Consider the following 225,842-nt stretch of genomic DNA (forward strand, 5'->3'; position numbering starts at 1 on the left):
CCATGAGCCATGCTGCAGGCACAGGAGACCATGGCCTCCTCACCAGCTCCTCACCCGCCCCTCGCTCACCCCGCAGTAGCTAGAAGGACCATGCTGTTCCCAGCTTAACCCCCACGCAGTAGTTCCCCACTGCCCCAGGATAAAACCCAGCTCCTCATCTAGCCTGCAAGGCCCAGCCTGGCCTGGCCTCCCTGCTTCTTGGCAGGACCCGGGTGCCCCTCAGCATGGGACTCCAGGGTCAGCAAGGGCCAACCCAAGTTGACAGAGCCGCCAAGCCAGAGAAGGGCCAGGAAAATGGGCCCTTGGGGCACCCACTTCCCCCCGTGATGCTTCCACATGGATGGGGCTGAACCTCACCCCAGCGTGACCGGCTGGACCCGCCCTGATGGAGGAGGTGGCTACCAAGAGGGTAGGAGCCTTAGATTCAGCCAAGTGCACCCCGTGGCCCCACCCCACGCTCCCCATCCATCAGCCCTGCCCTCCCTGACCCATATCCGCCTTGGTCTGTGAAAACCCAGACAAAGCAGAGCATAAAGTGCCCCCAGGTCCTCTTGAAATCCAAGAGATGAGGACCTGGGAGGGGACCTCTGGGCACTGCCATAGATTAGCTGTGTGTCCTGGGGACCAGCCACTCCTCTATGCGCCGGTTTCCTCCTCGGTGCCCCAAAGGCCCTCCAGCCGACCCTCCAAGATGGTACAGTCTCCCGCCCTGCTCCCGCGGCATCCTGCTGCTTCTCCAAGATGAGTTCCTTTCTCCACCGCTAGGTGTCCTCTGAGACGCTGATCTCACTGCGACTGGCGGTGCGGGGGCGACCTCTGGTGGCCATCTGCGGGTATAACATGGCTCGCCAGCGACTACTCTAGCCGGGACCACAAGAGGGCGCTGGGAGGGCTGGCGGGGCTCTGCCTACACCCTGCCCTCCTCCCAGGCCCAGGGGCCCAAGGGAAAAAAAGGTGTGGTGGCTCTGAGACAGTCAGACCTCATTTCCTTTTCTTGCAGACATTTATTGAGCATCTTCTGTGGGTACAGGGAGGTCCCCACTGTCCCTGAAGTTATGGTCCAGCAAGGGCCCGGCACCTCCACTTCGCACTGAGCCCCATGTTCCCCCCACGACTGTGCCTGCTCAGCAACCCCCCACCTCGCAGGGCTGCCGTGAGGATGGAGGTGCAGGTGCCCAGGACCCGGCCCGGGGCAGACACCCGGGACCTGGGGACTCCCTCAGCAGGTCACCACCTCCTCTTCCTCCACCCACCCCCACCTCCACATGCTGCTGCCACACTTTTTCCAGAGGGTTGTTTCAAGGGCTTCTAGCTGGACCCCCAAATCCCAGTCCCTCAGCCCCTCCCTGAATGTGGGCTGCCTCCTCCAGGAGGCATTTGAGTGCTGCCCCAGGGAAGGGGTCAAGGTCATGGAATTTGGGAAGGTTTCATAAAATAAAAACCCTTTCATAGAGTGAGGAAACATTCTAAAATTTCCCTTTTGGACCCCTCTGGGTTTTCTGCTTAGCAGGTTTGCCTCACACAGGGCAGTTCTGAGCCCCTCCCCGCCCCAGCGGCCAACCCAGGCTGGAGCGTCTGGGCTTAGGTACAGACATCCCAGCCCCCGTGGAAAACCCAGGCTGGGCCAGTCTCCCCCAGCTCCCCCAGAGTCCTCCCAGAGAGTGGGAAGGGAGACCCTGGGTGCATCTCCATTCTGTGGCCGGGAGTATCACCTCCAGAGCAGAGCTCCCGACCCCAAGCCCACAGTCACCCTGGGAAGGGACGCTTGCACGCTCCACACTCCACCCCAAAAAAGAAAAGAACGACGCAGGGACGTTCTTCCACAGCCACTCACACACCTGCGATGTACCTGGTGAGGCAGGGTGAGGCCAGAGAAGCACAGAGAGGTTTAGTACCCTGCCCAGGGTCACACAGCCATGGGGAGCTGCGCAGAGAGGTGAATCCAGAGCAGACTACAAGTGCGGTGTTCTTCAGAGACCCCGGGCCCGTTTTCCTGGGCCCTCTCGCTTGACCGCAGAGAGGCCTGCCCATGGTCTGGTTTGGGGACGAGGCTGGGGGAGCTGGCGGCTAAGTGCAAGGCTCTGGCTGGTTTTCATTTCATCCTCACCACAGTGCCTCAGCGAAGATGGCACTATTCCACTTTTTTTTTCTTTTGAGGGCCAGGCCCGCAGCATATGAAAGTTCCCAGGTTAGGGGTTGAAGCAGAGCTGCCGAGGAGTAGCCGAGGGAAGGTTGAGATGGAGCAGAAGGTCATGCGAGCTCCTGCTGTGGTGCAACAGGATCAGCAGCGTCTTGGTAGCGCTGGGACGTGCGTTCGATTCCTGGCCTGGCCCAGGGGGTTAAGGATCCTGCCTTTCCACAGCTGATCTGATCCCTGCCCCGGGAACTCCATGTGCCACAGGGTGGACAAAAAAGAAAAAGAGGAAAGGAGATGGTGTGGGCGCCGTGCCCCGCACTGCCTCTTCTCCCCACCAGAGGTCAGGCCCCTCAAGGACCGGCACCGTGGTCCAGCTCACGGGGAGCCCCGGGGCCTGGCACCTGTTACATGAATTCATCGGTGGCCACTTTCTTTACTAGGAGACCCTGAGAGGAACAGCGCCTGGGCCAAGCTCCTTCCTGAGCTAAGGCCCTAAGTGGGATCGGGGCCCCGTCTCCCGACAGCCCCCTGGCCCTTTTCACGACACCCTGAGCCTGTGGGCCACTGCCCTCCTCCCTGGGCCCCGCCTGGTCTGGCCATGTCCCCATCGCTGGGGCGGGCGTGGTCTGCCTGGTGCTGCCAGGCCAAGCTGTGCCCCCCTTTCCAGGCCTCCCTGTCGGGTGTGCCGGGGCAGGACCCCCCTCCTGCTCCCCCTCGTCAGCGTGACTGTCCCGGACCTCCTCCTGGAGGAGAAGCGGGTGCTGGGGAGCTGGCCAAGCCAGCGGTCCTTTCTGTTTGGTTGCTTTTGGCAGCAGAATTCTTTTTTCAAACAACTTTGTCCAGGGAACAGAGCACAGTGGTGAGGGAGCCCGGCTTCCAGGAGGCCCCAAACCCCTTCAGCTCTGAGTGAACGCATAGCAAGCTGCTTGTCTCAGCCACCTGCTCACCCTCTCCGTGGGCCCGCAGGGCTCCGCCGTCTGAGCAGCTGCTCCGCCAGGTGGGTGACGGGCCCGCTGCCTCCTGGCCTGGCCTCCGGTGCTCGGTGGCCCCTGCAGGCTGCGGCCTCCCCAGGAACCCTGTGGCTCCCCTCACCCACCTTTAGGGACCCTTCTCAACCTGACCGTGTCTACGGTGACAGTAGCTATCAGGCTTTCACAGGCAACCCCCTCGCCTTTGCCCAGTGCCCAGTGCCCACAGGCCCTTCCTACCCTTCCCCTGGGAACTCCCCGGGAGAGTCCCCTCTCCGTCCGCTCTGCCCCTGCCTTGGCCCCACCCCAGGGAACCAGCACTGTTGTGAGAGCTTCCAGAAGCTTGGCAGTGACAACTTTCTGTTCCATCTGGACAAGAGCTGGAGGTTAGGCCGTGAACGAGCAGGGGCCCATTGAGAGAGAGAGAGAGTGTGTGTGTGTCTTGGTATGACTCTGTATCTAAGTGTGTCTCTGGTGTATGTGTGTCTGTGTCTCTTGTGTTGTCTGTATGTGTCTATGTGTGTGTGCCTCTCGTGTCTGTATGTGTTTGCCTGTGTGTCTGTGTGTGTGTGTGTGTGTCTCAGTGTGTTTTTGGAGGTGACCAGAAATTTCCCTCGTCTCTCCAAGTGCTAAGAGAAAGGGGAAGGGCCATCCCTGGCGTGTTTCGCCGGCTGTCGCTGTCGCGCTCTGAAGTCCCCTGTGAGCCCCCGCGGGTGAGGTTCAGTCACGGACACCAAGTTTCAGACCTGGGCGGGGACCCAGAGGACACAGAGTCCCCCCTCCTCCTTTATCCTAAACTGTGCAGCATGGATGCATTAATTCAGTCATATGTCAAATGACTTTCTGAAAAAATTCGTTTGAAATAGAGATCATTTCACGGAACCCTCATGGCAGCCCCGCGAAGCCTCACCGACCCCCGAGAGACAGCTTGGGGGGCCCCACAGCCCCTGCCTGTGGCCGCTGCCACACAGACGCCAACGGCGGCTTCCCGGCTTATTGACAAGTCACAACAGTGACCTCGCCCACCCCCACCCCGACCACGTTGGAGACTGTGGCCCCTTCTAGCTCCCTCCGGGCCAGGGGTCATTGGGCCTGAGGTCAGGGTAGCCCCATTCCAGAACCTGATGGCCCTGGGTGACCTGGCCTTCCTCCTGATGTTTGGGACAGCAGTGACCACTCCAGGATAGGTCACAGAGCCCCGAGGACTAAGCGGGGAGCATTTCCTTTTTAGGGGGGACACGCCCACACCGTGTGGGAGTTCCTGAGCCAGGGGTCGAACCTGCGCCATAGCAGCCACTGGAGCTGCTGCAGTGTTGACACTGGATCCTTAACCCCCTGCACCACAGGGAATTCTGGGGGGAACGTTTGCAGCCGCCAAAGCCCGGGGGGTTCCTCGGTCCCTCTCCAGTCCTTCCCCAGCCCGGCTCCTTTGCCAGCTGCTCCAGACCACAGCAGAGGGAGCGGCCCAGCCTCTGCCCAGCTGCCAGCACGCTTCCCAAGTGCTGTTGTCAAGTCGGGGTCACCAGCCTGGCCCTCAGGATCACCCCACTTTACAGACAGGAGGGCCCCCAAAAGCTAAGTGGGAAAATCAGTCTTTCATTTATAACGAGCTCAAGAGCCTTGTTAGTGACAAAGATTTTGAGACAAGGAGGCACCCTCCTCACCTCCCTGGTCAGGTGGAGAAGCTGGAAGTTCCTGTTGTGGCTCAGCGGGTTAAGAATCTAATATCCACGAGGATGCGGGTTCGACCCCTGGCCTGGATCAGTGGGGTAAGGATCCGGCGTTGCCACGAGCCATGGTGTAGGTCGCAGACTCGGCTCAGATTTGCTGTGGCTGTGGCTGTGGCTGTGGCGTAGGCCGGCAGTGGTAGCTCTGATTGGACCCCTAGCCTGGGAACCTCCATATGCCATGGGTGCAGCCCTAAAAAGCAAAAAAAAAAAAAAAAAAGTGGAGAAGCTTTTGCCGAAGGAATAATCACTCCTAACCACCCAGGGGTCCTCGTATCAGCCAGCACAGGCCTGGGCACACCTGTGCCCCTCAAGGCGCGCCCAGCAGGGTGGGCTTGATGGGCAGGCGCAGACCCTCAAGTGCCCCAACCCTCCATCCTCGTACCCCACACGCAAGCCTGCACCCCCTCTGATGAGCTCTGTTTGCTGTCCAGCGTTTCAGGACATTCTCATGATGGGGTCTGCTTCCTGGCCCCAGGACACGTGAGCCGACCCCATAGCCTGACCAGGAGACCCCAGGAGTTAGGACAGCGCCCCCCCACCCCCACCCTGGAACCCCTGTGGCAGCTTCGAAACGTCTGCGTCCAAGTGTGCAGGGCTTCACTGTGGCCTCGCTCACACGCGTGTGAAGGGGTGCAGCCCCCGCCTCGAGGAGCCCAGGCCAGCGGGGACAGTCCCTTCCAGCACTACCCTTGGCCCAGGTCCCAGCACCCTGGCGGAGGGCAGAGGGAGCTCGGAGGAGGCAGCCTGTGTCTTGGTCTGGCAGGGGCAGAAGGGCCCGCAGACCAGGGGACGGTCCGTTCAGGGTTCGGGAAGCAGGAGCGGCGGGAGCAAAGGCCCGAAGCCGAGGGAGGGAGAGTCTGTGCTGGGGGACCCGGTACACCCCAGACTCTGGAGTTCGCCAGGGGAACTCAGGGCCCGGCAGAGGGTCGTACTCCTGGCTGTTTTCACCAAAGGACACGGAGCTTAATCCGCTAAGGGGAAGGATGCGAGGGCCTCCGAGAGCCCCTCCCAGTGGCGTCACACAGGATGCGCTTAGCGTCTTTGGCCAGGAGTTGTGACAACACGAGTGAAGTGTTGTCAACCAGGGAAGCTCATTAGAAACCCAGCACTGGAGGTGTTTACTGCGGGCTGGTCACAGCGGTCCCTCTGCCTTGCATGGCACCCAAATCCAGACTCCCAGAGGGAGAGCGGGGGTTCAGCAGAAACCACACTGTTGGCACAGACAGTTTTGGCACAGTGACCGTTCTTATCAGGGTGTGGTGGGAACCTTCCTGAAATCGAAGTTTCTAGATGCCAGCCAAGGTCCAGTCTTACAGCAGGCCTTTGTCTCAGGCGTGCTATGTTAACTCTTTTCTGCGTGGTTAGAGTCAGGGGAGGGTGGTGGAGGCGCCGGGGCGGGGGAGATGGGGGCCACGTCAGGGGGGCCCTTCTAGGCCAGGCTAGATTTGCTCGTGGGGGTGACGGAGCCACAGACAGGTGACAAACTGGAAGCAGGTGACAAGTTCCAGTCTGTGCTTAAGGAAGAGCCTTCTGGAAACTTTGTGGAGGCTGGAGGGGGAGGGCAGCTAGGAAGCTGCAGAAATCACCTGTTTCTGGGGGAGCTGTTCAAGCCTCAGGCGGGAGGCAGGGGAGGTGGGACAGGGTCCTGTGAGGGGGCTGGTGGTTAGGGGTGCGGTGTGCAGTGGGGATAGGGACCCCGCTCTGGAGGATCTGGGGTGGGGGCTGGGGACTGGGGAGAGGCTGGAAGAGGAAGACAGAGAAATTGCCTGAATTAGGAATAATCTCAGCCACCTTGGCCTCTAGAGCAAAGCTGTTGAGGATTAAACCCAGGAGGATGGAATAACAGAGAAGTGGGGGGCGGGACAGGGAGATAGAGGGGAAAACGGGGGCATTTGGAGCACTTCAGACAAAAAGAACAGGCATCAGTTCAGCTCCCCTGCCCGCCGCTGAGCCGTCCGGGTGCAGCAGGTACTGCGCTGGGCGTGGACTCAGGTATCTCACTCGTGGGCATGTCTTGGGGGCTGGACAGGTTTTGGGAGGGTGATGGGAGCAAAGATGGAGGCAGCCGTGGCCAGTGGGGAGGGCAGAGCCCTTGATGGGCTCTGGAAGGGACCCTAGAAGCCGCTCATTCAGCCCCTGGTGAGTAGGCTGAGGTTTGCCCAAAGTCTCCCCAAGTGGCAGCCCAGGGCTGCTATCCGTGGTGTCCATACACACGTCCTCCCTGGATCAGTGGGGTGAAGGGGCAGCCCCAGGCATCCCTCGTGATCCCAGCCAGCCTCCCACCTTCAGCATCAAGAATTCAACCTTGGAGCTCCTGTTGTGGCTCAATGGTAATGAACCTGACTAGTATCCATGAGAATGTGGGTTTGAGCCCTGGCCCCGCTCAGTGGGTAAGGATCTGGCGTTGCCATGAGCTGTGATGTAGGCTGCAGACCCAGCTTGGATTTGGTACTGCTGTGCCTGTGGTGTAGGCTGGCAGCTACAACTCTGATTCGACCACTAGCCTGGGAACTTCCAAGTCGCAGGTGAGGCCCTAAAAAGCAAAAATAAATAAATAAATAAAATCAGTCTTCTTGAGCCCACAGCTCCTGACCAGCTGGCCCTACAGCCTGAGAGGTGGGGTATGGGAGTTTCTGGGCACCAGGAGATCCTGAGCCGGCAGCTCCAGGCCACACAGGTAAGATGCCCAAGGACACGGATCTGGGGCCTCAAAGGTCTGAGCCAGTCAGGTGCCCACATTTAGTCTCTGCAGCACCGCCCCACTTGCGTGCCCCCAAAGCCAGCCACCCAGACTCCCCACACCTGGAGGGCTTTGCTCTTGTGAAGTCCGGATCCCAGGAAACGGGCAGTGGGGGCATGGGTGGGCACAGAAGGACCGAATGGCCTGGCGTCCCCAGATTGAAATGCCCTCGGCCATGACCAAGGAGCCCCCAGCCCTGCAGCGTCTCTGGGGACCACACTGAGTGACATGTGCTGGAACATTCTTCCCCAGGCAGGCTGGGCGCGGAGTGAGGAGGGCCCCTCTGAGGTTTGTCCTGCGTGGGAGAGGCACGCCGGCCACACCAACTGTAACACTGTGGCGGGGACTGGGCGCCTGGTGAGTCCTTGTGCAGCTCTTTCTCCCCAGGCCTTGGAGAGCAGTTGGCGGCTCTGTGGGGTGGAGGAGCCAGGAGCAGCCCTGGAGGAGGGAGCTGGGTGAGTGATGGAGGATTAGTTGGAGTTGGGGAGGGGCTGGGGTTGTGCTGGGTGTCTCAGTTGAGCCCGGGGGGACAAGAGTGAAGGATCCAGGAGTTCCCGTTGTGGCTCTGTGGGTTAAGAACCTGACTGGTATCCATGAGGATGCAGGTTCGATCCCTGGTCTCGCTCAGGGGGTTAAAAGATCTGGCTTTGCTGTGAGCTGTGATGTAGGTCTCAGATGCGGCTCAGGTCCTGCATGGTTGTGGCTGATTCAACCCCTAGGCTGGAAACTTCCATGTGCCATGGGTGTGGCCATAAAAAAAAAAGAGTGAAGGGTCCAGTGATGGGGCTGTGATGGGGCAGGAGCTATCCCCATGCAGTGGGCCTAATAGATCTGGCAATGTCCCCACGAGCTGTTGTCCCCTCTGCCTGGTACCCTTTTGTCCCCTCTGTCCTCAGACAGCCTCTCTGACTCCCCAGATCTGGGGAAGGAGTCCCAGCCAGACCCTTACACGCAGCCGGCTCTGTGTCAGGGCCCATCACACTTACAGGGCCCGTGGGAATGTTTTATTTACTTGTATCAAAATCAAAAGGTGGAAATGGGAGTTCCCATTGTGGCACAGTGGAAATAAATCTGACTGGGAACCATGAGGTTGTGGGTTCAATCCCTGGCCTCACTCAGTGGGTTGAGGATCCCGTGTTGCCGTGATCTGTGGTGTAGATCACAGATGCAGCTCAGATCTGGCGTTCCTGTGCCTGTGGTGTAGGCCAGCGGCAACAGCTCTGATTAAACCCCTAGCCTGGGAACCTCCATATGCCACAGGTGTGGCCCTAAAAAGACAAACAAAGAAGGTGGAAACGGGTATAATCCAGCCTGGATTACATTCTTTATTGTAACACGGTCACTAAATAGAATTTTAAATACTTTTTTGGAAGAAGGGGCCCATGAAAGTCATACAGAGGCCCTGGTCATGGGGGGTCCTTAGATGTGGCTCCGGTCGTGGGAGACCCTTAGAGGCCTGTGTCCCCCCAGGACCTCACTGTGTGGTAATGACCTGCTCACTCACCTGCCTCCTCCAGCAGGGCCAGGTCTCACTGTCTGAGAGGCACACGCCAGGCACAGGATGAATAAATACACGCTTGTAATTAGCAAAGTAGTTTAAAAAAATTTTTTTTCTGGTCTTTTTTTTAGGGCTGCACCCTCGGCATACAGAAGTTCCCAGGCTAGGGGTCGAATCAGAGCTGTAGCCACCGGCCTACACCACAGCCACAGCGATGCGGGATCCTTAACCCACTGAGCAAGGCCAGGGATCGAACCTATTTCCTCATGGATGCTAGTCGGGTTCGTTTCCTCTGAGCCTCGATGGCAACTCCAGCAAAGCAGTTGATGTTGACCGAGCACTTACCCTGGGCCTGGCACTGTGCTCAGCTCTGTGAAGCAGACACATTAACGTCTCGCCCATTTTACAGATGGGGACATGGAGGCTGAGAAGGGCTTAATGACTTGCCGAGGTGTTACCAGGAAAGCCCAAGTGTCCAGCCCGAACCACGGCCCAGCAATGTCCCCACAAGAGGTGGAACAGCTGGTGGGTGTGTCGTTTCCAGGAGGGACAATGGCTATCATGGGTATCAGGTAAGTCCATTGATGTCCGCGTATGCATTCTGACCCGTGGGCCATTGGCCTCCAAGGCCCTAGTGCTGCCCTGACCTTCCTCCAGACCTCACAGCCCCAGTGGGCCATCCCTCCATGCGGCAGGCACAGTGCTGGGGCCCGACGAGGGCTAACGACCCACATAAAGGGAGCACCAGGCATCAGCCCGTCTAATCCTCCTGGCATCCCTGGGGCTGTCAGTGACCATTATTCCCAGTCCAGAACACAGCCTGAGAAGTGGACAAGTGCTCCAGAGAGGGGCGTGGGGGCCGTTCCTTGTGCCTTGGGAACTGTCACCAGACAAGAGGCCTTTGAGCCCACCGTGAAAGGTTAGAAATTCATCAGGCGCAGGAGTTCCCGCTGTAGCTCAGCAGGTTAAGAACCCAACATAGTGTCATGAGGATGTGGTTTGATCCCTGGCCTCGCTCAGTGGGTTAAGGATCCAGCATTGCTGTGAACTCTGGTATGGGTCACAGACTCAGCTCAGATCCCGCATTGCTGTGGCTGTGGTGTAGGCTGGCCGCTGCAACTCTGATTCACCCCCTAGCCTGGGAATCTTCATATGCTGCAGGTGCAGCCCTAAAAAGCAATAACAGCAAACATTCATCAGGCAGAGAAAGGAGGCTATGGCGTCCTGGGCCAAAGACAGTCTAAGCAAAGGCGTGTGGGTGAGGGAGCGCCCCCCTGGGCGAGGCTGAGGACAGCTGAGCTCAGGACTGCAAGAGAGGCTGTGGGGGGCTTGGGACTGCTGGCTTTGGAGGCCCAATGAGGGAGTGGGGCGTTTGAAGATGCGGGAGCTGCAGTCAGGTGGGCACGTAGTCGATGCACGTTTATCAGGCATTTGTTAGGAGCCGGGCACCGTAGTAGGCATAGGATACAGAGATGACTAAGGCACAGTCGCCCATTAGAACCTGCCTGGGAGAGTCCCTCTCCATCAGGCACCCACGGTCTGTCCCTGGTGCCCCGGCTGGCCCCAGGTTACCCTCCTCCGAGTGGACGTCCCCTTCCGTAAAACAGGCTTAAAAAAACAAAAACAAAAACAGGCTTAACTGCCCTTGTCACCTGGGGCAGAGCTCTTTGGGCTCCCCGGATAAAAGACTCTGTAAAGGAAGAACCCTGTCTCCAGACTGGGCGGGGTGGAGTGGCGAGCCCACATCAGATCCCTTGGAGGCAGAGAAACAGCCCCTGGGGGTGGCAGGGGCACTGCCATCCTCTGACGTTACGGCCTCCTGATGGCTGTCAAGCGTGTTCCGAAGCCAAGGAAGCCTGACATTGAAGTCCTCCCCACCCCCAACCCTGTCAAGGCTACTCTGCCTGTGACCCCTTCCATAAAACAGGCTTAAAAAAAACAAAAACAAAAGCACCCTGGCGGCTGCTGGTGCGGGTGTGGAGGGCAGAGAGGAAGAGATGGAGGGGCCTTGGCTGCAGGGAGGCGGCTGGAGGCGGTGCATCTGACAGGCAAACTAAGCCCCTGCTGGGACTGGTCCCCCCATACGTGTTGGGAGAGATGGGGGAGGCAGACAGGGACATGGCTCCTTCCAGGCACATGGGGCTGTAATGGGGAAGCCAGGTCTCTGGAAACACCGAGAAGCTACCTGACTTGAGTCTGGGACAAACCCTTCTCCCAAAGACCAGGGCACAGAAGCCCTTTAGGCTGAAGCAGCTCCTTGTGTCACCTGACCTCACACCCAAGGAAACAGAGGCCAGGAAGCCCCGTTGACTTGTGCCAGGTCACACAGCCAGTCATGTGACAGACAGGACAGCTGTTATTACTTGTATTTTACCAAGGAGAGGTGAAGTGGCCACGGAGCGGTCACAGAGCAAGTAAGCGGTGCCCCCAGTCTAGACTCAGGGCTGCGGATCCAGCAGCCTCCTGGCCTGTCACCGCAGCCCATGGTGATGCGGGACTTTCAGGGCTGCTGCTGCCTCGGACCGGAGCAGAAGGGAGTTCCGTGTTCCCGGAGCACCCAGGTTGGCCCTCTGGCTGCCAGGGGCTGGGGTGGGAGCCAATGTGTCTCCTCTCACTGAACTGTTCGTTCCTCAGCATCTGCAGCACAGAGCCAACTTCTCTGTTAAACGGAGCGGGCACGGCACCCAGCACACAGGATGCAACCTACACCACAGCCATGGCAATGCCAGATCCTTAATTTATTTTTTATGCTTTTGTCTTTTTGTCCTTTTTTAGGGCACATGGAGGTTCCCAGGCTAGGGGTCCAATTGGAGCTGCAGCTGCTGGCCTACACCACAGCCACAGCAACCTGGGATCCGAGCCATGTCTGCGACCTACACCACAGCTCTCGGCAATGCCAGATCCTTAACCCGCTGAGTGAGGCCAGGGATCAAACCCGCAATCTCATGGTTCCTAGTCGGATTCATTTCTGCTGTGCCACAGCAGGAACTCCAATGCTGGATCCTTTTAACCCACTGTGCCAGGCCCAGGATTGAACCTGTGTCCTGGTGCTCCAGAGACTCTGCCGATCCCATTGCACCACAGTGGAAACTCATTTCTTTTAAAACCAGATGAAAAATTAAGCATAATAATAATAAATACTTGGAGTTCCCGCAACGGGTTGTGGCTCAGCAGGTTAAGAATTGGACCGGGATTCATAAGGACGCAGGTTTGATCCCTGGCCTTGCTCAGTGGGTTAAGAATCCAGTGTTGTCGTGAGCTGTGGTGTAGGTCGCAGATGAGGCTCGGATCCTGTGTTGCTGTGGCTGTGGTGGAGGCCAGCAGCTGCAGCTCCGATTCGACCCCTCGCCTGGGAATTTCCATGTGCTGCAGGTGCGGTCCTAAAAAAGCAAGAAAAAAAAGAGAATACTTACTAAGGAATCAGGCCTAGATTACAATCACTTTTCTACCAATGAGGTCTTATAATATAATTTAAAAATATTTTTTACGAAGGAAGGGGCCACTGAGGCAATGGTGCCTGGCAATGGAGAAAGCCATCGTGAGGCCCTGTGGCAGTGGCCGCATTGTCAGCCACCAAGATCCTGTTCCAGCTGGGACAAAGTTGCCCACCTCTGTCCTGCCACTGTTTATGAAATGAGGGTGGGAGTGATATGGAGACAGCAGCGAGGGATGGCTTGAGTTAGATCTCAACTCCCTGCTCAGGAACTGAACCTGAGCGACCCAGGTGAAAACCAGGAATCCCAGCTACCAGAGAAGCTAGAGGCTAAAAGCAGAACGCCCTGATTCTTTTTGTGTGTGTCTGTCTTTTTGCCTTTTCTAGGGCCGCTCCCACAGCACATGGAGGTTCCCAGGCTAGGGGTCTAATCAGAGCTGTAGCCACCGGCCTACACCAGAGCCACGGCAACGCGGGATTCGAGCCGCATCTGCGACCTACACCACAGCTCAGGGCAACGCTGGATCCGCCAGGGATCAAACCTGCAACCTCATGGTTCCTAGTCGGATTCGTTAACCACTGAGCCACGACGGGAACTCCAAGAACTCCCTGATTCTTATCCCCGTTGAAAACAAGAATGCTTTCAAGAAGGCAAAGACGAAGTTTATTATTAGAGACACAGCACAACATGTGGGAGAGCACACAGAGAAGCAGCTTATTTAAGATAGAAGCCAAGCAGCAATAAACCCCCAAAAGAAGAGTGTGCGTGCGGCCAGCCTCCTGAATGAGGAGCCCGCCCGAGAGGTGATTTGAATCATTTATATGGGTCTGTTCTTCTGGGGTCTTTGTTTTCCTTTGGCCAATTATCTTGGTTTTTTTTTTTTTTTCTTCTTCTCTTTTTCAGGCTGTACCCCCGGCATGTGGAAGTTCTGGGGCTAGGGGTTGAATCAGAGCTGCAGCTGCTGGCCTACATCACAGCCACAGCAACACTGGACCCGAGCTGCATCTGCAACCTACACCGCAACTTGCAGCAACTCAGGATCCTTAACCCACTGTGTGAGGCCAGGATGGAACCCGCATCTTTGTGGATACTAGTCAGGTTTGTAACCCGCTGAGCCCCAACAGGAACTCCCTCAAAGGTCTTGTTTTATGTTTTACATCGGATTGGACCCAAGGCCTTCTCCAACACGTGTGCACATTTTTGGCCAAGACAGATTCCAAAGCAAAGGGTTATGCGATGGTATCAGGACCTACTGTGGCCTGGCGCACCCTCCCTTTTTGACCCCTAGGAGTCTTTCTGCACGTGTGTAACTGGGGAGGTCTCCTTGACCTTGATGTCTTATCTTTTTACTCCAGCAGAGCTCAGCTCTTGCCATTGACTCTCTCCTTGAAATGTTGGAGAGAAGCACGGCCTGATTTATGCAGCCTAACAAGTCCCAGCTGCTCTCAGCCCAGGGACCCATCTACCTCCTACTCCAGGAGAGAAGAGGAGAGTCGCTGGGGGAAGACGAGACAAATGAATGGCGGCAGAAGAGAGAGAAGAGTCTGGAAGGGCAGAGGGTGGCGGCAGGAGCGGATGGCAGAGAGGCCCAGGGGCAGTAGAGACGGGTAGACAGGGCCCTGTGATCACACAAGTCTGACGGGTGCTGTCGGGACAGAGGGAGGGGCCTGGCACAAGCCCGGGAGCCTGGAACAAGGCCAGGAATTTCCCAGGGGCCCTGATTACATTCCCATGGCTGCCATAACAAATCACCACAAATTTGGTGACTTGAAACAACCAGAAATGTATTCTCTCGCAGTTGAGAAGACCAGAAGTCCAAAACCACAATCACTGGACCGAAATCAGGATGTCCGCAAGGGACTTGCTCCCTCTGGAGGCTCCGGGAAAGAATCCGTTCCTGGCTTCTCCCAGCTTCTCGTGGCTGCCGGCATGCCCTGTCCTGTGGCCACGTCGCCCTCTCCGCTGTCTTTTAAAAGGACACTGGTGACTACATTTAGGGCCTACCCTGATGCTCCAGGATAATCTCCCCACCTCAAAAGCCTTCATTTAATGGCACCTGCAAACACTTCCAACGTACAGTGACATTCACAGGTTCCAGGGATTAGACCTCATATCGTTGGGGCCCATTATCCACCTACTACAGCCCCATGGAGGCAACAGAGCTTAATTGAGAGCTGCCTCCAGCCAGCCTGTTAGGCATGGTCCTTGCCTGAGACCCGTGGAAGGCCGATGGCCTCTTGCTTTCCAAGACAGCACATGCTGGGCAGGGGCCCTTGCCAGGACGCTTGGAGAGAGTGAAGCGGACTCTGCAATGGAGGTGGCAGGCTATGGAGCCTCTATTGCTATTGGCTAGGACAGAACTGGAGAGCTAAGTGCCCTGGGGAGGAGAAGGTGTCAAGAGGAGGCCCCTCCCCTACCTAGATGCTGACTCTAAGTCTGATTTGAACTATTTCGCTCACGCCACGTTCAGCAGATACTCCGATGAGGAAAGCCCTGTGAAGGGTCCTGGGGAGCCAGCTCTTGCCCTTGGGGAGATCCACATCTAAGCCCAGAAGCAAGCACTGTTGGCTACAATTTGCTGTAAGTGCAGGGGAGGCCCCTCTTTTCCGGGTGGGGCAATGGAGGCTGGCGGAGGAGGGGGGGTTTGTTTCTGTCTGGAGTCAGTTTAGCACAAGGGCTTCACATTTCCTCAGTCCCCACCCCCAGTGCCTTCCTGTCACAGCTCAGTGATTTTGTCATTTCTAGCCTCTTCCTCTTGGTGCTTTAAAAGTGAAATAACGGCACTGTCGCAGCGTCCCTTAGAGGAGCTTGCCCAGGAAGTGACTCCTCCCTAGCCAGGCACTTTCTGCTATCAGCAGAGTGGGCCCGTGGGGAGCCCACGCACAGGACCCTTGGGGTTGGGCAGCACTTGATTCTGTCAGGGTCTGTCAAGTGCTCATTCTACCTGCAGATTAAGGCAGAGGAAAAGGAAGCCAGCCTTCCTTCTCAGCACCAACTGTGGCAAGAATCTTCCTTAATATGGAGAAAAGCTTCTGTGTGAAATTTGGGGGTCTCTGAGGGCAGAATGAGAAGTGGCAGAGCCTCCTCCCAAATCTGGATTTCCCAAATCAACTCTAAAATGGAAAAAAACAAAAAACAAAAAAACACCCCAACAAAACCCATGGGCTTGGATATAGAGAGAATCCTCTAATCTCAAATTTGCCAACTGTGTGACTTTAAACGAATCATTTAAAAACCCTATAAACCTGTTTCCTGATCTGCAAAAAAGGTGTAGAAATATCTAAGAATAATTACGCACGTGCCTCCAACAATTGTTTGTGGGTCCCCTAAGGGCTCGCTACGTGCTACCCTTCCAGGTGGGCCCTAGGCCAGGGGTCGTCAATCTCCCCTGCTCCCCCCTTTCTCGAGCCATCTTCAGCAAGGGTGTGCCCCCAAACACTTAATGCCTTTGAGGTCCTGGCACCCGGGCTCTGTTAAGTCGGCCTGAGGCAAGCTGGGTGGGGTGAGGCGCACCACGCGGTGTTAGGAGAGGGCTCAGGTGTTTGGAGTCACCAGACCCGGAGTCAAGTGCGCGGTCAGGCGGGAGATCGCCAGCTGCCAGGTGCCCCCGGGCCGCGCCTCCCACGCGCGGACTCCTGTTTGGCCGCGCCCCGCCCGCGGGGCCCACGCGACGGGCGGGGCGAGCCGGGGCCTTTGTGTTCAAACCGCCCAATGGGCGTCGGCAATGGGCGGTGACGCGAGAGGGGCCTGGCCAATGAGCTGCGGACTGTCAGCGTTGACCGACAGGCGCACATATACACACTCGGCCACGCGCGCGCCGCCGGGTCCCACTCGCGCAGCGCGGTTCTGCGCGGGCCGCATTGTCCGTTCGCTCACCTCGTCCCGCCCCGAGGCTCCTCACCGCGCGCCCCGGGCTCCGGCGCCGACCGCCGCTCCCCGGATCCCAACGCAGTAAGGGGGCGCGCCCAGGAGGCGCGGCGGGCCTCGGACGCCCCCGGCTGTGCACCGAGCAGCGGCGGCAGCAGGTAACAGCCGGCCGTGGGCCTCTGGCGGGCGGACGCGCGGGGCGAGGGCGGTAGGCCAGCCTCAGCCGCCTCCTCGCGCGGCCCGGGCCCGGCCTGACCCCGGGGTCATCATCGGACCGCGCCGGCCAGTGCCGAGCTGCCCAGGCCTGGTTCTTCCTCTCCAGGCCAAGCTGGGCCAGGCTCCAGCCCCGCCCGGCGCACGCCCCTGGGCCGGTCGGGAAGGGCCAGCGCTGTGCCAAGGCTGCTCTGACTCATCTCCGCCGCCCGGCCCCCGCCCCCGAGACTGGCCGCCCCACTGGTCAGTCCGGAGGGCGGACGTCTTCCAGGCGGGACTCCCCCGGGCGGCGCCTCCCCGGGAGGAGGCTGCCCCAAACCGGCCCAGGGCAGTGCCTGCGTTTTCTTGCTAGTCAGGCAGTTTCCAGGGACCAGCAGTTCTCTGCTTCTGCCGCCGCCCGTCAGAACTCTGGGAATAGGAGGAAGGCCCATTTTGCTTAGTTCTTAAAAAAAAAAAAAAAAAAAAAAAGAAAGAAAGAAACCAAACAAAAAGGGGGCGGGAGTGTGACTTAGAGCAGAGAGGCAGGGCAGGCGCGCGCTTGGTTAAAAAAAACCCAAAAAACAAACCTCCGCAGGGTCAGCCAGTAGGGAAGGAAGGGAGAAGGGAGTCAGCACCTGGAGCGTTTTACAGGTCCCACGAGTGTGAAAACGTCCCGCGGAGGATGCCCAAGATCTAGGTTAAGCCTGAAGACTGGATGGATACTGCGGTATGAGTTTGCGATGGGGCCAAGGAAAGGCGGCGCTGAGAAAAGGATGTGGTTCAGCTCAGAAGTGAAGAGGGATGTTTTATGTGAGGGTTTCTTAACTGATCATGTGTGGAGGGGGAGTCCGTTCTGTTATGCAAAAGATTGAGCTCCTAGAGGCTCACTTCTTGTTTTGTTTTCTTTTGGAGGATGGAGCCTTGACCTTTTTACTCTTGTGAAACCCAGACTCGGTGGTAAACTGTTTTGTGACAGCAGAACCCTCCGGGGGAGACAAAAAGGCCCCTTCGCTAGGGTGGAGGCGGGTCCTGTCTACTGAGGGTTTTCAACTCCCCCCCCCCAACCACACCTCCGCCTGAATATTTATTTGTATTCTTGCCAGCAGCAGCTTGAGATCTTTTGTGTGTGTGTGTGTTTGTGTTTGCGCGCGCGTGCGCGCGCACCTTAAACACATTGCTTGTTTCTGTCCCAGGGTGAAACCTTGGTCAATTTCTGCAGGGCAGGGTTAAGAGGAGGAGCTTGTGTGGGTATCTGGAGCTTTCAGTTGGGGAGGGCAGTAGTGGGGGTGAAATTACCTTATAAGGAACGGAGGATAGAGAGGGACCCAGCCAGCTTCCTGCTCTGGCTACTACGGATTGTTCCCTTTAGCAGCATTGGCTAAAACCAGGGAAAGATGTCAGCTGGGGATCCCACCTGCGAAGTCACCAATAAGACCAAGACATGAGGCTGCTTGTTTTTCAGAAGAGGACTTGGCAGAGTTCTCCAGCTGGACTAACCAGATCGGCTGGTTTCCATAGTCTTGAGTTGGATGTGTTAGAGTGGCCACTATAACAACCCTGGGGACTAGTACTTTAAGTATCAACCAGGAATATTAGAAGTGATAACCAGTTACAAGGACTAGGGACTCTTAAATGCGCCAAAGTATTACAGTGACTTTGTAAGAAGGGCTGGCAAAGGCAGCACGTTCAGATCCATCCTGTTGGTGATCTGAGGTTTTGAATGTGGGTTTCTAGAGCTGAAAGGTTTGTTAACCCGCCTTGTGTTGTAGAATGCTGCCTTTTGCCAGGTCCTTTCACTTTGGCCTCCTCTGAGTTCTTAGTAATTCCAGAGCCTTGGTTTCCCCCTCAGGTGCTGACTGGTGCGGCTGGTAGGGAGTGAGGGTAATCCCTACTGGAGCTCCACCTGTCTGTTCCGTTAGCAAATAATTGTCACGTAACAGCTCTGTAGACAGTCTGTCCACAGTCTGTACTGAACATACTGGAGGCTACAAAAGACTCTAGCTGCGGCACAATAGCACGTTCCTGAAACAACTCGGAAGCTTTCTGGTGGAGTGGAAAAACCCAGACCCTGCGACTTGTCAGATCTGAGCTCAAAGCCCAGCTCTGTCGCTTACCGGCTGGAAGGGTGTGGGCAGGTTACTGGTCGTCTCCGTGCCCCAGGTTCCTCCCTTGATCCTGAGGATCAGCAAGGAATGTGTGCACAGCCAGCACCTGGCAGGCATTTAACACCATGCTCACTGTCATCGCAGGAGGCACTGATGTTACAGCCCAATGATGGCTAATAGGATACGCATACAGAGGAAAGCTCTGGAGTCAGTTTGACTGGGGCCCTGAATCAGTAAATACAGCTGCCAGGAAAGGAACGTGAGTCCCATCTAAGGGAAACGGCTAGGGAAAAAAAAAAAAACAAAAAACAGGCACAGCTCTAGGGAGAGGGCAGTGTGGTGGGGTGGCTGGACTGGAGCGCCTGTGCAGGGCAGCACTGACGAAAGACATGCATTTAGCACCTGTGGCCTGCCTATCAGGTGCCACAGGCTCTGCCTCATGTCAGAGGTTGCAGAATTCTGAATTCTGGCTCCCACAGAGCTCGGCACCCAGTTAACTGAAAATTAGAAAATCCTGTGGAGGAGTTCCCATTGTGGCTCAACAGTAAAGAACCTGACTAGTATCCATGAGGATACGGGTTAACTTAACTCAGTGGGTTAAGGATCCATCATTGCTGCAAGCTGTGGCATAGGTTGCAGACACAGCCTTGGATCACGTGTTTTTGTGACTGTGGCATACGTAGGCCGGAAGCTGCAGCACTGATTCACCTCCTAGCTTGGAAACTTCTGTATATGCAGGTGCGGCCCTTTAAAAAAAAAAAAAAAAAAGGGAAATGCTATGGGAAGTGCCATGAAAGAGGCTGCCAGGCCACTAAGTGAGCCTGAGGCTGAATGTGGACAGCAGCAGGGCGGGCGGGGCTGGGATGTTTAATAAATGCCCCACCTTGGCCGCATCTCCAGCAGTCTGGTTGAATGCACAGGGCTGGTCTGTTCCCTGGGAGGCAGTGTCTTGTCTCCTCCCCTTGGGAGGGGCTGAGAACAGCCCCAAGCCTCCGGGGGCCTCCTTTCTCTCCCCAGACTCTCTTCAGGGGAAGGGACACCCTCCCACCTCATCATGTCTCGAAGAAGCCAGCGCCTGACGCGCTTCTCCCAGGGTGATGACGACGGCAGCAGCAGCAGTGGAGGGAGCTCGGTGATGGGGAGTCAGAGCACCCTGTTTAAAGACAGCCCTCTCAGGTAGGGCATGGCCACCCCTTCTCCGTGGATCACACTGACCCTCAGAGCGGACAGCTTGGGCGGTTTACCACGCAGCCTCTTCTGGTTGTGACCCCTGTGGGCAGAGGATCAGATGCCCGTGTCTCATCAAGGGGGACACTCCCGCCTGTGAGGATGCCAGGGCCCAGCGCGGCTTCTCTGGTTCAGAGAACAGGAAGTGGGGAGAGGCAGCTTCAAGAGTAAGCTAGGCTGGAAACCCCGAAACCGAGAGCGGGGTTCACAGATACCCCCTCTGCTCAAGGCGGGTGTGCCAGTCTGGCCATCCTCCCCAGGCCCTGCGCGCATCCCCAGCGTCAGTAGGGCCCCAGCAGGGCCAGCGAAGCAGCCGAGGAGAGGACCAAGTCCCAGGGCAGCAGAAAATGCGCTAAGGCAGGCGCCCGCCTCATCCTGCCCCCAGTGGCCGACCTGAGGCCGGGATGACAGCCCCCAAGGCATTGACTGGCTCTGGGAGGCCAGGTTGGCCGAGTCTGGGCTTTCCGTGGGTTGTGGAAATTACTAATTCTTTAGGAAGCATGAAACCCCACTGTGGTTTTGAAGTTAGACCTGGGTTTGAATCCTGGCTCTATCACTGATGAGCTCCCCTAACTGCTTGGGAGATGTAGAGCTCACGGGCGCACAGACAGTGGCGGCTCTGCTCCGTCTGTTGTTGGTTGCCTAGCAACAAGGTGACCCCCCCCCCCCCCCGCCCGCACAGCAGGAGGGCAGAGCCCGTGGCCGGCTGGGGCTGAGGGGGCTCACCTGCCTGCTCCCCTCTCCCTCCTGGCTGGCCGCCCACAGGACCTTGAAGAGGAAGTCCAGCAACGTGAAGCGTCTGTCCCCAGCGCCGCAGCTGGGCCCCTCCTCCGACGCGCACACCTACTACAGCGAGTCTGTGGTCAGGGAGTCCTACATCGGCAGCCCCAGGGCCGCCTCCCTCGCCGCCTCCCTCACCAGGGGCTCCATCCTCGACGACCAGCTGCGTGGCGACCCCTACTGGAGTGAGTGTCCCTAACCTTTCTCCTGGGCCTTTGCTTCCTCTGGTCCAAACTCGGGCGGCGGGGGGTGGGGTGGGGTGGGGGTTCCTACCTGCTGCTGAGCTAGAAGCCAGGAGCTCCATCCTCGACGACCAGCTGCGTGGCGACCCCTACTGGAGGGAGCGTCCCTAACCTTTGCTTCCTCTGGTCCAAACTCGGGCGTGGGGGTTCCTACCCGCTGCTGGGCTAGAAGAGGGGCTCCCCATCTTCAGAAACCCTTGGACGAGCAGCCCAATGTCTGAACCCACAGGCCCTTTTAGACGCTGAAGTAGCCGAGGAACGGGTCCCAGCTCAGCCTCCCTCGGACCCAGAGAGCTCGGGAGGGGCTAAGAGATTCCACCCACCTGTCAGAGATGCTCCTCAGGGTGTCCCCAGCAGTCCCCTCTGGGACCCCCCTCCCCGGAGCACCCCTGCCTCAGGGGACCCCTGCCCTGTGTTCTTCCCCCCTCAGGCGAGGACCTGCGGGTGAGGAGGAGGAGGGGCACCGGGGGCAGCGAGAGCAGCAAGATCAATGGGCTGGCAGAGGGCAAGGCCTCCGAGGACTTCCTCGGCTCCTCCTCGGGCTACTCTTCCGAGGATGACTACGTAGGTAGGCAACGCCCGCCCTCCCCAGCCTCGGGGAGGGGCTCCCCCAGGTTCCCGGGCTGCTGGGGAGGTAATGTGGGGCTGGGGAGGGCGCCCCAATAGCTTGCCACCGTGGTACTTTGAACCCAGGCCTGGGTGGCCCTCAGTGCTCGGGGCTGCGATGGCCCGGCCTCACAAGGCCTTGAACAGCCTGTGGCCAGTCCCCCTGTTGAGCTTGTTTCCAGCAAGAGTTTTAACCTGGGGCTTGACACAGGAGGAGCTGGGTCCCGTGGGCCAGTTCTGAGCAGTGGTTGGAGGGATTGCCGAGGGGGAGAGGGAGAGCAGAGTTCAAGGGAAGTAAAACTCAGAAACCGAGCATTTCATTCTGCCAGCGTTTACTGACCTGCTAGCTGCCAGCCTGTGTCACTCAAGGAAAATGACACGCAGTCTCAGCGCACAGTCTAGAGCCAGACAAGCAACAGTCTCCGTGTCCCAGAGTTCTTAGGAATGAACGTAGGAGTTCCCATTGCGGCTCAGCAGTAACGACCCCGACTGGTAACCATGAGGACTGAGGTTCGATCCTTGGCCTCACTCAGTGGGTTAAGGATCCAGCATTGCCATGGAGCTGTGGTGTAGGTTGAAGACAAGGCTCAGATCTGGTGTGGCTGTGGCTGTGGTGTTGGCCGGCAACTGCAGCTCCAATTTGACCCCTAGCTTGGGAACCTCCATATGCCGTGGGTGTGGCCCTAAAAGGCAAAAAAAAAAAAAGGCAGTGAGGACAAACTGAGCTGGTTTCCTTTCCCCACCCCTGCAGGTTACTCCCAGACAGACCAGCGGGGTTCAGGTTCACGACTAAGGAATGCTGTCTCTCGGGTGGGCTCTTTGTTCTGGATGGTGGTCACTTCTCCAGGTGGGTGCTGGCTGCTCTGTGCACAATTGTTTCCACTCTCTGGCAGTCACTTTCACTCATCTCTCTGCGGTTGGGCATTCAGCTCATTACAAAAGATGGTAGGACCACCAGGGAAAGCTCATTCCAGAATGATCATTGTCGGAGTTCCCCTTATGGGTCAGTAGATTAAGAACCTGACTAGCATCCATGAGGATGCAGGTTTGATCCCTGGCCTCGCTCAGTGGGTTAAGGATCTGGCGTTGCCACAAGCTGTGGTGTAGGTCACGGATGCGGCTCAGATCTGGCATTGCTATGGCTGTGGTGTAGGCCGGCAGCTACAGCTCCAATTTGACCCCTAGTCTGGGAACCTCTATATGCCGTGGGTGCAGCTGTAAAAAGAAAACAACAAAAACCAGAATAATACTGAGAGGAGTTCCCTTGTGGAGCAGAGGATTAAGGATCCGGTGTTGTCGTTGCAGCAGGGGTTTGATCCCTGGCCTCAAAACTTCCACGTACCACCAATGTGGCCAAAGACCAAACAAAACCAACAGAATAATCCCTGAGAGCCAGGACCCATGGGAGCATTCTCGCTCAGAAGCTAGAAGGGGTGGGAGGTGTTGGCAGCAGGGCAGTGGGATTATAGGAACCCAGTAGCAAAGGACAGGACGGAGGTACCCTGGCAGCCAGGGTTGGGGTAGGGGCAGGAGGCGGCGGCTCAGGTGCCACTAGGCTCAACGGGACCTCTTCCAGGCCGGCTCTTCGGACTCCTGTACTGGTGGATCGGCACCACCTGGTACCGCCTGACCACAGCTGCCTCCCTCCTCGACGTCTTCGTCTTAACCAGGTGAGCGAGACTGACGAGAAATCGGGAGGGGCCGCAAAGCGTCTCAACCTGTACGTGGGTGGTTGTTTCTCCAAAGGCATTTTTCCCGGTTTACTTGGAGCTTTTATTAGCCTGACGTGGGCCCCCGTGCCTGCCTGACAGAGGGCGGGACTGGGCCAGGTTTCGCTCCTTTGTTCCTTGATTCTGGAACACGGGCCCTTGTTTCTTCCTGGGCCCTTCCTGCTAAACGCCAGCCCAGCCACTTGGGAGTTCCAGACGAGCCCACCACACTCGAGCTGGCCGGGCTTTAGGCTCCAGCCCACATGCGGTGTTTCCCAGAACCTTCCGCTTCCTTCTGGGCCCTGCGGGGATCCAGACCCTCAGTGTTTGCCACTTGGTGTTCGAGAGCGTCGGATGGGCACTGCCTGAGGCGGAGGTGGTTTGTTGCCCATGCCCCCAACCCAGCAGAGGCAGGATGTAGGAACTGGCCCTTGGGCAGCCGGGAAGTCTGGGTCCCTCGGGCCATAATCCTGGTTGGAGAAGGCAGCCACCTCCGCTAAGAAGAGGGCAGGGCACGTAGTCTCACCCAAAAAGGCTCCTTGTTGTTTGTTTTTTTACGAACGTAACTTGTATTCTTCAATTCCATATACAGCAATAACGGTATGACCAATGGCATTCATGAACTTAGATTCAGAAACTAATGAAATGTTACATTAAAAGGAACAACATTTGAAAACACCCCCAAAGAAGATACACCTGTGTTAACATATAGAAGAGGGACACAAAACAGGATACACTGTGTTCCCTAGAGCCACACTCCAGCCCCCACTATGGAGAAAGTTGACTGCTGGGTTTTGTTTTTTTAAATTTTTTTTTATTACTCAATTTATTACATTTATAGTTGTACTAAGGCTTCTTGTTTTTCTAAAAATATTGTTTCAGGAGGTTTTTTGTTCTTTTCTATATTTGCTTGCTTTAAAGACCTCTGTGTATGGAAGTTGAGGATATTCAGAGAGACCTTGGTATTTATTTTTAATAACATCAAGAAATTCACAGGGTCAGGATTATCCCCATCACTCCAAGCCCTGCAGGTAAAGCTCTAGTCTGGCCCTGGCAAAATGAGAGGCTGGAGGGTGTCCCCTCCACGTCCAGTTCAGCACTCAGGAGAAACATCTCGAGGGACTCCCTGGGTCCATCCAGAGGCCCTGGAGCCCTCCTAACGCCTCCGCCTCCCTTCTCCCTGTCCCGTGGTCCAGGCGCATCTCATCCCCCAAGACATTCCTGTGGTTCCTTTTGCTGCTGCTGCTTCTGACCGGCCTGACCTATGGTGAGCTCACCCGCCGTCACCAGGGAGGGGTAGGACGAGAGCTTGTGGCCACGGGGCTGGCGAGCCATTGGGGCAGAGTATGGGCTGAGGCTGGTGCTGAGCAGAAACGTGAAACCTGGGAGTTTCTCTGTTGCGGTGGGTTAGGGATCCAGCATTGTCACCGCAGCAGCTCCAGACGCTGCTGTGGTGCAGGCTGGATCCCTGGCCTAGGAATTTCCAAATGCTGTGGGCGCGACCCCCACCCCCCAAAAAAGAAGGAAAGAAATGTGAAGGCGACAAACAAGGGAAGGAAGCAGGATGAGAGCGTCGGCCCGAGGCTGGGCAGCATCCTGCGTGGCTCTCCTGGGTCCTCTGCTGCTGTGTTCTCTGGAGTCCAGTGGGTGGGAAGGGAAACGCTCTGACCCGCCAATGGGGTCTTTGCTCTGGATTGCTGTGCTGGGCTGCCTGGCCTGACATGAGGCTGGAACGTGCCTTCCAGGAGCATCAGCATAAAAAGCAGAGACTCTGACACTGTTACTATTAGTGGGCATTTTCCCTCCATTCCAGATCCGGATGTAGTTTGCGTGAGTGAATTAACTGTTACATCAAGCTCCATCCTCAGCAGTCTTTAAGATCAAAACAAGGCAGTAGGAAAGCAGAGTAAGAGCCCCTTTTTGCACTGATACCTGTTAGCTGCAGGAGGCTCTACCTTGCTCAGATCCCCAACATTGAACTTGCACGCTTTTGACAAAGTTGGAATTGTTAGATTCAAATGTTTTGTGTTCAGCTTTTGATTTGACAATTTCATACGAGTTTCACAATTTTATCTGAGTTGCCTCTATGGCCCCCAGGATCAGTTTTTACCAATTTTATGATTAAAGACCATGCTTTATTTTTTAAGAGTGGTTACTCTTAAAAAATGGTTACAATCTACTCAGGTTGTTTCTTCAGTTTATGCCAAGCTAGAACATTCTTCCAAGCATCGAATTCCTTTTTGGTTCCTGCTACAAGGACAACTTGCTCATATCCAGTGGAAACTGGGCATCACCCTTAAAATAATAACCACCCTTTGTAATTTTAGAGTGTTTTCACTCAGGAGGCACATGTCACTTTGGTTTGTTTCACCATCCTGCTGTGGGGTTGGGGACGGCGAGGTCGTGCTGGCGAGCTGAGGTGATGCACGCGGAAGGTCTGACAGGCAGAGGGGATGGGGTAACCAGTTCAGGCGGTGCAGTAAGCTAAGGCTGTCCCAAGGGTCTGACTTAAAGCCTGGTGGTCATACGCTTCCCATGGCATCTGCTCGAGGCTGACAGTTGAGTGGCAAGTGTGGCAGAGACCCCTCAGCTACTATGGCTTTTTTCAGGCGCCATCACCCCCACATGGACACACACACAAGTGCACATATGCACGTGCATAGGTCAGGAGTGAGTGCATCACAAACAGGCAGGTGGCCCCTAAAGCAAGATGCAGATATCTCTGTGTGTGCCTGCAGCCTTGTGCTCTGGGCCAGGGCCGAGGAAGCCTCTCTTAGCAGGTAGATTCTGTTTCAGTGATTCTAACCGTGACAGCCCATTAGAATTACCTGGGGAGGTTTTTTTTGTTTTTGTTTTTTGTTTTTTGTTTTTTTTGTTTTTTTGCTACACCCACAACATGCAGAAGTTTCCTGGCCAGAGATGGAACCCAAGCCACTGCAGTGACCACGCCAGATCCTTAACCTGCTGAGCCATCAGGGATATCCTCCATGGGAGCTTTCAAATGCCTCCGTGGTGGAGTTCCCATCATGGCTCAGTGGTAATGAACCTGACTAGTCTCCATGAGGATGCGGGTTCAATCCCTGGCCTCACTCAGTTGATTAGGGATCCAGCATTGGCGTGAGCTGCAGCGTATGTTGCAGATGCAGTTCAGATTCTTTACTGCCATGGCTGTGGCAAGGGGTCTGATTTGATCCCTATCCTGGGAACTTCCAATTCCACAGATGTGGCCCTAAAAAGTAGAATGGAGAAAAAACAAACAAACAAAAAACCCCAAAAAACCTCCTGTATGGAGCTCTCATTGTGGCTCAGTGGGTTAAAGACCCAGCGTCATCTCCATGAGGATGCAGGTTTGATCCCTGGCCTCGCTCAGTGGGTTAAGGATCTGGTGTTGCCCAAACTGTGGTGTAGGTCACAGATATGGCTCAGTCTGGCGTTGCTGTGGCAGTGGTGTAGGCCAGCAGCTACAGCTCCAATTCAGTCCCTAGCCCGGGAACTTCCATATGCCGCAGGGGTGGGCCTAAAAAGAAAAATAAATAAAAGCTCCCCCCCAAAAAAACTCCTCTATGGAGGGATCCTGCAGACCCACCCTTTGCAGGGTGGGGCCAGACACTGTTTTAAAAGCTCCCTGGGGAGTTCCCATCATGGCTCAGTTGAAACAAATCTGACTAGCATCCATGAGGACGCAGGTTCGATCCCTGGCCTCGCTCAGTGGGTTAAGGATCTGGCGTGGCTGTGGCATAGGCTGGTAGGTGTAGCTCCAGTTCGACCCCTAGCCTGGGAAGATCCATATGCCACAGGTGTGGCCCTTAAAGGACACACACACACACACAAACAAAAGCTCCCTGGGTGATTCTGATGGACAGTCTGGACTGAGAGCCACCACCAGGGCCCCTGGGTGGATGTGAGAATGCCTGTACTCTGGGACCGTTAGGTGGAGCTTGCTGCCTCGGAGAGTCGAGGGAACCTCTGTTCCTCCCGCCTTCTGGCAGGAACAAGGCTCCTTCTGCTGATGGGCCGCATGGATGAGCTGCGGTCCTGGCTGGCATGCCTGCTCGCTGGGGCCCTGGCCCAGGTAACCGCCCTTTTCCCTGTGTGCAGGAGCGTGGTATTTCTACCCCTATGGGCTGCAGATGTTCCACCCCGCCGTGGTTTCCTGGTGGGCCTCGAAGGGCAGCGGCGGGCAGCATGAGGTGTGGGCATCCAGAGACTCATCCCCACATTTCCAGGTGAGCATCTTAGCCAGGGCCGCAGGCTCCACCTCAGCCTGTATTTGCCCTTGAAGTCCCTGCCCTTCCTCCTCGCACATGAGGCGGAGAGGCGCTGCCTTGTTGCCCAGGGTGCTCCTTTTTCTACTGTTTGGGACGCAGGTGTTGGGAGGATGGTTTGGCCTGCACTTAAATATGACTCATGCACTTAAATATGACTCAGAACTGTCCACAAGGTAGTTGTCATTCTAAGAAGCACAACAGAAGGAGAGAAATGGGATTGTCTTGTCTTCTTTGATCCTGTGTAATACAATTTTATGTTTACTGGGTCTGTGAGTCGGGTATTAGCCTAGTCAGTTACTACAGATAAGCCGCCCCCAAAATCACTGCCTTAAATGTACCAGCAGGAGTTCTGTTGTGGCGCAGCAGAAACGAGTCTGACTAGGAACCGTGAGGTTGTGGGTTCAATCCCTGGCCTTGCTCAGTGGGTTAATGATCTGGCATTGCCATGAGCTCTGGTATAGGTCACAGACTCGACCTGGATCCAGGGTTTCTGTGGCTGTGGTGTAGGCTAGCAGCAGCTCCGATTAGACCCCTAGCCTGGGAACCTCCATATGCTGAGGGTGCTGCCCTAAACAGCAAAAAAAAAAAAAAAAGTACTAGCATATGGGAATTCTCTGGTGGCCTAGAGATTAAGGATTCTGTGTCGTCACTGCTATAATTCAGGTTTGATCCCTGGCCTGGGAATTTTTGCATGCTGCAGGTGCAACATAAAAGGAAAAAAGTACCAGTGTAGGATTAGCTGATGATGAACCTGTAGGTCCTCTGGGTGGCTCTTCTGGTCTGAGCAAGGTCGGCTGATCTTGGCTGGGCCCCTTCGTGTCTGCGGTTGACTTGTGAAGCAGCAGGAGCAGGCTGTCCAGTAGGCAAGCCTGGGCTTGTTCTCATGGCAGCCGGGCAGGGTTCCAGGAGAGTGGAATCAGGCCAGGCCCTGAGGCCTAGACTCATAAACCAGCACACTGTCACCTCTGCCCTGTGCTACTGGCCAAAGCAAATCCCAGAGCCAGGCCAGGTTCAAGAGGGAAGTAGACTCTACCTTTCCATGGGATCACCTGCGAAGCCACGTTGCAGAGGGCGCAGGCACAGGGAGGGGGCAGGACAGTGGCTGTTTTTGCACTCTGCCAGAGGCCAAAGTTGGAGCAGATCTCGGCTGTGCCCTCAAGAAGCCTGCAGCCCAGTGAGGGGTGATGGACACACAAACAACGGGGTGTGGGGGGTGCAGAAAGGGGGGGCGGCGGGGGGGGAGAGAAGGGTGTGTGTGTGTCTTAGAGTCCAGGATAAAAATGCAGAACTCTTTGTTCCCTAATTATAGTTATATGAACTTTGCATCCTGCTGAATTTAATTTGGTATCACATTTTAAACCATTTATTTTCTTGGATATTATTTTCCTCACCATGATCTTATTATTTCACAAAATAATGACATGTTCTGGCATCTTTAACTATTCCTTTTTGATCATTAGTAAAGACAGTAAATAAAATTCTGTTTCAGGACTATCTTTTCTGTAAAATAGGGGAAGTAAAGAATGAGCATATCTTTGTACTTGCTTTCATTTGCATAAAGACACTAATAAAAATAGTTGTCTGGTTTGGGAAGGGTTGCTGGTGAAGGGACTGAGTGAATGGGGGCAAAGGTCAGGAGGGTGACACTTTTTTTTTTTCCTTTTTTGGCCGCCCTGTGGCATATGGAGTTTCTGGGCCAGGAATCGGATTCAAGCTGCCTCTGTGGCAATGCTAGATCCTTAACCCACTGAGGTGGGCCAGGGATCAAACCCATGTCCCAGTGCTTCCAAGATACTGCTGATTCCATTGCGCCACATTGGGAACTCCAGGAGGATGCCTTCTTGCTATTTGTCTCCTTTATGAGTCATGCAAATACTGCCTCAAAAAATGGAATTTTTGAAAATCAGAAGCCCGGGAGTCCTCATTGTGGCTCAGGAGGTTACGAACCCAACTAGTGTGCTTGAGGATGCAGGTCTGATCCCTGGCCCAGCACTGTGGGTTAAGGATCTGGCATTGCCATGAGCTGTGGTGTAGGCCAGCAGCTGCAGCTCTGATTCGACCCCTAGCCTGGGAACCTCCATATGCCGCAGACGTGGCCTAAAAAGCAGAGAAAAAAAATCAGAAGCCCAACTTCTGTACCAAGTAGGTTCCTGCCTTTAAATTGAGTCTATGTTTTATAATTTCATTTGGGTGGTACTGGGATTCTCTTCCCTTTCTCTTGAGGAAGCTCTGTTGTCCTAGGTCCCTCACCTTTGAGGCTTTTCCCTCCCTCCCTGCCAGGCTGAGCAGCGCATTCTGTCCCGGGTACACTCTCTGGAGCGGCGCCTGGAAGCTCTTGCTGCCGAGTTTTCCTCCAACTGGCAGAAGGAGGCCCTGCGGCTGGAACGTTTGGAGCTGCGGCAAGGAGCTGGGGGGCAGGGAGGTAGCGGTGGCCTGAGCCAGGAGGACACGCTGGCGCTCCTGGAGGGGCTGGTGAGCCGCCGCGAGGCTGCACTGAAGGAGGACTTCCGCAGGGACACCGCTGCTCAGATCCAGGTGAGGGAGAGGAGCTGAGGGGCCCGCGTGGGTGACATCCTGGGCGATGGGGGGGCGGTGAGGCCCTGCACCCCCACATAGGAGGGAGGCAGCAGCGTGTCCCTGGGTCAGACAGCTCCACCCCTCGGCGGTCACTCACCTTCTCTAGGCCTTTGTCTCCTCCGCTTTAACATGGAGACCCTTGCTGCCCCTGGTTGAGAGAACACGAGATGGTAGTGTGCCTGGCACAGTGCCCACATGGCTGTGGCCACACTGTAAGGTGTGCAAAGATCAAGAGCCTTGCATGTTTCCAGGAAGCACTGTAGCAGGAAGGCCAGGAGCTGAAATTGGCAAATCAAACAGGCCTGGTTTGAAATCCTGTCCCTCACTTAGTGGCTGTAAGTGGCCCTCTGAGCAGGACTCAGTAAAGCGCTCAGCCTCTGTCCTCTGCCTGATAGGAAGAACTAGTCACCCTGAGGACAGAGCATCAACAGGACTCAGAAGACCTCTTCAGGAAGATTGTCCAGGCCTCCCAGGTTGGTGGGCTTGGGGGCACTTGGGGCTCAGGTGAGGCCCTGATCCAGGTCATCTGTCTGTTCTTGGGCTGAGAGAGGCGCCTTGGCCCCGAAGGGTGTGCTTAGACATAGAATGGGGAGAAGGGTGTGTAGTCTCATGACTTCTGCTCGAACTGAATCCACTTGGGCTGGAACGCTCTGCAGAGATACCCGGGAGCTGGCCTGGGACAGGAAGGGCCACTTTCCGGAGGCCTGGTGTGCTGGGTATAACATGCCGAGTGAAGGCGCGAACACGTGAACACCTCGGCACCTTAGATAAGGGGCGAAAGTGCCTTGAGGTCCTTGATGTTTGCTGGAACAGCCGGAGGCCCTGGGGCGAGGATGGGGTTAAGCAGAGACCCTAAGGAGAACAGATCCTGTTCAGGACTGATTGGAAGAGCCTGACGTTTCTTATACCGGTCCCTTCTTCCTGCTTATAGGAGTCTGAGGCTCGACTCCAGCAGCTGAGGTCTGAGTGGCAAAGGTAAGGGGGGCACCGCCATCTGGCCTGAGCCTGCCCTTCCCCTCCCTTCTCTCACTGCCACACGGGACCAGGGAGCAGGGCCCCAGGGCAGAGTTCCAATTGTGTTCCTAGCAGAGGGAGATGGCAGAAGCCTAGCTCAGGACCACCTGCTCACAGCCTGTCCTTGAGGTGCACTAGAGTGGTGCAGGGTTGTGGGCACTGCAAGAGAATTGGGATTCATGGGTTCATTTATAGACATACCATCTTTTCTATACAACCTCATGCCAGCTGCCTTCCCATGCCCCAGGCATCTGGATTTGTGGAGGATGTGAGAGGCGAGGCAGAGTGAATTAGGGATCTTGGCTTAGAAAGGGGGGGGTGGGCTAAGGATAGGCAAGCCAGGTCTCATAGGCACTGGAGCTGTGGTCTAGAGCCAGAACCTCCAAGTGCAGGCCTGGCACTCACTTGTGGGGGCGGGCATTGACTAAAACGTCAGGTGCCAACTAGGGGCTCCTCTGGTTTTCCTCAGCATAGCCTCCCCACTCACTGCAGAGCCAGCCGAGGCTTACTCTTCTCTCTTTGGGAGTAGGATGACCCAGGAGTCCTTCCAGGAGAACTCCATGAAGGAGCTGGGGCGGCTGGAGGGCCAGCTGGCTGCCCTGCGGCAGGAGCTGGCGGCCCTGACGCTGAAGCAGAGCTCGGTGGAGGACCAAGTCGGCCTGCTGCCCCAGCAGCTCCAGGCTGTGCGGGACGACGTGAGTTGGAACTGTCCAAGTCCCTTGCTGAACATGCCGCCTCTGACCCAGTCCTAGGAGGCTGCACGGCAAAGAGCCTCTTGCCCCGTGGCTTGGTAGTTCCGCAAGCCCCCTGTGTTCTGGGCTCGGCCCAGAGGCTGGCTTTGTCAGAAATTCTTCCTGCTTTCTCATTATCGTGGGGGGTTGTTCATAGCTCTTTGCTCCTCGTGGCCTGATGAGGCACGTGCTGGCCTTCCCCTCGCAGGCTGTACTCGCTCCCTATCCCCTCCCTGCTGTGTGGGGCAGCTTCCACTGTCCCCTTGAGCCTTTTTTGGGTTCCTAGGTGGAGTCTCAGTTCCCTGCCTGGGTCAGTCAGTTCCTCCTTCGAGGTGGGGGAACGCGCACTGGGCTCCTTCAGCGAGAGGAGATGCAAGCTCAGCTGCAGGAGCTGGAGAGCAAGATCCTCGCCCACGTGGCTGAGATGCAGGGCAAGTCGGCGAGGGAGGCTGTGGCCAGCCTGGGGCTGACGCTGCAGAAGGAAGGCGTGATTGGGGTGACAGAGGAGGTGAGGATTGCATGTTCCCACCCCAAATGGCTGATCCACCCAACACGTACACACTGTTCTCCCTGGGAGCTGCAGACCTGCACATTCCCACACTGCCAGCTCCTGGCTGTTTCCAGCACCTAAGTGACACTTGGGAGGCTCCAGTGTTTGCTTTGGGGCTGGTGTGGGAGGGCAGAGGTACACCTGGGCAAGTGGCACATGTCTGGACACCAGTGTGGTGCAGGCATAGGAGGGCTCAGTCCAAGGGTCCCGGGCCCCCATCAGCAGGAGTGTGGATGAGTCAGCTTCCCATCACGGCTGCTCTGGGTCCCTGTTTTAGCAGGTGCACCGCATTGTAAAGCAGGCTCTGAAGCGCTACAGCGAGGACCGCATCGGGATGGTGGACTACGCTCTGGAGTCTGGAGGTGTGCACACACCCCTTTCCTTTGCCGGGCCCCTTCCCCTCACTGGCAGGCCCCCTGGACCTGCTGGGGCCGTCGTGGTGCTAGGCAGGCAGGACTTGAGGTCCGCAGAAATCGCCTGACCCAGGACTCACCACAAAGGCGAGTGACCACTTGAGGGAAGTGGGGATGTACTGAGCACCAACATCCCTGGCCACGGAGAGGAGGCTGCTTACAGCTGCACCATGGTCTGGGTCGGGCGTAAGGACCAGTCCTTTGAGAAGGGGACAGGCAATAGGTAGCAGCCCCTCTTCAGGTTCTCTTAGCTGGCGAGTGGAGCTGGTTGGGTTTCTGTTGCCTGCTGTCTCCAGCCCCAGGTACCACCTTTTCTTTCCTATCTCAGGGGCCAGTGTTATCAGTACCCGATGTTCTGAGACCTACGAGACCAAGACAGCCCTCCTCAGCCTCTTTGGCATCCCCCTGTGGTACCACTCCCAGTCTCCCCGAGTCATTCTCCAGGTAGGCACCCAGTGATGGCAACAGTGGGTCCCTGAGCACTCCACATCCCCTACCTAGCTGGGTGACTGTCCCACCCCAGGTCAGGGAGAGCTGTGCTGAGGGCGGGCTCCTTGTCACCTGCCATGTGCTGACCCAGTTGTCTTCCCTTCCAGCCAGATGTGCACCCAGGCAACTGCTGGGCCTTCCAGGGGCCCCAGGGCTTTGCTGTGGTTCGCCTTTCTGCCCGTATCCGCCCCACTGCTGTCACCTTAGAGCATGTGCCTAAATCCTTGTCACCCAACAGCACCATCTCCAGTGCCCCCAAGGACTTTGCCATCTTTGTGAGTAGCCCACCTGGGGGCAGTGGGGGTTGGGGTAGAGGGGCTGTAGGAGGACCCTGTGGGTCTCTATTGAGGATAAAGTTGGGATCATTTATTGATTGGGAAGGGAGCAGAGATGGAAGAGGAGCACCAGGGTGGGAAGTGGCACTTTGACCTGTTATCTTAGGCTGCAGAGGAAGAAACTGAGGCCTAAGGGATTAAGCGACTTGTCACAAATCACACAGCAGCCCTGTGTCCAGAGCTCAGGCCCTTTGCAGTCCTCGAGGAGGCCGGGACCTGCCCTCTCCCCCCTGCCGAGTGGGAGGGAAGGCCTTCCTCCCTGGGGTCCGTGTCTAAGAGCAGGCTCTTCCCTCCATCCTTCCCTCTCTCCAGGGGTTTCAGGAAGACCTGCAGCAGGAGGGGACACTCCTCGGCCAGTTCACCTATGACCAGGATGGGGAGCCCATTCAGACGTTTTATTTTCAGGTGTGGAATTCTGTTCTGCTAGCAGAGGTGCCGTACTTACTTTCCCATCCATTCTGCAGACGTTTTCTGAGTACTCAGTCCGTGCCAATCACTGGGGGTTCTAAGTGAGAAGCCATGACCCTGCCTACCCACAGCTCAAGGTCCAGAATAGAGACAACTGACCAAGTGGTGTGGGAGGGGTGCCAGGTAGATGTCAGCTCAGGGGAGGGCCCCTTCCAGATGGGGAGTGTAGGGGAAGGCTGCCGGGAAGGCCCGGCTGGGCCTCAGGCAGCGCAGCATGGCTGGGGCACCGACAGAGGGGCCTCTTGCCTTAACTTGCTGGGGCATCAGTCTCTCAGGCCCTTGTTCGAAATAATAGATTCCCAGGCTCCAGCCCAGGTGAGTCTGTGGCAGGTGGCTTGAGAGCCACACCAGGGGAGTCCTCGTGTGAGGAACCGGGTGAGGTGGAGAAGGGACAGAGGCAGGCCTGGCCACCAGGCTAAAGAATTTCAGCCCTCAGCTGATAATGAGCGTACAAGACAGAGGCTGGCTGAAACTTGAGAAAGGAGAAATTACGTTTGAGAGTAAAGGAATTCTTTTTCAACATCAAGATATATCAAACCCTCTATGAAGGTAGTTCACTGTCAGGAAGAGCTCCTGTGGATTTATCCCAGTTTGGGATGAATCGTGCTGGTGCGGCTGTGGGCTGGGCCTAGTGTAGCCTTATGCAGTGGTGGCCCCTGCAGGACCTCTGGGGCCCCCACAGGACCTCTGGGGCCCCCTGGCTCACCACCTAGGAACTCTCTTCCAGGGCCTGAGGCCAGGAGCTCTCAAGTCCACCTCCCTGCAGAAGCCTGAGAGGTGCTGGGGGTGGGGGCGTCTGACCCTGGTTGTGGCTGTCTCCTCACTGAGTCTGAGAACTCTTCCCCATTCTTTCTCTGCCCAGAACCCCAAAATGGCCACGTACCAGGTGGTGGAGCTGCGGATCCTGACTAACTGGGGCCACCCCGAGTACACCTGCATCTACCGCTTCAGGGTGCACGGGGAACCTGCCCACTAGGCCTCCTCGGTGCTGCCTCCAGGCAGCGGGGGGGCCAGCTCCTCTGGCCTGTGCCCCCTTCTCTGGGGGTAGGTGAGCAGCACCTCTGCCACTTTCCCCACACGCTTGACGCGCGCTGACTTCCAGGAGCAAGAAAGAGCCCCAGGCCCAGAGGAGATGAGAAAGAACACGCAGGCTTTCCTGAGCGGCGGGCGGCGGGCTCCAGCGGCTCCTTTCAGTCTTTGCTCTGTGTCTGCCAGGACCGGGCGTCTACTCCTCCCTCCTGGAGGGTGTATATATGTAGCATGTTGTGGGGAATTGAAGCAGGGAGAGAAGGGTGAGTGCGTGTGTTCCAGCAAAGGCGGCTGAGACCTGCCTGCCCCTTGCCCCTGGGAGAGGGGCTGGCACCCAGGGAGCTGCACAAATGAAGCAGGTGCCAAAGCCGTGGGTGAAAAAGGCCAGGGTCTGAGGCGGCTGAACTGTCCCCCTCCCGAGGCAGGGAAGGGAGGCCTCCTGGGAGGAGGGTACTCAGGGTGCAAACTGGGACTCGTCCCCAGACAGGATGAGAGGGCCACTGGGCTCCTCCAGAAAGCTAGTGCCATCAGTCTAGGGGAAGGTGGCCCACAGGGTTCCTGAAAGGCTCCTACACACTGTTTGTCCTGGGTCAGAGTGGGTCATGGGGCCTCTTGTGCTCCAGAAGGTCTGGCTCCTGTGAGCCTCTGGGGTGCTGTAGGATTCTCCTCGGCTGGGTAGTTGCTTTCTCTCTCCTGATGCTGGGCCTGCTTGTGCCCCAGAGCAAGCTTGCCACCTTTCCGCAGGGTGCAGGGAGCCTAGACCTATCCTTCAAGGCCATAAACATCTAGGTCAGCCAGCAGTGTGGGGAGCAGTCCTGGCCTCTTGTAGTGGTGACATTCAGGGTGTCGCAGCAGGAGGTGGTCTGTCTGCACTGTTGGCCCTACCTCCCCCATCAAGCCCCAGATATAAGAGGCTCCTAGCTCTCAGCCACCCCCCTTGGGACACTCTCAGCTCCTTGCTCAAGTCTGTTTCTATTCTGACTCATTTTCTAGGGGCAGTCAGGGATAGGGGGCTGGGTAAGGAGGGCGGGGGCTTTTGGAACAGCAGGCCCGGCTGTATTATGTATCTATTTTTCAAGGTCTGTTTTTTAACTGAAAAGCTACTGGCTTGATTTCTAGCCCCGTTCTGTGGGGCACCGGGCGATTTCAGTCACTTGTAACCTGGCTGCCTCAAGGGCCTTGGGCACCTGCTCTGACTGTATGGTTCACTCTGGCCGGTGGGGAGGGGGTAGGAAGGGCTGCTGCACAGGTGGGTGCCCCGCGTGGGTTCCTAGAGGACGGAGCCCGAGTGCCGGCCATCCTGGGGTCTCCAGCACTAGCGTCTGACCGCGACAACCAGGTTTTGTTTGCGCTCTCCTGTCACAAATGCTGCACTATTGGTTCTTAATTTTTTTAAATCTCCAGATTCTAATTTATGCCTATGCAAAAAATAAATTATGCCCAGGGTTAATGGAGTGTGCAGTTTTTATCTGGCCTTGCAGAGGGACTCTGCTCTTGGGAAAACAAATTCTCAGCCACAACCATGCCCCAAAGACTTACTCCTAAGCTTTAGAAACCCAAGCCTCTCAGCTAAAACCCAGCCATGATGGGAGGTGAGGCAGACCCTGTTGCCCTGACTCTGGGCTCCAGGGTTGACAGGAGAGAGAAGGGAGGTGGCTTTATGAGCCATCCCTGATGTCCCATTATGAAGCAGAAGGCTTTTCCTGCGTCTCAGTGCCATTCGAGCAGAAGGCAGAAAAAGGTACCTACTTCACTACTAAGCCTGTCCACTGCCAGCGTGGCGATCCCCTTCCGTGGGAATCAGACACTTACTTGTTCCTTGTACCCGTGCTGGTCTGGGACAAGGTGGGTCCCCTGAAGAGCCAGAATTTGCCAGTTCAGGGGGCAGGTCCTGGCCCTTCCCCACAAATCTCTCCCCTGATTTAGTGCCTCCAGGGAGCAGGTGGAAGCTCCAGGGCCGGCTCCCCAGGTGGACTCTCAATACACGCTTCTCCTCCTGACCATGGCACCTGGCCCAGGGCTGGGCCCCATCACAGCTGAGAAAATAAAGGAACAGGTCAGTAGGGAGAAGTCTGGGGATAAACCGCTATAGCAGAGGGTATCAAGTGGACCAGTTACTCAAGCCCTCAGCTCCCTGCGCTGGCAAAGAGCTCACCCCCCAGCAACTGCTTGCTTCATCGCCCCTTATTTCACTCAACACCTGCATTGCATCTTTTAACAAAGGAGATATCCCTGTGCGGCACCAGTAAACCAGTGCCAGGGACCTGGCACATAATGGGCAGCGCTCAGGGCCTCTGCTCATGCCCTCAGGCCTGTCTGCACAACTCAAATCTCAAGGGCCACTCATGACACAACCCTCACGCGTTCGCTCTATGGTCTGTCCCAAGACCCCAGTCAAACCTGTTTTCCTGCGCCATGGCATAATCCTGTTACCTCATCTTGCGCTGGGGAGGCCAATAAGCCGAAGAGTGGTCCTGGATGAGTTAGAGGCGTCACAAATGCTACCTGTGTTACAGAAGGGTCAGGATTTGCCATTTGAGATGATTGGATTAACAACTTTATTCTTCATCAACTACAAAAGGGCTGGTGTTTTATTCCAAAGACTTGGTAGGGCTGAGGCACCCACATGAGGCCTTTGTAGTCCCTGCTAACAGTAAAATGCTGTAGTCTGCCCCCTGGCTAGTAGGTGTGGGCCTGGTGACCACAGAGATCCAGACCGACCTCCTGAGTGTCTGAAGGCAGAGGCCAGAGTGGAGGCCCCAGCCTGCGAATGTAAAGTGGTTATGCTTACGAGGGCAAGAGAGTTCCAACAAGATGCGGTTCTGCCTGTTCCGAGGTCCCGCATGGCCCAGGTCTGTGGAAACACACATTCCACAGCACCCACCACAGGGACAGAGAGCAGGGGGTGCTGCCAGAACTCCTATTACGAAGGCACCAGTGGGCAGCGGCCCCTGTAAGCAGAACCAGTCAAAAAGCAAGAGGGAAACAGCCAGTCGACAGAGGAACCAGGAAAAGCTGGGGGTCATGCTTGAGCAGGTGACTGGGAACGGCTGGGGGCTGGCGGCACTGCTCCTCTGAGCTTCAGTCTCCTTAACCAGAAAAACGTAACTACTGCCACCTCCCTCACAGATGGGAGCTGTGAACATCAAAGAACATCAAACGAGGGAAATGCCTGGCACAGCCCAGCCACACGGCAGAGACATGTCGATGCCACATTCCTCCTTTTGAGCCTGTCCCCCACCTTGCGGCCCCTGCCATGGCCTTAGGAGCCAGGGGGCTGGGGAGCAGTGTGGCGCCCATTCACCAGGTTCCTCCCACATGCCGGGCACACACGCCCTCCCACTGCATCCTCACGACAACAGAGACAAGCATTTATGTACCTCTTGCTGTGGATGAGGAAACTGAGGTTCAGAGCTTGGCAACTTGTCCTTTGTCACTGCTGGTGAAGGAACTTGGGTTTTGAAGCCAGGCCCGCCTGACAGGAGAAGCCGGGCTCCTCTCGGCCCGACCCTGCAGCTGGGGCTCGAGGGCAGGCAGAGCAACGGGGTTCCCCGTGGCAGCACCTCCACCTGGAGGGCTGGGCAGGGAACACGACACCGTCAACTTGGAACAAACTTTTATTTTGTGTGCTGGTCTGGTGGGTCCATGGCCACAAGTCAGTGGTAACTAGAAATAGTTAGAAGAGGGTAGGAGGGGACCAGCAGTCCAGAAGCAGGATTGAGACAGAAGGGAGGTGAGGCTGAGGAAGGACCCGGCCAGCTAGGTGTCTGCCCAGGCGAGAGAAAGAGCACATCTCTGCCCGGCAGTCCGCCCAAACGAGGGCCTTAGTCCACAGCTCAGACTAGGCTGGTTCAGGGCCCGTGTTGCCACTTCTGGCCTGGGCAATGCCACCTCCACCCCAGGCAATGATTTTTCCACAGGGCTTAATACTCTGAGCTGGGCCTGGGAGAGTCCTCCTACCTGCCCTCCCTGTGCCTCAATTAGGGGCTTACAAATTTGGGGCTCAGGCCCTTCACTGCTGTGCGCCCGTAGCAGCCATGCTGGGGCAAATATGACGGGGTGCAGCGGGGAAGGAGGGGTTCTAGTTCTGGCCTGGCTCAGAGGAACACCCGCCCCCCCGCCCCCAACAGGAGGTGCTGGTGAGCATGACCCTGAGCAGGTGGACCCCAGCCCCGGTCATCACGGTCCCGAGGCCCAACAAGAATCAGAGTCAGAGTCCAAGCAGGAGGCGGCCCTGGGGCAGGAGGGCGAGAGCCCACTCGGCAGAATCAGCAGAGCAGGTGTCGACCCAGCCAGCCAGGCAAACAAAGGATTGTCTCCAGGCAAAAGAAGCCACCAGCTGTCTTTGGGTCAGTGGCAAGGGCCAGAGTTAGGAGGGTCCTACAACCCAATCGCCAACACCCTCCGCACACCTACAGGTAACAGCTTAAGAGCTTTCGGCATTTCCTGCTTGGGGCTTAAGGGGAACAAGAGGGAGAAAGAAAAGGAGACCCTCTGCTCTCCACTCTGCTGAACACCCAGGTCCCAGAAGTGGGCCCCCTGCTGGGCTCCGGTGCAGAGGAGAGGGAGCACAGGGAAGGGGCGTGCTCTAGGGCTCCTGACAGCCCCGAGAGGTACTCACAGAGACACGCAGACGGATGGATGGACGGACAGCCAGCTCCTAGGGGCTGGAGCCCAGCCACAGAGAAGAAAGACCACCAGGGCCCTGACTGGCCGCACTCCTGCACCTCACACACTGCCACACACAACCACACACACACTAGGTAGAGAGAGAGATATAATAAAAAGAATAAAAACTAAGGGCCCAGATGTACAAAAAAGGTGTGAGGGAGGAAGAAGGTGAGGAAGAGAATGGGAGATGGTCAGTCCTCCAGAAGTCTGGCCACCTTCCTCAGCTTATAAATTACAGCCCCCCCTGGAAAACGGGGGTGGGGGAATGACGAGGCTCCAGCTGCGGCCTGGGGGAGGGCGAGTGGCGGTCAGAGTTGCTCTGGCCCATCTTGCGGAGCGGCGGCCAGGGCACGAGGATCCCTTGGGTGGTGGAGGTGGGCTGGGGGAGACTCAGCAGCCACTGGCGGGAGTCATGCAGGCCCCCTGGGACTTCACCTTGTGACGCTGGCCCCCGCGCCGTCGGCCCCCACTGCTGGGCTTGGGCTGAAAGAGAGAAGAAGGGGCTTGAGAAGCGCTGGCCTGTGGGCAGCAGGGCAGGACGCGGTAGAGGAGCTGCGGGGGGGGCAAGGCAGGGTGGTCCCGGCCCAGCCTGGGCAGCATCTGCTGTGTCGGAGCCTCTGCCAGATGGAGCCGGGGTGCAGCTTGCCTTCCTCACAGGCACTGGGTCACAGGGGACAATGTGCGAGGGGAGCCATTCAGAGAAGCACAGGAGAGCAGAAGCCAACATCTCCTGCTGCTGACACGCAGAAAGAAAAAGGGAATGAAGGAGTCAGAGAAAGACTGGGGAAAGGAGAGCAGAAAGGACAGGTCCAGGCAGAAGCTTCCTTCAACAAAGAGGAGTCAGGAGTTCCCGTCGTGGCGCAGCGGTTAACGAATCCGACTGGGAACGATGAGGTTGCGGGTTCAATCCCTGGCCTTGCTCAGTGGGTTAACGATCCGGCATTGCCGTGAGCTGTGGTGTAGGTCGCAGACGTGGCTCAGATCCCGTGTTGCTGTGGCTCTGGCGTAGGCTGGTGGCTACAGCTCTGATTAGACCCCTAGCCTGGGAACTTCCATATGCCGAGGGAGCAGCTCAAGAAAAGGCAAAAAGACTAAAAAACAAAACAAAACAATCAAACAAACAAACAAAAAAAACAGAGGAGTCAGAAGAAGAGACTTTGGAAAGGAGTGACATGAGGGGCACCGGGAGGGTGGGAGGTCCTGGGAGGAGCTGTCACACTGGGGAAGGGGCCCAGAAGGACCCACTAAGGCAGCATCTTGCAGAGCTCTGGGGCCACAGCGCACACATCACTCGCTCTCTCACAAACAACACTCACTGTTACCATGACAAGGAAACTAACAATTTTCTACTTTACTTCATTAAAATGAAATGCTGGTCAAGAGCCATTACATTGATTTTATGTAGGCCACATCTCTGAAAAACACTGCCTTGAGAGAGAAAAGCTCCCACCCGGACTGCACTTATGGGCCAGGAGTTGAGGGAAACACCCTTCTGCGAGCTCCGCAACCCGGCAGGCCCGCCGGGGCTGCCTGGGCTCTCCTGAGACGCCTGCACAGCCGTGCCCCCCGCCCCTGGCCTGGGATGGCGGGGCCCAGGACTGGCCCAGGAAGCACACCCACCTGTGGCTGGAGACTGCTGGCTGCAGCTGGCTGCGGAGCCCCGAGAGAGCAAGCTTCATCTCCAGGTGGGGGTGCCCCAACTGCTGGCCCTCCAGAGGAGCCCCCCTCTTCTCGTTTGGTCAGAGGACCCTTTTTTGTTGACTGCATTTTAATCTGCTGGGGCTTGGAGTTCATTGGGGAGTTGTTGGTGGTCTGGAGGAGCTGCGGGAGCCAAGGGGGTGGGGATGAGACCAGAGCTGCAGGCAGTGATGGAGCTCAGCTGCTCCAGCCCCACCTCTGGGGTCTCGGGGACCTCTCACTCTGCAGCCGGCTGGTCTTAGGCGAGGTGGGGGCAGGAGGGTGAAGACAGGGTGGTGGGATGGAGAGATGTCCTCTCCACCCAGCACCCAGGGCTGCCATGGCCAGCACTCACATCTCACTTGCCTCAGCCCAGCCCAGCAGCGTTCCATCCTGTTCCCTTTCCCAGGGGACAATCTGTGACCCTCAGCCATCTTCCACTCAGCCCAGTTCACAGAGCATCAACTGTATCTATCTCTAGCTGCCCCTGTAATAAGAATCTGGGGCAAATTTTAATCTCAGGCCTCCCAAAGAGACGGAGTGTCTCAGGAGCTGGAAACATGTGGAGTGTGGCCATAAGAAATCTTAAGAGCACCACCCAGGAAGGAACAACCTGGAGCTTTCCTTTGTGGCCCAAGTTCAATATCAAACAAAGCAGAGAACAGGCTCAGCTGCATCCCCAAGGATATTACAGCATATGCTAGCAGCTTCTGCCAAACCCTCCGCCAGTCTGAGGCGAGGGGACCTTCAAGGATGTGATCCCCTCCTGGCAGCACACAGCAGTCCTCGGGTCATCACAGATGGGCCTAAGGAAAGCCATTCTGGAGGAGAAGCCAGCCGGAGACTGATTCCAAGATCTCAGACAAGCTGTACGAGGCTGGGGTCAAACCAGTCTATCAAGGGCACGCTGAAGTCTGCAGAGGGCATAAGGTGGGCTCCAGGACACCAACACTCAAGCCCATGCCCCCCCCCCCCCCCCCCCCGCTGTCTAGCACTCACTCCAGCTGGACCACTGCTGTAACCAGGCCATCAGGATCTGTGCCCAACATCCCAGGGGCCAACCCTGGCTCGGCCTGGACGCTCTCCCATCCCTCACCCCTCCTCCTCTCCTCCATGGTCACCACCAAAGCCCAGGAAAACCAGTGGTCTAGGGACAGGTCTCAGGGGAGCAGAGCAGACGGCTGCACCTCAGTGCTGTTCCAGCTCTCCCAAGGTAGGAACTGCTGCCTCTGCCCCTGGCAGCTAGGGAGATTCCACGGGGCTTCTCATGAAGAGTGTGCTATGCTCATAGTCTAGAACTGGAGCAGCTCCTGGTACTTCCTGCAGTAAGGCAAGGTGGTCTGCCTGGCCATACCTTAGTGATGGTGCCCACAGCCTTGGTGCGGCCTTCCCGGAACACCAGCCGCTGGTCTATGTGCAGGTACTCGGGGGTCTTGATGAAGCGGAAGTGCACGGTGGCCTTGTCCCCGGTGCGCAGACAGTCTTTATCCATGCTCAGGATGGTGGCCGTCTGCCTGATGCTCCCACAGTGCACTGCCAAAGGAGCCAGAAGGTCAGGAGAGGCCTGAGCTGCCCAGTGGCCTGGGGGCAGGGGAGGCTGTGAGTGAAAGCACGAACCACACTCGTGCTATGGCAGGCTGAAGACCTCTGGGGCGCCGAGTGTGGCTAAGGGAGCTGGAGGCCTGCTCTTGGACTGATCCTGCCTCCCACACTCCCACTTTTCCCCCACTCATCCCCGGACCCACTGTCCTAGTCCTTGAACACAGGGCACCCTGTTTGCACGCACACCTTCTCTGGCCTGCAGGCTTCTTGACAACAGGGTCCCTGCCCATCTTGTCCTTGTCCCTAGCACCTGGCATACAGCAGTGCTTGGTAGATGTCTGCTGAAGGACTGAGGGTGAGGTCTTTGAGGGCAGGTCTGGGTGTCCAGAGGCTGGCATAGAGCTGGCACTTGGTTAGTGTTTGCAAGAATGAATAAACCACAAGCCACAGCTCGTAGGTGGAACAGAGAGAGGATAGTATCACTAAATAGGACGGAAACCTGATTCTTGGTTGCGGCTGAAACTTCGGGGTTTGGGTTGCTGGAGCACATAGTAAGGGGAGCCAGAACAGGGGGCTTCCAGCTAGCAGTGCCTTTAGACACCTACCCATGGCCTGGTAACGTGGGCTAATGGTGGTGGGGTGGTGGAGGACGAGGATCTCGGCCTCAAACTCCCAGGATGCTTGGGGATTCAAGCGTGGAGAAACCATCACCATGCCCTTGCGGATGGATGAGCGCTTGATCTGAAAGAAAGAGGGAATCCTAGACCTCAGGGACAATAACGGCCACTGGCTTCACCTCCTGGTCATGGAGGACCAGGAGGCCTTCTGCAAACTGGGACCACCCCAACTTGGCCTCGGCCTCTCACTGCACTGGATCACAGGCCTTCTGGAGCAGAGGGCCCAAGACAGACTTTAGTGCTATGTGGGAAGTCTCAACACTGCTACTGGGAGGTCAAGAAAGACTTCATACAAAAAGAGGCATTTCAGTCAAGCCCTGTAGGATGGGTAAGAATTACATGGGTGGCGAGAGGGCAAAGGCAGGCAAGCATTTAAGTGGAAGGAATGGGGCAACATGACTGTTGGGAAGTATGAGGCAAGTCCACTTGGCTGGTTAGTCTGGTTGATGGAAAAGGTGGGTGACCCAGGAGGCTAGCACTCAGCCCAATCCCCAGGGGACAGAAAGCTGAATGACATGAGGATTTGGCTGGACCCCAACAGCCCCAGGTAGAAGGACCCTCTGCACAGCAGGCAGGCTCTCAGCTGACCTCACCACAGAGCTCAGGGTACCCTGGTCAGACACTAGGTAGAGGAATAGCTTAGGAGGCAGGCAGGCCAGGGTTCAAGTCCTGGTGTGCTCCTGGGCAAGTCACTAAGGTCTCTGAGGCTCGGTTTGATCATCTGTAAGAGTGAGGTCAGTCACCCCTGCCTGGTAGAGCAGCTGTGAGGACTGGAGATGGCCCAGGGCCCAGCCCAACATGGGGCCGGAGGGGAGCTTTGGGTGTTACGAACACTCACCTTCTTCAGTGCGAACGAGGCCGTCTGGCCCCCCCGCACCTCCTTGACTGGCATGCGCTTGCGATGGATCGATTTGACAGCAATGGACAGGAAGTTACCCAAGGGATCCGGGCCCAGCAGCAGTGTGTCATTCAGCTTGATCAGGCCCCTCAGTGTTGTCCCTGACACCACTGTTCCCACACCCTGCAGAGAAGAACCTGGCCCAGTAAATCCATCCTCGCCACGGACCCACCCCGACACCTCTGGAGGCAGCACTGCTACACTGCCTGCCCTGTCCGGTTCACCAGAACCCACTCACTGGGACAGAGTAGGTGTCATCAATCTGAAACTCAGCCGGCTCTTCCTCCCGGTAGCTGGTGCGAGGGGAGAGGAGGTTGAGGAACATCTTCAGCAGGTCTAGGTTCTCGCCTGTGACGTTGGAGATCTGGAATATCGGGCACATCCTAAGGACGGGAATGGAGAAGGGTGCTCAGCAGCCAGCTCCTGCCTGACAGGCGAGGCACAGTGGGAGGGGACTCCTGGAACAGCTGCTGCTGCTGCTGCTAAGGGTCCCGCTACCCTTCATAGCCTCCCAGGCCCCCTGCCCAGCCCAACTCCTGACCAGACCTGCCCGGAGGCCTTCTCCTCTTACTCAGTTTTGTCTCTGAAATCTGGCCCCTCCTGTCTCCCCACACAAGTGCTCTACCTCGAGGCTCATGCCTGCCTCTTCTCCCTAAAGCACACACATGCTTAAATCCTTAACCCATTTCCCACTGCGGAGAGGGCAGCTGGAATCCCTCCTCCCACCATCTCTGCCAGCTTACTTCTCTCAAATTCCTGTATTCCGTCCTGACCAGAAAATCCTCCCTTCTCCCAAAAGTCTGGCACTTCTTTGTTCTCATCTACTTGTTCATTCTGATCCTCCTGAATTCCTTCCTCTTACCCAGCTCCCACCCTTCAAGGGCCCATTTCTAACACCGTCTCTTCCAGGGAACCCTTCCTAGGTGGGCACCCTTGACTCCCTCTGAGCTTTCAGAGATCTTTTTTTGTCTTTGGTACATGAGACTCTATCTGATTTTCCATCAGAGTTATCTCAATGGACTCTATATCTCCCATCCACAATTAATCAAACCTCTCAAGATCAGGAATTACATATTTCCCACCGCTCCTAGAAAAGGGATAGCTCAGAACAGGCACTTGACAAAATGAATGAACTGAAATGGGGCTGGCTGAGTTGTACTCTCTCTGCTGGCCAACTAGTGGCACTGAAGACAGTGTCAGGGCACAGCCACAGGCCAAAATGTCAGGCCTCTCGGGTCCTGCAGTTAGCAGCCCCAAGACTCTGGGAGAAGGGGCAGAGTTAATCAAATTCACTACCATTATCAAGAGATTATCTTTGACCAAGGAGCCAACCACCTTGAGGACAAGGATTGTGCCCAAGTAAATTCTTTTTTTGTTGTTGTTCTTTTTAGGGTTGCATCTTCGGCGTATGGAAGTTCCCAGGCTAGGCGTCAATTAGAGATGTAGCTGCAAGCCTATGCCACAGCTCATGGCAACGCCGGATACTTAACCCATTGAGCAAGAAGAGGGATTGAACCTGCATCCTCACAGATGCTAGTCAGGTTTGCTACCAATGAACCACAATGGGAACTCCTCCAAGTAAATTCTGACTCTTCAGTGCTTAGGTGAAAAGCCCATCACAGAACAATGAATAAATATTTATGGAATCAAAACACACGCTAATGAGTAAATGCCAAAACTAAGCTGTGATTACAGAGCTTTTGAGAAACAACAAGGAAACAAAACAAACAAAAAAGGAGTTCCCATCGTGGCTCAGCAGGTTAAGAACCCAACTAGTATCCATGAGGAAGCAGGTTCCATCCCTGGCCCTATTCAGTGGGTTAAGGATCCGGCGTTGCCCTGAGCTGTAGTGTAGGTCACAAATGTGGCTCAGATCCTTCATTGCTGTGGCTGTGGTGTAAGCTGGCAGCTGAAGCTCTGAAATGACACCTAGCCTGGGAATTTCCATAAGCTTCAGGTGTGGCCTTAAAACGACCAAAAGAAAAAAAAAAAAAAGAGAGAGAGAGAGAGAGAGAGAAACCAGATAAAAAGACTAATGATAATTATAATAAAAATGGCTGTATATCTATCCCACAGCAGCCAGGCACAGTGTTAAGTGCTTTACACATATCATTTCCAACACTTATGGGAGCCCTATGGAGAAAGTAATATTATTCCCATTTTGCAGATAAGGATGCTGAAGTCTTAGCTGAGATTCCAACCTGAGTGAGGCCAGCAGCTCAAAACCTGGGTCACCTGATACAGCCCCTGAGCAACACTGCTGAGAGCAGAATCTTCTGTTTCAACCAATCTCTGTGCCTTCCCAGAAGTGAGTGCTCCCTACTCCTTACCTCTCAGAGCTGAAGTTAGAAGCTGTAACAATCACATCATCCTTGCTCTGCACCAACACAGGGATCTTCCGGCAGCCTGGTGACTTCAGCAAGCGCTGTAACAGCTTCAGGGTTTCTTAAAGAGTGAAATGGAACAAAATTAGGGGGACACAGCTTTCTTTTTAGCCAGGCTTTCAGGGCAAGACAGGTCCACTCATTACTGATGCAAGCAGGAGACAGACAGATGGACAGCATTAAACACCACCCTGCCTGGAGAAGCAAAAGGAGGATCAAAGCTTTCAGTGGGTAAGTGCTTGCTAGAGTAGGAGAGGACAAATGGGCCCTGCCTGCTAAAGTTACCAGTCTGAAACCTGTCAGGTTTCTCCAGAGTCTCTAGAAGAACTGCATCCTAAAAGCAAGTAACTTGGGGGTCCATGGGAAGGACAGTGTTGTTCCTAGACTGCTCTGCTTCTTGGGAAAAAAATTCATCTGACAAAAGGACCTCTGGGACATTTAGATACCTGCAGAAGCCCTTATGAGGCCCTCTAAAAGGATACTTCTCCGTCCTTAGCAATGGGGGAGAAACACATGAAAACCTAGTCTTGCGACCCTGTTTTGAAGCCCTGGGTGGTAAAAGGTAATCATCCGACTCCCTGCCCAAATGTCTCCACAAAACCGAACCCCTTCTGCCTGGAGCCATCTGAAAAGAGGTGCCAGATTAGGGATCCCAAGGACTCTGGGATCAGAACCAGAAGGAACAAGGAGTAGGAAGTAACCGTAGGCTGTGTAAAGACCAAGGGCCAAACAGAGAGGAAGCAGCAGATCACCAAGGAGTCATGGCAGGTGACTGCCCCAAATAGAGAGACTGCTGCTGGCTTCACTTACCTTGCAGGATGTTAGCAGGGCACATGTCAATCTTGGTGACCACCACAAAGACAGGCACGTTGAGTGCCAATGCCAAGCCCAGGTGCTCCTTGGTCATCCCAACGATGCCAGCATTGCTGCCCACCTGCCCCAACACAGAAAGAGCTGTCAGGAGAAGGGGGACAGATTATGGCTGGGTGGGCAGAGGAGCTCAAAGATGACTCAGGTAAGAGAGAATTCCCACCCCTGAGGCCACCATCAGAACAGGACACAGAGGTCACAGTATTAGGCCAGGAACAAAAAAGGCCGCAGATGAAAGCTACACACAGATTGCTTGAAGCTCCAATTTAAGAATGTGGGCTATCAAAATCTGAGGAGACTTGGAAACAATAAAAAAGACAACTCAGTCTAGGAAAATGACTGTCTAAAGTCATCAAAGTGGATTCAGTTTAACATCCCTGGTCCCCAGTTTCCCCATCTGTAAAATCGGAGGACAATAATATCCACTTTAGAGGGTCACTTGACATTTAAATGAGAAAACATATGTCAAAGGGCCAGCACACAACTAGCACGAAATAGGAATTCAAACAGTGGCAGCTATTACTACTGTTACTATTCCTTCCTATAGCAATAAATGCTTTTAAATATCATCATAAAGGCTGGTTAAATAAATTAGAGCACAAGCACAAGTGAAGAAGAAGCTCTTATCCACGGATATGGGATAATCCCTAAGATATGTTAAGGGAAAAAAAGCAAGGTGGTATACAGGATGCTACCATAAAGAGTGATGACTGGATCATTGAAAAAAGCAGCTGCAAGACATTTGGGGAACATCTGAGATAATAAATAACTTCAGACTAGATATTGTATGATATTCGGGAACTCTAGTCACCTTCTCGGTTGCAGTAACAGGAGGTAATTCTTACTTTTAGGAGTTGTGTGCTGAAGTATTAGGGGTGAAGAGTCACAATGTATGCAATCTTCTTTCAAACAATTCAGTGAAAAAAGTAACGAACCAAAACCACAAAAATGAAACAAAACACCCCACAAAAACCCACATGTGCATCCACCACATACACAGATAAAATATGGCAATATGTTAATGATGGTTGAATCTAAGTGGTGGGTTTATGGTATTTGCTGTATTAGTCTTTCAACTTTTCTGAAAGTTTGAAATTGGAGGGAGAGAACATATACACATTTGCTGGTGTGACTACAAAACACCTCTGGAGGATACGTAAGAAACTGGGAGTACCGGCTGCCTCTGGGGGGACACTGAACAGAGGAGGAAGAGAGATTTTTCCACTGTAAGCTCTTTGGTGCCTTTTTTTTTTTTGTCTTTTTGTCTTTTGTTGTTGTTGCTATTTCTTGGGCCGCTCCCGCGGCATATGGAGGTTCCCAGGCTAGGGGTCGAATCGGAGCTGTAGCCACCGGCCTACGCCAGAGCCACAGCAACGCGGGATCCGAGCCGTGTCTGCAACCTACACCACAGCTCACGGCAATGCCAGATCGTTAACCCACTGAGCAAGGCCAGGGATCGAACCCGCAACCTCATGGTTCCTAGTCGGATTCGTTAACCACTGCGCCACGACGGGAACTCCTTTGGTGCCTTTTTATTTTTGTACCACATGAATGTATCACTTATTCAAACAAAATAAAAACTGCCGAGACATATTTCTATAGGGCTTTATATATACCAGAGTGTTTCCAAGCAATGCTCTTGTTGGATCATCACAGTTCACAGGGAACCACCACTCAACCTGCTCAGATGTCCTAGGCATGTTCCCTTTTGCCTACGCCAAGACCCACTCTCTCCCTCCTCATTCTCTCTTTCTCTTTTTTTTTTTTTTTTTTGCTTTTTAGGGCCATACTCGCGGCACATGGAGGTTCCCAGGCTAGGGGTCTAATCGGAGCTACAGCTGCCAGCCTACGCCACAGTCACAGCCACAGCGATGCAGGATCCAAGCTGTGTCTGCAGCCTACACCACAGCTCACGGCAATGCTGGATCCTTAACCCACTGAGCCAGGCCAGGGATCGAACCTGCAACCTCATGGTTCCTAGTCAGATTCGTTTCTGCTGCACCACGATGGGAACTCCCCTCTCCCTCCTCATTCTGCCCATCCTCTCCAGCCACCTTTTCTAACCAACTCAGACTTGCTTTTCTTCTTCCCAACCAGGATAAGAGAATGTTGTCACCTCTATATTTTCAAAGTTTTTGGGTTTTCTTCCTGAAAATTGATCACCATGACTGAACTATTCATTGTCTTCTACAGAAATTTTTAGTATTTATTTAGTTCATGGCCTAAAAGTCAGGTAATACATAACATTTCATCAGGGGTAAAGTTAGTTTCCATTAATTGGCCTTGATCACTGTAGCTGTCAGAAAAATGCTTATTTTAAACTGATTTTTATACCCTTCTTACTATCAACCCAACGACTGCCCCAAATACACCCCATAGCTCTTCCACTGAAATCCCTTCTTGTAGAGCAGCTTTCTCAGCCAGTCAAAGTCAGTAAGGGGCTCTTACAATGCTCAGAGACACAGGAGATGACGTCACAGCGAGATCCCAAGAACCTTGGGCAGAGAGCCAACAAGAGTGTTCTGCCTCGCTCTACTCTCCGGTTTGGGGAGAATTTGCCTAAGAACCTGTGTTTGTGGGGCAATTTGATCAAGTTTGCTCTGAACAGATGCTTGCATTTACTATAGTTATTAATTCAGGCAGCTGGAGGAACTGGGAAACGGGGAAGGGCTTTGAGAAGGATCTGCCAAGGGAAAACTTGCTCACTTGTGCTTTCCGTGAAAGCTGCAAAGTTGTGACCAAGGCCAAGTTGCAACCAAGGCTGTGGGCCCCACAGACTCCTACTCACTGGCGAGGAAGATCAAAGGGATCCAAATGCAAGCTTCGCAACATGATTCCACACAGAAGCTTCTGCTCCCTTCCCTTTTCAGTTCATCTACATGTTGAGCTGCTTAAAAATCTCTTCCCACCAGACTATAAGCTCTACATGGGCTGAGGACGGCCTGGTCACTGCTCTATCTTCAAGCCTGGCACCGTGCCAGGCATACAGAAGCCTCCTGACGAGTAGCTGTGGGGCTGGCCTGACACTGGTTCCAGGCTTCAGAAGAGGTCACCTCTCAGGCCCCTCACTGGCTATCTGCATGGCCTCCTCTTCCCCAGGCCTCCCTATCTCTGAGGGTGCTACCTGGTATCACCTCAAAGCAGCCCAACCCTGGGAGGAAACACTTCTGAAGGTAAGAACACCCCAGGAGAACCCCTCCTCTACGCCTCTCCAAACACAAGAGAGGTCTGCAAATGGCACTGTGGCTTCTGCTTAGAGGATCTCTTCCCGGCCTAACCTAGGAGAAAGATCAAGATATACCCCTTGAGAAGACTGTGGAGCTCAGAAGACCGGGCACCCCCGCAAAACGCGTCATCCTTACCCAGTGTCAAAGTCCTAAATCAAAAGGCCCCATCTCAGAACAATTTCAAACACTTGCATCTAGCCACAGCCCAAGAGCCCCCCTGCTGAAGCCTCCCCTCCGCAGCCGTACTTCTCTCACCATGAGCATGCAGAAGTCAGGCAAGTGGCCCGTCATGCCAAAGACGGTGGTCTTCAGGTACTTCTCGTGGCCAGCCAAGTCGATGAAGGTAATCACCTTCGTGGACTTCTCACAGATCTTTGTCCACTCCAGGCTGCCACCATGGCTGTCTGGCTTGTTCACCACGTTGCCTTCACTGTCAAAGCCTAGAATGTCGTTGCCCACACTGCTGGTGCGACCAGATTCGATTTCATGTTTGTGGCGGAAGAGTTTCTGGCGGGCAAAGCCTCGGCCATTGTCCAGCTCCCCATGCGTCAGGACCCCCAGAAGTGTGCTTTTGCCGGCATCCACGTTGCCCACTACTGCTACCCTGTAGATACACAAACCCATACATTTGTGTGAGAGCTGGTGGGTGAGTGAAGTGAACCCCAGCAACCGGATGTGTAAGGACAGGCTCACCCCCGAGCCTCTCCAGCTCACCGCTCCTTCTGTTCACGGATGAGCACACTGGGAGTGTTCTCGGAGCTGTATCCAGGGAGTTATTCAGGAGGAATTGAGCTCCCACCACAATGACTTTCTCCCTAAACGTCCACTAGCTTCCCCAAAGTTGCCAGACAGGAGCCCGAGAGCCGAGAGTGGCATAAACGCTCTCCTTCATCACCTTGGTTTCTAGCCTCCAGGCCGTGGGAAAGCAAATGCCCCCCACAAAATAGCACAGGACGTCCGGCTGGCCTCTCTCCTACTCTTCCCAAATGGAAACACTTAGGGATGAGGAAGTGCAGAAATAGAGAATGGAGCTACTGATGTCTGTGGAAGTGAAAAAGGTGAAGCTGACACGCTATTAATAATATGGTGTTGAAGGCTCAATCACCATTCTCTGTGAAGCCCCAGACCCCAAGGTCATGCTGCAAGAGACCCCTGAACTGTTTTGAGGCCCCCCTCACCTGACTTCCAGGAAGTCATTGTCTCCTACTCGTTTCCGGACCAGGTAATCACGCACGCGGCCCCCAGCTTCTTGCCGTTCCCGCAGGAGGATGACATCAGCCTCTATCTGCTCCGCCATGCTCTTCACTGTGGCGTAGGAGGCCTCCATGTCAGCTTCGCTCAGCCCGTACTCGGTCCCGTCTGGTGGTAAGAGCCCAGATGTCAGTCTGCCAACATGCCATCCAGTTAACCACCCCAACCGAGGCCCCACCATGGGCACTGGAGTAGAACATGGCTCTCTGGAACTGATACTTCAAAAACTGCAGCACATGTAGTGTCAGTAAATAATATAGTTTTCCCGTTAGCAGAGCTACTGATTAATTCACTCACTGAGACTCTCCTAGGTTTTAGGCCAAGTCTCATGCTGGGTACTGGGCATACAGGTCCCCTTAGTGAACTCACAGCCCAGAGAGAGAGAAAGAGGAAATTAACTGCAATATAGCTTGAGTGCTGTACTACAGAACTGCACAAAGAGAACATAAAGCGTGAGCAACGAGCATTGCCTGGGGAAGCTGAGGACAGCTTTGCAGGGCGCTGACTCCAAGCTGGGTCTCTAAGCATGAAAACTGGGCCAGCAAAGGAAGGAGGAAAGGCATTTTAAGCAGTGGGGCAAAGCATGGAGCATGGCAGCTCATGGCGCATTCAGGGACCAGTAAGCAGCTCAGTGTGTTGGGGAGCCGGATGTCAAGCAGCAGGAGACCACACCAGAGGAGAAGGACATCATGCAGCAGCAAGACACATGTGTACCAGGGTGGGAAGTCTTGGGGGTTACACAGAGGAGTAACCTGACCAGAACGCTGTGGGGGAGAGAGATCTTTTGGGCAGCAACACAAAGTGTGCACCAGAAAGCAAGAGACCAGAAGTGGCAAGCCCATTTAGGAAGTAATTCTAATAATCTAGGCAAGAGATAATGAGGACAGGAGACAAAGGAAAATGGGGAGAGAATTCAAGAATGATTTTAGGGACAGACTTTTAACTGAGGTGGCTCAAGTGAAATGTCCAGCAAGTAGCTGGAAAAGAATGAGTCCGAGCTTAGAATGAGGGAGGACAGACCAATCAACCAATAATGTCTTGAGTGCCTACCGCACGACAATCCTGGTCAGATGCTTTCCACATGGTGTCCTATTTAATTCCCACAGTAACTCCCTCAGCTTGTCCTCCAGGCTGTCTGAGTGCACCCCTGCTCCTTCCCCGGGCTCACCCCCAAAGCACGCAGCACCTTCTGTCACCCCCTCCACGTCTCCCCTTACAAACAAGCTCAAGTCATTCCTAAACGATGAAAGGGAGACCTGACCCCTCTCCCCTTGCCCTTGCCTATCTGCTGAGCTACTGTCTCCTCAAAGCATATCCAGGGTAACTGACACTTGTTGACTGTATTTCCTCAACACCTCTCATTGACCTGATGACTCCAAGAAAGCCTGGTTTTCAAGTCTTCTATGGCCTTCTATCTACTCATCCAATGCCCTTTCCTTGACCCCTGCAGAGTTGACACTGTTGGCCACTGACCCTTTGTTTCTTGAAGCACTTCCCCCTGACCCAGCTTGCCTATAACCAGAATTCTTCTGATTCACCTCCCTGCCCTCTGGTTCCTCCTTCTGTCTCCTCTGCTGGCTCTTCCTGCTCCTGTCCCCAAATGCCAGTCTTTATCAGTAGTCAGTCGGTGGCCCTCTTCTCTATCCTCGAAATATCCCCACTGGCCATCTCATTCTATGGCTTCAACTGTCATTTTGAAAAGGACAAAAACAGTCAAATCTAGCCCTCTTCCCAAAGCCCCATCTACTCCCTTGTTAAACAACAGCGCTAAAACTAACGCCATTAATAAAGCATTTTAATTCCTTACTGCAACCCCATGAGTTGGGCATTACTGTTCCCATTTAACAGTGGGGTAAACAGAACCCAGAGAAGCCTCAGAGCTGGTGGGAGGCAGGCAGCCCGTGAGTTGATTCTAAACCTAGAGCCTCTTCCTCTGGCCAGACCTCCTCAGTGCCAGATCAGCTTCTCCTCCTGCCTTCCCTATTTCTGCTGACAACTCCTCCTTCCAGTCACCCAAATTTAACACTTACCACTCTAGTCCTGTTGCTTCTAGCTTTATATCTTTTTTTTTGGGGGGGGGTCCTCTTTTTTTGTCTTTTGAGGGCCGCACCCAAGGCATGTGGAGATTCCCAGGCTAGGGGTCTAATCGGAGCCGTTGCTGCTGGTCTACGCCACAGCGACAGCAACGTCAGATCCAAGCTGCGTCTGCGACCTACACCACAGCTAACGGCAACGCCAGATCCTTTATCCACTGAGCAAGGCCAGGGGTCAAACTCGCAACCTCGTTGTTCCTAGTCGGATTATGTTTCCACTGTGCCACGACAAGAACTCCTAGCTTTATATCTTGCCCCCTTCCTTGTCCCTGCTCTCCTTTTTGCCAATCCGATGCCATCAGCCTGATTCGGGCCCTTATTCTACCTGAACTACCACAAGAGAGTCCTAACTGGTCTGAGCAAATCCAGTATCTATTTCCTCCAACCCTTCCTGCATAGATGCACAAGCTCAAGTTCCTAAGCAAAGCACAGCTCTGACGCTGTCACTTCAGAGGCAAAGCCTTTGAGGGCCCAGCAGTGTTCAGTTCCAGCTCCTTAGAGGCTTCCAACATTTATTCCACCCCTCCTCCATTCTTCCCTTCTAAGTTTTGTTCCTGTGCAGGTGGCCCAGTCACCATTCTCCCATGTTCTCTGCACTTTTCCAGATCTATACCTTTGCTCATGTGTTTTCTAGAAAGTTAATCAGCATATCTCCACTTGTCAAGATTCTGCTCAAACGGCTCCCTTATGAAATTCACCATGAAATGGTGTTTTGGATGCCTGTCCTCCCCTACTCTACATAAGCATCTTGAGGACAAGGAAGGCCCACATCTCAGACATTCCTGGATGCTCCATCAGAGGTGCCTTTCTTATACCAAGTCCTCAAAAAAAAATTTTTTTTTTGTCTTTTCTTGAGCCGCTCCCTCGGCATATGGAGGTTCCCAGGCTAGGGGTCTAATCAGAGCTGTAGTCACCAGCCTACTCCAGAGCCACAGCAACGCAGGATCCAAGCTGCCTCTGCAACCCACACCACAGCTCACGTCAAAGCCGGATCGTTAACCCACTGAGCAAGGCCAGGGATCGAACCTGCAACCTCATGGTTCCTAGTCGGATTCGCTGACCACTGCACCATGATGGGAACTCCCCTTCAAATGTTTGTAAAATGCAAAACAAATGAACAAAGAGGGAGCAGTTGGCTTGAGGAGTTTCTAAATGAATGGCCAACTGAGCGCTGCAAATCTGAGTTAGAGGAAGACTTGTGGGACGTGTTCCTAAGAGCAGGTCTGCTAGCCCTGCCATTCTTGCCAAATTATTATTATTATTTTGTCTTTTTTGCCATTTCTTAGGCCGCTCCTGCAGACATATGGAGGTTCCCAGGCTAGGGGTCTAATCGGAGCTGTAGCCACCGGCCTACGCCAGAGCCACAGCAACACAGGATCTGAGCCCCATCTGTGACCTACACCACAGCTCACGGCAACGCCGGATCCTTAACCCACTGAGCAAGGCCAGGGATCGAACCCGCAACCTCATGGTTCCTAGTCGGATTTGTTAACCACCGAGACACGACGGGAACTCCCATGCTTGCCAAATTCTATCCAACCTTTCCTGCTTCTGGTACAGTGAAAAGCAATGCTTTCAGGACCTGTCTCACCCCAGGGGACAATCACCAGTATCACCTTATCCATTTAGAGCTCCCTGAAAATGCCTCAGTCACATTACCCTTCTCCAGCACACCCCTGAACCCCTCACTCTGCAGGAGTGGAAACAAAGGGCTCATAATTAGCCATGCAGGAACCTAATCAGACTTCAGTCATGCCCCCCGACTTACCTTTCCTATATGTACTCTCCTGCTCAATGTGCTGCGAGGTCTCCCCAAACTTTAGGACAGAAGTCTAAACGCTTTGGTGTGGCATTCAAAGACTCTCAGATCTGGGCCCTGACTACCTGTCCAGTCTCCCCTCCTGACACTTCCAACCTCATACACTACATCCCCACTTTACTGAATCATGTCTGATCCACCAAATACTCCATAATCGGAGTTCCCGTCGTGGCACAGTGGTTAACAAATCCGACTAGGAACCATGAGGTTGCGGGTTCGATCCCTGGCCTTGCTCAGTGGGTTAACGATCCGGCGTTGCCGTGAGCCATGGTGTAGGTTGCAGACGTGGCTCGGATCCCGTGTTGCTGTGGCTCTGGCGTAGGCCGGTGGCTACAGCTCCGATTCAACCCCTAGCCTGGGAACCTCCATATGCCTCGGGAGTGGCCCAAGAAATAGCAACAACAACAACAACAAAAAAAAGACAAAAAAAATACTCCACAATCGCCAGCGCCTCCATGCCTTTGTGCACGTGGCTTTCTCTGCTCACTTACTACTGCCTCCGTTTACCTGGAAAACTCCTACTCATCCTTTAGAATTCATTCAAGAGTTCATTCCGGAGGCACCTCCTCCTTTGGAAAGGGCTTTTAAGCCATTTCTGACCCTCCCACAAAAACATTCCTCCCATGTTCTCTGAACTTTTTATACTTTACCCGGTTCTCAGAAAATCATGATTTAATATTTGAGGAATGAACAAGGTTCTTTTTGAAAGAAATCTTGTGGTAGGAGTTCCTGTTGTGGCTCAGCGGTAGAGAACCCAATTAGTATCCATGAGGAGGAGGGTTCTGATCCCTGGCCTTGCTCAGTGGGTTAAGAATCCGATGTTGCCATGAGCTGTGGTGTAGGTTGCAGAAACAGCTCGGATTCTGTGTGGCTGTGGCTGCGGCATAGTCCGGCAACTATAGTGCCAATTTGACCCCTAGCCTGGGAACCTGCATACCCTACAAATGTGGCCCTAAAAAGCAGAGAAAAAAGAAAAAGGAATCTCATGGTGAGTCGACTACATACTGGAACCTTTAAAAAACTACCAGTGCAACTACTAATACTAGCTAACATTTATATAGTGCTTACTACAGGCCAAGTGTCAATCTTCACCATGACACCAGGGGCTAAATTCTATTATTATCTCCATTTTAAGACAAAGAAAAGAACCAGTAGGCAAACTCAGACCTGACAGGTTCCAGACCCTGAACTAACTACTAGGTCACACTGCCTCCTTTTAAAATACCAACCTTAATTTAAGAATGTATATTTAAAGAGCATATTCCTCCGCTCTGCTTAGAATTTTTTAAAAGTATAATTTATCTACACAAAGCTTCTCTGAGGTGGGGGTGCGGGTATCGTTAGCTCCATCTTACAGATGAAGAATGTGCTAAAGACAGGGGAAGCGCCAAGCACACACAGGAAGTAAGTGATGATGCTGCTCCCTGGGGGCCTTGCATCTGGTTTAGTCCTCTGTTTGATGTTCAACTTGTTTAGCTGGTTACAATCTCTTTCTACCTCTTCAGAATTCCTGCAGGAAGGAGTCACTATAAATCTAATTGCATCTGACTGGTAGTTGCAAAGACAATGCTTGGGTGTGCAGAATATGTGTTAATTAACATCTGACATCTTCTTAAGCTTTGCCCTGGGAGGGTTAATTAGCTGTGAGCCATCAGGTTATGGTAACAGTCCACATTAAAGAATAAGGGGAGAGAAGGGGCTTTAAGAATCTGGGTCTTCAAAGAACAGTCCCAACACTTGCTAAAACCGATCTAGATGTAGTCTCTTCAATTCTACACTGGCTCTGACCCCACTGAGCAAGGCCAGGGATCAGAACCCTCCTCCTCATGGATACTAATTGGGTTCTCTACCGCTGAGCCACAACAGGAACTCCTACCACAAGATTTCTTTCAAAAAGAACCTTGTTCATTCCTCAAATATTAAATCATGATTTTCTGAGAACGGGGTAAAGTATAAAAAGTTCAGAGAACATGGGAGGAATGTTTTTGTGTGGATGACCTTTGAGTGGTTCATCCAATTACAACAAGCTAAATGTGCACAAAAGCTTTCAAAAGGCTACCAATGACCCCCTAGTCACCAAATGGAATGGATTTTTCTGAATCTGACTCCATATTGTAACACTTGATAATGCTGGCCAGTTCCCTCTCTTTCCTGTTTTTGTTTTCTGCTTTACTTTTTTTTGGGCCACAGGTGGGTCATATGGAAGTTCCCAGGCTAAGGGTCGAGTGGGAGCTGCAGCTGCTGGCCTACACCACAGCCACAGTCATACCATATCCAAACCATGTCTGCAACCTACACCACAGCTCAGGGCAATGCTGGATCCTTAACCCACTGAGCGAGGCCAGGGATCGAACCTGCGTCCTCATGGATACTGGTTGGGTTTGTTTCCACTGAACCACAACGGCAACTCCTTCCTCTCATTCTTGACATGCAACCTCTTGGGTTCCTTATCTCTCTGACCATATCTTCTTTAAAGTGATAAGACCTGAAACTGGGTAGGTGACAGTGAAGATGGAAAGGAAAGTACAGACATGAGAAACAGTTCAAAGGAAGACAGAGCAGTATTTGGAGATCAAACCCTTCTTTCCTGTGTCACTCCTGTAGCATTTCCAGATATTGTTTTCTACTGAGGTTAACTGTGTATACACCATCTTTCCTTCTGGGGACAGAGACTAGATTTTAAGTATCCAAAAGTGCTTTGCAACAGTATCAAGACTTTAGAAGATACTTAATAGATATGTGCCAAATACAGTTAAAGACCAATTTTGAGATTTCCTCTATTTTAAACAGGATTGCAAAAGAATTATTACCTGCCTTTACAAAACCTACATTTACAAAAGAGAATTGTTCCTTTAATGATGCATCCCTACTCAGGCTTCCTGCAAAGACGAAGAGACAAGTTCTGGTACAGGCTAAATTCATAATTGCTAAACAAGCCCAGCTGCCATTTCAGCAAAAATATGTCATAAAAAAGACGAGGGTAAGCAGGCTTCATACTGAGAGTATAAACTAAGAATGACCACGGGAAAAAAGCCCAAAATATAATCAGGGATTCTGTCACATAGGCTGCCTTCTTCAAAAAGAATGAGCCCCATTACAATGGAATAAGGGGTTTGAGACCTATAGCACGTCCCTTCCAGAATGGCAACAAGCCTACATGTCTGATGGGATTTCATGGGGAGAAAAGAGGACTTCCACTGTCACAGCTATCGCTACTGAGTGGTCAGTGTGGTCCAGGGCAAGGTGGCCTTGCTGTAGAGAGGAGTTTCTGGGTGTCCTTTTCTTACTGACATCAAGAAGATGAGAGAGGTTCTCTGCCAAGCAGGGAATAAGAGGCAATAGGGCCTGTAAACTGGGATTGGAGGGAAAGACCTAGAGCTGCTTAGGGAAGGCTTAATTCTAGACCTAAACGTGACTTACTCTATCACCTCGGACAAGAAGTTCCCTTGCTTTGTGCTTCATCTCCCCTCACACAAATGGAGAGTACTGAAGGTAGAAAAGAAGCATCTGTGAAACCTCTTGGAAAGTGAATCTTTAAAGTCAAGCATATTATGACCACGAAGGCGGGAATGAACATCACTTTGTACTTCGATGTCCTCCCAAACAGTTCTGCAGACACTAAAGATCACTGCAACTGAGACATATGAACAGGAAATGCTGATAAAAGAGGGAAAATGTGCTCTAAATCATTTTTTTTTTAAATAAAGTGAAAGGAAAACTATGCTCACCTGATCCCTGCCCAATGACATATATGGTCTCTCCGCATCCCTCGTCCATCCTCTCCCACATTTGCCGAAGCAGGCTGTCATACTGCTCTGATGTAGGGCTCACTAGAACCAGCTAGAAGAGAAACCAACAGCCTTAGGACCACATTTTACTGGGAACCGCAGCTAAAGCAGATCAATAGCCTGACCAAAGACCCTGACAGAACCCCACAACACCCAGATCTAAAATAGGTACACAACCCTCTCATACCCTTCAGGCCTCTCCTCCTTAAATAGCTTTTGTGCCCAAGGCCTTATATGAGTTGAGTTTTGTGAAGCACTAAAATGAGTATGTCTGAACCACAACCCACAGAAAAGAGGGTGTGAGTAGCCTACCTCCTGTTGCTTAACAGGAGGGGCTGGACCCACAATGACTAGAATCTGGCATTGTAGGTAGCAAGTAATGAGCAGTGCTTTACACCCACATGCCAAAGTTTTCTACCTGCACCTTGCAACTCATAGGACAGGGATCTCATGCACTACTACCATGCCCTCCACCCAGGGTCAATGGTTCCTATAATAAGGAAAGAATTCTGTTCCATCCCACCTTGGCTATCTTGATTATTTAGGAATCAGCAGGAAAAACTGCTACAAGACTCATCTTTATCGACAAAACACCATTACCACTAAGATGGGTATTAGCACCATCACTGCAAATTTCTGCCAATAACATTAAGACATTAACCACTCATTTGAGGAGGCCACTTACAATCAGGCATGTCGGATTCCATTCTTTAACCACTTATGTGTGACCTTGGACAAAGAACTTAACCTCCAAGTCTCAAGTTTTTTAAATCTACAAATTGGAGGTAATACTACCTGCATCCTAAGACCACTATAAAGACCAAAGCAGATAACATGTAAAGCATCCAGTCTACAGCTCAGTTAAGTGGAAATTAAGAGTTTTCTTCATCCCATCATTCCAAGAAAAATCTTCTTGGATGAAACTAGCCACCACACTTCACTAATAGTTTCTCCCTTTGAAAGTTCTCAGAGCCTCATATTTAATTGTATAGAGACTATAAGCTTATAACCTTTTCCTCAGGAACCAATCTATTCAACCCATCTCTTTGTTCCCTTCACATCAGTTTTTCTTTTCTCTTTTTCAGTTTTTCTTTTCAATATCAATATTCATCTACACATAGCTTCTCAACTTTAAAGTTGTGAGAAGGACATCCCCAGCCATGTGATGAAGCACCACTTCCCTATCCTGGAACATCAAATAAATTGGTCAGGAAGTAAAGGTATCACTCTCTCTGCAATTCTGCCCTGCAATTTCCCACTGTTTTCAGGTTTCTTCAGCACCTTGACCATGAGTTGACATCTAGCTCTTCTGCTCTTGAGCCAAGTGCATCTCTTACAATTTCCTGAGTTGACTCATCAGAGCTTATACTTTGAACCTGGGTCTTCTGCTTAGTTTCCCATTGCCTCACACATCTCCCCTGACTGTCCTCTCTCTGAACGTGGACATCCTCATTATGGCATTGGAGGCACCAGACAGGACCACTTTGATTAAGGTGGAGTACTGGCTTCTTAGTGCTCAGAAGAGATCAGAGGGAGAGCGCAGTTAGTTGCACACAGTTCTCCTCAATTTGGACCAAGTTTCAAGCAATTTTGCCACCACAGACTAAAAAGTCACAAATGCTCTCAAAACTCATTAAACATCTCTATTTTAAGTATCCAACAACAGGTAGGAAGTGGTACTGGTGTTCTGCTTTGCACCAGCTGCTACTTAATCTGCACAGGGAATTATCAGTTTATTCAGTTCACTTAAACATTTACTGAATAGAATGAATCTGGCAGTAACAGTATGTTTCTTATATACATTTCTCATTTTTACAATCCATCTGTATTTAAAAGATGATGTAGCTGGAGAACTGAGAGGTTAAGAAACTTTGCCAAGGTCACAGTCTTTTTCACCGGCAGGACAGGAAAGAGAACCCAGCCCCGGCCGACTCCCAAGTTTGACTCCCAAATTGTCATTCGTTCCTTTAGCAATGTTAGGCACCCAAGTCCCAAATTATACTTACTTTTTCTTTCTTTTTTTTTTTTTAAATACCCCCAATGTCAAGCAGAAGGTGAGCCCTTAAATCCTGCCCACCTTCTCAGGAACTCAGAAGACACAATTTAAAACGTCCTTCATTATTCCACTCATACAAGATAAGGGTCCACTCCCAGGATGGCGTGATGATGGGTCATGACTATCTTTCACTTTTGTTTTGGGTGGATTTGTAAAGGAGACATTCTCCGGACATCTGTCTGCCAGACGGAGCGACTACTGAATGTTGTCAGCAAGAGATGCCGCTGCCTCCCTGCTCCCCGTCGGACGACCTGATCCTCCTGCGCCTCCGCTCGCCCTGCCCCAGCCACCTCCGACCCTCGCCTGCCGTGGAAAGTCCACAGAGAGGGCCACTCTCCAGGCGGCGGGGAGGCGGCACCGCGCGGGGACGGCGACTGCGCGGGTCACTGCCGGCGTCGGGCGCCCGCGTTCCACGTGGCGGAGCCGAGGGGTTGCGGTCTCGGCGGGAGCTGGACGGTGGGAGGCCAGGTGGGCGCCGCCGGGGCAGGAAAGGAGGGCGGAGGGCCGCCGGGGCCGCCCCTCTCCCGGAAGGCCGCCGCGCCTCCCGCACATACAGGTGGGCGGGTTCGGCCCCTCCCGCCCCCGCCGTCGCCCAGGAGACTGCTCGGCCCCGCCGCCCCGTCCCCTCAGCGCCCCGTCCCCTCAACGCCGGCGCCGGCGCCCGGGCCTACCTTGCTAGTGAGGTCTAGCTCCGGCTCGCCGTTGAGCGCCTCGCCGTCCTCGCTGCAGTCCGAGTCGAAGCCGCCGTGGAGCCGGGCAGCCGCCGCCGCGGCCTTGGCCGCCCCTGGAGAGCTAGGCTCGGGGGCGAACATAGAGGCCGGGACCGGCGAGTCCATCGGGGAGCGACTCCGCTCCGCCGCCATCTTTAATAACTTAGGCTAATTCGTAGTCGGCCTCCCCTCCCATCGCAGCTCATTTGCCTAATACATGCGAGACCCCGCCCCTAGCCTTATCAGAATAATTTATGCGAAACTTCTTCAGCCAGTAGAGGATGAGACGTATCTCTAGCTAAGAAACAATCGACCGGGCCACTCAGCCACCAATCGCTGCAGCGCTTTCAAGTACCTAATGAATAATTAATGAGGCCCAAACCCCAACAACAAATGTCTGAGACGTCACGCGCTTTGATCGCAGCTTGGGAGGGGGCAGCATCGTGTCCACGCTACCTACCTGGAGCATTCCCGCCAATGGGAGTAGAGCACAGTACGACTGACAGAGCAGCCATCCAATGAGAAGAGAAACACACACAACGTTTGCCCTCACCGCCCATCACTCTCCAGGTTTCCAGTGGCGGTACTCAGCTTCCAAATCTTGCTGGCAAAACAGTCGAGGGCGGAGAGCCTGCCTATGATAGATAGGAGAAAGGCCCAATCCAGTCGTTCGATAAGTCCCGCGCCTCGGGCCACCGCCCACGGAGATAGTAAACTGAGCAAGGCACCTCCCACTCAATTCCGTGACTCGAGGCAGCTTGTGAAGGCTGATATTCGACATCCTGGCAATCTCCAGGAAATTTTAATAGTAGGATCGATGCCTGGAATACTATAGCAGCCCGAGCGAGGCAATCAATTAAACGCTGACCTTAGGGAGAATTCTCCATTCACTGACTCTGCGGAGAGAGCAATTACACGACCAAAATGAGGAAGCCAGCTCAAATAGAAGCCAAAAGCACCTGACCACATTTGAGAACTGTAAGGCCAAGATCTAGCATCTGTTAAGGTAGTTTCCTATGGATGATTCTTCCAGTGCCGTCAGCTGTGGAAAACCCCAATTCAAACCACTATCAAGACAAGTTTTAGCTTCTTGGAATTCCTGTTTCAAAAGACCGAAAAGCTTGATGAAATTAGGTACTAGTCAAATTCTAATAACGCTGTCCATGGCTACTTGTCCCAGACAGCAAGCAAGACCTTCAGTTTTCAAGGATCCAATTGAGGGTTAAGAGGCAACCTCTTCTTGTTCCTGTGTGCAACTACAATCAAATCTTATCTGTACAAACACAGCTGGGAATCTGGGACAGAAGTCATCCAACTCCAAAGGTCTTGATAATAGTTCAATTTTCTGGCGAAATTGCTCACCACTATTCTACATATGTCTCCATGAAAGAGAAAAATATTAAAATCTCAATGTGGCAGAAGAGCCAAATATCATGGCATTATAATCTAGAATAATGTTGATATTTAGCATCTTACCAACTGGCTCTTACAGAAAGAATTCAAGTTCGGGATGTGTTTACACGTGATGATAGACTAAAAAAAAAAATGCCTTTCTCACTTGAGGGCTTTGCCCAGAAAAAAATATTCTCAGTGAAGGTGCTTTTGAATTGAACAGAGATCCGAAGTCACATTTTAGAGAGGGAATTCCTTACCATCTTTACATCCTCTTTCTGAAGACAGGTAAAACCAAGGTTCAAATCCTACTAGTTGTGTGACCTCAGACAAGTTAAACTACTTAAAGCAATGTTTGCAAGCCTCAACTACAAATCTCAAGCAAATATAACTGTAAACCTTAGGTGGCTTACACATTGTAAAAATTTAAGGTAATTCGAAAGTTGTTTGGACCAGGGCTCAGGACTCCCAACCACGTGGTAGGCACTCAAGCCAAGTGTTAAGTGATAATTTTGTGCTGAGTAATGGTGTTAAAAAGAGGCCCAAAATTAAGCCCCACCAAGATTTAACACTTAAACCTAATTGCATTTTCAGCCTCTACCAGGAGTAGAAACTTAAACAATCAGTCTCTAATTTCCTGAACAACTCTATTGCGGTAATCTGCCTGATAAGACCCTTTGCCTTTCTAAAAGGGAATATGACCTACGGCGATACAATCCACTTTCTTCTGTCTACTAAAAATCTATTTCGTACTGCTTCTCGGATTGCCTTTCTATTTACTAGATGGGATGCTGCCTGATTTATAAATTGTTTAATAAAGCCAACTAGATTTTCAGTTGAATTTTGAAATCTAGCCAACTAGATTTTCAATTGTCTTTTAACAGTGTTGAGTCGTGTTGAAGTAGGGTTAAAGAAATGACTGAATTGTTAAGTGTGACCTTTTATTGTTTTTCCAACTTCCTGAACAAAAATCCAAAAGGAGAGCAACTACAGTGGATGATGAATATTCGCCGATGCCTTCCACATGTCTTTGGGTTTAAAAAAAAAAAAAAAAAATCCATGCGGGACTGAGTTCATCTTCCTGACACACACAATGCACTTAGGCCCTGAGAAAAGAGGAAAGCTCTATGGCCGCCACGGTGAGACCAGAGCAGAAGGTGAGAGGACAGTGGTCAGTGAGTAAGACGCCGAAATATGACACCAAGGAGCTGAAACGACTCTCTAGTCCACTAGAAACGTGACTCCCGAAGAGGCACTTACCCAGAGAGCTCCTGGAAAGTGAAGGCGGTCGGGCCCACTAAACCAAGAGAATTTGCGCCCGACCGCGTCAACAAGGTACTTTGAAATCACCTGGGGAACGACGTGCTAGACAAGCATAAAACGGTCAGTGCAGGAGCAGCTAGCCCAGGTTCACGAAAGCACTGGGCCCAAGAAGCCTAGTCAGGGAGAGGGGAGGGGTGAGGAGAACCTTGACGTGCAGCCGCTGGCCCGGTCACCGCCCCGGAACGGAGCCGACGCCCGAGGGAGAGAAGGGGAGGGAAAAGGAGGCGAGGGGCGGGACAGACATCGGGGCGGGACTCCCGCCGGCCGCACGGCCTGCCCAGTCCCGGAAGGAACAGAGCCAAGGAACCGGGCATCAGCCCTACCTGCAGCGAGCCGACGTCGCTGCCCCTGCCGCTGCCACAACCGCTGCTGGGCTCCCAATCTCGCACCCCTAGGGTGGCCAACGCTGCCCGCTCCCACCAAACACCTGGCGGCCACAGCTCCAAAGCCCGCGCCGCTGACGTCAGGCTGACGTCAGACGTGACGCTGCGGCGGGGCGGGAGCAGGGACGGCGAAGGAGGGCGTTTCCGGAGCACGCGCCGGGCGGGGGCCGCTGACGTCGGGCTCAGGTGCGCGCGCCCGCCCGCACGCGGCCCAGGTGGTGGCCCGCAGCTCCAGGTGGCGGCCTGCAGCAGTGACGGGGGCAACCGGCGGTGCGTCCTCAAGCTGTCCGGGTGGCGCGGCGGACCGGGCTAGGGCCGGGGCTAGGGAGCCGGTGGGAAGGCGCCTCGGCTTGCACTCACGTGATGGGCGGGGAGGTTGGGGTGGGGGCGGCGAGCTGGGTGGGCCCGGGCCCCCAGGGCGAGGCGTATTGTCTGGCCCCACCCCTCGGGGGCCTGCCAGTCGCTGCGCAGGACCTTCCCTGGGGCTGGGGCCAGACTCGCCGCGCCGCTTACCCGCGCCACCCGGTCCACCGCGGCGGCCGGCCGGACTGCCGGAGCTGACAGGAGTTGTCTCCTCGTAGGGCTGCGCCGAGAGGGCGAGAATCCGCACTTGCCGAGGGAGCTGCGCCCGCCTCGGCCCCTTGGGGCCCCACCGCGCCCAAGGGGATGGAGAACCTCCCCCGAGACCCCAGCACGGCCCGCGATCCCACTCTGGCCGGCCCTCGCTAGCTGCTCGAAATCTGCGTTTTATCCACCACCTAGGCCTTGTCTCCTGAGTCAGTGGCGTTGTGGTTCGAAAGAAATGGAAGAAAAGGAGCGATGTGACCGATTCCGTTCGGTCCTCCTGCCTTGAGGCCTGGTTGGCATTTGCAGAAAGGAAAATACAGCAAGAAAATTGTAGGGTTTTTGGAGGGAGTGGAAGAGGAAGGTAGAAGAGGGGAAACAAGGACTTAGGTTTTATATGAATTTCTAAAACTTCTGCACTTTGACAGCGGTGGCGAAATACACTAAACCTTACCTTTCTATTGAGAAGAGAGAGAGGGAAATTATTTTTCCTTTTGATTCCAACCTTTTCTCTCCGTGACAAGGCATAAATCATGGACACCAGAAACTAAGGTGGACCTCAGGAATTCTGAAAAGACTGAGAAGCTTATATTCCTCCTCAGGAGGGAAGGGTAGGGTGTTTTTAGCCCTCTCTGGAACTTAAAACAAAAAACATGAGTTGCGTGCCATGGAAAGGAGACAAGGCCAAATCTGAATCATTGGAGCTGCCCCAGGCAGCACCCCCACAAATCTACCATGAGAAACAGCGCAGGGAGCTTTGTGCTCTGCATGCCCTCAATAACGTCTTCCAGGACAGCCATGCCTTCACCCGGGAAACGCTGCAAGAGATTTTCCAGAGGTAGGGGACCCTTTCTTTCTGGCATCTTTATACCTTTTTATTTTATTTATTTATTTTTGCTATTTCCGAATTTCTGTTTGTGGGGTAATGTCTCTGCTGCATAAACCTTCAAACCAACAGGCATTATTAGGTAGATGTTGTTAGCAGGTATAAGGGTCACGGGAATGGGAAAGAGACTCATTACCATACATATTGAGCACTTACCACGGGCTAGGCCCAGTGCTGAGAGCCTCAGTTGTTATCGCAAGGGATCCTCTCTACAGTCTGTTGGAATATGTGTTGTTTCCATTTCACGCACAAAGACAGAGCTCAGGGTAGTTCAGTCATTTGCCCAAGGTAACCTAACAAGAGATGGAGCCAAGCTTGAATTCAGGTGTGTTGTTGCTGTGCTTTTGACCACTATGCTATTAATGCTTCTCAAGTCATGCCTCTAAACTTAATAGAGTTTAGAGTCTAGAAGGAAGACAACATACGTACACCTGTCACCAGAGTTGGAATATTGAGGGGTCGGTAAGAAAGTATACACAATGCTCAGCTTCCCTATGAGGCCACATGCAGTTTTGTGTAGTCCTTCTAATAGTCAATTTACTGTCTCTATTTTACTGATAAACAGAAAGAAAGGTCAGGTAATTTGTCCAAATAGCTTCTAAGTAGCAAAGCTGTGTTTAGACGCTGACTCTAGGTTCTCACCCCTTTCTACTTCATTCTTTTTTTTTTTTTTGTCTTTTGTCTTTGTTGTTGTTGTTGCTATTTCTTGGGCCGCTCCCTCGGCATATGGAGGTTCCCAGGCTAGGGGTTGAATCGGAGCTGTAGCCACCGGCCTACGCCAGAGCCACAGCAACGCGGGATCCGAGCCGCGTCTGCAACCTACACCACAGCTCACGGCAACGCCGGATCGTCAACCCACTGAGCAAGGGCAGGGACCGAACCCGCAACCTCATGGTTCCTAGTCGGATTCGTTAACCACTGCGCCACGACGGGAACTCCTCTACTTCATTCTTGATGGCCTTTCTTAGCCACTTTGCCAAATGTTCCTGGGCAGGTTGATGGAAGTTCAGCTCTTTTCTCTCAGCTTTGATGTTCTAAAATTCTTCTATCAAAGGGTTTGAGAAATGGTTCTGCAGTGTCTGGATGAACACAGCAGCACGTCTGCAGTCCATAGCAACTTTGGCAGTGAGCCTGTCTCACCACTTCAGCTTATAGAGAGTTACCCTGCTCAATTCTCAGTGCAAAGAAAGCTCAAGATTTTTTCTGGCAGTTCCAGAGGACCCTTCTCTGACTCCAGAGATGAAATTTTTGCACCAGAAGGGCCTGAATTATAGCTGGAAACAACCTATTTGGGGTGATTTATGAAGCATAGGTGTGGGCCATTACCCAAAGAGAACCATAGGCCCTTTGTGTGTTTGTGTGTGTGTGTGTGTGCGCGCGTGTGCGCGCGCGTGAGCGCACCTTTTGTCTTTTTAGGGCCTCACTCAAGGCATATATGGAGGTTCCCAGGCTAGGGGTCGAATCAGAGCTACAGCTGCCAACCTACACCACAGTTCACAGGAACAGTGGATCCTTAGCCCACTGAGCGAGGCCAGGGATCAAACCCACATCCTCATGGATGGTAGTCAGGTTCGTTAACCACTGAGCCACAACGGGAACTCTCATAGGCCTTTCTTAACCCCAGCGTGCTGACAAAATTCTAATGAAGGTGATTATTTTCCAGTGCCAGTGATAACCATAGTGATGCCTTAGCCGGGCAGATGTGTCCTTTGCCTCATGGCCATTATCTGGCAGGAGGAGTTAACTCTTTTCAGGAAATAGAGCCCTGGAAGGTGAGATGATTGGTCTTAGATCACTAAGTCATGTAACTGAAAGTAGAAAGGAGGCCACTCCATTGGATCACTTCCTATGGCCAGCCATTAATATATCTTCTACTCCTAATTGGATATTTGTAAATTACTTCGTAATCAAAGACTAGGGAGAAGAAGAGGACTCGCAGTGAGTAGTGAATGTGCTTGGTACTTTGTACTCTCTGTAAGTCTTGCAACAACCGTATCAGTAGTGACCTCAGGAAACTAGGATTCAGTATAAGCAATTTGCCAAGTTTCACTCATTAGTAAATGTCAGTTCCTAGATTCTGTGTGTCCATTCAGAAGCTTTTCACCTTATAAACATGGCCCTGATCTGATGGGATGATGATCACCAACCAGATGACATTCACTCTGTGCAGAGCACTGTTCTGAGTGCTTTCCTTGTGTTAACTTGCTCTGACGCCCAATCCTATAAGGTAGATGCTGTTATTTCTCATTTTTCCAGATGAGAGAATCATGGCACAGAGAGCCAACAGAGCTAGTAATTGCAGGATTTGGACCCAAGCTTTGTGACTTGAGGGCCTGCTCTCCTAACTACTCTTCTATCCCTGAGTATCGGGAAGGCATGTTGGAGCAATTAGATCATCAGCAGCCCTTCACCCAGCTAGTAAGTTGGGCCTGGTTCTGAAGATGGTGGACTCTGATTATAAGGTGTTTATGGGTCATCGCAGGACTCTTTCAGCTGTGTTTTTCCTGAGTGAAAGAATGCTAAACATTTGCTGGACATTCACATGGAACCAGAGTTCTATTCCTGGCTTTTAAAGCTTTAGCAGGTTGTACTACATTCCCCAGTTACCTTGGTAGGTAATGTAAAGATCCACCTCAAAGCAATAGCAGACCAGTACATACGAGAATATACTGTCCCCACTCCAGAGGTGCAGTTCTGTATGGAGTATTTAGTGTGGGAAGATTCTGTGTGGATAAATAGAAACAAAGGAGTGTGAAAGAGATCAGAGGAAAAACAAAGGCAGAAGAGGCGAGGGAGAGAAGATGGAATGTTTTAAACAAACATTTACTAGCTGCCTGTAGTGTGCCAGGCACTGCTTGGCACTGTAAAGAAAACAAGTTGAACAAGACTCAGCCCCTGAGAAGTACATCTCCGAGCTGTATATTGACCAGGCCTTGAGACTAGACATAAGTGAATTAGAACCATGGAATTTAGAGCAATTTAAAGGGGAAAAGATAATCTGTTTGGGTCTTAACAGAAAGAAGAGTAGTACTGGTGGTAATGTTAACTAGATAATTTAAAATACCCAGATCCAAAGTTCTATCCTTTTTTGAAGCTGTGGCTAATGAATAGTAGCAATGGGGCAAATTTTTTGATTAATGCCATTTGTTGAGAGGAAGTTCATCCTAGCAGTTGAATTTTAGCCAGATAGAAAAAATACAAAAGCAGGGTGGAGTTTCAGTGCAGTTGTGGATATGAGATGACTCATGGTTGGAATAGGAATTTAGAAAGTTTTGAGCTAATGACTCGGCAGCAACACAGGAACAGGGAAGAGAGGAGTCTGGTGTGACAAGCTTGGTCCCGGATTTGAAGACAGTGATAGCACAGAGGTCATTGGTTTGAAAAGGATCAACAAGTGAAATTGGAGAAGAGATCAAACTATAAGAAGAGTTCACACCCCATGGCTCTAACCTCTGCCTCTGGTTACAAAAATGAGAGGCTTGTGTATAGTCCAGAATTTCTACGAAAATAATTAAGACTGGAGTTCCCATCGTGGCACAGTGGTTAACGAATCCACCTAGGGACCATGAGGTTGCGTGTTCGATCCCTGGCCTTGCTCAGTGGGTTAAGGATCCGGTGTTGCCGTGAGCTGTGGCTTAGGTTGCAGACTCAGCTTGGATCTGGCGTTGCTGCGGCTCTGGTGTAGGCCGGCGGCTATAGCTCCAATTGGACGCCTAGCCTGGGAACCTCCATATGTTGCGGGTGCGGCCCTAGAAAATACAAAGAAAAGAAAAGAATTAAGACAGTCTTGAATAGGAGTTTGCTGAGGAGTCTCAAGAAAACATTCCATTGGGACAGAACAAGCTCCCATGGAATTCAGTGGGATCAGTGTGTTGACATCTCCAGGAGACTGTTCAGTGTAGGCTTCAGTTTAGAGGTTGAATCTAGCCCTGCTACTCACTAGCTGTAGAAGACTGTACAAGTCACCATGACCTCTTTGTACCTTATTTACACTGTGGGGCTAACTTCTCAAGACTGTTGGATTAAGTGATAAAGCTCATAAAAGTGGCTAACACAGTGGGCCCTTGATTATTGTAAAAATAACTACTGATGTTGTGGGCTCACTGGATGGACCCCACTAATGCAAACGACCACTCCTCTAGGAGTGAGATGGAAGTCATTCGTAGCATTTCTGATATTGATTGGTTGGCAAATACCCAGTTGTTCAGTTACCAGTGCCCAGCTGTCGGCAGATACATGGCTGTTCAGGTGCCACTGCCCAGCTGTGAGAGATACAGAGTAGATGAGTCATCCACTTTTCTTTGGGAATTTACTGTTAGGTTATATCTATATCTATATCTATCTATATATATATATATATATCTATCTCAGTGAATTTTTTACATTTATAGTTGTATAGTGACCATCACAACCCAATTTTATAGCATTTCCATCCCAAACCCCCAGCGCATCCTCCCATCCCCCAATCTGTCCCCTTTGGAAACCATACGTTTTTCAAAGTCTGTGAGTCAGTATCTGTTCTGCAGAGAAGTTCATTGTGTCCTTTTTTCAGATTCCACATGTCAGTGATAGCATTTGATGTTGGTGTCTCATTGTTTGAGATTAGTCTGATTAGTGTGGTAATTTCTAGGTCCATCCATGTTGCTAAAGATGCTGTTATTTCTTTCCTTTTAATGGCTGAGTAATATTCCATTGTGTATATGTATACTGAATTTTTCAATAGTCCTATAAGATAGGGATCATTCTCATTTTTACAGAGAAGTTAACAGGCATGGAGATTAAATGTCAAAATTGGTATTGATGCTGCTTGGATGTGAACTCAGATATGGATGGTCCTCCTGATTGCCTGCCTTTTTCTATTACACTAGAGCCAGGAAAGGGTCCATGGAAGAGGTAAGATGTTAGATTGAGCTTGAAGAAGCTTTAGAATTTAGCCTGGAAAAGGAAATCGGATAAAAGAGGAGAGGTCATGGTCATGGTGCCTGAAGTACTCTAAGGGAACCAGCAGGTCAGGTGGGGCTGGAAGGGTTGGAGTTGGCCAACCAGGCAACTGGCTGCATTGGCAGTTCTTAGATAAATGAGTGAAATGAGAAATCCTCTTGTGGAGCAGTGGGTTAAAGATCCGGTGTTCTCACTGCAGAGGCTTGGGTTGCTGCTGTGATGCAGGTTCGCTCCCTGGCCTAGGAACTTCCATGTGCCGTGGACATGGCCAAATAAGTAAATAAATTAATTAAATAAAATGTACTGATACCTTGGTGAATGTGGCAGGAACATCTAGGCTGAAGAGGTGGAAGGAGCTTTTGGAGGCAAGAAGATCAGTTTAGGAACCAGATTCAAAAACCCAGTTATGAGGTGAGGGGCCTGCAGTTAGGGGGAAAATAGTGGGAATAGACAGGCAAAGCTTTGAATCTGAGGTAGAAGATATAGGACAGAAGAGGCACTTGGAACGTGCACCTCAGAAAAAAAAATGCGTGTGTGGTCAAACATATTTGGGAACTGAAACCTTTTATACCCCACCTCCTCGAGACCCAAGGTAAATATTAGCATAATAGGGGCGTCAGGCAATCCTGGAAGAAATGTTTTTACTTGATTGGTTCAGCTATTACTGTTTTGAATGCCTCTGTGATCCTCTGGAAGCACACTTGGGAAAGAACGCACAGCATTAAAGTTCAGGCCTCATGGGGGGTTAGTTGGTGAAAGAGTTGGAAAACTTGGCAGTTTCATTGCTGGAATCTCCATGCATCTAAAGACTTCACTGAAGGTATTAAGAGGCTATTGAATAATTGAAGGGAAAGGAACTTGATGTATCTTGAGATAGGCTTTCTTTCACATACCTTCTCATTTAATCCAAGTGTCCAAGGGCCCACTGAGAGCCTTTGTCCTGTGAAGCCCCATTTTAGGCCCAGGCCAAGAGAGTCAGCTAGCCTTTCCGTTTATCAGCCTGCCACCACCACCCATCTTTAGTCCTTGCCATAAGACAGGAAGCAGAACTTGGGATTCAGACAAACCTGAGTTTGAACACTAGTTTTGTCACTTGTAAGGTAAGTGATTGTGGGCTAGTCATTTTAAATCACCAAACTTCAGTTTCTAAACCTATAAAATGGAAATAACTCATAAGTTTATTGTGAGGGTTAAGTGAGATACATATATGAAAGCATCTGTCATTGGGTGTGGCAAAATTTTCACTAAATGGTAGTTATTTTTACAGGTAAAACAAAGTTTGGTTGTGGAGTGGAGTTTAATGTCCTCAGAGCCTCTTCTTTGCCAAACTCCAGAGGCCAGCACATCAGCCCTTCTTATTTGAAAGATCTACTAATATTTACAGGGAAAGATAAAATAAACATGGGGAACATTTCAGCAAACATCCCTGGAGCACCTGTCATGTGCCAGGCATTCTCTGAGGTCTGGTGATGGCTAGAGAAGGCCTTGCTGTCATTCTAGTGCGGAACAACAGACACATGAGAAAACGTCCAGTAGTTACACAGGCTGTAATTAAAGCAAGTGGATGTGCGAGGAAATGACTGGGAGAAACTTAAGGTTGGGTGGTCAGAAAACACCTCTAGGGCAGTAACACTTGAGACCCAGATAAGGAGGAGCCAACCGAAGTGAAGGTGTAGGCGAGCCTTCCAGATAGTGGAACCAGTGTGGAGTCCCTCACCTGAGAAAGAGCTTTGTGTTCAGGTAGCAGAGAAGGTCCCTGTGCTAAGAGGTAGCGACGAGGTCAGCAGGCCAGAGGAAGTAGTTTTGATTGTACTTAAGTGTTTTGGGAGCCATTGGAGGGTTTAAGCAGTGGCAAGTGTATGTTTTATGCTGGAAAAACATCATTATGGTTACTGTGTATAGAGGATGAGATTTCTTAAGTTTTCAGAATTGTCCTAAAGACCCGATTCTCGTCTGGAGAAGGCCTTTAGCAACCTCCTAGATGTCTGCTCTCCACTTTTATTCCTGAGGAACTCACAACATTGCCTGTCCTCCCCTTCACACAAAGGCGAAAGGCATGCTGTCCCTTCCTTCATGATGGCCTTTCCTCAGGTCTTGGCCTGAGCAGCCTAGGAAAGTGAATTAAGAGGATTGGAAATGCCTTCAGAATTGACCTTGTCTTGAGCTGGAAGAGGGGCTAAAGAGGCTGGCCAAGAATGGCCTAAAGCCGGTGGGCAAACCAGACTGCAGTTGAGATTTGTTTATCTGGCACAAAAATTTTTTTCCATTTGTGTATTTTACACACATGTATATTTGGAAGATTTTAGGCGGTCGTGCATTCCAGTTTAATATGAGCCTTAGTACTTTGTATTGTCTCATGTGTGGCCCTGGTTCATACATTTATGTGACCTGTCTGGGCTCCTGCAGGCCTTCGAGGTTTTTTTTTTTTTTTTGTCTTTTTAGGGCCACACCCATGGCACATGGAGGTTCCGAGGCTAGGGGTCGAATTGGAGCTGTAGCCCCCAGCCTACACTACAGCCGCAGCAACGTGGGATCCGAGCTGTGTCTGTGACCTACACCACAGCTCATGGTAGTGCCAGATCCTTAACCCCCTGAGCGAGGCCAGGGATCAAACCCACAACCTCATGGATGCTAGTTGGGTTCATTGAACTGCTGAGCCATGACGGGAACTCACCATGGCCTTTGAGTATTTAATGATTAGTTATTACTAAGTATGCAAACCTTAACTAGAAAGCATTTAAACTGTAAAAAATAGAGTTAACAACAGATACTATCCATGCAAATTAGAATATCAAATACTCTTTTCTAATGTTAAATAAAAAAAAAATAAAAGCTGTAGCAAGGCAGGAAGATCAGCAAGGAAGAAGACTGCAGAAATGGGAAAGCTGGGGATTTCACAAATGAGACTTCTTGGTGGAACATTCTGTGTATCCACTGAATTCACTGTAGACACACTTTCTAAATGGCAGGCAGATAGGCCCCAGCACTACTGAATTATTATCTTGCATAAAAAGGTGAATAATTCCTAGGATAGCAGGAGCCCAAACTACAAAGTATTTTGGTACAGACTGGCTACATTTACTTGAATGGGAGGAAATGAGCTTCCAGGGGCAGTGGTGTAAAGGGCTCTTCTGCCCCTGCTATTGCAGGGCCAGGAGGGGTGAGGCAGACCAGCAAGTCCGCTTTCCTCCTTTCGCACCTGTAGGTTGTCTCCAAACACCATGGTGACCCCCCACAAGAAGAGCATGCTGGGAAATGGGAACTACGATGTGAACGTCATTATGGCAGCACTTCAGACCAAAGGCTATGAAGCTGTTTGGTGGGACAAGCGCAGGTAATTGAACCAGGCTTGGCTTGATGAGAAGTGCTACTCAGCTGGGGAGGTGGCCCATGTGTTGTCAGAACCAGGGAATCCTGGGGAGAGTTGCCTGCTTTGAGCTTGATGCTGTTTTCTCTTCTGCAGGGATGTCGGTGCCATTGCTCTCACTAACGTCATGGGCTTCATCATGAACCTGCCCTCCAGCCTGTGCTGGGGTCCTCTGAAGTTGCCTCTCAAAAGGCAGCACTGGATCTGTGTTCGAGAGGTAGGAGGTGCCTACTACAACCTTGACTCCAAACTGAAGATGCCTGAATGGATTGGAGGCGAAAGCGAGCTCAGGTACCCATGTGGCTGGTGTGGTGGCAAGTTGAGCTTATCCTTGGTTATTTAACAAAGGAAATGAAGTAACTACCTACTGCTGTTACTTGGAATCACAGGGTTTCATATGTAAGAGACCTGAGTCTTGGATGGCTGGTAAGGAGGTGACATCCCTTTGGATGAGGAGTCCCAGCACCTGTGATGCTGGCTTCCAGTCTGGTGGGAGTGGCACTGGAACATTTTCTGACGTAGACAGCTGTGAAGGAGAGCTGCCAGTCCAGAAGGGAAGCTGAACATTTGGGCCGGAGAGGACGAAACTTCCTTGGGACCAAAGAAGAAACCTTTTCTTTTTTTTTTTTTTTGTCTTTTCTAGGGCTGCCCCCCCCCCCCCCCCCCCCCGCAGCATATGGAGGTTCCCAGGTTAAGGGTTTCTTTTTCTTCTTCCTCTTTTTTTCCCCTAACTATTAGAAGTCCTTAACTTTAGAGTACTTCGGGCTCTATTTCTCACAGAACAGGCTGGACAGAATCTAGATTGGAAAAAATTCTTTTTAATCTTACGAAATGATTTTTATTTTTTCCATTATAGCTTTTTTTTTTTTTCATAATGGTTTTTAGATTGGAAATTTAACTGGACAGATTGAGGGGTAATCACACGTGGACTCCTCCAGGAACAGATCCCTACTAGAATGTGTTCAGGACTCTGAGGGCATAAATAACAAGGTTACTGTCTGGCAAACATGTGGCTCCAAGACTAGTATTTGCAGTTTTACTAGCATTTCATTTTCTCTTTCATCTATCATTTTTTTCCCCTGTAGGAAATTTCTAAAACATCATTTGCGAGGAAAGAACTGTGAACTCCTGCTGGTGGTACCGGAAGAGGTGGAGGCCCATCAGAGTTGGAGGGCTGATATGTAACAGTTCTGCCCAAGCTTCCCTCACCTCAACCCCCTGAATCCTCTGTGATGTGCTGTGGCCTCTCCAGTGGGTCTGCCCTTGCCACTTCCCCAAACATCTCATTGGGTTTCCCCCTCAGATTTGACAGTGCAATAGGACAGACGTGTGGACTGTTACAAGAACCAACCAGCGTTACTTGTTCCTGGGAAAGAAATGTAGGAGCTCTGTGTGCATAGGGCAAGCTATGATGGAAGACCTTTGTTTTATTTGAGAGAGGAGAAAGAAAGGTGGGTCCTGGCTTATTTCCCCCGTTTCTATGAGGACTTGACAGAAGCTCTGCTGGAATTCACTGCTGCTCTGACTCACCTGGAGATGCTGCCTCCACTTCCCCTTTCCTGGCAACCAGTGGGTCTGAAGACACAGTACATGCAAAGCCCATGTGACTGGCTTGAAGGACCCAGAGCAAAAAGGCCTCTCTCAGGAAACCATCTCCAGAACTGAGGCAGCAATACTGCATACTGTCTCTAACCATTTTTTTTTTCTTTTTAGGGCCGCACTTGCGGCATACGGAGGTTCCCAGGCTAGGGGTCCAATCAGAGCTACAGCTGCCAGCCTGTGCCAGAGCCACAGCAACGCAGGATCTAAGCTGCGTCTGTGACCTACACCACAGCTCACGGCAATGCCGGATCCTTAACCCACTGAGCGAGGCCAGGGATGAAACCCGCAACCTCATCCTAGTTGGATTTGTTTCCGCTGAGATACGAAGGGAACTCCGTTCTCTAACCCTTAATGCCACACTTACCCATCTTTAAGAGTGGTTTATGGCCATCCTTGAAGTTTTATAATGGAAGGTTCTCCAACATCCCACGCCAGGTGGTTGAATCCTGCAATATTCTAGCATGACAGGGTGAGCTAGATACCTAAGAGGATGTGACCAAAGCCAGGTGGGAGCAGGCACAGGCCTGTCTGCTTCACTCCAGCGTCATCCCTGCCACTTCACTGCATTAGCTTAGGGGCACAAGATAAACGAAAGGGCAGTTTTCCCAGCTGACCCACTCTGGCAAAATCAGGGAAAATAAAAGACCGTCTTTGACATCAAATTCCACTAGTTGAAGACAGTTGGGCAAGGAAAGTATTGTGAAGATAAGCCTTCAGAGATTTGGGGCGACTAGAACTGGTATTAGCCCTAGGCTTGGCGTCACTATAGTGACCAGAAGCAGAGCCCCCGAGTTGGGTGGATATGTGCATCATGCTTAGGACCTGGGTTTGTCATCTCTGTAGTTTCCTTTACAGATCAACTGAGAATTGACCCGCCCCCTACCTCTTTAAATAGTTGTAGGCCACTTTTCTCCCTGCAACTTTGGAAAACAAAAGACAAGGAGGGGGAAGTAGGTGTCATGCCACACCGCCTGTCACCAGTGGTTGTGGTTAAGGCGGGTGGGCAGGCACGGATGACCTGCCAGCCCTTACACATCAATGGTCTTGGCAGGTCTGAGAGCTGCCCCACTGGCCAGACTTCTCTCTGGCAGCAGAGCCAGCCTGGGGCTTGCATGTCAAGCCTGAGCAAGCTTAACGGGATGAAGCTGAGGCTTTCTCCCCACTGTGACTGGAGTGCATGTTTACACCAGCACTTTTTCTGCACATGTATCTTCAATCCAACAAGGCCATTTTTTATGCTGAGTAACAGGCCACCGAGCGGCTACTGCATTACACCCCCTCAGCAAGTGGCTGCAGTCTCTTCTGCACCATTTTCCACACCAGACCTGCTTGGCACCACAGGGAGCTTTTTACCCCTGCACAATGACATTCCAACCACCACCAGCCAGAAGTTACAGCCAACCTTGCTGATTGTCACAAGCAGGACCTTGGGTCCACTGGCACTGTCAGTGATGTAAGCCATTTCCTGGGGGGGGAGGAGGAAGCTCCTCTCCGCCCGTCTGCTTGGGCCAGTGCGAATGGCACTTCAGAGGACTCCCTCTGCACTCGGGGTCCATGAGCCAATGGGATATGCAAAGATGCGTAAACATTTCAGGGCTGGTTTCTCTGTTCATATCCAATTCTGGTGCTTAGGAACAGGGACCTATGCTGATGCCCGAGGGCAAAAAGCCCCACTTCCTTTAAGGAAGGGGGCAGGCCTGACCCTAAAGCCCAGTAAGGGGCACCCCTAGGCTTTTTGTTTTTCTTGCTTTTATTCCCGTTTTTTGTTGGCCTTGTGCTGGGTTTGTTTACAAAAGATGTATTTTGTTTAACCAAATATTAAAAATGGAACTCTGTACATAAAGCTCATCTCATTGAATTCTGTAAAAGAAGTGAACTTTAGCATGATGCTGCTTTAGAAGGAACTCACTACTGTCATAAGTCATCTTGTAGGGACATAGTGTGCTTTGGCCAAATCTCACTTCAAAGACCTATCAAAATATTCACCAAGTAGGACTTGATTCCAAAACAGCCTGAGCTGTTTTTCAATTTAATTTATAAAAACTAGGCTCCACAATATGAAGAACCATAATCTTCCTCTAACTATACATTTATTTACTGACGAGTGACTACGGCTGGAACAGGTGGAAGACTGTGTATCTCAACAGAGGGCCTGCGTGGCCACAGCACCAAGTACACAGCAGGATGCTGAGTCAGAATGCGTAGATTTGAATTCAGATCAGGCATTTTCTGTGCCTCCTGGTAAAGATCTCTTAACCTTTCTGTGACTGTTTTCCTCTTCTGTAAACTGAGACTACCAGCTCCTAAATTGCATAGTGTAGTTTCAGCAACCCACATTAAAAGTCACAGTACTCTTAGTAGCACAGTGCCAACAAAAGTGTTAAATGGGAAAAAAAACCAACAGAGCTCAAAGACAGAGCTACAGTTGGACTCACTAGCATAGCTCACCAGCAACTACAGTTGGTCCTCAAATGGCACAGGTCTGAGCTCTGTGGGTCCCCTTAGACATGGGTTTTTTAAAAATAAACAACACAAACTGGTTGTTGCGCCAAAGACACAAAGAGCCAACAACAAAGTTATGCACAGACTCTTAACTATGCAGAGGGTTAGTCCCCCAACCCCTGTGCTGTTCAAGGGTCAACTCTTTTAGAAAGAACAAACCCCAAATGTTTTATCTGCAACCTTTCCATCCCCAGACTAGAAATCAATACACATGTCATTCCTTACAATTCTGCAAGTACATGGACCCGATCCTTCGTGGGTGATCTGAAAGGGACTTGAGAGGTTCTTGTGAATTTAACTAACTTGGGCCTAAGGGGTCAATCGCTGTTAAATAGTAGTGCCGGCTTAGGTGAGAGGAAATGTGAGGGGCAGTTTTCTTTGCCCTTTGAAAAGGGTCTGAGTACTTTCAAAGTATGTATCACAAGCACTTGGAAGACACTTTTGGTTGGGATCATTTTAATATTTAAATACAAAAAGTGAGCACTGAGTTTTTCTCCCCCCTCTCTTTTAGACAAACACACAGATCTAACAGCCAAAATATGCAGAGGAAATGAGCTCTTGCTTTGTCCTCCACAGTCCCCATCTTGTGGTTGAAGCTGCTGCCAGCCCTCCCTCCAACATACGTAGAAATTCACAGTGGCTGCTTTACAGGACAGCTGTAATGCATTTTGTATTTTATATTGTGTGCATTCCATTCTTAAAAAACCAAATAGCTGTTATTGGTCAGGGTACACCCTTCCCAGTGGCATTAGTTCCTACCCCACAATGGGATAGTGAGGAATCTTTTGGTCAAGAGTAATTTAGGGAAAGGGGTGGGATGGCCAGAGGTGGTGTAACCATCTGCAGTGCTGCACTCTGCTTGCTATCAGAGTGAGGACAGAAAAAAATAAGTCAGGATAGCATGGAGTGCATGGCTGCGAGTTTGGAGTCTCCCCACAAGACAATGGGAAGCCTCCCCACCAGGTTTAGATGGATCAATGTGCCAAAGTTAAAAAAAAAAAAAATCCAGTAATCAGCAGTTCAAACACTATTGAATTTTCAAATTTCTCCCACCAAGACAGGTCAAACATGGCAGTAACAATCTAGATCTTTCCGGGAAGTGATGGTAGAGCCCCTGGCATTCCTCCTGATAGCCCTGTGTTAGGCCCTAGAAGTATCTGGAAAAGAAAAGGAGGGGTATAAGGTATTATACAGACCTAGGGATCTCATTTTTCATCATACTTGTTGAGGGCACAGTCGGGTACCTAGGAGAGCAAAGTAACTGCCCTAGTGCTGGAGAAATAAACTTGTGTCTCCACTACTGGCAAAAAGCCCAGTTTTTGGGCTCACCTGCCGTTGCTGCAGTTGCTGCTGTTGCTCCATCTGCAACTTCTCAGTCTCAAAGACGACAGGAAGAACCAGGATCATGAAGGAAGTGGTTCCAATCCACAATGCTGCCCTAGAAAACCTGCAGAGGGAGCAGGAGCATGGTGGCAAGACAAATACAGCTTCATCAAGAACGAACCAGTAACCAAACCTCTCACACTGCACACTCAGTGTTTATGCAAAGCGTGTTCTACCCAACCCTGCACCATACTCCTACCAGAAACAGGAAGAGCGTTTCTGGTGAATGTACATCTAGTAAGAGCAGTCTGAACATTCTCCTAAGTTCTCACAATCGTCTTACACGTTAATTGTCTCACATAATCTAACACGATCCTCAAAACGACCCTGCCCGATAAGAATCCCCAGCTTACAGAGAAGAAAATTAAAACCAAAAAAGCTTAAAGTAGCACCAGTCCAAGGTCACTCAGTAATCTAGGTGGCTGGCTGGCCTCCGACACAGGTCTGCTGCTTCCAAAGCCTGTGTTTGTTCAGGGCACCTCCGTCACCCCAGGCACACCCCAATCTCTCTGCCCTCGTCTCTTACCTGTACATTTTTTGAGCCACGAAGAGGGAGAGATCAAAAGTGGCTCCAGCCGCGGACCGGACCCTCTCCGGGAACATCTCCGTCAGACCCCACAGTCTCTCCGACAGGGTCTCATCTAGCTGTGGTGGAGGAGGCGGGGTCTGAGCCGAGCAGCTGCAACTACCCCTCGACCCCAGGACACACGGGTCCCCCAGAGCTAGGGTCCCTCGACCCCAGCGGGGACTCACCCCGCCTCCCCGCGGCGCCTCTGCTCGGACTTCTCCAGAGTCCTCGACGCGCCTTCGCCCGCATCCCTCAGCACGAGGAGCCCGCATCCCCCGCCTCCCGCCTGCACCTTCTCTCCCCGCTCCGCCCCGCGGGGCTCAGTACCTCGTCGTCGTCTTCCTCCTCGAGCTCGTCCTCAGGCTTCTCGGCATCGCCTTTCGGAAGCAATTCGTCCGGGGACAGGGACGCCCCAGGGCCGGCGGCAGCGGCGGCAGCCATGGCTGTGGGGCGGGGGGGTGGGGGGGGTCACCGGAAGCGGAAGGGGAGAGGCGAGCGCAGCGCTGATAGAGCCGCCCTTCCGGGATCCAGAGGCAAGACGGCTCGGAAAGAGCGCCGCCATCTGGCGGGCGGGTTCCACTGCCCTTCAGCCAAGGGCGGCCTGAACTTCCTGAAACGTGAGGCATCTGGAACATTTGTTGAAAGCACAGGATTCGGGTGCTTCCGCGATTATTCAATTCGGCGAATTTTAACAAGCTTCCCAGAGATCACACTTAGACAAACACGAATCTAGTTTCATTTCTCTGAGGAATGTACTTGGTAGGAGTCAATTTGAGAGTTGGTCTTTGAAAAAAAGTCCTAAGGTACTAAAACAAAGGCGAGTTAACAGTTAAGTACCAGGCATTGTTTGTGGGAAAGCCGCGGTGGGGGAGTGGAGGAGGCGTGGAGCGGGCGCGCTAATTTAATCTTCACACCAATCCACTGAAGAGCAATTATCCCTTTCTAGAAATGAGGGAAGTGAGGCACAGTACAGGGTTGCTGCAAGTATTTCTGGAGGATGGATTTCTAGAAGTGGGTTTGTTGGCCAAAAGTATTAACATTTAAAATTTTGTTAGGTATTAACTAATTGCCCTTGGAATTATATACTTTCAAAATAGTAAATGGAAATTTCTTTTATAATGTGCCCTAAAAGTTATTAATATAAGGGTAGTTGGATATACCTCTTTAGCCAATTAACCAAGGAATAGAATAATTTTATAGAAGAATTTCAGGATCGGACAGTCCCAATGCTTATCTGATAGATGATAGACTTTGTTCTTCCTGTGCTTACATATTTGGGGGGCGGGGTGGGGGCTGCACTTCCTCCTGATGGAATCCTCAGTCCTTGCCATCTTTGGACAGAGCAGCCCTGACTACAAAGTCTTCATGCCACAAAAGGGTGCCTACTGTATGATTCCATTAAATAAAATTAAAAGGCAAAATCAATCTATGGTGAGAAAGATAGTGATTCCCTTTGAGGAGGAGGAGGCAGCAATATTTGGGAAGGCAAGAGAATTTCTGGAGTGCTGGTAAAATTCTATTTTTTTTTTTCTTGGCTGCGTGCACAGCATGCAGAGGTTCCCAGGCCAAGGATGGAAACCATGCCACAGGACTGACCCAAGCCACAGCAGTGACACCACCTTTAATCCACTGTGCCACCAGGGAACTCCAGAAGGTTCTATTTCTTTTCTTTTTTTTTTTTTTTGGTCTTTTTGCTATTTCTTTGGGCTGCTCCCGCGGCATATGGAGGTTCCCAGGCTAGGGGTCAAATCGGAGCTGTAGCCACTGGCCTACGCCAGAGCCACAGCAACGCGGGATCTGAGCCGCATCTGCAACCTACACCACAGCTCACACCAACGCCGGATCCTTAATCCACTGAGCAAGGGCAGGGACCGAACCCGCAACCTCATGGTTCCTAGTCGGATTCGTTAACCACTGAGCCACGACGGGAACTCCCAGAAGGTTCTATTTCTTGATGTGGGTGGTATTTACAGGGGTATGACCATTTGGGATAATTCACTAGGCTGTACTTTTTATGAATTATGCTTTGTGCATTTTTTTTTGTCTTTTGTCTTTTTAGGGCTGTACCCACAGCATATGGAGGTTCCCAGGCTAGGGGTCTAATCGGAGCTGTTGCTGCTAGCATATGTCACAGCCATAGCAACGCCAGATCAGAGCCTCGTCTTCGACCTACACCACAGCTCACAGCAACACCGAAACCCCAACCCAGGCCAGGGATTGAACCCGCAACCTTATGGTTTCTGCTGCGCCAGAAGGGAACTCCCTTTTTTTTTTTTTTTTTTTTTATTTAAGTAGGTTTGAAACTGGGCAGGATCCTGTGGGGTCCTCCTGGGTACAAATCCTTTCAGTGTCCCTGTTACTAGTTTGTAGGAAACAGGCTTCTTTCAGCCTCCTTGACCTTCCCTGAGTTCCAAAGGGCAGATTCAAACAGTTGCTAAGCAAGGAGGAGAGAATGCAGAAACAGAGAAGCAGCCAAGAAACAATAGTCCAGCAATTGAAGCAAGGTCCTAGTTCCTCCTCAAGGACTATGCAAAACAATACCTTTGAGTTCTTCCGTAGGAACTAAAGTCCTCACGAAAGGTGGAGGATGGTAACTTCAGGATGAGCACAGAATTCCTGCAACACTGCCCTGTTACCTCACCTTCAACCATTCAGAAGAAAGTCTGCACATTTTGGAAGATAAAGACTCTGACCCCCTTCCCAAATGATTCTCCCTTTAAAAACTTTGACTGGGAACAGAAACTTTAGAGTTGGTTTTTGCACATGAGTTTGCCTTCTCTCCAGGTTGCTGGCTTCCTGAATAAAGCAACCTTTCCTTTCCAACCAACACTTGTCTCTGAGTATTGGCTTTTTTTCTTTTTATATAATGATTTTTTTTTTCATTATAGCTGGTTTACAGTGTTCTGAGTATTTGTTTTTGAGCAACAAGTAGCTGAACCTGAGTTTGGTAACAGGCTGGCTCTACGTAAACATAAGGGGAGCTTAAGAACCCAATGCGAATGGGTTTTGATTCTTTTATGAGCTATTTAAGAAATGCTGGAAGACCAACACTCTAGAAGGTAGAGAAGGCAATCTTAAGTGGAAAGTACAAACATCATTGACTCTGATGAAATAGAATTCATTATTTTATAACAAGAAAAATTTACATCAAGGTGGCAAAGGAATAAGACGTGGCATTCACCTCCTCCCACAAACACATCAAAAACAACTGTCTACATGTAGAACGATTCACACAGAACATCTAAACACTGGCCAAAGACCTCAGACCTCCAAAAAAGGCAGGAAACCCTCCACATAACTGGGTAGAACAAAAAGGGAAAAAAGTGAAAGAAGAAGAAAAGAAAGGAATCAGGATGGGGCCAGGACTCCTGTGCAGGAGCTATGAAAGAGGAAAGGAATCCCACTCCAGGAGGCCACCTCACAGGGAGCTCAGCGGGGAAGGAGGGAGGCCCTCAAAGCCTTGGAGAAAAGCCAAGCCACTGGTCAGAGAAGGGCAAAGCAGAGAGAGCTGCACAGAGCATTGGTCCCACCACAGCACCATCAGGACACCACAGCCTCGGACACTCAGGAGGGGGGGACAGGGCACTGACACTCGGGCTTTGGAGGTCCAGATCAGTTCTGGGGAGGGGACTAGGGTTGACTGTGTGGAAATAGCCTGAGGTGGCTACAAAGCAGTGCACCACAGCCAAGAGAGTGTAGGAGAAGGCCTGGGGGAAGCAAGGTGCCATTGTTGGCGAGGGCAAGAGGAGGAGGGGTGGGGCTGTCATAGGAACATCTTTCTCTGCGCATGCATGGGCCCTCGGGTGGCAGGTGCCTCTTGAGTGGGCTACGAGGTCAGGTGCAAACCACAGCCATCTCGGATTCCTGAGGTGGATGTGGTCTGCCACCACGAAAGATCCTGTTAACAGGCACCACCTGTGGCCTCAGTCACTGCAGGGCTCACCAGGCACTGGCTACAGGCCCTGCCCATTGCCCCCATCTTCCTGGAAACACAGGCAGACCATACCTGCACACCCATCAAGGGGGTTAACAGCCTGCACACACTGAGGAAAGGGGCGGTGAGCATCCAAACCAAAAGCAGCCCTCGTGCCAAAAAAACAGTAAGCCTCACAGGCTACCAAGGGGTATTTCTACATAAAAATAGCCCTACAAGACTAGAGTAGATAATTGTTTTCCCTAAACTCACAGAATATGAAAAATATAAGCAAACTGGAGAAGCACAGGAACCATCCCCAGCTAAAATAACAGAACCATTCCCCTGAAGGAGCAAATTTAGAGGGAAGTTCATAGCAATACAGGCCTTCCTCAGAAAAGAAGAAAAATCTCAAATCAACAACCTCATCCACCACCTAAAAGAATTAAAAAAAGACGAACAAACAAAACCTAAAGTCAGCAGAAGAAAGGATATCATAAAGATCATAGGGGAAATCAATAAAATAGAGGTTAAAAAAGGTAGAAAAAAAATCAATAAAACAGCTGGTCCTTTGAAAGGATAAACAAATTTGACAAACCTCTGGCCAGACTCACAAAGAAGAGAGAACCAAAATAAAAAAAATAAGAAATGAAAAAGGAGAAATCTCAATAGATACTGCAAAAATACAAACAAAAAAATGAGACTACTATGAACAATTATACTCCAACAAATCTGACAACCTAGAAGAAATGCACAACTTTCTGGAAACATACCATCCGCACAAAAAAAACTGAATCAAGAAGAGATAGATCATTTGAACAGACCAATCATTAGAAATGAAATTGAATATGCAATAAAAAACACTCCCTACACCTACAAACAAAAGTCCAGGACCAGATGGCTTCACGGGTGAATTCTAGCAAACATATGAAGAAGAACTTATACCCATTCTTTTCTTTTTTGTCTTTTTGCCATTTCTTGGGCTGCTGCTGCGGCATATGGAGGTTCCCAGTCCAATCGGAGCTGTAGCCACCGGCCTACGCCAGAGCCACAGCAACACGGGATCCGAGCCGCGTCTGCAACCTACACCACAGCTCATGGCAACGCCGGATCCTTAACCCACTGAGCAAGGGCAGGGATCGAACCCGCAACCTCATGGTTCCTAGTCAGATTTGTTAACCACTGTGCCACGACGGGAACTCCCCCATTCTTAAATTTTTCCAAAAGATTGAAGAAGAGAGAACACACCCAAATACATTCTATGAAGCCACCATCACCCTAATACCAAAACCAAAGATACTACCAAAAAAGAAAATTATAGGCCAATAGCTTTAATGACTATAGATGCAAAAACTTTCAACAAAATTTTAGCCAACATAATCCAACAACAAATAAAAAAGATCATACGCCACAACCATGCGGGATTCATCTCAAGTCCACAAGGATGGTTTGACAAATGCAAATCAATCGGTGTAATATACCACATTAACAAAAGAAAAGTCAAAAATCAAATGATCATCTCAAAAGACATAGAAAAAGCATTTGACAAAAATCCAGCATCCATTCATGATGAAAAACTCTTACCAAAGTGGGTATTGACGGAACATATCTTAACATAAAGCCATTTATGACAAACTCACAGCAAATATAATACTCAATGGAGGAAAGCTGAAAGCCTTCCTGCTCAACTCTGGAACAAGACAAGGATGCCCACTCTCCCCACTTCTATTCAACATAGTATGGGAAGTCCTAGCCACAGCAATCAGACAAGCGAAAGAAATAAAAGGAATCCATATTGGAAGAGAAGAGGCAAAATTGTCATTCTATGTAGATGACATGATAAAATATACAGAAAACCCTAAGGTATATGAACAAAAACTACCCAAACTGATCAACAAATTCAGCAGAGTGGCAGGATACAAGATTAATATTCAAAAATCAGTTGCATATCTGTATACTAACAAAGTATATTAGAAAAGGAATACTGAAAGAACAATACCTTTTAAAATTGCACCCCTGGGAGTTCCCATTGTGGCACAGCAGAAATGAATCTGATTAGTATCCATGGGGATGCAGGTTTGATCCCTGGCCTTGCTCAGTGGGTTCAGGATCTGGCATTGCTGTGAGCTATGGTGTAGGTCGAAGAGGCTCGGATCTGGCGTTGCTGTGGCTGTGGCATAGGCCAGCAGCTATAGCTCCAATTAGACCCCTAGTCTGGGAACTTCTAAATGTGGCAGGTATAGCCCTAAAAAGATTAAATAAATAAATTGCCCCCCCCCAATTAAATACCTAGGAATAAACCTGATGAGGAGGAGAAAGACTTATGCACTGAGAACTATAAAACACCAATCAAGGAAATTAGAGGATTCAAAGAAATGGAAAGACATCTGATGCTCCTGGATTGGAAGAATTAATATTGTTAAAATGGCCACACTACCCAAAGCAATCTACAGATGTAATGCTATCCCTATCCAATTACCCATGAAATTTTTCACAGAACTAGAACAAATAATCCAAAAATTTACATAAAACCATAAAAGACCCAAAATTGCCAAAGCAATCCTGAGGGGAAAAAAACAAAGCAGGAGGCATAACTTTCCAAGATTTCAGACAGTATTACAAAGCTACAATAATCAAGACAGTGTGGTACTGGCACAAAAACAGACACATGGATCAAGGGAATAGAACAGAGAACCCAGAAACCTACAGTCAATTAATCTTTGACAAAGGAGGAAAGAATATAAAATGGGGAAAAGACAGTCTCTTCAGCAAATGGTGCTGGGAAAACCAGACAGGTGCATGTAAATCTCACACCAGGCACAAAAATAAGCTCAAAAAGGCTTAAAGATTTAAACAAAAGACAAGACACCATAAAACTCCTAGAAGAGAACACAGGAAAAACATTCTCTGACATAAACTGTACAAAAGCTTTTTTTTAGGTCAGTCTCCCAAGGCAATAGAAGTAAAAACAAAAATAAATAAATGGGACCTAATCAAACTCACAAGCTTTTGCACAGCAAAGAAAACCATAAAAGAAAAAAAAAAAGTAACCTATGGAATGGGGGAAAATAGTTGCAAACGACGCAAGGGTTTAATCTCCAAAATATACAAACAACTCATCCAACTCGAAAAAACAGGAGTTCCCGTTGTGGCTCAGTGGGTTAAGAATCTGACTGGTGGGAGTTCCCGTCGTGGCGCAGTGGTTAACGAATCCGACTAGGAACCATGAGGTTGCGGGTTTGGTCCCTGCCCTTGCTCAGTGGGTTAACGATCCGGCGTTGCCGTGAGCTGTGGTGTAGGTTGCAGACGCGGCTCGGATCCCGCGTTGCTGTGGCTCTGGCGTAGGCCAGTGGCTACAGCTCCGATTAGACCCCTAGCCTGGGAACCTGCATATGCTGTGGGAGAGGCCCTAGAAAAAGGCAAAAAGACAAAAAAAAAAGAATCTGACTGGTATCCATGAAGATGCAGGTTCAATCCCTGGCCTCACTCAGTGGGTTAAGGATCCAGTACTTCCGTAAGCTGTGGCATAGGTCAAGGTGTGGCTCAGATCTGGTGTTGCTGTGGCTGTGGCACAGGCTAGCAGCCGCAGCTCCAATTTGACTCCTAGCCTGAAACTTCCATATGCCGCAGGTATGGCCCTAAAAAAGAATAAATAAATAAATAAAACAAAACAAACAACCCAATAGAAAAATTGGCAGAAGACTTAAATAGACATTTCTCCAAAGAAGACATTCGGATGGCCAACAGGCACATGAAAAGATGCTCAGTATCACTAAGTATTAGAGAAATGCAAATCAAAACTACAATGGGGTGCCACCTCACAACAGTCAGAATGGCTATCATTAATAAGTCTACAAATAACAAATGCTGAAGAGGGTGTGGAGAAAAGGGAGCCCTCCCACACTGTTGGTGGGAATGTAAATTGGTACAACCGCTACAAAAAAGAATGTGGAGAAAACTAAATACAGAATTACCATATGATCCAGCAATCACACTGCTGTGCATATATCTGGACAAAACTATAATTCAAAAAGATACCTACACCCATATGTTCACAGCAGCACTGTTCGTGATAGCCAAGACATGGAAACAACCTAAAAGTCTATCAGCAGATGAATGGATTAAGATGTGGTATATCTAAACAATGGAATACTGCTCAGTCATGAAAAATAATGAAATAATACCATTTGTAGCAACATGGATGCAACTAGAGCTTCTCATACTAAGTGAAGTCAAAAAGAAAGACAAATATCATATATCACTTATATGTAGCATCTAAAATACGGCAAAATGAACCTACCTGCAGAACAGAAACAGACTCAAGACATGGATAACAGTCTTGTGGTTGCCAAAAGGGGAGGGGGGAGGGAGTGGGATGGATTAGGAGTTTGGGGATAGTGTATGCAAACTATTACATTTAGAATGGATAAGCAATGAGATCCTGCTCCAATTGGACCCCTAGCCTGGGAACCTCCATATACCATGGGTGCGGCCCTAGAAAAGGCAAAAAAAAAAATAAAGAAAAAAGACAAAATACAGTTTATACTAAATGTGTATTGCTTTTGCACCATCATAAAGTTGAAAAATTCTAAGTTAAACGGAGACAAGAAGGAAGGGGGCAGGGCACAACGTTTAAACAAATGACATCGTGGTTGAGGATACACCATAAACAGGTTAGAACCAAGCAGGCCAAAGACTGCAGAAGATCTGAATTCCAACAGACCTTGATCCTCGTCACATGCTCACTGTAAGGCATCAGCTAGATGACGTGCCCACAGGCACCATGACAGTTCGGAGGCCGACCATAAAAGGCCAAAAACTGGGCGGTGGCCCAAGTCCTGGAAATACTCACCCCTTCCCCCAAATAGTTGGAATAGCCCTCTCACTCCTTATCCTAAGAAATTACCCAGCCCATAAAAACTAACCGCCCCATATTTGGGGGCTACCTACGCCTTTAGAGACTGACTGCATTCTGTCTATGGAGTATCTCTCTAAATAAATCCACTTCTTACCAATCACTTGGTCTCTCACTGAATTTTCTTCGATGAGACACAAAGAACCTGTGAGCTTCATTAAGTCCTGAGACCATGTGTGTAATTTCAACTAAAAGATGGCAGGTTAAAGTCCCAGCCCATGGATTCAAGTTTCAATCTGAGTTTTGGCGGGGCTCAAGTTGCATCTGAGTTTCAGGGCTGTCTATAGGCAGATGTCTGGCATCAAAGGTGCACAACAAATGGTTGCACATGGTACTGGTCTAGGAATAAGCCAACTCTCAATTGCTCCTATTATCTGGTCCTGAAGATTTGTACCTTATATATAAGCATCTTCTTCCAATTCCCTCTTAGTCTCTCCAAGATCAGAAGGGAAGGCCATGGGCTGGGGCTACAGATCATGCTTCTCTATCCATCCTCCACGGGACTACCAACTGCCACCTCCATCTGAGGCAACCCCTACTCAGCTCCTCTCTTTCACCGTGAATTAGCAGGTTCCCACTTGCGATACATGAGCCTAGACCAGTTTCTGAACTTCTGCGCTTTGGTTCCTTACCTGCCAGTAGGCATGCTGACTGACAGCCCTGCTCCACGCAGCTGAGCTGAGGAGGAAACGAGTGTGAGCAAGATGCTGGGCCTCGTCCCAAGCAGGTAACAGGTGTTCAGAAACTGCAGACCTTAGTAACCATCCCTGGTCTCTGGGGCTGTGTCCCCAGCCTCAATGCCCTCCCCCTTGACTCTGGAAGCTGAATCCCCTCTGATGGACTTTGGCTGGCCCTCCCCCCGACAGAGAAGCCCAGCTCACTCTAAGGCACACATTCCCACTGTAGGAAATCAGCGCCCCAGTCCCAACTACTCAGTCCCTGCCAGCTCCAGACTAGTCCCAACACCCCAAAAGAGGAAAGCAGAGGAACTGGGGCAGAGACCGTTTCTGTTCCAGATCAACCTCTGCCAATGCCCAGGAAGCTGGAACGCTTTTCCGGCAGCGGTGACATTGCCCCACAACCTGACAGTTCTGTCTTTGGATGGAGCATCAGAAGCTTAGAGCCCAGTCTCCATTACTGACTTCAAGAATCGATGCTTCTCTTTACAGCCACTTCGACCAGAGAGAGATCATATAATATCATTTAATTTTAAAAAGTAGGGTAAACAGGAAAATAGCACAAAAATAGAGTGTTGCTGTGGAAGGCTGGCACTTGCTGCTGAGAAGCCAAAGCCAGAAGAGGCTATGGATTGGGGAACCAGTATTTGCAGGTGGGAGACAGTGGCCTGAAGGGCAGAGGACCAAAGAGAGTCTCTCGTCCAAGACCCCCTAACAACAGCACTCAGTATAACTGGCACTGCTCCCCAAACATCAGCGTCAGTGGCTGTGAGGAACTCTGTCAAGGAGGGTGAGCCCGGGCCACGGGCATCTGTGTGTTCACTGACTGGAAAGCACCCAAAGGCTCCCATCATTCCAGACCTCCGCGAGGAGGCCTCCCTGCGCCGGGAGCACAGGATTGGCCTGGAATCCTGGTTTCCACTATGTTGTCACCTTTCTACTGCAACCCACGGGGGCCAGCGCCTTTTGGTCCCGTTGTATGATACTCTCTCCCAAGACCTAATCCACTAGTTTGGCTAAAAAAAAAAAAATCCCTCGGCCACATCCTCCTCTTCTGACGAATGGGTTTCTCCCTATTGTCCTAACCGAGGTCTGTGGGGTCTTCATTTTCTCCGCTGACTGACACCCTTCAGTTCATCCAGTTCCTTCTCCATTAAGTGGGATTCGGCAGTGGTCTCGGAGAGCTGGAGGGAAAGCAGCAGACCGTTAGGAAGGATGTTTCTGGGCTACGTTTCGGGTTGGCAAGGCCAGCACTGCACGCTGGGAAAGGGAGGCCCCCTGGCAGTTCTCTAATGCTGCCAGCAGCCTCCACGACGGGAACCCTTTTGTAACTGGGCAGAAAGGAAACCTCCTGAACCACCCAGGACCTCAAGCACTTGAAGAACATTCACCATCCATTTGATCAACACTCTGTGGCACTAAGATTGTGTGGCTCTCACTGTGTTAAGGACACCAGGTTTCAGGGGATGAAAAAGGCAGATATTGCTGATTTTTAAAGGACTAGGGTCTGAGTTGCTTGAGTCATGGGTCAAATAATGGTGATTGGGGGGAAAATGCTTGAAAAGGAATGCTACTTTCCTCATCAGGATCTTCCAGTGAATTTTTTTTTCTTTTTTTTTTTTTAAGGGCACCAGGACCTGGAAGTTCCCAGGCTAGGGGCTGAATCAGAGCTGCAGTTGCCGGCCTACAGCACAGCTACAGCAACACAGGATCCGAGCTGTACCTGCAAACTACACTGCAGCTTGCAGCAACACCAGATCTTTAGCCCACTGAGCAAGGCCAGGGATCGAACCCGCATCCTCAAGGACACTAGTCAGGTTCTTAACCAGCTGAGCCACAATGGGAACTCCCTTTCAGTGGATTTTAGAGCAGAGGGTAGAAGACACGCCAGATAGGGACAGAGAGATATAACTTCTAGAGGTCAGTTTCCTGTGAAAGAGTTCTACTTTCTGAGCATGACACTCTTCGTGTCATGAACAGCGACATGAAGGGCTGTACTTGCATTAACTCATTACTGAGGTAGCGCCTCCTATCATGCCCATTTTATTACTGAAGATGTTTCTTCACACAGAGCAGTTGAGCAACGTGCCTGAAGTCACACAGCCAAGGGTAGAGCTGGGCAAGGGAATGCAGGCAGTTGAGCGCCAGACCACTACCTCGTGGGCTCCCTGCCTCTCAGCCAACCTTCACATACACCTCTAGGCTCAAGGGGGTGCTGGGTTTTTAAAATTCACACGAAACCGATGGCAGCACAGAGAGGGTCCCTCAGCAGGCCTGCTCGGGGCGCTGACTAATGGCTGCTTGGTGCGAGACCTCTTCAAGCCAGGAGCAGAATGTCTTTCCTGAATGCCTTCATCCCAGCCTCCATCGCTACCTTTATCTTTCCACATTCAGCTCAAATATCCCTTCCCTGTGATGTCCTCCTGCCTGCACAGAATAAATTTCTCTCTCTCTCTCTCTCTCTCGTGTGTGTGCTGACGTAGGGCCCTGTCAATCTGTTCGCTATTTCTCAGCTACACGATGAGCCCTTGAGGGACTTCGATGTGGTTTTGTATCTCTGGATTCACAGCGGTGTACCTGGGCAAACTGGCACTCAAGAGGTATGAGCTGCCTGAAAGGACTCGCAAGGATCCTGCCCAAGGAAAGCCGAGGCGGCCCTTCCCATCACCTTCCTCACCATGTCTAGCAGGATGTCCACCTTGAGCCGTAAGAGATTGTTCTCTTCCTCCAACTGCTGGTTCCGCCTCCGGAGGCGCTGAGCCTCCCTCCGGTCCACGCCTCCACTAATCCCCGACTCTGGTGGAAGGAGAGAACCAGCAGTTGCAAGGTGGGGTTTCTTTCCACAATCTTGTGGGACAAAGTGGCAGGAAATGCAGCCCACCTGCTATCCACTGGCCATTTTCAAACTTCAGGCTTTGCCCCGCCAGGTTCATAGTGGGGGTTCCGTAGTCAAGGCCCAGCTCCACCTCCCGGGTTGAACGATCCAACTGTGGGTGAGACGCTCATGCTGGAGGCTACAGCACATGGGCTCTAGGCCCCGTGCCTCCTCTGCTCGCTGCATGACCCCAACAACTCACTTCTTTTCTCTAATCATTACTCAGCACATTTCATATATATTTTTTTAAGTCAGAAAATCAAATAAGGTACAAAAACGTCTTTAAGCCAGAAGAGAAGAAATGTACACTTTATGCAATAGATGCTTTCTGGAAAAGCTATACATGCTGAAAGTTGCAAACTGAATTATATCTACAGAGCATTTAAGGGATTAAGAAGTCCTATTGCAAATTTATAATAAAGTGGAAAAGCCCTTTTAAATGTAAGACGCTCTCATTTGCTTACCATGGAGCTACCTACATATGTCGTGGAAAAGCCATAAAACGCTAAGGCCCAACGAGCAGCAGTAGCTGCTCTTTAATGTGATTTCCAATGTTTCTACAGGTCACTGAGCACCCACGCTGCACCAGACTGGCACTGAACATTCAGAGATGAATGTAACTCCTCTGCCCTTGAGGGGCTCGGAAACTGCCTTTGGAGCTGTGGCATATCCTTTTGAATGCTAGCAATGTTGGCAAAACATCATCCTTTGAGAAGCAAGTTGACTCTTAGACATGACTAAAACTGATTCCAGGCCAAGTCTTGGGAATAGAGCCAAGTCAAACTTGATAATCTCATTTGGACCCAAAAAATCATAATGAAATCGACTATCTTTTAATGTTCTTAAACAAGCTCTGACAATAATTCCCAAATAAGAGTTTAAGAATAGCAATAACAGGGAGTTCCCTGGTGGTGCAGCGGGTTAAGGATCTGGCATTGTCACTGCTGTGGTGTGGGTTCTATCCCTGGCCTGGGAATTTCCACATGCCGTGGGAGCTGCCAGTAAATAAATACATAAATAAAAATAGCAATAACATGATTTAAAAGGACACCTTCCCACGAGGATGCCTCCCGAGGACCACACTTTCCGTAAGAGACCAGGCTGGATGCTCCAGGCACACTGCACGCCAGGCTGACACTCACATTATGCAGGTTGGAGAGCGAGGCGGACTTCCGAGGGGGCGTCTTCTTCGGACTGAACGTACTCCCAAAGAGAGGCATCTTTGGCTTGATGAAGGAAAGGTCAATGCTCCCTCCTCCTAGGGTCAGGAAAAAAGTCAAGGATACAAAGAGTTGGTCATGACCTTGTGTCCCTGTCTTCAAATCATGAATACACACATCTTATCACATGGCCGTTAATAATCCTGGTGCTCCCTCCCACGTGCTGAGTGCTCACTACGTGCTGGGCAGCCCGCCAAGGCCTTCCCAATGGCTCGGCCCTCACAACCAGCCGTTATGCCTATTTGACAAGTGAAGTTTAGACAAGACTGAAGTCCTAAATGGGAGCCAGTATTTGTTTTGTTTTGATTTTGCTTTTTAGGGCCACCCTTGTGGCATATGGAGGCTCCCAGAGTCAGGGTTGAATTGGAGCTGTATCCACCAGCCTATACCACAGCTCACGGCAACGCCGGATCCTTAACCCACTGAGTGAGGCCAGGGATTGAACCTGCGTCCTCATGGATACTAGTCAGATTTGCTTCCACTGAGCCATGATGGGAATTCCAGGAGCCAGTATTCGAACACAGGTCTGTGTGGCTCTACGGGTTACGTTAACCACAGACACCTGCCTACCTGGCTTGTCTTAAGTTTTGTCACAAACCAGGCTTATAGTCTGGAGCGAGGCATGCAATCCTACTCCTTCCTGGACACTGGTAAGAATCACACCTGGGGCAACAGCTTCACCATATACTCCATCTTAAAGAAATGAAGCCATAGTTATACTTTGCTTTCAGACTGATAACAGTGCCCCTCACTCAGTCCACATGTGAGAAGACTACCTGTCCTGAATGGGAGGTAAGGTGAGTGGTGGGAGGAGGAGACCCGCAACATGGCAGGGCTGACAACGGCAGCCAGACAGCTGCCTTCAGCATATCACAACCTGGTGCAATTCACACAGGCCCAATTAAGTTGATTTACTGACACTGCCCATGGGCGGAGAAGCAAACTTTTTTGTATGTTTAAGTAGAACACAAATATATAATGTATAAAAAAAGAATACAAATAATATCTCTGGCTTCATGAGTTTTCATTAGATATGCACACACACACCCCTGCTGCCACCTTCCAGATCAGGATATAGAACATTTCATCACCCTACAAGCCTAGCCCGACAGCTTTAAATCCATGGACTTAAAAACAAGCAAACAAACTGGAGTTCCTGTCGTGGCTCAGCGGAAACAAATCTGACCAGTATCCATGAGGATGCATGTTCAATCCCTGGCCTCACTCAGTGGGTCAGGGATCCAGCATTGCCATGAGCTGTGGTGTCAGTCGCAGATGTGGCTCAGATCTGGTGTTGCTGTGGCTGTGGTGTAGACCAGAGGCTACAACTCTGATTTGACCCCTTGCCTCAGGAACTTCCATATGCTGCAGGTGTGGCCCTAAAAAGAGAAAACAAACAATCAGAAAGGAGTTCCTGTTGTTGCTCAGCTGTAACGACTAGTATCCAGGAAGATACAGGCTCAATCCCTGGCCTCATTCAGTGGGTTAAGGATCCAGCATTGCCGTGAGCTGTCGTGTAGGCTGGCTGGCAGCTGCAGCTCTGACTCGACCCCTAGCCTGGGAACTTCCATATGCCCCCCTCCTCTTTTTTTTCTTTTTTAGGGCCACATCCATGGCATATGGAGGTTCCCAGGCTAGGGGTTCAGTTGGAGCTACTGTCATCAGCCTGTGCCATAGCCAAAGCAATGAAGGATCTGAGCCGAGTCTGCGACCTAAGCCACAGCTTGTGGCAACTCCAGATCCTTAACCCACTGATGGAGGCCAGGGATCGAACCCACGACCTCATGGTTCCTAGTTGGATTTGTTAACCACTGAGCCACGACAGGAACTCCTTGGATTGCCTCTTTTTCTCTTTCTTGTTTTGGCCATGTCCGCAGCATGTGGAAGTTCCCAGGCCAGGGATCAAATTTGTGCCACAGCAGTGACAATGCCAATCCTTAACCTTCTGAGCCACCGGGAAACTCCAAGTTCTTAATTTTAATGGGATCTAACTTATGAGCATTTTTAAAATGATTAGTGTTTTTGTGTCCTATATAAGAAAATTTTGCCTACCCCAAGGTGATGATATTTTCATATATATTTTCATATATTAATGTTTGGAAATTTTCTTCTTTTAGCCTTCACATTTAGGACTATGATTTCTCTACAACTGACTTTTGTTTGTGCTATGAGATCAGGGTCATGTTTGTTTCTTTCCATATATTACCCCAATTTTCATGTATAATACATAAATAGTTTAAAAAGATTCCTTCTAAGAAACTGTAGATTGATGAAGACAAAAATGAAAGCACGAGATGAGAAAGTAACAGAGTTCTCAACTTCCCCACTTCTAGGTATAAAATCTTCCTTCACCACACAATGAGATAAAAAGTAATGAGTTTATCATATCTGACAAGAAGTTGGCAAAAAAAAGAGGGAACTTCTCAAAACTATCTGAAACAAGGTTTTATATCGACTGCCATTAAAAGACAAATCCTAGTAGGAATTCCTAACAATTAGCAAAACACATATTCAATGAGAACATGAAGAAAAAATTCTGCACTATTTTCAGTGATGTAGATATTAATGTCACTAATTGTTTTTTCTTTTGCTTTTTAGGGCCACACTGTGACATAGGGAAGATCACAGGCTAGGATTCAAATCAGAGCTACAGCTGCTGGCCTACGCCACAGCCACAGCAACGTGGGATCCCAGCTGCATCTGTGACCTGTACCACAGCTCATAGCAACGCCAGATCACTGACCCACTAAGCGAGGCCAGGGATCGAACCCGCATCCTCACGGAAACTAGTTGGATTCTTTTCTGCTGTGCCACGAGGGGAACTCCCTTAATATGACTAAAATTAATGATAAAAGTTTAGCAGTTTCTTTGGAAGCTTTACAATACATACATATATATACACATATATAAGTGTATATATACACATATATAAGTGTATAGTTAGACACTTCTGTACAGTAGTATGATTTATAAATAAATAAGATAGTCAGTGGTATGTGCTTATCAGTTTTACTGGTATGTGGGGTTTTCTTTTTTTTGGCAGTACCTACAGCACGCAGAAGTTCCCAGGTCAGGGATCAACCCCGAGCTACAGCAGTGATAACATCAATCCTTAACCTGCTGAGCCACCAGGGAACTCCTGCAGGTGTGTGTTTGTGATTAAAAACAGCAGGAGTTCCTGTTGTGGCTCAGGGTAACGAACTTGACATGTATCCATGAGGATGTGGGTTCAATCCCTGGCCTTGCTCAGTGGGTTAATGAGCCAGTGTTGCCATGACATGTGAGGTAGGCCTGCAGCTGTAGCTCCAATTTGACCCCTAGCCTGAGAACTTCTATATGCTGCAGGTGCGGCCCTAAAAAGCAAAAATTATTATTTTTTAAAAATAAAAACAAAAACAGCAGTAGACACACACACGAGATGATGGCATTTGGGCTGGGGCATAACACCTTAGGACTTGAACAAACCAGAATGCTTCCAGTGTGGTGGTGGATGGGACAGCCAAGATGCTGAGGGAGTCTAAAGGAGTGCTACCATGCCATCCCGAACACAGCGGAAGGCCCTGGCATTATTTCTGCTGGAGAGAAAAAAAAAAAAAAGAGTGGAAGAGGGAAGACGGTTAATCCTATGTCCAGAGAAGGCAGAAGAGGAGTGAAACAGGAATGTCCAGGAAGAAAGATTTTAACTCAAAAAGGAAAAGGTCAGAGTTCCCGTCATGGCATAGTGGAAACAAATTTGACTAGGAACCATGAGGTTGCGGGTCTGATCCTTGGCCTCGCTCAGTGGGTTAAGGATCCTGAATGCTGTGAGCTGTGGTGCAGGTCGCAGACACAGCTCAGGTCCCGAGGTGCTGTGGCTGTGGTGTAGGCCAGCAGCTGTAGCTCCGATTGGACCCCTGGCCCCAGGATCCTCCATATATCACGGGTGCAACCCTAAAAAAAAAAAAAAAAGCAAAAAAGAAAAGGTCACAATAACAATAACTAATAACCCTTCCTTGAGTATCCACCAGGGATTGGACCCAATGCTAGGCACAAGGCATCTATTTCTTTATTCCTAGCAGCAACCCAAAGGGTAGTTATCTTCCTATCCCTATCACAGATGAGAAAACTAGGGTTTGGAGAATTATCCAATTTTCCCACAGTCCACAGCCATACAGTTCGCTAAAGATGTATATCAAATTATCCTTGTATTAATAAGTTGTGGGGAGTTCCCGTGGTGGTGCAGTGGAAACGAATCCGAATAGGAACCATGAGGTTGCAGGTTCGATCCCTGGCCTCACTCAGTGGGTTAAGGATCCTGAATGCCATGAGCTGTGGTGTAGGTCGCAGACATGGCTAGGATCTGGCGTTGCTGTGGCTGTGGCATAGGTTGGCAGCTGTAGCTCCGATTAGATCCCTAGCCTGGAAACCTCCATATGCCATGGGTGTGGCCCTAAAAAGCAAACAAACAAACAAACAAACAAACAAAAAAAACCCAACTTGTGGGGTACATCATAAAGAGAAGCATTTTCACCCATCATAATAGCAAAATTTAAGGGATCAATACTATCCAATGCTGGTGAGTATATGGAGAAAAAGATATTTTCATTAATTCTTGGTGGAAACATAAGATGCTATATATTTTTTTCAATTAGGCAAAACCTAGCAAAGCTTTTAATGTGCATACTTTTTGGCTAGCAAATCTACTTCTAAAAATTTCTCCTCCAGAACTGGACATGTTCACACAAATGTTCTCTATTGTTGATAAGAGTGAAAAATAAGAAACCATCCAACCCAAGCCACTGCAGTGGTGATGCCATGTCCTTAACCCACTATACCACCAGGGAACTTCTGAATTTGCCATTTCAAGGTTAAAAAAAAAAGCCTAATAGTGGCAATTTCATGTTACAATATAAAACCATATTAAAGAAATATATTTCTGGGTTTAATGAGTTATTACAATGATAATATATTCATGTATTAGGTATGGAAAAACAAACCAAACCAATAAACAAAAAAAAACATATAAAAAGCAGCCCCTGGAGTTCCTATCGTGTCCCAATGGTTAACAAATCCGACTAGGATCCAAGAGGATGCAGGTTCAATCCCTGGCCTCAATTAGTGGGTTAAGGATCCAGTGTTGTCATGAGCTGGACACAGCTTGGAACCCGTGTTGCTGTTGCTGTGGTGTAGGCCAGTAGCTGCAACTCTGATTCGACCCCTAGCCTGGGAACTTTCATATGCCACGAGTGTAGCCCTAAAAAAGCAAGGGGAAAAAAAAAAAAAAAAAGCAGCCCCTGCCCCTCCAAGCATCTGGAGACATCTGAAGGAGGAAAAATAAGCCAAGCTGTTCTTGCAAAGCCCACAGTTGTGCTAAGAGCACTAAGCCTGAGCTATCACATGAACACTGCAGACTAGTTCTAGACCCCTCAGCTGTCTGCTGAACCTTGGCCACGGTTATTTATTTCTCCAGGTTTTAATAAGGGCACTCCATGCATGATCTCACTAATTCTCATAACACTTAGGCCAAGCACTGTCATCAATATATCAAAGATGAGGAAAAGGAAGAACCTGGACTAGTTTTTAAGTCAGATCCATTAAGCCACAAACAACTCTGGCTGAGACCCTGGGATCCTGAAACATTAGTGTGGACCAAGAGGCCCCAGCTGCCCCCATGGCCCAAGGCAGCCTTCTCTCCAGTGAAACTCCCTGAAGAGAGAGGATTCAGCACAAAGGAAGTGAAAGGAGAGCACCTGGGTTCCTATCATTGCTCTGCTTCTCCTGGGGACCCAGTGGCATCCAGCACTTGTGCATGGATGGGCCCCAGGCTTCTTGATTCACAATCCAAGGTAACAAGAGTACCCACTTACAGGTTATTCCTTTAGTGTTTATTTAAAAACTATGGCATTTGATGCTCACACAATCCTGGCAGAAGTAGATCAAGTAGTATGTTCCCGCCTACAGGTTAGAAAACTGAGACTTAGAGAAGTAACTTGCCCCCAGTCACATCGTGGGAAGGTAGTGGATGGGCTTCAAACAAGGTCTACACTTCCATGCTGATGATAATCACTGCACAATGCTTTACAGTTCGCAATGGGTCATAAAATATCTTCTTTATTTATTTATTTATTTATTTATTTATTTGGGCCGCACCTGCGGCATACGTAAGTGCGCAGGCTAAGGATCAAATCAGAGCTGTAGTTGCCGGCCTATGCCACAGCCACAGGAATGCCAGATCCAAGCCCAGTCTGTGACCTACAGGGCAGCTCATGGCAGCGCTGGGTCCTTAACATACTGATCAAGGCCAGGGATGGAACCTGCGTCCTCATGGAGACCAGTCAGGTTCTTAACCCACAGAGCCACAATGGGAAATTCTATTATCTTATTTTAATCTAACAAGAAGGTGAGGAAGCAAGTCTCTGCTTTTCCTCGGATTCCCAAAGAGATACACGTCCCCCAGAGTTGAGTCAGGCCGTAGAGACCATGCAGGTCAAGGCCACCCAGGTCTGTTAACTAACGGCAGTGAACAAATGTTCATTCGCACGCTCTCCTTAATCACCTTCACCGCTGACTTACCGTAGAAATTATCACCCCAATTTACAACGGAGGAAACACATTTCGAAATGGGTGGTGATGGGCCTGCGGTGGCCCCAGTCACCGCCTCCTGCTCCACGCCCTCCTGCCGCTCCAGCTGCGGGGAGGCCCTGAGTCCCACGCAGGGGAACGCCCGGGTGTCCCACGCTCTTTGGGTCCTCGGGCGATACCAGGCTTAGAGACGCACGTGACGCGCCCCGAGAGCGGGCTTCCAAGCTAACCCCAGAACCCCCTCTGCGCAGCCACCGAGTGCCTGCTCGCCCGCCTCAACAGCCGCTTCCAGTCGTTTCTGGCCCACCGCGCACGCGCTGCTCTGCCGGGCTCTACCACCGAGGGGAGTGGGGGTGCCCCGCGCAGCGCGGCCCCCAATGCGAGCCCACGCGAAGCACCAGAAACTCTCGAGGACTGCTATCGGTACATTTAATACACTCCACAAACTCAGTGCCTTTTGGAGTCACTTACGTGCTCCATGCCATATCCTAGGCCGAGGAACCACAATCACCCGCCCCACCAACCCCTTGGTCTGGTCTCCCCACCCGGCGGGGCTGTCGCCGTGGTAACGGCGTCCAGCGGGCTCCGCCGAGGCTAGTGACACGTCCATTGTTGTGGGAGAGGTGGAAGAGATGCTTGCGGCCCGCGTTGCCAGGAGAACGTCAGGACTCACAGCAGCAAAATGGGCCTTTCCCCGACGCCACTCCTCTTCCTCGTCCCTGACCACAAAACCAAGGGCACCCCTATCTGATGGATGTGGGGGCAACGGGTGACGGGTGTCTCAGCCAGAACTTTGCAGGTGTCCCCTGAGGGACACGTGGCGGAATCGGCCCTGAGTTCGTCGGATTCCGCCGATGTCGTCAGGTAAGTCGAACAGACAGTGACCCTCCCCCCCTGGCCTCCACCCGAAGCCCGGATTCTCATTCGATTCGACAGGCAGGGGAAACTGAGGCCAGGGGCCGCTTCACGGTCACACAGTGAGGAAGGCACTCAGGAATCAACTCTAAATCTCCTAAAATCCTAACCGAATGTATTATTGGTTCCATTTGATAAATGAAGAAACTCAGGGTCATTCAGGGGATATTTACTGGGTGCCTAGTGAGTGCACCAATGAGGGACAGGACCCATGGGTCTCTGGCTCCAGGTACAAGTACACTTCACTGAGAAGGGAAGAATTCCCTATCCTAGAACCAAACGGCATGGTCTAACCTACAACAGTCCAAAGGAAACTTAATGTGGACCACATATGTAACTTAGAATTTCCTAGTAGCCGTATATATATGTGCATGTGTGTGTATGTATACTTTTTTTTTTTTTTGCTTTTTTAGGGCCACACCCAAAGCATATGGAGGTTTCCAGCCTAGGAGTGGAATCAGAGCTGTAGCTGCTGGTCTGCACCACAGCCACAGCAACCCCAGATCCCAGCCACGTCTGTGACCTACACCACAGCTCCCGGCAACAACGCCGGATCCTTAACTCACTAAGCAAGGCTAGGGATGAACCTGCGTCCTTCATGGATCCTAGTCAGGTTCCTTTCAGCTGTGCCATGACGGGAAATCCCCCAGCCTTATTTTTAAAAAATTAAAAAATCATGTGATATTAATACAAATAATATTTAACTCATATGACCCAAATATGATCATTCCAACATACAATCAATATTTAAAATTTTATTCTGCTTTACCTTTTAAATATTAATTAAAATTAAGATTTTAGTTCTTCGGTCACACTAACCATATTCCAAGGATTCAATTGTCACATGTGCATCTGTGATGCACACTTCTAGCCTTTTTCTATCTTTCTACTCTTATGCTGCTCTGTTTGGATGGTATTTCCCCTTCCCATTTATCTAATTAACTCCTGCTCATCCTTCAAGTCCTTATCCCCTTGAGTAGGTCAGTATCCACTGTTAGGTCATCTCACAGCACTGTGTCCCTCCCTTTGAGGCAGTGGTCAGTTATACTTCATGATTATGTATATAGTTGATTATCACATGTCACCCCTAGTAGATGTAAGCTCTGTTAGGGCAGATATCAAGTCTGGTTTAGCTTGCCATCCTTTCCCCGGTAGGCACACACCGCTGGCTGTGGTGGGCAGCCAGTAAATAGTCACTTAATGACTGAAGGGTAAACTGAATAAAAGTCTGACTGACTCTAAGGTCAGCATTGTTTTAACTTAGTTAACATGTTTAGGTCTAAACATGTTAACTTTAAACAAGAGACTTTCAAATCTTAGCTGCCAGGATATGTGTTCCATGAGGGCAGAACATTTCTTATTCTTCCACAGAGAAGGGGTGATACTACTGGCCTGGACTATTAAAAAGTTTTGCAAAAGATGTATCACCTGGGCTGATCACTGAATGGTGGGAACAGCATGTGCAAAGGCATAGAGGCACAAAGACCATAGCCCGGCAGGGACCAGGGAGGAGTTTGGTGGGCCAGGCGTATGGGATGCATGGCTGGGGAGAAGAGGGCAGGGCAGAAGGCATGAACCAGAGGAGAGGAAAGGAGGCTGTGGAGAAAGGGCACCTCAGTTCATTTTTCCACCAAACTCTGCCTTTTCTCGCTCTTTCCATTATGCTTCCTGAGGGCAGATCCGAGTCTTCATTATAACCAGGCCTATACCACCAAGCTCTGAGCAGGAAGGACCCACAGATGGTAGTGGTGAATTCCTCCTGGCCAATAAGCAAGGACCTAGGAGAACAGAGTGGCCAGAATATTCCAGGTCCAGGAGGAAGGGTAGTGAGAGGGCCAGTTTCCTGAGAGGGAGCAGAGAGCCTCAGGTAGATGAGGAGCCTCATGCTGAGGAGATGGACCCAGTATCATAAAACCCCAGCATCTGAGAGCTGAATAGGGTCTTAGGGATCTAATCCAAATCTCTGACTTTACAAGTGAGGCTCGGAGAGGCAAAGAGATTGGATTGCATTTCTAATTTGGAGACTGACTTGCTGTGTGGTCTGGGGCCCCAGCTTTTTCAGTATTCTAGTCTCCTTACTTTTAAAACTAGAATAATTTTAATCAGGGGGTAGGGGTGGGGATCAGCAAATAGAGAGCAAAAGGATACATACCTTGAAGCCCTCAGTTAAGAATAGACTTCTTCAACATTAATTTCCCATGTTGCATGCAGCACGTGCCCTGCTTAGGAGATGAACTGTGGTCGTGCTTTCTAAGATGGTTCTTTGCTATTTGTGACTTCCAGGAGGCTGGTTGAATGGAGCACAAGATCGTAGTGAGGAATGAGAGGCTCTTAAGAGTGGAAACTCACTGTTTTTCAGTTTACAAGAAACTGGACCATGACTGCTTTCAGGAAGATGGACGTCATCAATTTCACTGCCTTGCCAATGGTGCCAGTGGATGAGCACTTGGCTGTCTCACTCACTGCACAGAATGAAGTGAAGGATCCCATGAGGAAGAACCTGGAGGACAATCCACCCTGTATCCTTCTGTGGTGCCATCTATGATGGGGACCAAAACACCTGCACAGAGATGTAACTTAGGCTTGAGTCTATAATACATACCACTTACAAGCTCTTTTTTTTTTTTTTTTTTGTCTTTTTAGGGCCGCATACAAGGTATATGGAGGTTCCCAGGCTAGGGGTCAAATTGGAGCTGTAGCTGCTGGCCTACACCATAGCCACAGCAGCGCAGGATCCATGCCTCGTGTGCGACCTACACCACAGCTCACAACGCTGGATATTCTTAACCCACTAAGCAAGGCCTGGGATCAAACCTGCGTGTCCTCATGGTGCTGGTCAGATTTGTTTCTGCCGAGCCATGATAGGAACTCCATACTAGCTCATTTCTTAAATATTCATTAATTTTTTTTCAATCACTTAAGCCATACCTAGCCTTTAAAGGAATTGGAGATTGCAAAAGATTGTTTGACTTGAGTTTGTTTTACTAAGATAATCAGACAGAGCCCCAAAGGAAGAAATCCTGGATATATTCATTGAAAGAATGGGGAAGAAGAGAAAAAAATGTCTTTTTTCCTCCCACCGTTGTCTCCTCCTTTCCCGTCTATCTTCCAAAGAATTATCCATGTAGATAGCAACTAAGAAGCCATGGTCCAACCCTCTGCCCTCAGACAAGTTAGGTAAATATCCAACTTTTCTTTGTCTTCTTTTTTCTGACTCCGTCTGACCTCTCCTCTTCTCACCTGCCAGCGCCTCCACCTGGGTCCAGACTTTGTCCCTTTTGGCATCATCCAGGCTCTACCAGCATCTTCCTTCTCTGTCTCTTCCTTCAATGATCCTCATCTCACTTCTGACCCTGAACTGTATCCCAAGAACCCACAGAATCCCATTTCTGGAGGACCATGGAACTCGTCCAGCAATTAAAGACCCTCTCGGTTTATAAATAACCCTGTCTTTCCATCTTAGATAGAGTTTATTTACCTTTAAGTCATGCTGCTGCCAGAAATGCATGTATCCCCCTGCACCCCTCACCTTGCATGTCTCTCAGAAACCCTTCTCGAGATGAGCACAACTAGTCCCATCAGGATGTGCTTCAGGGTCTCACTTTCCTGGGCCTTCTTCCTTCCTCCCTCTGTCCCTTCCTTCCTTTCTTTGTCTTTTTAGAACCATACCCGCAGCATATAGAGGTTTCCAGGCTAGAGGTCGAATCAGAGCTGCAGCTGCTGGCCTATGCCACAGCCACAGCAACAACAGATCAGAGCCTTGTCTGTGATCTACTCCACAGCCCACAGCAGCACTGGGTCCTTAACCCACTGAGCGAGGCCAGGGATCGAAGCCGCATCCTCATGGACACTAGTCATTTGTTTCCTCTGAGCCTAGATGGGAACTCCTCCTGGGCCTTTTTCTAATGTGCCCTTTTTCTTCTTAATCCCACACTCATCTCAACTTAACTAGTCCATTTCACTTCCTCTGATCTGTCACGTTCCTCCTTGGCATCTTTACTTGTCAAGCAAGTATCCTCTAATTTGTAAGAACACTTGAGGGTCTTGGAGATAACAGTGAACCTTGCTTTATGTGAAGGCAGTGAGGAGTGATAGGATTATGGGGCTTTTTCAAGGGATATATTCTCAACCAGTTGAGACTGATATAGAAAGAAACGCAAACAGAGAGAAGATAATGAGGGGGGCCATTGAGCTGAGCAGAGGTTTCAACAGTGATAAACAAGACTGAGATACCCTTGGGCCCAGGCGTCCTTAACCTGGAAATCTCTCCTAAAGGAATAACCCAAAATATGGAAATAGCTCTGTGTATGATTATATGCATCACAGCATTATTTATAATTGCAAAAAAATCATAAACAACTTAAATATTCAACAGCCAAAGGACAGTTAAGTCTATTAAAATGCACTCTGGGGGTTCCCTGGTGGTCTAGAGGTTTAGGACCTGGCATTTCACCACTGTGGTCCAGGTTCAACCCCTGGTCTGGGAACTGAGATCCCACATCAAGCACATCACAGTAGCCAAAACTAAATAAATTTAAAAAGATTCATTCTCTAAATGGATTCATATACTGCTGTTTAAAATATTATGGGAGTTCCTGTCGGGGCTCAGCAGTACCAAACCTGACTAGTATCCATGAGGGTGTGGGTTCAGTCCCTGGCCTCGCTCAATGGGTTAAGGATCCTTTGTTGCTGTGGCTGTGGCGTAGGCCAGCAAATGTAGCTCTGACTCACCCCTTAGCCTGGGAAGTTCCACATGGCCCCGGGTGCAGCCCTAAAAAGCAAAAAATAAAAATTAAAAAAAAGCATTATGGGAAGTGGGTTAAGAATTGGACTGCAGCAGCTGGGGCCGCTTTGGAGGCATGGGTTTGATCCCAGCCTGGCGTAATGGGTGAAAGTGTCCGGCGTTGCTCTGATTTGACCTCTAGCCTGGAAACTTCCATATGCTGCAAGTGTGGCCTTAAAAAAAAAAAAAAAGGATGATTTAGCTTTATGGAAAATGATCATAATAGTGGGAGAAAAGTCAGTGTAGTAAAATAGACAAACACTGGGATTATAATTATGTAAAGAAGTGTGTACATAGTAATGCTACAGGGAAATCTCCCAAATGCTAGCAAGTTGTAGCATAACGGGTGTTTCTTTTCCTATTTTCCAAGGTGTCTAGAATATGGTTATTTTTGTTTATAATTTATAAAGCAACTCATTTAAGACAAGATAAAGATGCAGGAGTTTTTGCAAAGAAAATAATTAAATGGGGAGGCCACCCAGAAAGGGAGTGAGCCCCCGTTCTTGTCAGGCTCGCCCATCTTGTTCTGCTATGTGTAATCATCACGCAGAGAATTTCCTCAGCAGACTCACCTCCAGTGTGCCTTATTGGCTCCATACACCAGGTGAACCAAATGATTGGTGAAATAGATCTGAGTCCCAATCCACTGGCGCACAGCCTGGTAAGTTATAGGTGCAGAGGCTTCCAGGAAGAAAGGGCCCTGGGGGCCCCTTTATGTCTTTGAAAGCACATTTGCACAATAGAAGTTCTCAAAGATATAGATTTTTTAAAAAGCAATAACCTATTTTCCAGAGCAGTTCTAGGTTCATAGCAAACTGAGCTGAAAGTACAGAGTTGCCATATACCTCTGTCCCCATACACACACACAACCTCCCATCCCCAGAGTGGTACCCTTATTGTAAATGATGAACCCAAACTGACACATCACTATCACCCAAAGCCCATGTTTCCATTAGGGTTCTTGCTGTACATTCTATGAATTTGGACAAATTTGTAATGACAAGTATCCACCTTTGTAGCATTATACAGAATAATTTCACTGCCTTCAAATCCTCTGTGCTACTCTTCGTCCCTTGCTCCCCCTAGTCCTCGGCAACCAAGGACTAATCTTTTTGCTCTCTTTAGTGTTACCTTTTCCAGACTGTCATAGAGTTGGAATCATAACATGTGTCACTGTTTCAGATTGATTTCTTTTACTTAGTAATATGTCTTTAAGGTTTCTCCATCTTTTCATATCATAATAGCCCATTCTTTGTAGCCCATTTCATATTAGTCCACTGTCTGGGTGTCCCACAGTTTATTTACCGGTTAATCTTCTGAAGAACATCTTGGTCGCTTCTAAATTTTGACAGTTTTGAATAAAGCTGCTATAAACTTCCACATGCAGGGTTTCGTTGGACATATATTTTCAGTTCACTTGGATAAATACCAAGGAGCATGATTCCTGGACCACATGCTAAGTATAGTAAGAAAGCGCCAGGAGTTCCCACTGTGGCACAGCGGAAACAAATCCAACTAGGAACTATGAGGTTGTGGGTTTGATCCCTGGCCTCGCTCAGTGGGTTAAGGATCTGGCGTTGCCGTGAGCTGTGGTGTAGGTCACAGACACAGCTCCAATCCTGTGTTGCTGTGGCTGTGGCGTAGACCAGCAGCTATAGCTCCGATTCGACCCCTAGCCTGGGAACCTCCATATGCCACAGGAGCGGCCCTAGAAAAGGCAAAAAGACAAACAAAAAACAAAACAAAACCAACAAAAAAACCCACTTTAAATATTTCACTCCATTCTACTCTTGATTGCATGGTTTCTGAGAAGTCAGATGTAATACTTGTCTTTGCTACCCTCTTGGTAAAGTGTTTTTTCCTTCTGGCTTCTTTTGAGATTTTTCTTTGATTTTCTAACATTTGAGTATGAAATGCCTAGGTGTAGTTTTTTTGTTTTTGTTTTTGGCCATGTGGAAGTTCCTGGGCCAGGGATTGAAACCACACCACAGCAATGACAGTGCTGGATGCTTAACCTGCTGAGCCACCAGGGAACTCCTGGGTTTTGTTTTTTGTGTATATCCTGCTTGGTGTTATCTAGTTTCCTAGATCTGTGTTTCAGTGTCTGACATTAATTTGGGAAGTGTTCCAGTAATTTTGCTTTAAATATTCCTTCTGTTCTTTTCTCTTTCTTCTCCTTCTGGTATTCCCATTACGCATACGTTATGTTACACTTTTTTGTAGTTATCCCACAGTTCTTGGATATTGTTCTTTTTTTTTCCAGTCTTTTTTTTCCTCCTGTTTTGGAAGGTTCTATTGTCATATCCTCAAGCTCTCTGAATAGAGTGTAAATTCCTTGAGGGCAAGGACATAGGGTCTACTTTGTTAACTTTGTTGTCCAGGCTCAGTGTTGGGCTTATGGTTTTTGTTTTTGTTTTTTTTTAATTTGCAGATGAGCTTATGGTTGATAATCAGTACAACTTGTTGGGTCACTGACATTCGTTTTCCTTTCCTTCCTCTTTAGCAGGGGTGGGGGGAGGAGGAGTCGGAGGTCAAGAGGAATCTTTTGAGAGGTCAAGAGTATGATGATGATGGAGTTCCCGTCGTGGCGCAGTGGTTAACGAATCCGACTAGGAACCATGAGGTGGCGGGTTCGGTCCCTGCCCTTGCTCAGTGGGTTAACGATCCGGCGTTGCCGTGAGCTGTGGTGTAGGTTGCAGACGTGGCTCGGATCCCGAGTTGCTGTGGCTCTGGTGTAGGCCGGTGGCTACAGCTCCGATTCAACCCCTAGCCTGGGAACCTCCATATGCCGCGGGAGCGGCCCAAAGAAATAGCAAAAAGACAAAAAAAAAAAAAAAGAGTATGATGATGATTAATAATAATGGTTACTCTTTATTGAGCAGCTCCTAGCAGATAGCCTCTGTGCTAGTGTTTTAAAATGCATTAAATTCTTTGTATCTGATCCTTATAAGAGCACTGGGTGGTAGGTATTATCATCCCCCATTTCAGAGGTTAAACAATAGCTTGGAACCCTTGGAGCAATTAGGAACCCCGTTCCAAATCCTGTACTTCTCAGAGGTGTGGCCAGGAGGAGGGGCAACTTGAGAGAGGGTAGGTGGGGGACAGACTGGTGGTGACACTCAGGTGGATGAGGTCAGTGACACTGATGGCCACCAAGGTCCTACTGTCTAGTGGGGAGACAGCGAGACACCGCCACAAACTTTGCTCCAGGCCTTTTGCACACCAGCAGGAGAAATCGCCTCGTCCCCGACACCTGCTCTCCTCTGAGATTTGCACTGATCCCTAATGTCCCATTTCTTTTTGGTTTTTGAAGGCAATTGAGACATTTGAGGTGGAGAAGAAGGCTTTAAGAGAGAAAACTCGCAGCAACTCGGGAGACAGAGGCAAAACTCCTTTCTCATAGTCTTGGTGTTTTTGTGGGGTTTGGTTTTTTTTAGTATCTGAAATGCAATTGAGTAGGAATCCAGAGTTTCAGATGAGGATATTTTTGGCCTCTTCTGAAAAAGCCTTGAATCTAACTTCTTGGCATTGGGCAAGGAAGGAGGGAGGGACAGTACCATCTCGAGACCGCCTGCTGTGGGACACATTGCACCAGGCGCTTTCACACATATCCCCTTTTTAAAGTTTTCCACTGGCCCCTATCTGAGAGGCAGGTACCGCTGAATATGTTTTATAGATGAGAGAACGGGCTTGGGGGTAAGGAAACAACTTGCTGAAAGCCACACAGCTTGTCCATGGCAGGTCCTGGCTTAGCCCCAGCCTGATTTCAAAGCCCATGTTTTATCTACTGCTCCTGATTACTTCTGTGGCTCAGGAGGGGAATAATGAGGGGAATCAGGAAGTCAGCAGTCCAGGTGGGATCTAAGGAGACTAATCGTGTGTGTGTCACCTGGCTGCACATGTTGAATGAGAAACCGTAGGTATAATTACCACGTAGCGGCGAGCAGTCTCCGTGGTTCCTCACATCCTGTTTCTCTTCTTCCGTTCTTCTACAGGAAAGAGTCAAAGCAAGTCGAAGTTTATTTTCAGAGGCTCAGATTCCAGGAATGCGAAATCTGTCATTACCAAAAGGGTAAGGGATCTATTGCTGCGTCTGTTTTTGGCAGGTTTCTGCTGGGCATGAAATCGATTTTATTCCCAGGGAGAGGATACTTGGCACCTGGATGGTGACTGCAGGAAAATGGCAGAATTCCCTTTTTAGAGAATCTTACAGTACTTTAATAATGCTAGAATTTTTCATAACACCCTGGAAAAGGTAGAATGAGGAGTGTTCCAGAGGTCGTCTGTTTACTTTCAGAACTTAGAAAATATTTCCTTCAGCAATGAGTTCAGATTCAGTTCACACAGAACCACAGTGCTGCACAGCTCCAAGGGTCCCTTCCCACAGCAGTGCTGGTTTTGCTGATCACTGCAGACATCCCAGGAAGCTGACAGGAGCAGTCAGAGGACCTCTCCAGCTTCATGTAGCTCATTGGTGGCAGAGCCCTGCTTCCTGCTCAGATCTTCAGACCCGGGGCCAGGCTCTCTCTACTGCCTCTCCAGAAGCAATGCGGCCCCTCCTCAACCCACCCCAGTGCAGAATCTCCCAAGCTTGCTCTTTAAACTGCGCAGCTCACGCGTATTCAAACCTTTAAAGGCTAAAGAAGGTTATCCTTTAGTCTAGGAAATTCCCACACAGCTTAAAGCCAGGTGGTTGATGGTCTGCATTGACTGTCATCCTACCTGTGATGGTGGCTGAGCAGATTTAAATGTCCTGTCCGAGGTGGCACAGCTAGTAAATGGGGGAGCTGACATCTGACTCCAAGCAGTTAATCACTGCGTCCTTCCATTCTCAAGGCCATAGCCCGGTTAGAAAGGAACTCGGTCCCTCAGAATGTTTCCAGTAGGTGCCTTTGGGTGGTGGTCATTGGTTTCCTCTTTCTGCTTTTCTGTATTTTTACATTTTTCATAGTTGTGGTTTATTTTTATTCTAAAATATATTTAATGATCTGTATTAAGAACTATAGGTTTAATTATAAAAAAAGTGCTAAGAAATTAAAATAAATTTGAAAAAAGAACTATAGGGATAGTCATATTCATATCTAATGTTGTCATGTTGAGAAATTAATATTAAATAAATAACCACGGGGCAGGGGGAACTGTATGCTCCAAGCTGTTAATAAGTAACATTAATTGTAAGTAATCAGGGAATAGTTAAATTGTAACACATCTTCTTAGCAAGACATTTTAAATGATAAATTTGAAGACCGTCTAGCAATGCGACAATGTAAAGTTAAGTGGATAAAGCCGGACATAAAAGTGGGTGTGTGTGCATGTAGGGACTGTAAAATGATTGAAATAACATGTACGTATTTGTAGACCTGTGCTCAAAACCTGAAAGGGAACGTAGAAAATAATGTAAATAGGCCTCTGGTACGGGATTCTGAGACCACGAAGTCACTTTCATTAGCTTTGGACGTTCCATAACGTTGTTATATTAGCTTCATGGTAAAAAGGGGACGCTAGCCTGCTGTTTTAAACTATCAAGATGATGGGTTTCATTTTCACATTCTGCTTTTTTTTGCTTCAGAAAACAGCAGATAAAAGTCTGCTGGCAGAGCTGTACCAGTATACACACTTTGACACCTCTAGGCCAAACAGGCTTCCGAATGGGGTGAGCTTCTCTGACATGGTGAGCAATGTGGTGCAGGCTGAGAGAAACCCCCTTAGTGGCAAGGTAAGGACGGAGAGTGGCCGCTCCCCCCGTGACGCCCAGCCAACCAACCTGTGCGGCCGACACAGCTGTCCCAGTTTTACACCCCGGGAAACCGAGAGCTGAGGGCCACACAATTTGCAAGGGACTGAGCTGAGATTAGACCCCAGGCCCATCTTCCAGAGCTCTGGTCTCCTGACTATTCTTTTCTCTCTCTCTCTCTCTTTTTTTTTTTTTTGTCTTTTTAGGGTCAAACTCATGGCATATGGAGGTTCCCAGGCTAGGGGTCCCATCAGAGCCACAGCCACCAGCCTACACCACAGCCACAGCAATGCCGGATCTTTAACCCACTGAGCAAGGCCAGGGGAACCCACATCCTCATGGATACTAGTGAGGCTCTCAACACACTGAGCCACAACAGGAACTCCTCCTGACTGTTCTGATCACGTATCCAATTAGCACAAAATGTTGCGTACACACCCTCATGATATATGTTTCTCTATAAATGACACATGTGCTCTGTTGTCAGTCACTATGTTGTATGTTGGTAAACTTAAATTTTTTGCTTAGTTAGACATTGATTAAAATATCTGCTTCCCATGCCCCATGGAACCCCTTGGGATGGTTACCCACTTGGAGAGTAGTGCACACTGGGTTCCTTAGGGAGGAAGGGAGGGAGAGTTCTAAGGCCCAGAAGAACTGTGTGTGTGAGAGACAACGCCGGTCGCTCAGGGACAGGAGGAGTGGAGAGGGGAGGAAGCCCAGGAAATGGTCTAGCAGCCTCACGGCTGTGCCTCATCACCCTTGATGACCACACAGCAGCTCCAGGGTCCCCAAAGCAGCTCTGACCATTGTCCCTTCAGCTCTTAACTAGTGACCCCACCGTTCCTGGGACCCAGCTTTTCAGTCTCTTCTCACTGTACTTCTCACTGCTACTTCAAAACGTACCCTCATCCCTGCTTCTCTCTGCCTGTCTCTTTCTCTCTCCGGCGCCCCCTGCTCTCCATGACTTCTCCCCTCTGCCCTCTCTCTGGCCATGTCTCCACATCAGTTCCATCTTGCATTCAGACTCTTGTAGAGCGATGATCTGTCGGGGCCAGTCACTGCCCAGTATGACAGTGGTGTTTGCTGAAGTCCCAGTGCCAGGCTCCAGCATGGACTGTGGCCAGCGCGTGGACAAGCTGCCTTTCACCCGGTGATGGCCCCCAGGGCAGGCAGTGGTCAGCCCGGGATCAGGTACCTGAGCCCCTGCTTTTTTCAGCAGAGAGGTGGAAGGGCGGCAGGCACTGAGAACATCGCTTCCCTCCAGGGCAGTATGAAAAAATGTTCACCACATTGTTTCTGAGACAGCAAGGAACTGAAGGCAGTACATCTTGGTGATTAAGTAGTTCTCTGGACTCTCGTTTCTTCTCCCATAAAACAGGGATAGCATGCTCTACCTTGAAGTATGATAGTTTTTATTATCAATTTTTGTTTGTTTGTTTTAGGGCCATACCTGCAGCATGTGGAAGTTCCCAGGTTAGGGGTCAAATGAGAACTGCAGCTGCCGGCTTATACCACAGCCACAGCAATGCCAGATCCGAGCCACGTCTTTGACCTACACTGCAGCTTGCAGCAATGCAGGATCCTTAACTCACTGAGCAGGGCCAGGGATCGAACCTGAGTCTTCATGGATGCTAGTCAGGTTTGTTACCACTGAGCCACAATGGGAACTCCTTATTGATGTTATTAGAAACAGTTTCATGATCAATAATAGAAGAATAATACAGTCATTTTTGGTTTATATATCATGGACTACTTAGCCACTACAGTGAGTACTTATAAGGAGTATTTTAACATGCCATACCATGTTGTTAAATGAAAAACATCGGTACATAAAGCTCTGCAATACAGTATTATGTAAACACACAATAGAAAATCCAGGATACGTACATACCTAGATATTGCCAGCATTCTCTGAGTGGTAAGATTATATATAGTTTTTTTTCTTCTTTTATGTAATATTAAAATGGAAGAAAGACTTGAGAACAAATGGATTGTGTGTTTCACAGATCCGCTGTTCCTGCCTGACCTTCCAGCCGTCTTTGCTGCCCTTGACAGGCCCACTGGCCCGTGTGCTCTTGTTCCATTTGCTGAGTAGGAGGCCCCAGGACAGTGACTACTATGTTACTTAAGTCTCATTTGTTAGGTCCCCTGGGGAATGTCTTCCTTAGAGCTTAACCCCAAGAAAAACAGCATCTCCTGGAATGCTTTTAGCCTTACGACTGGTGCTGGTTCCTACTTTCTTTTGGCTCCCAGGAAACTCAAGGCAGATCTGTGCCTTGCCTTTAAAAGGACCCTCTTCCATCCTGCTCAGGGGACCATCCCAAAGTTTTACTTGCCTCCTCACATCCTCTCCTCCATCAGCTGTGCCGTGTCTCTGGGGCCAGGCTGCCTGCTTCCGAGCCCCCGGGGCTGTGTAAGCTTAGGCAAGAATCCTAACCTCTGCTCTTTTATAAATTGAGGATAACAGTTTCATCATCCAGCACCAAGCACAGAGATAGATTGTAAAAACTAAAGTGAGAGGAGTTCCCTGGTGATCTAGCGGTTAAGGATCTGGCATTGTTACTGCTATGGCACGGGTTCAGTTTCTAGCCTGGAAACTTCCACATGCCATGGGCATGGCCAAAAAAATTAAAGTGAGATAAGGAACGAACAGCATAGCCCATGGCCCAGCATTCAACAAGTGTTAAATATTATTATGGTAGCAGCTTGGGAGTCAGGCAAGTTTCAAGACCCAGTTTGGGACAATGAAGCCTGAATTTTCTGCCTCTCTGAGTTCACTGATAATCCTTTTCTAATTTTAGAATTCCATCTACTTACTACTAACTCAGCAGAATTTCAAAGTCCAGTTATTTGGATTTGTATAATATCAACATTTGTTGATTTTGATTCTTATTGTTTGAACATAGATGAGAGAGCATGGAGCAGCTGCCTAGGGTCATGGGTTCTGATCCTGGTTCTGCCACTTGCTGGCTGTATTACTTTGGGCAAGTAGCTTCAGCAGTTAATTCCTCAGTTTCCTCATCAATGAAATGGAAATAATAACACATGCCTTGTATGATTACTGTAGGGGTTAAAGAAAAACATGTAAAAACACCTGGCAAGATAAATAGTCAGCACTCACTAAAAGGTTAGGTTTTTTTTTTTAATTGACTCCGAAGTATGTTGACTCTGAAGATGACTGGTGGGGAGGTGGTGTGGTTAACAACATCGTGGAACATAGGAGGAAAGGCTTGTTTTGAGTGGAGATGACTATGAATCTGGCTGTGGCTCCAGGTAAATTTCAAATAATATGTAAATAAGCAAACAATAACAATAGCAATAATCATATGAATTCTGTTTCAAGTCTTTCTGTTCAGATCGAGAATTCGAGAAGTTTCTCTTTTCTCCATCTCTAAGAGCCATATGGCTGGATAGCTTCTGGTGGATCTTTCATGAAAGGTACCAGGTAAAGGCAAATCTGATGGCCTTTCTCCCTTAAGTTATTTTTCCATGGAACAGATTCCGGCCTCTTTAACATGGGCTACAAACCCCTCTGATTCCACGGACCACCCCTACAGTCTCTTCTGTCACCTGTCCCTTCCCCACCCAGGCTGTGCCCAGTGCACCATGTCCTGCAGCTCCCCTGATCTTTGGGAACAGGTCCTTGGCAGGTGGGTGTACAAGAACAGGGCCAAGAGCAGAGTCAGGACCTCCTGGCCCAGTTAGGGTGCCTTCTTCTACACTCTGCTTCTCTGCACACATATTACAGATCCTACAAAACAAACTACTGTATTATTTCATACATAATATGAGGTTAAATACCTTGAGAGTAAGAGTCCTAAAAATGAGAGAAATAGTTAAGATTCTTGGCCCCTGGCTGTTTCAAGAAGGGGCTCTTATCCCTTCTCCGTTTTTATTCCTGGCAGCCGAAGAAAGAGATCCAGAGCAAGCTGTTTGACCGGATAGCCCAGCACTATGCCTTTCTTTTGTTTCGTGAATCCAGGTCCCACTATGAAGAGGCTCTCTTAAAAGTGAGTGTCAACAACTGTTTAGGAAAAGAATCACCTTAGATAGCTATTCACTGCTGTGCCAATCTGATGCCCTTAACATTCTTTCCATAGGGAGTAACTAGTAAGTTGTGACATTTTCATGCACTGATTGAAATTCAGCAGGTACAAAAAATAAGGTAGATCTATATATACTGATTAGGAAGATGTAATGATATATTTTAAGTGAAAAACAGCAATGTACACAACTCCATGTTAGAAAATTATATGTACCTATGCATAGAAAAAAAAAGTCTGGAAAAATTTTACCAAACTCATAGCAATGCTTATCTCCAGGGAATAAGGTTATAAGAAATTTTCTTTTCTATTTTATTGATTTCTATAGTATTTAAATTAGCATGTATTTTAAAATTATGAATATACATGTATACTTTTTATATATGTGTATATTATGTACATAGATATTAAAAGAATTGCTGAAGAAAATGTAAGTGAACATTTACATGACTTGAGGGTAGGGAAGGACTTTCTAAATATGACCCCCGAGGAAATGACCATAAAGGAAAAGAGCGATTCAACTATATAAATTATTTAGGGAGTTCCCGTCGTGGCGTAGTGGTTAATGAATCCGACTAGGAACCATGAGGTTGCGGGTTCGGTCCCTGCCCTTGCTCAGTGGGTTAATGATCCGGCGTTGCCGTGAGCTGTGGTGTAGGTTGCAGACGCGGCTCGGATCCCGCGTTGCTGTGGCTCTGGCGTAGGCCGGTGGCTACAGCTCCGATTCAACCCCTAGCCTGGGAACCTCCATATGCCGTGGGAGTGGCCCAAGAAATAGCAACAACAACAACAACAAAAAAAAAAGACAAAAAGAGAAAAAATAAATAAAAAAAATTAAATAAATAAATAAATAAATAAATAAATTATTTAAACTACTACAGTAAAAGTTAAAAGGCAAATAAGGAACTAGGCAAAAATACTTAGCATATATGCCACACAACATAAAGAAGTCTTAAAAATCAATAAGAAAAACAGGAGTTGCTGCGTGGTTCAGTAGGTTAAGGATCTGGCATTGTCACTGCTATGGCTCTGGTTACTGCTCTGGTATCAGTTCGACCCCTGGCCCAGGAAATTTCACATGTCACAGGAACGACCCCCCCCCCCCAAAAAAAAAATCAATGAGAAAAATGGACCAATGGACAAAGTACATAAACCAGAAACTCACCAGGGGAGAAATACAAATGGGAAAAAAGTTCACCTTTAATCAAAAATACAAATAAAAATAATACTCCTTTTTACCTGTAAGATCACATAGACTAAAAAGTCTAATTTCCGGCATTGTGAAGGTATCAGGAAATGGCTCTGTCTGAGTGGGAAGTGAATTGATACAAATATGCTAAAAGCCACTTATACTAGTTAAATGCCTGCTCGCCAAGTCACTTAGGCCTTCAGTGTCTCAGTTTCATCATCCATAAAATGGGGATAATAATGCCTTTCTTGTTGCGTTGTTCTAAGGATTAAATGAGGTGATATTTGGAGTTCCATGGTGGCTGAGCAGTTAAAGATCTGGTGTTGTCACTGCTGTGGCATGGGTTCAGTCCCTGGCCTGGGAACTTCCACATGCCGTGGGTGTGGCCAAAAAAAAGAGAGAGAGAGAGATAATGTTTGTACGGCATGTGACATGTCACCTAGCACATGATAAGTCCTTACTATATAATAGCTGCTATGATTACTATTAGCATATAATTTATAATGCAAAGTCTTAAAAAAATATCCAATGGGGAACGTTTAAGTAAATTTTGATATGACCACTCAGCACAATATTTTAAAGGTCAGTGCTGAGAAAAAAAAAATCCCAAGGAATTTATAATAACCTGGGGGGAAGTATTTAGGTTATAATGTTAAAGGAATAAAGCCATATAAAATGTATAATTTGAGTTTAACCATAGTTGAAAAGCAATAACAGGAGTTCCCATTGTGGCTCAGTGGGTTAAGAACCTGACATGTCTGTGAGGATGAGGGTTTGCTTCCTGGTTTTGCTCAGTGGGTTAAGGATCTGGCGTCTCCTCAAGGTACAGATACAGCTTGGATATGGTGTTGCTATGGCTGTGGCGTAGGCTGGCAGCTGAAGCTCCAATTAGATCCCTAGCCCAGGAACTTCCATATGCTGCAGGTGTAGCTGTAAAAAGAAAAAAAAAAAAAGCAATAACAGTACCACCTGTGCACAGGGGGAAAAAAAAGACAGTAAGTAGGACTTATTATTTCTGGGAGACAGCAAGAGGAGTATGTCAAATGTACCTGGTCATCTTCTGAGCTGCTCTTTGGCCAGGTTGTAGAAAGAGCTGAGCCACAGACCACATGCAGAGGAGCGAGGGGAGGGGAGATTGCTGGCCAACATAGTGAGATGTTTGAGGAGTGGTCCAGGTAGGGTAAGGAGTCTACCAAGACGTGGGGCAGCTGTAGGTGAGAACTGCTCCCCTCGTGAACAGGAAGGCAGCATGGTGTCAGGTAGAGAGTTTTATCGCAGATCCTCTGGGAAGTCAGGGGCTCTTTTCGGGGTGTGGAAGTATCCAGACATTGTCAGAACTCCACTTACTCCCCAGAGGTTGCCGTCAATTCTGAGTAAAGCCCTGTACACCAGCTTCTGCTGCTGCTTCCCTCAGTCCTGGTTCAACACGCATGAATTCAAGTCTGACATCTGTAACACGATGAGCTTGTGGATTTCAGGTGAGGGGTGACTGCCTTCTCCTGGGGACAGCAATTCTAGAAACATGTCTTCTAGCTGAACCCAGGTAGGTTCCCCATTTGCCATCACACCCCTTCACTGAGGCAGTTTCCTTTCCTCCCTTGACAATGAAGTGTGGTTAGAGCCCCAGGGGTACTACTCTCCCTGCTTCCTCAGGCAGTTCTGAGACGTTCCTTCCTAGTCCCCTTTGGTGGCCGCCTGCATCTGCAGGGTGCAGGTTTCGGCTCAGCCCCTTTAGTTAAAGACGTGCATTAGCTGATGGGCCCCAGACTCAGGAACCCAAAAGCAGTGTGCTGGCTGCATAATCCCTCCCTCCCACCCCAGCCTGACCTCAAGCGGCCCAACTGCCCTCCCCCTCTCCCTGCGACACACATAGGGTAAGTTTGATGTTCATTTTTCAACTGCTTTTCAGCCTCCTTCCTTCCCAGATATTTTCTCAGGTCATTAATATCTGCTACTTACTGAGAAGTTTCCTGTGCGGTTGGTGCTGTGTTAAGTGAAGCATGTTTTACGTTTCCTGCGGTGCTGATGGTCTCCAAGGTCCTTCCACATAGGAGATTTGGCAGAACTCATGGGCCTCAGCATGAATTTGTATTTCTGGCTAAGTTTTATTATTGCAACGTAGTAAAGATACACAACCAGACCAAAAGGGGGAAGACGGGCGGCGATGGGAGGAATTCACCTGCAGGCTTCCTTGGGCTCTCCCCTCCCGTGAGGAGTTATGCAGAGCGCCTCATCCCTCTGTGGTGTGATCACATGTGTGTGATGTTTCTGCCCAGAAGCCCACTAGGGAAACAAAGCCCAAGGCTTTTTATTGTGGGCTGCTCATGCGGGCACCTCTGTCCCTCATGTACCAAAATTCCAGGAAAGCGGGTGTTCAGCATCAGCTACATTGTTTTATAAACAATGTGGGTGATATAATTGGCATATGAGGAGTTCCCATCGTGGCTTAGCACGTTAAGAACCTGACTAGTATCCATGAGAATGCTGTTCCAATCCTTTGCTCAGTAGGTTAAGGATCCAGCATTGCCACACAGCATAGGTCGCAGACACAGCTCAAATCTGGCATTGCTGTGGCGTAGGATGGCAGCTGCACCTCTGATTTGACCTCTAGCCTGAGAATTTACATATGCCGCTCATGCAGCCCTAAAAAAAAGAGAGAGGAGTTCCCATCATGGCGCAGCGGACGAATCCGACTAGGAACATGAGGTTGTGGGTTCGATCCCTGGCCTCGCTCAGTGGGTTAAGGATCCTGAATGCTGTGAGCTGTGGCATAGGTCGCAAACACGGCTCGGATCTGGCGTTGCTATGGCTCTGGCGTGGGCTGGCAGCTATAGCTCTGATTCGACCCCTAGCCTGGGAACCTCCATATACTGCAGGTGTGGCCCTAAAAAGACAAAAAAAAAGAGAGAAAAATAAAAACTAAAAAAATGGATATATGACACTGTGGAAGTTTGAGGTGTACAGTGTGATGATTTGATACACTTACATAATGTGAAAACTTTTTACCACAAGCAGGTTGGTTAATGCATCCTTCACCTTCACCATTATGCCGTCCTGCCTCCCATTCTCTGACTCTTGCCTTTCTGTTCCTCCCTCCTCTTCCCCTCTCTGTCCAGGGCTGTGCCTCCTACTCCTAATCCATCCCCAGTAATAAATATCCTGTCCACTGACTTTGCCCAATGGAGACTGAAGCTTTGTACAAGGGCTCAGATTTTTAAAGTAATTCTTGGTCTTTTTCTTCCTATATCAAAGAACTGAGAGAACTCGTAGAGTTTTCCTAATATCTGAGGGTTTGGGCTCCAAAAAATCAAGACTCTAAAACACAGGGTTTCCTGAAAAGAAAAGCATTAGGCCCATCAAGTATTTAGGGCAAGCCCATTTCTAATACTTAGCAAAGCGTGATAGTATGTGGAACAAACATTTATTAAGTGCCTATTTATTGTGTGTCAGGTCCAATACTAAGCCCTGGAGGTGCAAAGATGAATCAAATCCAGCCCCTGCCTTAAAGGAGCCCCTAGTCCAGTGAGAGCAGAGAAGAGAGACAGGAAAACAAATAATTGCAATGCCTTCATATTTCTATGGCACATTGCAGCTTCACAGTCTGCGGGGTGATCTGATCCTCACACGCACACTGTCCGGAGGGCGGGGTGGACATCACATCTCCACTTTCCAGGTGGACAAACCAAAGTCTCCCAGAGAGGAAGTGACTCAGCCAAGACTACAAGCCCAGTGTGGGGTGGGGGCTGGTGCTGGAACCAGCAGGGGGCGCCTATCTTCCATCAGCTGCCTGCCTTTCTCTTTTGCAGAAGTGTTCATTATCACTCTTGACTCTCTCGTAGGTACATATCCTTGCCCACAGAGCTACAGCAACTGGGACTACTCGAAACTGGATCCAGAGAGGTTCCGGAGAGAAGAATTAATTTTGCAGAGAAAAAGACAGCTGAAGGGTAAGCCACCAGCTGGGGACTTCCACCCCCTTTGCCCCCTACACACCTGGCCACCATCTAGTTGCAGGGAAGGGCCTCAGTACTGAAATCCTCCTCAGGCCTGGTTCTCTCTCATGTATCCCCAAACTAGCCTCCAAAATGACTGAAATGTTAATGCTTGGGACCTGCAGAGTCAGCGCGCCAGAGTGTTGGGATGTGGGGGTGGGATTTTATACTACAAGAGTAGATGCCAGTGTTAGGGGTCTTCTATGTGCCAGGAACCAGGTGCCAGGTATCCTTTTTATTTAATCTTCTCAGCAATCAGCTGAAGTACATGCGAATACCCCTTAACAGGTGAGGAAACTAGAGTTCAGAAAAGCAACTTGCCCAAGGCCAACTTTCTTTTTGCACTCAGCAGACACGAAGAGAGCACCGTGTGCCAGGTGTTATGCTAAATAAACACTGGGAACAAGCCAGGAGGCAAGCCCAGCCCCTGCTGTGCAGTCTAGTGGGAAATTAAGGTCCTGCAATCATGGATTGAGCTCTGTGACAGAGTATACACTGTGCTTAGGCAGCAGGGGAGGGGTACCCAGTCCAGCCCTGAGGGGATGGCATTTAAGCTGAGATTTGAAGGATGTGTGTTTTAGTTTAGGCAGGTGAAGGGGAGGACTGCTATTCCAGGCAGAGGGAACAGCATATGAAAAGACCCAGAGGCATTGAGGGGAACAGAGAAGCATTCCTCATGGCAGCAGTGAGAGGATTGTGATGGGTAACCAGCCCATGGGTGGCTAAACCAGGATTTGAACTCAGAACTGTGAAGCCAGAGAGATACCTCCTTGGGTCAGGATAAATCTACATCCCCCAGCTGGAGGCTGTCTGCCCCTTCTTATGAGGCACCCCAGGACAGCAAAGCCTTGTCTTTAATGGTTAGTAGGGCCCGGGGGCAGACAATATCTGGCTAATCAAATTTTAGAAACATCTACGACCCTTTGGATGTGGGGGATAGGAATGAGAAATTTTTTTTTTTCTTAAACATGGTGAAAATAATTCATACTGTCAAAGAATATGAATCTTAGCACATAGTAGTAATCTGATTAACAATAAAAATAATGCTAACAAAACAGAAACAGACTCACTGACTTCTAAAACAAACCTATGGTTACCGAAGGGGAAAGGTGGCAGGAGGGATGGACTAGGCGTTAGGGATTGGCATATGCACACCACTGGGTGTGGAATGAATGGTCAGTGGGGACCTGCTGAATAGCACAGGGAATGCTACTCAGTGTTCTGTGATAACTTATATAGGGTGAAAGACTGAAAAAGAATGAATATGTGTATATGTATAACAGAATCACTTTGTTGTACAGCAGAAATTATCGCAACATTGTAAATCAACTACAGCTCAATAAAACTTTTTAAAAAATAATGTTAATGCCCACTTGATTCTCTGCACCAGCCACTGTATGACTTAATGCTATTTTGTTTCATTCCCACCCCAACCTCATCTTACAGCAAGAACTGAGGTACAGAGAGGTTCATGTGCTGCAAGGTTTTCCAGCACATTTGGGGAGCCAGACTTTTGACAGGCAGGCTAATCCGTCTCCTGCTTATCTTGGTCTGGCCCCTCTGGCCAGTTAAACCATTTCTCTCCCTCAGTTCTTCAGGGACAGCAAGGGCCTCAGAAGGAAGGAGAAACCTAAGAGGCAGCGCTGTCTAGCTAAGGTGAGCTTCCTGTCCCTGGAGGGCCCTGGCAGCGCTGCCAACTTGCTGCTTGAAAGGTTCCATGCTGGATGGGAAAGTGGGGGAAGTGTCCCCTCTAGACCCTCTCTCTGAGGCTGGGAAGCTGCAGTTAGGGTGAGGGACTCGCATGAACTAGGGTGGGGCACTGTCCCCAAGACCAGGCGTGGGTTAGGTAATTCCCTAGGAGCATGCACAGGACTCAGTGTGTGGTCGCACTCATGACTGTCATCTATTGCAGCAAAAGGACACAAAGCACAATCTGCAAAGGGGAAAGATACGTGGGCAAAGTCCAGGAAAACCAGGACTCCCTAGAGTCCTCTCCCACGGAGTCACACAGGGGCCGCTAAATTCCTCCAGCAAGCTGTGACAACACCTGTAAAACATTGCCTGTCAGAGAAGCTCGTTAGAGACCCAATGCCCAGGGTTTTTACTGAGGGCTGATCACATGGCCCCTCCCCGAAGTGGTCACATACTCAAATTCCAAACTTCCAGAGGGAAAGTGGGTGTTCAGCATAAACCACATTGTTTGCACAAACGGTTTAGGCAGAGTGAGCCACTCTATTCAGTGGTGAGAACCCTCCCCAAATCTACAGTCAAGGCCAACCTTGCAATCCACAATTTTCTAGGATGGCAGTCAGGACTGCTATGTTAACACTTTTCTGCACAGTTGTGAAGACGGACAGGAAGCCATGAGGAAGGTGGAATCTCATGGAAATCCACAAGCCTTCAAACGCAGTAGGACAGGCCAGGAGGAGGCTGGAGCTGGGGTGGGTTCCAGACTCTAAGCAGCTTCTAAGCATCTAGCAGCCAGTGTATACAGCTGTTCCATTTAGAAGCAAGAAACCAATAGGAGGGTCAGGTCTGTAGAGAAAGGCTTTATGTTCACAAATTTAGACGTGATGAACTTGAGGGGATGATGGAACATCCAGGTGGAGATGTCTAAGACGGTTTTGGCTGTAGCTAGGGAAGAGACAGGGCTGGGACTCCCAACTGAGGATTTATTTAAATAGACGTGCTTGTTGAAATTATCTCTAAATGGGAATATCAAAGAAAGGAGAAGACAGGAGGCTGAGATCAGAGACTTGGGGACCTACAGGAGGCAGCAGAAAGAAGATTCAGAGGCAGGATGGAGCCCAGAAAGAACAGAGCTATGACAACCAAGGGCTATACTTAGCAATGGTCAGTGATACCAACTACTACAGAGTGGACCACAGAACAAGGCCTAGGAAGAAGCCATGGAATCATACAATTAGGTTGTTGGTGATCTTTTGTTTGTTGGTTAGTTTTTTTCGCTTTTTAGGGCTGCACCTGTGGTATATGGACGTTCCCAGGCTAGGGGTGGAATTGGAGCTGCAGGTGCCAGCCTACCCCACAGCCACAGCCACAGCAAATCAGGATCCAAGCTGCATCTTTGACCTACAGCACAGCTCACAGCAATGCCGGATCCCCAACCCACTGAGCGAGGCCAGGGATTGAACCCTCATCCTCATGGATACTAGTCAGCTTCATTTCTGCTGTGCCACAACAGGAACTCCCAATTGTTGGTGAATTTTTTATTTTTATTTTTTGCTTTTTAGGGCCACACCCGTGGCATATGGAGGTTCCCAGGCTACGGGTCTAATCGGAGATACAGCTGTGACCTACACCACAGCCATAGCAAAGGAGGATCTGAGCTGCATCTGCGACCTACACCACAGCTCATGGCGACACCGGATCCTTAACCCACTGAGCAAGGCCAGGGATCGAACCCAAAACCTCATGGTTCCTAGTTTCCTCATGAACCATGGTTCATGGTTCCTCATTTCTGCTGCCCCACAATGGGAACTCCAAGTTGGTGATCTTTATATATTAGTTTTATTGAAACATAATTCACATAACATAAAATTTACCCTTTTAAGATATATGTCATTGACTTTTAGTATATTCACAAAATTGTGCAGCATCACCACTATCTAATTCCAGAACATTCTTATCACCCCCCCCAAAAAAAAACCCTGTTAGTGAATTTTGAGAGAGCTATTTCCATCAGGTGACAAAAGGCAGGGCCCAGATTTCAGGAAAAGTGATACAGAAGTGAAAACAGAATAGAGAAAGGTGTGCTGGAGGAGTTAGCAGGGTTGGGGGTAGGACAGCCACACTTGTTTAAATAAACACCATCCCTCTTAGCTGTCAGCAGAAAAGACAGAAAGAGAATGAGGAGGAGAGGGGGGCAGATGGTTCAGCATCCTCCTGTGGTGTGGCAAAGACTTGCTCCTCTAAGTGTGGTCCACGGACCAGAAGCATCAGAATCTCTCTAGATCGACTAAAGCAGATCCTGCAGATTACCAGGATCTCCCAGCGATCTGTAAGCACATTCCAGTTTGAGAACCCCTAAAGAAGAGAAGATAATACCTGGCAGTCCTTAGGGAAGAGAACAGCTGCAGTTATTGGCTGGAAATTACAATAGCCACCGCTTACTTTTCTAAGCATTTGCAGTTACGGACCCACTTAAAAGGTTTGTTATCTCAGCAGTCATCATGGACAAAGGATTTCAAAGTTAAAAAAAAAAAAAACTAAAAAACAAAACAAAAAAACCAAAAACAAGGGAGTTCCCATTGTGGCTCAGCAGGTTAAGAACCCAAATGTCGTATTAATTTCTGCTATACAGCAAAGTGATTCATATATATATATATATATATATATATATATATATATATATACATTCTTTTTCATATTCTTTTCCATTATGGTTTACTACAGGATATTGAATATAGTTCCCTATGCTAGACAGCAGGTCCTTGTTGTTCATCCATTCTATGTACAATTGTTTGCATCTGCAAATCCCAAACTCCCAGTCCATCCTTCCCCACCACCCCCTCTTGCTGTTACTAGTACCTGCAGGGAGGGGGCTGTCTCAAAGCTCCTGCTCTGAAAGTCACCCTCAGGACAACAAGGAACTGAAGAACTGCTTTTTCTCTTCCCTAGGAAGAGCGTTCTTTTCTCTCGCTTCTAGGAGCTATTCCAGTGGGAAGTCCATCCAGAGCAGGAAAATCTGCTGCCCTCAGGTGAGTGCCCCCCTACCCCCATCATCATTCAGTATCTCTTCCCATCAGTAGCTCAAATCAGCCAGGGCTACCAATCAAGGCTAAATGTCCAGACAAACTAAGAGTGAGGGCTTTCCCTGCCTGTTTTTGTAAACGAAGCCTTACAGGTACACAGCCACAGCCACTGGTTGACTATTGTTTTTGTCTTTGCACTGCAGGGCAAAGTTGAGCAGTTGCTATAGAGACAAGGGCTTGCAAAGTCCTTGTCTTTCACTCTCTGACTCTTTGCAAAAGAAGACCCCCTGGCTTAGGAGACACACTTATCCTTCCATCTCAGTTGAGGGCCTTGTCCTCAGGGTCAGCTAACGTGACCCTCGTCTGGATTTGCCTCCTTGTCATCCTCGCTCACAACGCTCTCCTCCAGAGGACTTGCGCAGTTATTTGGTCATTACTCTGAACACGGCGCTCTCCCCCACTACTCTTTGAGCTCTAGACCAACATTTCTAATCCCATTCTTAACAGTCTTAACAAGTAGCATGTGAGGCTTGATCCATTGTTAGGACAGCCTTCCCCCTTTGTTTGGTGCAGAGTTGCGGGTGCTTCCACCCTGGAACCTTCACCAAAGGGATGCTTGGGATGGATGAAGGTGTGCCTTTCTTTTGTAAAGCGGGATAAATGCTGCCAACACCTGCACGTTCTCAGGACGATCACTCTTAGAAAAGAATAACTAAGGAGCATACATCTCCAAATGTATGTTCTTAGAACTGGCAGTCCTGTTATTCCTTGGAAAGTCTTCATGTCCCCGTAGGAGTTAGTGATCTGGCTAGGAGCCGGGTCTCACGGGTTCAGATTCTAGCTGTGCAGACTTAGACAAATTACTTCAGTTTCCTAAGACTTGGTTTCTGCTGGTGTGAAATGAACACAGTAGCAATGGTGCCTTTGTCCTGGCATCATGAAGACTGCATGAAGACTGTGCGGCTGGGCTGCCTGTAAATCTACCGCCACACGTCTCAGCGGGCACTCAGTGCTGCCTGCCTGCGCTCCCACTCTTCCCCAGTATGTCCAGGCTCTGACTCCTCAAAATTCTTATTTCACTCTCTTCCCTTTACAGAATTCTTCCACTGCAGGCAGGCTTTTCCACTCTCTCTCCACCCAGCATCTCCCGTGGAATGTCTTCATCGAGAAATTAGAAGCAGTCAAGAGGAAGGCCCTCGCCTTCCTACCAGAACACAGCCTGTCCCCATCTGCCATCCCCGGTGCCTGTGGAGGAAGGGCCCTGCCCCCCCACTTGTGCTCTGAACCTCGGCCGCTCGGCTTCCACTCCAGCACTTGGCACCCTCTTTCTTGCACCGTTGTTTTCTTTTCTTACGTCATCGTTTTCTCCCACTCAGCTGGATCCCTCTCATTGTTGACAGTCCTCCTCTAGCATCTCTTGCCTTTACAAGGAAAACCCCCTTTGTCTCTGCACCCCCATTTCTTGCTGCCTTTCTCACAAAGACTCATCTGCACTCACATCCTTGCTGGAGGCAGAAGTTTCCAAGCCAGGGATCAAACCTGCACCACAGCAGTGACCCAAGCTGTTGCAGTGAGTGACAAGGCTAGATTCTTAACCCACTGTGCCACAAGAGAACTCCCACTCCAATCTTCTTCCTCTGTGTTTTGTTTTGTTTTGTTTTACTTTTTTAGGGCTGCATCTGTTGCATATGAAAGTTCCCAGGCTAGGAGTCAATTCAGAGCTGCAGCTGCTGGCCTACATCACAGCCACCACAACGCCAAGTTTTTAACCCACTGAGCGACGCCAGGGATTGAACCCACATCCTCATGGATACTAGTCCTGAGGATACTAGTCTGGTTTGTTACCACTGAGCCACAACAGGAACCCCTCTCCCATCTTCTTGAAACAGGTTTTTCTCTTGGCTACTATGTTGCCAGGCTCTTTTGAGGGTCTTCCTTCCCTGTTGTCTGTCCCTCCTCCATCTTCCTTGCTGGCCCCCTGTCCTGCCAGCTCTGTCCTGGCCCCCTCCCCCTCCGTCTATGTATTCTCCCCAGATGGTCTTGTCTGGTCTAGTGGCTTTAAATGCCACCCATAAGCCAGTAACACCCAAATCTCCCTCCATACTCTGGCCTCACTCCGAACTCAGACTGGTCTCTACAAGTGCCCTGGTGGCCTCCCCTGAGCATCTCAGCTTAGCAGGGTGTGGGGAGAGCGCTGATTTCCAGCCCTGGTGTCACTCCTTTCCTGGTCTGTGGCAGTAGCCTCTTCCTAGGCTCCTTTCCTTTATTTTCACCCCCAGCCTGGTCTCCATACAGCAACCAGAGTGACCCTTTGCAGACATACACCACATGAACTTGTTCCTTGCTTAAGCCTCAATAGCTTCTCGAGTGCCCTTCAAATGCAATCCAGCCCCCTGAGCCTGAACTGAGTTGCCCTGCAGAATCCAGCCTCCACCTCTCTCTCTCTAGCCTCCTCACTCCCAGGCCCTCCCTGCACTTACTTCTGCCTCTGGGACACTCCAGGCCTGGGTCTAGTTGGGCCTTTGCACCAGTTGTCACCTTTGCCTGGAACATGCTTTCCTCAGGATTCCTGAGGGAAGAGCTGGCTCCTTCCTCCTTTGGATTCCAATTTCCTGTCATTGCCTTAGTGGTATCCCTGGCTCCCCAGGCACCCTCTGTCATCACATTGCCTAGTACGATTCCTTGTACAGTGCTTATCACAGTCTGCTAGTCTTCCTGCAGGATTTATACGTCGTTTTGTGTCTGTCTCCCCCTATTTAGTGTCATGTAAATTCCATGAGAGCAGGACTTTTTTCCCTTTATTCTTGTTCTATCTCCAGATCCTAGAATAGATGGAGCACAAAGATACTCAACAGACTATCTCTTGACTTCATGAAGGAGGTCATCTATGTAAATTCTTGGCCCTGTGCTTTTGTATACGAGGACACTCTATAAATGTCAGCCCGTTAAAGTAGAGACAAAAGGGGCGCTGTGGAGGGAGAGCTGTCACTCCCGGCCCGAGATCAAAATATTATCCAGTGTTTTTGCACTGCCTGTCACAACCATGTAAAACAAATATATTTTCTTTGTACTGAAATACGTACAATCTTCTGACAGTTATTTCAGAAACCCAGCTGAGAGATTCCGTTTTCTGTCCCAGAAATAGATATAAGCAAAAGCTTTCCAACCTTAGAAGCAGCTGAAGTTTTACTGGGCAAACCAGGATGGAGGGAGCTGAATTCCATGGTGGGGACAGAGCCTCTCTCTGGTCTTGAGCAGAAACACTTTCCCATCTGCTCAAGTAAATAGTTGGCTGTGTTCAAAATGTGCTTTTCAATGGCAGCCATCTGTCTGGGAGTCCACAGTTTGGGGAGATGAGTTGCAGTCACTTTAAGTCTCAGACCTATGGTCTGTGGTTCTCCCAAATCCTCTTGGGGATTTGCACAGTGGAATGAAAAAGCATCTCACTGTATATCTGGCTTCTGCCATGAGGTTCAGCTATAAATAAGGGCTCTTACCTCTTAAAGACTGGTTTATTGCTTCATTGAATAAATATGAGAGGATAGTGAAACACAACTTTTGTAAGGAGGATTCATCATCAGAGTTCTTCTTCTTTTTTTTTTTTTTTTTGGTCTTTTTAGGGCCATACCCTCATCATATGGAGATTCCCAGGCTAGGGGCTGAATCAGAGTTGTAGCTGCTGGCCTGTGCCACAGCCACAGCAATGCCAGATCTGAGACACATCTGCAACCTACACCACAGCTCACGGCAATGCCAGATTCTTAACCCACTGAGCAAGGCCAGGCATTGAACCTGCATCCTTGTGGATGCTAGCCAGAATTGTTTCTGCCGAGCCACAACGGGAACTCCATCATCAGGATTCTTGTTTGCCACCACCATTGCAAATCTACTTCAGCTACTTTAAACAGGAAGAAATGTGTCACTAATATCTCACAGCTCCCCAAGATGGGCCAGTGCATTCATTTCAGAGGCCATGCCACCGAGAATGGTGCCCAAACCTTATACCCCTGCAGAGATACTTGGCCGTGCACTGACAAGTGTTACCGGAGAGTGATGCTCAAACTCCATTCTGCTTCCTTGAAAAGGCAGTTGCTCCTGTCAACAGTCTCTCCAAAAGCTGGGGTCTGCTAGGTTGCCCATTTCCTCACATTGCTCACTTCCATCTTGAAGTCTCAGGCAGGTGCGTTGCCTCTGAGAGGTAGAGCCTACCTGAAATGTCTGCACTCCCGCCACAAAAGAAGCTGGGAGGGCAGCTTAAGTCTTTCACCTTGGGCCCTGGGTCTCATATATGTGGAGAACATGTGACAGCACCCCCAGAAAGTGCCATTTGAACTGAAAACCAAAGGATGAGAAGGAGTCAGAAGAGTGAATGAATGAACCTCCCAGGAAAAAGGGAACAGCGTGTGCAAAGGTCCTGAGGCTATAACATAAAAAGGGTTTGAGATATTCAGGGGACAGAGAGAAGGCCAGTGATACTCTAGCCCAGTGTGTGGCAGGGGAATAGGGGCAAGAGAAGTAGCAGGGGCTGGATCCCGCAGAGTTGAGTGAGTCATAGTAAGAAGTAAGGATATACTTTCAGTGCTATGGGAATCATTAAAATGGGGGTGTGTGTGACATGATCTGATTTATATTTTTTCAAAAGATTACAGTCTCTTCTGAATATGGAGAATATGACGAAAACCAGTTGGGAGGCTTTTGTAGTTGTCTAAGGAAGAGGCAGTGACAGCAGCAGGCAAGAAGCAGAGAGACCTGGAATGTGTTTTGGAGATTGGTCTTTCAATACTTGCCAACAGGTTGGCTTTGGGAATGGAGACAAACAGAAAGAAAAAGATGTGGCCAGCATGTGCTTTATGCAGCTGAACGGTGTGTGAGATTTGTAGATGGAAAGTGTAGGGTTTGGGGTAGGAGAAGCTATCAAGAGTTCAGTTTTGAACTTATTAACTTTAGGATGCCTGACCCTAACCCTAAGTGCAAATGGGGATATCACATAGGAAGTTAATCATACAAGGCTATAGACTTCAGCCGAGGAGTCAGTGTTAGAGAAAAAAATTCTATCCAAGTTTCATATATTTGTGACAAAATACAGGCACCGTGAGTGAATGACCATGATGGAGCCATAGAAAAAGGCAGAAAAACACACTAGCTTGGTTCCAGAAGCTGTAAATGTGAACTGGAGATGGCCGCTTGCCATCTGCCTCTACACGGATTGAATCATGAGCCACTTTAGCTGCTGACCCTTAACACTCTCTGAGAAGAGCTCAGGGTGGAGATGAGGAGTGAGGCCCTCTGTGCTCTGGGAAAACTGGCAGAACAGGTCTTCAGATAGATATTTCCAGGCGAATACTTTATGAGCCCAATTCTTGCATCTCCTTATATCTAAAACCCTTCATGGTAATGTCTGCTCCTCATGACTAGTAGTAACCTTCACAAGACCAGCAGCAACCTTTGGTAAGATGTGTGCTTGGTTGTGTGTACCTCCCCCTTCACCAAAATCGCATATATCCTGATATTTCCCACTGCCTCTTTGGAGGGGTATTTCAGAGCTATCTGAAATGCTACCTCCCAGGCTATAGTCCTCATTTTGCCCCCAAATAAAACTTAACTCTCAACTTTTAAGTTGTACATATTTTTTTAAGTTGACAGAAATTTTCATCTTGATGAAAGGCCACCTATCAGTTAAATAGCTTTGAGCAAATCTGAGCCTCAGTGTTCTTATCTGCAAAATGGGCATCATGATTGGTACTAATTCTTACAGATTCATCTAGAGATAGGAGATGTTCCATAAATTGTTGTCCAGCCATGTCCTGTCAGAATGTTACTCATTTCAACCAGAATGTTCCCAAGTTCCAAAGCACTGGGTATGTAAGGGTCAGTAACAATAATGACCCTAGGAATTCCCTTCGTGGCTCAGCGATAACAAAACTGACTCGTATCCATGAGGATGTGAGTTCGATCCCTGGCCCTGCTCAGTGGATTAAGGATACAGCATTGCCATGAGCTGTGGTGTAGGGCAGCTACAACTCTGATTTGATCCTCTAGCCTGAAAACTTCCACATGTCATGAGTGTGGCCCTAAAAAGACAAAAAAAAAAAAAAGCAATGACCCCTTTTCCTGCAGCTCATTCCCCTACCTGCTAATACCAGGTCTGCAAAGCCCACTGCCCTCGCAGACATTCTGGGTATCCCCAGATTGAATCCCATGTGAGCTCTCATGCAGGCTCCCCCACTGCTCTGTCCTGTCACTGCTAAGCTATCAGCATGCCCAACCTGAGCAGGAGGGGGACCACGTGGGTTGAAAAGATTCCATCTCCTCTGTGCCATGGAGGGGAGGGGGTCCCAGAGCAGTCTTAGTTTATCCCCCGTCCCAACAATAATCACTTTGCCTCACACTAGAGGTGGTTGCTGGTCACAACATGAGAGGGTGGGTGGGAAAGCACTTTGGAGAGTCCACATGCAGATTTTCTTTGCATATTCCTCCCTCGTCCTTATAACGTCCCTACATGGTAGGTAATTGTTACCTTTATTTGACTCACACTGGTGAATAGCTTGCCACATGACTGACTTCAGCTGACACACGCTGTCATTCTGAGCTCTTCCTGCATCATCATGCTCCCTCTCTAGCAAATATGAGGGTCTGAGAACTTCAACCAAGCCCTTCTCCCTGTGTCTGTACTCTGCTCCACAGCAGATCTCTCCGAGGCTTCTTAAGAATGAGTTCCCATTGTGGGTCAGCAGGTTGAGAACCCAGTTAGTATCCATGAGGATGTGGGTTCAATTCCTGGCCTTGCTTAGTGATTTAAGGATCCAGCATTGCCACAAGCTGTAGCTTAGGTTGCAAATGCGGCTTGGGTCTGGCATTGCTGTGGCTGGGGTGTGGGCCAGCAGCTGTGGGTCCAATTCGCCCCCAGCGTGGGAGCTTCCATGTGCCGCAGTGCAGCCCTAAAAAGAAAAAAAAAAAAAAAGGAATGAGTGTGATGCTTCATTGAGCCCCAGAATGTCTTTTCTGTAACAAATCCAAGTAACCACTTCAACACTCTAAAAATCAGTAGCTGTTGGACAGCCAGCTGCAGAGTGGATGGGAAGTCCTTTCAGCTTTCTTCTTCCCATTCAAATATCATATTTATATAAAAGCAAAGTGGTGATTGTTGAGGCTGGTGGACTGCTTGTCTGCCACTTGGTGGGCCATCTGTTTAACATTGCCAGACTCCTACTCATGCTTAAAGACAGAACAAAAGTGTCTTCTCTCCTTGGAAGCCCTCCAGCTCTCCCCCAGACAGAATCAAGCAGTCCCCACTCCGGCTTCCTAGAATACTCTGCTGGTACTGCTTGTGGCAGACTATTAGCTGTTCCCCAATATTTGTTGTTGCCTTCCTCTATAAAAAAAAAAAGAGAGAGAGAGAGAGAGAACCTATAAAATAAAGAGTACATTCCTCCCCCTGCTTACATCCACATATAGCCATGTGACTAATGCTCAGTTAATGAGAATAAGTGGTGTGCCATGTGGCAGTTTCCAGGAGCCCGCCTTAAAAAAACAACTGATATGACTCCTTCATCTCTTTGTCCTTTTCTCCATTCTGCTGCCTGGAATGTGAATGTGATGACTGGAGCTCTAGTTGCCATTTTGGGCCCTAAGAACAAGGGTCCTATCTTAGGAAATGTGGAACTGAGCTGGAAAAAAGTTGGAGTCCTTAAGGACTTATCACAGCAGAAATAACCTATAAACCCTGGATTGCCTACCTTCAGACTATTACATGGGAGAGTTACTTCCACCTAGTTTGAACCACTATTAATTTTGAGTCTATGTCACTCATATACAAACCTAATCCTAAATTACTTTACCTTTCTAATAAATATGTGGTACTTTCCCCATCTGTGCATAATTGTCTATCTCTCCTGCTAGTCTGGGAGCTCCTCTACTCAGGGACTAGGTTTCAGGTTCTGCCCAGTGCCAGACACATTAGTAGTTACTCAAAGAAATGTTTTCTGAAGAAGGCATGGTGCTTGCATAAACAACCGTGCCATGTCCATGGAGCACTCACCATGAGCATCAAATCATGTGCTTTGTATATATTCGCTGACTCAGTCCCCAGAAGAACCCCATAAAGAAACCCCAGCCTGCTTCTGTCCCCAGCTCCTGTGTTTTCCACATCATCCACTGCTCTCCACTGAGCTCAGAGGATGGAGGGCTGAGTCATCGAAATAGGTACCGGAAAGGTCTCCCTCCACATGTTCCTTTGCTGAGAACGGTGAGAAACGCCTAGGAAATTTTTGTATTCTTCTCACTACCAACTTTACTAAATTTGTTCTTCTATATTTTTTTTTCTCTCCTGGAGTCTTTGGATGTAAATTCAACCAAGAAGAGAAACTTTATTGCCAATAAGAATTCAGCGGATGGCTCACGAACACAGAATGCCTCAAAAGGTACATTAACCACCTACAGGGGAAATGCAGACTTTGGGTGTAGTTACCATCTCCAAAACTCTAGTTTCTTGGTTTTTTTTTAACCCAATCCGCCACCTTCATTTATACCTGTAGTTCTAGCTTTGGGCCTTTGGCATCAGGTGATAGCTTTTTTTTTTTTTTTGTCTTTTTGCCTTTTCTAGGGCCGCTCCCACGGAATATGGAGGTTCCCAGGCTGGGGGTCTAATCGGAGCTGTAGCCACCAGCCTACACCAGAGCCACAGCAACACGGGATCCGAGCCGCATCTGCGACCTACACCACAGCTCACGGCAACGCCGGATCCTTAACCCACTAATCGAGGCCAGGGATCAAACCCTCAACCTCATGGTTCCTAGTCGGATTCATTAACCACTGAGCCACGATGGGAACTCCAGGTGATATCTTATAAGAAGACATAATTGTCTTTTCAGTTCAGTAAGCGCTGATGAAGTTTAACTTTTGTGATAATGAGTTCAGCACGGTGCTAACATCTATGGAGAAGAGAGGTTGTAGGCATGGAAGAAAATAAATCTAAGCTATGCTTACTGCTCCTCTCCCCCATCAGAAACTAGCATTTATTGACTTGGAAACTATGTGTGCCTGGGTGTTAATTTACAAAGGTGACTGCCTGACTACACAGGTCAATACCATTGAAAGAAAAGTTTGTTTCTCCCAGTTCTAGAAATGGGAGGCACAGCTCACCATTCAGGGCCTCGGAAGGAAGCACCAGTGTTGGTCAGGAGGTAGAAAGAAGCAAGGGGAAGGCACAGGCCACAGCCTTACTGGGATTTCCTTGGGAAAGACAAGACGTGACAGGGTAAATAACTTAGGATGGGCTCTATAGAATGATTCTGATGCGCTTTGGGGTATAGGTTGTCTGGCACTTGGCCCTAGGTTGATTTAAGTCAGGGAAAGTATGGGCTTGGTGCGTGAGAGTTAGATAAAGGAGGTGGTTCAGCATATGGGCTCTAGATTGTGGAGGAGATGTAAAAACTTTGGCTCTTAGTTTGGCCCTGTAATTAATCAATGCTAAATAGACAGATACAGAATATAAGAAAAGAGAGTTAGAACGTAAACTCTTTTTTTTTTTTTTTTTTGCTTTTTAGGGCTGTGCCTGTAGCGTATGGAAGTTCCCAGGCTAGGGGTCCAATCGGAGCTATAGCTGTTGGCCTACACCACAGCCACAGCAATGCCAGATCCAAGCCACATCTGTGACCTACACCACAGCTCACAGCAATGCTGGATCCTTACTTAACCCACGGAGTGAGGCCAGGGATCAAACCCATATCCGTATGGATACCAATCGGGTTTGTTACAGCTGAGCCACAACAGGACCTCCCAAGAACACAAACTCTTAAGTATCATTCTAGGCAATTTCACACATCACCATTATTTGAAAAAAGTTAAGCAAAAAAAATTTTGTTTTCATTTTGGCCGCCCCAAAACATATTGAGTTCCCTGGTCAGCGATCAGATCTGAGCCACAGTTGCGACCTGAGCCTAAGCTGTGGAAATGCTGGATCCCTAACCCACTGTGCTAGGCCGGATCTTCAACCAGTCACATTTTCAACCTACATTGAAGCTTGCAGCAATGCCAGATCCTTAACCTAGTGAGCGAGGCCAGGGATTGAACCTGCATCCCCATGGATATTAGTCGGGTTCTTAATCTGCTGAGCCACAATGGGAACAATGGGAACTCCCCATCTTTGTTCTTAAAGTATAATTTTGCTGGGTATACAGGGTTACCTCAGTGATTTGGTGATTTCATTCCACTGTCATCTTCTAGCTTCCATTGTTACTGTTGAGAACTTTGAAGTCATTCTAATCATTATCCATTTATGGACAATCTGTTCTCTCTGCCTGTCTTTAAAATATTCTCTATTAACTTTTACAGAAAAACCATAACTTTGTGCAAGAGTTGGGTATCTTTTTCTCTTTTGATCACAACACCCAGAGTTCCCGTTGTGGCACAGCAGAAACCAATCTGACCAGGAACCATGAGGTTGCAGGTTTGATCCCTGGTCTGGTGTTGCCTTGAGCTGTGGTGTAGGTCGCAGACACAGCTCTGATCTGGGGTTGCTGTGGCTGTGGTATAGACCGGTGGCTGCAGCTCTGATTAGACCCCTAGCCTGGGAACCTCCATGTGCCACTGGCTGCAGCCCTAAAAAGAGAAAAAAAAAAAAAAAAAAAAAAAAAGAAATCACGACACCTTTCCTGAGTCTACTTAGCGTTTTTAAAGACTTTGGGCTCCTTCTTCCTTATTCTGGGAGCATAGCATATCCTGCAGAAAAATCTATTACGGCACTAGAGTTAGTATCACACTTATTATTTACATGTCTTTGTTTCTTACTAAGCTGTGAGTTCCCTGAAGAGAGTCTACTTCCAGCACCTGGCATGGGCCTAGCACATAGTAGAGGCTCAGTGAATGTTGGATGGATGGATAGAAGGATGGGGAGGTAGATAAATAAATAGCCAAATATATGGCCACAAGTGTATGTCTGGCTGAAATGCCAGTGAAATTCTATGAATTTACCTAAGCTACTTCCTCTAGCATCTTCCAATGATCTGACTATACCCAGGCATTTTTCATGGTAACAGGAAGCTGAGATCTACCATATGCTCTTTCTCATCACAGCTGACAAGCTTTACTGATCATTTTTTGTGAATGTTGCATTGGCAGAGCGTAATTGTCAGACTCTGGTCTTGAGGAAAGCAACGCAAAGAGTCAAGCAGATATCAGCAGCGAGAGAGCATGAGAATATGCTTCCTAAGCAGGTGAGCACATGATTGCAGACTTAATAGTAGAGATGATTTAAAGGGGGCTAGAAGATCTGGCTAGAAAAGCTAGCTCTGTGAAGATGGCAGGTAAGAACTGGGGTATTTCTGATTATAGACTCAGGTGATACAGTAAGGAAATCTAAGGGTAATTATTGACTGAGGCACCAGCTGAGTGAGCATTTTGCCTGGATTTCTCCAAAATTTCAATTACTTGCTGAGGGAGTTTCTGCCATGGTGCATTGGGTGAAGAATCCACCTGCAGTGGCTTGGGTCATTGTGGAGATGGGGGTTCAATCCCTGCCCCAGCACAGTGGGTTAAAGGATCTGGCATAGATTGCAATTGTGGCTCAGATTCAGTCCCTGGACGTATGCTGTGGGTGGGGCCGTGAAATATAAACAAACAAACAAACAAAAATAAATCACTTGCTTGAAACTCAAGAGCTTGGATGTAATGGAAAGAGAGCACTAAGTCTTAGTTTCCTACTCTATAAAATGGGGACCAGGAGTTCTTGCTGTGGCACAATGGGATTGGCAGCGTCTTGGGAGTGCTAGGATAGGTTTGATCCTCGGCCCAGCACGGTGGGTTAGGGATCTGGCATTGCTGCCCCTGTGGCTTAGATCTCAATCAGCTCAGATCTGATCCCTGGCCCCAGGGGTTCCATAAGCCGCAGGGCGGCCAAAAAGAAAAAAAAAAAAATGGGGACGATAATTTATAGGTCCTGGTATTCTTATGAGGTTTACCTGAGGTAGTGACACTTAACATGTAATGAATATTTACTACATGTCAAGAACTGTACTAAAGCTAAGCATGCAGTATATTTTATTTTACTGTCACAGTCTTTTGAGATAATTACTCCTGCTATTCTTCAGTTTATTAGTAAGGAAAGTGATGCTCAGAGCACGTAACTAATTTGTCCAAGTTCACAAAGCAAATAAGTGATAAACCTAAACTTGCATGCAAATCTGAGCCTGAGTCCTTGACCTTGGAACTTTGCCAACAGCACAGTTCCCCGAACCTGAGAGGCACAGAACTAATGCGTATTCTCTCTTCTTCTCCTCCCCTCCCCGAAATGGTATATCCTTAACCTGCTGAGCCACCAGGGAACTGGAGAAGTCAATTTTTTTACATCCCTCTACACTAGGAAGAGAAGGAGACTTCAGTAATAAAAGTGATAAAGACAACAGCATCAAGGAGGAGTTCCCGTCATGGCTCAGCGGTTAACGAACCTGACCAGTATCCATGAATATGAGGGTTCCATCCCTGACCTTTCTCAGTGGGTTAAGGATCTGGCGTTGCCATGAGCTGTGGTGTAGGTCACAGACTCAGCTTGGATATGGCGTTGCTACAGTTGTGGTGTAGGCTGGTGGCTGCAGCTCTGATTTGACCCCTAGCCTGGGACCTTCCATGTGCCATAGGTGTGGCCATAAAGTAAAAAAAATTTTTAAAAAGGATTTTTAGAATATTTACCTAACATTTTTTAGATGTTTTGTCACGAGTTTAGGGTGTTCTAGTAAAGTTTTAATGGCATACACCAAAAACCTGGCAGTTTCACTTCTAATAATCTATCTTGCAGAAATGTTCATGTAAGGCCATCCTTTACATTAATTTGTGCCAGCAAAAACTGAAGAAAATTAAAATTTCAGTAGATAAATAGGCAAACTCTGACATGTTCCTAATATGGATACTCTGTTGCTGTTAAGAAAAAAAGACAGATTTAGGAGTTCCCTGGTGGCCTAGGGGTTAAGAAGTTGTCGTTGTCACTGCTGTGGCACAGGTTTCATCCCTGGCCCAGGAACTTCTGCCTACCACAGTCTCAGCCAAAAAAAAAGAGACAGATTTATACCTTCTGATATGAAAGGATGTCTGTCAACAATGTCTAAAGTTAATAAATCGAGTAAACATTACAGGCAATGTAGTTAGATACTGATAAGTGAAAATTAAAGAAATAAAACATTATGTAGGGAGTTCCCTTCATGGCTCAGTGGTTAATGAACCCGACTAAGGATCCATGAAGATGCGGGTTCAATTCCTGGCCTTGCTCAGTGGGTTAAGTATCCAGCGTTGCTGTGGGCTATGCTATAGGTTGCAGACTCGGCTCAGATCCTGCGATGCTGTGGCTGTGCGTCGGCCAGCAGCTGTAGCTCTGACCCCTAGTCTGGGAACGTGGGTGCAGCCCTAAAAAGCAAAACAAACAAACAAACATTATGTATAGTATGATTCTGTTTTTACTTTTGAAATACGTTTTTGGTATAAAGTTGCTATGTGTGTATAAAAAGTCTTTAAAGGATACACAGAGAAACATCCACAGTATTTATTTCTGGGAAATGCAAGTAAGGATGGAGACTTTTATCCTTTACTTTCTGCATTTTATGAATTTTTCACAATGAACATAAATTTATTTTGTAAAAAAACCCAAGTTTTTACCTTCAGAACTAGCAGGAAATGATATCTAAATATCAAAATAAAGAACTTAAAAAGAAAAGCAGTTGACCCACAACAAGAACGATCGTTCCAGTTCAGGGAGAGGGACCAGGCTGGGAGGAGAAGGATCAGGAGGTACCGAAGGCACTAGAGATGTTTAGGTTGGAGAAGCAAGACTTAGAGAAGATATGAGGGCTCTCCTCAAACATTTTAGGACTGTTATGTAACACATGGTCCTGGAGGGAGATGGGTTGGAATTACAGAGTCAGATTTTTATCTGGGGTAAGAAAGAACTTCACGGGAGTCTAAGTTGTCATTTTAAACCAGCTCTACCCTCTGGCTCTGCTGCAGACTGTCTGCTGGTTTTTGTTCCATCTCTGGCTCTCAAACCATGCCACTCCTCTTACCAGCTCTCTGATGCCAACCCTTCACTCTAGCTCCTACTTTGCTTTCTGCCTGCCCCTTGGAGCTGAGGTTCCAGCATATCTCTGTTCTTGCCCACTGGCCTGTCTTTGCCCAGTGCTGTGGCTCTGAGCCAGCCCTTCCACTACCACACCCAGTCCCTGCACCCAGAGCCCCTCCCTTACCTCCTGCTTGGGAGGAGAAACCAGATCCCTACTGACAATGGGACTGGATATTCCAAAGGCAGTTTGTTCTTTGCTTCCAGAGTTAAGGAAGCAAAAATGACTAAGTACCTACTGAGAATATTACTGAAATGATGGGTATCAGTTGGGATTCTTTGCTTACAAGTAACAAAATCTGCCAACCTGAGCAAAAGCTGCAAGAACGGGAGTTCCCATGGAAGCTCAGCGGTAATGAACCTGACTAGTATCCATAAGGACTCGGGTTCAATCCCTGGCCTCGCTCAGCGGGTTAAAGGATCTGGCTGTGGTGCAGTGGGTAAGGGTGGAGAAGAGTTGTGGGTGCTGTGAGCTGTGGTGTAGGTTGCAGACGAGGTTCGGATTTGGCATTGCTGTGGCTGTGGCATAGACCAGCAGCTACAGCTCCGATTACACCCCTAGCCTGGGAACTTCCTTATGCTGCAGGTGTGGCCCTAAAAAGACAAAAATAAATAAATAAATAAATAAATAAATAAATAAATAAAACCCTGCAAGAACAGTGAGTAGCTGGGCAGTGTGAAAATCGGTCCAAGGACCAGAAGAACGGAGGCAGCTGCAATCCTTGAACCAGCTCTTCAAGTTGACAGCCCTGGAATGGGTGATGCCCCCTGCATGTGTTTTCAGTCTATATTTTGCCTCACTCAAAAATCCAAGAAGTGGGAGTTCCCGTCGTGGCGCAGTGGTTAACGAATCCGACTAGGAACCATGAGGTTGCGGGTTCGGTCCCTGCCCTTGCTCAGTGGGTTAAGGATCCGGCGTTGCCGTGAGCTGTGGTGTAGGTTGCAGTCGCGGCTCGGATCCCGCGTTGCTGTGGCTCTGGCGTAGGCTGGTGGCTACAGCTCCGATTGGACCCCTAGCCTGGGAACCTCCATATGCCGTGGGAGCGGCCCAAGAAATAGCAACAACAACAACAACAACAATAACAACAACAAAAGACAAAAAAAAAAAAAAAAATCCAAGAAGTGGGAGTTCTGATTGACTAAGCTTGTTCCATGTGCTCTGGTTCTAACTGGGTGGGTGAGAGGAAGGCTCTGGCTGGCAGAGCCTATGAAGGCCTCTGAGGACCCCACCTGTAGCCTTCATGGGGGAGCAAGACATTTGATTTAAAGTCGCTCAAGGAGTTCCTGTCATGGTGCAGCAGAAACGAATATGACTAGGAACTATGAGGTTGCGGGTTTGATCCCTGGCTTCAGTCAGTGGGTTAAGGATCCAGTGTTGCCGTGAGCTGTGGTGTAGGTTGCAGACCTACAAGAACTGGGGGTTGTTAGGAAAAAGAGAATGGATACTGGGCAATTGAAAGAACAACACCTGGATAAATGTGGAACTAGATTTGTGAACCCTAGATCCACTTTGGACTTTTCTAGACATTGAAAAACTTTTTTTTCCCCACTAAATAAGTTCATGAAAACAAAACTGCTATTTGGTATCACCATCATTTCATAAAACAAAGGTCATTAATGTAAAAAAGTAGAAAGACAATCTTGGAATAAAAGAGAGTGCTTATCCTCTCCGTGCTTCCCACCTGAGCAACTGGTATCTAACCCGTTAGGTTATCCTCGATTCCTCTCTCTCACGTCCACGTCAACTCCCTTAGCAAATCCTGCCAATTCTGCTTTCTTAGTATGCTGCAATTTCCACTACTTCTCACCCCTCTTCCAGCTCCCCCTTCCCAGCTCCAACACCGCAGGAACCACTGCAGAGGCCTCCTAACTCCTCTTCTCCACCCTTACCCACTGCAGGCATTTCTCACACATCAGTTGAAGGGAACTTTGGAAAAATTAACTAGATTGCGTTGTACCCCAGCTCAAAATCTTCCAGTGGCTTCCATCCCACCTAGGAAATCCTAACTCCTTCCTGTGGTCCAGAAAACACAAACCCTTCAGCCTCATTTTGTTCTCCTTTGATCCAGGCAGGCCTGGTTTCTGTCCCTCAGCCACACCAAGCTCCTGTCTGCTTTAGGGTCTCTTGCATTGCTGTCCCCTTTGCCTGGAAAATCACACAGATCTTCCTCCTATCATTCGTGATCTTCCAGGATTGTTCTTCCTTGGGGCAGCCCTCCCTGATCACCCCATGGAAAAAATTCCTCTCCTCCTCTGTCTCCCACCCCACCACCTGCATTCCTTGCACTGCTTGATTCTGAGCTGAAGCACTTATTATTCCATAATATCATGTTATTCTTTTATTTATTGAATTGTTTATTGTTTTCCTCTCAATTATACATGCTCCACGAGGGCTGGAATTTGTCTTATTCTTGGCTGAAACTCCAATGTCTAGAACAGTGTGTGTACATAGTAGTCACCCAGTAAATATTTGTTAACTATGCTTCTAGTCTCTCATCTCATTTTTGATTGATTTTATATATTTATTTCATATAAAATACATAATACTGTCTACCTAATTTTGTATCTCGATTTTTAAAATATACTATTATATCTGAAACAATATTTTAGTACCAACTCTTCATAAACATTTTAATAGTGGCATATTATTCCTTTGGGTAGAAATATCAACATTTTCTCCTTGAATGTTTAGGTTATTCTAATCTTTTGCTATAGTAATTATCACTGCAATAAATATCTTAGTGCCTAAATATTTTTGGTTTTCTTGTAGGGAATTTCCTTAGGATAGCATCCTGAAACTGGATAAAGGATATGAGTATTTTTACATTTCTTCTTTTTTATTTTTTGGCTTTTTAGGGCCACATTTGCGGCACATGGAGGTTCCCAAGCTATAGATTGAATTGGAGCTGTAGCCACTGAATGAGGCCAAGGGCAGAACCTGCATCCTCACGGATACTGGTCAGATTCGTTTCCACTGATCCACAATGGGAACTCCCTACATTTCTTAATACATACTGTAAAAATAACAATGTCCTGGGAGTTCCTGCAGTGGCGCAGTGGTTAACGAATCCGACGAGGAACCATGAGGTTTTGGGTTCGATCCCTGGCCTTGCTCAGTGGGTTAAGGATCCGGTGTTGCTCTGAGCTGTGGTGTAGGTTGCAGATGCGGCTCAGATCCCATGTTGCTGTGGCTCTGGCGTAGACTGGCAGCTACAGCTCTGTTTAGACCCCTAGCCTGGGCACCTTCCATATGCTGAGCCTAGAAAAGGCAAAAAGACAAAAAAACAAAACAATGTCCTGGAGTTCCTGTTGTGGCTCAGTGGGTTAAGAACCTGACTAGGAGGATGTAAGTTCGATCCCTGGCCTCACTCAGTGGGTTAAGAATCCGGCACTGCCACAAGCTGCATCATAGGTCGCAGATGTGGCTCGGATCTGGCATTGCTGTGGCTTTGGCTGTGGCTGGCAGCTCCAGCTCCAGCTCTGATTTGACCCCTAGCCCGGGAACTTCCATATGCCACAAGTGCGGCCCTAAAAAGAAAAAAAAAAAAAATGACAATGTTCTTTATTTTTTTCCTCTCTCTTTCCTATTCAGTCTTACCCTGCCTGCAAAAGCCCTGAAATGACCTCAAACCTCTTCAACATTTATGGGAAGAGCCCGCTGATTGTGTACTTCCTCCTGAACTACGCCACTCTGCGGCAGCACGGCAAAGACGTGTTGATGGTCAGGAGGGAAAAAAGCAAGACCATCCCATATCCTTTCCACCACGGGCTGGGCATGTATTACTCCAGGCCTCTGCTTCCTCTTCCCAGGGAGAAGGGCGGGGTGTGGAGAGAGGCATCCAGCTCTTAGCACAGTGCCTGGCACATAGAAGGGATGTGTTAAGGTGACCATTGATATGAACCTATGGGTTAGAATCTTGCTCATTTTAATTCCATATCCACCTCATGCACTGGCTGTGTGGGACCCTGGACAAGTTGAATTTCCCTGAATGCAAAATCTCTCCCTATCTACCAGAAAGAAGGGCTCCTTAGGGACTCTAACATATTTTGCAACTCAGTAATATTTCCCAGATGCTCATTGACCCCCGAGCGTATATTGATCAGGAATTTTGGTTTCTAGTGTGTGTTTCTTCTAACACTCTCCTTACACACACCCCTTCCCAAGACCCATCAGCAAATTCCTGGCCCTGTTGACATTTATCCTACAGAGATGATAAAAAGCTCAGATCTTAATATATGTTTTGGTGTACTGAGTCTCAGCAGTTAACCATAGGGAGTCAGAACATAGAATCAAATAGACCTGGATTCAGGAACCAACTCAACTGCTTACACCTGAGTGATCTTAGCCACATTCCAGCTTTTCTCTGAGAATCATTTTTTTCATCTATAAAATAGGGATAACAGGAGTTCCCCTCTTGGCTGAGTGGTTAACGAATCTGACTAGGAACCATGAGGTTGCGGGTTCGGTCCCTGCCCTTGCTCAGTGGGTTAACGATCCGGCGTTGCCGTGAGCTGTGGTGTAGGTTGCAGACGCGGCTTGGATCCCGCGTTGCTGTGGCTCTGGCGTAGGCTGGTGGCTACAGCTCCGATTGGACCCCTAGCCTGGGAACCTCCATATGCTGCGGGAGCGGCCCTAGAAAAAGGCAAAAAGACAAAAACAAAAAACAAACAAAAAAAAATAGAAAAAAACAAAAAACAATGGGGATAACAGTTTTGCCTCCTGGGGTTACTTTGCAGAGTACCAGCACAATAGAGATAAAGTCTTAGCACAGTACCTGGCAGATACCAAGTGGTGGAATCTTATCTATCTTCGTACAGCTCCTCTTATGAAAGGAGGAGCTTTCATAATGAGCTAAGACTTACTTCCTACCCTATAGCGCTTCATAGCCACAGACTTATTTATAAATCTATAGGTGGAGAATAACAACTCATAACTCATGGTACTTTATTGTTTGTGACAAAGAGAGTGCAGTGGAGTACAGGTAGCCTGGACTGGGGATACACAGCACTGGATTTAAGTCGTAGCCCAGCAACTGGTTGGCTTTAAGATCCTATCTAAGCTCAACATCTTTATCGACTCATTCCTAAAATATGGACAGTTATGCCAAATCAACAATTTTGTGACCAGGATTGAATGGCATGCAGCTTGTACTGAAAGAAAAAAGTAGTAACTGTCATTATTGTTATTACAAACATCATCTAAGGTACCTACAGTTATGCCCTGTTTTATAAGGAAATGGAGACACAGAGCATGCTGTATATTATCTGAGGTCTCACAGCTTGTGATGAGTGTAGCTGAGATTCTGACCAGTTCAGAAGGGGTGGAGGGAGTGAAGATGGTAGAGAGAACTTTTCAACAAACATGAGGTAGGGAATGAGGAGGGGCCTCCCTTGCTGTTCACAACTGTGATGATGGAGGAAGGTGACAGTCTCCGAGAAGCACTTCTTGGAGTTCCCACTGTGTCTCAGTGGAAAGGAATCTGACTAATATCCATGAGGACACAGGTCCAATCCCTGGCCTCGCTCAGTGGGTTAAAGATCCGCTGTTGCTGTGAGCTGTGGTGTAGGCCGCAGACATGGCTTGGATTCCATGTTGCTATGGCTGTGGCTGTGGCCAACAGCTAAAGCTCCAATTTGACCCTTAGCCTGGGAACCTCCGTATGCCGCAGGTGCAGCCCTAAAAAAAGAGAAAAAAAGAAAAGAAAAGAAAAGAAGTACTTCCTAGCCCTTCTATCAGCAGGCGGGGAGAAAGACTTTATTAAAAGATGGGGAATGGCCTAGCTACGAAGAGGATAGCCTCTTTCTTTCCAAAGCAGGGCGTGATCAAAAGGCAGGCCATGGAGTCATTTCCTGCTCAGATTTCCAGGAACAGTGCTGTTTCCCCACCTGCCATCTCACCCCTCTCCTCCTCATGCAGTAGACACATCCCACTAATAATGCTGAGTCGGCACCAACAAACAGCGTGAAGTTTTCCTCAACATGAATGCCACGGAGTCCACCCTGACGTATGCTGAGATCATCGATCTGACCCTGAGCAACATGAAGAAGCGGAGCAACAACCTCCACCAGCTGAACCGGCTTCACTGGAGTGAATGGAATTATTTCGACAAGTACCTGAAGGAGCTGCATGAAAACTTTCTCAGGTATTGAAGGGGCCTTGGCGGGGGGTGGCAAGAGGTGTGGTCAGCACTTGTCAATTGCAGCACCTCACACTAATTTGTAACTGGGGGCCAACCCTGTAACATCTGACACTCATTCAGTTTTCTTGTGGTCAGAATGGAGTAATAGAGACTAGATCTTTTTTTTTAAGTTTTTTTTTTTCTAACTACAGAAACATTTATGTTCAATGAAAACAACCAACCTGGAAAAGCACCTACAGTTACATGTTGCCAACATTTTTTTAATGGATCCTTCCAGTCTTTTTTCCTGGGCACATATATCTGTCTCTCTAAACAAAAGTAGTAGAGTCGCACTGTCAGGCTGTTTTTTAGGCTGTTTTCCCCACTAGCAGCATATTATGAACATGTCCCTCTGCCTTTTCCCTTTCCTATATTTTTATTCAATTTAGTGGTTTCTCAGACCTTTCAGAAAAGTTTGAAGGATAGTGGCATGAACATCAGATGTCTTCAGTGCATTTGCAATTTTGCCACATTTTCTTTATCTCTAATAATTAGCTCAAATAAAATTTCCCCAATCGTGCTCAAAGTACCATTTTTGGTTTTACTTGCTGCTCCAGGATCCAATCAAAGACCAGGAATTATATTTTGATGTTATCTCTTTGGTGTCTTTTGGTCTATAACAGTGCCCTGTGCCCTACCTTTTTTAAAAAAAATAATAATTTTGGGGAATTCCTGTTGTTGCTCAGTGGCAATGAACCAAACTAGTATCCATGAGGATGTGGTTCAATCCCTAACCTCGTTCAGTGGGTCAAGGATCTGGCGTTGCCATGAGCTGTGGTGTAGGTTACAGATGTGGCTTGAATCTGGTGTTGCTGTGGCTGTGGCCGTGGCCGGCAGCTGCAGCTCTGATTAGACTGCTAGGCTGGGAACTTCCATATGCCTCAGGTGTGGCCCTACAGAGGAAAAAAAAAAAAAAAGCTTGCCTTCTACTAATAAAGCAATTTTCAAAGTTTCATCTCTTTAAAAAATGATGGCCTTAGAACACATGTGTGCTTTTAGACATCAGGGCAGGACTGCCCTTGGGGAAGTAGGGGCACTAGGGGGGTTCTGGGGGGCTGGCAATGTTCTATTTCTCCATCTGGATGCTGGTTATGTGGGTATGCTCAATATATGAAATCTCCTTGAGCTGAATATTTAGAGTTTGTGCACACTTTGGTATCTATGTTATACTTCAAGAAACTTTTTTAAAAATGGCAACCATCTACATCTACCAGTTTAAAGGGCAAACAGAGCTCAGAGGACCATGTCAAACACTCCAGGGGTACAACTGGCCAATTCAAAATGGAAAATTCTATAGGACAAATAACCTGGTGTTTTCAACACATAAAAAGGCAAGGAAAATAAAAGAGGGAGGAGGAGCTGTTATTGTTTAGAAGACACTGAAGAGACATATTAATCAAAACATTGTTTGGATCTTGATTTGAATTGAAACTAATTGGGAAATTTGAACATTGACGGTTTTAGATGATATGAAGACATTCCTTTTATTGCTCTATTCCTTTTCAAAAGACATTGTAATAGCTTTGTAGTTATTGGGGGTTTTGTAGGGTTTTTTGGGGGGAGGGTGGCTGAACCTGCAACATGTAGAAGTTTCTGGGCCAGGGATTGAACCCGCACCACAGCAGTGACAATCCTAGATCCTTAATCCTCTGAGCCATCAGGGAACTCCATGGTTTTTTTTTTTTTTTTTTTGAAAAGGCCATATCTTGGAGTTCTCTGGTGGCTCAGTGGGTTAAGGATCTGATGTTATCACTACAGTGGCTTGGGTTGCTGCTTTGGTGTGGGTTCAATCCTTGGCCCAGGAACTTCCACATCCTGTGGGCATAGCCAAAAAAAAAAAAAGCCATATCTTTTTTTTTTTTTTTGTCTTTTTGCCACTTCTTGGGCCACTCCTGCGGCATATGGAGGTTCCCAGGCTAGGGGTCCAATCGGAGCTGTAGCTGCCAGCCTACGCCAGAGCCACAGCAACTCGAGATCCGAGTGCCATCTGCGACCTACACCACAGCTCACGGCAACACCGGATCATTAATCCACTGAGCAAGGGCAGGGACCGAACCCGAAACCTCATGGTTCCTAGTCGGATTCGTTAACCACTGCGCCACGACGGGAACTCCAAAAAAAAAAAAAAAGCCATATCTTAAAGAGATACATAATGACGTGTTTATGGATGAAATGATATGGTGTTTAAGATTTGCCTTAAAATAACCCATTTGGGGGTGGGGGCAGGGAGGCAAAGGAAGTAACATAAACCAAAATTGATCTCAGATTGATAACTATTAAAGCTAGATAATGGGTAAATGATGTTAATTATACAATTTCCTTTACTTTTTATATGTTTATTTTTTTTCTTTTTGGCCACCCTTGTGGCCTGTGGAAGTTCCCAGGCCAGGGATCACACCTGCACCACAGCAGCAACCCAAGCCAGTGCAATTTCAACACCAGGTCCTTAACCCACTGAGCCACAAGAGAAATCATGTTTAAATTTTTAAACACTAAGTCTTTTTATTCATTTTTTAAATGGTGGCCATAACAAGAACAAAAGGTGACAAATGCTCATGTGGGATATTATCGTAGGTGGGAGGACTCTTTGGGGATATCAGTTACCACTTATTTTTACTAACATAGCATGTCAGTTGAGAGCACTGGCATTGATATGGGACAGAGCAAAGGTGCAGTTACAGCTCTGTCTCACCCTCTGCATGAATGAGGTCCATCATTTAGCCCATGTGAGGCTTGGAAACCTCATCTGTAAAGCAGGGACAAAGAGTAATCAGGTAGGTTAAAGGGGATGTCTAGCTTAGCCCCTGGCTTACAAGAAGTGCTCAGCAAATGATGGATGTTAGAGGTAATACACATGACCCCATACCATGAAAGCTGCAGGGTCCAAAGCAGCACTGGGTTTTGGAGTTGGAAAGTTTGCAGCTGGAGGCCTAGAGCAATACCCCTTTGAAAAGGCAACCCAGCAGCTATTTTACAGGGGTCTCTGCTCTCAGTGTAGGGAGAGCCTAGCTGGCACATGCAAATGAGCTATACAATGACAGAGCACGGTCAGTTGCTGCTATAGAACTACTAAGTTCTCCTTGTGAGTCCAGATCCCTGATCCTCAAACTTGTCTGGGGGCAAAGCACCCAGAATTCAAAATGCTCTTTGCAGGAGTTCCCAGGTGGCACAGTGGGTTAAGGATCTAATGTTGTCACTGCTATAGCTGTGGTGCAGGTTCAATCCCTGGCCTGGGAACGTCCTCATGCTATGGGCAAAGAGAAAAGAAACAAAATGCTCTTTGCAGAATTATATGAAATGTTTCATCATATGCTTCTGTCATACAAGCTAAAGATGTTTTCGCTCGAAAATAGGAGCATAAGACATGTATAGGCTTCAGTATCTTGAGAAATGACAATATAGAAAATATTATCAAGGAATTATGTCCAAGTTTTTCTGTTAGAAAATGTTATCATAACAAGGACAAATGCAAGTCGCTGCTTGTTCTTTGTCTGTCCATGGCAAGCAAAAGCAGGCTTCAAAAGGTTAAGAAAAAGTTGTGGCAGAGGATTCCGAAAGTGAGAATGTTGTATCAACTCAATTTTTTCCTTTGATTTGGAAAAAGACCCCCATTGTTAGAATAACCATTAGTTTAGGCCAAGTTCTATTCCTGGTTTTTAATACCAGTCTTTCCAAATCTATTCTGCAGCAGCAGAGAAGTATATGACAGCATCTTAATCCACTTGAAAATATGTTTATTGTCGTTTTGGCTGCCTTGAATGACCATAACCCGCTTCTTCTCCATGTAGAGGTCTACTCACATTCAGAGGTCAGCTGGTCATTACCCAGTTCAACATTCTCACATTCCACTGAAAACCTTCTCATTTATTGAATACTCCCTGTGTACCCGGCACTGGGCTAATTGCTTGACCCATGGTAATGCAAGCATGACCCATGGTTAATCTTCACCACAACCATAGAGTCTATTATTGCCATGCTGAGATGAGTACACTGGTATGGAGAGGCAAAGCAATTTGCTTAACACCCAGCAAACAGGAGAGCCCCAGATTGAATTCGGCCTGCCCTCAAGCTCAAGCTTCAGCGTTCTCTCAGATTGTTGGTTCTCCTCACTTGTCTTCCTAACTTGAGTATGTGTTCCATTGAGTCAGGGACGGCATCTTATTCCTCCGAGTCCCCCAGGGCTGTGTGATTCCTAGAACATAGCAGGGGCTCCATGACTGAGTTGGCTGCTGTGTGGTCAACTCTCTGCTTTAGTTGGTTGCTCTTGACAGATGTAACGAATGCATGTGTAAATACTTGCTTCTCTTTTCATATGAAGATAGAGTAAAAAGATAATGCTAACTCTTTTCCATGTGTCTTGGTGATTTCCCCACAGGGAGATGAAGACTATTGATCAAAGAGCAAAAGAGAAAAAAAAGGCAAACCACATGTTCATCCAGCCTTCAACCTTCACTGAGGACTGCCCTGAAAAGAAATCTGCAAGAAGCCATCAGAAGGAGACTGAGTTTCTATTGAGGTTTGTTTCAATGAAAACCATGGAAAAAGAAGAAATGTGAAAACTCTAAGAATTGGGTTTTTTTTTTTGTCTTTCGTCCTTATTAGGGCCGCGCCCACGGCATATGGAGGTTCCCAGGCTAGGGGTTGAATCAGAGCTGTAGCCGCTGGTCTATACCAGAACCACAGCAACACCAGATCCGACCTACACCACAGCTCACGGCAACACTGGATCCTTAACCCACTGAGCGAGGCCAGGGATCAAACCTGCAACTTCATGGTTCCTAGTTGGATTTGTTTCCGCTGCGCCATGATGGGAACTCCAAGAGTTCTTTTTTTTTTTTTTTTTTTTTGTCTTTTGTTGTTGTTGTTTTTGTTGTTGCTATTTCCTGGGCCGCTCCCGCGGTATATGGAGGTTCCCAGGCTAGGGGTCCAATCGGAGCTGTAGCCACCGGCCTACGCCAGAGCCACAGCAACGCGGGATCCGAGCCGCGTCTGCAACCTACACCACAGCTCACAGCAACGCCGGATCGTTAACCCACTGAGCAAGGGCAGGGACCGAACCCACAACCTCATGGTTCCTAGTCGGATTCGTTAACCACTGCGCCACGACGGGAACTCCCAAGAGTTCTTAATATGTGGAAAAGAATACATAAAAATCCACTCACTTTTATGTGTTACTCACTCATCTCTCACTTTATTTTTATTATTATTAAAGGCAGAAGTAAGAACTACCAATGAGTTTGTACTTCCTCTATGCCACACATTTGTACTTCATGAACTGTACAAGTCACAGCTCTTAGGAAGCAAGTGTCAGGAAACCAACTTGAGCAGAAGGAAAATCTCAGGGTGTCAGTAACTGGAAAGGCCACAGACAGTTTGGCTGCAGACACAATGGACCTGAGGGCTCAATGATGTGTTCCGATTCTCTCCCTTTCTCTCTCAACCCTCTTGCCCTCTTCATGCTGGCCTGCTTTTCAAACTGCCCCTGACCTCAAAGATATAAAAAGGGCCACAAACAGCCCCAAGCCTTTGTCCTTAAAATGCATGACTATAGGAAGAGAGACACCCTCTCCCACCTCCATAAACCAAGCCTCATAAAAGGCTCTGATGGCCTGCTTGGGTCATGGCTCCAGCCATCCTGTCTGACCAACACTGTGTTCTGGAAGAAGCACTGCTATGATTAGCCAGGCCTGAGTGTCCCTATGCCCTGAGAGATCAAGGCAAAGTCAGTAACATGGGGTGGAATGGGTGAGATGCCATCAGACAAAAAGAGCATGCCCACTTTATTTATATCTCAACAAAACGCTATTAGATAACATAATACCCATTTTACTGAATGAGAGAAGCCAAGTATACATTGACCAAAGATATACTATGCCAGGCACCAAAGATACAAAGAGATAAATAAGTTAAAGTTTTGCCCTCAAGGGCTCATAGTGTAGAAGGAAAAAGACATGAAAATAGATAACATGCAACAAGTTACATAGGTCCTAGGAGAGGACTTCAGACTGGAACAGAGTAGGGAGTGTTCAGTTCTTTATATTTGCAAGGCAAGAGGGAGGGGAAGAATGGGCTGGAACTCAAGCCAATTTGCAGAGCTACAAGTTCTCAGCCTGCCACTGGGTGTGGCTGGTCAGGGAGTGAGAGAGAGTTGAAGAAGGAATGAGGAACACCAGAGGGTCTCACATGCCACCTTTTGAATTCTGCTGCCCTATGGCACATAGGCATTTATTTATTTATTTATGCTTTTTAGGGCCACACCTGCAGCAAATGGAGGTTCCCAGGCTAGAGTCTGAATCAGAACTGCTGCTACCAGCCTATACCACAGCTCACAGCAACACCAGATCCTTAAGCCACTGAGTGGGGCCAGGCGTCTAACCTGCATCCTCAAGGATACCAGTCGGGTTCGTTGCCACTGAGCCACAGCAGGAACTCCTGGAATTTATACCCATTATTCTAAATAACATGCTTACATATGTATTTCTTGATTTTTTCTTCCTTTTAGAATTATCTGTTTATAATGTTTTCTAGATTGTTAAAAGCTATCAAAAACCAAGCAGCATTATTTTCCATATCCTTGTATGTATCACAGATATTCTATGTATACTTTATTAATATATTCTGTTAGGTAATGTGATCATAACCAGGAAAGATGCAGTTTGCTGCTTGTTCTTTTTCTCTCCATTATAAGAAGATAGAGACTCCAAGAGGTTAAGAAAAAGTTGTGGCAGGAGATCCTAAAAGCGAGAATGTATTCCATATATTCTAATTTCTTTCTTTTTCTTTTCTTTTTGTCGTGGCATGTAGTGGCTTGATGCGGGATTGAACCCAGGCTGGAGCAGTGAAAGCACTGAGTCCTAAGCACTAGACCACCAGGGAACTCCCAAATTTCTTTTTTTTTTTTTAATCTTGGAGTTCTCCTTCTCAAGTCCTCATCCTCCTCCAGTCTGGACCTGTGTTCTCAAGGTCTGCTCTCAGTTATCATTTTAGGGATTTTTTTCACCATTATCCTAGGGCTTCCCTTAGTCAACTTTGTTGAATCTCTGTTTACCAGGTTACATGTCTTTCTTTTTCTTATTTTACCTCTTCATTTTGCTGTGGCACATCTTCTCAAAGAAAAGGTACACAGAAAGTTTTTTTTTTAAGTCTTTACATGTCCAAAGTGACTTTGTTCTTGATTAATATTTGACAAATGTCTTGCTAGGAATAAAATTCTAAGTTCCCAGTCCACACAGAATTGTTTTGGACACACCCATGGCATTTGGAAGTTCTCAGTCCAGGGATCAAACTCATGCCACAGCAGTGACAATGCCGGATCCTTAACCCACTGAGCCATCAGAGAACTCCTGCCACAGAATTTTGAAAAACATTTTTTTCTACCTTCTAGTTTTGCTGTTGAAAATTTTTTATGTCATTCTGATTGCTATGGCTTTGTATATCTCCTTTCCACCCATGGAAGGTTTTAGGATATGTTTCCCAGTTACAGCAACCCAGCCCACTGCAGTGACAACACCAGATACTTAACCTGCTGTATCACAAGGGAACTCCATGACTTTTCTCCCTTCCTTCCTTCTTTCCTTCCTTTCTTTTTTCTTTCTCCCTCCCTCCCTTCTTTCTTGCTTGTTTTTTTTAGGGTTGAACTCATGGCATATGGACGTTCCCAGGTTAGGGACTGAATCAGAGCTATAGCTGCAGGCCTTTGCCACAGCCACAGCAACACGGGATCTGAGCCATCTCTGCAACCTACACCATACCTCACAGCAACACTGGATCCCCCACCCACTTAGAGAGGCCAGGGTTCAAACCCACATTCTCATGGATGCTAGTCAGGCTTGTAACCTGTTGAGCCACAACGGGAACTCCTAGAAATATATTGTTTAATCTCTAAGTATTTGGGGATTTTCCAGCTCTCTCCTTGTTATTGATTTCTAGTTTGATTCCATTTTTGTCTGAGAGCAGACATGTGATTTCTCTTTTTAAAAATTTGTTGGAGGAATTCCCGTCGTGTCGCAGTGGTTAACGAATCCTACTAGGAACCATGAGGTTGCGGGTTCGATCCCTGGCCTTGCTCAGTGGGTTAAGCATCCAGCGTTGCCGTGAGCTGTGGTGTAGGTCGCAGATGCGGCTCAGATCCTGAGTTGCTGTGGTTCTGGTTTAGGCCGGCGGCTACAGCTCCAATTAGACCCCTAGCCTGGGAACCTCCATATGCCATGGGAGCGGCCCAAGAAATGGCAAAAAGACCAAAGAAAAAAAAAAAATTTGTTGGAGTTCCCATCATGTCGCAGCAGAGATGAATCCGACTAGGAACGATGAGGTTGCGAGTTCAATCCCTGGCCTTGCTCAGTGGGTCGAGGATCCAGTGTTGCTGTGAGCTGTGGTGTAGGTCACAGACTTGGCTTGGATCTGGCATTGCTGTGGCTGTGGCATGGGCCAGCAGCTGTGGCTCTGTTTGGACCCCTAGTCTGGGAACCTCCACATGCCTCGGATGTGGCTCTAAAAATAAAAAAATAAAAAAAATTTTTTTCTTAAGATATATTTTTTGGCCCAGAATTTGTCTGTCTTGGTGAATGTTACATGTGAACTTGAGGAGAATGTGTATTCTGCTGTTTTGGAATAATGTAGCATATAGATGTCAGTTACATCCAGTTGATTGTTGGTACTGTTGAGTTTGATTAAGTCCTTCCTGATTTTCTGCCTGCTGGACCTGCCCATTTCTTTTTTTTTCTTTCTTTTTTTGAGGGCGTGAGTGCACCTGCAGTAGGCGGAAGTTCCTAGGTCAGTGATCAAACCCATGTCACAGCAGCAACCTGAGCCACAGCAGCGACCCAAGCCATAGCAGTGATGATGCCAGACCCTTAACCCCCGAGCCACCAGGGAACTCCTCCATCCACTTACTTTTAATCTATAACCCCATTCTCTTTTAAGGAGCATTCCAGAAGTCCCAAACAACACTTCCACTTACATCTCATTGCTAGAATATGACTACCTGGGTATAGCAATGTCTCTTTTCTTTTTTTCTTTCTTTCCTTCTTTCTTTTTTCTTTTTGGTTGCATCCATGGCATGCAGAAGTTCCCAGGTCATGGAACCCAAGCCACAGCAGTGACAATGCCAGATCCTTAATGCTAGGCTGGAAGAGAACTCCTACAGCAATGTTTTTCTTCTTAATAAAATACTATTTTTAAAAACACTTAAAATGGTCTGTTATTATTATAATATTAATGAGGTATAAATTACCATAAAATTTGCCTGTTTTAAAGGTGCAATTCAAAGATTTTTTTAGTAAATTTAGAGTTTTGCAACAATTTCTACTGTCTAGCTTTAGAACTTTTTTCTTTCTTTCTTTCTTTCTTTTTTTTTTTTTTGTCTTTTGTCTTTTTAGGGCCACACCCATGGCATATGGAGTTTCCTAGGCCAGGGGTCTAGTCAGAGCTGTAGCTGCCAGCTTCCACCAGAGCCACAGCAACGCCAGATCAGAGGCACATCTGCGACCTATAGCACAAGCTCACGGCAATGCTAGATCCTTAACCCACTGAGCAAGGCCAGGGATCAAACCTGCAATTTCATGGTTCCTAATTGGGTTCATTTCCACTGCGCCATGACGGGAACTCCAGAACTTTTTCATCACCCCAGAAACAACCGTCGTGCTCGTATGTAGTCAATTCCTATTATCCTCTCCCTTTTAATAACCTCCCTGGAAATACCATGTAACATTACCAGTTCATTTCAAGAGCCAGATATTAGCCACATGATGATATTAAACTTCAAAGGAGGCTGGGAAATGTTTGCATATGTGTGTTAAATCTGGACACATTGCCATCTTAAAAATTGGTTCCGGGAGTTCCTTTGTAGTTCAATAGAAACGAATCTGACTAGGAACCATGAGGTTGTGGGTTCGATCCTTGGACTTGCTCAGTGGGTTGAGGATCTAGAGTTGCTGTGAGCTGTGGTGTAGGTCACAGACAAGGCTCAGATCTGACGTTGCTGTGGTTGTTGGTGGAGATCAGCAGCTGTAGCTTAGACCCCCTAGCCTGGGAACCTCCACATGCCATGAGTGGAGCCCTGAAAAGCAAAAAAAAAAAAAAAAAAAAAGGCTTCATTGCTAAAGAAAAATGGGAGAGTGGGTGATAGGGTGGTAAATAACCATCTCATCACAGATGGATGGTGTTATACTCTCCATATCAGAGATAAAGAAAAGAAAGCTTAATGAGTTGAGAAATTTGACCAAGGAAACCTTTCAATCTTAAACCTTCCAATCAAATTTTCCTTCAATGCAAAAATGACCACTTTTTAGAAATAATAACAGTTTAGCTTGAGACCCACCTGTTTGAGCCATGAAATCCTATATGTTCAATGGTGACTCACTAACAGTCTTTCTGCTATCCATATTGGATTCTCAGAAATACTCAGAGCCAGAGTCCCCTTTGTGGTGCAGTGGGTTAAGAATCCTACTGCAGCGGCTCAGGTCACTGTGGAGGCACCGCTTTGACTGTCTGGCCTGGGAACCTCCATATGCCACAGGTACACCCATGAAAGAAAGAGAGTGAGAGGAGGGGAGAGAGGGAGGGAGAGAGGGAGAGAAAGAAAGAAAGAGAGAGAGAGAGAGAGAGAGGGAGAAAGAAAGAAAGAAAGAAAGAAAGAGAAAGAAAGAAAGAAAGAAAGAAAGAAAGAAAGAAAGAAAGAAAGAAAGAAAGAAAGAAAGAAAGAAAGAAAGGGAGGGAGAGGGAGAGAGAGAGAGAGAAAGAAAGAAAAGAAAGAAAAGAAAAAGAGCCAACATACTGACGCTTAAAACCCAGCTCAAGCATCACCTTCAGGAAGTCTTCCCTGACTTGCCCACTTGGGAAATTGTCCTGTGCTTTCCTGATCACATGCCATGGAACATAGCCCACTCTAGTCACAGATTTACTTGTCCAGCTTCCTAGACTGCCGGTTTGTCCTTGAGGTCAGGAATATTGCCCTAGATAACTCCCCCCCCCACCCCCGCCAGGGCCTAGAGCAGGGCTTGGCACCCAACAGGTCCTCAGTCAATGCTTAGAAGATAAAAGAGGGAGTTGTTGCTGTGTGTTCAACACTCTGCTTCAGTTATTTGCTACTGTCAATGTTACAGATTGATTTGTAAAGTTTTTCTTTCAATACCTATCAGATTCCAGTGAAACCTTTGAAGAAATCACATTGAAATTTTGAGCCAATTTTTTGCTGATGTCTTTTTTGTTTCCCTCACAGGAAGGACAAGGAGGAGAGGGAAGGAGAATGGAAACAGAAGTTGAACTGCTTGATGAATTCTCTTCCCTGAAACTAGGAAGTCCCTACAAAATCTCTGATATTTCTGCTACCAGGTAGAACAACAACAGGAGAAAAAGAAAACTGTGGGCAAAGTTTGAGAAATAGGAGTTCCTATTGTGGTTCAGTGGGTTATGAACCCAACTGTTGTCCATGCGGATGTGGGTTTGATCCCTGGCCTCGCTCAGTGGATTAAGGATCCTGTGTTGCTGTGGCTGTGGTGTAGGCCAGCAGCTGTAGCTCCAATTAGACTCCTAGCCTGGGAACTTCCATATGCTGCAGGTGTGGATGTAAAAAGAAAAAGAAAAAAAAATTAACCAATAAGGGACTTACCTTTTAGTTTCCCCCATAGGAGAAGAGGAGGCAGTAGAAGCAGCTTTGACTCTAAAAACATCTGGGGTTTTGAAACTTTGCCCTGCCCCTTCTGTGACTTTGTTAAGTTTACCTAAGTTCTCCAGGCCTGTTTCCTCGGCCATACAAATGTGGAAGACTGTTAATGTGTAAAAGAGCTAATCCTTATAAAGAGCCAAGCATAGAACCTATCAATAATTAAGACATAATGTATTATCGTTTTCATAAAGCTCCTTACATTCCTCAATCTGGGAAGACTTCCAACATGCCTGCTTGAGAGTGTTGGTCTAGTCCAGCCCAGAAAGAGGCCCTGGCTTTCTGGGCCCGGGACCAGCTGAGTTCTCATCTCTTAGAGTAGTCCTTACCCACCCTGGGGCACGGAAATGCTGAAGTGCCAGAAAACATAAGTTCTTATCCACAGGGAGGAGCCCCCGAAGTCTAAAAGTTTCACATTCAGATGGGGTACAGCCCAAGTCCAAAAATGTCCCCCAAGACACATCTTTCAGAGATCACCAAGCCTTTTAGGAGCCCAAAGAAGAGCAGATCTGTTTCCTGGAACGGAAATTGAAGGGAAGTGGTCTTGGCCCTGTGCTAGGCATATTCCATCATTTACCCCATTAAAGTCTTAGACTTGTGAGGTAAATTTCATTTTTCTTGTTTTTCAGAGGAGGCAATTGAGACTCACTTGAGTGAAGGCCCAGGCTCCTCATGGGTCTCTCAAAAATCCATCTCATCATGCTACCTTTGCTTAACTAAGGATTCTAGGGATAAAATCCAAACTCATATTAAACCCTCCCACCTCCCCCTCACCTGTCTCCACTCTCCACTCCCAACCACCTTTCAACCACATTGAGCTCCTATAGCTGCGTTAAGAGGCCAAGCTCTTCCAGCCTTGCTTGGCACAAGCTTCTTCCTCTGCAGGAAATTCCCCCTCCCACCCCTGGACTCCTTCCCCAGCCAGCTCCTGCTACTTCTTCAAAGTCAGTGCAAATAATGGCTCCACCATGAATCTTCCCCTGACACACAAACAGAAGATCAGGGTTAAATGCTTCTCAAAGCTCTCAGACCATTTATAACACAAAAACTTGCTGAGCCCAAAGCAGTTCAAGGAACTACCCTGGAACATTCTGGACCAGGAGGCTTGGGGCAGACCCACTTTTGAGAAAGCATCCACAGTTGTTTCATATAGCTACTGCTCTAAAATAGAGAACAAGGCCAGCCAGCTTCAAGTGCAGATGGACCAAAGGGTAAAGGATCAGATGCTGACATACTCAGGGCATTTTTCTGAGCTCAGAGCCTTATTGGGGACAGGACAAGCTGAAGCCATAGTGCTCTTTGCAGAAACCCATAAAAAATTACCATTTAAAATTCTGGCACTCAAATAAAGAACTATTAACTAACATAGAATATGAATCTTTAGTATAGCTGCCAAGTTATCTTAAAATAATGCAAAATATATTAAGAAATCACAGCTTTTTTCTTAACTATAACTTTTACTTATTTTTATTACCTTGTTCTAAGTATGACCCATGTATATTTAATTCTCACAGCACCCCTGTGAGATATGGGAGGTTGTTATCCTCATTTTACAACTGAGGCAACTGAGGCTCAGAGAGGTTCAATAACTATTGCCCAGTCTCCCACATTTGGTAATCAGTGAAGCCAGGATTTGAAAACAGCAGTCAGGGAGTTCCCGTTGTGGCACAGTGGTTAACGAATCTGACTAGGAACCATGAGGTTGAGGGTTCAATCCCTGCCCTTGCTCAGTGGGTTAACGATCCGGCATTACCGTGAGCTGTGGTGTAGGTTGCAGACTTGGCTCGGATCTGGCGTTGCTGTGGCTCTGGTGGAGGCTGGTGGCTACAGCTCCTATTAGACCCCTAGCCTGGGAACCTCCATATGCTGCGGTAGCGGCCCAAGAAATGGCAAAAAAAAAAAAAAAAAAAAAAACAGCAGTCAGATTCCAAGACCTGGGCTATAACATATTTTTAAGAGAAGTCTTAGGAGGTAAACTTAATATGAAGGAAGTTATAGCAATTCATTTTTTCCTCTGATTAGAGGAACAACCACTGATATTGGAGTATAGCAGCATGGTTTGTACCCCATTGGTCTGGGCTATGGAATCTCCGGGTTAAGAGAGTTTTTAATACTATCATTTTTGATATTTACTTTAGATAGGAGAGGAGACCAACCAGTTCAGTTCATTTAAACCAGTATTCATTGCTCTTTCTTCTTCCTTGAACATTCGTTAGCCACTTTTTCATCTAACTCCTATCTGACCCTTAGAACCCATCTCAGATATTGTCCCTCCAGGAAATCTCCCCAGACTGCCCTAGTGACTGCCTATTTTGTATTCCATGAGTTTCCAAACATACTCCACTGAATATGTCCTACTTTAGTCATGGAGTTGTCTGCCTCCCTCTCTGTACTGTAAGTCTCCCAAGTTCAGGCACATTTTCTCATTGAGCACTGGGTCTCCTGCACCTGCTCCTGTGGCTGGCACGTAGTAGGGATTCAGCAAATTCTTTTTGAGGTAATTAAGGTCTAAGTAATGTGTATTTAGCATTCTGTCAGTTAATTGCTTATAGAAAAAATAACTGATTACATTTTAGAACTTTGCCCCTCTATATTCAAAAAGTCAGGAATAAATCCTCTTAAAAGGTCATACTGATTTTTTAATTGTTTTTATTCTAATTAAAACAATGCATATTAATACTTTAAGAATCAAATAGGCAGGTCTGGGGTCAGACCACTTGATTTTAATCCTAGCTCCACGACTTAACAGCCATGTAGCCTTGAGCAATTAATTTCTCTGTGTCTCAGTTTCTTTATTTGTAAACTGGGAATGATAATAGTAGGTATAGCTTAAAGTTGTTAAAAGGATTAAATTGGTTAACATTTATGAAGAAAGCACTTACAACAGTGCCTAATTGCAAAGTAATATATAAGTGCACATTAAATTAACTGATTGAATTAACCAGTGCAAACATAATATAAAGCTTATTAACTAATTAATAGTCCTACAAGAAGATTGTTACAAAAAAAAATTGTACTCCTCTGGACCCAGTTTCCCATTCCCCAACAACACTTTCCACTTTTTTTTTTTTTTTTGGCCACAGCTGCAGCAGGCAGAAGTTCCTGGGCCAGGGATCGAACCAGCACCACAGCAGTGACCCAACCCAAGGCAGTGACAACACCAGGTCCTTAACCTACTATGCCATAGGGAAATCCCTGTCTCTTTTTCAATCTGCTTGTTTTCTTTTTTCTTTTTTTAATTTGCTAATGAACACATTTTATTTTATATTTAATGTTATTTCTTTTTAACCAAATTTTATGAAATATTTACATTTCACATAATCCAGAGAGAGACAAAAAAATGATATTGGATGTGGAAAAAAACACCAGATTTGCAAATGTTTAGAATAACAATAATTTTCTTCACAAGATTCCCATTGTTGTGCAAATTTATGTACATGGTTATTCACTTGTTTTCAACCGTTTTAAGCACTTACTACACAAGTCAAGTACCATGATAGATTCTGAAGATGCAAATATGGATAACCGTATACTGAGCATTATACCACTTTTAACAAGTACTGTGTAACCACAGGTGATTGAAAAACAAAGTTTTCTGAGACTTTTGGGAAAGGCTGTGTTATCCTGGATGGTATGTGAAACAATTCCAGCTATATTACGTAAAAGATTAATAATATTGTTAGCACCATACTAAAAACTGCCATATATCAAATATTTACTCTGTGGTCTTCACTGTTATGCAAAGAGCGTTTATATGCTTTACATCATTTAATCCTCACAAGGACCCTCTGAGGGAGTTTCTATTATGACGGGCTTTTTAAAAGTAAAGAAGGTAATGCTTTTCTGCTTGTTTTCTTTCTTTTTTCCTTACGTACTTATCACAGTTTACCTCTAAATTCTCCCTTGGTTGTATAAATCTCTTTCCAGTACATTCAGACACTTTAGGTAGTCTCTCAATTTCACCTTCATTTCCCAGCCTTGTGACCTGCTTCACTCCAAGTGATTGATTTCCAGGCTGTTTTTATAATCCTGGGAATTCCTTTCTTCATTCTTTCGATCACACTGTTTTTTAAATCAATTTCTATTTGTGTTTTTATGGTTCATCCACAGCAAGGTCACCAGGAAGTCAAAACCAATGCAGAAAAAGGAAGTAGTGTTCCTTATCCTCTCACCTTCCAGCTTACCTGCGTGAATTCTTGCCCAAGAATCAGAACTTTTTGGATGAAGGCTGCACATATTGGATTTAATCTAAAATATAAACAAATAAAAAATAATACTTCAGTATATTTAGTCATTTCCAGTCCATGGGACAAAGAATATTAAAGTCTACTCCTACCCTGGGCCAAAGTCAGGACATAAATTGATATTGTCACCTCATTCATTCATGTATTTGCTTACTAATTCTTTCACTCATTTATTTATTTACTTTGGCCACACCCACAGCATGTGGAAGTTCCTGGGCCAGGGATTGAACCCATGCCACAGCAGCGACCTGAACTGCTGCAGTGACAACACCAGATCCTTAACTTGCTGCACCACAAGAGAATTCCTCACTTATTTATTAATAATAACACTATGGAAGTTCCCTGGTGGCTCAGTGGATTAAGGATCCAGCATTGTCACTGCTGTGGCTCTGTTACTGCTGTGACAAGGGTTCAGTTGCTGGCCTGGGGAACTTGTGCATACTGTGGGCATGGCCAATAATAATAACTATGACACTAACAACAAAAGATCAGAAAGAGAAGTTAGAGAAACGATCACATTTACCATCACATCAAAATAAAATAAATTAAGGAGTTCCTGTTTTGGCACAGCGGAAATGAATCTGACTAGGAACCATGAGGTTGTAGGTTCGATCCCTGGCCTTGCTCAGTGTGTTGGGGATCTGGCGTTGCCGTGACCTGTGGTGTAGGTTGCAGACACAGCTCAGATCTGGCATTGCTGTGGCTCTGGCATAAGCTGGCAGCAACAGCTCTGATTGGATCCCTAGCCTGGGAAGCTCCATATGCCACTGATGCGGCCCTTAAAAGACAAAAAAAGACAAAATAAAATGAAACACCTAGGAATAAACTTACCTAAGAAGGCAAAAGACCTGTACTCTGAAAACTATAAGACACTGATGTAAGAAATGACACAAAGGGAAAGATATACTATGCTCTTGGACTGGAAGAATCAATATTGTCAAAATGACTATACTACCCAAGGCAATCTACAGATTCAATGCAATCCCTATCAAATTACCAATGGGATTTTTCACAGAACCAGAACAAAAAGTTTTTAAATTTGTATGGAAACACAAAAGGCCCTAAATAGTCAAGCAATCCTGAGAAAGGAAAACAGAATTGGAGGAATCAGGCTCCCTGACTTCAGACTATATACAAAGCTATAATAATCAAAACAGTATAATACTGGCACAAAAACAGAAATACAGATCAATGGGACAGGATAGAAGGTCCAGAAATAAACCCACACACCTATAGTCAATTAATCTATGATAAAGGAGGCAAGAATATATGATTTAAAAAAAACAGTCTCTTCAATAAATGGTGCTGGGAAACTGTATAGCTACATGTAAAAGAATGAAATTAGAACATTCTCTAACATCATACACAAAAATAACCTCAAAATGGATTAAAGACCTAAATGTAAGACTGGATACTATAAAACTCTTAGAGGACAACATAGGCAGAACACACTTTGACATAAATTGCAGGAATATCTTTTTGGATCCACCTCCTAGAGTAATGAAAATAAAACCAAAAATAAACAAATTGGACATAATTAAACTCAAAAGCTTTTGTGCAGAAAAGGAAACCAAAAACAAAATGAAAAGATAACCCACAGAATGGGAGAAAATATTTGCAAATGATTCAACCAACAATGGATTAATCGCCAAAGTATACAAACAGCTCATACAGCTCAATTAAAAAAAAATCAAAAGAAGGGCAGAAGATCTGAATAGACATTTGTCCAAAGAAAACATACAGGTGGTCAAAAAGCACATGAAAAGATGCTCGACATTGCTAATGATTAGAGAAATGCAAATCAAAACTACAGTGAGGCCTCCTCACCTTATACTGGTCAGAATAGCCATCATCGAAAAGTCTATAAACAATAAATACTGGAGAGGGTATGGAGAAAAGGGACCCCTCCTACATTGTCAGTGAAAATGTAAATGAGTACAGCCACTATGGTGAACAGTACTGAGGTTCCTTAAAAAACTAAAAATAGAACTGCAATGATCCTGCAATCCCATTCCTGGGCATATATACAAAGAAAACCATAATTTGAAAAGATACAGGTACACCAGTGTTCTTTGAAGCACTTACAATAGCTAATACTTAAATGTCTATTGACAGATGAATGGATAAAGAAGATGCAATACAGGAGTTCCTGTTGTGGTGCAGTGGAAGTTAATCCAACTAGGAATCATGAGGTTGTGGGTTCCGTGTCTGGCCTTGCTCAGTGGGTTAAGGGTCCGGCGTTGCCATGAGCTGTGGTGTAGGTCACAGACGTGGCTCAGATCTGGCATTGCTGCAGCTGTGGTGTAGGCCGGCAGCTGTAGCTCCAATTCAACCTCTAGCCTGGGAACCTTCAAGTGCTGTGCCTGCGGCCCTAAAAAAGTAAAGAAAAAAGAAAAGAAGATGCAGTACATATATACAACGGAAAACCACTTGGCCATAAAAGGAATGAAATAGTGCCATTTGCAGCAACATGGATGGGCCTAGAGATTATCATACTAAGTGAAGTAAATCAGAGATAGACACTTATCATATGATATCTCTTATATGTGGAATCTAAAAAAATGATACAAATGAACTTATTTACAAAACAGAAACACACTTGCAGATTTAGAAAACAAAGTTATGTTTACCAAAGGGGAAAAGTTGGGGGGAGGGATAAATTAGGAGTTTGGGATTAACATATACACACTACTATAGATAAAATAGATAAATCAACAGGGACCCACTGGATAGCACTGGAAACTCTACTCAATATTTTGTAATAACCTATAAAGAGAAAAAATATGAAAAATAATGGGTATATGTAGAACTGAATCGCTTTGCTGTACACCTGAAACTAACACAATATTGTAAACCAACTAAACTCCAATATAAAATAAAATTAAAAATAAAAATAATAGCATTATGGCATATGTGTTATAATGTATTATATAACACAGTCATCATAGGAGACATCATTTATTGAGTACTTACTATGTGTTGATATGTCCTTTTCAGGCATTCTTTCATTTTAACTCTCCTGCCTGCTTCTCCTCCCAGGTGGGCGTTGTTACCTCTAATTCCCCTAGGAGGACACTGGGGCTTGGAGAGGCTAAGCAAGCATTCACTAGAGATCTATCCCATACCATGCTTGCACACACCAGGGGCTGTTGATACGGGGATGAGTAAAGACATAGCCCCTGACCTTAAGGAGCACACAGTCTGAAAGAGGGGAAGGATGTATAAGCCAATAAATGCATTAATGCTGTGCTAGTCCAGTGAGTCTCCACTCAGAAGAGAGGCTCCAGGATACAGGCGCCAGTGTGTGGAAGGACCTGCAGCTGAGCTGAAGGGCTTGGCCTTTATCATTTGGCCTCAGGGCACAAGAGAGTAACTTAGTCTGTGTTAGAACTGTCAGTCCACCCAGCCTAGACAAGAGGGAAGGAATCAAGCAAATGGCTGTTTGCTTGAACTAAAAAGCAATTATATGCATTTTGGGGACCTATGGTGTCTCCCACAGATAAATACTTTCACTTGAAGATGAGTGTAATTCTAGGTGCCCCTCTTTTTTTTTTTAAAAAGGGTTGCCTCTGCGGCATAGAAGTTTCCAGGCTAGGGGTCAAATAAGAGCTGCAGTTGCCAGCCTATGCCACAGCCACGGCAACTCAGGATCTGAGCCACATCTATGACCCACACAATAGCTCACTGCAGCGTGGGCTACTTAACCCACTGAGCAGGGCCAGGGATCAAACCCATATCTTCATGGATACTAATGAGATTCGTTACTGCTGAGCCATGATGGGAACTCCCCTGAATTTGCTTTCTTGAATGCAGAAAGGGAATGCCTGCCTAGGAGGGTAGTATTGTTGTGATGGTTAAATGAAATAATTTATGCAAAGTTCCTGGCATGGCATGCTACCAGCTATTATTATTATTATGTTGTTGTTGTTGTTGTTGTTATTGCTGTTAAAAGGTAAAGCCAGGACATATTGAACATGGAAACCAGAACATGTCTTTCAGGATAATCCTTTACACAGCTCAGGTCCAAAATCATCCCTGCACAGATTCCTTCCAAAAATTATTGAGGACTCATAACCCTAGGCCTCTCAGGAAGTTCAAGACGAAAAGACCTGTCTCTCAGAGTTCCTATCATAGCTCAGCAGAAACAAATCTGACTAGCATCTATGAGGATGCAGGCTCGACCCCTGGCTTTGCTCAGTGGGTTAAGGATCCGTTGTTGCCATGAGCTGTGGTGTTGGTTGCAGACGTGGCTCAGATCTGGCTCCAATTCGACCCATAGACTGGAAACCTCCATGTGCCTCGGGTGCTGCCCTAAAAAGACCAAAAAAAAAAAAAAAAAAAAGAGGAGTTCCCGTCATGGCGCAGTGGTTAACGAATCCGACTAGGAACCATGAGGTTGCGGGTTCGGTCCCTGCCCTTGCTCAGTGGGTTAACGATCTGGCGTTGCCGTGAGCTGTGGTGTAGGTTGCAGACGCGGCTCGGATCCCGCGTTGCTGTGGCTCTGGCGTAGGCCGGTGGCTACAGCTCCGATTCAACCCCTGGGAACCTCCATATGCCGCGGGAGCGGCCCAAGAAATAGCAACAACAAAAAAGACAAAAGACAAAAAAAAAAGAAAGAAAGAAAAAGAAAAGCCCTGTCTCTGCTCTTTGTAAATATTATAAAGGAAAACTATGGTGAAAAATTCTTTGCCCTTTATAATGGGGGGGAGGGTAGAGCATCCAAGGGAACTAACATTTAAGAAGCACTTACTGTATTGTGGGATAAAGCAAATGAGTAATTGCGTGATACTCCAATTTTGTCATTCCTACTGTCACTGAGAACCAGTATTTTCAGCATGGAAGTAAGGAAATTCAGATGTTAAACTAGAAGAAATGAGGTTAAAATCCTGTAGTCTTGATTTTGAATTGATTATGAAACGAGAATATATTTTATCTTTAAAAACAAACAAATGGGTGAGTTCCCGTTGTGGCTCAATGGAAACGAATCTGACCTTTATCCATGAGGATGGAGGTTCGAACCCTGGCCTCGATCAGTGGCTTAAGGATCTGGTGTTCCCATGAGCTGTGGTGTAGGTCACAGATACAGCTCGGATCTGGCATTGCTGTGGCTGTGGTGTAGGCCGGCAGCTGCAGCTCTGATTTGACTCCTACCCTGGGAACCTCCATATCCCATGGATATGACCCTTAAAAAAAAAAAAAGAAGAAGAAGAAAAATAACAAAATAAAACCAAACAAATAGTTGCCTGAGGAATGAGGGTTGGAGTGGCTAAATATGAGAGGGGAGGAGAGGATTGAAGGGATTACAAAAGACGCCCAAGGAAGCTTTGGGATAATGGATATGTCTTCATTGTGGAGAAGGAGTCACAGGTTCACATACCATATACAGACTTTAAATATGTTCACTTTCTTGTATGTCATTTATACTTCCATAAAGCGATTTTTTTAAAAAAACAACCACGAACTACTAATGCTGTCCATTGAAATGACCTAAAAAAAAAAAAAGACTGGGAGTTCCCTGGTGGCTCAACAGTTAACGAACCCGATTAGGATCCAGGAGGATGCGGGTTCAATCCCTGGCCTTGCTCAGTGGGTTAAGGATCTGGCATTGCCGTGAGCTGTCATGTAGGTCACAGATACGGCTTGGATCCCACGTTGCTATGGCTGTGGTGTAGGCCAGTGGCTACAGTTTTGATTTGACCCCTAGTCTGGGAACCACAATATGCTGTGAGTGCAGCCCTAAAATAGCAAAAAATAAAAATAAAGACTGACTCAGTAGCCATGACCCAGTGGGTAGTTTTGAAATACTATTTTCACTAAAAGGATACAGGGATCCTTGAAGTGCCTGGTTCCAGGTCTAGGGCAGGAAAATCATGAAATGAAACAGAACATCTTGTCATACTAGACATCAAGGAAGCTACCAAAGATGAAAATTCCATCAGAAAGACTTAAAAGCCAACTTAGAATCCCAATGGCTGAAGATGGGACAATAAAAGCACAAAATAATGGAGTTCCCGTCGTGGCTTAGCGATTATCGAACCTGACTAGGATCCACAAGGATATGGGTTCCATCCTTGGCCCTACTTGGTGGGTTAAGGATCTGGCGTTGCCATGAGCTGTGGTGTAGGTCGCAGACTCGGCTCAGATCCCAAGTTGCTGTGGCTGTGGTGTAGGCCGGTGGCTACAGTTCTGATTGGACCCCTAGCCTGGGAAACTCCATATGCCTCCGGTACAGCCCTACAAGACAAAAAGACTAAAACAACAACAACAACACCACATCATAATAATAATTGCCTTGGATTGAAGCACATCAAACATATTTTCACGCATACATTCATATGATTAGTTTAAAAAAATTAACTGGTCACCACTGAAGGATACTAGGGAAACAATTCATTCATTATTTTGAAAACTAACAAATAAAGGAAACAAATCAGCATTTATTATGCCATTCCCACATGACCCGTATCAGCAAGTAACCAAAGAGTAGATGAAGGGAAGCTTCTCTTTTAGAAATATTCCACCTGATTAAAATATCACCATTTTGAGAACCTTAATAAATTAATGTATCTAGGTTGCTGTTAACATTCCCAAAAGATAAAAAGCCATTAAATGCCTCTTGATTGTAGACCCCAACACCTCCTATGAAATAGTCTTTACTAAGTAATCAAATCTAGGTGTGATCTAGTCTCTAGTTCCACCTATCATAATAGGAAATACAGAGGACAGAGGAGCATGTTAATACCAATGCAATCGGCAAAATCTAAGCTATGGAAAACTCCAGAGCAAGTGATTCTGCTTTTTCTCTTGTGGCAAATAAACTGCAAGGAAAAAAGAGAAGGAAATCTATAGATTAGGAGAGACCTAAACAGCATCAATAAATTGTAACATGCAGACATTTTTTTGGAGCCCAGTTGATACAAACATTTAAAAATATTTGACATTTGGAGTTCCCTGGTGGCCTAGAAGTGACACAATGGTGTTGTCACTGCTATGGCTTTGGTTACTGCTATGGTGTGAATTTTATCCCAGGCCCAGGAACTTCCACGGCCCCCACCCCAAATATATAAATATATGGTATTTATGAAACAATTGGATATTTGAATGCTGCCTGGATATTTGATATTAAAAATTATTATTTGGGGGGTATGATAATGGTATTATGGTTATGTTTTTTAAAAAGTTATCATTTAGAAATACATACTGAAATATTTACCAATGAAATTATATGACATGTAGAAGCAGCTTCAGAGTAATATGAAAGGGAGGAAGCCGATGGAGGTAAAAGTGAAACAAGACTGGCCGTGTTGAAAGTTGTTGGTTGGGTGATGGGGATATTATAACATTTTACTTAACTTTAAAGGCATTACTGCAGACTATATCCTTTAAAGTGTATTTTTACACATTCTTTTTTCTTCTCTTATAACCTTAAGAATGAAGTATAATTTTCCCCATTTACAAATTGAGAACTTTCTTGATTTAAACCACCATTCCCCTGGCTCAAACTTTTACAACATTTTCCTAGATATTCTCCTTTCCCACTTTCTTCCCCCCATCCAATCCAATTTTCCACACAGCAGCCCAAATACTTCAAGTGTATTAAACTATTTAATTTTCACAACAACTCAATGCTAATACTAACAGTATATATTAATACTATTCTTGGTTCTCAAGTAAGGAAACTGAAGCACAAAGGAATTTTAATAATTTTCCCCAAGACCACATAGTAAGTGGCTGACCTGTACTGTAAGTCTGGCTTAGTTGCCACTCCTACATGTGTTTATACCATACTTCTATAAATGGAAAACAAAATCACATATGAACACACAAGTTCTGCCATGAACTGGTTAAGCATTTTGGCTGAGAGCTTGGACTCAGGAGCCAGACTGTGAACTTGGGCAAGTTACTTAAACTTGTGGTGCCTCAGTTCTGTCATCTATAAATAAAGGTAATAATAGTTTCTACCTCATGATACCTTTGTGTGGAGTGGATGCATTAATCTGTAGAAAACAATTAAGTGACATGTTAGCTATTATCAAATATTACCTTTGATTTTTGAGAGTTCCTTTCTCCCTAGTACCTTCACTCCAGCAGAACCACTCACAGCTCCTTAAATAAGCCTGTGTTCCCTCTGCCTTTCCTATCCTGCCCAGCTGTGAATCCTCACTTGTCCATTCAGCCCCACATTAAGGGTCACCACCTCTGTGAGGATCCCCCAGGGAGAGGACCTACTTGGTTCCCTAATGCATGTATAATCCTTCATATCTCAACTTGTATATAAGTGTCTGTTTTCTGTATCTATCTTCCCTGCTAGACCCATCCTTTCTTAAGAGCAGAGACCTGTTTTTATCTCCACATGCAGCCAAAAGCTGGGTCAGAGCAGTGTTTCATAAATGTTGGTTAAATAAATGGTCACCAGCATGCCACTCTGGGGAGCTATATGACAAAGTTTGAAGATTTTCAAATTTAGAAATAAATGTAAATAAAGAAGAAAGCCTGGAGTTCCTGTCGTGGCTCAGTGGTAACAAACCTGACTAGCATCCATGAGGATGTGGGTTTGATCCCTGGCCTTGCTCAGTGGATTAAGGACCTGGAATTGCTGTGAGCTGTGGTGTAGGTTGCAGATGCAACCCAGATCCTGTGTTGCTGTGGCTGTGGCGTAGGTGAGTAGCTACAGCTCCCATTCAATCCCTAGCCTGGGAACTTCCACATGCCACAGGAGTGGCCCTAAAAAGCAAAAAAAATAAAATAAAATAAAGGAGAAAGCCTCAGATAACTGATATGTATGCATGTATGTACATATATGTATATATGCTACTGTAATTGCCTATATACTTATCTATAGCCCTCACTAGGGTTTGTGTTTTGTTTATTGTTGAATCCCCGGCACCCAACGCCTAGTACAACATCTAACGAATAGTAGGGATTCAATAAACATTTTTCTTGGCCGCACCCAAGGCATGTGGACATTCCAGGGCCAGGAACCAAACCTGTGCCACAGCAGTGACTCAAGCCATAGCAGTGACAATGCCAGAACCTTAGCCCACTGAGCCACCAGGGAACTCTCTCAATAAACTTTTTTGAACAAATTAAATATATTTAAGGGGAGATAGACTCAGTGAAATTCTCTATTTGTGATGACCCCTAATTTTTTTTTTTTTTTTTTTTGTCTTTTTAAGGCTGCAGATGGAAGTTCCCAGGCTAGGGGTCTAATCGGAGCCGGAGCCATAGCCACCAGCCTACGCTACAGCAATGGCAACGCCAGATCAGAGAAATGCCAGACCAAGCAGCATCTACCACCTACACCACAGCTCGCAGCAATGCGGGATCCTTATCCCACTGAGCAAGGCCAGGGATTGAACCTGAATCCTCATGGATACTAGTTGTGCTCTTAACCTGCTGAGCCACAACAGGAACTCCGACCCTTCATTCTTTAGTTCTCTACTAAAGCATTTCTTAAATTTGAGCTCTTGAAACCAAGAATACACATCCACAGGCACCAGTTTTAAGAAACTCAACTGTACAGTGGAATTATATGCCTCTATTTGATTTTAAGATGGTTGTCCACAGAGGGGCAGTAAAGTGTAATGATTTAAAATTCCTGTTGCTATAATTCCACCGCCTGTTTTTCAATTAAATTAGAATATCATTAAAATGACACCAAATTTTCAAATTTCATAGAAATCTTGTGGACTCACTGAAGGTTTTGAGAAATCAGGAAAGCTCATTGACATAATTACTTATTGGTACTAGCTGACACAAAAGCTCTGGCTTGCCATGCTTTATATCTAGGATAGGAAAGTGGCATTTTGCAATGCAGGATTTTCATCTAATATAGTCACTCTTACAAAATTTTTATGGCTTCCGAGTTTTGTGTCCTACTTAAAAAGATATCATTTACTGAGATGGTAAACATTTATCTCATGTTTTCTCCTAGCACTTTTGTTATTTTATTGTTCAGGTTTAATTTCTTGATCCATCTGAAATTTATTTTGGTATTAGGTGTGAAGTATGGTTCCGATTTTCTTTTTCTTCCAGATGACTACCTAGTTTGTTCCAACACTATTCACTGAATTCATCTCTTCATTGATTTGAAATGCCATCTTTGTCTTTTTTTTTTTTTTTTTTAGTCCCTGTTTGAGTGAAAAGGTCTTCAAGTGTACTTTTTTTTAACTACTCTGGAGTTTGGGGTTTGTTTTAAAATATTTTTAAGTTGTATATAACTATCAATACCATCTCCAAACAAGATTTTTATCCTTACTTCATGAGTTTGTCATTACCAAGCTCATTTCAGTTTCTTTAAGTGTACTGCACACAACCTTCAAATATTATGAACATTTCTCTCTCCCAGCTGTCACTACACCAAACTACATATGTTATATTTCCCTAAATCATCTTGTTGTGCTCTTTGCAGCTCTTCCGTACAGTTGATGTCTCCATCTAACAAGTTGCTCAGAAGTTACTATAATTATTTTAGGTGAGGCCCAAAGTGAAAGCCTACCATCGACTATACAGTTCATCTCAAAAATTGACATTAATTTCTATTTAAGCAAGGCCAGGCTGTGTTTCTGGAAAATAACAGATTTTGAAGAACTATGGCAGTTATTTGTTGGGTCTTTAAACAATCCACATGGGGGGCAGGGGAAATGTCCTACAAAATGCCAACTGCTATTGTGGGAATTTTTGGCTATTTATTCCAGCAAAATATGATTCAGACACTGAATGAAAAGGGTCACCCTGTACTAGGTCTTGAACCCAAAGAACTGTTTGCACAGATAGTCGTCCAAGATACATCACAGCCTCCACCTCAACAGATGCTCTTTCAAATGTTTCATGACTCTCTTCAACAGTCAGTCTCCATTTAAGGGGAGGAGGGTTGATGCTGCCAGAGACGGCTCTGCTGGCATGAAGGCTGGCCTAAAATTTCTATTTAAAAGCTGGACCAAAATATGTTTGGCTTCTGTTGTCTATTTAAAATTTCAAGTTAAAAGGAAGAAAAATTACTCTCCGTCCTGAATGGGCTTTGGGTGCCTCACTCACAGACTAGAGAATGGCAAACGGTAAGAGAGTCGCAGAGAAGGGAGAGAAATTAGGAACGCTGAGATATCAGGAACAAACTATGAAGGCAGATATGAAAAACTTGGAATGAAAAGAAAAGCCTTAAGCAGGGGGAAAAGACCCCCATATTCGGCTCCTAACGGAGGATCTGGATTAAGGTAAGCATTCTACACGTCATGAGTCACCACATCAGCCACCTCCCCTCAGCACCCCTCCCCCGCCTCACGGTCTTCCACCTCTTGTCCCCTTTCCAGCGGCCTCTCTTCCTCTCAGAACACGCGCCACCCAAGGGCCTCCTTTCTCAGAGGATCCTGTCTTCACCTCAGCGTCCACCTCAGGAGCCCCCAATCTTGGCCCATCTCCTGGGTGCCCCCACCTCAGAGTCCTCTCTTGACCTCAGCACCTCCCTCCGCTCTGGAGACGCCCCAGCCTTCCTTCCCACCAAAGCCCCTCTCCTCAGCACACACTCTCCCCCTCAGCGCCCTCTTCCTCATCCCAGCGCGCCACACCCCCCGGAGAGTCCGTTCGCAGCTCCCAGTACCTTCGCCTCCCCCGGACGCTCCTGCCGCCCCGCCCCCCGGCCTCTGCCCCGCCCAGATCCCCGCCCCTCCGTCCTGGCCCCGCCCACGCCAGGCGCGCGCCCAAACTAGTCGTTGGGCACCGAACCTCTTGGTCAACGGGGCTGCGAGGCGCCGCGTTCTGCTTCGGAGTCAGAATCCCTGAGGACTGGAAGGCCCGGGAGGGGGGCGGAAGGGATTCATTCACCTTGAAAAGGGAGATTGTGGGTACGAGTCGGGTTTGTGGCAAAAGGGGAAGGTGGGTGAAGTATCTGAGGGGAAACTCAGGGGGTCCTTTCTTTAGTCATGCTTGGTGGTGGTTGGAGGCTCCACTTTGTGCGTCCCGCCCCCACCCCTGGGGGTATATCTCAGTGCCCTTGAGTGATTACCAGCATCCTTATTTTAAACCAAGTAGGACCTAAGTTGGGGAGGGGCCTCCTCAGACTCCTTATGAGGGAGTCAGGTGTTGGAAAAACGGGTGGCGGCGGGGGAGGCGACCTGGACCGCGCTTCCACGCCTTAAGCCGAGGCGACTGGGAGCCCTACTCTGGATCCAACTGTTCTCAACGTCCATTGCTATTTGAGAAAGATGGAGAGCAGCCTTTTCTTTCAAGGCTAAAGAAAGGACAGTCAGTGTGGAATTTGGGGGCAATCACACACATATATATATATATATAAGCAATCTGAGTGAGGGGCCGTATTCCAGAAAATTCCATTTACACCGTCTCCTCTTTTGCCTCGAATACTTTGCTGTTTAGAGGTACTAGGTGGTAACGACCATACCTCAACCTTAGTAATTTGTTCCCCTTCTGCAGGCCCCAACCCCTGACTTCCGCGTTTTGTGAGAAAATGGAATAGACCAAGAAAAGTGATTACTTGGACTACGTTTTCTAATAAACAGGATCATGCTTTTTAGATTCCTGAGATCTTAAAACCGCTGCTCCAGTGTTAACTCAAAGATTGTTCATCTGCTTATTGGCCCTAATATTTTATCATATTATGATACTGAGTATTCACCATAATTTAAATCTTTACAAAAATCATGAAAGTAGTAAATACTATAGAACAAAATACATCCATTGTTTTATGAAAGAAAAATACACATGTTACAAGAGAGCTCATTCATAATTCTCAAGCAGGAAGAGATGAAAAAATATCTATCTGTTGAAGAGAGACTAAGTTCTAGGTGCCGGGGAAGATAATGAAGACTGACTTAAGGCCAAAGGTTTTTTTTTTTTGTTTGTTTGTTTTCTTTTTAGGGCCAAACCTGTGGCATAGATAAGTGCCCAGGCTAAAGGTCAAATTGGAGCTACAGCTGCCAGCCTATGCCACAACCACAGCAATGCCAGATCCTAGCCATGTCTGAGACCTACCTCGTAGCAATGTTGGATCTTTAACCCACTGGGCAAGGCCAGGGATCGAACCCAAATCCTTATGGCTACTAGTTGGTTTCTTCACCCACCGAGCCACAACAGGAGCTCCAAGCTAAAGTTCTTAGAGTGTTGTTAACATGAACATGAAAGAATAAAAATACGGAGTTCTAATATTCTAAATTCTAATATTTCTACTGCTAAATAACATTCCAAGACAACAAAGAGATATTATCAGTTATAATTGTGCTGTGGGAAAACAAAAGATGATACAAAGTGGCCAATTTTGAGGAAAGAGGAGAGAAACAATGTCCCTCCACCCTCACATGTGCACACCCAGCAAAAGAAATAATACCAGATGCCTAGCAGAAAGGAAATAGGCTAGCCAGTCATTTCAAACTAAATGTTTTTCTATTTGTCCTTCTGGTCCTTAATAACTGAATTGAAATCAAGAAAGTCTATGGGCAAAGGGTTTTGTACTATGACTATTTCTTAACATTTTTTTATTTTCCCAAAATTGATTATTTTTTTTGCTGTTCTCCTTTCAGTATGAAGGAGGATCAAGTTGTGCTGGAAGAACCAGGATTCCAAGATGAAGAAGTATGGCTAGAATGTTGAAAGACATGTAGACATTTAGTCATTCTACAAAAATGAAGTTCCTTCTCTGTTAACTACTATTTTTAGAAACAGATTAGCAATAAAACATAGTTCTGGAGAGAGGCAATATTACAAATATGTAACAACTTGTTTGGCAAGGGGTGCTAAGATTAGCTACTTAGCAGCTGGTGTGAAAGTATTTTAATAATTTAGCAATTGGTATGGCCATACTGGTTCCTATGCAAACTGGTAGTGAGGAGTAGAAGGAGTTCAAGGTCTGGTGGGGAAGACTGAGAAAACATATTTTAAAATAGATTAAATGTTGTTCCACTCTTTTGGGTTAAGGTCTTAAAAATTTGGAGAGGGCATAATAAAAGTATTGAGCTTCCCAGTGCTTTCAGTGTTAGCACTTCTATGTATGCAACAATGTGTTTGAAAAATCATTATTGAGCCTACCTCAGTCTGTCTAGAGAAGTGGAATTTGAAGCATCTTGGAGTGACTCATAATTCTGAATTAACTCTTAAAAATATTTGTGAAACGGTTGAATATGAAGAATCAAAACTTTTTTTTTTTTTTCCCCTGTTCCATCTTCTTTAGGAATCTTTGTTTCAAGACATCGACCTGTTACAAAAACATGGGATTGTAAGTATTTCTTCAGTGCTGTGTGAAATTGTCCATTTTAGGGTTTCTCAGCCTTGACTCTATTGGCATTTGGGACTTGACAGTTCTTTGTTGTGGGGGGGCTGTCTTGTGCATTGTAGGGTGTTTAGCACTCTGGCTCCTAACCACTCATGATATGCTAGTAGCAGCCTCGTAGTTGTGACAACCCAAAAATTCTCCAAACATTGTCATGTCCCCAGGGAACAAAATTGCCCCCCGTTGAGAACTAGTGGTCCACTTGGAGGTGTTCAGAGCTATCAACTGTTTCCATCAACAAAAAATTCACCTTCTGTCATGTGATTAGATAAAAGAAATTCAGACTTTAAGTAAAAAACTTGATGAATTTCAGTAGCAATCAGTTGACAGAAAAACTTCTCGGATGTTACCTTTTTTTGACCACACCCTTAGCATGTGGGAGTTCCTAGGGCAGGCATCAAATCCATCACACAGCATTGACCCAAGCTGCTGAAGTGACAAGGCCAGGTCCTTAACCCAGTGCACCACGGGGGAACTCCTCTGATGTTACCTTTTAAAGCCCTCACATTTAATCTCTTTCAGTTGGATTTAGAAAATTGGAGCAAGAGAAAATCCTGGTCTTTTGGTTATGTAGTCATTTGCATTCTCCAAGGGTAAAGAAAAAAAAATCTTAAACATTTTTAAAAGAACATGCTGGTAATGAAGTTCTGTAGAAGGAAAGAGCTGAACTGAGGGGGTGGACGTGTGATAAATTTGTTGGCTTTTCTACCAACAGACTTTTCTTTTGAATTATTTGTTGCATTGCCATGGTCTCACTAACATTCTTGGGAAATCAGGGCACAGCCAGAACATTTGGCAGCATGCTGGGTATGTTCTACTCAGATATTTCCAGAACATTTGGCTACATGGTGGGTGGGTTCCACCTGGCTGCTTGTATAAAATTGGCATTGTGATGGAAATAGATGGACACAGAAACACATGACATAGTATGAAAGCCTTGCAGGCTGGCATTTTCTTAATCTGCTGCACCCATTCTTTTACTTACAGAACGTGGCTGACATTAAGAAACTGAAGTCAGTAGGCATCTGTACCATCAAAGGGATACAAATGACAACAAGAAGAGCCCTATGCAATGTCAAAGGGCTCTCAGAAGCAAAAGTGGACAAGATTAAAGAGGCAGCCAACAAGCTTATTGTAAGCAAAACACATTCTTTGTTGTTTTAGCTTAGAAGGGCCCTGTGAGTTTCTGTAGCCTTCTTCATTATGTACACTAGAAACTATTGTGAAGATTCTGAGTTCCCATAGATTACAATATATTATGTGCTCCATGTGAACTTTTCATCACTTCAGTTTCAAAGCAATTAATTTCCGAAAGAGTGAAACAGGGGTTAAAAGACCCGGAAAACTATAAATCAAAACTTTTGGACTCTTTTTATGTTACCTTTTTCCCCCTTTCTGTTTCTCTGCCTTTCCTTCTTTTCATATTTTTTCCTTCCTCCTCCTTATTATTGTCTTCTCTCCTTAAACATTATATCTTTGACTGTTGTGAAGTACTCAGCACCAAAGAAGTTGCTCTCTCCTGGTAAAGGCATCTGATACGAGAGCATTGCATTCGAAAAAGACCAACATGGTTGGGTCTACAGGTGTGCAGTTGAGATGGATATGACCAAGAATGTGCCCACTGAGACACCGGAGCTTAAAACTAAGTGAAACCGATGCCTTGTAGATGGGTCTGCAGACTATGAGAGGTCTATGCATCTGAGAGGCTCCAAGCAAAAACACATGCCTTTGACCCAAGCTTTTGTCTAGAGCTTTTGGAGGCCACTGGAGGCACCAACTCTGGAAATAATAATGTGCAAAAAGGCAGTCACCAAGTCTGCCTCTTTGCAGAAGAGCTGGTCTCTCCATTTCTCTGTGTATGTTGGGGGTCTTGTTCTCAGCAAGTCCTAGAAGCTCTTTTCACCAAAGCCATCTGGTTTCCTTCCTCAGAGGCAGTAAAGGCTTGAGAGTTATGCAAGTGTCCAAGTGGTCCTGAATTTGGAGAGGACCTCTGAACACATCTCAGTTGCTCAACCTTCTGAGTATTCTCCGGAAGTATACACACAAGCCAGTTCCATAACTGCCAGGGTGTCTGAGAAAGCCCTAGAATAGTACCCAGGGTTTGGGAATCTGCTACTTTATAACTCCTAGGCATTCGTTCTTCTTCTTTGCTTTGGAAAATAATTCTATTACCTCTCTCCTTCTCATGCACCCACTACTGAACCCGGAGTCTTATCCATTAAATAAAGCTGTTTATTCTTAAGGAAGGAAAAAGAGATTGAGACAAAGGGGATGGAGAGAAAGTTAATTTCACAGTAGTGGTATGTATTAGAATCATCTGGAGTAGTTTGTAACATACCTCTGTCACTAGGTGTGTTACTCTGTTACTAGGTGTTACTAGGTGTGAGAGGCTCAAACTCGTTGAAGTAGGATTGGCATGGGCTTTTTTCCCCCTCACGTCTCTGAAGTTTGAGAACCACTGTCAGACTATAAAACAACAAGAAGGGGAATACATTAGACTGCATCAGGGCCTGTTTTCACTAGTTGTAACACTGCATCAGTTGTAGCTCATTAATTCAACAACTATGTAGTGTATCTAATGTGGAAAATACTGAATCATGAATAATGAAACCTGGAATTTCTGTGCTTCTTGCAACTTCTAGAGCTGGGGGAAAATGAGGCTATTGAATGAAATCAACAGTTGCTTAGTAAAATATCATTCTGCCTCATGCCATAAATATATTTATTTTAATCTTTATAGCTCCCCCATGAGAGACACTATTATTATCCTATTTGACTCAAAAAGAGGAAGCTGAAGTACAGCAAAACTAAGTAGTTTACCACACATCACAGAAATACATATTAAAGACATATTTTGAACTTGGTAGGATGACTCAAGAGCCAATGTTCTTTATTATTTTATTTTATTTTATTTTATTTTATTTTATTTTATGTCTTTTTGCCTTTTCTAGGGCCGCATCTGCGGCATATGGAGGTTCCCAGGCTAGGGGTCGAATCGGAGCTGTAGCCACCAGCCTACACCAGAACCACAGCAACTCGGGATCTGAACCGCATCTGCAGCCTACACCACAGCTCACGGCAACGCCAGATCCTTAACTCACTGAGCAAGGCCAGGGATCGAACTGCAACCTCATGGTTCCTAGTCGGATTCGTTAACCACTGTGCCACAACAGGAACTCCAAGAGCCAATATTCTTAGTTATGATCTTGTGCCACCATCAAAGACAAATGAACTGAAGCTTATATATCAAATGATTATCCTGATAATCGAGTATATAGTTTTTGGCAGCATTTGAAATGAAAACCATCATCTTATCCCCTTTTTGAACCTTTCCTTTTGTCTCTCTGTAGGAACCAGGATTCTTGACTGCATTTGAGTATAGTGAGAAGAGGAAGATGGTTTTTCACATCACCACTGGGAGCCAAGAATTTGAGTGTGTATCTCGCATTTTTTTATATCCACTAAGCACAATCTTTGGAATACTATATTTCTTTTCCTTTATCCAGGTTGTTATTTTGACTGTAAGTAGTAGAAATAGCTTCTTCTTTTGCAGTAGTTTTTATTTCTTTCCTCAAAAGGCAACTGAAGCAAATAAATTTCAGACTGCTTGTAAAAATAGGATTAAATTTCCTATAGGAAATTCAGACCCAAAATATAAGAAGTTTCTGAATCAGCCTATATTAATCTATAAACCACTTAAAAATCAGTTTAACTTTTCATTTCCTTTTTCTTCTCCATTGATGAAGGAAATTCCATCTTACTTTTGGTTTTACTCAAAAATTAGTTGTTAAGGAGTTTCCTGGTGGCCTTGCCACTGCTGTGGCTCAAGTTGCTGCTGCTGTGGCAGGATCAATCTCTAGTTCAGGAAATCCAGCATGCTGCAGGCTTGGCCAAAGGGGGGGGAAAAAAAAAATCAGTTGCTAGACTGACTATTTTAGAAGAAATAATCCAGTCTTGTTTTTGCTCTTCAGCATCAACAGGGGTTTTTTGTTGTTGTCATTTGTTTGTTTGTTTTTTGGTTTTGGCCATGCCCATGGCATGTGAAAGTTTCTGGGCCAGGGATTAAACCCACGCCACAGCAGTGACCTGAGCCACTGCAGTAACAATGTTGGATCCTTAACCTATTGAACCACAACGGAACTCCCAGCATCAGCAGTTTTAACTTCCCGTTTTACTTACTGTCTCTGATTTCTGAGACATAGTCATCATCTTCCCAATGCAAGTTGACTAGAATGTTTTTTTCCCTCTATCTTTGTGGGCAGAATTACTATTTCATAAGTTAGAGCAGTGGCCAAGAACAATTTGAACAAAAGCAATATTTCCTCAAAGTATTTTCTTCAAAACCTTGACCTCACAAAAAAACTCCAAGAAAAAAAGATGTCATAGTCAAATATGCCTCAAGTTAAGTATCTGCGAGGCAGCTCAGACCACACAGGTCCAAAACCAAACTTCTGATCTTTGCCCCAAATCTGCTCCTCCTAAACTCTCCCTCAGCTTGGAATTCTTTCCTGATTCTCATATATGAAACCCTAATGTCGTCCTTGGCACCTTTTTTTCCCCTCTCACACTGCAATTCTAATTCAATGACAAATCCTGTCTGCTTTACTTTCAAATATATTTACTCAAAACAAGCCACTAAGTTTCTTCAACAAATAAATTTTAAGGGATGAAAAAAGAAACGGAATCAGGGAGAAGAAACAGATGAAAAGAAATTTAAAAGACATATCACTTAATCCCAGTATATCGATCTTATTTTGGATCCTGATTCAAACACACTGTCAAAAAATAAGACATATTTGGAGTTGCCTAGTGGCCCCAATGTGTTAAAGATTCAGCATTGTCACTGCTGTGCCTTGGGTCACAGCTGTGGCACAGACCCGGTCCGTGGCCTGGGAACTTCCGCATGCTATAGCCAAAAAAAAAAAAAAAAAGACATATGAAATTGAATGCTTACTACGAAGTTGATATTAAGGAATTACTGATTCTTTAGATGTGATAATGATAATGCAGTTATATTAAAAATGAGAGTCTTTGTCTTATAGAGAAACCTACTGAAGTATTTAGGGTGAAATAATATGTTGCCTGGTATCTGCTTAAAGTAATATGAAAAGAGGGAAGTGATTGGATGTTTTATATGAAAAGAGGTTGACCCTGAGTTTATAGTTGATAATTGTTGAAGCTGAGTGATAGGTACATGATAAAATCATTATTATACTATTTTGTATACTTTTGTTTATGTTTGATATTTTCCATAATAGAAAGTTTATTTTATATATATCTGTGTGTGTATGTGTGTATGGTGTGTTGTTTTCTATTTGTGTCTGTATGTGTACAGAGAAAGAGAAAAAATGTGAATTCAGTTATTTCTCACTACCTTTTCCACTTTTACTTCACTGGCCTAAACCACCAGTTAACATCTCTTCTGGATTATTAATAATAACTTCTAACTAACCTACCTCCTTTAGACTTTGCCTCTACCATTTATAATTCATATAGGAGGCAGAGTAATTCTTTTTAAACATAGAGTAGATCATAATACTTCTTTGCCCAAAACACCCTGATGATGCCCCATCTCACTCAGAGCAAAAGCCAAAGTCCTTTCTAATCTCAAAGCGAAGCTCATCTTTTAGTCCTCTTCTGGTTTACTACATACCAACCACACTAATTTCTTTGCTATTCCTAGAATATGTCAGATACACATTTCTGCCTTCAGGGCCTTTGCACTAAGCATTCCCTCTGCCTGGAACACTTTCTTCACTATGTACATGACCTGCTGTCACATTTTCAAGTCTTTGCTAAAATGTCCACTTCTTACTAAGGCCTTCTCTGATCACTTTATTTGCAGGTTTATTTGAAAACCCCCCATCTTCATCCTCTGCACGTCTTATACCCTTTCTGGATCTAATTTTTATCCATACCATTTAATAATATCTGACATACTGCATATTTTACTAACTTGTGTTTGTCTGTTCTTTCATTGGAATGCAAGCTCCAGAAAGTGATGGATTTTTATCTCTTTTGTTCACTATTTTACTCCAAGTACAGAGAGCAATCTCTAGCACAAACTAGGTGCTCAATAAATATTCGTTGAATGACTAATTGAATGAATAAACAAATAGTGAGTAAAATGAGTTGGGGAAGTGCAATATACAATATATTCCTCTTGGAGATTCACACATTTAATAGGCACACTTGCCTATTAAAGGGTCTGAATTCCTGCAGTGAAATAAATCACCTCTTTAACCTACCATTGCCTCAAGTTTTTAAAATCACAAAACCTTTTTTTTCAGATAACAGCTAAAGAAGAGTCTTTGGGAAATCCTACTTCAAGGCAAATTCATCAAAATCAAATTGGATCAAAATAACTTGATTCCAATGATAGCTTGATATTTTCCAGTTGCTCTACCACATCATGGTTTAAGAACCATTGGGCTTAGAGAAATTATTACTATCATAATAAGTTCTCTGGTGTCCTTGATATTGGGTTTCAGGTACACCAAAGATTACTCAGGAGTTAGGTTTTTTAAAATTAGTATTTAGAGTAAGACAAATACCATATGATATCACTTATATGTGGAATCTAAAATATGGCACAAATGAACCTATCTACAAAGCAGAAACAGACTCACAGACAGAGAACAGACTTGTGGTTGTCAAGGAGGAGGAGGGAGGGAGAGGGATGGATTGGGAGTTTGGGGTCGATAGGTACAAACTATTACATTTGGAATGAATAAACATTGAGGTCCTACTGTTTAGCTCAGGGAACTATATCTGATCTCCTGGGAAAAACCATAATGGAAAGGAATGTGAAAAAAAGCATGGGAGTTCCTGTTGTGGCGCAGCAGAAAGGAATCCGACTAGGAACCATGAAGTTGCGGGTTCAATCCCTGGCCTTGTTCGGTGGGTTAAGGATCTGGCATTGCCGTGAGCTGTGGTGTAGGTCGCAGACATGGCTCGGATCCCAGGTTGCTGTGGCTAGGGTGTAGGCTGGCAGCTGTAGCTCCAATTTGACCCCTGGCCTGGGAACCGCCATATGGCACAGGTGCAGCCCTAAAAAACAAAAAACCATAAAAAGAATGTACAAATGTGTATAACTAAATCACTTTGCTATAGAACAGAAATTAGCACAACATTGTAAATCAACTATATTTTAGTGAAAATAAATAAAATTAATATTTGACTTATTTAAATGATTTTTTTTCTAAGATGCAGGTCCATTTATAAATTTCATAAATTTTAAGGGAGCTTTTCTAATACAGTTAGATAAATTCTCTTAAACAAGTTGAATTGTACTTATAAATTAATATACATTACATTTCCTTTAAAAACTTTTCTATAATTATTAAACTCTTTCCAATTACCTGAAAGTCTTACAAATCTCATAAATAAACTTAGAAGTATAGTGAGTCTTAAACACTCTTAAATGTTCAAATACTGTGTATGAACTTAGTTATCAACTTAGAAACTGTGGATCTATATCATTTAATCAATTGGAAGCTAATCTGTTATAATAAAAAATGCCAAATTCTCTATTTTCTTGAGTTTCACAAAGGAAACAGTTATGCTATCCCAAATAATTTGAAGAACCCTTTCAGTTAAGTTTGGGAGTCACTTTTTCAGCATAGCAACCAAAATTTTGTCTGATGTTTTCCTGAGCTACATTATGGCCTTTCAGGGTGATTTTTCTCAAGATAAAGAGGGACAAGTAAAGCTCTCTTTACTAGTTGGTGGGTTTATAGAATCTCTAAGTACAGGCCATCCAAATGGGGTGGGCTATCCACCATGTCCTTTAGATTCAGCTTATGCAGGTCAGTATCTGGATTTTTTTTTTTCCTCATTAAAGTCCATGGCCCTCATTAAATTCGTGGATGACTTCCAGCATTGCCTTAATTTACATTTAAGTTGCTCTCTGAAAGTATGTAAATGTAAATCTGTTAGATTACCAATATCTCTTAAAGCTTTGTCTGATCTGTGATCATGCCCCAAAAGTCAGGCCAATACAAGTTACAAAGATTTTTAAAGTGCTCCTACCAGATCTTAGCACAATTACCATAATTAATATTTGTTGCATTTAATGAATGAATGAGATTACTTAACTTTAGGTCTTTTTATATCAAGAATATGTATTAAATGCACTAAACCACTGTTACCAATTAAATGCATGCTGTCAAAATCTGACAGTTATTCTTCTAACTGCTGGCCTTACCTGTCATATCTTTAAATATTTTCTATTTTGACATGTTCTTCATAGAATTTGGTTTATGTGAGATAAGCCAATCATGATGACAATCATTGGATTCTCCTAATACCTATTTTTCATGTTTCTCAATACATTTTTTAAAAATTGCAGGACCTACTGTATAGCACAGAGAACTATACTCAAAATTTTAAAATAACCTATAAGGGAAAAGAATCTGAAAAAAAAATAGATACATATGCATAACTGAATCACTTTGCTGTACACCTGAAACTAACACAACTTTGTAAATCAACTATACTTCACTTTCTTTAAAAAAAAGGAAAATTTTTTTAAATTTTAAAAATTAAAAAATTGGATATTCACTTCACTTTTAGAAACAGCACACTCTGAAATTCCAGCACTATATGAAAAACTCAATAATAATTAAAACCATTTATTCAAACTCCAGTTCAGTTCTAAAGAATAGTGGGACGTAAGTCCTACATAGCCCATTTCCTATGTGGAAGTTCCTATACCAGGGATCAAACCTGAGCCACAGCAGTGACAATGCCACATCCTTAACACAGTGCACCACCAGGGAATTCCATAAATTGTTTTGTTGATCCATCTGCCCATACACATTATAACCCATACTCTGAACAGGTGGGAAGCTATTTGTTTAGCCAAGAATTCCTATTCATGTTGGTTAGATAGAAAGATATATGATAGATAGATAGATAGATAGATAGATAGATAAGATAGATAGGCAGAAATGGTATTATTGATATTACAATTTTCTCCTTTCTTGATATCTCTATTTCTGTTCCTATTACTAAAGCTTATTTTCTGTTTCTAGTAAGTTGCTAGGAGGTGGAATTGAAAGCATGGCAATCACAGAAGCTTTTGGAGGTAGGTAGAATCTTAATTTTTTTTATAAGAAAAAAATATAATATATAACCTTATATATAATTAAATAACCCATAGATAGTAAATTGTATCTATTTTGGAGCTTATGATGAAATATCAATTATAATGCAGGATCATTTTGGGCTGCAATTAAAATATATTCCAACATTTATAGATGAGTTTTATTGGCATTTTTCATCCTGATTCCTATAGAATTTTTTCTCTCATTACTTCAAAAGGTAGTTAGTTATATGATGAGACCAATCTTATTTCTTTTTTTTATTTTATTTTTTTATTACTCAAGTGAATTTATCACATCTCTAGTTGTATAATGATCATAACAATCTGATTTCACAGGATTTCCATCCCACAGCCCAAGCACATCCCCCCACCCCCCAAACTGTCTCCTCCGGAGACCATAAGTTTTTCAATGTCTGTGAGGCAGCGTCTGTTCTGCAAAGAAGTTCAGTCTGTCCTTTTTTCAGATTCCACATGTCAGTGATAGCATTTGATGTTGGTGTCTCATTGTATGGCTGACTTCACTTAGCATGATCGTTTCTGTGTCCATCCATGTTGCAAAAAATGCTGGTATTTCGAGAGACCAATCTTATTTCTAGGAAATGCATGTTTAAGAACATAGAGAATAGATTTTTTTTCTTCCCTGATTATAGCTTCTATTTAAAGAAAAAAATGGAGTTCCCTTGTGGTTCAGTGGACTAAGGACCTGGTGTTGTCCCTGCTGTGGCTCAGGTTGCTGCTGTGGCACAGATTCAATCCCTGGCCCAGGAACTTCCACATGCCATGAATGCATCCAAAAAGAAAGAAAAGTTCATGTATGGTTGTAGTATACACTCTTCCTGACAGTTCCAGTATTTGCAGTCCTCGGAGAACTAAATTGGACTTTTTTTTTTTTTTTGGTGTTGATGGAGAAATAAATCTGTATTTAATTATTTCTGTTGACTCGCAGCCTACTGACTTACCTTCATGTGTATTTATTTATATTTGTGATTTTATTTCTTGATTTTAATCTATTAGAGTTGAATGGGCCCTAAACTGGCAAGAGGGGAAGTTTTTCTCCAAAGAAAATCTGCTTTGGCTCATATCTAGGGGATACTGAAGATCCTCCTATGATCCCTCTTCCCCCCTTGAGGATCTCAGATCAGTGGGATAATCTCACATTCTCCTTCTTGTGGTGGAGTCTTAAACTTTCATTCATATGACTATTCCTAAGGAAAATTTGGCTTAAATTAATTTTTATCTAAAGACAGTTCTGAAAAAAACCCTTTAAAAAGTTGTTTTTACTACTGGTATTCATATATGCTGAATCCATTCATGTCACAGAGATACTTTATGTGTGAGAGTTTACAGTTGGAAAAAAAAGTACTCTGAGGCCATATTTATTTTTTCTAATTTCTTTTTCATTAAAAAAAATTTATTGAAGAATAGTTGATTTACAATGTTGTGTTAATTTCTGCTGTACAGCATGGTAATTCAGTTATACATATATACATATCCTTTCTTTTTCAGGTTCTTTTCTCATATAAATTATCACAAAACATTGAGTAGAGTTCCCTGTGCTATACAGCAGGTCCCCACTGACCATTCATTCCTTATACAATAGTATGCATATGCCAATCCCAAACTCTCAATCCATCCGTCCCTACTTCCTTTCCTCTTTGGTAACCATAAGTGTGTTTTTGAAGTCCGTGAGTCTGTTTTAAGCCATATTTATTTTTTATGAAAGTGTCTAAAATGTTACTAGGTATGTTTTGTTCTATATTTCACAGAATTTCGAACTGGAAAAACCCAACTCTCTCATACCCTCTGTGGTAAGGATATATAACAACAACGATGATAGTAATAACACTAATAATCATAGCTATCACTTACTAATCTGCTTTGTGCCTGGTACTTTACGTAATCTCATGTAATCTGAACAAACTTGCAAGGAAACTAAAATTTAGAGAGGTTACAGAAACTGCCCATGGTTATGCAAATACCAGAGCTGGTCTTTGAATGTGTTATGATTGAGATGATGCCATGTGTGCTGTACTCTGAACACCTGAATGGAAATAGGGAGGAGGTACATGGGTACATGAATGTGTTGGTGGAAAAAGGTATCCATACATGGTCTCAGTTTTTCCCATTACATCTCTATGTCCTAGCTATGAGAATGTCACAGAATCTCTTGAGGCCTAGAATTTACTTTCCATAGAGTAAGACTGGACCTGAAAAAGACTTAAAAAACAAATGTTTCCAAAACAAAATAAGCAAAAATATCTCATTTGGGAGTTCCTGTTGTGGCTCAGTGGTAATGAACCCAATGAAACTGGATGATGAGTGTAAATTGGATACTTCTGCAATATTCTAATGACCCCTGACCTCACTCAGTGAATTGAGGTGAGGTCGCAGACATGGCTGGGATCCGGCATTGCTGTGGCTGTGGTGTAGGCCGGCAGCTGCAGCTCCAATTCAACCCCTAGCCTGGTAACTTCTATATGCTGCGGGTGCAGCCCTAAAAGAAAAAAAAATGACATACATTAATTGAAAGGTTACTTAAATGAGTTATATAGAATAAATTATATTTGTGGTTATTTCTTATAGGAAGAAAGTAATATTTAAATTCTACTTCTGCTCTTTAGAACTAAATTTCATTAATATCTCCCATTGTGAAAGATGATGACATTCTTTGTAGAATTACTACTATGCTGGCAGAATACTTAAATTTTACCACTGGTTAGTAATATAAAAATAGATCATGCTGTTTAGAAATTAAAAGATTATTATTCTTTGCTAGATTGGTTAAAGAGTTGCAATCAGCATAAATCCCATGTTAATTTATATACTCATTTGTACAAAGTTTATTCACTCTTATTAATATTAATTAATTTTTAATTGCTTCCTAGTGACAGCTCAACTTCCAGGAGCAGGTGGCTACTCAGGAGGAAAGATTATCTTCATTGATACAGAAAATACTTTGTAACCCTTTTATTTAAACAAGTTGCTAACATAATAGTATGATATAGTACTCTTACTATAGAAGAGAATTTGTTTGAACTATGCCATTTTTGTAATCATCCTGTAAACCAGTAATAATGAGAAAAACCAAGGAGAAACAGTTGCTAGTTGAGTTCTCAAATCACTTTTTATTTAAAAAGGTTTCACTTCTCCAAATAGGTTTGGTATAAAATTGACAAAACAAATACATGAGGGGAAATGATATCTTGTTTGTTTTTAATCCTCTTCTCCAAAGACTTTTTTAATAATTAAAAGATTACTAACTCACTCAAAGTTATGGTCTCAAATAAAGGGAAAGTTCTGAATTAAACAAAAACACAGAAGGAAAAGAGAAGAACCTATTTGGGTAACAAAGAGAATTGCTGTTTTAGTCAAGTGTAAATTATTCCAGGATGCAAGACTGGAAAAAGGAGTCTTAGATGTGAAGGGCCTTGAAACTGGATAATGGATGTAAATTGGATACTTTTGCAATATCCTAAGCAAATAATGAGATTTGATGACTGTATTTGGTAGACAAAAGAAAGAGGTTTGAGAAATCGCTCAGGTTTTTTTGTTTGTTTGTTTGTTTAGATACTAGGAAACTAAAGATGACAATTGGGAAGGTCATCTCTTCAGAGAAAAAGTGATGTTTCATTTTTAATATGTGGAAAATGAGGTATAGGAGGACATCTGTATGGCAGTTGGAAATGTTGGGCTCAGCTTGAGAAAGGGGTGGGGTCAAGAGAGCTTACAGAGCGAGAAGAGAACTGAGAACATAACTTTGAGGTGTGCTGATGTCTAGGAAGAGAGGACTAAAAAGAAGAACCCATAGAGAAAGATGAAGGAGGAGGAAATCTGGTTGTGGACATGGAACATAAGGAAAGTTTCAAGAAGAAAAGGGTAGTCAGCAATGTTCGGGGTGGGGGGAGATACAAACTGAGAAAGATCCCTGAGGTTTGCAATTACGAGTCCAGGAGGACTTTTGCAGTAAATTAAAATGATGGAAGCTTGGAGTTGCCGTTGTGGCACAGTGGTTAACGAATCCGACTAGGAACCATGAGGTTGCGGGTTCGATCCCTGGCCTTGCTCAGTGGGTTAACGATCCGGCGTTGCCGTGAGCTGTGGTATAGGTTGCAGACGCGGCTCGGATCCCGTGTTGCTGTGGCTCTGGCGTAGGCCGGTGGCTACAGCTCTAATTAGACCCCTAGTCTGGGAATCTCCATGTGCCACGAGAGCGGCCCAATAAATGGCAAAAAAGACCAAAAAAAAAAAAAAGTTCTACTAAAATGATGGAAGCTTATCGCACATAAACAGTAAGGAACTGAGGCAGTGCGTAACGAATCAATAAATAGAAGAAATACGGTAGTTTGAGGCGCTATCAGGTTCAGAGGACATTCTTTTTAACAGTGGGACTGTAGCAAGAGATGTTCAGCTGGAGTTCAGCTAGTTTCAGAAATACTTGATTAGGAATGGTTCTTCAAGAGGGAGGAATTGTTCTTGCAGAATAGCTGCCACTGTTGTGGCAATTTGGATTTTATCAAGAATATTAGAAAGAAATAGGAGACAGGTCATATGCAAGAGGGAGTAGAGAGGATCATCTTGGGGGTACAAGTACATGCGAGGGCCCCAGTGGAACGTTTGCATTGTTTCAATGTCCCTTATATGTATCCTGCTCTCTCTCGGTATTTTTCTTTTTATATGTTTATATTTTGCCTGCATAACTATGTTTTACGCTTACCTATAGCACAGATTGTCTTATGACATCCTGTATGCTCCACAGTGCCTTGCATTGGTAATTGGTTAATATGGTAACCAATTCCATATGGTAATCAGTTAATAAATATTTGTAGATTGATTTGAACTTCCCTTCAGCATAAACCCAACTTTTACACTCCTGGTCACAGTCACCCAGTTTTGTAAAAACTGATATAGTGAAAAACCTTTTTACTGCCTCTTTCAATTCCTTGTCTTTGACTTGTCCACCAAAAACATCTACTGGATGTACTCAGCAGCAATAGAAGATTTTTAGTGGCTGCCACTGAAGCTCTGAAGAAAACATATACAGCACTTTAGAACACAGATGGCTGGGAAATCCCCAAAACAATCCAATTCAACATTTATTGAACTAGTTCCAGGTGTCACAAATAAAATCATAAATGGTCCTTGCTTTACAGTCACTTATAGTATGATCAGTTTTATATAGACGCTGTAAACAAAGTGAATGAGACCACAGGCATGCATTTTATTTTATCTCACTTCACTTTTGAGAATACTGTAGATATATTTTTTGGACCCTAAAGACCTAAAAAAAATGTTTATGACTTCTTTATAGTTTAGATATATATGTTATTATTTGTATCCTCCAGAATCTTTGAAGGTACACTGAATTTGTCTCCCTATTAATTTACTTATTTCAGAATGCTAACAGAACTCCTTTAGAAGAAGGTAGATTTTAAACTCTAAACAAACCAAAAACTGTATGTCAATAATGCCCTTCTGGACCCTTGAAATTACTTTTGGGACCCTTGGTTCATGTAGTCAAATTTATCATTTGTTGGCAACACATGATTAGTGGTATATTAAACTATTTTATTTTAAACAAGTGAGGAATATGAAGAGTGAATTAATTCACTTTGAGGTGACTTGAATTATAATTCAGTGATATTACCTTCCTAGAATAGATCTATTTTTATAGAGCTGAGAACAAAAGAGATTCACAAATTTTAGTTTCTAGTTTTTCTTTTGTAACTGATTTGCTGCATAATCCTGAGTCATTTGCCTATTCTCTGTCAGCGTCTTCATTTGTAATGTAGACCATAACAACTAGCTTCCAAAGCCATTGTTTAGATTAGATTATTTAATATTTAAATTCATTACTGTCTCATTTCTATCACCTGTTATCACTACCTAAGGTATTCCTTAATTGAGGCACTTACGAGAAATAAAATCTAATGTAGATTTCAAGTGATTATTAGCATCCTCCAGAATACCTTTGCAGGTACTGTGTTCTGCCTCTCTTTAATATATTTACTTACAGTATTATTTTTGTAGTTGTTGTCTAAATTTTTTGGAATTGATTCATTGGATCCTTAATCCTGGCATACTCCAGCCGTCCGGATCGCCTTCGGGACATTGCTGATCGCTTCAATGTAGACCATGATGCAGTCCTGGACAATGTACTTTATGCACGTGCATATACTAGTAAGAGCCCCATGCAATTGGATGCTTAGGCTGCTTTAGGCTGGCTGCACTGATTTATTATTTGAGCAATACTTATATTTTGACACTACTCTTTATTTTACTTTTCTCCAAATTTATTTAGTCCACAAAATTTTTCATCTGGTAAGTCCTTAGATATTAAAATGCCCTCAGGAGTTCCCGTCATGGCGCAGTGGTTAACAAATCCGACTAGGAACCATGAGGTTGCGGGTTTGGTCCCTGCCCTTGCTCAGTGGGTTAACGATCCGGCGTTGCCGTGAGCTGTGGTGTAGGTTGCAGACGCGGCTCGGATCCCGCGTTGCTGTGGCTCTGGCGTAGGCCGGTGGCTACAGCTCCGATTCAACCCCTAGCCTGGGAACCTCCATACGGGAGTGGCCCTAGAAATAGCAAAAAGACAAAAAAAAAAAATGCCCTCAAATTATTTCTTGTTGTTTGTCTTTGAGATGGAGAGTAACATTCTTTTTTGCATAAGGTAGCATTTGATATGCATGTTAGGGCAGAATATGAAAACATATTTAATAAAGGCATAAATAATTAAGAAAATCCTTCAAAGACTCTCTTTTGCCTGACTCCTATGGACATACACATCTTAGCCTCTGCTGCTTCTAGATTTTATAACATCCTCTCACTGCATTTCCCACCAGGTGAACATCAGATGGAGCTACTTGATTATGTAGCAGCAAAGTTCCATGAAGAAGCTGGCATCTTCAAGCTATTGGTACAGGCTTTTAAATATTGCTCACTCATAGAGCTATTTAGCATAATATCTTTCTTCTTTTGATTCCAATTCAAATTAACTTCATTTCCAAATGAATATTTACTTTTGCATTAATCTTGCACAGATCATTGATTCAATAATGGCACTTTTCCGAGTGGATTTCAGTGGTCGTGGGGAATTGGCTGAACGGCAGCAAAAATTGGCCCAGATGTTGTCACGGCTCCAAAAAATCTCAGAAGGTAGATTTTTAAAATAAATGGTGATATCAGAATAGCATCTGTGACTGTTTGCTGAGTAGGCTTTGCAGAGATGCTTAGAATAATGTCAAGAGGCTATACATTTTTAAAAAATAAAATTACCTTCATGGGAATACAACTCTTTTTTAAACCAAAAATACTTGTTCTAATACAAAAAGGTACTAAATAATAACAATAGTAACTTTAAATATATTAATTTATGTTTTCAGTGAAAACACAATAATGTAATTTTGTTCATCAAGTAAATTCATGGCACAATATTTCTCAACTCTGAAATCTAAGAAATGAATCTTTTATATTTACATTGCCATTCTCTTAGTTTCTTAATTTTATTTTTTGATGCAGAATATAATGTGGCTGTGTTTATGACCAATCAAATGACTGCTGACCCAGGAGCAACTATGACGTAAGCGCCAATATTCTGCTTTTGTTATTTCACAAGGGTTAATATCAAAAAGGTTAGAGTGTAGAATAGGAAATGATTCCAAAGTGATCAGTCTTGATGTGGGCACAAATATATCACAAATCACTTTTTGCACAGTGCATATTAATTCATAATTGCAGGTAGCACTTATTATCTAGACCTGTTCTTCTCTAGTTCTTTATAAAGGAAAGCAATAGTTTAACTATGTCCAGAGATGCCTTGGCCTTCATTTTGTCTAGGATTATAATGCTATTGGAGGACAATAAGGAAAAGACCTTAGGGAAATAAAAACATATTCCAGATTTATGAACTGTCTCTATTGCGCTAAGCTGTTAGCCTAAAAACAAAAAAGCAGGCTCTCTACAGGATATACATGAGGTATATTTATAAGAGGTCCCATGAGACAAGTGTCATGGTTGAAGAAACAATTTAAGTCCACACTAGGCATATTCAGAATTTGTTGAAAGCATTGTGCACATAATATACATTTTGATGGCTCTGCTTAAAAGTTGGCAGTGAAAGTTAAGTAGGATAGTGAAAAGGAAAATTTGAAGAAAAGTTAGTTGCCGCCATAAAAATTTTTGAGCATTATGTATCTGAATAAACAATCAGAATAACCCTGAATCCATGTAAAAAGATATTTTTTCTTTTTTTAGGGCCACACCCATGGCATATGGATGTTCCCAGGCTAGGGGTCAAATCAGAGCTGCAGCTGCGAGCCTACGCCACAGCCACAGCCACACAGGATCCTTAACCCGCTTAGCAAGGCCAGGGATCAAACCCTAATCCTCATGAATAGTAGTTGGGTTCTTTTCCACTGAGCCACAATGAGAACTCCTGACACTGAAATAGAGGGGGATCGCTGACTCTGGGGGTGGAAGAACCTTAGTGATCATGAGCCTGGAATCACAGAAGGGACCTTGAAGGAACTGCCAAGCCTTTCTCTGAGGCCTCCCCATCTCCTACGGGGCCAGGAAGGGGAGGCCCTGTCCTGTTCCCTCTCCACCCTCCTTGTCACAGCCCCAGAGCGGGCTGGGTGGCAGGGAGAGAAGGAAGGGGATGTCAGGTGGGGGCAGGGGGTGTATGAGGGTATGGGCTCACCAAGCGGACAGCCTGCCCCATCCCAACTAAAAAACCCCTTTCTGGCCTAATTCTTGTAGGTTCATCCTTTTTTTTTTTTTTTAGGGCTGCACCCGCAGCATATGGACATTCCCAGGCTAGGGGTCAAATCAGAGCTGCAGGCTAGGGGTCAAATCAGAGCTGCAGTTGCTGGCCTACGCCACAGCCACAGCCACAAAGGATCCTTAACCCACTTAGCAAGGCCAGGGATAGAACCCTAATCCTCATAGGGTTCTTTTCCACTGAGCCGCAATGGGAACTCCTGACACTGACATTTTTGAGGAGCACAGGCCAATGTTTTTCAGAATGTGTCTCAATTAGGAGTTGATTTTTTCCTCATTATTTAAAATGATAGGAAAACTATATAAATGATGTCATGGTCTTTTCCATATACATATCGCGAGGCTCACTATGGCAGTTTGTCATTATTGGTGATGTTAAGTTTGATCATGTGATTCAGCTGGTGTTCATAAGATTTCTCCAAGATCTTTTCTTCTTTGCAATTAATAAGTAATTTGTGGGGTGATACTTAGACTTGTGTAAACATCATGTTCTACAGTAAGTTTTCACCCATTGATTTTAGCATCCTTTGGAGACTCTTGTTTAAATAAATTATTATGCTGATGGGTGCAATATGAAGTTCTATTACTTTAAAACTAAGTGCATCATTTAGTAGCAGATAAATCAGTCATATATATATGTATATATTTGACATAATATTGTAAATTCTGTAAATTACATTGAAATGAGTGTATCTCTCTTTAGGCATTTTTTACACTATTCCTAAGAGTATTGCTAAATCTTCTGCAGTTCCATATCGATATAATCCTCACTTTTCAATACCCCCTTATGAATACTTTCTACTTGATTACAGGAGATTCCAATGGGGAAAGTATTAACTACACGAATATTATGAAGCAAGTTAAAAAGATTGAGGTGGGGGAAATCAATCATTTATTCATTCAGTATATATTTATTGAAAATCTACTATGTATCAAGATTTTGGGAACTCACTAGTCAACAAAAGAGATTGGGTGCCTTGCCTCCACTAGGAAGAAATAAATGATGTCCATTTAAATCAAAACTTTAAAGGCTTGGTAGGTCATGCATGTCTGTAGTCCTTGAGGGGTTAAGGCAGTCTTCTCTGTTTCATAGGGTGTCTTTCATACACAGGACACGAAGTACTTCACAGAATAATTTTAAACTGAAGAGAAATGGAAGATTTTTAAGGCTCACTTTAAAAAGAGAAAATGACTCATTGGCTCAGAGGGAGGAAGTGGGTTGCATTCAAATAAAACAGTACAAGTTAAAGAGCAATGTTCTTTCTTCAGGGGTTGGGAGGCAGCACTGAAGAGGCCAAAACTGTCGATCTAGAGTTAGGATTCAAAGGCAGTCTGTGGAAATTAGGTCAGATAGGGTTTGTTCTTTTTTTTCCTTATATTTGTAGAAAGTTTCAAAAAGAGTAAAACTATTTTGAATTGACTCCAATAAGAGAAAAATAGAAAGGTGACAGAAGGAAATAATTGAAGAAGTCAGAGAGGGGAGGAGATTTATAATGAAGTAAGAAGATAACAAAGGCTAATATTTTTTTCTGGGTGAATCTGTTTTGAAACTGCGTCTCCTCCACCGAGCCAAGTTCTACAGAAACAAGTTTTACCCTAGTTGGTATGTTCTAAAGTATATTATAACAATACAAATTAAATGCATGTGCTATAAAGCACATAAATTGCCACAACTAAATTAAGAAAGAAAACAAGACAGCTTTAAACTAAAGGATTTCAAATGATATAAGAATACTTCCCATAAAGAAAATATCTTTGTTTCTCAGTGTTAAGGAACTCCAAGCTGTAGCTCTCCTGGAGCCTGTCAGAGAAATATCACTATAATTGGTATGAGTCCCCAAGTACACTGACAATAATTGAGGCTTATATCCCATGCATTATACTTGATGCCACATCATGTTAAAAAGGAACAAAATTATAGAGGCAGGGAACTGCCATATTATACAGAAGAGCAGTAACTCCTAGATGAGGTTTACAGATACAGATTTTACAACTAGAGTAATCCAGAAGGCCTGGAAATTAAAAAAAAAAAGTATCAGCCTGTAAAGCTTTATACCAGGGCAAATAATAAATTAAGCAAAAATTACACCATGATGTTATCACCTACTTCATTTGGGTATTTGTTTCCCTAAAACAAAAAGTAATCTTAGAACATTTGCAGCCTTGTAAATGTGCAGTTGATTCATTAAGGACATCACTTACTGATTCTACATCATTAGTATAAATTAAGAGGCAATATAGCTAGAGAAACAGCATTAAACCAAGGTTACTAGCATGGTGACCTTGTGTAACACTTAAATTATTGGGATGGGCACTCAAGGTATGTGGAAGTTCCCAGGCCAGGGATCGAACCTGTGCCACAGTTGTAACCAGAGCCACAGCAATGACAATGCTAGATCCTCAAACTGCTGAGCCACTAGGTAATTCCAACATTCAAATTATTTGAATTTTACTTTCCCCTCCCTTAAAATTAAGAGCACTTATGTTTATTGGTTGCTTACAAGGTACCAAGTAACTTCATGTATCATCTTATATAATAATTACATCGCCCCAACATATCTCAGCCTCCTTGGGCCTCCCTGTTCTTTGAAGCCAGTCTCAGTATATTGCTGCATCTCTCCCACCTCCCCCTGCAAAAAAAATAGAATTCCATCTTCAAAATTTTGAAAAATGTGTAGATTATTCTGCATATTTTGGGAGGAAAGGGGGGGTTATTTAACAAAACTTCTTAAACATTCCTTTAAAAAAAAAACAAAACCATCTCTTCTTTTTTACCAAAATCCTTTTGACAGTATTCTCTCTTTGTCTTCCTCTAATCTCAGTGCATTCTCCTCATTCCTGGACATGTTCACTTTATCCTTTCTCTCAGTGGATCTCTTCTCAAAAATTCCACCTTTAAGCTTAGCCCCTAGCAAGTCAAGAGTACCAGGAGTACCAATTGTCCCTCAAGTCTGCCCTTGCCCCAACCCTTCAGGTTCTCCACTCTAACCAGTGTTTGAGGCAGACACTATTATTATTCCTAATTAATAAAGGAGGAAACAAAGGTCAGAGTACCTGCTTGCTTAATCACACGGTTAAAAAACAGAAGCCAGGATTTGAACCCAGATATCTTTGACTTCAAAGCTCTTTTAGTCTCACTGTGCTACTCTTCCCATCTCACTCCCATGAAGATATCACCTGCCCTACCATCACCATAATCCTGTACTTCATGACCTTTGCACCCTAACTTGAAGTTGGGAGGTCAGGTTATTCTGGGTCCTACTGTCAACAATATAACATGCTATATCTTGTTCAGCCTGGGGGGGGGGGTAAATGAAACAATCTTTTTTGGGCCCTTTTTATTCCTAATATCCACCCCCTTCTCTTCCTCCTTTTCATCATCCTCCCCCACACCTCGAGAAAAGAAGGAAAGAAGAGAAGAAAATGTAAAAGAAAGAGAAATAAGGAGAATAGGCTAAAGGAGGGATGTGGGTGGTTTTCTGAAGCTGTTTTTACTTGGTCAGAAATAGAAGTAAATTAAAGCCCTCTAAAAGAATGTGGAATGCTATTATACCTTCTTGTACTTTACCTTAAAACTTGTTTATAACTGCTAGAATACTCAAGAATTTCAAAGAAACTTAAAGAAAAGGTTCTTGATTAACATGTCACTAAAAGAGTGACTGTCTTAATTAAATCATTTAGTTAAATAATCATAATTACCATTTATTGAATAGCTCTATGTGCCAAGATTACTGTAAGGGTAAAGCTAATGTATATAAATGACCTGGCACAGTTCCTGACATGTAGTAGGCTCCCAATGAGTTGTATTAAATATATCTTGAATCTTCACAACAGCCCTAAGCAGTAAGGGGGTTTGGGGGGTGGTTAGCCACACCCACAGCATGCAAAATTTCCCAGGCCAGGGATAGAACTTGTGCCATAGCAGTGACAGGTTGTATTCTTAACCCACTGAGCCATCAGGGAGCTCCATAAGGGTTTTTTTGTTGTGGTTATTCCCATTTTACAGTTAAAGAAACTGAGATTCATAAAGGTAAATAATTAGCTAAAGGTAATATAGATAATAAATGTTTGAGTCAGGATTAGGAAAGCAGGTAATTATAATTGCCCGTCACTGCGTTAATGCCTTACCTAAATTATTTCATTCTTACAACTACTCTACCAGTTAGGCACAGTTATAATCCCCTATTTAAAATGAAGAAACCAGGAGTTCCCGTCGTGGCGCAGTGGTTAACGAATCCGACTAGGAACCATGAGGTTGCGGGTTCGGTCCCTGCCCTTGCTCAGTGGGTTAATGATCCGGCGTTGCCATGAGCTGTGGTGTAGGTTGCAGACGCGGCTTGGATCCTGCGTTGCTGTGGCTCTGACGTAGGCCGGTGGCTACAGCTCCGATTCAACCCCTAGCCTGGGAACCTCCATATGCCGTGGGAGCGGCCCAAGAAATAGCAACAACAACAACAACAACAACAAAGACAAAAAGAGAAAAAAAATAATAATAATAAAATAAAGATAAAATAAAATGAAGAAACCAGAATTCCCAGGTGGGTCAGTGGGTTAAGACTACAGCTTTGTTAGGCTGTGGCTTGGGTCACAGTTGTGGCACAGGTTCAAATCCTGGCCTGGGAACTTCTGCAAGAAAATTAATAAAGTAAAATAAAATAAAATTAAGAAATAGACACTTAGAATGATTAAACAGTTTTCCTGAGGTCACATTGGCTGGCTGATAAGCCAAAATTTGAAACCAGGTCTAACTCCAAAGCTCATATACCACATAGCACATTAAGTCTGTAAGCCTGGGAAAAGGTTAACATGCTGTCATTGGAGAGGCTTTGCAGGGATGTATCCATTATTCTGGTGAGTTGACCAGAGTTCAGGACTCTCAGCCTTACAGACAGATTTGTTTTGGTCATCCTACTGAGAACAAATCCATCTCTCAGGGGTAGACTCATTAATCAAACTCATGAGACTCAATGAAAGATCAGAGGGCCAGTTTACTGATAAAGAAAAAGGTAACTACTTTTGAATTTCTTGTGACCAGTGCATTCTCTCTTTGTATGCAGACATCTATGGGCATCCAAATTTTAATCCAAAGTTGTTTACTAAATATGGAGTCCAAGCAAAGGGAAATAATTAGATGAGTTAGAAGAATATCTGCCTCACTGAGTCCATAGTGAGGACTCAATACATCTTGGGGATTATTATTGTTAATACCCATCCACACCAGAGCAGAGAGGAATCATGAATCTCCTAAACTTATACGAAAATTTTTCTATGTGTACATATGTGCATTTTCTGGGGAAGAGTCTATATCTTTCATTAAATTATCAAAGTGTTAGTGACCTACAAAAAAAAATTTAAGAGCCAGAAATTCTTCATGAAATTCTACTCAGAATCCTAACACTTTGATGGAGCAAATAAAATATGAATTGGCTTGATATTCTCCAAGCATGTTGCAAGGCTCTTATGCTATGTTGCAATCTGTTTTGATTAACTATAACCTCGTACATTATAAGTCACCTTTTTAGGACTTTTTTCCCCTCATATTATCTTTCCCATATGATTTATTAGCACTTTTGCAGATCCTATAATTTATTTACCATTTAGTTCATTCAAAATCATCTGCCTTTGGAAAGGACATTCTTAACATTCAGGCTCTTCATCTGGAGTAATTGGTTATGAGCAGTAGTTCCTGTTCTCTTTTGTGCATAGGGTACCACATTGGTGAGAGCAAACAATAATTTGCTAAGGAAAAAACATAGCCATGTATCTGAAAGCTCCAGATTCCTGCTCTTAGATTTAGCTGTTGGGGGGTGAGGGGAAAAGGATGGCTTCCATTAGGGGGAAATCCTGCCTCCTTTTACATTTCCCTTTCTGTCAGAACACCCTTTAAAAGCTCCTTGAATTACAGCTTCTTTGAAGATTTCACAAATCTGTCTAACAGGATCTAATTTGGGGGAGACTCAAATTGTTCTCTCTTTTATATCCATTCAGCAATATTCAGAGTTCCCCTGTGGCACGTGGGTTAAGGATCCAGCATTGTCACTGCAGTGGCTTTGGTCACTGCTGTGGTGTGGGTTCAGCCCTTGGCCAGAGGACATCCATATGCCATGGTGGGGAAACACCAACAATATTTATTGAGTATCTTATAAGCACTTTTCAAGGCGCTGGAGTTACAAAATGAATAAGGAGTATAGTTGGGGAATGAGACTCATGAATTAAAAATTATAATGTAGCGTGCTTTTTTTTTTTTTTTTGTCTTCGCTCAGGGCCGTATCTGCAGCATATGGAAGTTCCCAGGCTAAGTGTCAAATCAGAGCTAGAGCCACCAGCCTACACCACAGTCACAGTCACAGCAACACGGGATCTGAGCTGCACCTGCAACCAAAACCACACTTCACAGCAATACCAGATCTTTGACCCACTGAGTGATGTCAGGGATCGAACCCAAGTCCTCAGGGATACTAGTTGGGTTCATTACCACTGAGCCACAGCAGGAACTCCAAATGTGGCGGTTTTTTTTTTTTTTTTTTGGTTTTTTGGGTTGTTTTTTTTTTTTGCTATTTTAGGTCCACACCTGTGGCATATGGAGGTTCCCAGGCTATGGGTCGAATGTGAGCTATAGCTGCCGGCCTACACCACAGTCACAGCAACGGTGGATCCGAGCAGTGTCTGCCACCTACACTACAGTTCACAGCAACACCGGATCCTTAACCCACTGAGTGAGGCCGGATCAAACCCACATCCTCATGGATCCTAGTTATCAACCACTGAGCCACGAAGGGAACTCCTTTTTTGTGTGTGTGCTTTAATAGAGGAATGTACATAGTCATATGAGAGGACAGGGGAGGCAGACTCTACTTTGTTTCAGGGTATGTTATCCATGGGGTGGGGGTGGGGTGAGAGGACTGGGGGGTCTGGACCTGATCTCCCTGTCCCCATATGTAGGGAGCAGAGAATAAAGAAGGAGAAGTTGAAGGAGTGTCTTCTTGATAGCCCTTCGAAGAAACAGGCAATGTCATCCAAGGCTAGGGAACAAGAACAGAAAAGGGGGCTTAAGGAGACCACTGAAGGTTTGGTAGAGAGGAGATGAAGCTAACCATGCTCACACAGAAGAATTACTTCTCAATATTCTGAGACTGTCTGTGAGAAGCATTGACATAAAACTTCTCTCTGCCCATTTAGCAAACCCTCACTCTCCTTTCTTGTCTCCTTCTATGAAGACATAGAAATCTCTTAACTAGTCTGCCTTCTGTAGAAGCACCTATCTTTCTGAAAATTCCAATATTCTCCTTGGAATTTTTATAACTTCCATGTCTTAAGTTCAAAAAATATTTTTGAGTACCCCTGTGTGGCCGGTTTGTACAGAGATGAGTACAATGCCATCTGCCCTGAACAAGCTTAGCGATAGGTAATAGGAGAGGGGTTAAGGGGAAATATAATATGCGAATAATAACAGCACTAAAGGCAGAACATGAAAAAAATGTGATAAAGAAGCATAAATACAGTGTTTGCAAGTTCAGAGTTCACAGCCCAGTTGAGAATATCATCAGGCCCTCAAGCAGCCTATCTACATAGAACATGGGATTATTTTAAGGCTTTAAAGAACCACCCATAATGGAGGGTGATGTAGGGGGTTTAGAGTTTTTCCCTTAAAAAGAGTGGCACTGATTTGTAAGTATTATAAAGACAGCTCATCTCTGGGTATTTCTTCCAATTGAGATGGCTGTATTGCTTTACTACCCTTTCAGCTGCCTAAGTAAAGCAACTTAGTCTTCTGACTTCTTAACTCCTATCAGTCTCAACTGCCTCGCTGCTACTTTCTGGATAGTGGTTTACTCCAAAACCAACACTCTGTTCTTGTTCTCACATTGGACCTGTTGAATCTTAACCATTCCTATCCATCCCCAGCCAGCTGGTCCTAACCTTTGAGCCATTTAATCAAGCAGCAGTTTATATTAGCTGACTCCTTTACCAGAGAGGTCTGTGTCCCCACCAGCCTACAGTCTCTTTAATCTCATGTCAATCAGCCACATCCTCACTACACCTAACCTCATGCTTACAGGAATCCTGAACTTCATGGAGCAAGCAGAATTTGAATTTACTTGCAACTTAATTTTCCCAGAGCTAATGCTATTGTACTATGCCAGAATTTATTCTAATCAAGTATAACCTGTTAGTTTTATGCTCAGTTCCATTTATTGATGATTTTGAAGCCTAGGTTTTATTCTACAACAAAGCGATGATCCTGTGGCGATTTTCCTTCATTCTACTGATGTGTTATATTATATTGATGATTTTCCTATGTTGAACTATTCTTGCATTCCTAGAATAAATTCTCCTTGGTCATGCTGCTGGTTTGCTGGTGTTTTTGTACCTAGGCTTTTTTGAAGGGCTTACTAGAGTTACCCTTACTAGGGTACTTTTAAAGAGTACCCCCTGTGCAACGTGATCAGTGGTATCTCTAGAGTGCTGGGACACAGGTTCAATCCCTGGCCTGGCACAGTGGGTTAAGAATCAGGCAGTGTAGGTCACAACTGTGGCTCGGATCTGATCTCTGCCCTGGGAACTCCATATGCTGCAGGGCCAGAAAAAAAAAAAAAAAAAAAAAAGAACCTTTTGCTTCTTGCCAAATGAATGTTAGTCTCTTAGTGAGTATATCTCTCAAGAGTGTCAATATTTTTAACTACCTTGCAATCATAATATATTTTTTGAATCTAATCATTATAAGAGCTTAACTTTTATGTATCATATTTTAGAAGAATAAACTTTAGATATCAGCAATAGAGATATTTCTCAGATTATTCTCACTGCAAATACATAACCAGGAGAACATTGAACACTTCCAGCATACAGTTAATGAATAAGAAGGAGGTTCTCAATCTGCTCTCATTTGCATCGTAGCATCATGAGGGAGGGTTTGGTATTTCTTATTCATTAGACTAGAATACTGCTTGACACACAGTAGGCCGTTAATAAATATTTGTGGTAATGAATGAATGAATTCAATATTTGTATTTTGTAAAAAAAAAAAAATTGCTTAACCCCAAGAATTACGTTAAGGTAATGAATAATGTTTTCTTTGTGTTTTTATTTTTAAAAAATCAAACAAAACATGTACTATTTGTCATAGAAATCTCAGAAGCCTAAACTGAATGGCAATGGGGTACATAGCAGTTCCAAACTCTACTTCATGCGCTAGTTTGTGAACAAGCCTCTGCTTGTTTAGAATACTCACCTACCCTATCCCCTGCCATCCCCCACAGAAAAATTGCCTTGCAATTACAGGTATTACTGTGTATAGGCCATATGATGAAACCTGAAAAGATATTTTATTAATTCAGGTTTCAGGCAGACCCTAAAAAACCTGTCGGGGGACACATTCTGGCTCATGCTTCAACAACAAGAATAAGTTTACGAAAGGGAAGAGGAGAACTGAGAATTGCCAAGATTTATGACAGGTAAATATTTTCTTAATCAGATTCTTATGCATATGGCGTTAAATAGAATTGCCTCTCCTGAACGAATATAATTATTCCACTGGCAGACACTACATGCTTGAATTTTCTTCTCAAAAAGTATTCAGTTCATTGGAAAGGCCCTGTTATGTCCTAGATTCTAGGATTCGGGGATTTTGTTGACAAATAAACTTGGTCCCTGAGCTTCCAAAGCTTATAGTGAAGCTAGATAATAAAATAATTAATTCCGAATAAGGTGAGGTAAGTCCAAGAAAAGTACAGCCGTGTGATAGGAATGTTCTTTCCGCCAGTTTTCAGGTTTCAGTTTAAACATCACTTCCTCAGGGAAACTTTCCCTGGCCCTTATATTCTAGGCTAATTGTCTTTATTACACTTTATATTCTTTCACAGTACTTTACTTCTTTAATAATAATAAGCTTAATACATGTTTACAGAGAAGCCTATTACATATCAGCTGTTCTAGATTCTGGGGATAGAGCAGTAAACAACAAAAAAGACAAGGCTCTGCCCTCATGGAGCTTATGTTCCATTGGTAATGATTTACGTAACATATGTCATACCCACTAGACAGTAAATACCCTGAGGAGAAGGACACTGTTCTCTTGCTCACCACTGTATTCCTAGTGCCTGGGACATAACAGATCTACAATATTTGTGACTAACCAAGTAGCCAATCCTGGGCAACAAGGCAAAGATTTGTAATAACTCTTTACCCTTGAGAGGGAAAAATCAGCCAAAAAGAAATCAGATGAGTTCTTAATCTGGTTTTTGCTATGAATCACAGTACTTATTATGTATTGTCATTGAATAAATATTAAATAATCAGTTCCTCCTTCTATCTGGTTTTTATTCAGACCATTTCTCTTTTCATCACTGATCTCTATGGAAGATTATAATGCATATGCAAATGCTATGTTTGTGAAACTTCAGCAGTCTCTAGAAAGTTGTTACAAATGTTCTTTGTTGAATTAAACAGAAGGATTGTTTCATCTCTTCACTAAAATTTTTTGGTCTACATCTTGGATAGATTGCTGTGCTTAGAACTTTCCCAAACATTTTTCACTCTGAATTGTAATCAACTGGTTGTATGTACATCTCCCTCACTACAGGGACTGAGTCTTGTTCACTAATGTCCCCAGCACCTAGCATGGTACTTGGCACATGTACCATAACTATTTGTTTTATTTTTTTATGGCTACACCCACAGGTATGAAGTTCCCCAGCCAGGGATTGAATCCGAGCTGCAGTTGCAACCTGTGTCACAGCTGTGGCAATGCCAGATCCTTTAACCCACTGCACGAGGCAGGGGGTTGAAACTGTGGCTCTGCAGTAACCCGAGCTGCTGCAGTCAGATTCTTAACTCACTGTGCCAGAGAGGGAACTCCACTATTTGTTGAATTAACAAATGAATGAACTCTATCTATATGTTCAATCAATTGTGTATTTCATCAAGTCCTCCAAACTTGTAGGAGCAAATAACTCCTGCAGTTTTTATAATCCTAAGAGAATACTAGGGTTCTTCAGATTCAACAAAGGATAATTAAAATTATTATAGAAATTAGTTATATAAAATTTCCATAAGTTTGAATAAAAATACTAAACTAGTCAAATGTCAAAACTTAGTTTGCTGTGCAGCTTGTACCCTCTTCTTTCTGGTCCCAAAAGATTTTTCATAAAGAATTCTCTTGACTTTAGAAAAAACTTTTTGGTAGAGAAGATTATGATGAATAAGAATCATCAAGAAAATGACAGCTAACACTTATTGAGTGGCTACTATGTGCTAGGCCTTGTGCCTAGTGCTTTATTTTTTCTCATTGTTTTAAATGACCACCTTAAAAGATAGGGGTTATTGTCCCCATTTTACACATGAGGAAACCAAGGCCCCAAGTGGTTAGGTAACCATTGCTCCTCTGCAGTCTATATGTATGTATGCATGTATTTTGCTTTTTAGGGCTGCACTCAGCACGTGGAAGTTCCCAAGCTAGGGGTCAAATCAGAGCTACAGCTGCCAGCCTATGCCATAGCCACAGCAACACCAGATCCGAACTGCATCTTCGACCTGCACTACAGCTCACGGCAACACCAGATCCCTAACCCAGTGAGGAGGCCAAGGATGGAACCTACATCCTCATCGTTACTTAATAGTTGGATTTGTTTCTGCTACGCCACAACAGGAACTCCCTACAATCTGTTTTAAACATAGACGTCAGAGTGATCCTTGGTAAAATCAAGTCAGATCATGTCTCTCCAGTGCTTCCCCGACTTAAATCAGTATAAAAGTCCCTGTCTCTACACTAGTTTACACAGCACTCCTTTTCTTCCTGTTCTCCCCCTGTGCTTCAACCTCACTGGGCACCTTGATGTTCTAGAAACGTGCCAGGCACACTCCTCCCTTGGGGCTGCTGCACTTACGGTTCCCTGCCTGGAATAAGCCTCCCCAACATGGCCCTCTTTCTGGTCATCTCCCTCACCTCCTTCACGTCTTTGAGCAAATGTTACCCTCTCAACAATGTCTGTCTTGATCTATTTAAAGTTGCAACTAGCCTTCTCCCTGCTTCCATACTTCCAATCTCCCTTATCCACCTCTTTTTTCTTTCCCTTTAACACTTATCATTTTCTAACATATCACAAAATATATTTATTTCTTATGTCCGTTGTTTATTGTCTGTCTCTCCTTCCCCTTGAATATACGTTCCACAAGGCCAGAGATCTTTGTCAATTTTTTCACTTATAGAACTCAAGGGCCTACAACAGGAATATAGCAGGTGCTCAGTAAATATTTTCTTAGTGAGTGAGTGAATGGATTTGCCCCAAATCACAGAGCCAATAAGGAACAGAACAAGGATTAGAATCTATGCTGTCTGAATCTAGGGCCTACACTTTTTTTTTTATTATTACACTACTTCCTAGTTTATTAGGGATGATCTATTTAGGGTAGCTAGTCCACTATAGCTACTCCCATAGCTTCAACTACTACTTTATACAGATGGAAGAGAAAGACATTTCCTGTTAAAATAAAACAGAATTCCCCAAGAATTGAGAAAAAAAAAATGGTTCTCAGAAGAATTCTCAGGAGTACAGGAGTGACTGCAAAAAGGAACCTTGCCTTTTTCCTTGAATAGCCTGTAGTTACTGCTTCCATAAGTAACTATAACTGGCTCTCAAATGTATATTTTTCTCTCTTTAAAACTTTGAGTGAGGGAGTTCCCTTTGTGGCTTAGCAGGTTACAAACCCGTCTAGCACCCACGAGGACTCGGGTTTGATACTTGGCCTCACTCAGTGGGTTAAGAATCTGATGTTGCCGGGAGTTCCTGTCATGGCTCAATGGTTAACGAATCTGACTAGGAACCATGAGGTTTCGGGTTCGATCACTGGCCTCGATCAGTGGGTTAAGGATCCGGCATTGCCGTGAGCTGTGGTGTAGGTTGTGGCTAGTATCCCAAGCTGCTACGGCTGTGGCGTAGGCTGGCAGCTACAGCTCCGATTAAACCCCTAGCCTGTGAACCTCCAGAGCAGCCCTAGAAAAGGCAAAAAGACAAAAAAAAAAAAATCTGATATTGCTGTGAACTATAGTGTATGTTACAGACGAGGCTCAGTTCCTGCAATGCTAGCCAGCAGCTGCACCTCTGATTTGACGCCTAGCCTGGGAACTTCCACATGCTGTAGGTGTGGCCCTAAAAAGCAAAAAAAAACAAAAACAAAAAAAACAACGAAAAAAACACCAACTTTGAATGACTAAAAATCCCATTTATTTTACTCTGTTTTGCATATCTGAGATCAGTGGACATTAAAACAAAGAACTCTACTGAATTCAAAGGAAAACTGAATTTTAAACAATTACAAAAACCAAAATAGGCATACATATGGTCAAGTTTCTAAAGTAGTTGTTTTTTATTCTGTTTATTGAATCAAAACAAACAAAAGGAGGAGTTCCCGTCGTGGCGCAGTGGTTAACGAATCCGACTAGGAACCATGAGGTTGCGGGTTCGGTCTCTGCCCTTGCTCAGTGGGTTAACGATCCGGCGTTGCCGTGAGCTGTGGTGTAGGTTGCAGACGCGGCTCGGATCCCGCGTTGCTGTGGCTCTGGCGTATGCCAGTGGCTACAGCTCCGATTCGACCCCTGGCCTGGAAACCTCCATATGCCGCGGGAGCGGCCCAAGAAATAGCAACAACAACAAAAGACCAAAAAACAAACAAACAAACAAAAAACCCTGGTTCAACAGCTCCAATTCGACCCCTAGCCTAGGAACCTCCATATGCTATGGGTGTGGCCCTAAAAAGACCAAAAAAAAAGTTATTTTATAATTCCACTCAGGCCTTCTTATCCCTCAACTCCAGTTTTAGTCTAGTAAGATCTACTTTATCTATTGCTCATATTCTATCCTTGGGGGGCGGAGACCTCTCTGCTACTTCCTTTTTCTTTCTTTCTTTTCATTTTTCTGCAGTGTGCAACATCTTGATGTGGGATATCAGTTCCCAGACCAGGGATTGAACCCGGGCTGTAGTAATGAAAGCACTGAATCTTAACCACTGGACCACCAGGGAATTCCCTCTGCTATTTCTTTGTTTTTCTTTCTTTTTTTGGTCTTTCTAGGGCCACACCCACAGCATATGGAGGTTCCCAGGCTAGGGGTCGAATCAGAGCTGTAGCTGCCAGCCTCCACCACAGCCACAGCAACTTGGGATCTGGGTCTGTGACCTACACCAAAGCTCTTGGCAACGCCGGATCCTTAACCCACGGAGTGAGGCCCAGGATCGAACCCATGTCTTCATGGATACTAGTTAGGTCCATTAACCATTGAGCCACAACTGGAACTCTCCCCTGCTATTTCTCAAGGGAAGTAACCTTACCCATGATATGCTCAAATTATACTACCTAATCTCTACCCTCCTAATAAAACAAAACAAAAAAACCAAACAAACAAAAACCAACTTTGAGTGGCAATATAGCCTACTAGTTAAGATCATGAGCTTTGGAGTCAAATACCTTAGTCTCTAATCCCAGCATCTTCAATTTCCAGTAGCATGACCTGTATCAAATTACTTCTCTCTGACCCTCAATCTTCTCATCTGTAAAATGTGGATAATAATACATACTCAACATAGTTATCATAAAGTTTGAATGAAATAATATAAGGGAGCCTGGCACATAATAGTTTGTAAATAATAAATGGAAGCTATTAATATTACTACACAGTCACCATAACTTGCATATAATAATAGCACAAAGTAGCAGTAGGCTCTTTCTCTTATGATCAGTTATTTTCAAATTTCTGTTTTCAGTCTTTTTAATTTTTTGGCTGCACCTGGGGCATATGGAAGTTCCCCGGCCAAGGATGGAACCTGTGCCACAGCAGCTACTACAGCACTGCACAAGCTACTGCAGTACAATGCCAGATCCTTAACCCACTGGGCCATAAGAGAACTCCTAGCCTAACTTTTTTTTGAAGTGTTAGATATTCATTTCCAACTGCTTGCAGAACTCCTTACTGTATCAATGCCCCATAGGTACCTCAAGCTCAACACCTCCAAACCTAACTTCTTTTTTTTCCTCTCTCTTCTTCTTCTTTTCTTTTTTTTTTTTTTTCTTTTTAGGCGTATAGAGGATCCCAGGTTAGGGGTCCAATTGGAGCTACAGCTGCCGGCCACAGCCACAGCCAGAGCAACATAAGATCCGAACTGTGTCTTCGACCTACACTATAGCTCACGGCAACACCAGATCCTTAACCCACTGAGTGAGGCCAGGGATCGAACCTGCAACCTCATGGTTACTAGTTGGATTCGTTTCTGCTGCGCCACAATGGGAACTCCTCCTCTCTTTCTTGTGTACAAAACAAGCTTCTCTATTTCTGATCTTTTGTTCACGGTAGAAATGGAATACCCCCATTTCTGCCTCAAAAGCTTCTGTGATAATCTCTATTATCTATGAAACCTTTCCTAATCAACCTGACCAGCATAAAGTCTCTTTTCCTTAGAGTTCTATAATGTATACTGACTTTATGGAACTTGGCTTACTTTGCGTATTTGTTATGTTATAGCTCACCTCTTGGGCTTCTTGAGAATAAAGACTCAGTCCATTTTTGTAAATTCTATGGAGGTCTAGTACATGCTAAAGTATGACTTTCAAAGAGTTAAAAACATCACTTTTCGCAAATAAATATAAAACAGACATGTGTCAAAATTTTTATTCAACTCCTTAATGAGGAAAATACTGATTCAAAGGATAATTTGAGGAACAGAGAGATTTATGTAGTCAGTCAAAGTAATGCTGAAATAAATTTGCTAATAGGTGCAAAACTGGTTACTATCCTACCAGGCAATAAATTGTAACATTTGAAGTTGTCTTCTCTACTGGAGAGAAATCAGTTGCTTCTCTACAAAATGAAATTCATTTCCATTGTTATAGACTGGCATCATCTGCATTGCCCTCAGACAAGAATAATCTGCATTGCTATCCATTTCCTACAAACTAATCTCTACTCCTATAGAGTTGTAGAATAAATTTAAAAGGTTAAATTTACTGTAATATGGAGTTCCCACTATGGGGCAGTGGGTTAATGACCCAGCTTGTCTCTGTGGAAGCACCAGTTTGATCCCTGGCCCATGCAGCGGGTTAAGGATCTGGTGTTGCTGCAGCTGTGGCATAGGTTGCATCTCCGACTTGGAATCAGTCCCTGGCCTGGAACTTCCATATGCCACAGGTACAGCTGAAAAGGGGGAAAAAAAAGTTTAAAGTATGTAATCATGACTCATACAAATATGAAATGTCAAAGATTTTATTTAACTCATTAACTCATGTAGGAACCAATAAAATTTTATAATATAACCAGATCAAAGGAAAAAGCAAATTACTATCATATGTAGTCAAACAAGTAATGCTGAAATGAGTTATAAATTGACCAGAAATGGGTCAATATCCACTGGACAACAATCAATTGCATTCCTCACACAACTTTCATTTCTGTGGACAAGAATAATTTGTCTTATTCATAGTTTTTTACAACTCACAGAGTTGTAAAATAGCTCAAAGTCAATGAAAGCCACCAAGTCCTCATAGATTTGGATACCCTGGAAGGATCTGTTAAGCAATCTATTTGTCCACTGAAATGTACTCGGTAATCTTTTAGTTTATTTCAAAATCTCAAAAAAAAAAAAAAGGAAAGAAAAGAAAAGACGTTCCTTTGTGGCACAGCAGGTTAAAGATCTGGCATTGTCAACTGCAGCGGCTCAGGTCAATGCTATAGCTCATTTTTGACCCCTGGCTCAGAAACTTCCACAAGCCAAGGATGTGGCCAAAAAAACAAAGTTTCTCATGGTTTTTTCCCCATGTTAGTCTAATCAGCAGAAATGTGGACACCCATTTAGAATCAAATAAGCCCCTAAATGTCTGCTGCACAATGCTTGACAGTACACTGAAAGAACACCCAGTTATCCCTTTTGCCTATTTCCAAGTTTAGGGCAATATTTCTTGACATCCAGAACCTTACATATAGAAGTTATTCAATAAATGTTTGTGAGGGTTGATAATACTTGTAGATAAATTCGCAGTCCACATTTAGCTATACCAACTCACATGTCTTTGGAGACTCAGACTAATAGGAATATGATGCCTGTGACATGAATATAGTATTTATAGAAATAGAGCTTTTTATAAACTTCTGTTCCCTTGTATTCTCTTAGCCCTGAGATGCCTGAAAATGAAGCCACCTTCGCAATAACTGCTGGAGGAATTGGGGATGCCAAGGAGTAGGTGGCAAATTGATGCAAATTGGTTCTTAGTGCTTATTAGCAGCTCAAGAAATGGAAACGCAGTCTCAAATTTCAGATCCTGAAGTAAGAGTTTGGTTTTTTTTTTCACGTTATTAAAGGAAAGTCAGCAAAAGAGATTTAAATCTTATATTTATCTTAAAAGTCTCTGACTTATAACTACACATTATGCATAAATAAACCTTTTGAAAACTAGTTGGGGAAGGGGTTCCTCACTTTAACTTTCCAAAGTGAGCCACTAAGCAGACAGAAAGTCTGATTTCAGAAATGTCCCATTCTCCTGCAACTTCCCCACAAACACAGAGGTGAATACACTTACAAAGGAGGGAGACATTTAAGGGAAGAATATTTATAGGACATACAAAAACCTTTTTAGTTATGATATCAAACTGTACATTCACATTTATACAACAGAAAAGAAACATTAAATTAAGCTAAATTTTAAATCATTTGACTTTTTGACAAGTTGAAATTATTTTTTAAAAATGTACCTCTGAGCCATACATATTTTATTGGGAAGATGAAAAGGAAGGTAATTAGGAAATTCACAAATTTTGGGTGGTCAAGATAGCATGACTTTTGTATTTTAAGTTTGGGATAAAGAATTCAAAACCTTTTTAAAAATATTAATGTTAATTTAAATGTAAGATTTCTGGATAATTTTAGAAATTTATAAAAGAATATTGTTTTTCTAATTGTTAAACAAAAATAAAATCTAGTTTTCAAAATTTTTGTCTGATAAAAATATTTTAAAATTCAAACACTAAAAATATTTACAATGACAATATTCGTAGATCTCAAAAAGATTTAATCTGTGTTGCATTCACTTGTATAAAAATTCAAGTACTGAGAGTACCATTTGTTACAAAAGCTATTTGATTATCCATTAAGTCATTCACTCACCAATTGTATATTGAATGCTAAGTGCTAAAAAATCTGCAAAGAAGTATGGCTCCTAAAAAAAAAAGAAAAAGAAGTATGGCTCCTGCCCTCAAAGAACATGTATACTAGTTCAGAGAAAAGACTAATATTTATGAAAGTGTGAGAGAGCAAATGATTAGATAATTAATTTGGATTCTATGATTCCAAAACTGAGAGAGGAAAAGTTAAGCTATGGGACAGCTTGTGCAGAGGTACAGAAGTTGGCATTTGGAAAAAAAAGAGACCAACTTGATAAGCAGAAATTGTTCACAGTGTAGAGTACTGGGAAAAAAGGAAAATTTTTATTATTATTTTTAAAGCTTAGAAGCTGTTCCTCTGAATAAGCAGAAGTTAAAGTCATTGTTGTTCAGATTTTCTGTATTCTGCAAGGTCATTTAAACGGCTTTTTTCAGTATGCAAATATAAATGCACACTTTTTCCTGGAGAAGGGAAAGTTTTGCCACTTGATAAAAACTGAGTATCTCCTAGAGATTCCCTAGTATGCCAAGCCCTGAAGAGAGAATGATCTAATTTGTATGTGAGCATAAGCTTTTTAGTATAAAAGATTTGAAATTTAGAAAAATTTTCTGGGTTATGCTGAATACACCCCTGATAAGGAGAATTTACCCATTGTTGGGGGCAGTAGAGTTGGAAACCAGGGCTCAATACAAGTAAGTGCCTACTTGTGGGAAAGACTGGTTTCAGTATAGCATGTGGCTAAGGCTGGAAATCTCTGGATTCAGCCACTCTGATATGTCCTGCTTTGGAGAACAGTAGCTGACCATGCAAACATTAGCTAAAAAGCTGTTTGTAAGCTTGGGGCCCAACTTTGGGATAACAGAGCATGCGGTGCCCACTGAATTTTTCAAGGCCAGGGTGCAACTCGTCACCAGTGATCAAAGCATCAGACTTTTCTGGTCCTTCTCCATCTGACAGTAGAAATAGCTCTGGCTCTTTATTCCGAGAGAGAGAGAGACTCAAAACAAAGATGTTATTGGTCAAGATTCTTTTGGTTGCAGGCCACAGAAACTCAAAGTAGCAAATGCCAGATAATAATTCATTGACTCAAGAAACTGAAAAGTCCAGAAGTGGAGCTGACTTTAGCCACAGCTGGAGCCAAGATCTCAAACAGCATCACTGGGACTCTTCTCCCTGCCTCCATCTCCTGCTTTGTTCATTTCCATGCTGCTATTGTTCTTTGACAGGCCTTCTGTACATAATAGGTTGCCAAGATGCTGCTTGCAGCTCTAGGCTTATATCCCACCAAGTTAGAAAACACATTAGAAAAAAGCATGGCTTTTTCCTCCACTATTCATTCTGTTGAAATAAGCAAAAACCACCAGATGAGAACAGAGGCTATTTATTCAGAGTTTGCTACAGCAAGAGTCAGTGACCTTCATTTGCTTTTGATCGACTCAAAGGCAAGCAGAGGAGTAGGAAAGCTTTATAGAGGAAAAAAGGGAAGGCTTCAGGTATGCTCTGATTGGAGGTTGTTGTTGGCATGGGAAGCTGGAGGATTAATTTGATAGAGTCACAGGAAATGGATAAAGGAAATAACACTGGCTTCAGGTAGATAATTTAGGAAACAGTTATAATAAATGAATTTTAAAATGATAAAAGAATGAGATTGGGGCGGTAACAATGAGATGGTTAGACATTTCAAAAAGCTAGTTAAGATTTGGTTTGCAATTGAATATAAAAAGAAGAGAAAGCAAAGTCACAGGCAACTGTTGACAAAGTTCTCTAACCTGAAAGGAGATTATGTTTGTATCGTGAACATGAATTAAGTGTCAAATAAAGATTAGGGATTTTACCTGGGAAGGTTTATTTTGTATTAGTTTGCTAGGGCTGCCATGATAAAGCACCACAAACTGGATGGTTGAACAATAGAAATTACTGTCTCACAGTTCCGGAGGCGAGAAGTCCAAGATCAAGGTTGGTTCCTTTGGAGGGCTGTGAGGAAGAATCTGTTCTATGCCTCTCCCTTAGCTTCTGGTGGATTCCTGACAGTCTTCAGCATTCCCTTGGCTTGTAGAATAATCACCTTGATCTCTGCCTTTGTCTTCACATGGCTTTCTCCCTGCCTGCATGTCTTTGTGTCCAAATTTCCCCTTTTTATATGGATACAGTCATATTGGATTAAAGAGACACATCCTACTCCAGCAAGACCACAGCTTAAGTAATTACATATACAATGACTCTCTTTCTTTTTTCTTTTTTTAAATTTTTTTTAAATTTTTTTTTTTGGCTGTGTGTGAGGCATGAGGAGGTACTTGGGCCAGGGATCAAACTCACACCACAGCAGCGACCCAAGCTGCTGCAGTGACAATGCTGGATCCTTAACCCACTGTGCCACAAGAGAACTCCTACAATGACCTTTTTCTAAATAAGGTCACATTCTGATGAATTGGAGCTTAGGACTTCAACATACACATTTTAAGGGGGACACAATTAAATAAGTTAGTAAGAATCAGGTACAGTTAAGAATCAAACACCAGGATACACAAACTACAACCTGAACTCAATACCTGCTACAATCAGGAACATGGAAATCAAGATCTGGGGAGATCTAGTATCTACTTAGAAAATGAAGAGATTGACATAGATGATCTCTTTCACCCCTTTTTAACTTTCCTGTTCAATTATTCTTTTTCTTTTCTTTCTTTCTTTTTTTTTTTTTTTTAGGGCCACACCATGGAGGTTCCTTGGCTAGGGGTAGAATCAGAGCTGTAGCTGCCGGCTTACACCACAGACACAGCAACGCTGTGGATCTGAGCCACGTCTGCAACCTATATCACAGCTCATGGCAACGCCGGATCCTTAATTCACTGAGCGAGGCCAGGGATTGAACCTTTGTCCTCATGGATGCTAGTCAGATTCATTTCTGCTGAGTTCCACGATAAGAACTCCTGTTCAATCAGTCTTTAAAGAACAAAGGAAAACTAAGGACAGAAAACCAGGACATTGGAATAAGGTGATCATGCCAACAATAGGGAATACAATACACTAGACTCAGAAGGGATATCTTTCATGGAGAAGGGCTAGGATCTTACACACCAAGTTGCAACCAGTCAAGTCTCCTTCACCTGACTTAGGCTTGTTTGACATGGTGAATGCTCACCATTTTTTGGTTGCAGGATTTCCACTTATCCAGCATAATAACACCCTGGTTTTCTCTTAAAGAGTCACCTCTCCCCAGTTTAAGTAGTCTGTCCGGAGACATTAGATACTAAATGCTTGTCACAAAGATGAGAGCATGGGTTAGAGGTTACTCATACATGCTGTAACAGCAGGGCAGCACGGCCTACAGCAGTGAAACATTGACCTGAATAGCTATTCCTGCTGCTAGACTGCAGCTTTCTGAGTCCTAAAGTGCAGAGTTGCTTAGACTTCTGTCCATTTATATGGTGGTTCTCCAGCCTCCTGCCAATTCAATGACTCCTAATGTCCTTCTGATAAATTCTTCTTTGCTTCAGTAGCCAGAATTGGATTCTATTACTTGCAATCTAGAACTCCAACCAAGGTGACACCCAAATACTGCTTCAGGGGGTTGGAAAAAAGGAAGCCAGGAAAAGCTTGCTTAACACTCAGGAAGATAATTCTTCATTATTCATAGACTCTCCTATACCAGTCTTCAATATTTTAAAAGTTGTTGACAAAATTATTAGTTAGGATTTACTTAGCTGAATATAAAGAAAAACCCAAAATAATAGTGTCTTAAACAAAATTGAGGTTTATTTTCCTCTCATAGGCAAGAAATCTGGAGCCAAGCAGTCCAAAGCTATTATAGTGGCTCTACTTTGTCAAGACTCCAGGCTTCACAGTTTCCATTGTGGCTCAGCTGGTTAAGAACCAGACTAGTGGAGTTCCTCCTGTGGTGCAGCGGAAACGAATCTGACTAGGGAACCACGAGGTTGCGGGTTTGAATCCCTGGAGTCGCTCAGTGGGTTAAGGATCTGGCGTTGCCATGAGCTGTGGTATAGGTCCCAGACACAGCCCATATCTGGTGTTGCTGTGGCTGTGGTGTGGGCCAGCAGCTACAGCTCTACTTCAACCCCTAGCCTGGGAACCTCCATATGCCAAGGGTCCAGCCCTAAAAAGGAAAGAAAAAAAAAAAGAATGCGAGTTCGATCCCTGGCCTTGCTCAGTGGGTTGGGGATCTGGCATTGCCATGAGCTGCGGTGTAGTGTGCAGGTTGAGTCCTGGATCTGGTGTTGCTGTGGCTGTGGTGTAGGCTGGCAGCTACGGCTCCAATTTGACCCCTAGCCCAAGAATTTCCATATGCCGTAGATGTGGCCAAAGAAAGAAAGAAAGAAAGAAAAAGGAAAAAAGACTCCAGGCTTCTGTCTTTCTGCCTGATCATCCCAGCTTTTGGCAAGGTCGGCTCATGGCCTGGAACAATGGTCAGAGAAATCAAGTTGGTGAAAGAAAAATGAAAGGCAGAAAGGCAAAGTCAGCTCCAATGAAGCAGCCCCCCTGCCCCAACAAATAATACACACAACACTTCTGCTTATATTTCATTGGCCTGAACTCAGTCATATGGTCATATCTATATACAAAGCAGTAAGGAAATACTATCTTTTGTTCTAGGCAGCAACAAGCCCAAATGAAATTCAGAATTCTATAATTAAGGAGGAAAGGGAAAATAACTATTGGGTAAGAAACTAGCAGTTTCTACCACAAAATCTTCTTTTACTTTCTCAGCAGTGACAAATTTCTTGAATGTCTGTTATATGGTATGCAGGGCACTTCAGGCACTTTGTACTTGTACCAGTAAAGCTGGTTGAGGGTATAGTAGTTAGAATGCCCTCAGCTGCAAGTAACAGAAAACCCAACTCAAAGTAACCCAAATAGTGAGAAAATACGCCGTCTCATATAATAAAAAGTTCAGAAGTCAACCAACTCCTTAGCAAATTCCGCTACTCTACAATATCATCAAGGGCCCAGGTTCGTTCTTTCTCACCACTTTCCCATCATCATTGTGTTAGTTTGGGTCTCTAAAATCTCCCCTCATGGTCAAAAGAGGCCTATAGCACTTCTACCTTCACATCCTAAAATGATGACATCTAGAAAAAAAACAAGGCATTCTTTTAGGACCAAGGAACAACCCACTCATACAGCTTCATTCAGCCTGTGGGTCTGCTGAAGGACCTAAGATGGCCTCACCCTTATGGCTGGAGTCTTGGCAGGGATCATTGAAAGGGTGAGACTTCTGCCATCATTCAGTAGTTAGCCTGAGCCTCTTTACATGGCAGCCGGGTTCCAAGACAGCAAGTGTTTATCAAGCTTCTACTTGTTTTACATCTGTTAATGTCTCATTGGCCAAAGCAAGTCACACAAGAACCCAGAGTCATTATGGGAGGGGACTTCACAGGGGCTTGGATACCAGGAGATGGGGTTTCTCGGAGGTCATCAGTACAACCGTTTTCTACAGGGTACTACGTTGGGCCCTTTGGGGTGGGAGAGTTTGTCTTCAAGAGCTTACATTATGGTTGGGGCCATGAGACACAAACTCTTGGAAAGTTAAATAGAAACACATGATTTTTTTTTTTTTTTTGTCTTTTCACCTTTTCTAGGGCTGCTTCCCATGGCACATGGAGGTTGCCAGGCTAGGGGTCTAATCGGAGCTGTAGCCACCGGCCTACACCAGAGCCACAGCAATGTGGGATCCGAGCCATGTCTGCAACATACACCACAGCTCATAGCAACGCCGGATCCTCAACCCACTGAGTGAGGCCGGGGATCAAACCCACAACCTCATGGTTCCTAGTCGGATTCATTAACCACTGTGCCACGACGGGAACTCCTGATTTAAATATTTAAATAAAAATATTAAGACTATGTAAGTCTGAAGACAGGCACAGAGGAGGGTGGGGGTTCAACCTGGAGTAGTTGAATTTTTTTCCCAGGAGACTTCATATGGTGGTGAATGTTTAGTGCCCCAGAATTGGTTCATTTCTAGAAGGATGCTTCGGTCTAACTAAGCACACAAGTTGCCAAGGAGAGTATACCAAGATGCCAGTGACATTCAAGAATCGAATGTAATGTCAAGCAGTTCAGATGTGAAGACTGTGAAGACTGACCTGAACAGCCAGCCCATTGCCTCAAGTGAGCAAGTTCATGTGAACCTAAAGATGCTTGATAAACATGGAATCAGCATAAGGCTGCTTGGATATAAAACTTGGACTGAGAATCAGTTGCTTCTCATGTGACTGTCTCTGTTCTCAACTGGCATCTATCTTGATGGGAGCTCAACACTCTATGGTGTATCTTAATGGCCCTTACATTAAACAAACACCCGCTACTAAGCACTAGTGAAGGTTACTGATTTTATTATTGAAGGTAAAATCATTACCCTGATGCCTCCTCCCCCACACAAAGTTTTTTGACTTTCTCTGACTTCTCAGGTTCCCATCTTTTAACACTGTCTTTAAATTCATTTATATTCGGAGTTCCGGTCGTGGGGCAGTGGAAACAAATTTCACTAGAAACCATGAGGTTGCGGGTTTGATCCCTGGCCTCGCTCAGTGGGTTAAGGATCCGGCGTTTGCTGTGAGCTGTGGTGTAGACTGCAGACATGGCTTGGATCTGGTGTTGCTGTGGCTCTGGTGTAGGCTGGCAGCTACAGCTCCAATCAGACCCTTAGCCTGGGAACCTCCATGTGCCGGGATTACGAACCAAAAAAACAAATAAATAAATAAATAAAAATAAAAATAAATTCATTTATATTCAACAAGCCAAAGAACTTTCAGCTCCTAGGACCCCTTGACTTAGAAGTCTGCTAGGGAACTACAGCAATGTTTTTCTGTCACCAAAAAAACGTCTTTCTTGTCCCACCCTAATTAGAAAGTTTCCATTTTTTGAGGCAAAGGGCCATGTGAATATAACACCTGTGTTTTTCAAGCGATAAGTGTCAAGCATTTGTATATGTGAGTGTGGTATTTGTCACACCTTGTTAATTATAATCCCCCTTTCTCATTTAGAGGCTCTCTTTCTTTCCTTCATTCTTCCTTCCTTCCTTTCTTCCTTTGGCCAGGCCCACAGCATGTGGAAGTTCCTGGCCAGGGATCAAACCCATGTCACAGCAGCGACTCAGGACACTGTAGTGACAATGCTGGATCCTTAACCTGCTGCATGCAGCACAGGAAAACTTCTTACTGTCTTTAAGATGCATTAACACCCTTCGTCTATCCTTAAAAAGAACAGCAAAAAAAAAAAAAATCATTTTAAGGTGGTGATTAATGCCTCTAAGTGCCAGAGGACAAGAGATGACTTCCCTAAGACTGCAAGGTGACAGAGGAGAGAGCAGTGGACCATCAGGTTTTCTATCTGCTATTTCTATTTCTATGTTCTCTGTACATAGGGGGGATTAGCCAAAGAGTCTCAGAAGCTGGGGAAAAATGGAGACTAGAGATTTGTGAAAGCAGGGAGGCAGGAGTTCCTGTTGTGATTTTACGGTTAACAAACCCTGAAGCTGGGTCTTTGGGTCATGGGGAGCCATAGAGAGTTTGTTTGTTTATTTGTGTGTCTGTTTTTAGCTGCTCCCACAGCATGCAGAAATTCCAGGGCCAGGGATCAAATCTGTGCCACAGTAGCACCACAGCCACAGCAGTGACAATGCTGGATCCTTCACTTGCTGAGACATTTGGGAACTCCCATGGAAATTTTTTTAACTAAGACACTTAGACTAGCAAAGTTGAAAAATCCTTAGGGTGGGATTCCATTCTTCTATGCCTCTCTAATACAGAAGTCACTGACCCACACTTTCAATTAGAGTCAATTATTAACACCTCTGTGCCTAAACTTCTGCCTGGCAACAACTGCCTGAACAGGGAAACACTCACTTTAGTTGGAGCATGGCTCTCCATCTCCCTTCAGGCCTTATCTGGTCTAGCTAGGTTCGCTTTTTATTTTATTCTATTTTTTTATGGCCACAGCCATGGCATATGGAAGTTTCTGGGCCAGGGATTGAATTCAAGCCACAGCTGTGACCTACACTGCAGCTGTGACACCAGATCCTTTAACCCACTGCACCAGGCTGGGGTTCGAAACCGAACCCCTGTAGTAGGATTTTTTTGGGGAGGTGGGTAGCATCTGCAGCATATAAAATTACCAGGCTAGGGGTTGAATCAGAGCTGCAACTGCTGGCTTATGCAGAGTCTGCAGCAACAATGGATCCTTAACCCACTGTGCAAGGCTAAGGATTGAACCCATATCCTAATGGATACTTGTCAGGTTCTTAACCTGAGAAATACAACAGGAACTCCCTGCAGTCGGATTTTTAATCCACTGAGCCACAGCAAGAACTTCTGGATTCGCTTCTTTAGATTAATGGTCTTCGAATAGTATCCCCTAAGAAAATTCTAGGAGTTCCCGTCATGGCTCAGTGGTTAATGAATCTGACTAGGATCCATAAGGATGTAGGTTTGATACCTGGCCTCACTCAGTGGGTTAAGGATCCGGTATTGCCATGAGCTGTGGTGTAGGTTGCAGACACAGCTTGGATCTGGGTTGCTATGGCTGTTGTGTAGGCCAGCAGCTATAGCTCCAATTTGACCCCAGCCTGGGAACTTCCATATGCCACAGATGCGGTCCTAAAAAGCAATAAATAAACAAATAAATAAATAAAATAAAAATAAAATTCTAAAAACATATTTTGGTTGCTGCCTAAATTTTTAAGTTGTAAGTTTAAATTGTTTTAAAGGATGTAATTTGTGAAGTGCTCAAATAATTGACATTTTAAAGTGAAACTGCTGAAGTTCCCATCGTGGTGCAGCGGACATGAATCCGACTAGGAACCATGAGGTTGTGGGTTCAATCCCTGGCCTCGCTCAGTGGGTTAAGGATTCAGTGTCACTGTGAGCTGTGATGTAGGTCGCAGACGTGGCTTGGATCTGGCATTGCTGTGGCTCTGGCTTGGGCCAGCAGCTGTAGCTCCGATTAGACCCCTGGCCTGGGAACCTCCATATGCAGCAAGTGAGGCCCTAAAGACAAAAGACAAAAAATAAAATAAAAAATAAAGTGAAACTGCCACATTACCTTTTTTTTTGGCTGCAACCACATGCAGAAGTTCCAGGACCAGGGATCAAACCTGCACCACAGCAATAACCTGAGCCACAGCAGTGACAATGCCAGATCCTTAACTTGCTGAGTCATTAGGGAACTCCTGTCACATCACTCTTAAATGGATTCCAGTGGAATTTAAATACTATAGCAGTTTGACACCCAACATCGTCCTTTAAAAATACATGAATAAGCTCTTTAAAAGTTGAACATTTTAAAAAGTGTATTTATTTTTTTTGGGTGGGGGGGGCCTTTGCTGAAGGCATGTCAAAGTTTCTGGGCCAGGGATCGAACCTGTGTCACATCAGCAACCTGAGCCACTACAGTGACAATGCTGGATCCTTAACCTGCTGTGCCACAAGGGAACTCCTAAGAGTTGAACATTTTATATGGCTCCCTTTTCTCTTTGAAATCTTTTTTCAGGAATTTTATCCTATATATTTATACCAAGCTGAAACCAAAATATTTCTGACTCAGACCCATGGTTTTTTAATTAGAATCACTCACCTGGTGTCTAGACTTACTGAGGTCCTTTGTGTCTCAGCACAGAAGGAATTCAGCAAGAGACAAAGTGATAGGCAAGAAATAGATTTATTAAGATAGGACACTTTGAAGGATACAAGTAGGCAGGCAAAGAAGCTCTGCCTGGAGGATTTGGTGGACTACATTTTAACAACCCAAGGAAAGTGGAGAGTGGGAAAAGACAGCCTTGTTGCTCATTCTTCAGGCAGCCCTCAGGCTTCATCATTAGCTCCTCCCTCATATTGGGTAAGAGAGTATTTGACCCTATGAGGTCAAACTAGGACTGTGATGGTGCTTACTCCAATCAGCTTTAGGGTGGAAACATATGCTAAAATACGTTGAATTATCTTAGGTTTCCTGAGGTCTCCTCTATAATGAGGGTCTCCTACTTTGTAATGTCCTCTTTCCCTTAAATTCCTCTCCTAGGTCCTAAGGATCATTATCTTGCTGAACTTGAATGCAGGCCTCATTTTATCTGTCACATAAGGAACTGAGGCGTTATCTCAAGTGCTTTTGTTTATGGTTTTATAGTTAAGCAAGCCTGCTTCATTCTGATGGTTTTCTTGAGCTATTATTAACTTACAGTGGTCTCCCAAAGTTCCTTAGGCTTCCCTATCTATGGTTCCCTACTGAGACTTCAACAACTACCTGTGTAACTATCCTACTCTGTCCCTATCAATATGTCTTATTCATCACTTAATTTTATTTCTCTGCCACAGAAAATTGTGGCATAAAAATTAAATTTTTTTTCCTTACTTGTGACGCTAAGGTTCTTTCTCCTGGATTGTTATTATTGCAATTTTTAGAACACAATTAGAAAAGCAACATAAATATATTACAACTCTTAATAACTATTAAACAGAGAGTAAATTTTTAAAATTTATTTATTGTCTTTTGCCTTTTTAGGGCCTCACCCACGGCATATGGAAGTTTCCAGGCTAGGGATCTAATTGGAGCTACAGCTGCCAGCCTATAGCCATAGCCATAGCAATGCCAGATCCGAGCCACAGCTTCGACCTACACCACAGCTCAGAGCAACACAGGATCCTTAACCCACTGAGCAAGACCAAGGATCGAACCCACAACCTCATGAATCCTAATCAGGTTCATTACTGCTGAGCCATAAATGGAACTCCAGAAAGTAAAATTTTTAATGGAAATGCAACTTTTTATATAATAGTTAAAAAAAAAGTAGATCCTACAAAAAATATTACTTTCAGCAATTTTTTCTCCTTTTCTATAGCCATTAAGTGCTGAGAAACTTTGATCACATAATTTAGTAGTTGCCAATGGAAAGAGTTTTATTATGGTAATCTCCCTCAATAATTTGATCTCCTTCCACGATATATAGCAAAAATCCAGTAATCTATCTTAAGAAGTTATTTTTAAGGATCTATTGGCTGAACATTCCACATGGTACTTCTTCCATTTCTTCTGAAAACCAGAAACTGGAATTCCGATTTGCAAAAGGATGTGTTACCAAGTCATTAGAAACATTTACTTTTTTCACATCAATATTAGCATTACTAATTTTTCTTCTATTTGTCATCTCTGAGATTTTTATATCCATGGCAAAGTCCACAGTAAGATTTTGAGTATAAGATATATACTCTTTTTGTTTGTAAAATGGGAGGATGCACTTTTGGACAAATTTCTCAGTTATATCAATTTTAGAAGTGAATATATATGAAAGTTCAAGCTCTGGAAATAGATTTCCTGAAAACTCTGTTCTAATGTGTCGCTTATATATCATAGTTTGAAGGCAAATGCTTGAGGTTACCTTGTTGACTTAAGCACCTCAGTATTCTCAACCGCTTATATCTAAAGTATGGTTGACGCTTGAACAACATGGATGTTAGGGGTGCCCAACCTCCATGCAGTTGAAAAGCAGCCTATATCTTTATATACATACAGGCTGAATCTGAGGTTCTACATCCAAGTATTCAACCAACCTCAGATCTTGTAGTACACATTTAGTGTATAAGCAGACCCAGGCAGTTCAAACACATGTTCCTCTGTACAATAAACCAAGTTATCAAAAAACTAATCTGGGTCATACCAAGATAGAAAGCAGGGGATTATTTTCACATTTGGGTGAGTTTAATGACTATGAAGTTGCATAGTTGTGAACAGGCAAACCAGTCAAGATAACTCCTTCAGTGCTTGCTTACACAGCCGAAATCTTAGTAGGAACTTAATTGTTGGCTACTCCTACAAGATTCATCCTTGACTCTTCTTTCAAATCCCACTCATCGACAAATCATTGACTAGATTTTCAATTACATCGTTTTCCCCTCACCCATTGCTCTTAACCTGCACTAAACTAAGCCCATGGTTTCTTGTCTGGATTACTGTACTAGTTTCCTAATCAATCTGTAGGTTTCTGTCCTGGCTCACTCTCAATTTATTCTCTAGACTGCAGTGATAGGGTTCCTTTTATTATGTCACTCTGCTTAGAACCTTCTAGAGATTTCCATTTTACTAAAAGGAAAAAAACAAAGTCCTTAAACTGGCCTACAAATCCTTCATAATCTGACCCTC

At 46.2% G+C, this 225,842-nt stretch overlaps 7 protein-coding genes across 16 annotated transcripts; 4 read left to right on the forward strand and 3 right to left on the reverse strand.

Moving 5' to 3' along the window:
* Positions 1-16,305: 16,305 nt before the first annotated feature.
* Positions 16,306-37,681, forward strand: SUN2 (Sad1 and UNC84 domain containing 2). 3 transcript variants are annotated; one of them, XM_047786231.1, is made up of 18 exons: positions 16,306-16,532; positions 19,689-19,847; positions 20,664-20,863; positions 21,351-21,488; positions 22,278-22,373; positions 23,103-23,196; positions 24,432-24,502; positions 27,334-27,461; positions 29,784-30,038; positions 30,476-30,553; positions 31,012-31,055; positions 31,624-31,789; positions 32,112-32,333; positions 32,653-32,737; positions 33,117-33,232; positions 33,385-33,552; positions 33,925-34,017; positions 34,943-37,681. In XM_047786231.1, exons 2-18 carry the CDS (start codon positions 19,726-19,728, stop codon positions 35,054-35,056), a joined length of 2,190 nt encoding a protein of 729 aa, XP_047642187.1. In that variant the 5' UTR covers positions 16,306-16,532; positions 19,689-19,725; the 3' UTR covers positions 35,057-37,681. The 3 variants fall into 3 exon arrangements, with proteins under 3 accessions (XP_047642187.1, XP_047642186.1, XP_047642185.1); XM_047786230.1 differs by lacking the exon at positions 16,306-16,532 and adding an exon at positions 17,078-17,293 and having other exon boundaries at positions 32,656-32,737; XM_047786229.1 differs by lacking the exon at positions 16,306-16,532 and adding an exon at positions 17,080-17,293.
* A 1,027-nt stretch (positions 37,682-38,708) lies between these two features.
* Positions 38,709-65,939, reverse strand: GTPBP1 (GTP binding protein 1). 5 transcript variants are annotated; one of them, XM_047786234.1, is made up of 14 exons: positions 65,811-65,939; positions 63,501-63,668; positions 62,734-63,407; positions 59,947-60,058; positions 52,234-52,414; positions 51,311-51,659; positions 47,769-47,892; positions 46,905-47,019; positions 44,813-44,957; positions 44,515-44,697; positions 43,605-43,740; positions 42,812-42,990; positions 41,401-41,601; positions 38,709-40,263 (listed from the first exon to the last, which is right to left on the reverse strand). In XM_047786234.1, the coding sequence occupies exons 3-14, from the start codon at positions 62,923-62,925 to the stop codon at positions 40,171-40,173; spliced, it is 2,010 nt and encodes a 669-aa protein (XP_047642190.1). In that variant the 5' UTR covers positions 62,926-63,407; positions 63,501-63,668; positions 65,811-65,939; the 3' UTR covers positions 38,709-40,170. The 5 variants fall into 5 exon arrangements, with proteins under 5 accessions (XP_047642190.1, XP_047642188.1, XP_047642189.1 ...); XM_047786232.1 differs by lacking the exon at positions 65,811-65,939 and adding an exon at positions 65,425-65,646; XM_047786233.1 differs by lacking the exon at positions 63,501-63,668.
* Positions 65,940-66,010: 71 nt separating this feature from the next.
* On the forward strand, positions 66,011-79,073 carry JOSD1 (Josephin domain containing 1). Of its 3 annotated transcripts, none has more exons than XM_047786240.1 (5): positions 66,011-66,140; positions 66,452-67,272; positions 75,467-75,595; positions 75,725-75,919; positions 76,018-76,252. In XM_047786240.1, exons 2-5 carry the CDS (start codon positions 67,088-67,090, stop codon positions 76,064-76,066), a joined length of 558 nt encoding a protein of 185 aa, XP_047642196.1. In that variant the 5' UTR covers positions 66,011-66,140; positions 66,452-67,087; the 3' UTR covers positions 76,067-76,252. The 3 variants fall into 3 exon arrangements, with proteins under 3 accessions (XP_047642196.1, XP_047642193.1, XP_047642195.1); XM_047786237.1 differs by lacking the exon at positions 76,018-76,252 and adding an exon at positions 76,714-79,073 and having other exon boundaries at positions 66,013-66,140; XM_047786239.1 differs by lacking the exon at positions 76,018-76,252 and adding an exon at positions 76,714-79,073 and having other exon boundaries at positions 66,105-66,121.
* A 1,098-nt stretch (positions 79,074-80,171) lies between these two features.
* TOMM22 (translocase of outer mitochondrial membrane 22) lies at positions 80,172-82,169 on the reverse strand. The gene is made up of 4 exons (XM_047786241.1): positions 82,011-82,169; positions 81,642-81,760; positions 81,062-81,179; positions 80,172-80,889 (listed from the first exon to the last, which is right to left on the reverse strand). The coding sequence occupies exons 1-4, from the start codon at positions 82,122-82,124 to the stop codon at positions 80,815-80,817; spliced, it is 426 nt and encodes a 141-aa protein (XP_047642197.1). The 5' UTR covers positions 82,125-82,169; the 3' UTR covers positions 80,172-80,814.
* Positions 82,170-91,698: 9,529 nt separating this feature from the next.
* Positions 91,699-102,145, reverse strand: CBY1 (chibby family member 1, beta catenin antagonist). Of its 2 annotated transcripts, none has more exons than XM_047786242.1 (5): positions 101,836-102,145; positions 95,206-95,321; positions 94,070-94,175; positions 93,866-93,984; positions 91,699-92,372 (listed from the first exon to the last, which is right to left on the reverse strand). In XM_047786242.1, the coding sequence occupies exons 2-5, from the start codon at positions 95,281-95,283 to the stop codon at positions 92,292-92,294; spliced, it is 384 nt and encodes a 127-aa protein (XP_047642198.1). In that variant the 5' UTR covers positions 95,284-95,321; positions 101,836-102,145; the 3' UTR covers positions 91,699-92,291. The 2 variants fall into 2 exon arrangements, with proteins under 2 accessions (XP_047642198.1, XP_047642199.1); XM_047786243.1 differs by lacking the exon at positions 101,836-102,145 and adding an exon at positions 98,749-98,770.
* A 297-nt stretch (positions 102,146-102,442) lies between these two features.
* FAM227A (family with sequence similarity 227 member A) lies at positions 102,443-163,499 on the forward strand. Its single transcript, XM_047788410.1, has 21 exons — positions 102,443-102,708; positions 105,043-105,278; positions 108,121-108,203; positions 110,856-110,925; positions 111,538-111,614; positions 113,112-113,258; positions 116,623-116,724; positions 117,185-117,289; positions 119,866-119,989; positions 122,351-122,458; positions 127,142-127,221; positions 128,312-128,607; positions 135,346-135,460; positions 135,548-135,635; positions 138,334-138,428; positions 144,906-145,063; positions 147,304-147,456; positions 151,868-151,970; positions 154,619-154,621; positions 158,711-158,823; positions 163,265-163,499. Exons 2-21 carry the CDS (start codon positions 105,137-105,139, stop codon positions 163,344-163,346), a joined length of 2,244 nt encoding a protein of 747 aa, XP_047644366.1. The 5' UTR covers positions 102,443-102,708; positions 105,043-105,136; the 3' UTR covers positions 163,347-163,499.
* Positions 163,500-178,473: 14,974 nt separating this feature from the next.
* DMC1 (DNA meiotic recombinase 1) lies at positions 178,474-212,907 on the forward strand. Its single transcript, XM_047788411.1, has 12 exons — positions 178,474-178,521; positions 178,661-178,807; positions 181,024-181,106; positions 186,709-186,761; positions 188,546-188,587; positions 189,665-189,737; positions 192,865-192,956; positions 193,619-193,692; positions 193,817-193,931; positions 194,295-194,355; positions 204,893-205,009; positions 212,709-212,907. Exons 1-12 carry the CDS (start codon positions 178,474-178,476, stop codon positions 212,776-212,778), a joined length of 975 nt encoding a protein of 324 aa, XP_047644367.1. The 3' UTR covers positions 212,779-212,907.
* Positions 212,908-225,842: the final 12,935 nt, after the last annotated feature.

The sequence above is a fragment of the Phacochoerus africanus genome, chromosome 7 (assembly GCF_016906955.1).
Source record: "Phacochoerus africanus isolate WHEZ1 chromosome 7, ROS_Pafr_v1, whole genome shotgun sequence".
NCBI lineage: Eukaryota > Metazoa > Chordata > Mammalia > Artiodactyla > Suidae > Phacochoerus > Phacochoerus africanus.

Excerpts from the sequence above, each read along its gene's own strand:
- SUN2 (XM_047786231.1), top strand. The coding sequence starts at position 19,726 with ATGTCTCGAAGAAGCCAGCGCCTGACGCGCTTCTCCCAGGGTGATGAC. Across the intron at positions 19,848-20,663 it reads TTTAAAGACAGCCCTCTCAG|GACCTTGAAGAGGAAGTCCA; the intron begins GTAGGGCATGGC and ends GGCCGCCCACAG. Across the intron at positions 20,864-21,350 it reads GCGTGGCGACCCCTACTGGA|GCGAGGACCTGCGGGTGAGG; the intron begins GTGAGTGTCCCT and ends TTCCCCCCTCAG.
- GTPBP1 (XM_047786233.1), bottom strand. The coding sequence starts at position 62,925 with ATGGCGGCGGAGCGGAGTCGCTCCCCGATGGACTCGCCGGTCCCGGCC. Across the intron at positions 41,602-42,811 it reads CTGTGGGCACCATCACTAAG|CTCCTCCAGACCACCAACAA; the intron begins GTATGGCCAGGC and ends TGGCTCCCGCAG. Across the intron at positions 40,264-41,400 it reads CCAGCAGTCTCCAGCCACAG|CCCAAGCCCAGCAGTGGGGG; the intron begins GTGGGTGTGCTT and ends TCTCTCTTTCAG.
- JOSD1 (XM_047786237.1), top strand. The coding sequence starts at position 67,088 with ATGAGTTGCGTGCCATGGAAAGGAGACAAGGCCAAATCTGAATCATTG. Across the intron at positions 67,273-75,466 it reads CTGCAAGAGATTTTCCAGAG|GTTGTCTCCAAACACCATGG; the intron begins GTAGGGGACCCT and ends TCGCACCTGTAG. Across the intron at positions 75,920-76,713 it reads GGAGGCGAAAGCGAGCTCAG|GAAATTTCTAAAACATCATT; the intron begins GTACCCATGTGG and ends TTTCCCCTGTAG.
- TOMM22 (XM_047786241.1), bottom strand. The coding sequence starts at position 82,124 with ATGGCTGCCGCCGCTGCCGCCGGCCCTGGGGCGTCCCTGTCCCCGGAC. Across the intron at positions 81,180-81,641 it reads GTGGCTCAAAAAATGTACAG|GTTTTCTAGGGCAGCATTGT; the intron begins GTAAGAGACGAG and ends CTCCCTCTGCAG. Across the intron at positions 80,890-81,061 it reads AGCAACTGCAGCAACGGCAG|ATACTTCTAGGGCCTAACAC; the intron begins GTGAGCCCAAAA and ends TTTCTTTTCCAG.
- CBY1 (XM_047786242.1), bottom strand. The coding sequence starts at position 95,283 with ATGCCTCTCTTTGGGAGTACGTTCAGTCCGAAGAAGACGCCCCCTCGG. Across the intron at positions 93,985-94,069 it reads AAATGGCCAGTGGATAGCAG|AGTCGGGGATTAGTGGAGGC; the intron begins GTGGGCTGCATT and ends TCCTTCCACCAG. Across the intron at positions 92,373-93,865 it reads TGGACATCCTGCTAGACATG|CTCTCCGAGACCACTGCCGA; the intron begins GTGAGGAAGGTG and ends CTTTCCCTCCAG.
- FAM227A (XM_047788410.1), top strand. The coding sequence starts at position 105,137 with ATGACTGCTTTCAGGAAGATGGACGTCATCAATTTCACTGCCTTGCCA. Across the intron at positions 105,279-108,120 it reads CCTGGAGGACAATCCACCCT|TGTGCCTTATTGGCTCCATA; the intron begins GTATCCTTCTGT and ends ACTCACCTCCAG. Across the intron at positions 158,824-163,264 it reads TCTGATATTTCTGCTACCAG|CAAGGTCACCAGGAAGTCAA; the intron begins GTAGAACAACAA and ends GTTCATCCACAG.
- DMC1 (XM_047788411.1), top strand. The coding sequence starts at position 178,474 with ATGCTGGGTATGTTCTACTCAGATATTTCCAGAACATTTGGCTACATG. Across the intron at positions 188,588-189,664 it reads ACTCTCTCATACCCTCTGTG|TGACAGCTCAACTTCCAGGA; the intron begins GTAAGGATATAT and ends ATTGCTTCCTAG. Across the intron at positions 193,932-194,294 it reads GCTCCAAAAAATCTCAGAAG|AATATAATGTGGCTGTGTTT; the intron begins GTAGATTTTTAA and ends TTTTTGATGCAG.